Genomic DNA, 246,322 nt, shown 5'->3' on the forward strand with positions numbered 1-246,322 from the left:
TACACAACAGGCTCTGTGCGTTTAGCAGCGCTTTGCGTTCGTCCTGTCCCCGCCCTATCTACCAGTATCAGAAGCAAACAACCTCGCAGAAATGATGAGGACCTCTACACTGCTACTCAGGTTATCACGCGGTGTGTTGGATCCACGGGTTTTGCTTCTACAAATCAGTCAGGTGCACCTAAAGGGCTCCGACGAAACAAAGGATTCAGATGCGATAACGCAAGCCACGCGGTCTCTTCTGTCTGACGCATCTATAGGCAAGTTTTAACCTTGTGATACCCAAGCAATGAAGGTGTGAGATAAAATTCCGGAGCTTGAAGTATTTTGCGTTACTTGGCCTACACTGTCGACGTCTCTGCGACGTCGGCGACACGGGAACCCCTACGCTGTTGTGTAAAATTGGTCGTGGTTTAGCTCTGGTTAAACCTGGTAGATTAGCGAGATGTACTCGCCAGCCCCTCTTGCCTCCATTAATACGACGAACCCTAGCTTACTCCGAGCTGTCCATTTCTACCACTGGCTCCGTATCGTTGTGATATATATACCCGCCGCATCTCTGATGAAACTCCGCGCATGCGCACAACTGACGAGGTGGACGGCGTCTGCTCCGCCGTCGGCATTGCGGCGAGGCGCGCGGCGCGCAAACCAGCTGCGTGCTTTGACGCCACTGCGCGCATGCGCACAGCTGGCGGAGCAGTGGTGCCACGGCTCAGCACGCCGCCACGCTGACCTCGCGAAGCGATTGGCTTAGTGTAGCTCTCGCTACAAAAACATCAAACTCTTTGTAGACCCCACAGCAGGCAACCTAAATGCTATCGTATTTTTTTCTTTGAGAATGCAGTTAAGAAGACACCCAATCTTTTCTACTGGCTGGTACCCGGATGTACAGCCCCCAGAGGTTGTCCCACAGGGCACCTCCGACAGAGAGACACACAGGAGCCCTGAAGGTGAAAGTGCGACCGCTTACGTGTTATAGAGCGTGTGGAATGCGCTTTCCTCCTCTCTGCCTTGTCCCCCCTTCTCTATTTTATTTGGACTCGTTTAAAACTAAAGAAAAAAGAAAAGTTGATTGAAAGGTTCGAAAGATTGTGGTGCGGTGCAAGAAAATAACTTCTGAAACTAGAATATTGAGGTCAACGTTAAATCAGATGGTGGTTTACTCTGGATCCTGCAAAACGCTTTCGGAGCTACCAGACTCCTTGGGCTCGTAAGAACCCTCCTGCCCACCTGATTTTTCCTATTTAATGCTTCAAGGAGCGGCAATAGCTTTGCAAATAAATAAATGCATTAACACATAATTCTGTAACAGATGCTAGCGATTTAATCTAAACGCCTGAAAAAGATAAAATTGGGCACAGATACAAAGGCCAATGCCACAAAGCAATCGAAATAAATTGACGGGGCAGTTTTTAAGCTCCGTCTTAAGCGCATGACTCGACAGAGTTAATGGATTGCTTCAGTCGCCTGGGGGGCTCTTTGCGTTTCCCTTCGCAGACATTCCTCTTTCTTTCACCCCCGCATAAGGCTTAAGCTTCCCTTAAGAGTACAATGCGATAGCATCTTAGGTCCCTTCCACGCAAGTACTCCTTCTCTGTCGCCTATGTCGTGCCTACATGCCCACATATGCGGAATTGGCGATTGTCTTCTTCCCTTTCATAATTCGCGATAACTTTTCGTACCAGCTCTGGCGCGATGATGCAGGGTTAATCGATGCGACAGGTTAATCGGTGTTAATCAGGTTAATCAAGGTTAATCGATGTGGTGGCTCTTTCAGACTCAGCCACCGTGGTGCTTGTGAGGCTCAGGTTGCTCTTCTCGAGCAACCCGTCGCGACTAACTATTAATTTAACTGCTGCCTACCACTGTAGTAAGGCACGTTTCGACCTGCCGCAGTGGTCAGGTTGTGATCACATAACAAGGTTCCGTGACCCAGGTGACAGGTAAGCTACTTTTTTCTCTCTACACTCCGATGCCGAAGTTGCCGCTGAATCACCCTTAAAGCTACCACGTTAAAATTTAAAATCATTACCTCATTCTCATACAGCAGTAGGCCCGATGAAATTTTAGTTTTTAGCCGCCATAGCTAGCTTTCCCATTGAACGGGCGAATACAGGGCTCCCGGCTGACAAAGAGCTGACTATCTCACCTTCTTTCAATGAGCTGTCGGCAGATTCTCTTTGTGGAATACCGAGCAGATTGAATATTCATTTCCTACGAACAGAATACGCGAACAGTTACACTTCCCCACTGCGTATCGCGATAAGCAAGGACAATGAAGCGTAATTAGTGCGGACACCGAGGCATGTGAGATAAAGCTCAAAATACTTCATCCAAACATCCGGCAATGCAGCGAGATTTGTGCTTATAGTCACAGTCAAACTGTGGTTTATCTACCTCCAGGATGAAGGCCTTACCCCTACTACCATACCTCTCCCGCGCTAACCATCGATGAGCCCACTCACATGAGGGTAAAGTTGAGGCAACTATACAATCTCATTTTCCGCAGTCCACAAACTGGTCCCTGCATGTCGCTCCAATTGCAGCTGTATCCCACAGCTCACTGGAAACTGCGTCAGACAATCCGTAACAGACGCGCCATATGCCCCCCGTTTGCACAGCCCGCTTTCTGGAAGTATCTAGTGAATGGACGCGTGCGTTTCTGTCCGCGTCGATTGTTTGGAGCCGGAAGTGCGGATGTAACCCTTTGACGACAGTCACCCGTCTTTAAAGGGCAACTGCGCCATTTTTTGAGAATTTAGCGATATTAAAGGATTCAAATCTATATAGGCTGTAGGTAAAGCATGCCAAGTTTTTTTGCACTACCATTTAAAATAGTGACGCAATCGACGATTGAATTTGGCACTTCTCCTAAAAGACCCCGGAGGAGTGCGGGGAAGTTCACTGTGACTTCCCGAAAGGCATGATTTCAAATTACCGCTGCCGTCAGCCACACCCTCCCGTGCCTCGTTGGACGCTGCCAAACAACGTTCGGCGGGCTTTGCTTTCGGAGACGTTAGTTTTATTCGTTCAAAGCAGGCGTTTATGCGTTGGAAATGTACCGATGCCTTCGATGACGTCATCATGCGTCCCCCACTTAGCGTTGTGCGCTGCGGAGAAGCTTGAAGGCCGTCGCCATTTTAATTGGTGAGTACGTCACCGTATCAAATGCTAGGCAAAAAGGACTTCGCATACTTTACCTGCAAGTTTCACACATACTACCCTTTTAAGCTCGTCGATTTCTAAAACCTACGCAGTTGCCCTTTAATAGTGTGTCCTCTCGGCTTAAACTGCACTCGCCTCTGGAGCCATAGTTGTGGTCAAAAAACTTGCGCTATAAATTATTACGATTTGTACAAAACCGTTCAACCGGCTGCAGAAACACGCGGCTATGTTTTGTTTAAAGTCGTTGGGGGCTTCTACGCAAGCAACGCAATAAGATACAGCGGACGATATCGTTATCAGCGAAAACGCAACTGCACCACTTTTTGAGAATTCCGCAACATTCCAGGATTCGAATCTATATAGGCTGTAGGTAAAGCATGCGAAGTGTTTTTACGTTAGCTTTTAGCATAGTGACATAATCGAGAATTGAATTTTAGGCTTCTTCTCCAAACAACAAAGAAGCGCGGGGAAGCTAGATGTGACGTCACAGGAAGTAAAATTTCAAACTAGCGCTGACGCTAACCATACCTTTCCATGTCTCGTTGGATGCTGCCAAACAACGCTCGGCGAACTATACCTTCAGTTGGTTTTTCTCCTTCAAAGCAATCTTTTATGCATTGGAAAATACCCTCGATGACGTCATCATGCACCCCCCATCGCCCCCCCCCCCGCACACACACACTTGGTGGTGTGGGCTGCGGAGAAAGTTGAGGCCGTCGCGATTTGAATCGGCGATTACGTCCCCATTTCAAATGCTGGCCCAAAATGACTTCACATGCTTTACATGCAGGTTTCACACATTCAACCCCTTTAAGCTCGTCGATTTCTAAAACCTATGCAGTTGCCCTTCAAAAGGACACTACGGGAAAATAGAAGTTGGCTTGTATCGATTGGGTAGCGCTTTCTAATCACAAAGGAACAACTCTAACCGAAAAAAGAGCTTTTATAAGCTAGAAAACACCAGAAAACGAAATACAGATGTCGCCTGATCCCGCCAGTAAAGTGCAAGTGTCGACATCTTTTTTTGGGGCGTGGATCCCGGATGCTACGTTTCACCGCCATTCACTTCCTAGCGCGCCTCTGAAGCACATGTCCACCTAGCGTACCCTTGCACGATACAGGCCCCGTGATGCTGTACTGTGACAGCTTATCCACGCCCATCATGATTGACTAGCTTGCATCCCATTGACTCAGCTTCTTCGGAAAAGCGCATCACTCAGGAAGAGTAGGAATATTCTCTCTCTAGCAGTGCCGACTTGACGCAGTGTCAGATAACGTGTGTGCCTGACCGAAGGACGTTATCAAGCTCCGTGCCGTGTAAGCTCCCTGGGAGGTCACGTTTCAAGTCCGTAGCAGCGGGTTTCAAGTTTCAACAGGAAACGAGCGGATGTAAACTAAAAAAGAAAAGCTAAAGGCCCCTTTCTGAGGTGGGGAAAGCAGCGTTCGTTCAGTTACGCCTAATGAATGACGTCGTCGCTTTCAGTTAAGCTTCGCCTCTCAAATCTCGTGTCTTCGCATTTTTCTCGCCCGGCCAGCCTCTGTTGTGAGACAAAACTTCCTGCACACTTCACAAAGTGAGTTTTTTTTTGCTTCACCGAATGTTAGCCTATACCTTTAAAAAGCGATGTGGCAGCTTGCTAATCTTTCAACTAGTTCCAGCAATCGATGCTGCAGAGAGAGTTGAGGGACTGAAAAAAAAAATGAATGCATCAACAATGTGCCAAATTTTTAAACTATTCTCGAAACATGGGATGCCCATGTGCTTGTTTTCTATCATTTCCATATGAAATAGTAACCGGTTTATTCCGTTTTGTGCCTTTCATTAAGATGAGGCCCCGATGGTTTCAAATAAGCGCATTGCAAGAATAAATTTCCTTCTCCTGTTGTCATGCTGTAATACAGGCGCGTAGCTGCGATGACAGGCGATGACTGTAATGGCGACAATAGCTCTCTGTGCCGTAACTTGCAGGTGAAGATGGTTGGCTTGTGGCCTCTTATCCTGTTCAGTGCAGTATGCCGCGCGATGGCGATCCACAACCACTTGTTCCCGAGGCTCAGTCAGTACTGGTTCACATTTCTGACATTTCTTCATGACGGTATACGCGGAGCGAACCAGGTCCTTTGCCTTAACGTGTGAATATTTCTTTCAGAGTGCATGCCTACTACCGTCTGCGAAGTTCCAGCATGCAAACAGAGAGGTGCGTACTTCTATGACAGGATTGTGACAGGTTTAAACTGTGAGCGGTCTCTTTAACTCACTGACTTAAACCCACGCAGCCATACCTACTCTTACTGGTGCATTTACAATATACTACTGCGATTGCTCAGAATGCCTCCACTCTTTAGTAACTAAGGCCGATGTCTATGAAAACATTTTCTTCTCTGTTCACAAAAGCAGAAAGTTTCTAAAGGGAAGCGTCTATGATAGTATGTGTTTCGGCCAGTAAGTTCTCGCCGCTATTCAGCATTCAAGACTACTTGCGTTTCTGTAACAGTTCAGCTAGCATTGTGTACAAGCCTCACAACCAATGTACTGACTTTTGGCCCCTAGGGTATCAATCAATCAATCAATCAATCAATCAATCAATCAATCAATCAATCAATCAATCAATCAATCAATCAATCAATCAATCAATCAATCAATCAATCAATCAATCAATCAATCAATCAATCAATCAATCAATCAATCAATCAATCAATCAATCAATCAATCAATCAATCAATCAATCAATCAATCAATCAAGCTGATTCTGCAATCGTTGCTGCCACATGTGTTGCTTTCACTGACCATTTATTGAAAGTGACCATTTAGGTAGGCGACAAGCAGTTGCGCAGGGCAGCTTTGAGCACCCAGTCAGCTTCAAATAAATTTTTTTATGCATATCGATAAAGGTCCGCTTGAGAGTGACTTCTTCATGAGTGAAGACGCAATTTTGATGTATGACTATGACTAGACGAAGTAATGCTATCGAAAATCTCGGGCCCACTTCTACGTCACAGCTTTTGGTTAAATCAAACGTATTTTGAATAGCGTTAGTCAGATAAACACAGTTCTGAGCTCTGGTACAAATCTATTAGGCGAGGTGAATGCACTACGACGTATATTAGCTTAGATGCAACGATTCTCGGAGTCCCTTGTAGATGGGATGTTCAACTCCATAATTTACAATTTTTTTAATCTTCTTAGCATGTTGAAGTATCTCCAGTGAACTACTGCATCGGTTCAGGGTCAAAGGAGCCTTTTTTCGCTTAAGCAGTAGGGGGGAAAGAAGTCTGGAATTTCTGCCTATTTTTCGTCGTTACTTCTGGAACGTCTAAACAGGTTCATCGCCTACGTACCCAGTGTTTATCTTCATTTTAACCTTTATTACAGCTGAGTTGATCCTGGCATCGGTGAACAAGAGCGCAGATCCGTGCGTGGATTTCTACAGATTCGTATGTGACCGTTATAATGACGCGCATCCTATTCCCGATGACTCGTTTCAAATGGGGCCATTTGTTCAAGCCGGACTGAAAGTGAAACATGACTTAAAAGGTACCCCGAAGCTTTATCGTTCTCGCATGCCTGCCAATGACATTCCTGCACCGTTGCTTTTGTACTAACACTACAAGAGCTCGTTGAACTTTAGGCAAGCCGCTGGCGCAGCCCTCTCAAAGAAGAGATCAGATTTTGGAATCATCGTTTCGTACAGCTCAAACTTTATTGCTTGCACGTGAATATAATAAAAACTTCTAGAACTCGTTGTTGCTTAACAAGACCACTGCCTATACAGTTTACGCTTTATTGATGCCAGCGCAGCGCTTCAAGTGACGTCATAAGACGTTTCACAGAACGTGTTCGAGGGTGGTGTTCTCTATAAAGATTGAATCACATATTCTCTGCAAATCAATAAGTTTCGCCACATGCTTCTGTCAGTTGTCGCAGCCCCATTCCGGGAAACGTAAAACGTGTTTCTGGCAGTGTCGACGTCAAGTAAAAGCCGGTGTGACTCCAGCTTAACGACACCGCGAAGACAATGCGATGATCCGTCGCGGTTTGCAACGCTTACTAGCCAGTAAAGTTAAAGCGTCATACTGGCGTGTTTTCCACCCTGCGGGTGACGTCGGGCTACTGCCGATTGGGCTTAAGCTGAAGAAGCAAAAGCATTGTGATAAAAAAAAAGGAAATTGTTACTAGGTTGTTGTTGGTTTCTAAATCGTGTGCAGTAAGCCATGGACAACAATCCAGCACACACATTGCAGAGATCACTTGAAGTGAAAAATCGCGTCCATATTGTAGTTGATATTTTGACTGTGCGCACTAACATGAAGTGCCCTCAAAGGTCGCTTAACAACACTGAAGCAATTTTTTTTGGAGAAGCAAATAAAAATATATTGGAAACAATGAGCCGTTTTTTGACCTGATTTGATAAGCTTCACTCAGTAGGGAAACAAGACCCAGTGCATAAATATATTTGCATATTATGTGCATATTTTTGCATATATTATGGATATACTTTGGCATATATTGTCTGCATGTTTTATGAAAACATTATATGCAAATATCGAAACAAAGCATATAATTTTTGATAAAATTAAACTGCAGTTAGATAACATGATTCATTGCTCATTTAAAGTCGCAGATTGCAAACTTGCCCCTCCGTAAGTCTTCGGTGAAGAAATGGAGTTAGTTTCGAAGCATGACCTTGCCTCTCGCTGCGTTTTCCTCACTCCGCAGAAATACTCGACGGTCTTCCAGTGGTGCCCGAAGCCCACAGCGCCAGGGAAAAGGCAGCCGTTGCTTATCACGCGTGCATGAACACAGGTGAGTGCCACTGAAGAGAAAGTGTTTCCGTTGCATTCCAGGCGCATATATTGTTTGACGGTGTACAGTGGTGAGCAGCCTTGTCTAGAGCGCTCGGGCGGTGCACTTCCTTGCAAACAAATCCAGATTTTGTTTTAGCCTCTAGGGTCCAGCTGCAACGCTTGCACGGAAGTAGCGCCAGATAGCCTCGTAAACAAAGCAGGCACGAAAACTTTGCCCTGTAATGAGGGGCTGCTCTCTAATTTCGGTTTTTGTTACCAAGTGCGCACTGCTCAAGCGCTCTAGAGAAGGCTGCTCACCACTGTACACATATTAATCCTCAGTCAGACATCCCGACATCTTTTTTCTTGAAACTGCCTTCTAAAAGGAGAACACTTTATTAGCTAGTAAAGGTGGTATAAGGGATCTTATATCCGTTGTCCTGGCTCTATTGTTTTATTTTTGGTGACGTTGTAGTGCTTATTTCATGTGTTTAATACTGTCAGCTGCAACGCAGAAAATTATGCATAGTTTGCGCTTTCTTCCATGATGCGGCGCCAGAGGAAGCTTGTATACATAGGTTCAATCGATTACCAAAAAATGCTAAATATGTTTGTCTTCATTTTGCAGGTATTCGTTTGCTTGAAAGAAGGGTATTTGGGAAGCATTTAGCAGGTTCTTCATATTTATTTGAGTGCTCATGCTGCTCAAAAGTCGAGCAAACATCTCAGAAAAGTAAAGAAGAGAGCCTGTTATTTGCTGTATATTACGAACACTCGCAAAATGTACCGCGCAAAAAGCAGTGACGTCAATACAGACCTGATGTACACAGTATGAGGTGTGCAGACGATGACGTCAGGTGACAATGACAGCTCACTGGCTGCGTGGGCGTCAGAGGTCACGTGTCTGTACTGCTAACGTCTAAGGCAATCTCGAGAACTAAGGCCTTAATAGCTATCCCTGCAAAAGGCTTTCGCAAATATTATAATCAGGTTTTGGGTTTCCGACAACAAAGTACCGACAGGATTTAGAAGTAGCAGTAATAATGGTTTAATAACCAAAATATAAAACAAAATAAAATAAGAGAAAAGTGTTTCTGGCCGCAACTAAGCGCAAAATCTGATTTTAGGAGCAGCTGAGTGATTAAAATGAATTTATGTAACAAATTTCCAGTCAACCAGTCTATCATATTTTAGACGAGCTGCCAAGGTTTTCTTTTTTCCTCTTCAAACATATGAAATGCTTCCAGTTCCTATTCTCAACAAATTAAGGCGAACATTGTCAGAACTTGAAGCCGAGCACGAGGGAGAACCTGACGCCAAACATGAAGGTGAACTTACACGAAATATTCCGAAACTTTCCGTCCGCATGATATCCAGCAGAGAAACCTTCAGCCCCGAGAGGATTTGAACCTGCGGCCTGCAGAAATAGATCAGGCCTACTTTCCGCTGCTGTAGAATGCTCGATCTCTTTCTTTTCTTGAACTTGGTTTTTATTGTAGTGAGTTCTGTGTAAATGATTTAATTATAGTCTTATAGAGCAGTAAAAGAAGGCACTTTATGTAGCAATATCAAATGCATATATAAATGTACAAGCCCGGGAAACACAACACTGGATTTGTGGCAAAGCTGAGCGCATCATCCAGAGGGAGTGCCACTCTGGTTTGCAGTCGGTCTGGACGTACAATTCCCAGAGATCGAAAATTATTGCACTGAAATGGCGTTACGTTTTTACAAAAGGTCGGCAATGCCGGCCCATTATGCTAGTTTTTTATGGGCCCAGTACAATGAGAAAGAATGTTTTGAGGTTCATCAGCGCATCGCTGAGCAGTGAGGTATCGTACAGTAGGAGTTCAATTAGTTCCTCTTCTTAATGTCCGCTGCTGGATACCCCAGAGCAGTACTGCGTATTTAAAATGGAGGAAGGAGTGTTCAATATTTTAAGGATGATGACGACGGTGGTGGCTTCGGTGGCTAGACGGTGGTAGCGGTGATGAAAACATTTATTAGGCAATCGTATATACGGAGAGGTGTTGGGGGTCGCGACCTGAACGGTCATGCCCTTAAAACCACTAGGTGGGATGCCTAGTGCGGCACCCCATTGGCAGCTGACCTCTCCTTATTTTCCTCTCATTAAAATTCCTTTCTCTCTCTATCTCCCATTGGCGTTTGCCGCAGCCCGGGCGCGCTGCATTAAGGCCGTTTGGGCCTCGAGGATGGAGAAGCCGGACAGGGTCGTCTTCCAGACCTATCGTGTGAGGTTTGGGATGGGGGGTAGGTGTGGGTTCTGCTGGCAGGCCCACACCATGTGGTCGGTGTCAGACAACTTCCCCACAGTGCGAACACAGCCCGGCGAATTGGCGGCTGTTGTCCACGACCATCTCTCGGCCTCAACAACCGGCGGAATTTCGTCAAATGGGGCTAGTAATCTTTTCATTTTATTTTATTTATTGTTTCCATAAAAACCTTAAAGGCCATAAAGGCCTTAAAGGCCTTTTCTTGAAGAAAATAGACTGTCTTAAGTGTCCTCTCTAAATTTTTGCGTGAGCCCACCGGCGTCCATGGCTCGCCCGAGTAACTTCGCTTCCAGACGCCAGGGAAAAAAGGAAAAACTAAACATGCTTTAAGCAGCTTTTTTTGAGTTCACGCCCTAGCTACACTCTGTCATTCGCGTTACACACTTGTAACCGTTCTGCAAGGTTTCCCATACCACCTTTCTCGACTGGATGTACACGACCTCACCTTGCAGCCGTCAGCGAGGAAGACAACCTGGGGGCCGTGAGGAGGGGGCTCGCCTCCAGCGGACTGGGCGAGTGGCCTATCCTCGACGACAGCGAGATAGACGGCGTCAGCCGACTCGAAGACGTCGCACGAAAGACGGGGCTGGATTCGCTCTTCTCGCTCGACGTGGTGAAGGACATGGACGACGGCTCAAAACACATCCTCCAGGTAAAACCCTGAAGGACCATACCAACAACCTAACTGCCGAATGATTACTGATTAATGACTGCACTAGCTATAAGTGTGAGCTTATTACAAGCAGTTTCCAGAATCCTTGCCAAGGCTTATTTATGAATTTGCATCACAACTCTTTAATACTAATCAGTGCACGTTAAAGGAGCCCAGGTAGTCGAAACTTCCGGAGCCCTTCATTACGGCGTCTCTAAAAGCCTTAGTTGCTTTGGGACGTTAAACCCCATACACCAAACCACACCGAACCAATTATAAGACCCCTGTGGTGAGAGCTAAGCGTTCAGCTTCAGTGGCTGAGTTGGTTTGCACGTGTTGCCTGTACCGTCGTTTAGGTGTATTTACAAAACTGAAATTCGCCGTTCCCCGTGTGTCGTTCACCCAGCGTTATCAAGTGGCTGTCTACTACTCGTCCTATGCCAAATCAAGGGAGCTTAAAAAAAGTTCACTTGAACTTCGGTGCACTTGAGCAGGTGAACTTTGAAGAGTTCACGTGCTCCATCGAAGCTCTAAGACATCGCTTCAAACGCAAGAGAGCCCTCTGTGAAGGGCAAGTGGTGAAAGTGTATAGCTACGGCTCGTAAGCTCGAGTTCGCCTGCAATAGGGTCGGAATGTAGAACTGCCCGCGCCTGTGTTTCGATATTTGAGTCCATGATTACAAACCCTATGTAGTGCAAAACAATTTTCAGTCCCTCAACACAACGTACACCATAATCTGCAATTGCATGGCATGCTTAGAAGCCCGCCATGATTGCAGGAAAAAAGAAATGGCAGCAAGCCAGATCTGAAGAATTTTCTCTTCTTCGCTTGACGCAGGTTGGTCAGAAGAGCACTCCGTACCTCGAGTCCGTCTTTCATGTTTCTAATGAACACTCCATCACCTTGGAAGAGCTGTTTCGGGATCTGGCGAAAACGGCGGCGAGCCTGGTGAAACCGAATGCGACCGATGAGCACTTAGAGAGCTACATCAACGCCACGTTGTCGTTCTTGGCTCAACTACATTTGGTAGTATTTTTAGACGCAACTTCTTCGGAAACGACCCACTGTGTATATTATGAAGGAAGTTCTTAAAGCAGGAAATTCGCATAGAGTATATTGGAGACAGACGAACGCACAAACGATTTCGTCTGCGTTGTAGTTGTTGCCCTCGTCAGTTTCCTCGTCCAGTTGTACAAGTCAACAAGAGCATGCACACATGTTTTTTTTTCCTTTTTTCCTCTGAATTTTCACTTTCTTGTCAATTTTAATGTCTGGTGTTCATTCTACCTTGTCGATTTTCATTCATAACTACACATTCTGGAAAACGTTGTTTTTGAACGGGAAAAGGTTTATGAACTCAGTGTTTTCATATATCGTGACCACACTATAACAATCAATCAATATATCCGAAGACCACTCATCGGCAGGCTTACATTTCTTGCTATTCACATTTTTACTGTTGTCAAAAATATTCTCCATTGGTTTTCTTTGGCAGTCTTAACTACTCTTTGCGAGCGATGGGAAAACGTTAAACGAAAGGTTTTGCTATGCATAGGAATACTGGACCATTTCCTTCAATATTTATATACAACTGTATATTAAACAGATGTTAGTAAAGTATATTTCGAAAGCCTGAATGACATAGCGATTATAAAAATCGAAAACACCCAACTTCTCTTGAAGTTGCAGCCCTTTTGTTATCAATAAGAGCCGAATCATAAACAGAGCACTGATTCAGTGTTTTCGTTAAATATGGCGTAGAGGGAATTGGAAAGTTCCGTTCCCTGTATTATGCGTAAGCTTTTGTGAGCTTTCCGTAGATCCTAGCGGGAGCCCGTGATTATTGATGACTTCGACAGTAGATACCCCTCAGCTACTGCTATATCAAATCCCACGCGAGACCTTGTGCTGTGTTGTTCTTCCTTCATCTCGTGTCTAGCGCTGTTTTACTTACATATGATGTACCAACTTGCCCAAGCCTCCGCCTTTACACATTAGACATATAAATATTGAGATGGACTTTTGGTGCAGCCGCTTCTGTTCCACACCTCAGCTGCCTCCCTTATTCTAGCGTGGTCACATTAACAGCGTGAGAAAAAGCGCCAGATGCGAATGCTCAGCTTGACGGAATCAGCAGGTTAAAATTTTTGCAGTTTAGAGAGGAGAGGTCTAGCAACGTCTTCGCATCTCCTGGTGTCCGAGCCCACCATTATATCGTTCATTAAAAAAATTAATTGACTGCTCGTAAATCCAGGGTGATGAAGGCACAATCGTTCATGAAAGCGGCAAGCCATCACGCTAGAACGGCGACTTCTCGTAAAACTAAACTTGCATTAATGCTTTCATGGTGGCATGGCATGTGCTGTGATTGCACGCTTCTTTACTGTCTCGACCGACCCTGTCTTGTACTGGCAACACCAATTCAAGCTATAATTAAACCACTGCTCTTGTTACTTCAGTTCAGTTTCAGTTTATTTCCCACAACAAGTACAGGGCATGTACGAGGTGTGGCGGGGGTGACGGGATAAAAGCTGCGTCAAGGTTCATGATTCCATTCCACCGAGACACATGTTTGCCCAGAAACACAAAGCGAATCATTTTAAAAACACCAACAACTCAATTGTACTTTCACTGTACTGACGTAAAAACAAGCTGGAACTTCGAGTCAACTTGATTTTCTTGCCTGAAATATCACGTATACTGATGCAGTAAACAGTTATGCTTTCTGCACTGCACTTCGCGCCTTACTAAGCTTACGGATGCTTTCAACTGCCGAGCACTGCCACTAAAGCACGTTTGGCTTTCGCAAGCTCGTATATGTTACTTTGTTATGGCACAAATAAGAACTGATTGACTGATTAAAGAACTTGACTAACACCACCGTCTCTGCAGGCACAGCAGCCACCCGAGGATAAACGCAATGCGAGGAAAAATTACCGGAAAGGCACAATCGAGGAATTCCAACAAGAGGTCCCGGGGGTGAGTACCATTGGAAGTATGTTGCTTCACGTCACTCTTTTCTTTTTTCTTTTTCCCAACCAGGTGAATAAGCTGCGGCGATATCTATCTTTAAAGTGCGTCTTGGGACCTAACTCTTAAGGAAACTCGACGGCTGTATCTTTGCCAGTGTTAATTTTTTCACACAATAACTCTACCACACTCGATTACACATTGCTTAGCTGTCAAAAAGAAAATATCGTCATCAAATTTTTAACTAATGTTTACATAAACAACTTCGGTACCTCCACGAGGACCTAAAGACTACATTTAAATGTGGAACATGTGTGTTATCCATTAAGCTGCCAGCGGGGCTGCCTAAATGAAGCAAGCCCTGTGCAATATGACCCATTTAGCTGTTTGGGGAGTTGGTGCCGCATAAGGGATACTGCGCCGCTTCATCTTCAACTTCAAATCTTATTCTGATTCAAGCGCCAGGGACTGTTCTACGTCTGTCTTCCTTCATCTCTCTTTTTATGGCTTTAAGTTGTTCTAAGCATGGAGAACCAACTTGGCCAGCCGCAAGCTTTACTTATCAACCAAACCTGAGTATATCTGCAACAAAATTCATGCAAGTCGACATTGTAGACAAACTTTATAAACAACCAGCGAGGACCCTTTGTCCGAGATGACGTATGAGTCGTCTCAGAAGTTTAAACAAAGACGCGCTTTTCGTTATTACCACATCATCGTAGTCAGCCTCTCAAGGACATACATATCTAGTTAGCAATTCAAATACATTCTTCCATAAGACGGAACTTTACAAAAATAGCAGTCACGACCCAGAGGGTGCATTTTTTCTACGTTTTATTAGGGTTCAAAGTGTCGACCCATTCTGCGATTCCTGAGATTACTAAAAGTTTTGCTCAAAACCTGCCTACATGAAACCTCGGCGTACAGCGTTGGAATGCTTTCTGCACTGATACAGTGGGAAACCTGCATAGTGCAGTGCCGTGCATGAAGCTAGAGAGGCATCAAAAGATGCTCAGCTCATCGCGCCATTTGAAGTTTCTCGCTGACGAAGGACACACACCGGTGGGGACCCTTTGAGGGTTATGATCATTGCCATATTGGTTCACATGTACGGCCACGTGAATCCAGCCTACCACTGCGCAAAGCACATTTTTCCTGATCATATCAAAGCACCGAAAAAAGAAACAAATATATATTACAAATACTTTATTTATATTCTATTTTCTTTTTTTATTCGAATAAATTGATTCTGAAATACTCATAGCTGTCCAATTCCACATTTCCGGTAGACACTGGGGAACTTTCAGTCCTTGCCACTTAGGCCCACAGAGTCAAAGCCTATGAACCAAAATGGTGTCTGCTGAACCAAATGCTCACGGATTATTGCAGGTATTGATATTCGTAGACGTGGCATCTGGTTTCCTTGGCCCTAGTGCTCAGCGTAACATATCGAAAAACAGGAGCATGTCGGATTTTGAATCGAGTTTCTACGTGAAATTGCTTCATTATTCCATAATAGGGAGTAATTACTCATTGGCATCCACCCAAGCGCAGCCATACGGCTACAAAGGAAAGCTATACAGCTTTCTCAGAAACTTCGTAGTTAAAGAAAAATTCGTCCTGGTCCGGAGTTCGAACCCGGGACCACCGCTTCACCGGAGCAGTCGCTCTATCAACTGAGCTAACCGGGACGGCAAGCTTTTTCTTTAACTTATCTTTAACTACGAAGTTTCTGAGAAAGCTGTATAGCTTTCCTTTGTAGCCGTATGGCTGCGCTTGGGTGGATGCCAATGAGTAATTACTTCCTTATTACAAATTTACTCCACCTTGGGGGATTCCCCTAAACATTTGACCAACATTCATTATTCCATGTACACTAATTTAGTCTTTCTTCTACGGGCGCTCCAAACCTTCGCTTCACATTGCCTCTGCAGCTGGGCCTGTTCCAGATGCTCAGTGAGGAGCTCGGAAAGGTGAACATCACGTTGCGGAAGCAAGATAAGATTGTTGTGAATGCACTCCACCACGTGAACGCCACCGCGCAAGTATATCTGCAAGCAGAACCGTGAGTTCTTTCCGCCACAGCATCCCGCCAGAAATATATCCATACTTATCGCGAACTCGTTTGATTTTACTCTATACTGTCCATTTCCTCCCGGTCAAGGTAACGTGGTCGTCTTGCGAAGAATTCTTGGAATAGGCCCCAATACCATCTTTTGGTTAAAACATTGCTGACCGGCTGTTCCAAAGCCCTGTTTGAAGAATATGATAAACACTAAGTGTAACTCCGGGGCACCCTTTCCCTCCTTCCCTCTAGTTGTGCTACTCCACATTGAGAGAAGGAAAGGAGAAGTAGGAGGTACGATGGTACGGAATAAAAAAAAATCGATTATATACGAAAAAAGCATCGTCAGTAAGTAGATCACAAACGTGAGCCGATACCAGGCCACACTGCACAAAAGGCCAAGTACGTCCGAACCGCCTGGAGTTTTCCAGGCCTCCATCCAAGTGCTGAGTAAGAAGTCCTCAGACTACGGTCAACTGTCTAAACGTTCCGAAGAACGGGCAAACACCACACTTTCACTCGTGTACAAATGTGATCCGATGTGTTAGTGATTTGAGACGAAGTACAGCTTACACAGTATGCAAAATTTATTTGATGGGGGTAACGTGCTCGTAACGACTACACCTCATCTAAGTCTACAGGCAGAACGTTTGCATGGTTGAGTGGAAGGGAAGATGTGCCGGTTTTTAAGAATCCGTCCAAATTTAGTGAAACCTGTGCGCGCGTATTAGCTTTCTTTTCCTATTTATTTTTGCTACGCAGTGCCTCCTCACTCTGGCTGAAATAATTTGGTACTAAACTTACATTCTTCTGAGCCTAGCGATGGCATTTCGATTCAAGAGAAATGGGAAAACTTTTTAGTACTCTGAAATTTCAAGCGTATCTTAGACAACCCAGTTTAGTCCTGAATCCAAAATTAATCAGGACCCACTCACTGCTGAGTGCCGTACAGTCGAGGAAAAACTTCTGCATGTGAAACTGCATTGACTGTTGCGGTTTCGCGTGCCGTGTGTATGGAATGTTCCTCGCAACCAGTAGAAAAAAAGATAACATGGCAAATACGGTGTCACTGCTGAACCTGTGCCGCGCAGAGGGCCCAAAAATAAGTCGACAAAGAGCAAACAATCACTCCGTCTATCTCTCCGGCTTGAAAGAATGCGCACATCGGGAATGTTTGGGCAGACACAGTCGTGATCCCATTCTCTGTATACGGACTCGCGTTCCTGTTGGAATAGGGATGTCTTGCTTCATTCAACAGCTTCAGGAGAAGCGTTTAACACTATAATAGCAATGATGGCATTTAAGACTCTTGACATTTGAAAGAAAAATAAAGTTGCGAAGGTTAGGCGGTGAAGAACCATAAGGAAATGCCGGCGCCGGGTGGGTGCCACAAGAAAGTGTGCTCTGCGGGTCCTTTTGTGTCATCTGGACCCAAGACAATCCACCTGCACACATTGATAAAGTGTACAGAGCGTAGAAGGTCACGTGTATAGCGTATACATTGTATTTCTTTCCGCGTATGTGGGACGACCGGCTGTTCATGTTATCTTAGTGAAGATGGAACAAGAGTAAGTATTCCTGCATAAAATAGGGGCTTCTATTACCGAATCGTTAGAAATTTATTTATGCACTTTTTGAACCGTGCAATTTGGCGTCTGTAATCTGCAGTTTTTCTTTTTCGCCAAGAGAACTCTGTTCTAAAACGGTTAGCTAAACGCAGGTGTTTTCGAAATTGCGGGGCACTGACATTTTGTGTGTCTGCGTGTACCTCCAGCGTAGTGGTGTACAACTACATCGGCCTCTGCAAGGCTGCCGAATTGCTCCAGTTGGCGTCCACGGAGTTCGGCGCCCTCATGGCCCGTCTGCACCGCGTCGTGATGGGAGTCCGCACGGAGACTGCGCGCTGGAAGCGCTGCATCTCTAACCTGCAGTCCATCATGAAGGACGTCGTCGGGAGGCTGTACACGGAGAAGGGGCTGAACAAGGACGCCAAGGAGGAGGTGATCGCCTAGTCCTCGGCAGGTTGCGTCAGCATAAACGCGTGCGGCGAGCACACATTCCCATGCTTCAAGCTTGCAGTATTAACATATAAGCCAATTCTTTCTTCGCAACGGCCATTATTTGTCATAATGCAAGAGCAGAGTTCCACGACATATATATTCCTTTGAGTCATTGGGCTGCGTAAAATCTACTAAGTGAAACAAAATTGCAGTCTCGACATTGAGATTAGGTGCAAGGATGAAATAAGAGGCGTAACACTTTCTAGAACGGCTCATAGATGGCAGTGACCGCATTGAGGTATTGGCCAGGTTCACTGCCTGTTGTACGTGGCACAGCTTTCACCGGCTTCTGTTCATCTATGTGGGTAGCACGCCTGGTATACCTGGCTGGCTTCGCGGCTGGGGCAGCCTTCACCATAAGCCTCTTTTACTATCGCCGAAGAGCTTTTTCGGCGTCCTTCGCCGCTTTCGCAGCTTTACGTGGCGTCGCGATCCGCCATTTTTCTTTTTCGATCTGAGCAGCGTACTCAGCGAAGCTCACTGATTCTCACGCCGTAGCGTTGGCCTTCTCTTCTTAGGACTTAGAGATGCGTTCGGTCGATTTGGGCGCCTTCTCACCTTCACGTGCTGCTACATAACGTTGGCATTAGTCAAATAGGCATGTGGTGGTTTCTGGGTGATGTTCTTCTGAGTTTGCCGAGAAAGGCAGCTGAAAGCATTAATTCCTTAAAAATAGTATTAGCAGAAGCGTGAATGAATAGCTATGCTTCCAAAGGCTGCCGCCAGCTGTCTTTCCAAAAAAGAATATGAAATGACGCTCTTGCACTGTGCTGTGCCCCAATTTGCTGGAGCTGCTAAGAAGCGCCATACTATATGCTCTCCCAGGTCGAGAAGCTTGTCAGGGAGATTGGCCTTTCTTACCACTCCCGGCTCCGCGATGTGGCGTGGATGGACCGCGAGACCCGACAGAAGGCGACAGAAAAGGTCTGTGTTTACTTTAGCATGTGAAGACACTTCGTTGTTCTCGTGTATTTTTGTTGTTGCTACAAGAGAATGTTTGTTGTGAATGACAATGAGGTTGTCAGGGTTGCTACCTACCTACTCGCCTGTTTTAGGGTGATACCCCGTTTACTCTTTTAACGATTGAAATATTTCAAAGAAAACAAGGGGAAGTGCCTTGCAATGTCTAACAGACAGTTGTCTGTGCAAGATTGTTGCTCTTGTTGACGCTATACAAAAGTAGCCTATAGTATATTCTGTTTGTTCTTGCATATGTTCTGTTCATTTGCTCTGCTGTTTACATCGGTTCTGAAAAGCTGGCCGTAAGTGGAATCAGATGTCTAATATATGCCATTTCACTTGATCCAACTCGTTGTATTGGGGCTAAGGCATTCATCGGTCTGCTTTGACACTGGTCTTTGTAGTACCTGTCTACAAAAGGCGCAAGAGAACTCAACACAGAAAATAGTTTGGGAATTTACTGTATTCACTCACCAATTCTAAAAAATAAACCATTAATGAAAAACTCTCAGCACGTATTTCCTTGTTAAAGAACATCTGCTTCCGTTTTTAAAGTTTGAAATCGCGTACTATAAGGGCAAAGGTACGCGATACTTGATACATTTTCGTGCTAAAAAGCAGAGCGAATGATATATGCAGTATATCTGTCTTTCCTTGCCCTCATCTCTGCTTTATTACCATCGTCTACTCTGCTTGTTTTCATATTAGTGCTGTGTATCTTGCCCCAATAACGTTTTATAAAACTGATGAAAACTAAATTCAAGGCATGCTATTTTTATCTTGACTTAGATAATTTGAGCCTATGATCCCGATGATGGTTCAAGAACGTTATATGTGAACAGCTTTCTTTCTTTTTGCTTTTTACTCGCAGTTGTGGGCTATGACGACGAGGATTGCATTCCCTGACGTATTTCTCAGCGATGAGTACATCAATAAGAAGTACCATGACGTGAGTTTACACAAGAACTTTGGAATACAGAAGAATGTTCTTTCCGTCTGCTTCCGATATGGTCACTGTGTTTTTGGTCTGCAGCTTGAGTGCAGTGCGGCTTTAGATTGGGAAGAATAACCCCAAGGGACGTAGCACTCCGTGATTCCTACAGTTTGTCGTCAGTTTTATTTTAAATGTATCCTGATTCTTGAAATATGAGCTCATGATGACCATTGGGCTGTTTGCTATGTACTTTTCAGCGCACGTTGAATAATCACAGGTTCCCTAAATTAACCCGTAGCCGTCCCCTAAGGCTTCCCTCATAGGCCATGTGTGGTGTAGGGACAATAAACAACATACCATTCAATTTATCTAGAAAACGATCTGTGCAGCCGCAGAGATATGGTTTTTTTTCTTGCCTCTGCATAAGCTTTTGTCTTTGGAATGGGAAGCCTGGGCAAATAGAATGCTAGTCTAATCAACCAGGTGAGTTTGTGACATGCTTTCTTGTATTGATTAACAAAAAAATATTCATTCCAACTCTTTTCAGTTTGGAACACTGCACAGTAACGAACATTTTGTCGAAATATACGAAAGATTTAAGCAGCTGGACTACATGAAGATGCTGCTGCGACTTCGGGAGAGAATCAACAAAACCAACGAGTAGGTTTCAGCGTAAACTATAGGGATTTCTCTGTGAACCGAAACACTTTAGATGTGCGGAAAAGGTTCTCGACAGTTGAGAGCTGCTTTTAATCACTGTAGTAGAGATTGATAACTGGTTAAAACTCTGAGAAATAACGCGTCAAATAATTCAATCGATGGTTTTGTTTGCAATAAACCTGAGGGTAGTAGTGATTATAAGATTGCAGTCGAACCCGGATGTAAAGAATTCGAAGGGAATCGCAAAATAGTTCGATATATCAATAATTCAATACATAAAAATTGTTCTTAGACACGCTATCTGTAACATAGAAGCAAGAATGCAATGCACACACGCTACTGACGTGCTTCTTGGAGTGACCTGCACAGCTGCTAGCAAGTGTCCAAGGCATCACAGCCGACCCGTCCTTGGTCTCGAAAAGTGTTCTGAGGGCACCGTTTAGAGAAACGGCACTTCCAGGGATATGGAGTGCAATTCGGTATATCGAACCATCGGTGAAGTGGGTGTTCGTTACACTGCGTGACATTCCTTTACTATTACAGTGGATATTCAAGGGGGTAATCTGTGCATTCGATCTAGTCAATAATTCAAAATATCTGGGTTCAGTATGTCCGGGTTCAATCGTACTAACAAAGCCTGTGATTTTAAAACAAAAACGTCAAAGAAACGCCATTGTTTAGTCAGCTTCCTGCAGTTTCGTCCACTCCAGAAGCACCACTGAAAAATTCGGCACTGTTAAATAATAATTAGCGATACTAATTGGTGCCCTTTTGTTAACTAAAGTTAACTATATTTCGTTCAGGTGGACTGTCTCTGCTGCAGAAGACGTCAATGCTTATTATTCTGCGGATACAAATGAAATCGGTAAGTTAGCCGCCGAGTTTTGCTGCTGCACAAGTACAAGCTATCCAATGTAGCTAATAGAGTGGCCCGAAAAAAAAATACTTCCGCAGAATGCTTGGTGTTATTGGCGGCTTGTGCAATGTTTTGTACAGAACGTGAACGAACGCCGATGTGGGTTTCTCCATCATTCTAGATATACCTGGAGGAATACTTCAAGAGCCTTTTTTCCAAGAAGGCCTTCCAACGTAAGTGGCATTCGTAAACGTTACGCAATAGATGTTTGAAGTGCGTGTTAAGCTCGTCAGTAGAGGAAAACACGGCAGAGCTGGTGGCCGACATTGGTACAACAGCATTGTGAACACAGAACAGCAAACAAGAAAAAGAAAAGAAAAAGCGAACCTGATCTAAAACTTGATACAAGGTAAGAGGTATTAGCGGGGAACCAAAATTCAAGAAAAAGTTTTGTTGCCGGTAATGAAACAGCAGGCTTTCAAAGCAAAAAAAGAAGAGAAAGAAATCATTGGTACTGGAAAGATTACTAGGCTCAGCTCCTTTATTGCTATTTCATTACCTACGAAGAGAAAGAAATCATTGGTACTGGAAAGATTACTAGGCTCAGCTCCTTTATTGCTATTTCATTACCTACAATACTGCTGACTTATGACGCACCTGAAGTTGCCAGAAATTCTTAGTGCCGATGTGAGTAAAAAACAAAAATTTCATCTTTCCTAGCACGGCTTTCCCTATTATTTTTGCCCGCGGGAAAAGTTTAACAAAAGTTAGCATTTCGTTTTTCCTTTTTCGCTACCACGTGCATTTCCTCATAATGTGTGGACAGGCTGTACGACAAAGATGCCGGAAAGATGCTCAGCAGAAGTGAAATAGTGTCCTGGATAAGTCAGCGCTGCGGTATTGGAAATGAAAAATACAGCATATTTTTATTTCAAGGCAATTTCCTCCGGCAAACTGACGCAGGTACATCAATCTTGGAGCTATTGGATCTATTATTGGCCATGAAGTAACTCATGGTTACGATGACCAAGGTAAGAGCACACATCGACGAATTTCACAGATCTGGATACCTGAAACTGCCCCACCGGCGGCATGTGGATCCCACCGGCGGCATGTGGTTGTTTTTTCTTCTGCTTTTCTAATCAATTAGCATTAAGCGATAACACATTCAGTAATATTATAAATTGATCAACACCACAAATTAAATAAAATAAAAATAAAAAAATCCCCTGTGCCCCTTGGTTTCTGTGGCTGTCGGCTTCTCTCATATTTATAACGAGCCCCTCATCCCCTTCGCTTGTTTGCTTAATTGCTTAGCGAGGGTCTCGGTTCTGGCAGCCTTGACGCCATAGGAAGCATAAGAGGGTTCTCACGCAGCTTCCACCCTCTTCGTTCGATGACGTTCTACGTCACACCTGTGGTAACTAAAGACGTTCCACGTCCGCCGCTTATGAACGTGGGTGACGCTGATGAACACTCTCAAGTTTAGGTTACTTGTAAACATAAATACCCCCGAAAGCAGAAGATTTGACAGCCGTCGCCGTAGCTCAGAGGTAGAGCACCGGACGCGTAATTCGGAGGTCGTGGGTTCGGATCCCACCGGCGGCATGTGGTTGTTTTTTCTTCTGCTTTTGAAATCAATTAGCGTTAAGCGATAACACATTCAGTAATATTATAAATTGATCAACACCACAAATTAAATAAAATAAAAATAAAAAAATCCCCTGTGCCCCTTGGTTTCTGTGGCTGTCGGCTTCTCTCATATTTATAACGAGCCCCTCATCCCCTTCGCTTGTTTGCTTAATTGCTTAGCGAGGGTCTCGGTTCTGGCAGCCTTGACGCCATAGGAAGCATAAGAGGGTTCTCACGCAGCTTCCACCCTCTTCGTTCGATGACGTTCTACGTCACACCTGTGGTAACTAAAGACGTTCCACGTCCGCCGCTTATGAACGTGGGTGACGCTGATGAACACTCTCAAGTTTAGGTTACTTGTAAACATAAATACCCCCGAAAGCAGAAGATTTGACAGCCGTCGCCGTAGCTCAGAGGTAGAGCACCGGACGCGTAATTCGGAGGTCGTGGGTTCGGATCCCACCGGCGGCATGTGGTTGTTTTTTCTTCTGCTTTTCTAATCAATTAGCATTAAGCGATAACACATTCAGTAATATTATAAATTGATCAACACCACAAATTAAATAAAATAAAAATAAAAAAATCCCCTGTGCCCCTTGGTTTCTGTGGCTGTCGGCTTCTCTCATATTTATAACGAGCCCCTCATCCCCTTCGCTTGTTTGCTTAATCGATCACCTCATGGCAGTCTCCTGCAGAATTGTCTCATTTTTCGAGCGACATTACTTTATGTTAAGGCTACTGGCTGCATAGTTCTAATTTCTGACACTTGCAAATGTTACGTAAAGCCCACCCCCGTTGTGCGCATTTCATCAAAAAAAAAAAAAATAACTGAGTTTTGAGAACCTCCGGCTGTTTACTTTTACTGGAGAAATTGATGAACGTTTAGACTTTCACTCCATGACAAAAAGGTGACCACGCCCATTTCTCTTATACGTGGCCAACTAGCGACCTCTGTTGGCCGTCAGTAGCGAACACCGCGCAACTTTATGGAAATATTTTCATTTGCGTTAGAGAGAAAACAAAAAGTGCGGTGAGATAGTTACTCGGAGATGTTGACATTAATGACCTGCTGTACATACGCGCTTGAGAAAGTTACTTATGAAATTCTTCCTTAACACGCACCGACTTGTTCTGACGGCGAGTAGGAAATGATTTGTATGTACCAAATATTGAAAATTCCCACTGTAATTTTCTATGTTCAGCTCCATGCAGCGCGTGATGGCAGCCACGCAAACTAGCAGCTTTTGTCCAGATTTTGGGGGCTTGTGTCAATCAAGTTTTTTTTTCTTTGTGAATGTGTCGAAGGGGGGGTTGGCGACTGAAGTAAACATAAGCGCTTCGTTTTTGGTGAAATCATTCTCGTCAAGGCAGGCAGTATGATGGAGAGGGGCGCCTTGTGAACTGGTGGAGCAACCGGACCGAGCAGGAGTTCAACGAGAAGAAAAAATGTTTCATCGAACAGTACGGAAGCGTAGTGGACCCTGTCACGAACTCTTCGGTAGGTGTCGTGGAAAATGGCGGAAAAGATAATCTTGCAAATCTACCCTTGCTCAAATTTTTTGAACTTTTTTTTTTTTTCAGATTCATGGAGAGAACACGGTGGGCGAAAATATCGCGGACAACGGAGGAGTTCGCGTTTCTTTTGCGGTAGGACAAAAAACACGACAGTATTCGGTTGATACTTTTATTCGTTCAGCTACTCCAGAACTTAATTAGTTTCACTTAAAGGGCAGCTGCATCACTTTTTTTGAGAATTTCGCGATATTCAAGGATTCAAATTTATATAGGCTGTGGGTAAAGCATGCCGAGTGTTTTTGCACTAGCATTTAATATAGTGACGTAATCGACGATTGAATTTTGCGCCTCTCCTCAATGCACCGGAGGAGTGCAGGGAAACTCAGCGTGACGTCACGGAATGTATGATTTCAAATTAGCGCTGTCGTCAGCCACACCCTGCCCTGACGCGTTAGAGGCTGCCAAACAACTCTCGGCGGGGTTCGCCTTCGGTGGCGCTGTTTTCTTTCCTTCAAAGCAGGTGTTTGTGCGTTGTAAATGTGCCGATACCTTCGATGACGTCACCATGCGCCCCCCCCCCCACCCCCACTTCGCGTTGTGCGCTGCGGAGAAGCTTGAAGGGCGGCTGGATTTTAATCGGTGATTACTTCACTATTTCCAGTGCTAGCCCAAAAAGACTTCGCATGCTTTACCTGCAAGTTTCACACGTTCGACCCTCTTAAGCTCGTTGATTTCTAAAACCCATGCAGTTTCCCTTTAACAGATACAATGGGGTTGAGTCTTTTAGGCACACAGCGTAAGATGCCGAGAGCGCTCGATGGGATACTTAACACCTTGTTCCTGGTCGCATTTTCTTGGCCACGTCGATTTCATGTCATCACCTTCATTTCTTCAAGAAACTTTATGCTTTTCGAAGGGTTGGTGATGCATGTAGATCAGCACAGATTGTTTCCACTTAATCAAGCAGACGAATCGATTGTTGGGCGAGTTGGTACATGACTAGATGATACAAAGCGCAAAAGGGACAGGACGAACGAAGCGCCTTGTCCGTGTTGTTTCTTCGTTCGTCCTGTCTCTTTTGCGCTTTGTATCATCTAGTCAAGCAGACCCTTCAGGTGAACAAATTTTAACCAACTTTGATAGCATGTATGAGATTATGAACGGAAGGTCATATATATGTTCGAGATAATGGTCGTATTATTGCCAATAGTGCAAAAGAAATCCACCTGCATGAATCAAGGGGGACTAATTTGCTAAGTAAAATATTGAGAAAACTTTTAAGTGCTAAGATTTCTATTATCTAAAGTGTGTCGCAAGCCTATCTTTGCAAAAACCTTTTGCGCTGCTACCCGATTTGGCGTTGATATTCCAAGTCTTTGTAATACCTACTAGTCAGAAGTTGACAGTCACAATCAACCAAACCCTCCGCAGATTTCGGACAAATAAGTTCATTTGCTGTAGCCCTTTCCGGACGCTAAGTTTGTTATTGACAGTGAACAGAGTCTAGATGTGCACGCCATATTCAATGCATTTTATTCACCTAGAAGGTAACAGGGTGGTTACCTGCGCTAAAAGCTACCTAAATACCCTAACAAAGGGTCAACGATGTTCTGAATGGCACTAAAAATTTACAGCCTGATGTACTTACAAGATATAAACGCATTAAATAAAACCCAATAAGTCGAAATAACGTCAAAAACATTCATTAATGACATAGCATTTACGTTATCTTCTTACAAAGAATTTCCGACTTCTCTGTCACGAAATTCCGTGATTGGGGGAAAGAGGTAACGCTGAACCCAAAATTGTAAATGTAGGCCAACATCCTGAAACGGATTAAGATGGATCAGTGGGTCGGGCAAGTATAATAGTATTACTCAAGTATGATTCAGTGGAACGTACTCGAACATTCTAGAAGGCGATGACTGATGCATGTCATATAAGTGAAAACCAACCAGTGGTTTGAGAGAAGATTTCGAGAAGAACATTAGACCCTCATTGTAGATGCCATATCAGGCAACCTAAATTATTTCGTCGCAGTTTCTTCTTTAAGATATGTTTAAAAAGCCCCCAAGTGCTTGAAGACTTTGGAAACAACGTTAAGCCAGCGCTGCACAGCAATTTATATTTCCAAAATATTTTGTAAGTATTGCACAAAAATAGACTAAAATTACTTGATATTCGGGGAACATGAATAAACAGATTGAATACCCTAGGGCAACAAACAGCATAAATGAGGTCTGAGTAACGTACCACCTTAATCATAAGAAGGTCTTCAGCAAGCTTTAATCATTTGTATTGACGTCACGCTCAGCAACACCAGCGTCAAAGTACGATCAAGTTCGTGTTTTGTAGATCTGGTTTTAATGTCTCAATTTTCTCTCCAGACTTACCGTCGGCTCTCAGAATGCGGAACCACTGAAATTATTCCTGGTCTTGAAGACTTCTCCCCTGAGCAACTATATTTCATTTCATATGCATTAGTAAGTAGCTGCTCCCATGTGCCATTTACAGCTGTCTAGACCTCTACTGAGAAAATATCTTGCATTTTCCAGTTGTGTCCGGATTCCATAATTCAACATCGCCCTTCATTGTCATTTGCAGGTATGGTGCACGTCAACACGTGACGAAATCAAGAACGAACTGATGTCGGACGTTCACAGCCCCAACAAGTACAGGTTTGTGGGAAACACAACTGTTTTCGCTGTATTTTATGCGACAGCATGTCATCCTCATTTAAGCAAAGCCCCGGTGACAGTCCTGCGTTGTTCACAAAAATCCTGATTGGCTGGCTAGAAGAGTGTAGGAATCCCATTGGCTGAAGAGGCCTGACGTCATCAGACCGGAGAATGCTCATTGGTCGGAAAGAAGTGACGTCGCCAGACCGGAAGTGACCTCAACAGGCCAGGATCTTCTGCTTTAAGCCTCCCCCTACAAACCGGAGCAAGTGGTGTAGGGGATGGGGTCGAGAAGTGCATTGCTCGGGAAGAACAACCTGGGTCTCACAAGTCCCACCGGTCACATCTGGCAAAGACTTAAATAGCTTGGAATGCAATCGCATTGAGAAGCAAACACATATTGGAATTGGGCGTCCCGGTGTCTTTTACATTGATTCGGTAAAGCAAGTTTCATCTACAAGAATTCGTCCAAAAAAAAAAAAATGCCTGTCCTTCGTTTTCAACACATTTGAAGATGCAGCCGCATAAACGGCAACAATTAACGATATAGTAGATCAGACTAATCGGTGCTCTAGAGCAAGCATCCCACTACGGCAAAAGTGCCACCAGGTAGACGTTTTAGGAACAGCAATAGGTGTAAACATATCTCACTCTCAATTTGTGCCGCATTAAAGCTCACAATATGGTGAAACCTCTTTGCGCATCTGTGAGCATATTTTATGACATACAATGACAGTCTTTTCCGAACAGCATGCGCACACGTGTTCCGACACGGTTGAGTAGAACGTGAGTTCCAGTTACACAGAGCGTCAGCAGATCACTTCCGTCAGTGAAAATGTTTATAATTCATCTGAAATACTGTTCCTTCGAAAGAAATAAAAAATGCCAAAGAAACTGGGGTCACATTAAGAGATCTTCCCGAACTTAAGATCACCACTCGCGGGCAAGCGCTTTCTGATGATGCTAAAACAAATATAAAAAGGAAGTACGCAAGCAAGAAACAAATTTACCTAGTTTAGTGCTTGCCAACTAATGGTAGGCCTATATTTTTAAGTTCCGATTTCAAGTGGTGGGCAAAATTCTGTTTCCTGCTACTCAAGTCCTGATCCCTTCCTTTGTTTCCTCTTCATTTGTTTCAGAGTTAACGTGCCGCTTCGGAACATGGATGAATTCGCTTCAGCATTTGACTGCCGTAGTGGGACGCCAATGCATTCGCCCGACGAAGAAAAATGTGTTTTGTGGTAGCCGACACTGCCTCGCATTAAAAGCGGAAGTAATTGGAGACAAAAGGTCTCAAAAAGACCTTGCTGGCCCTCATCCAACTGATCTCTGATTAAAGCTATCGAACTTCGAAGTGACTTCGAAGCAGTGGATTTAAACTGTTGGTTGAGGTCGATAGAAGAAGACCTCTCCCGCACCATTAATATATTAGTGGTGTGGGATTAAAGAACAGAATTAAAGGCTCTTCCCGCCTCCTGGCAACGCCTGCTTGAAACACCGATGATTTCTTCTTCTTGCGAATGCTTTTCTTTCAGCAGCAAAGTTCTCGCCTATCTCCCGAATAATTTCGTTTTCATCTGGTCCTCCTTCATTGGTCGCTGCTTCCGATGACGAAGAACATCAGGGTTGACGTCACGCTGGTCGTTGCCGAAACGTGCCAATAATGCCACTTACTCGTACAACGTACCCCATGGTCATACCATAGCTGCGGGCCGGTGCCGGCGCTGATAAGCGACGACCTTTATCGGCGCTATAAACTCGTTTCGAGAAAGAAACTACTCGGTGGTTGCTGTACAGCTCATTGGCAGCTTATTTTCCCTCTGGCTAGATCGCCCTGGATGCATCCAAAGGATAGTGGCTAGCGGCAACGCCGTAAGTACAGTCGGGGACAAAAGTCTCCGAGCCACGTGTTCCTCAAACGAAGCTTATAGTTCTACTATCAGACAGCGGCTGGATACCGCACTTGTGGAAATGAAAGAACAAAAATTTAACTTTTACCTCCACAAGTATGGTCTCTAGTCGCCGACTAATAGCAGTGCTATCGGCTTCGTTAGAGGAAAACGTGGTCCGGAGACTTTTGTCCCTGACTGTACACCACAGCGGCTTGCCCATGCGCCGAGTAGCTCGTGCGCAGTTATTAGTTATAAACTGTCAACAGGCGCCCGATACACTGATCTCCAAGAGGATATCAGTAGCATTCAAGTGAACACTTTAATTCACCATTCACTTGTTCTCCTCAGGTGACAATTGGAATTAATCGGCATTTTGCAATCCCGCGGACGGCGTGAGGTCTTTTCATGTCCTCCCAGACTGGACGCTTAGAATCCCCGACCGATGAAAAAAAAAAAATGTGAGCCCTTTCACCACCAACGTAACACTCGTGAGAACCTTCTTAGAAGGAGAATAGTACTTCGTAGGGCATAAATCAGATGGACGAAATACGAACTTACTATTCGTTCACAAGAAGTAGACAGGTATACTACAGGTGAGGACTGTGAATGGCGTGTCTCGTCTTCAGCGGCACTTTTAAGACACATGTCGAAGATGTTACGTGCCGGTGCTTATGCGACAGCAGTAAACAAGCAGCTTGATTGCAGCACGCACAGGTGGTGGTAACTACGTCAGCAAACTTCGTGCTTTGCCGTGTTCTCTCCTTATCGATTTCGACAAGCGAAAGACTGGTTTGGTGGACCTACTGTTGTTGAAAGTTGACCAGCCCGAGTACTTCTGACACCTGCGCATTTTTTCTAGAGTGTTCGCTCTCCGGCTGATACCGGTAGGTACCTATTTCAGAAATATTTATGCAATTCATTTTTCATTCACGCTGTTTGTACCTCTCAGGAAAAGTAAAGGGAAAAGTTTGTTAATCTTAGCATAAACATAGAGCATATTTCAAACAACAGTCCTCTCGGTTGGGTTTTGTTTGTGCACCAGCGGGGAAAATTAGAGAGAGAAAAAAAACTCTTATGAAATAACGTCACTTTTGTCGGCAGTGTAGTGAGAAGGACTTTAGGGAGCAGCGGAATACAGTATAATATATGAGTGGTTATGCTATACGCCTCACCACCGTAACATATGAGTGAAACCACCGCTACTAAAAAATGCCCTTTCCAAAAACTGCAACTTTATGACCATGTATAATGAAAACAAGCTATCGTCGCTTGAAATATATCGAGTTTAACCTCGTTATAACGAAGTTAAAGAAGCCTGCCTATTACTTCATTATAGCCGTAGCTTCGCTATACCTGTGTTTACCGAGCTTTCGAGGGGAATCGTAATTACTTCGTTATATCTATTGTTTCGTTATCAACCGCTTCGTTATAGTGTGATTCGACTGTACTGCCGAGGCTTCCTGACACGTTGGCGTCTGTCGCTCCGGTATAACTGAGCAGTTTACGCAGGTAAGGTAAGATCAGTGTGATCAAGAAACTGCAAGCTACCCTTCACTAGGTCTGTAGTGGCATGCTAGGCTCATAACCAGGCAGACCTCTCCTTTATTCATTAAAGTCTCCCTGTCTCCTTCGCTAGGCAGGATGTTTTTATGACTATTTATGAACTGCTATTTTATGACCGTTTATAATGAAAACAAGCTATCATTTCTTGAAGTGTATCGAGTTTAACCTCGCTATAACGAAGTTGAAGCAGCCTGGCGATTACTCCGTTATAGCCCATGTTTACCCACCTTTCAAGGGGAATCATAATTCCTTCTTTATATCCATTATTTCGTTATAAGCCGCTTCGTTATAGTGTGGTTAGACTGTACTACCGAAGCTCACTGGACTAACTAAGCGGCTTACGCAGATAAGGTAAGATAAGTGGGATCAAGAAACTGGAAGCTACCGTTCACTAGTCCAGATATTTTTTTTGTTCTTTTCAAGACGGGTGGAAGCTAATATCTTGAAACATGGGGAAAGTGGGGGGCAGAGGTGCACGCCCAATAAGAGCACTGCTAAAAAATGGCAAGTGGGGCCCTTCTATTTGAGGGGAGGGGAGTCCTTAAGCCCCCCCTCTTATTGTGTACATGTATGGCCTCTTAGTAAGGTTTACTTAGAATATCAGCAACTTCAGCGTCTGAAAAAGGATTGTTCCTGCTGACTAGAGCCATATTACTGTCATTCTTGGAATGATTTTTATACAAAACACAGAGCATTAATGGCGATGCTTAATGCCGGTGAGACCTATAAGTATGCGCTTATACATGTATTTCTTTTTTTTTTCAGAAAGAAAAAATGTTGATAGATTGAAAGCTGCGAACAGAAAGGTGGTGGTTTAAGATGCGCATACCATTCCTGGCCAGCGTCCTTCTTTTCGGAGTTTCCCAAGCAGCAAGTTTGCTTGACTGCACGGAACAGCCGACATCAAAAGGTAGCATATTTACTGCATCAACCATGAGTTCTATAAACTTCTGTGGATGTCTTTCACCACATCACTGAAAAAAAAAATATACAATGAATGATCTCCCTTGAAGCGCTCGCGTTTATTTTTAAAGGCGCTCTAAATACGTGCTGATCACGGGAAAAAAAATTCCAGGCACAGTGTGCGCTTCCAGCATGAAAAGAATGGTTGATCGGTGCTTGGCCACTTCCTAACGAAAACGGGATCACCTTCACTAGGTACGGAGCTGTTATAAGCTCGAAAGAGTACATGCTGTGACGTCAGGTGAGATGTTCTTTAGTGCGGAACAGAAAACGAACAAATTCGGAGCCTGAATATTCACGTTAGTGTTGTTCTATGTCTGAAAACAAAAACTACAAGTGGGAAATGAACAAAACAAACACACTACACTCGACACCATCATCTACGCCAGAACCGCAATTCAGTGCAGGCTATTAATGTGAATTATAGTTGGATCGGCGCGCTTACGCTACTCAGAAAAGGTGGGAATGTGCGCCGCGACCGGGAGTCGACGCGACGATAGACGTTGATGTGGTCCCCAAAGCGTGACCTACGGGGATATTGGGGAATATATCTAGCTTAGTTCTCCAGCTTCGTGACGTTGGAGGAAATGAAAACCTTCAAATAATTGCAGGCACGGAACTATTTCACAAGTGGGTGGGTGATAAGCCTGTGTGCAATGCGTCTACGAGACGAAAAGGTTTGCCTCGGCACACCGCTTTACCTCTCGTCGTTGCTCGCTGCGCTCATAGCGATCCGAACCGGCTTGCCTAGTGCTTTAGCCAAGATGCAGCGCAGGGACCCAGTTTGGATTTGTGCTATCAAAGAAATCGAATGGCGCCCCACCAATCAAAAACATTCACCTCTCCAGGGTGCATGCTTTGCTCTCCATGTTTTCGCAAACAGTTAGTTCATGGCACCAGCCTCTTACCTGTCACGAAGTGCGCTCCGAACACACGTAAATGGGTTTGGTTTATTTTTTAAGGGGGTTTAACGTCCCAAAGAGACTCAGGCTGTGAGGCACGCCGTGGTGAAGGGCTCTGGAAATTTCGGCGCAAATCAAGGTCGTCGGGGTACAAATCGGCAAACTGAATGCAAGCCAGCCACAACCCGCGCCGATTCGTGCTAAGCATCTTGGAGCCCTTGCTTACGATGATATTAAGAATGGGGGAGAAGTCCGCTTTAGTCGCCTTCCACTTTCGCCTGGAGCTGCCGCTACGGTTGGAGCAGGCAACGACTGAACACAATACCACATTGAAACTGCGGATCGACGCGAACCAACACGATGCGAGCTGACGAAGGCGGCAATAAGCTAGACGCGGTCTGGCCGTCTGGCAGTAGTTCGACATTATGGCCAACTAGCATTCCATGATCAACAGATGTGACCTCGGTGCAAGCCATGCATACCTCTCCGAATGACGCCTGCTCGTAAGCTGCCTTGCTCTGGCTATGGTACCATTAGGTGTTCACGGGAGTCTCTATAACTATGCATAGCAGCATTGCCGCCTCAGTGGAAGACAGCGGCGCCGCGATATCCGCTATGTGAAAGGTCGCTTTTCCTCTTAAGGGAGACGAACGCTATTGGCCAGCCAACTCAGGTAAATCTCATACGACGCTCCTTTTGCAATGAAATGAACGAAGCATTTTCCACTGCCTCATTAATGGTTAATGGTTATGGTTAATGGTTATGGCTCTCAGCTGCTGACCCAGAAGACGCGGGTTCGACCGCTGCCGTGGCGGTCGAATTTCGATGGAGGCGAAATTCTAGAGGCCCGTGTACAGTGCGATGTCAGTGGACGTTAAAGAACTCCAGGTGGGCGAAATTTCCGGAGCCCTCTACTACGGCGTCCCTCATAGCCTGAGTCGGCTTGGTACGTTAAACCCCCATGAACCTGAAGGCAATGGTCCATTCTTCCTAAATGTAGAGAATCTTTCTTTTATAGTGCTTCCATCGCTCGCATCGATCAGTTAAGATTGCAATAGGGAACCAATGGGGAACGCTTTTGACGATATGAAAAAGTTAACTGCAAAAAGAAATGCACACCTGCCGACTAGATTTCTGCGGATATATTGATTGTTATAGTGACAACTTACAATAATGGAAAAAATTGCGTTCATAAATTCTTTCCCTTTGAAAATTGCTTTTGACCAGAATTGTTGAGTATATTTTCAGTTGAAATTGGTGTTGCACTGTTTGAATCGCTATTGAGAGCGAGGTTCGATCGTAGTTCTGCAGACAGTGTCATCATCTTCATCATCAGCCTGACTACGCCCACTAGGGCAAAGGGCCTCTTCCATGTCTCTCCCATTAACCCTGTCCTCCATGCACCTACCTAACGTTTTAAGATCTATACTGGCACTGAAGTATTCGTCTTCTGGTGCAACGATTTTGCAGGAAACCTGAAGACACAAGTGTGCAAGTCAAGAGTATGCAGAAACAAAGGTAATGTTCTTCCTACAGTAGCCAAAGGAAAGAATTATGAAAACGCGGCAGCCGCTGAGTAGTTAGAGTGGGACAGTACTTCGACTATTCGTAGTGGTGACTGTGAATCGCATGCAATATGGTAGAGTGCGATCACCGTTGAATGTAGCGCAGTAAAAGTGTTGCTGCGGCAATTGTTATTTTCGGACATATTTTTTTCCAGAACACTGCAATAATTTTTGCCGACGTGGCCAAAAAATATGCTTACAATCCTTAGAGGGTTTTTTTTTGATCGAAGCAAGTTTTGAACGAGATGATTATTCAGCGCATAGTCCAACAGAGCGCTCTTCACTGAACTAGCTTGGAATGGCATTAAGGCCCAGTCGAAAAAATAAGACAGAACCATGTCAAAAATACGACAAAATATTTCGTAATATTTGTCGTAACGACAAAGTGTGCCATTATTCTGCAGCATTTTTCTGTAGCACAGTAGTTTGTTTATTTATTATTTATTTACGTTAACCCTAAATGCCCTCTAGAGGATTCTGTAGTACTTCTGTGTAGTATGTAGTTCTGTCGTATTTTGATGTAGTAACTACGTAAATTTCTGTTGTCACTAAAAAAAATTTTGTTGTTACTTTTTTGTTGTATTTTTTTTCATCTGGGAATAGCCGCCACTGAAATGGCACTGGCGCGGATGTTCCGCAAACACGGCGTCCATGTTGCACATGTACCAACAAGCAAGATAAGAAATGAGCTGGTAAACGTGAAAGGTCAGCTCCCTCGTGCCAAGTTTCCCGGCGTGGTTTACAAAATCGCCTGCGCCGACTGTTCATCAGTTTACATAGGCGAAACGAAAGATCTCACGAGACGCCTGAAAGATAATCAATACGACGTACGAAGAGGAAAAGTGACAACGAACGCAATGGCGGCGCATGCGCAAGAGACCAGCCATGAAATTAACTGGGACGAAGCAGATATAGTGACAACAGAAAAGAATATATCAGCACGCCGAAATCTCGAGTCACTAATCATCCAGACTACACCTAACACAATAAATAAGAATGATGGCGCATTGCACCCTATCTACGTTAAATGTCTAAAAACGATACTAACCGCTACAAAAAGCCCGGGACGTCCAGCCGGTTGCTCATTGTGAACAAGGGAGCCGTAGCGCTCCCGAAACGTCATTTGTGTTTGATCATGGTCAGTGACCAGTGAATCTCATCAAGCCACCACTTCCATAATACGAACCTGGAATTTCGCTTCTTTGCTTGATTGCTTGTTTTAATGTCATGCTGTTTGACTTCCAGCGGACGAAATCAGGAAGGCTCTAAGCAGCTATGTAGACCCCTGCGAAGACTTCTACAAATTCGTCTGCAGCGGGTGGGAGAAAGCTCACCCGGCTCCAAAAGACAGGGTGCGCTACGGACCCTTTCAGGTGCTGGACGAGAAGCTAAACCGGCAGCTGAAAGGTGAGAACCGTGGGAAGACTGACGCACTTCCGTTCGACGAAGTTCTCAACGAAGCATTATATCGTAGAAAATTTTCGGTCTCAGAATAGAAAAATATCTGGGCACTCCAATCCTTAACTGTCCTCGTTGAGCTTAAGGCAAAAGTCATATACATCTCGAAGCATATGAAAGGAAATGGCTAATTATAAAGCAACTAATAATCACTCTTCGAGTGTGGATTAGAAGCAGCTTTTACGTTTTACTATAAACAGTTCTCTTTTGTAAGAATGATTACCGTAATTTTTCTTTCTGATCCAATGCATTGCGAAGAAATTAAATTGGTGTCAACTATTTATTTATTTGGTGGTTATTTGGTGGGAACGAGGTGTCCTCTTTCATATTGAAGCTACAAGTATTTTTGTGCGACTGAACTTTGAATATAACACTAGCTAGGAAAATCTCACGTGCTTATTAAAAAAGAAACTAGCAATTACTTACATGGTTTCTTTTCGATAAATTTTACATTCATTATTTTACTATTTTAAAAAATTCGGACGTATGGATGAACAGACGAGAAATAGTTTTTTTCTATTGCCTATTAACTATCTACGCTGTTTACACCTGTAGGCTATGTATCACCCCCTGGCATGCTAGAAAGTTTGCAAAATGCGAGGAAACCAAAGATACAGAAATTTACAAACACGGAATAATTGAGCAGCCATAGAGACTATTTGTGCACTGAACTTGGTTATTACGCTAAAAAAAATCGTTTCGCCAACAGATCAAGGCAAACGCCTGAACACACCTACAAAAGCACTAATTCAAATCACAGCACGTCGTCAATTCAAAGTCAGAACTGCTGGTTCCTTGTTCTTGAAATGGGCCCAAACATTCTTCGAAACACATGTTCCACACTTAATTACCAATACCCTTTGAAACAGCGTTCCGCACAATCTGATATGGGCTTGCATAAGTTATCTCTTCCAAGTGGTCCTTAATTTACTCAGTACATCGCTGTTTTGCTGCGGCATTGATGAAATATTTACATGAACAAATTGTCGTAACTGCACTTTTTATCTGCGGTACGAATCTTACAGCCATTCTGGAAAACGCTACGCATATCGGCAAAGAGAGACAGAGTGTCACCGACAAGGCGAAGATCGCATACAAATCTTGCGCAGCAAACCGTAAGGCACATCTTATCCTCTTTCTGGTTGTCTTGTCTAGGAACCCAGTCAAGAACACGAAAAAGTACTGTTCTTTGCCTTTTAATAACTATTGGGAGGGAAGTTTTTTTTTTTTAAAATCATCAACCTTCTTTTCGTCTAAGCAATCTTTTATCAGTAGTCGAAGCACTGCCGAATGTAGAAATCAGCTCGAAAAGAGTGACAAAATAATGCCCAAAATACAACAAAATGTTTATCCTTTTATCGTAACGACAAATTCTGGTCCAGTAGTGTAGTACTTTTTTGTCGTTTTCAATAGCACAGAAAACTTCGTTGTTACTAGAAATTAATGGACAAATAAGCAAGAAATCTGTTCTGGCAACAAACAAGTTGTGTTTTCGGCTGGGAATTTCATCTACGTGTAAAAATATTAATGTTTATGCATGTTGCTTAAATTTCGATATTCAGCGAGAGATAAATGTCGTCAGTTATGATTTTTTTTATTTCTGCGCCTTTAACCCCCCCCCCCCCCCCTCCTTTTAATTCCGTCATGTACTTAACGATGCACCTGACCTCCCGCTGTAAGACAGCCACACTACCTTTCCTTATGACAGCACAAACAACAACAAGAAACCACAAAAAGACAAGAACGATGACAGGGCATCTACCTGTCTCGGTCAGCGCTTGGGGTGCGCCTTTATTTCCAGAAGCCGCCGCCTTTTGTAGCGAAACCTACACTACATAGCTGGGACGCATTTCGCCGTGAGCCTCCGAATGACCTTGAAATGACCTTGAGATAAGTCACGGCTAGTGTTGCTACACACATATACCTAACCATGTGTTGGACACTTAGTTCACCACCTTTGACCTTGAACGTTGACCATTACATTTGACCTTGACCTTCGGTCTCAGCTTTTGACCTTGTCATTTGACCTTGAACTTCGATCCAGAATTTTGATCTTGAACTTTAACATCGAATTTTGACATTGCAAGCTGTCGGCAGAGGCAGTAAGAAAGCCTGGTGGTAATCACTTTGTGTCACGTGATTCACTTCGCAGTTTTGACGTCAGGCATGGGGGGTATATAACTAGAGCTGTGCGCTTGACTTAGACGTTATGGAGGAAAGAGCGCGCTGAGGAGCGCACGTATAGTGAATTACATCTTCAAACATTATGCTGTTTGCTATCATGTCGCTTTAACAACTGGCCTAGATGTGATTATTACCGCCATACAAAGACGTTAATTAGATTGGCTTAATCTTGAATGACCTTTGACCATTTCATTTTGAATGACTTTTCCAAACAGGCAACCCTGATGCACGAAGCTTGAGTTTTCTTAAGAGAATTTTGGCAAAGAAAGGCTTGGAAAATTGGCCGTTGGTAAGGACGAAGGCAGGGCGCAAGAACCGGGTGCTAGTGTCAGCGGAAACGACGACAGAGTCAACCGAGCCCACAACTGATTCCTCTGATCCGATGACCGAGTCGACAGATTCCAGCACCGGGTCAGTGGGAACAGCCAGCGAGTCAACGGAGCCGGCAGTCAGTCTAACAACACTGACGGAACGGACAACCGACTGGACAGCGCCCAGCAACCGGACGACAAGAGAACCGATGATGCCCTTGGGAGACTACAAGTCATTACTGCTCAAGGCGGGAATGTCACCACTGTTTCAGCTTGCAATCGTGAGAGATTCGGAAAATCTCTCTTCCCACATAATAAGCGTGAGCTTTTCACTTTTTTTTCTTCTGCTTTGTTACTGGCTAAGCTCGTGATGATGCCCTCGGCCGCTCTGAAATTAAAACCTAAGTGTAATGTCGTATTGCTGAATTGAACCTCGGTTACAGCAGAGCCCCCACACTGTTTCCCGAACTGTGCAACTGCGTTCAGAAAAAAAGTTTTCATAGTGAAATACCATGGAAGCAGACAACTTATGGTGGTATAGAATGCCTTGAACAGCGATCGCTAATCTGGAAGTCCTGTCGGCTACATGTTACATCTTTTATCATCTATCATTTGCAAGTTTACAGGACTGAACGCTTAGTGATCACAAGTGGTGTCTGAAAAATTGGATCTACTTCACTCTACATTTGAACAGAATGTCCATTCGGTATCCCTTTTTATCTTCCGGACGTTCACAACTTTGTGCTCTGAAAAACAAGGCGATGAAGTAATTGTTTCACTGCGCTTTTCGTCAGATTAAAAAGCTTCGCAGGATTCGGACTTCGTCACAATCACACGAAGGAATTATATCCAGGCTACGAGCAGCCTCTTTCCGAAACTCTTAATTCGAAACACTAATTCATTCCACATTCAAATCTGGGTTGCAATGACACTTAAAGTTGGCAAGTTGCTTATATTTTTCATGCCATCACTGCGCGCCGCGCCATCTGGAAACATTGACTCGCACCACTGTAGTGCTTCTGTCCACTGTCAAACCTCGAGGCTTCCCAAGCAATACTTCAATTCCAGGGGGCGCCACTCTTGCGCGACATATTGTGAGGCAGTGAATTTTTACTGACACCCTTACTTCCTACTGCCCACTCCTATTTTCCCTTTCCTCTTTTTATGCCCTTCTTTTCATTCCCCTCAGTGTAGGGTAACCAACCGGAACGTTGTTCTGCCTAACCAGTCTGTCTTTCCCTTATCTCTCTCTTTCTCTCTCTTAGAGCGCCATTAATGTCCTTCTTTGTTGTAGTTACTACAATAAGGTAAATTAAGACTGAGCGCTTCATTCTTTTCTGAGCATTTCTTTTTTTTTGCTTATGTGATTTGCAGTTTAGTCACCTGTGTCCTGATGTGTTAACCGGCGTGATGGCCTCCTCAGGAGGCATGCTTTGTCTGCCTCCTTTTGCCTCTCCCTGAGGGCATATTGTAAATATGGCCGAATAAAAATTTTATTTAATTTCATTTCAATGCACATAGATAATTGATGTTAAGTTGAGTACTGTGATTCATCCAGCTACTGATCTGTTTTGCGTTTTCAGCTCGACCAAGCCACTTTTATCCTCCTAAGACGAAACGAGCTGATGCACCCTGACCAGCATGCGAACAGAGGTCGCGTCAGGGCGTACAAAGCACTCATACAAACATCGTTGCGTATTATGAAGCCCAATTTGAGCAGGAATGCGGCACATGCCATCGCCGAAGACATTTTTGACTTCGAAAGCGAGTTAGCCAAGGTGAGGAAGTGAGAAAGAAACGTGCACTGACTGACAAGTAACATGCAGTCGGTCCTGTAAGAAATCCTCGGCTAATGGTTATGCCTTTTACGCTATCGCGGTTATTTCTGACAGAGAACTTTAGCCGAAGAAGACAGAAGGGACGAGTGGAAAATACACAAAAGAACCTCAATACGGGAACTCGAGTCCATGTTTAAGGGGGTAAGTGAAGTCGTTTTTCAGTTTATAGGAGAGTTGCTCGCTCCTTGACTGACGGGTGTTCTTCATGACTTCACTGTGCTAGCTTCAATTCCCCACGCTATGCAACCATTTTTCGTTCTCGTGAAGGAAGCCAACAGTGGACGCAACCAAGGATCACAGGGGAATGTTTGTTCTTAAAAATAACTTGTAATTTTGATAAATGCATGTTTAGAAGTGTAACTAGTTTATCGCTGAAATGCAATTGATTAGAAAGCAGAAGAAAAACCAACCAGATACCGCGAATAAACTAATTACACTATTAGTTGCATTGCTTGGGAAAGGAGCCTGAGCCTTCAAATCTCGTCACTGTGGGCAAAGCGTTACTATTAGTTTCCCACTGACAAAAGACACTAATTAAAAAAAAATTAGAACCTGTGCTCCCTGGTTTCGGCGACTGGTTTTTTCCATCAAATGTGTGTCGTAACAAGGCCCTCATTTTCCTTCTCTTATCTGCTCATTTATCTTGCTGCAACCCGACTAATACAGGCTCTTCTACAATGCCACATCGGAGTGAACAAAAAGTTCGGAAGTATTCTTTTCTTTTCTTCTTTCATCCTGGCCTTATCCTTAAGACTGCCACCCGTTGGCATTGACTGATAGCGAAGGTTTCTACGGCAAAGCCGGATTAACGGCGGTGCCTATGCATAAAGGTGTCTATCTTCCGCGACAGTGCTTCGGGCCTGCGCAAGCCGTAGCGCTTTGGGTCTTTTTGCTCGAACGTTGAGTAACCTGTCGAAAAAAGAAACAGAAACTATCTGTCGTCGCAACAGATTTGCTGTAATTTCTATCTCCATTAACTTGCAAAAACAGAATTATCTGTAGTATTGGGATGTACTTTGTCGTAGCCACAGAACTACAGAAAAATACCACACAAAAGGACTACAGTACTACAGAAAAAAACTGTCGACATGACAAAACATTATTTATTCGTTCTTACTTTTGGCCCATGGTGCCGTTACGATGCGGTTCTTTTTATCTACATGGTGACACCATTGCACGCCACAAGCCCGGACGCGAATGTACAATAGTAGAGAAATACGCACATTGCACACAATAAAGAATATATACCAGTACCAAATATACCAATATATACTAGTAAGGACAAGACAAGCGATAACGAAGACTGAGTGTTGTTCTTCCAACTCAGTAAATAAATGATATCTTAACTTTTCAGTCGACTTACCTTGACAGACACGCTGACTGCCAAATTTGGCCAGCGTACTAGTGATGGCGTTGAACTCGGTTGACTTTTAACCAACTTGTCCGAGAATCGTTCTGCCTACGCTGTCTTTGGTTTTGTCTTTCATCTTGCTACATGAAAGCGCAGGTTGTGGCCAATTTTAGCATGCACCTTCCCAAATATAGATCAAGACCAATCTCTGGCGTAGGCAAAAGAAAGAGGCCCTGCTGGAGCCTGCTGTGGGTAAAAGCTATGGTTACACCCCAACAAAAGTTCTCAAAGAAGTATTAAATGATTTCATTTTGCAACTATGATATCGTCCCGTCGTGAAGAAAAGACGGGTAATTCCTAGAAAAGATTGTGAAACTGTGAAGTTATTTCAAAGACGATGTTTTCTTCGATCGCCGCGGTATCTCGCGCGAATAGCTAACGTTTTACGCAGTTTGTTAAAGGCTAGACGACGACAAAGCTGGACTGCCGAAATTGCCTTTCCGCATGCCAAGCCATCTTGCTGATTATGGTGCGAAAAAGATGACCGAAGACGCTGAAATCAGTTGAAATATTATTGACACAAACAGATAGCGCGCATTTTTTAAGTTAATGAATTGTACTATTTTTTGCTCTTTGCGTGCAAATGCTGCCAATTCTGCACTCCATAAACACGTTTAGTTATTTTTTTACACATAATGTGGTTTTACCTCACCGGACGTCCTTCAAATCGCACTTTTCAAATTGACGTTGCTGACAGTTGGCTTTTGCGCGCTTTTGGTTGATTATGTCACGACACGTCTACATGTACCGGTCTTCGCCAAAAGTAACCGGGCAACGGTGGTTTGTTTCTTATCCACATGCCGAATAACTTTTGGCAGTTCTGAATCTGTGTAGTGTAAAAAAAAAACCCTTTCTTCACGTTATGACGCCTTTTGGTCTTTACGGGTACCGTAAAGGCTAAGTTTTACAGTTTAGAAGAACAAACCTGTTGCTCGGTTACTTTTGGCAAAAAGAATACATTGGGGTTTTAGGGTATAAGCGTGCAAAAAAGAGAAAAAGTAAGTTTTGCAATGCGTATCAAAGTGCGCTTTTTCGACTGCAGTAGTATTTTGCGCCCTGATTTGTTGTTATCCTTGCACTACACTTTTTCTTCTTGCAGCTTCCCTTGCTGGACCTCCTCAACAACGAGTTCCGTGCGGTGAACATAACACTTACACCTGACGAGAATGTCGCCATCTTTGCCATTCCGTACTTCGAATCTACTACCAAGCTCCTGCAGAGAATGGACACGTTAGTTCAAGATTTCTTCGCTACTTCCGAAGAGCCTGGTGGAGGCCAGAACAAATCCCGTTTATGATGCCCTACATTTACCGGATCACAAGAAAGTTTCGAAGCTTTAAAATACACGTGGCGTTCTTGGCTATACGCAGGTCACCGTCTCAAGTCGTAGAGTCAGAGCCCATATCGCTCAACGCGCGGGCGATATGGGCAACGAGCAGTGACCACAGTATTGGGTGGAGTACAACTGGAGAAGAAGGCCATATGTTTCAAGTAAAGGGTACCTGGGTAGATAGGAATGTGCGTTGGAGGTAGAGCGGTGACTGTGTGGCACGTGGGCAGGTCATATGTGTGTGTGTTGTCGGGGTAGGCAGCACATACCTGACAGCGGGGTGTGGCCAGAGCGCTGTACTACCACCACCAGTACTACCTGTACAACCTGTACTATGACCATATAGGTGTAGCACATAGGTGGCAGTACAGGTCACAGAGTCGTCAATTGGTTTGCGCTTGTCTAATGAATGTAGTGTGGCGACGAGTAAGATGTGGAGGAGGCGGAGGAAGGAGGCAGCAGGAGTGGCGTAGTTCTTTCAGTCTTTCTCCTCGATATTTTCGGTGAATAGCCGGCACATCCTTGGGGTTGTAATAATCAAGCCAAGGAAAATGGCTGCTTGGAGAAGTGTCGCTAGCAAGGGGATGTTCCAGTTCATTCTTTTCTATTCTCTGGTGACTGTGAACCCCATCAAGAAGGACATGCGGGCTTACTCAGTAGAAAAACAACAGGAGACTTTCTGTTGTAACAACAAATTACCTGCCATCTTTTTGACCAAAAACTTCTAGTAACAAAAGACATTTTTCTGGGAGCAACACATTATTGTGCAGTTGCGACAGAAAAGTAGTATTGAACTAAGAAGTACACGAAAGTAGACCACAAAAACTAGAGTACTAGAACGCCGTGTCATGGTGTTATTTTGGTGAGGGTGGTAAAAGATCGCTTCTGCGATTGCTTGTGCTTCAGCTCAGGTCGGATCAGGAACGCCGATGTGACGATGTAGTTCCTTGTGGCTGGGTCCCACATACGAAATAGTAGCGCTGGAGTCAGCGATGGTTGCATCTGTGCAGTTGGTGTCATGGGATAGGGTCTTGAGGTGGCATGCTCTTGCTTTTCGACGTGCAGAGTCTCTCCATGGGTCCATGTTGCGGGTTGTAGATAGTATAGTGACAGGGGTAGATGGTCCCACGGGGGTCGAAAATCGAGGATTTGTGGGAGGTGAAACTTGCGGTGTCCAAGTGTTCTACTCTTGGTACAGCCTTGACAGGAGGTTGTCAAGCGGTGGTACTAAGCTTCATCATGCGCGGGAGTCTTCTCCAGTGTGTTGTTCAAGGTGGTCTGTTTAATGAGATAGTCAACTGCTTATAGCGGGACACCTAGCTCTGTGCGTAAGCACTTGCGGATGGCTGCTTCAATTTTTTAGGTGTTTTCGTAAGTATGAGGTAAGGGTAATCATATATGACTGGTAAGAACACATGGTAGAGAGAGGGTGTGGTAGTTGGTCAGACAGCCCTGAGGACTCGAGTTCATTATGCCCACGGCTGGTAGAGGTAATGCATTGGATCATTACCTGAGCATGTGGGGGAGGTTTTGACTCCGGCTTGGAGTTCTGACTCAAGGCGCGTGAGGATATTCACAATGCTTATCTCATCTGAAATGTTACTCGATTGGTTGGCGCTACTCCAGCTGGTCATGATGGTTAAGGTGAGATCTCGCGTTATCAGGATCTTCACATCATTTGAATGCAAGCCAGTCACTGATCGAGTTTACCCGAGATAAATTCCGTTCACAGAGGGTTACGTAGTCTGATAGCAGGATTCTAAGCAACCATCCTGAAGCAAAACGCTGTTCTTTGAGAGCTGCTGCCTCAAAGTGATAAGCACTCTTCGACCACCCTGAAGAGAAAATCCAAGAATGCATGTAATTGGCTGAAGGACTACACATTTAGAGTGTCATTTGCCACAGGACAGCAGCTGACGTCAGCCCTCGGTTACCATTCAACAGGCGCAGTATTCCATAGCTTCCGACAGAGTGCTATTAACATAAATAAATAAGTCAACAAACACGTTACGTTTAAGACTGAAAGAAAGGTTTGAACTCGCTCGTAGTTAAAATACCGGCGCAGCTCCAAGCACTGCTTTTTCGTTCACTTCGATAACTTTCTTTTGATGCAGTCGCACGCTGTACAACTACATCGGCTGGCGCGTCATGCAAATGTGGGCAGTGCACGTCTCGAAGGAATTCCGCAGCGCCAAGCAAAAGTTCAAGAGGGTTGCCTACGGCGTCAAGAAGGACGCTCCTGTCTGGAAGAAGTGCGTCAAGATGCTGAAAACGTACATGCTGGAAGTAGTGGGCAGCCTTTACGCTACGCACAAGTCTACGCCGCAAGTCAGCGAAAATGTAAGCAAAAACATCATTTACCCATAGCAACTACTCATGGCGCTGGCAGATGTAATTGCCCATTTAAATTCGGCATTTGTCCTGGATGCCGAGAACTCCTATGAACTGCCCTCTTAATAAAAATTTCTGGCAGCTTACGTAATCCCAAGCATAGCTTTTTTTCCTTGCATTTCTGTTGCAGCCATTCTTCTTCAGGAGCATTAACCAAGAAATGCGAAAGTGAATGAAAACAGCCAATAGAATAGACCAAGCCTCAATATCAAGCCTCACAGCTTCGACCATCAGTTTCAATGCTACTACATCGTTTTATACCGCTCTTTGTATTCGTCCAAACAATGACCAGAGTTTCGAGAAGAACGAATGATACGTGGCGGAGTAATATAGCTTCGCGGACGCACTACTTCAGCAACCTCCGCAGCGTTGCCTGCTATGTATGAAACGGAGTATAGCTGAAACCAAGCAACTGCTGTATCTTTTGTGCTTAGGAAGATAAGCGCGGATGCTTACCATCGCATCGCATTAGTTAGGTGTGCTCGCAAGTGATTTTCGTAGGCACGCTATTGGTGGGGACAATGCTGTACGTCGATTCCATTATACAGCTGCGCAGGTTAAACAGCGTGCCTTCGGAACCGCGCTTCTGTGACAGAAGAAATGTTAGCGTTTGTACGTGAACTATAGCTGCGATGACTATCAATGAAATGCGTTAAAAAGGTACGCCGTTTCGCTGGTGCCGTTATTGCGATTCACGAGGTGCCGAGAAGAAATTGCGGGGAAATATTGCTGCCGCTTCAACTTCACCCTGGTGCACAGGCGAAATCTTCAAGAACTCAGCTGCTGAATCTTTTGTGTAAACAACTAACCAGGGCCAAAAATTCTGGAAAAAAATTGTTATTTGAATGTTTGCCACCTGGGAGGAAATTTGGGATGTTCGGCGCACCCCAGTGTTTTTATATGGCCGTTTTATAAAAAAAGCACTTTATAAGCCAAATTTTGTAGCGACAGTGAAGAATCAGCCATGATAATCATCGTGTTGGCGCCGAATCTCTCGGGACTTTCTAGTTTTCTAAAAGTTAGAATTTAAAAATATGCGACGTTCGCCACCAATCCCCAACGGATGTCGCTGGTGGCTTAGTGTACAGGAAAGCTGGGCATGCTAAAGATATACGTAAAAAGTATGGTTGAATATGAACGACATAGCGAACTTTGGAACTCAGCAAAGCTGTTGTGATCTGTTCATTCAAACAGCTTGAAGTGCTGCATGCTCAGAGTTAATAAGAACATCCATAAGCTTCTATAATTCATGGCAACTTTAGAGAGCCTGTGAATCCTATGTGAGAGCGGTTTAAGTTTGGTCTATTTCCGAAACGACTAAATAACCACCAAGGCCAGTATTGCAGCCCTTGCGACGTCCAGGACAGTTCAGTTAAGATCACGCGGATTCATTTCTCATTCGCCTCTTTTTCGTGTTGTTCGTACGTATACATGAAATACTTTGTATGTTGCTGCCCACTCAATCAATAACGATAGCCATTATCACCAGGCATTGTTCCTGCACGTCAGTGGAAACCTCATCATCATCATCATCATCAGCCTGGTTACACCCACTGCAGGGCAAAGGCCTCTCCCATGTCTCTCCAATTAACCCTGTCCTTTGCTAGTTGCCGCCACTGTATCCCCGCAAAACTTCTTAATCTCATCCGCCCACCTAACTTTCTGCCGTCCCTTGCTACGTTTGCTTTCTCTTGGAATCCACTCCGTTACCCTTAAGGACCAGCGGTTATCTTGCCTTCGCATTACATGCCCTGCCCAAGCCCACTTCTTCCTCTTGATTTCAACTAGGATGTCAATAACCCGCGTTTGTTCCCTCACCCACACCGCCCTCTTCCGATCTCTTAACGTTACACCTATCATTTTCCTTTCCATAGCTCGCTGCGTTGTTCTTAACTTAACTGAACCCTCTTTGTTAGCCTCCACGTTTCTGCCCCATAGGTGAGTACCGGTAGGATACAGCTGTTGTATACTTTTCTCTTCAGGGATATTGGTAAGCTACCATTCATGATCTGAGAGAACCTGCCATATGCGCTCCACCCCATTCTTATTCTTCTAGTTATTTCCCTCTCATGATCCGGATCTGCGGTCACTACCTGCCCTAAGTAGACATATTCTCTTACTACTTCTAGCACCTCGCTACCATTGTTTCTGCACGTCAGTGGAAACCTAGTGACGTTTCATTCTTTGCTGCAAATAGCCTGCCATCCTTACCCATGCTCCTGCTAAGTGGTTTGAATAACATGGTAGGGTGCAGTGAAAAAAACAAGGTGGGATTTAACGGCAATAGCTACGAAGATCAGTGCTGCTGAAGACAAAAATGCAGAGGAGGCAAACAAGCCGGAAGTAATTTAAAGAGCTTTTCTAGCGTTAACTTCCGCTGGAAATTGTCACACACTTGTCTCTTTTTCACTTCAGGTAGAGAAACTCGTCCAAGAAATTAAAACAACGTTTCGTAACCGGCTGAGCAGCGTCACCTGGATGGATAACGTTACTCAGGAAAGAGCGCTTCACAAGGTACAGTATCATCCCTTGATTTAGGTCAGCTGCAGCCATGCATGACTATTTTACTCAGTCATGGTTTTTTTTTGTGCTAGTCAGATGTACAAGGCGTTCGCCAATTTCTAGAGCAACCAGGCTTGCGTCAGTATCCCATCTCGGTCCCTGCGCTCGAAAACAAAATGACAAAAGATGCCAGCGTCTTGGTTCGTCTCTTGCGAAGCCTTTATTATCTTTTATTTATTTATATATTTATCAAATACTGCCGGCTGCCCTTCGGCGGCCAAGGCAGGAGGGGGCACAAACAAAAGATAAAAAAAATACACTCTTGGCGTTCGCAACATCAAAAGAAGTTAAGCAGCTTCTAGGTTTCATTTGTAAGAAGCGTGCCCATCGCAATTTTAAAACATTCGGTTGACTATACCCTGTCGAAGAACAAAAAAGTATGTATTGACAAGATTTTTTATTGTATCTGGCCAGATACCTGTATTTACAACATAAATTGTTTTAACGCATAATTTTTGTGGTACTGTGGTCCGTCTTGTCGCAGTTGCCAACAATAGAAAGCACTACAGGAAAATAACTACACTGCTGCCGAAAAATATAACAAGCCTAAAGAAAAACCAGTCGTTCGGACAAAAATGAAAAAAAGCATGGTTATTCTTCTAGCATTACAGTGTATTGATGTTTTTGCTGGAAAGTTTGCATAAAACCTTTGCGCTAACCAAGAGAAGGCATGTGTTGACGGTAAATATCGAAGCTTGATAAGCAAGGGAATCATCTGTGCACACAGATCGGAAACACGAAACCGGCCCTTCTGCTTGTGCTCGGAACATAGTGGGAACATAGAGGTGGTGCACGCTCTCTGGCTCCAAAGTCACGCTGACGGTCCTGTCCATGGCTCGGCACCTGTTTTTGGTCCTACATTTGTGCCCACATGTTTTGTATGTATAGCCTGATTGATTGTTTTGGAAGTCAATAAACTTCCCTTTATGTAGTAACCCATTCTGAGCTATATCTCGTTACCGCTTGTTCCTTTAGTCGATGTCAAAAAATATTAAGGCGAAAGCCTTTAATGCCTCATGCTGTCGTTAACAATCCGTGCCGGCAGCCGTGTCTGCGTCCGTGTCGACAGATGTGTCTGCGTTTTGACGGGTGTCCACCGAGAGATGCGAGACAGTTACTGCGCAATTTCCTTTCCTCAAATACAATTTTCATTTTCTTCATCATGGCCCCTCTTTCGTCTTTCAGTCCCACTTCCTCCCTTCCTGTACGGTGCGGTTCGGGTGTGCACAGCGACGGTTGCTAGGCAACATCTCATACGGCCGAATCAACAACACAAAACAGAGCGATTCAGGCGTCCAGTGACCCAGGGAGTCAGTTTGCGCACTTCCTTTCCTTAAAATGATCGGGCTGTAAACCGTCAACGCCAACGCCACTCCGAACGGGCGACGGCGACGCCGCGAAACTGGAGCCAAAGAACTGCGCTCTAGAACACTACAATCAAATGAGCGACCGCAGTCGCCAAATACAATAAAAACTGCACATGCGGGAAGCCCGCCACGCACCAAGCGGTTCGGGGAAGCGGCAGTGGGTTGACCACAAGGCTTTCGCCAAGCAGACTTTAGAATTTCCAAAGTGTCTTCGGTAATATTTTGCGTTTTGCCTCCATCGAAACGCAGCCGCCGCAGTCGGGTTCGGACCCGGGTTCTCCGGCTTGGTACACGAGCGCCTTATCCACTGAGCCACCGCGGCGGGTCGTTCCATCTCACCTTCTGTGTCTTGTGTTGTCTACCTGGCATTGACAGTTTTTCGGGCGGAAATCTGGTTCAGCACAAACTTTTATAAAATTTTTGCCGGTGCAAATATAGGTATCAATCCTTGTTTAGCGAAATTGAACGTCATCACAAATTAATGCTATTAGTACGCATCCAGGAAAGTATGTTCACCGCACACCAATGCGTTGTTTTGGTCGCGATAAAATTCCGCTTTCAATCCGCTTTCCAGTTGTTCACAGCTTATGTTTTTTCAGCCAGCGTCTGCTTCGGCGGACGCGGTTGTTGCGACGCGCGTCTTTTGTCTCTTTTTTTTTATTTTTCCTCTTATCTTTCAACACCACTCTATCCGCTCGTGGCAGCGGTGGTGGCTCGGCTCGATCCAGTCGGCAGGCCCGTGCACTTTCCTTTTCATCCTTCTCTCAGTCGCAACAACACAACAACAACAACCAGTTTTCCATAGATGCTTCTGCTATGTTCCGTGAACTTTTATAAACACGCGTTAAGTCGCATTGCGTCACAATGTAGTTAGAGAAGAATACTAAAACTTCGAAACATGCATAAATTTGCATCCCAGTCGAAAAACACAACATAAAATTTTCTGTCTTCACAACAAATTTTGTGTACTATTTTGACCGCCAACTTGTAATAGCAGAAATTATTGTACTAACAGAATTTTGCGTTTTGACTATAGAAAAGTACTACAGAACTACATGCTAGTGAAATTTACTGCAGAAAAGGTACAGTACTACACAAAAATACAAAAAGACTGCAGAAAAATTTGTTGTGACGACTGAACAACAAAACATTGTCATATTTTTACACCATTTTGCTGTCGTTTTTTCGACTGAGATCATGTAAATTTGGATATTAATTTATTGGTATTCTTCCCAATTTTAATTTTGTCAGTTGGATGAAATGGACTCAAAGGTTGGTTATCCTCGCTGGATGGTCGACACCAGATACCTCGAGCTGATCTACAGAAATGTAAGGAAAAAAGTTAATTTTTTTTTCGCCAGTGGGAGAATCTACGGGCTTTCTCAAATAAGAATGGCACTCGATTTCAGCTGGGACCACTTAGTCCTGACGATCCATTTGTCGAAACCTTCTACAAAATCTACCAGAACTACAAAAAATCCGTTCTCATGGACCTCCGCCGGCCCTTCAACAGGACTCTCAGGTGAGCCCAGGGTATCACTACCCTCACGGTACGGCGCATGACAGTTTATTTATTTATTTATTTTATTTATTTATCAAATACTGCCAACTGCCTCTTGGCAGTCAAAGTAGGAGTGGATACATTGTTTTAGAACAATTGCTAAGTTGAGTTTAACAGCGGCGAAGAAATAAAACGTGCTATTGACAATCAGCCACATTTACATTATGGGATAGTAGAAGTAATAAGATTTCGCTTCTGTTTCCTTCATACGTAGACTTGCGTATGCGCTTGAGAAGCAAAATGATTTATTTTCTGTTTTGTATTCAAGTCTGCAGTAGTCATCGTAGTATAACTGTATTAATAAGAAAATGAAAGCGAGAAAGCCATAAAGGTCCTTGACGCGCAGGTGCTTGAACCAAAGTTTTGAAAACAGTGTCAAGTTTCGGAAACAAGAAAAATAAGTTAAATACCTTACACAACTCCTTCGTTTTCTATGTATTCCTTGGGGAACACGTTGAAATCGGCTTTCGTCTTCTGGTGTTTATTCTCCTATCAATTCTTGCAGTTGGTCCATGGCCCCCGCTGCTGTGAACGCTTTCTACGATTCAGAAGCGAATGGAATGGGTGAGCAGCAGCGTACTATGAAATCTTGCGCCTGTTACTTCAGTTAGCTCTTAAAAGACGAGTATAAAGAGGAAAGTAACTGCGCTTTTGCTGATATACTTCAGAAGAACGAACAAAAACGAAGAAGGAAGTGTCACCATTACAAGGCTGAATGTTACATCAATTTTAGAGAAATAGTGCATGAACTTGCATAATGATGTCGGCGTTCTTTTCTTAGCAGACTTATTTCGGGCAGAGTGAACAGTAATGGTAAGACTGACCGCCACTCAGGGCAACTGACTAACGCACTGACACGGAACGGTCAATGGTATGAATCGAGCTCAAATAAACATAAATTCTTGATGATCTATTCTTTCACTTACGTACTCTTAGAGTGACGTGTGGATCACTTCCTTGAAAGGTCTCAGAGAATGTCCAACGAGAGCCTCGTCAGGAAGATCGAGTGGTGGTGGTGGTGAAAGGGGACCGGGGGGGGGGGGTCACTTTTTGATTACGGGCTGGTTCATAAGTTCGTAAGACAGTCGTTCGTAAGTTTGGTTCATTAGCGGCCGCTATTCCTACGCTGGGCAATAAGGATTTTAAATCAGATGGTAGCCAGGACAATAGCTATTGGCTAAGCTATCATGCGTATATTAGATGCTGTGTTAGCCAGTGGCGTTCGAGGAGATTAAAACTGCTGGTTACAAATTTGTTGCAGTTATTCCTTCCGCAATCCAACAAGGGGTCTTTTACCAGGATGGCCTGCCGGCGTAAGTGTGGATTCGCAGCTCTTTATTACACTCTAATCACGAATTACCCTATAAGGGAGTAAAAAGGGTATAGCAAGTCTTCTAACACACTCCAACGCTCCTTACTGGAGGCAGCGTGCGCTGCCCAAGCCTTGGGGTAGAGTTTTATCACTAAATATCCACAAAGTGCACGGTTGGCAACGGAAACATTCTCTCTTCAAAATACGTGAAGTGATTCAGTTACCAAGATGTAACCCTGCTATTAAGACTTTTCTGATTGCTAACCTCCAGAGATCTGGTGCCGCGGTTAAAAGTCTCCTTTCATTGCTAACTCGATCAAGTTACTAAGATTTGAGGTAGGATTCTGTTTCCGTGGTCAACACTATAGTGTCACATAGTGGTGACTGCACCCCGTCTGCCAAAATTGTTACCAGGGAGAAATCGCCACCCAGGCTCACATCCTCTGGGGTTGCGCGGGAAATCCGCCCCCTCGAACCTTACTGCCAGCTCCCTCCGAAGACGGATGGAACCTACTCCTCAAAAGGCCAGACAAGAGCATCCAACTGGCACTCATTTCGTGGGCCCAGGAAGTCGCCCCCACCTGGGGGCCACACCAAGCCCACCTGCCCTAAATCCCGCCAATCTATGGCAATAAAGTTGTTTCTCTCTCTCTCTCTGCAGTCCGGAGAGCAGGAATGCAGGGAAAATGGCTGCTAAACAAAACCTTTATTTGAGCTGACTTACACCCAAAAAGGACTGGATCACTTGGCGGCGGCGTAACAGCAGGCGTGCTCGGCGGTCGTCGAATAGAATTCCCACCGCTCTAGGCCATGCTCAATTTAAAGCCGATAGCGAAATTTCGAGATCAAGCTTGGAAAGTTGCTAGAACATTCTGGAACAACGTAAAATCGGCTCCTCCTGGATGCGATCAATCGAAATAAATCTATAGGCGCGTTTTGCATCAGAAACAAAGTGATAAAGCGGCGTGCCGGCCAGCTTTGAACAACGAACAAACAAACAAACACTACAAAGATTCGCGGCATTAGCAAACCGTATATTTAACGATCAATATGTTCTCCCGGGGCTTGGGCAGCATACCGTGCATTACTAGGGAGTTTGCTGGAGGACAGTTTAGTCCTTGTTGCTCCCGTATAGGATAATTTATGTGTATAGTGTAGGTTGCCGAATCATTAGCTACAGGGGTGTTACAGATTGTAGCGTCGCTAACCGTTTCTTTTTTTCCCACCCAGCTCCCTGAACTACGGGTCCATGGGCTTCATAATTGGTCACGTGTTGGCGCACGGCTTTGATGATTACGGTAAGAGCTCCACGCAATACAGAACGCAGTGACGTGGCAAAATATATACGCAGGTCGCCTCCTCAACATTTCTGCAGAGGGGCACGACGCCCCCCCCCCCCCCCCCCCCCCGTCTCCAACCGCGTGTACTCGGATGAGATTTCTGACAAACGCTTCAATTCTATGACGTTATTAATGGAAAGTACACTGGGTCTGAGCTAGCTGGCTTTGTACCCAATCCAGTCCCAAGAGAAGTTGTGTATTGACTGACCTCTGTTCATGAGGATGATTAGCATAACTGATACAGACTGTGCGCAAACTTTCTTGTTGCATTCGATCCCTCCTTCTGTGTGCATCTCTAGAAAGCTACCTATTTCATTTAGGTTCTGTATGCATTGAAAAAAAAACACCAGGGAACAGTGAAAAACAAATTACATAAATAAAAATACAGCTTCATAAACATTGGAATAGAACTTGTAAGAAATAACTCGTTAAAAAAAATGAACTTGAAGTCTTGCCTCCCCGTAAAAAAAAAAAAAAAATATGCATCGCAGTTTTTGCCCCTCTACCCCGCCTAAAGGTTGAGGTCATACTCGCTTTTTCTGGACTTAACCAGTGAGACTTCTGATTCAGCGTTTTAAGACCTACTCTAGCCGTGCTAGTTTCCCGCCGTTTTTTGCTATGTACGAGGTCTGTTAGAAAAGTATCCGACCTTTGGCCGTAGAAAAAAAACTTGCATAACTGGAGCGTTCCAAACCTAGTCACATTCAAAGTAGTCTACTTGGGACTCCACACACTTCTCCCAGCGGTGCTGCCATTTTGGGAACTATTCCGAAAAGGCCCCTTTCGGAATGGAGTTTAGCTCAGCTGCCGTTGCAGCCATAATGTTCTTCCTTGTCTGAAACCGCGCTCCTTTCAATGGCCTTTTGATTTTGGGAACCAGCCAGAAATCGCAGGGGCCATATCAGGAGAGTAAGGAGTCTGTTGAACTACAGGAGTCTGGTTTTTCGCCAAAAAAGTCTGAATCAAGTGTGAGGAATGTGCGGGAGCATTGTCATGATGGATGCGCCACTTTCCTGTTGACCTCAACTCCGGGTTCTTGGGCCGCACAGCATCACGTAGGCAACAAAGGACATCCCTGTAGCACTCTTTGGTCATTGTTTGACCCTGTGGAGTGTGTACTCGTGGTCTGCCGCACAGAGGGTGTCAAAGAAAGCAGTCAGCATCACTTTCACATTGCTGCGCACTTGGCGGGCCTTCTGAAGTCTTGGTGACGTGGAATGCTTCCACTGTGACGACTGGGATCTGGTTTCCGGGTCGTACCTGTACACCCAAGACTCGTCACCTGTTATTATGATGTTGATTAAGTCGGGGTCACTGTTTGTGGAATCCAGCATGTCCTGTGAGACTTCAACACGAAGCTGCTTTTGCTCCACCGTGAGCAGCATCACTTTCACATTGCTGCGCACTTGGCGGGCCTTCTGAAGTCTTGGTGACGTGGAATGCTTCCGCTGTGACGACTGGGATCTGGTTTCCGGGTCGTACCTGTACACCCAAGACTCGTCACCAGTTATTATGATGTTGATTAAGTCGGGGTCACTGTTTGCGGAATCCAGCATGTCCTGTGAGACTTCAACACGAAGCTGCTTTTGCTCCACCGTGAGCAGCTTCGGCACGAATTTCGCCGCAACTCTCTCCATGGCCAAATCTTCGGTGATAATGGAATGTGCGGAAAAATTGCTCATGTCCACCTCTTCCTCAATTTCTCGGATAGTCACGCGACGTTCCCGAATCACCACAGCGTTCAGTTCGGCAATGACCTGGTTATTTCGGCATGTTGATGGCCGACCGGAGTGTGGCTCGCTCTCCACCGATGTGCGGCCATCTTTAAATCAATTTTACCACTGCTTAATCTGTGTGCTGCTCATAGCATCTTCACCGAAAGCCGTCTGAATATTCCGAATGGTTTCCACTTGGCTGTCGCTCAGTTCATGGCAAAATTTGATGGAGTAGCGCTGCTCCTGTCACTCCGCCATTTTCCTTGCAATAAAAAACCGACGAGAGCACTGCGCACCGCCTCACTCAAATGCTGCGTCCCAGCGACTGACGCTATCGGCAGGCGGGAAAAAATTCGTGCAATCGCACGAAGGTTCAAGGTCACGTGATGCAAGCGCGCTTGTTTCATATCAATCAGGTGTTCGCAAAAAAAAAATAAAGTCGGATACTTTTCTAACAGACCTCGTATTAACCTCGCTCATATGGCCGCGACACAATCCGGGCGCCATGTTGGCGCGCCGCCATGGTTGCCTGCACAGAAGTGGCTTGCAACTTGACGTCACATGAACAGGGCCTATACGCAGTGCTCAGTGCTGATTAGTACGAGAGAAGGTTACTGTCACTTGGCAGAAGCTAACACGTAACGTCACGACGTCACAGATCACTCGTTAGTGATGGCTGCAACGCGACAAAACGGGAAAAATTTCCTCACGCAGCTGTCTAAAAAATGCGAAAATTTTTACCGTATACCTTCGCGATCACTGAGCCCCGTTTTGTGAGAAGCCGGAAATGAATTGTTATTAACCATTTCAGGCGCCATTTGTCTTCATTGAAAACAAATATTTTTGATTAACTAGGATATTCAGGCTCCAACAAAGATTAATTTTTAATTTTCTAGCGCAAAATGCCAGTAGTTAGTTCTTTACAGGGATGTCCAATATTTCGTACTAAGCATCAAATTGATGGAAATAACAATGTCAAAAGTAAACTCCCGAAAGACCCTAGAATCTATTGCAGTTTCGAAGATGCACATCAGACTTGAAATTGCTAAAAAATTGGGCTTTTTCTAGTGGAAAAATCGGTCTGCAATTTGCAGACGATGTGTTACCCTAGCTCATTGTTTCAGGAAATATTACTACCGTACTGGCGACATGAAGGGCGCTAAATTAATCAGAAACAAAAATCAGTAATGTGTGCAGCCCACTCAGCAAAAGGTGTGAGGTCACAGTTTGGCTGTACTGTAACTGTACCTATATTACAGTACCTGTACCTACATAATTGTACCTCAGTAATTGTACCTACATCGCCAATGACGAGTTGCACTCGTCTGACCCGATGTTGCGCCGCTTCCACCACAGAAGACGAGTTATTGTCGCCAATTGCGTTGGTTGCAATTTTTAACCCTAGAGGGCGACAGCTGTCCACGAAAACCGCGTGTCGCGCTTTAGCGTGCATTTTAAGCCTGACAACAGTCATATCAGCAAAGAATTGCCAAAACACTCGATGATTTTCGTACGTTCTTAGGCAAGTATTTTGCCCGTTAAAGGGTTAAACTTCTCACAAATGCTAAAATGGCTCTGATTCACCCGCAACTGCCTTTTTCTTTTTTGTCCCAGGAAGTCAATACGATGCGAGTGGAAGCTTGAGACGTTGGTGGAGCAACGACACGCGTCGGCGTTTCATGCAAAAAGCAGAGTGCTTTGTTCACCAATACGGTGACATTGTTGATAAGACCGTAAACATGTCGGTGTGTATTGTTTGCTTGTTCTCTATAGGCCACAGCAAAGGAGACTTTATTTTTTCTTTCATTCAGCTTGCTTTCATCGCCTCGGCTGTTCATGGTGCACGCAAAATGTTCAACTATCCACTTTCAGATCGATTGGCAGCAACAGATCCTATCTCACTAACAAACCAAAACTCTATCTAACGCGCTAGTCGAATGCCTAAACTTTTAATGTTTGTGTATCCTCACAATAATCTGACCAGGTTCCGCCGCAGGCGGGCAAGGACGCTATATTAATCTAAAATGGCATGTACTTGTAAAAACATCTTTTTTAACCAAAGCGAGCTTGTAGTTCCACGCAGGAGCTCACCACAGATAGCAAATAGAGAGGTGAATCAGAATGTGTCTGATGGAAAATAACCTTATCCCTTGATCTATCTGTCTTGTGCAGCTTTCATGAAGAAAACGAATGATCAAACAATGATCAAGCAGCAATGGATAACTGACACAGGCTTTGCATTAGAAGCCCTACTTTGAGAAAAACCGGGATCCCTCTTTCTAGTGTTGTCGACGCCACCTGCAAGCTACCACCTGCCAACCACTTTTCACCTACCACAGTTGGCCGGTGGCAAAGTGGAGAAAGGGAAATATCTCTCTCTGCTTTAGAGGGGAGGCCGGGAGGTGACTCCCGCCTATCTAGAGGGAAAGGGAAGAAGTCAGTGGGTGGCCACCGTGGACGGAAGAGGTTTTGAAGCGGGTGGCTATCGTGGAAGGTGGAGGGCCAATCAGCCGATGGCAATCAGCTTTCGGTGATTAAGGCGCAAAGCAGGTCACATTAGCTCTCCAAGCAAAGAGAAGATCTAATGCTAACGCATCGTCATCGCATAATGAGAATTAAGCGCCCCTCGTAACTTTTTTTGCTTCCTACCATAAACAAGCTGAACGGAAGGAATACTCTGGGAGAAAATATTGCGGACAACGGAGCCATTCGACTGGCCTTCAAGGTAAGTGCAGCGAAGAAATTTTGCTACATGCTCTGACTAAAATAATTCATCTCTCTCGTGCTGAATGGGTAAATCGACACAATGTTAGCACTTTTTATTTGAACCGAAACATCGCATGACGAAACGTCCATACTCGGAGCTCTTCAAACGTGCAGTGATTGTAAGTCGGGGTCACTTCTGCCGCGAAGCGGCCGCAGCTCAGAGAGCTACACTTCACGTCATTAAGTCGCTTAGTTTGTGTGTACCAGCCTCTTTGCAACTGCAGTCCGTGACGCTCGAAGTCTGGCACCAAGCAGTGACCAACGCTGAAAAAAATGCGGGTGCAGCGTTCATCCCGCATTCTTTACTGTCTGTCCACGTCGGGCTTGCGCTCAACTAAAACTAAGGATTCGTAAGTATGAATAATTCACACCACCTCGAGAACCTCTCTACGCCGTTGAAACGCAACGAGTGTCCCCGGCTGGCAAACAATCGGCCGAGGCGGCCTTGCTGACGTCGAAGTTGAGATTTTTGCCCAAGATGCACCTGCAATGTCCAGGCACTGAACACTTCGAATTAAAGTTACACACTTAGTGAATTCTATCACTTATAGCCCTTTCATTCCTGAAACGTAGAAAAAACGGGTAATTTTTTAACCAACAGATGATTAGATCATAAATAAATTTAGATAAATTTGGTTGATTTCTTCATGTCGAAGGACAATAAAACCCCATGTAAATGTTGAGGCGCACGCAGAAATGCATTCTAAGGTTAGCTTCTGCATAAATTTATCTTTCACGAGCATTCTTCATCTCATGCAGCTGACAATCTGACCTTTCTCGTATACATATATTTCAAAAGGCTGTTTTGATGATTTTTTTGTTGTAATCAAGCTCTGGGTAGCCCGCCCCTGTGATGTCTCAAACCTAAGGGCAGCAGCATTTGTAAATAAATATAAACAATAGTTGTGCAACTAGATATAAAAACTACTCACATCTTTAATCTCTGTATCACAGACGGCACGATAAGCATTACAGTGATAAAGTTAGTGAGAAAAACCAGTGATAAAGGACGCAGGACCACGAGAAGGTACACATAACTCTCTCCGGACTTACAACTAATTTATTATTAGCTAAACCACATATTTAAAGCCACTTACTTGTGCAAGCGCACATACGTGCCACATTTATCTAATTCCGAGCGTCATTACAAACCGGATAAAAATTGCCGGATTTCGATAAATGTGGCATGCATGTGAGCTTGCGCAAGTAAGTGGCTTTAAATACGTGGTTGAGCCAATAATAAATTAGTTGTAAGTCCGGCGACAGTCTGTATGTGTTTTCTCTTGTTCCTCCGCCCTTTTTTGCTGGTTCTGCTCACTTGAACATGTACCAACTCCGCAGCAGTTCACGCTTCCGAAATACAGTGTTAACAAACGGCAAAGATCTGTGGATTGTTGCTGTGACCATTCGATGTCGTCTGCCCACCGCTATCGTTGTTTTCAAGTGGCATTTCTGGGCAGAAAGCAAAACACGCGGCTAGTGTATAAACTCAGTCGTTCGCAAAACGATGCCGAGGAGCCTCGTCATCGTGCAGAATCTTTACTTGTGCCGAAGACTGTCTTCTTCCTGAACGCGCTTGGTCTCGTATTCGACTGCTTCCGATTGGACTGGATCCGAAGCTGTCTTCTGCTTGAAGGGTAGGCTTTACAGGCTTCTTCGCAAGTGTCGTACTCTAGTCGGCTGGCATACCTATAGTCCTACCAGTCTCCCTCCGGGATGACTGCCTCTACATATTAAAGATAGTGTTGCCAATATTTGTTCACCTTTGTTTTCCAGAGACACGGTTTCAAAGTGCTGCCAAATTTTAGTGCCGGCTGTCAGCCATATGTGAATACGTTGTTACTTTGAAAGAGAGAGGTCTTCCTTTTTTCTTTTTATATTTCAGGCATACCAAAGAGTGAAAAGAAGTTCAAAGGTGCAAGATCTTCGACTTCCCGGCCTGAGAAAGTTTTCTGGCCAGCAGCTGTTTTTTATCGCAAATGCAATGGTGAGTATTTTTTTTTTCATTTTTTTTTTCATTTATTGAAGCCTTAAGGGCCCGTGGGCATTACATAAGGCGGGGGCAAGAACAGTGTGTAACATATAGTACCAGCTCAACAAAAACAAAAAAGCAATGAAACGAAACAGACAAAAAAAAAATTAAAGGAGACAGTAACACTGGATCAGATTATTTGATGAAGCCGAATACATCACGTAAGACACAGGTGATTCGCTAATGCAGTGCGGAAAATTGCTCGATCTGTGCAAGAAGCAATATTATCAGGCAGGGCATTCCATCGGGCTATTGCATCTGGAAAGAATGAATCATTCATAGCTGATGTGCGGCCTTTCATGGGAGCTATGGGATGAGCTATGGATTGCCCTTAACCGCTGTAGAATGTCGCTTCGCTCTCACCGCTCAACAGCCATGTAGGTCGCGTTTCCATCTGACCATATCAGAGATTATACAAAGCTAAACAGTATTTCTTCAAACCGTGATACGGCGGCAAGGTGTAGAGCGACATTCGAAAACCTAAGTGGCTTTGACCAAACAATTTTAATGTTGGACTGCAACGATTAATTATGCCCTGCTGATAACGCCGCTTTCTTCTTTTCATTTGTCTAAGATCCCTTATTGCCGATAACGGCGCTGTTTACAGATGTGGTGCGGCAACTGGCGCAAAGAGTACCTGGAACAACACATGCAATACAATCCCCACAGCCCCGGCAACTACAGGTAAGAAGCCGGGTATACTAAAAAAACATATCTAACATATATAACTGTCACAGTTAGATGTGTTCGGTATTTTAACACTCAGTAGTTCAAAACTGAAAATTAGAATCCAAGGTAACTGTCTAAAGTGCGTAGAGGCGAAAGCGTTTTCCGCACCACTTTGACTGCCTGTGTGGCACTGGTGGCGGCACCACTAATTACGTCACACAACGACTAATTACTAACCATTTACAAATTACTAATTAATGACTAATCGCTTATTAATGACTAAATACTAATGAACTGCTAATTAATGACGCTTAAGCTTCGCCTTTAGGAGTGGAACGCGACAGCGTGTTGTAGCGCTGCCATGGGGTCCACGGAACGCCACCACCCGTTCGGCGCGATGCCTTGCCCTTTGAAAGCAACGCTTTTTGAGGAAAGGAAATGGCGCAGTAATTCTCTGTCTTCTCGGTGGACACCCAAACCGCACCGTACAGAAAGGGAGGAAGTGGGAGTGAAAGAAGAAAGAGGGGCCCTAATGAAGAAAATGAAAATTGTATTTGAGGAAAGGAAATTACGCAGTAACTGTCTCATATCTCGGTGGACACCCGTCAAAATTCAGGAGGGCACTTTTTTGACCTAAAGTGTCAAAAAAAGTGACCTAAAGGACTTAGGAGCCTGGATTGTCACACTCAAGCAGGCCGTGAAGAGTACCACAGAAGAGGTTCCGACGGAGGAGGAGGGCTTTACGGCTGACTCTAGATTGTTACACATGTGGGAAGCACATGCGAGTCTCCTTCGGAGGTGGAGGAAACAAAGGCATAATGGTGTCCTCCGTAGGAAGATGGCCAAGCTAGAACGAGAAATCGAAACGTACACATTGGAGTTGCAGTGCAAACAGTGGGGGCAGATTTGTGACCGGATGAATGGGCAATTCGGATGCAAAAAAACATGGCAGTTGTTGAGGCACCTTTTAGACCCGGCGGCAACCAAATCTGCGCAGAAGGGGCAAATGGCTAGGTTAGTGCATCGGTATCAAGGCACGATTGGGGAATTTATACATGAACTCCGAAGTCGTTACATAAACAGAGAGGCGGGCGGTTGCTTGCCGGATTATTCGGGGGAGGAAAACCTTGAATTGGATGCAGACTTTACGGTGGCGGAGGTAGAGTTTGCAATGGGCCAGCTTCGTACCACGTCAGCAGCGGGTCCGGACGGGGTTACTAATAAAATGCTGAGGAACCTGGATTTCAAGTCAGTGGGGGCACTCACGAATTTAATGAATAAATTTTGGGCGGCCGGGGAGATTCCGCCAGAGTGGAAGCATGCTAGGATTACATTTATTCCTAAAGCAGGGAAGAAGCTCTGCATTGAGAATCTGCGTCCCATCTCGCTAACGTCGTGCTTGGCCAAATTGATGGAGCATGTAGTCCTGAACAGGCTTCAGGGTTATGTAGAGGACAATGAGTTGATACCTGAAACAATGATTGGCTTCAGGGCTAATTTATCGACGCAGGATGTCCTGTTACAGCTCAAAAAAGACGTGGTTGATCCTGGGTACGGCACGGGCACCAAGGCTATCTTGGGGCTCGACCTCACTAAGGCCTTTGACAATGTTACCCATGAGGCAATATTGAGGAACCTATCGGACATAGGACCGGGGGGTAGAACCTTACGGTACATCAGATCGTTTCTGGAGGGTAGGACTGCGGAGATTGTAGTCGGAGAAATGAAATCGGATCCCTTCCCATTGGGGGGCAGGGGGACACCGCAAGGGTCGGTATTATCGCCCTTCCTATTTAATCTCGCCCTGATCAAGATACCACCCAGGCTGCAAGGGATATCGGGACTTAAACATACATTTTATGCGGATGACATTACTCTATGGGTAACAAGAGGCAGTGACGCACAGTTGGAAGAAACTCTACAACAGGCGGTGGATATTGTGGAGGAGCTAGCAGGGGAAGCAGGACTCTCGTGTTCTCAGCCCAAGTCCGAGCTTTTTGTGCTGAGGGATAAACCAAGAGGGATACATGCGAGGCACTATGTGCCGCCACCACCTTTAGAGGTGAGAGTGGGGGGAGTACCGGTCGCTGAGGTCCAAACGATCAGGATCCTGGGTATGTATCTGCAGACTAACAGGAAGAATAGCGAGTCATTGCAAAGGCTTAAAAATACGGTCAATGCTACCGTGCGGCTAATCAGGAGAATCGCCAATCGTAAGAGAGGTGTTAAGGAAAAAGACGTGTGTAAGCTAGTGCAGGCATTTGTGCTCAGTAGAATAGTGTATGCGACGCCTTATTTGAAGCTGGACGCGGCGGAAAAAGGAAAGGTGGAGGCTATGATTAGGCAGGCGTATAAAGCGGCCCTTGGGTTGCCTCAGAATGCGTCTACCGAAAGGCTGCTGGGATTAGGGGTGCACAACACCCTAGAAGAACTACGGGAGGCGCACTTGGTTATGCAGCTCGGTAGGCTTTCAAAAACAAAAGCAGGGAGGGACATATTGGAAAGGATCGGCATTGGAGTTGACGTTCCAGCCGGTGACACGAAAATTCAGGTGAGGCGGGAAATGCACAAGGGCTTGTACATAAAACCTTTGCCCAAGAACATGCATCCAATACATCACGAGGACCGCAGGAAGGCAAGAGCCAAAGCTTTACATGCTAAGTACGGGAAGTACAACGGGGCAGTCTATGTAGATGTCGCCGAGTATAAGAACAAGGATGCATTTGCAATTGCGGTGGTGGACGGGCGGGGCCACTTGATCGCCTCTGGATCAGTCAAAACCCGCTCCCCAGAAACTGCAGAGGAAGCGGCAATAACACTAGCTATGACTAGTAGTAATGCTGACCTGATCTTCAGCGATTCAAAAGCAGCCATCCGAAATTTGGCGAGGGGCAGAATATCTGTCACAGCGGCGCGGTTGTTGAATCGGGCCACGGAGCGAGGGATTACGGAGGCGGAAATTGTCTGGGTACCTGCACACTCTGGGAACCCTGGGAACGAGACGGCTCACATGAATGCTCGAGGTTTCGTCAGCCGAGTAGGTGAGCCGGACGTCCCGGGAAGGTCCACGAGAGATGGGCTGGTATCCTTTCATGACATTACTACTCATTTCAGACTTAACCGGAGGATTTACCCACCCCCGGACAAGCAATTGGTGAAGGCGCAGGAATGCGTCTGGCACCGATTGCAGACCAGATGTTTCTTCAACCCATACGTGTTGAGCAAAATCTACCCGGACATTCAGCCGGAGTGCAAATGGTGTCACGAATTGGCAACCTATGACCACGTATTATGGAGCTGTAGCATAGCACCGCCACCGGCGGACATTATGCGTGATCCTTCCCTCGAGCAGTGGGAGGCCGTGCTGGCCAGCTCAGACCCGGTCGTCCAGACCAGGGCCGTGGAGTGGGCCACCCAGGTCGCCGTCAGCCACGGGTTGATGGCCATCTAACACGGAATCGTCCACACATGCTCTCTGACGAAAATAAAGTTTTTCCATCCATCCATCCATACGCAGTAACTGTCTCAAAACGAGTTCGACCAACCGAAAAGCGTGACACCTCTGCTGACAACCTCCTGCTGACAACCTTCTGTCGAGAATCGTCTGTCGACAACGATGAGGCATTAAAGGCTTTCGCCTTAGTAATCGTCTCGTTAAGCTGCCAGGAGATGTAGCATATCCATGCTGTACGCGGGAGGTGTCGTGCTGAAATCCTTAATCACCCAGATCAAAAGCTCAGCAAGTTGGTTTGGATCGATTGCGACTGGAAAGCAGCACAAAAGCAAGGCACAGAGGGAGAAACGATGTACACACGGCGCTGTGTCTGTCGTCGGTTCTTTCGTTATAGTCGAGTTATTTTGTGCCACTTTCCAATCGACATCAAATCCTGGTGCCACCTGCAAGTTTAGTTTTTTTTTGGTACGACAGGCTTAAGGTCGACGAAGATCACAAAACAACACAGTGATGAATCGAAGCGTATTCGGCAGGTGCTTAAATTATGAACAGCATCCAAGTCGAAAGACACAACATGAAACTTTCTGTCGTCACAATAGATCTTCTATAATGATTTTGACCTAGAACTTGTAGTAACAAGAGAGATTTTTCTGGTAACTACGGAATTTTGTGTAGTTACTGCAGCAAGAAATACAGCTCTACAGAGAGATACTAGAAAATAATATAAAGAAGTATCCAATTACGCCAGAAGTAAAAAACATTTTGCTGTATGGTCGCGTCGGTTTTTTTCGACCATACGTAACAGTTCTGGACAACAGCAGTTCTGAACGACAAAGAATTTATGGGCCCAATTTTTCATATATTGCAAGATTTCACTATAACAATCAATATATCCTCATTTCTCCCGTTGGCATGCTTGCATTTTTTTTGCTATTAAACTTTTTGTTATCATCAGAAGAGTTCCCCATTGGTTTTCTAGGGCAGCCTTAACTGCTCGTTGCTAGCGATGGAAACCCTATAAAACAGACTTTGCTATATATCTGAAGATTAGACCATTACCTTCAATATTTCGGTCCCTTACAGTCTTCCAGTAAAGAAAATATTTGTCCAAGAATGTTGGACATGTGGGAGCCCTGTTATGTGTCTCAAATGTAGAGTGGAGCAACTAGGCGATGAACCATACTGCTACAGGCGTTTGGCATAAGCGCGTCCAGGGAGTCGCCAAACTGCGTGCCGAATTGTTGTGTCGACCTGACGCTAGCACGGTGGAAGTGGTAGGGTAACGGGTATGAAGAACCCCCGAGGGTTTTTCAACATCTTTGTGCACACGATGGAAAGGTCTGTGCTTACGTGAGGGTCTTAAACAGGGCTGCCGGGAAAGGAGCTTGAAATGTAAATATGACCGCTGCTGAAGGAGCGAAGGAAAGGTTAAAAAACAAACAAGAACCGGAGACGTCTTACCTGGGCAGGTGTACGGAAACGGACTTGAGCAGGACTTGCATAATGATGAAACAGGTGTCCTGCTATCTTTTGGAGCTATACTGGGTGGAATGAGCTGGAGCTAAGGACAGCAGAGGATGAGATGAAAAGTTTTTAGGAGTGAACAGCACGAAAAACACGAAGCAGATATAAAGACAACACTTAGAAAATTAATGTTTGCAATGTTTTGAGTGGACTTGGCTGTTAATAATTTTCCCTCTTTCTCGCAGAGTCAACATTCCCTTCAAGAACTTTCCAGCCTTCTCAAAAGCCTTCAAATGCAAGAAGAAATCGGCCATGTACCCGGGAAAAAACAATTGTGTCCTCTGGTAGATAATTAATTGTTTCCATTTATCCTAAGAAACAACAAATATGAATAGGACATCGCCGTGCACTCCCTTGCGGTGAATAGTAAATAAACAAGGTTCTCTCTAGCTCTTACTAACAATGAATAAAAAGCTTCCATCGCATTTTTATTTCATCTGAAAACAAATATAAAAACGAAATGTTATCCCATAGTGTCGGTCTGGCTTTCTATATCCTTGTGTGAACAACAGTTTTTGTGCTAGTAAGTTTCATAGCGTTCTTTTCAAGCTAGATCATCAGAAAGTTAGGCTATTTCGCCATGAATTGCGATCAAAATCCATGGATGCGAAGCCGCATAGCTTTTTCTGGAGGAGAAATTCTAGAGGCCCGTGTACTGCCACCCAGCCACGACCGTCACCCATCTTTTCTTTCCGTTTTTGTTTTATTGCATTTTAATAACAAAAACCGCCACAGTCTACACTTACCCTTACTGACAAGAATTGAGATAATGACGATGATTATGATGAAGCGCATCTTCCGCTAGAGTCGTCTTGTATCACAAAAGGAAGTAGCAGGGTTAGGAGGGAAGTCAAGAGGGGAATTCGAAACTTTGTGGAGGTATATCATGGTTGCAGGCGGCACCGGAGAGGGTTCACCGCAGCAATGGGGTAAGGATTTGAGCATCCGCTTCGCATGGGAGAGGTACGGAGTTGAAATCGAATAAAATCAAATTTATTTCACTGACAAAAAGCTGTGAACACAGCTTGACAAGGTCAGGGAGCCATTTCGGCAGCAATGGTACAATGATTAAATTACTAGTCAATATTGCAATAGAATACATACAAAGACCTTATATACACAGTACAATAGTTAAAATACAAGTGAATATTGCAATAGAATACATGCGTTCCATTCATCAACAAAACTTAGCTAGAAAAGAGAAAACAATCTGCATAACAGGGAAACTGCGCTAAAAACGAATGGAATTAGTACTATAAAGTTGTACGAGCGAGATCTCAATGAAAAGGCAAACAACACATTAACTCCGTATGTCCAATCGCACAACTTTTGCTACGAAATCAAAACTAAGTAATTAAACTATTGCCCAGCAACAAATATGTCGCGCTGTGCTGTACGAGTTAGGTTAATAGAACCAGAAAATGTATTTTCAGCTTGTTTAGCAGAATTCGTACATTGTACGATAAAGTTCAAGCCCCACAGCAACGCGTACCGGGTTTGCGCTTGTCCCGTACCCTGTCTTGTGTGTGTGTGCGTGTGCGTGTGTCTGTGTTTCGCACAACTACCATGTCTGAGGTATTGAACCAACTAGCCCGACACCACGTTCACCGTGTAACCACTAGTTTTCAATAGGTACCTGATTTTCCCAGGCCCGGCACTCCATCTAACCTCCCTTCCCTTAGACGGGTCGTTGACGCCTCAAGCTCCAAATCCGCTATGTGCGGTAAAAGCCCAGTGCTGTAATAGCGGTATAGGACGAGCGCTTACGGCAGTATACGCGGAACGATCCACGCCAGCTGGCTCACGAAACGATTGAAGAAACGATCACGCAGTGCGTAACGACTTTGGTGATGATTGCTGCAATCTGGACGGCGGGTTCATGGGCGACTATTAAATCACGATAATGGGTATTATTGCGTATGGCCACGGTGCCTAATGCGTCTGTGCCGTTTCTTGCATCCTGATTATGTCTGCTTTGTGCTCATGGAAATGCACGCTTCATTTTTACATTGCACAGCGGAGGAAACCGTTGCGTACTGGTTGCGAAAAAAACAGAGACAGAAACAAAATAACGACTAGACGGACAAAGCACATGCATGAAAGCACACCAGTCTGATTACGAAAATACTAAGACAAAAACAAAGAAACGACGAGATAGACGAAGCGCATAAAGCTGCACCAGACTGCTGAGTAAACCTCAAACATATCCTTGGAGACCTGAAGAACTCACAGCAATGCACATTTGCCGTGTCTAGTGGATACCCAGATTTGCCAAGCTCTCTGTAGACTTGGCACAATCATCGACAGTTCGTCTGGAATACTAATCTGGTACGTACTGTGGACTTTTTTCGTGGAAATTTCCGAGCTGTAACAGACACCCAGTTTAAGCCGAAAGGTGCTCACAGGCTCTTCTAAAATTAGCGCTTGCGGCGCGAATCTGTGTTTTTTGGCTTCACCCTGAAGCCTATAGAAATGGGTACTGTTGTGCTGATGACAGTTTCATAGCGCGAAAGCTGGGCACCTTCAGGTCACAATAACACTGTATCACAGGAAAGTACAGTCGGATGACAATAGTGAAAATGAAGTGAAAACAGATGACTTCATTCATGGCTCTGCTGAGAATTAATTGTGGTCACTGCCAATTACAAGATGGGGAGCAGAACATCATCAGAATCATGAATTAAATCAATCATTAACTCGCTCTTCGTCTTGTGTCGTGTCTTCCAACCCAAATTCCGTGGGGTACATCACCCTTGCGCGTTAAAATTAAAGCAGCTTTTTAAAGCTACTTTACTTGAAATTAAAGTAGTTTTTTTCACTATGAACAATTACATCTATTGACAGTGCTCTACATTGTGCGAAGATTTTCTTCTCGTAGGCTCTTCACGATCCACAGAAGTAAGCTACTTTTTTAAAGTGAAGCTCTGAATAGTACCACGAAAGTACCGCGAATAGTACCATGAATATGGCTTTTCTCAGTGAGTGATTGTACTGACTGAGAAAAATCCCACACAATTTTCCGAGCACACTGTCAAGTCCGGTCAATGCTAAACCAGATCAGCTGAACAAACCATGCGTGTACTGGCATGCATTAAAACCTCGTTAATTCGACACCAGTTAAACGCCATATCTTTCCATAGCCCTCGTTAATTAAGACGCGGCTGGTCTCACTCCGTTTAATTCGAATGGTCTCCCTGCGGGCTATCCGGGTCGAGATATTACCGGCACGGCAAGGAATTGTCCGAATATCCCTCCTCAATCGTGTTTCGTATTGTGCATTGTTTCTCGCACGCCACTGACATGTGCACAATGGCAAGGGTGAGAGCGATCGAGTAGCCCGCGTCGCTATGCCTAGGAATGGTCCGTTTGCGTTGTTTCACCTTTTGAGCTTTGCCTCCGGCCTGCGGCTATGGCGGCTGTCGGACTACATGGACAAGCTATCCGAGCCGAGCTGCGCGCCCCTTCAGACGCAGATTGGCAAGTCGCTAGTCTTTGATCTTTCGAAACGCCTCACTGCTGCGGCGAGTCCGCGCATTCCCCGATTCCAGTGAGCTGAAATTGCACGCTTGACACGCGCTGTTTGTGGTTTGTGCAGCGTAGCCCATTAGTGCGATGACATCGTTTCTGAAGTAGTTCCGTCCCTTCTCTCACCATGAAAGAGGTCGCAAAGGCTTGTAGCATTTCGACATACAGCGGGTTATTTAAGTGAATGCGAAAAAAAAACCCTTCTCGTCAAGAAGTTATAAACCAAAAACAAAGAGGAAATTGAAATTATTCACCAAAAAAATTTAGCCATAATGGATGCTGTTTCCTCGAACTTTTCGGGCGCAAATGAATAATAAGAGCTGAAGATGAATCGGATGTTTCTCCGTTTCCCTTAAAGGCCAAATTATAGAGCTTTCACACTGCCAACTGCGGAAGGACTGAAGTCTATCAGTTGGAGTAGCTAATGCAGCTCTTTTCTGGAACTTATGCTACGCAACAATTAGCTGCAATCAGTGATGTGGAAACTGACGAAAAGGCGGTAAAGATACTTCTTCATTAAATGCAGCGATATATTTAAAAGTTTTTCAATCGGTACAATCATCAAAACATGCCAAAAAGAATGATGTGGAGCCTGTCGAGACAAAGGAACCAGGCTATTTTTGTTGAGACAAATTTAAATGATTCATTCACTCACCACAAGCAATGCTTTCCATCTTCAATGCACAAACACCAAAAAAGCAAAGGTTGGTTGGTTTGGTTTATGGGGTTTAACGTCCCAAAGCGACTGAGGCTATGAGAGACGCCGTAGTGAAGGGCTCCGGAAATTTCGACCACCTGGGGTTCTTTAACATGCACTGACATCGCACAGTACACGGGCCTCTAGAATTTCTCCTCCAAAGAAATTCCAGCCGCCGCGGCCGGGATCGAACCCGCGTCTTTTGGGACAGCAGCCGAGCACCATAGCCACTGAGCCACCGCGGCGGCATAAAAAAAAAGCAAAGATATACTTTCACAATGCATCTGTTATAGTATAGTGACTTATATAGTCACGGCCAGATATATTATTTGCACTGTCTATGAAACGCCATAATACCATAAAAATACACTAAAAAATGTATTAAAATGAAAGAGTGCCTCTGTGTTATTTTTGCTTTGATCTAATTTTGATAACAGTGAAATTTAGATAACAAAAGAAAATTGTTTAACGACTGCCTTACTATAAACGAAATTTTCGGAACAGATGCAGATCTCTCTCCGTTTAGGACACACGAAAAATAAACAAGAACAAAAAATCATAACACATAAAAATGCAAAAAAAAAATAAAAGAATTGAAACACCATGCCTTCATAAGTTTCCCATATAGAGTCTAGCATAACTGAGTAAAACGCCACGCAGCACTATCAATGCTTGACTAAAAAGCATGTTTACGCACCCTACTGAATTAAACGAAAAGAATAATTTGCAAAATCTTTATTCATATAAGCACTTCAGCAAAACCACAGCCGCTTGCGCACGTTGCTCGCGTCAGATTGTCCGATCCCCCGCCCAATTTTTATCCTAAATTTCATAAATGACGTGCTTTTATGAAGCAATAAATTAAAAGTTCTGAAATTATTGTTGCAGCTGTGGCTAGTGTACTCCTTGAGAGTCGTGAAAACTATGAAATAATTTAAAGGCGATTTCATTACTTTCCGGAAGCAGTTGTAAAGCTATGTAAATAGCTTTTGTGAGCAGTAAATGGCAACGTATAATTCCACAACATTTCCGCCATTTCAAAGATTCATTAGTGATGTAATTTATTACTTCTTGAAATGTAATTCTTCCAAATATGGCTAGCGCTGTGTTTTGTACAACTTTGTTTTGTGAGCGCAGAAATTGCTGCAGACGGAACTCTTGCGCGGGAATCCAGCACGCCTAGCTGTTTACTGCTACTGCTCGGCTTGTGATGGCATTTTTATAATCCAGGTAGGAAGCGTAGACCAGGTGGCAAAGATAAATGTTCCATTGTTCAGGACATGACATCCTCTCTGAACGCAGACAAAAGTTTTTGATCGATGATTTGCGACACGCATTCTCGGGAAGAAATACTCTTCTGGGAACCACGGCGATATTTTTGTGAAATGTGCACAATGGCATCTCTAGAAGTGCCCAAAGCGCAACTATTACTTGCTGCATTTTCAGAGCAGTCACACAGATCAGTGGAACAAGGTGAGAAAAAAAAACCTAGCTGACTATATGAACGTATACTGAAATAACACGGTAAGTAAGAAGTAAAATGTAGTGTCCAAAATCGTTGCTTTAATCTCTTAGTATAAACTGTATCATTGTTCAGAAGTTTGTCTGTTGATCACTTTGTGCGAGAGTTACCTAATCATTTCAGAAGAGATGAGGCTTGGGCATGTTGGTAAGACATACTTAAGGGAAAAAAATAGCGCACACGAGAAGACCGGACAAGCGAGGAGACACAGACAAGGATACACAGACAAGTTACTGTGTCTCCTGGCTTGTCCCGTCTTCTCGTGTGCGCTATTTTTTTTCCCTTACCTAATCATGTATTTTCTTATTGGTACTGTACTGTTGTCTGTGTAAAATTTTAGACTCACATTTGGAATCATGCACTTTCCTAATAAGCTAGTTTTATGTGAAGCCTTCTGCACCACTCCTGCAATGTCCCAATTCATGGGATAACAGTATTTGCAAATAAAACATAAATAAAGGTCCAATTAGATAGCACATTGCAGAGTCCTTGCAGTTTGCTGCAGACTCTTGGTAGATCTGCCACTGCGCCACCATCCGTTAGGAAAGTGTACTGCAAAGAGGGTGTTTTTGTGGCAGCTGACAAAAGTTACCAGCCGGCGTGAGCTATTACTGCGCCTTTGTCAATGCAGGGAAGGCATCTACGTTCTTGCTAACCCAACTCTCATTCCTAACGTCACGGTGGGCCAACGCTCCTGTGATAAGAGGACGAGTAACATAGCCTATGCTATAAACTGGCGCACTCGCAGTCGCTCTTTTTCCTCAAGCTGTGCATTTGTTTTCCGTTTCACCTTTTTTTCCAGTGGCCAGCTATGCCGACTACAAATCTCGTAATCCTATTAGTGTGCCTCTCAACGTGGGCAACCTTGGTAGCTTCTGTGCTGACGGATGTGCATGGTCCGAAAGGCAAGCTGTTAGGCTCTCTTCTCCACTTACTGAAGTAATGAAGTAATGCTAATGATTTGTCTCCCTTGCTTTGCTGAAAGCACATGATTAGCCACACAATTTTAAGCGCCACACATGAATTGCGGACAGTATTGCACAGCTCTGTCACAAGACTTTCAATAAAGCTAGCTTACCCCGTATAAGATCTTGCTATGTGTTAGATCTTTAAAGTACTTGCGTACCAAACACAGCTATAGCCGAACCCGCATATACCGAACCCGAAGGAGATAGCGAAACAGTTCGATGTATCGATAATTCTATATATAAAAATGGCAGTAGGCAAGCTAATCTGTAACCTAGAAGCAAGACTGCAGTGCACCCACGCTAGTGATTGAAGCTGCTTCGGACGGCTACTTGGAACGAGCCGTTATCTACCACAAGATATATGATCTTATACTTATTGCCAGTACACTATAAATAGAACAACCGTTCATTTAATTAAGATGCAGTTGGTTTCCACAACGCCATCGGCTGCGAAACGAGCATACCATGGGAAGAGCCGCTGCCAGGCTTTAGTTAGATTGGCTTCGCTGCATGGCAGCAATGTAGCATAGAAAATGAGTACAAGAGGTCGATACCCCCCCCAAGCGGCACAGTTCGATATATAGAAGCGCGAAGTTCGCACAGTTCGATATATAGAACGTCCAGTAGAAGTCAAGTTTGATATACGGCGTAACTTTCCTATAATTTTGCACGGGATTTTCAAGGAGATAATGTTTGTGCTCGGTGTAGCCAATAGTTCGAAATATCCGGATTCTATATGTCCGGTCTCGATTGTATAGCGACGTTCCACTTGTAACTATTCTCGACGGCAACTGCACTATCTATATTAAGTACGGTATAACACCCAGGGCTTTTGTTTTCCGGGCTTTACCCAATTACCGCTCCTCAAATCTACTTCGTAAGAATCAAGTTTTACTCGATTTCTATTCGAAAATACGCCTTAAACAGAACGTACATACATTTTGAATGCACTAAGCTGAAGACAACGTAGAGAAATTAGCGAATATATTATGCAAACGTCAGTGGGGTGTTCTCAAATAGCCGATGATTTAAAACTTCCTTTAAAACTTTTTACTCATGGTGCGACTTAATTTCAGGCTAAGTTCGAACGATGCGTTGCAAGAGTGAGAGAAGAAATCACGAGCACTGACTACACGTCTGACTGGCATCATTGTGTGGAGCGCAACTGACGCTAACGACGTCCTCTTACAAGTCTTTTGAGCGTTCAAAATCCTCGGTGTGGTGTTGAATTAGTGTTTTTCCAGTTTATGAGCAAACGCAGGGAGATATTGCACGTTCATGAAATTTTTCGCAACAGAATAATTTCTAAGGCAAGGGAAACGTAGCAGCAACGAGACAGCACATTATTAGGTAGGCGGGTCAGATCAAGAAGTTTTCGATGATATCGCAAAGAGCACACAGCTGATCTATTGGATGGCTTTTCACTAAATGAAACATTGTACCAAATGAAAGGAACGAAAACGAAGGAAGAATGCGGAACTTAAGTTTATTGCAGAAGTAAAGTGGGCTGTAAAGCTCGGAGATTTTCCAAGCTTTTTGAATTATCACTGTAACCAATAACTGCATCCTTGAACCTTTTTCGATGCTTGCGAAGAAATAATTAAGTAAACAATGGAGAAGTACCCATGCTCTGCTTTCTTCAGACATCACGGTTGTAAAGAAGAAGAGAAAAAGAGAAATCAAAATAATATGTCATTTTTGGTTGCTTTTGTCATGAGAACTATTTCTTTCTTACGTCTCTATTTAGGAAACTACGCAGTCTGTCGAACCAAAGTTTGCAAGCAACGAGGTAAAGTACTCCTGGCTTTTTTTTTTTGCACTTGACTTCTTTGTTGCAGTTGTGAATTGTGCTTGTGGTGCGTTTCACAGACACACTTTTCTGTTCATAGTTGAGTACTTCGCGGTCGAATGTGTCTTTAGTATCGCCCCAGAGATATTTTAAATGCATAGAACTTGTGCTGCTTGTCTGACAAGCAGTGTGATTGGCGAAGCTTATGTGGGTTTTCGGAACTGGATCAAATTACAAGGGCAAAATGTACAACGTTTCTAGGTAAATCATGCATTATTTTTTTGCGCTAGAAGTAATGACGACGTAATCGCCGATTAAGCGACCATGTTCAGGCTTCTTCCTAAGACATTACAGAAGTGAGAAGAAGCTTGATAGTGGTGCCACCTGTGATGAGATTTCATATTTAGATTTAACATTTCCGCTGCTTTTGCTCGCCAACTTTCATGCGTCTTTGGATGCCGCCAAAAATGTGATTCCTCGTCAGTCCAGCGCCCCAACCCAACAATAACACGGAAACTAAGCTTTTAAAAGTAAAATTGCATTTTCGTTTTAAATGATGGTTGCATCGTTTAACTTTCGTAACTTTTTTAATGCTGACAGGATTTTATTCTACATGAAAAGATGTACTGTCATTTTTGTGTCAGTTACGGTTAAATGGACTGCTTGTACTGAAAAAAGGCCGATACAAGCTTTGTGATTTAACCGCACACGAATATAATCTTATATTGCCAAAAAAAAACATTAATTCACCCGTAGAAAGTAACACTCGCCCGAAAAAAAAAAGAAACCCGAAAATTGCATTGTGAAACTAACTCTAAAAAACGTCCGCCGAAGTTAACAAATAAAAGCTGAGAATCGCAACCTTTACTTAATAAACTAAGCGTTATTCACCCCTTGGTAATACAACGAGAAGTATGTTTCATGCTGTGTCTTTCATTGTTCATCTTTTTTGTTAAGTGTGTATTTTCACACTTCTGGGCTTTATGGCCTAAGTCGCCTCTGCGTCATAAAACTTTCAAATAACGAACTATGTTTCTATTTTACTCTTTCTGCAACCTTACGCAGCTTGTTTTTTTTTACTCATACAAGTATTCTCTTGTTCTCCGGCACAAATTCAGTGCTTATACGATCATCGCGAAGAGTTAATGAGATGCAGAGCTTCTTTGTAAATTTAGACTCGTAATGCCAGCCGTAGAATGCATATTCAGAGCGTTGCAGTTGGAGATATATAGCGACGTGTATGTGATGTAAACGCATTGCACTTGCAAAAAATACCTTTAGGTGTAGAAAATATTTGCGTACATCTCCACCTTAACTAACACGAGTTTAATTAAATTGACCCTTTTCATCCCGGGCTGCGCAAAATATAGTAGTTCTCTGAGGAGAAATTGAGCGGTTAGGTAGGGCCTTAGCGTATAACATGATCACAAAATAGATCATTATAATAAATAAATAGATGTTTCCGAATGATTGATTGATTGACTGACTGAGTGATTCATTGATTGAGTAGGTATTTAGTTATCTATTTTTTTTTTGGTCGCCGCGGTGGCTCAGTGGTTATGGTGCTCGGCTGCTGACCCAAAAGACGAGGGTTCGATCCCGGCCGCGGCGGCTGGAATTTCTTTGTAGGAGAAATTCTAGAGGCCCGTGTACTGTGCGATGTCAGTGCACGTTAAAGAACCCCAGGTGGTCGAAATTTCCGGAGCCCTCCACTACGGCGTCTCTCATAGCCTTAGTCGCTTTGGGACGTTAAACCCCATAAACCAAACCAAACCAAACCAGTTGTCTATTTTTTATTGTATGACTGACTGTGATTGTTTGATTAATTATTTGATCGATTAATTGATTAATTGATTGGTTGGTTGACTGGTTGATTGATTGACTGACTGAGTATGCATTTGTAGTGATTCATTGATTGAGTAGGTATTTACTTATCTCTTTTTATTGTCTGACTGACTGTTATTGATTAATTGGTTGATTGAATAATTGATTAATTGATTGATTCGTTGGTTGGTTGGTTGATTGATTGATTGAGTATGCATTTATTTCTTTATTTATTGACTGACTGATGGTTGGTTGATTGATTGAGTATGCATTTACTTCTTTATTTATTGACTGACTGACCCCATTTAGCGAAGCTGATTAACGAATTTCTCGATCGGTCCGTTGACCCCTGCGACGATTTCTACTCCTACGCCTGCGGCGGGTGGATGAGAAATCACCCAGTGCCAGGAAGCAAGTCTACGACGGGCACTTTCCACCTCCTGCACGATGAACTGCAGGAAACCCTTAAAGGTAAGCCACGCAGTGTTTCTTTTCCCCCCATGTTTCCGAAGGATATGTGCTGTTTGCTTTCGAAATACGTTTTCAGAAATTTGTTCTTTCTTTTTATCGCCTTCAAAGAGAGACGGGGGCGCAAACCAGACGTATGGCATTCATTCTTTGTCCCCATAGTGCGGCACAAGGCGATGCTTTATCTAGAGAGACGGTCAAGGCGGAGGGCTCGAAGGGAGGCCTCTAGCCATTTAACCAATGGCTTCTACACAATGTCACGGTGAACTGCACTGCACAAAGCCAGCATGGTATCGAAAATGGCAAGCAGTTGCAAGAAGAACTAGTTATTGTGGCCTCACGAAAATAGATAGACCCTTGATTGGTGAGCCTCATTTAAGGAGAGGGTTAACTGGAAAGACATGGCAGAGGCATTTGCCCTGCAATGGACGTAGTCAGGCTGTTGATAATGATGATGATTTGAGGGTTGCTTTCACACCATTTGGTGCTCAGTTCCTTATGAAAGTATTGGCCGCTAGCCTGTCCAATTTGTCCATGCTTATCGATGTGGTGTTCTCCAAAAGCTGCCAGAGCCTAAGCATGGAGCTTAATCTCTTTCTCACTCTAATAACATCATCACCTCTGTTTCTCTGCCCGCTTAGGAATACTGAAAAGCATGACCCCGGTTTACGAGTGCCAGAACATTACAGACAAGGCTGCAGTTGCATACAACGCCTGCATGGGTACGTGAGCTTTACGTATTTACAAAAAACAAATAGGACTAAAATTTGCTTTGCTTTTTGTAACAGTGGCTGTTACCTTTGGTATGAAAAGGCTACTTTTCTGCACAAAAGAAGCGTAATTTGCGGTTCTAGCTTCGCGATGATGGGGGGCTGTGACCACAGATTAGAAAACTGCCTGCTAGATTTCGATGGCCTGCCTACCACTTGTCGGAGAACACGGCGCGCACTTTCCGTGTTTGAGACGAATGGGCTGATGCATTGCAAAGATCATGTGGGGAGCGACGTCAGCCGCTCACTTCGGGTCCACCCCCCCCCCCCCCCCCCTTTGATTTTAAACTGCTCACAAAGGCTCCATGTCCTACGGGCCATCAGTGTTCCAGAGACGCGTGAAGAACGATCTATAGACGCGTAGATGCCGTGTCTGCCAGCTATCACCTGAATGGACTACTACAGGTCTGAGCCCGAGAGCGCGACTTACACCTCTATAAATGGGGTCTTCAGCCATTCGTTGACAGGCAGTTTTAGTAAAGCATACGCAGAGGGGTATCTTACGCTAAGAAATAGCGCGACTCACAGTGCGCATGCGCCAAACGCTATTTTGAATACAGCTTTAACGTATGTGCATATTACATGCGCTCTTTCCCCGAGTTCAGCGCGCATAGTTCTTGCTGACGCTGCAATAGAGTTTCCGTCATTGCGGCGCCCTTGGGGAGCCGGGCTTTCCTTCGCCTCATCTCCTCTATAACAAAACGTATGAAAAATAAATTTGTTTTACTTTTTGTTAAGAGTGACGATTCGGTCGCTCCTAGACCTAAAAAGGTGCATTTGTTTCTTGACAAAAATAGTGCCCATTTTAATAACAAGGTGACGCCACTAGACTGAAGTTGTCGGTATGTGTCCGTCTGCATAAACCGCAATGAAAGGGCAGATGTGAAAACCAGCTTGACGTCCCGCAAAATGATTGCGTTTGGCGTAATAAGTGTGCATACGCTATTCAAGAACTGTCTAATGATATATCTCGACTTCGTTTGCCACTAACGCACCCTGTAGAGTTTGGTCCCTGCATATGCTTGATTATGTATGTATGCATTTTTTTTTTTCAGCTGTTCCAACTTCAAAAGATCGGCCTGATGTGATGCTGAAAATAATGAACATATCCGGGCTCGTTCACTGGCCGATAACAGGAGACTGCACCGGAAAGTTGTTCAAAAACAGCACCGAGGTGCTGAATATGACCGGACATTTCCCCATCCTTTCCGTCACCGTCGGAAGAGACGTCAAGAAGTTGAACTCTAACATTATTGGGGTAAGCACGCTATGGCTAGAATTCACTGAACCAACGTACCAGTTCTTTTCATTGTCCTGCGTGAAGCAGCTCACAGAGAAGACCTCCTATGGTTCCTTCCAGCTGCATATGGAATTTGGAAAATAAGTTTTTTTCCAAGATGAAGACGTATGACCTAGTAGTAGACACTGACCTGCATGCAAGCTCAGATGGCTATATGTCACTGCACACAGCGTATAGTAGCGCTTTAACTCTCAGTTCACATCTCTGTCCAGTAACATGCGAAGCATCTGTAGTGTGTTCGAATTAGGAGAATTTTGGGGTATCCCTCAGCCGTCAGAAACACCGTTTCTTTCTTAGACTCGATGGCGGCGAAGAAAACATTTTAAGTGTAACAAAAATTGGTGGTCGGTCTCTCTATTCCGGGAGTCCATTGGATCTTGCAGCTACTTTAACCCTTTCAGTCCGCTCCTGCTGAACTTTCGGGTCTTAGCGCGAGAGAATTTCCTCCTACCAATCAATCGTAGGCTCTTTTACCCTTTCTATTTCTGTGTTGTTTTTGCATCCCCATCCCATGTAGGATAGGTTTTCATCTATGCCACAGTGTGCGCATAACGGCTAATAGTCTTCTGGATAGATTGCATGAAGTCTTTTTGGGCTTCAGCATGTGCTTTTTGTATTATATTCAGTGTTATTCTTTGTATCATTAATCACTGCTTGAGACTATGAGGAGGTAGTTAATGGTTAAAGTCAAGAACTCCTATTGACTTTATTTTTGCTCTTTACCCGCAATTTCCTCCTCAAAGTCTCAAACACTGTATGTTGATTTCCAAGACAGCTGTATTGCCTAACATCACTGAGTTATTTGCAATCTTTGTAACGACCGTCCTATGAAAAAAAAAGAAAAAAAGGTCACCGCCGTCTGGGAGACGTTGAAGTAATGAGAGTTAGCTGTTTGGTTTACTAGAATTGATATGAATGAAATTAAAGGGAGGTACGCCTGTGGGAATACAAATTTGTACGTATATTTCCCAATGCTATTGTAGATGGCGCTACAAGTCTCAATGCGAGATTTAATGTTTTCTAGTTGCTTCCACAGATGGCGCTGTGATCTCAGGGCGGTAGCAGACCCCACGAAATCTCGAAACGTGATGAGTAAGAGCTAACGCTCTTAAAATTGATCCCCCATGATCACGTTTTTCGAATCTAGCTCACCAAAGCACGATTTTCCTCTCTTCAGATCGACCAGTTAGATTTCTTGACAGTAGGCAGAAACCAGCTAGTACACCCAGAAAAAGAAGAAAACAAGCAAATAATTGGTGCCTACAAGGAGCTCGTCAAAGCGGCACTCAGTTTCATGAGACCCAACATCAGTGACTGGGAGCTGACGGAACTTTCCGACACGGTTGTAGACTTCGAAGGACAGTTGGCCAATGTGAGAAGCTGACGTTTTTATTTTGCCTCATACGCAATAAGAAGAGCGCGCACTGCTGATAACACTATTAATATTATTAATGCCGTAATTCCAACGCGTTATATGTCCTGCCCATGTCCATTTATTTATTTTTGATTAGTACTAGTTATCACTAATCTGCGCTAACTGAGGCTGCTCTCTTCTTATCTCTTAATGTTACACCTATCATCTTCCTTTCTGTGGTGATCTTCTCTGTAATCAATACAAATTTAAACTTTTTCGTCAGTACTTGGAAAAGTGAACCCTTGTTTATTTTCCTCTTGAAGGGCTACAGTAAGCTGCTATTCGAGAGATGAAAGTGCCTGACAAAAGTACCCAATCCTATTTTCATAGTCCTAGCGATTTTTCGATCATAGTCGGAATCTACAGTCACCAATTTGTTTAGATGAATGCACTATCTCGGGTTTTCCAATGCCTCACTACCCGCCATGAACCATTCTCCCTTCCCAGACTGCTAAACATTACATTTTGCTTCATATTAATTTTCTATTATACTGCTTTGGGTCTGCAAGTCGACAATCATGCCTTGCAATTCCCTGCCTGAGTTATTTGTCAAGGTAGCGTCATTATAAAACGTAAGATTCAGATGTTCTTCATTAACCTTTATCCCCAGCTCTCCTTTATCTAATCCACAGAATACTTCTTTCAAATATGCAGGGAATCACAGCACAGACCATTTGCCAGCTTGTATGACCTTGTATGACAGGAACGCCGTAAGGAATAATCAAAACTACGACTTCCGTAACTTCGTAAACTGCATAGGAAGGCATGTGACAGGGAAGACCTTGCTAGGCTAGTAATAAACTGAGGGTTACAAGTGCGCGCGAGCATATACCCTCAGGCATCATTCTAAATTTGAGCCTACGTAACCACTAACTCGACTCCGCGCGTGGGCTCTAATAGGCTACCATTTTACCTCTGTATGTGCAAACTCTAACGTAAGTTCATAAGAGAAGCTGCAGCACCGCATTGCTACCCTTGAGACCTTGAACAGACACTGCACCGTCGTTAAGTTTCAAGTCAGTCCTCTCTACTTCCAGCTGACAACACCTCCCGAAGAAAGGAGAGACCTCCGGAAAATTTACAACAGAACCACCATCAGAGAACTTCAGGAGAATTTCACGCGCGTAAGCAACTATATGACTGATCAGTTCATGCATGACGTATTGATGATGCGAGGGTGACGATAGGAGCAAGACAGCGCTGATCTAACGGAGATGTGAAGGCACCTCACCCATGTACCAGCCGAACTTTAACTTGGCAAGATAGTTGGCAGACAATGTTAGAAACGTTGCAGCGCAAACAGTGAGGATTAGGCTAGAAAAGTGACACGACTGTCTCCTCTCAGAGGCCGGTTTAAAAGCTTGTTCAGAGCACTGGAGCGATTGCCTGTGCAGCTAATGATGTAACAGCTTATTGCAGCCAACAGGTTTTATACGCAAGGCTGGTGTGGCCGCTCGAGCGCAACAGCAAAGGCAAGCGAACGACAAAGGCGCCACCAATGTGTCCATAATAAAGCAATGGGGCTAAAATTTCGCTTTATTTATTAAGCGGAATATCTCTCTAGCGCTGCAAACAACCTTGTTCCCGACTGTACTTTCTGAGACGAACTCGAAGCTCAATTCACTGTATTTTCCTCGTATGGAGCGCTGGAGGTGCGGCAAATGACCTCCCACCCCTGTGCGCTTGAAAAAAAAAAAGCACGTTCATCATGCGAATGTTTTATCCTCTTAGTTGTGCAGTGTTTGTTCTGGTTGAAATTTTAAGAGTTACCTTCTCGTTTCGACAGGTGCGGCTCCACGACTTACTTACGAAACAATTTTCCAGGGTAAATATTACGCTATGTGTCAACGAGACCATAGAACTGTACGCCTTGGAATACTACAGCAGACTAAATTCTTTTCTCGAATGTGCTGACCCGTAAGTAAAGAAACCAACTTCACACGAAATAATTCAAGCGATAGTTTGGTTTTAAACCGACATAGCTGCGACGGGATATCTCCCTGTCAGATCGAATAAAATGCCTTCACTCGGGATGTATCTTCTGGTTAAAGATATCAAAAGCTACTCGTATGTTATCACAGCCTTGCTATTACAAATGCGAATACTTAGCCAAAAGCTATTTTTGCAGTCATTGCTGGCGAAGAGAAATAAAATCAAAACAGTAGAACATGAAAAAAAAAACATGGGTACACATTTGAAACAACTGAACATTTATGGAAGCGCCGAACGTAAAGCATTCCGCAAAAGACTGTCTAATTTACAACATTTGGCGAATGTGACACTGGCTGCTGACTACTAAGCTGACCTTTAAGGAGACCGTGTTATGTCCTGTGTTTTTTGAAAATACCACACAGATTACGAAAATTTGGGATTTAATACATGATATTCATTGGGCCGCATCAAGTTTCAAATAATATGGTAATTATTCAACCCGGGACCTTCCACAATATGTTGATCATGCTTTAATAAAATTACCGAGGACACTAAAGGAACTTGCGTACGAATAGTGCGAAAACATTGCAATTATATTCCAATTCTTCTCAAATTTCCTTTTAATTTTATTTTTATTCGTCTTATTCCATTCTGTCCTTTTGTAGTTGGTGCAGCTGTAAGTGCTGCTACTATTACTAGTTAGTGTTTCACATTTTAAATATTTCATATTTCAAATATTTCATATTATTTGATGACGTCACACCATTTAGACCAATCGCTAGTTTTGTAACACTGCTGCTTCTTCGGCAACGTGGGTTTTCGTATCAATGAGCCATCTAATCATCCGCATTGTTAATTTGTTTCATTGTAACAGATACACCGGACAGAAATTTTTATTTCTACTAGAATCGAATGACGCAGGCTGAAGTCCGGCGTTTATAAACAATTTCCCGCTTAAAAATGCTTTTGTCCAGAGTTTCTGGGTATTGTTATCACAATTAAAGAGCTCCGGATTCGACTGTGTCCGGGGCTTAAGCTTGATAAGTTATGCAATAGGACTCAGTTCTTCCAATAGAGATAAGATAACTAACACTTGCGAGATTTCGCACAGTAAACTTTTTAGGACTTCATAACTACGTCGTACTTACAAAAGTTAAAATATTTTTGTGCTAGCGAAATACTTTAACTGTTCTATTCTCTATAGTAAGCGCGGTGCCCTGTTCTAACCTTTTTTTCCAGAGACACACTGTACAACTACGCCGGCCTGAAAGTCATGCTAGGTTTGGCAGCGCAGGTCTCTGAACGATTCCGGAACGCTTCCTTCGAACTCAGAAGAGCAATATCTGGAGTAGTCGCCGAGAAGCCTAGGTGGGAAAAGTGCGTTGCATTCGTGAACGAAATGATGCCCGCAATTGTGGGTCTACTCTACGTTCAGCACAAGTTCAGCAGAGAGGCCAAAGAAGAGGTAACCGCACAGTCTCCTGGACAAATTGAGAAGTCGCGTAGCCGTTACAAAATTTCTTGAGACAGTTCCTAGATTTGTGTCAAAAAGGCAGTTGTCATTCTAGTGACAAATCCTACAGATTGGTATACAGAAAACACAAATACTGTAAGCAGTCTATAGACAATCTGTAGATTTATGGCCATATACTTTTAGTAGACTTCTGTGCATAGGCTATGAATACACGGAGGGAAATATCTTCAGGAAGGCAATACAGTCTATAAGAAGTGCATAGTAATTCTACAGACGATTTTTAGAAAGGAGACCGCCGTGACAACGGTGGTAGTCACAGAGCGGAACTGATGCTCCGAGAAATGTGAAATTGAGGGGAACTTATAAAGAACCTATTTGAGTCAATCATTGCCATTAAAACGAAATAAATAATAATTTAGCCAAAAATTATTTCTCATTGCCGAGTGTTTTATGCGGTCGTCTTGCTTATGCAGAGGGTTGAGATAGACCGATCTACGTGTTTTATATAATTTCGGAAGATACCCAGGGTTCCCAGAAAGGAGGGGTAGGGGAGGGAGGAGTTAAGGAAATCTTTTGGTAATAACCCAGGGCAATAATCTGTAGAACCATCAGCCCTTTTGGTCGTTCGCATAATGGTACCGCTATTTGAAATAAAATGTTCAAACTTTTACGTTTCATTTAAAGTTAATACATGCGTGCGTCCAGCCGTAACTTAAACGTTTTGTAATTCCTAAGGCTCAGCGAACTATTATCATGTCTATGAAAGCTCAAGTATGTCTTTACAGTGAGCACTGAGCAGCCCAATGCTCCACTGCATGTTAGGTATCCTCAAGTGCTCTTAATAAAGATACTGTTAACCAATGCGCTCATGCTTGTCCATTTCAGGTCAAAGACCTTGCCAAACGACTTATGGTAGTTTTCAACGAAACGCTGCAACACGCTGAATGGATGGATGATGAAACGAGGATGACTGCAGAGGCGAAGGTGTTGTGCCAACATTTATTTATCTTTCAGCGAACTTTTGCGCAATAGGGTTCGTTGCGTTGCCAAGTCACCTTTACGCATTACGCCGTTATATACTATGTTCGTAGTATTGAAACCTCTACTGCACAATTCAACTAAGTCTTCTCCAGATGGTGCCTTTAGAACATTTGCTGCACTCAGACTGGAGTTTGCTGAACATTTTGTACCTCAGATTCAATCTACACGTGCACAATGAGGACTCATCCTCTTGGCCTCTTTTCAGCTAATTAAAATGGGTAAAAAAATTGGATACCCGGACTGGCTGCACAATACGACATATCTGGAAGAACTTTACCGATTTGTGAGTATGCGCATACTTTCATCCGACATCGCTGACTACGAACGCATTTCAAAGAAACTTCAGCAGCGTCTATTAACCTATGAGGGTCCTTGTTTGCAGCATCTTTTAAATTTAATCCGCATTAATACCTGGTACCGACAACATTTTCGCTTTTGGACGCAAATAGTGAAGCATAGTGACCGCATTAGCAGTTGACAGCTGAGCCTAAACGTGGGAAGTTAGCCCAGTTTGTACGTATCCATGGTTGACGAGCTGAAATAGGGGACGACGAAGGAAGATGCTGACGCTATTTCTTCCGAATAAACGTTCCGAATAAACTCCCTGCATTGCCACGCTAGCAGGGTCATCAGAATCGTACACGCCATTGGCTGGAATTGGAGGGGGTCCTTTGACGGGGGGAAAAGCCGCATCGCTCTTGAGTTGTATCCGACTATAGTCCCTTTGTAGCGGGTGGCCTGGTTGCAGCCCCAGCTGGAAAGAAAAGCAAAATTAAAAGAGAAAAAGAAAACACGCAGACACAGAAGAAATTCAAGACTGTAGATTACAGCCGGTAAACTGCGCTCCACCTCTCGATGAGTCAGTGTCCTCTTCATCTTCAGAGCAGCTGGTACCACTATTCTTCCGCAGTGGCGCTATTTGCTGAGAAATGCTAAAACAATTGGCTTCTGATAGGCGGAAAAAAACGTTTTTTTTTCTTTCCTTTTCTTTGATTCACCGGAGGCTCATCTTTTTGAGCGATCCGCTGGCGAGGTACAAGTTGTAAAGATGACGTCATGCTGCCCGCGTTTCGTTGGAATGCAAATGCGTACAAAATCGAACACTTCATTTGCGGTTTTCTGAGTAGCTCAAAACTTTTTCGCGTAAAAAAAAAGCTGCCAGCCCTACCGTCTAGTAATCTACCTGTGCAGCGTAGTTCATTCTTGCCATTGCATTTTCATTTGGTGTTGTTTAAAAGCCGCAGGCAACCTCTTCCAACAGGTACCACAGCTCTGTAGCAATTGCACCTTCGCGGAAATGCTGCGCTGGATAGCAAGGAACAACTGGCTACAGCAAATGCTTAAGCTGCAAGAGCCGTACGACAAAGACGCTGAGTAAGCCGTTAACCTTTTTTCTTCATAAAAGTAACGGGCTTACACCAGAAAAACATTTGTACCCCCATCCTCCTCTTCCACTGCTAAACTTGTTGAATATTCCAATAAAATGCTCTTCAATGCAAGGCCTTATTAACTAACGTCACTATAATTTTTAATGACCGAGGGGTTATTTGTTAAATACGGTTCCTTCTGTAATGTAATGAAAGTTTTGGTTAGTTGGGTGGGCAATTTATGCGGCTCTAAACTCACACAACTTCAATCGCTCGTTGGCTGAAGAAATGGGGTTGCCGAGGCTTCACCTGCTAGGATCCTTTTGAAGAGTATCCATAAGTACTTTGCATTCCTTGTTCATTGCAGGTGGCTGGTCGGTCCTGCTTTCGTGAACGCCTTTTATAGCCCAAGCAACAACGAGATGGGTGAGATCATGCAAATGCGCTGAAGAAGGTTGCAGCATACTTGCGTATTTCTTAAGTAGCAGTACTGCACTTCCAAAATTTGGAAATCGTCCTCCAATTACCACATTAATTTCCACATTTAAACGATGAAGGTTCAAGCATCAACTACGTCACAGAGTGCATAGATTTCTTATAGAATCTGTTGCCTTCCTGTATTTCTTTTCGTCTATTCATAGTCTATACACTTTCTACAGACAAAAGTCAACTAAAAGTGTACGGCTGTAAATCTATAGATGGTATATAGACTGTCTATAGCATTTGTATTACCTGTACACAGCTCTATAGAATTTGTCTATAGAGTCTATAGACTTTATAGACTGTCGTCTATAGAGAGTCTGTAGGCTGCCTAAAAAATTCTTGTAAGGCTATGGATTTTGCAACGTCGTCGCATTGGTAGTAACGGTATGCCTTCTGTAAAAGGAAGCTCAGTGACGTCACCAATCTTATACCACGCGACCACCTAGTGACGAGCGTGTTGGGGCTGTCCAGATTGTGCGATCCCGGGACCTTTCGGAGTGCCGTTGGTGGGCCTTGCTCAAGCAGGCTTAGAGAGGGCGCTGCGCCAGTGGTTGGGGTATAGTCACTTTAGGTTGGGGCAGAGAAAAGACAGCTCCTGCTGTCTCTACTTCACCGCAAAAGAGAGTAAAGGTCTAGAAGTCATTTTCGTTTATTAAACTCGGCCATTTGTAAAATTAAGCTTTACTTTTACTATTCTAACTGTAGGCATCACCATTTGTACTGATTGCAAGCGATGTTGCGAAAAGGGCTACGATATGTTCCTTGTGAAAATTCAACGTCTATGTCATGCGGGAAGTTTTATTTTGGTCAGACCGGAGGTTCATCTGAATTTCTTTAAGATCTGCAACACGTTATTAATGGTTCTTTGCATATTTTAACAAAAAGGTTGGCCCTGTTGGTTCTACATTTCTTCGCGTTTATTAGCGTAAACCCCGGGTACAAAGTGAATTAGGAACACAAAGGTATGGTCGACTAACATCATGTGACATAAGATACTGGCATTTTTCGCCTTGTAGTGTACCCTTCGGGAGTTCTTCAAGGCGCCCTCTACCAGCACGGACTCCCGCGGTAAGCCAGTATTTCTTTTTTGATCTTGCTTTTGACTTTATAAGCAGCCCTGACGTCACAAATTTTGCTATCTTACTTAAAGTTAAAAACTGCGAGGACACTTTGGCAACTAAAGTGTTGAGAGGTGAAAGCTGAGGACACTATGCCGCGATGACTTTCGGTGGATGTGACGTCACACCGTTCCCGTGGCTATATCGATACCCAAATTATACATCTTTTAGGGATCTTAAGTGTTAATTACGCTTAATTACACATTTTTTCTTCCAATTTGACACAAATTCGACATTTTTCCGACCATTCTGTGACAATTTTTACTATGCCATGACAACTTCCGTTCGATGTGACGTCACAACGTTGCCACGGCTCGTGGCTATATCGACGTCTCCGCAATTTCGATGCAATTCCGACATTTTTGCCTATAATTAATTAACTAATTAATCTACAGTTATCAAACTTGGCTTCTAGGTTCATTTTTTTTTCTCGTCTTTTTTGAAGCAATCATTGGTTCTCTATTATGTCTTTAAGTTCCCGAGTGAAACGCGTGTGACACGCTTTGTTAACGAACGGATGACAGTATGAGCCATTAAAGGCTACTTTGCCACCCATGAAAAGCCACGGACTGCAGCAACGATTAGTGTATGTTAACAACAAAACACTGTAAACTTGAACTGTTCAACATGCGTTGTAAAATTCAACGCTAAGCGCCGGACATTCGTCGCTCAGGCAGGTGGATATGCGGAGGAAAAAATCGTTACGCTCTGCTGCATTATGCGTTTAACTCATCGAAAGCTATCGCTGTGTTTTTCGAACGACAGCTAAGATATGTTCTTTATGAATGCGACATTAGAAGCACCATAGTGCCAAAATGTGTCATAAGTCCTAAAGTTCGCCCATTAGCTGAAGGGAAGTGACGTCCCCGGACCGGAGCATTCCTACTGGTTGGAAGGACGTGACGTGACTAAACAGGATCATTCCCACTGGTTGGGGGTAAGTGACGTCACCAGACGGGAACATTCCCATTCGCTCGAGGGAAGTGAAGTCACCTGACCAGAATTGCCGTCACTACCGGTAAAGGCACCAACAGCTGCTAATGATATCGCGTTGGCAACACAATGCGATTACGTGTCCCTGGGAATTTTTATGTGGTTTATCTCTCTATCAGGCGCTACAGGAGAGTGGCGCTACATTCCCATTTCCATACACTCCTCTGAAGGCATTTGTACAAAGCGTGTTTACTATGGGCTATGCAGACAAATAATCCTGGCATATGCAATCCGTCAGATGTATAGGGTCACCTATATGCACCTTGTAAGGTCGTTCTAAACAGATTTATCTGAAGCAGCTTTAAACGTATATAGAGGTGCACTGTCCTCTAGACGACGATAGCTACCTAACTTGAATGTGAACAGGCAGAGACGCGGGCGCTTCGAGTAAGGAAGAGGGCCTCGCTAAAGAATAGACACTAACTCACTCTAAGCTGCCATCTCAATCGCAGGAGAGAGAATAGAGGGCTAGGGAAAATTAATACCGAGGCAAACGCCATACACTCTCTCGGGAACTCGTAAGCCGACGCTAGATAAAACTGAAGTCCCTGGATAAGCTTTGAAAAAAAAAAAATTCAGTTTATACGGAGACATCAGGGAACGTTAAGTATTGAGGCAAACTAAACGCGCCGGCCCAATGCACCTGTGCTCGGATCTGGGGCGTCGCAACGCCCAAACTAGGTCGCCACAGCGGAGCATCGCGCATGCGCGCAGGGATCAATAGCGCTGCCTAAATACTTATCTGAGGGATACGGAAGTAATTGCAAATAATTGTTAACGCTTGTCTGAGAAGAATCGTAATTCTGCCCACAGCTCGATCAACTATGGAGCCATTGGCATGGTCGTTGGTCACGAAATGACGCACGGTTTTGACGACATGGGTGAGTAACCTGAAAAAGTCTACTCAGAACACTCTCAAGCCCTTCACTTCTCATGCCCTTCACTTCTCACACCCTTCACGCCCTTCATGCCTTTCACTTCTCAGTCTTATCCGATGTCCGAGACCGAAACGTCTCATCTACAGATACAATATGCTACGTTACTTATTCCACCCGATCGAAGTTCCGCGCTAGTTGGTTAGTTATTTATAACTAACTGGAACAAACACCGCCATCCACCATCGAGGAAGCCCATTAATCAATTTAAACCATTTTACAACATTTTAAATAATCTATAATGTTATTTCTGCCGTGTTACCTCCGCTCCTCATGCAATGTCTCGCAAGCGACCTTTTAGGAATACAAACAAATAAATAATGAGACGCACACCAGCGCTCGTGTGTATCTCACTATTGGTGTTTGTCCATGCTATTCATGTTTCTTTGTTCGTTATGCTTATTTTTAGTTTACTTCCTATTCGCGAAGCGGCGCAAAGTGCGACACTAGGACGCGAAAATGCCATAGATTTCAATGCCCAGCATACAATCTACTTTTACATGGAAACTTTAAAAACAGCCGTCAGTGAAGCCAAAAGGAGTGTTCATAAATTCCGTACAGCCATGCCTCTGTTATTTTCATATTTCATTCACAAAGACCTGCTTGAAGTCGACTCAGCAAAAGGTATTCGTGATGCATGATAAAGAATTACAAAGAACTTTCACTGCACGAAACAGCTGCCAGCTGCTGTCTGTTGTCATGTTGTCTACATGGCTGTTAATAAAGATTAGTTTATTGGTTTTGTTTATTGGCGTTTAACGTCCCAAAGCGACTCAGGTTATGAGGGACGCCGTAGTGAAGAGCTCCGGAAATTTCGACCACCTGGGATTCTTTAACGTGCACTGACATCGCAGAGTACACGGGCTTCTAGAATTTCGCCTCCATCGAAATTCGACCGCCGTGGCCGGGATCGAACCCACGTCTTTCGGGCCATCAGCCGAGCGCCGTAACCACTCAGCCACCGCGGCGGGGCTCAATAAAGAGGCAAAATAATAAAGAGAGAGAATAATAACAATCAATAAATAAAGAGACAGAAGGAAGAGTTAATAAAGAGAGAAAAGGAGATGTCAAGAATCTTTCAGTGACTCGCGCACAATAATAAAGTCCAACACTTTAATACATCATCATCATAATCAACCTGACTACGGCCACTGCAGGGCAAAGGCCTCTCCCGTGCCTCTCCAATTAACTCTGTCCTTCGCCAGTTGCGGCCACCGTATCCCCGCAAACTTCTTAATCTCATCCGCCCACATAACTTTCTGCCGACCCCTGCTACGCTTGCCTTCTCTTGGAATGCACTCCGTTACCCTTAAGAACCAGCGGACCAGCGGTTATCTTGCCTTCGCATTACATGCCCTGTCCAAGCCCTCTTTTTCTTGATTTCAACTAGGATGTGATTAACCCACGTTTGTTCCCTCACCCACGCCGCCCACTTCCGATCTCTTAACGTTACACCTATCATTATTCTTTCCATAGCTCGCTGCGTTGTCCTTAGCTTAAGCTGAACCCTGTTTGTTAGCCTCCGCGTTTCTGCCCCATAGGTGAGTACCCGTAAGATGCAGCTGTTGTGGTTAATTACTCTCAGCAGATATTTTCGGAGCATCGTGGTCCCTACTTCGTTGAAGTCATGAGTTCTTTCTTATTTCTTCGTGCCCTTTAAGGAAGCCAGTTCGACGCTGATGGTGCGCTGAAACAATGGTGGACAAACGATACACGTGCCCACTTTGAAGGGAAGGCTAAATGCTTCGAATACCAGTACGGAAACATCACTGATCAAGCGGCCAACATGTCGGTGAGAGTTCGCAAATATATTTCGGAACTGCATGAGTGTTTGCTGGTACCCCACCTTCATAATCTACAGTACCTGCATTTGGAGAGGAAAGGCAATAGAGGTGGAAATAGGTCCGTACCTTTGGTTTAGTTTTACGATGAAGACCCCTAACCTTAAAATACATCATGGATCAAATGATTCTTTCGTCGCCTGGAATCAGCGGTCTGTGCACGAGCCAATATGGCACTCGTGCGTGAACACTCGTGCGTGAACGCATATGCGTTCAAGCTATGGTCGTTTCGCATCGTTAGACGCGTAATCAGGTAAACTATTTGGTTTGGTTTGGTTACTTGGGCTTAACGTCCCAAAGCAACTCAGGCTATGAGCGACGCCGTAATGAAGGGCTCCGGAAATTTCGACCACCTGGGGTTCTTTAATGTGCACTGACATCGCACAGCACACGGGCCTCTAGAATTTCGTCTTCATCGAAATTCGGCCTCCGTGTCCGGGATCGAATCCGCGTCTTTCGGGTCAGCAGCCGAGCGCCGTAACCACTGAGCCACCGCGGCGGGTAAACAATTTACTGTCAACACAACCCACTACAGTATTTTGTAGTAATAACCACGGTTAGGTGCAGGCATGAACGCAATAATGAGGTAGCTTTCATGCAGCATTCTTACTGCTGCAGACTGGCACTCTTATTTTTTTCCCATTTGTAACACTGAAACCAAGTGGCTTTGACCAGCTAAACTGCATTATGTAGTAGCGCTTCAGTGATCTTCGTTTTCAGCACAGATATCTTTGAGTGTACAAGGCCTCTCTCGAAGAGGCGCTGGCCAAGGGAATTAAATGCACAGTTTTTTTTCCTCTCTCACTGGCAGCTGAATGGCAGAAACACAGTGGGCGAGAATATTGCCGACAACGGCGGCCTTCGACTGGCCTTCGGGGTAAGTTTCAGCGCAGTTCTTTAAGAAAGGTTTTTCTACAACGTTACAAGGCTGCCACTCAATTCTTTCTGTTTTGTTCCGCATTAAGTTCGCAACCACAGGCGGCACGCGTGTGTGCATACGTGTGTTTTGTGTTGTGATCTTCGAGAGTAGCAGTGAGCTCATGTAGCATATTATCTCATGAGAAACTATCTCCTTCTCCAGGCGTACGAACGACTGCTGAAAGAGAGGGGTGAAAACGAGACTCGTTTAGTCGGCCTGGAAGACCTGTCCTGGCAACAGCTGTTCTTCATCGCAAACGGAATGGTACATAAGTTTTCTCACGCCATCTCTTCAGCAACTGCTCTCCCTTTGGATCATTATACAGGGTGTTTCAGGTAACTTGAACCAAGGATTAGAAAAAAAGTGGCACACCGGAGCTGACTGAAATCAAATACACATTGCATCCCGTCGTGTGGTGCTCCTCAGAGTATCTTTTAAATTCTACATAATTAGTTAAATAGCTTGGATTAATATCTTATAGAAATGGTCTATAGACAGCCTGTAGACTTCTTAGCGACTCTACTGACTTCCTAAAAATATTGCTTTTTCTCTATTCATAGTCTATAGACTGCCATAGACAAAAGTCTACTAAAAGTGTATGGCCATAAATCTATAGATTGTCTATAGACTGTCTACTGCATTTGTATTGCCTATAGACTGTTGTCTAAGATTTGTCTATAGACAGTCTATAAACTTTATAGACATAAGTCTATAGACACTCTATAGACTATCTAAAACTTTGTTTATAAAGAATCATGCAAAAGTTTAATACTCACTCTAGCGCCATTTACGTTTCGTTAAGTTCTAGACGGGGTTCCGAAATGACCGTGCCAGTTTTTTTTGTACCAACGTAAATTCTGCGTCGTCCTTTCTTCGAACATTTAAAGAAAGCCCCCGAAATATGAAAAAAAAAAACAACCTCGTGAATGCGCTTTTGCGCTACCGTATTGTAGCGCTGCCAAGCGTGTCTGTGAGTGAACGAAAAGTGCGCGCTCGCCGTCTCGAAGTGAGCGGCCGGCGCCGCTCACAGCACAGTCACGAAAGTACGTCAGCATATTCTCCTTGACTTGGAAAGCGCGCGCCGTGATCTGCGATAAGTGATAAGCATGCCATCGACAGTCAATTCAGACGGAGCTTCTATCGAGCCATCGCATAGGCAAAAAAAAAAAAAAAGAAGGTAGAGCAGTGAAGTCATAGAGAAAAGAATTTGTAAACAGCGGGCACTCCGCGAAATAGCAGACGATAGTCTGCGCGGCTGCGCCTGTGAGTGTGTGCCGTCTTTGTTAGCGTGCAGACTATTTCTTGCGTCTGGCTCGGTCTTCAACGCGTAACTCCTGCTGTTTCTGACAGTGGCAAGGTGAGAAACGTCTAGTTTTTGCCAAACTACGCTGCATTTCAAGCAGTTTCGCTGAGCACGCCGTTCCGGCGCGTAGTGGCGCAGTTTGAAATCACGCCTAACTGTTCGCGCCGTGGCGCGAGAAGGCTGGGAAGTGCGCAGTTTGCGAAGGGCGCGCCCATGCCTTGTGCGCTTTGCCTGTCGCATGGTTGCGCGTTCAGTTTTATGGGGACGCGAATTTTTTTTTTTTTTTTGTGGCGGCCCATAATACGCAACTTCTTTCGAGTGATATTTGTTGACGCTCGGCTAAAATATGTGGTCAGCTTGAAAAAACAAACGGGCAAACGTGTCGAAAACAACCGTTCTCGCGTTGTTAGTACGGCAATCTTCAAGATTGCCGAAAAAACAAGTAACGGATGAAAAGCTCAAAGACTAGAATCTTGTGCGTTGCAGACTCCGTCGTCTATTCCAGTGAAAACGCTCATTGCACCCGCGTATACTCCGTTTCATACATAGCAGTCAACGCAGCGAAGGCTGCGGCGCCTGTTCGCGCTCCTCGTCCGCATCGTAATGCAGTGCGTCGAAAGTGAAAAGAGTAATGAACTTAAAATTAAAGTAAATGTTGGTCGATATTGTAGTATAATAATAAAAGTGTTTTATTTTGCAAAAAGGTTGCTTTTTCTTTTATGTTCTTCAAAACAGAGTGCCTTAGTTTCATGGTTTTTTTCCGGCTCCTCCTGTATCAGGTTTTCGCAGCTGGGCCGGCCGGTGATGTCGTCTGCTTTCGTCTTTCGGTTTCTGAGTCTGCAAAAATGGCACCGCTATCTCCTACTCGCTTGTTTTTTTCGCCCACTGTGGCTTCAAAAACATCTCCTGCTCGCCTATTCTCCAAGCTGAAGTCTCAGAAAATTTCGAAAGACTGCAAGCAGGTGATTGTCAACGTTTACTCTAGCGTAAGGAAGCGCTTCCGGGAGAAGACTGTGCGTGAAGTTCTCCAAACTGTGGACGAGATGACCGGGGTCAGCCCTCGGACAGTTGCGAGGTTCAAAAAAGCAGGTCTCTCTACTGGAATAAGATCACCGCAAAACGACCTAGCAAGGTGACAATATCTAGCTCTCGCAGTGTTAAATATGACAGCTTTGCACTCAACGCCATCCGACTCAAGTTACATCGCATGTATGCCTGCCTTTTCCCTTCGAAAAAAGTAAACAGCGCTGTGTTTATCAAAGTAGGTATTAGAGTTTGACAGTTCCGAGTTTCTACCTAATGAATCTTTTAAGGAAAATAAAAAACCAGCCTAGCCGTAGCCGAACCTTAGCCCCTTATTAAATCAACAGACAGGCGTGCGCTTCGTACCACTCAGCCACGACGCGAGGCGGACGGATACATTTCGCTTTTTTTTTTTCGCAGCGGACTACTTTCGTACCTTTGGCAGCGTTGACTGCTATGCATGAAACGGAGTATAGTGACGGGAGTGCACTTTTTTAAACGTGGCAGGCCGCAGCGCATGATAGCATTCAAACTGCGCGTGCCTGCGACCGAAACCGGACGTCTCTCACCCAGCCGCTGGGTGCGCTGCAGTCAGTTGGGCCGCTGGGCCCTATGGGAGTGTCCGCTCTGTATGAATCCATTCCTCCATGGTCGAGTTGCGTATTTGAAGGTAGCCTTCATTTTCTGCAGCCCGTCGAACTGAGCGGAGGCCGCTAACTTGGGCGCGGTCAGCGCGCATTTCGTTCGTTCAAAACACTATTGGGAGCGCTAGATTATGGTATCGCATGAGCGCAGTCATGTGTTTTTTTTTTCATATTTTGCGGGTTTTCTTTAAATGCCGGAAAAAAGGGACCGAATTTGCTGCAGAATAAAGGCATTGGTTCCTTCTTAACTCCCTCTACAACTTAAAGGGCAACTGCAACACTTTTTTTGAAAATTACACGATATTAAAGGAATCAAATCTATATAGGCTGTAGGTAAAGTATGCCAAGTGTTTTTGCACTGGCATTTAAGATAGTGACGTAATCGACGATTGAATTTTGCGCTTCTCCTCAACGCACCGGAGGAGTGCAGGAAAACTCAGCGTGACGTCATGGAAGGTATGATTTCAAATTACCGCTGTCGTCAGCGACACCCTGCCCTGATTAGTTAGACGCTGCCAAACTCCCCTCGGCAGGGTTCGCCTTCGATGGCGTTGGTTTTTTTCCTTCAAAGCAGGCGTTTGTGCGTTGGAAGTGTACTGATACCTTCGATGACGTTATCATGCGCCTCCCCCCCCCCCCCCCCCCCCCCCCCCACACACACACACACTTGGCGTTGTGCGCTGCGGAGAAGCTGGAAGGGCGTCTGGATTTTAATCGGCGATTACTTCACTATTTCAAGAGCTAGCCCAAAAAGACTTCGCATGCTTTACTGCAAGCTTCACATATTCGGCCCTCTTAAGCTCGTTGATTTATAAAACCTATGCAGTTTCCCTTTAACGGAATGAACGTGACACTGATGTGAATAGAGTGTTTGCGTAATTAATCTTAGTTAATTACTTTAAGCTGAATTTTACGAAATCCTGTGAGGAGCGCCACACGACGAGAAACAATATGTCTTTGGTTTTGCTCAACTCCGAGGAGTTACTTTTTTTTTAATGCTTGGTCCACGTTACGTGCAACACCCTGTAGACCCTCCGAGATGAAATGCGGCAACACATAAATGATGGGTGCGGACATTCGTGCAGGTATGGTGCAGCAACAGCAGGCCAGAGTATCTGAAGCAGCTGATCCAGTATGATCCACACAGCCCAGACCGATACAGGTATGACTTGACAGCGCTATTTCGTAACTCAGTGACCCAAGGAAACTACAGTTGAGTCTCTTGTAAACGTTTGGTGCATCAGACTAAGGTGTACGCTACACATCCTTATTCGAAATGATTTTTTTTTTGTCACGGCGAGAGTACGCGTAAACATGAAATACAACAGATGACAGCAAATTTCCCTTCAGATTATTCGGGTGACAGCTGTGAATTTAATATGTACTGTAAAATACGTGTACTTAATTTTGGCTAGGTCCTAATTCGTGCGTGTTTCGCGAATGAAGTTCATGGGACGAAGAATTGTTTCCACGAATAATTCGCGAAGGATGTTAACTTATACTTAAAAAAAATTCCCAACAAGAGCACGTTGTTCCTGCCTTCAATAAGCATTTGGTATAAATGAGAGCATCAATGCGGAATTCATGTCTATTCAAAAATGTTTACTTCAGAATACTTGCTGCAACGTATTCGTTTTATACATTGTCCTTGCACTGTTCGAGTTCACGACTTATCTATTGTTATGCCTGTCTACTGATCTGTCTATCCATCCTGCCCATCCACCATACATCTACCTACATATAAGTGTACCCAACAATTCTGGACAAAATTTTTGAGCGAGAAACTATTTATGAATTATTGTAGTCTCCGTTCGTTCGCGCTGAAGGCCGCAGGAACCAACGTTGCAGGAACGGGGCGTAGATAGTAATAGGGGTAGTAGATAGTAATCAGGAGAACAAGCAACGATTCGTTTGCAAAGAGGAGACAGAAACGCAATCCAAACGCGGGGAATAGAGCCAAAAAATAAATCCAAGAAAGCGTACACGTTCTTCAAAAGCTGCTACGTCACCTGTGTGCAGAAAAGACTGCTGTTGGAAGCGCGTTCAACTAGGCGACAGAACAAGGAAGAACAAGTTCCTGAAAATATTACTTCGGGCTAAATATTGCCACGTATCATTGTAGTGTTCGTTCGTTCGCGCTCAAGGCCGCAGGAACGGGGCGTTATCATTTTTGTTCGTGAAGCGACCGGACTAATCTCGATTGATCACAGCCATGAACAACTGCATCTACGTTTTTCCAGATTACTGTAGTCTATTTTGACCGGTTATATCGAAGTTTCCTTGCCGGCCTTAAATTGAGCGATGCAGCGAGCGGAGGGCATGTTCGACGACTGACAAGCACGTCTGTTGCTTACACCGTCTCTGTGCTGCTTAGTTCTTCTGCGGGCGCAAGTCAGCCCAAATAAGGAGCTTCGTTTGCAAGTATTGTTGCTGTCTTAATGACCGCTGGTCTGCCCTCACTAGACCGTGATAATAAAGTGCAAGGTTTCGCTAAACGAATTAATATATCCGCAGATCACTGATAGCAGTCTTGTATTTTTTTTTTGCTTTTAGCGTTTTTGCTGTCGTCAAAAGCGTTCCAGATTGGTTTTCAATGGCAGTCTTAATTGTTCGATGCGTTCGACAGAAACAGTTCAAACGAGATATTTTGCTACATATCAGTAAATGAACTAATTTCTTCAATATTTTTATAAGAATATCTTAGAATATATTACAATGAACATGCGAGTTCTTGGGAGGTTGTTGTTGTTAGCTTTTGAAAGGATGGCACATACCCACACTGGGGGATCGGCCAAGAATCGGGAGGCAAAGGTTACTATTCACCTGTGCATACTAAAGGCAAAACAGAAGCACACGGGAGAGCGCGGGAAGTTGCAGGCCGCCCGCGCGCTTTCTTCTTAGTATTTTTGCTCCGTCAAACGAAATCAGCAAAAATAAATCCTTCCCAGATGCGAAAAAGAAAAGAACAAAAGAGAATGACGATCTTGTTTTTGACGCTATGATCTCTTTTCTCAGCACAGGGCGAGCAGTGCCGAAGTGTTGCGTTTCCGTTGTTTACCTCACGAAACATATTTTTGCGTTATGCATGTAACTTCTTCCCTTTGCTTAACCCTGTTCATTCGCTATAATGCAAACCATACAGACTTTAGCGCACAGAGATCGGCACTTAAAAGCTCACTCGAAAAGACATATCTCGCTCATTTGCTGTCACTTAACATAGAAAGGCAAGCTTTTGTTCAAGTTTATGCCGTTTGAAGGCCCCATTTGGCGCTGAGAAATACTACTTATGAGCTGTGTACTTTCTTCCACAATGACATAATTTTTTTCCTGCTTTTCGCCATCTTTCTGTCGCTTTATCGATCTTGCATGGCTCCCCCTTTACCTGCGCGGTGTAGCGATGGCAGCGAAGCTGCAAATGCCGTTTGAGTGCAGCGGCAGCACGAAACCCTACACAACGCTCTACAGTTATACGTCGTAAATGCTAAGAGGCTGAAACCAATGTTTTCTTTATTTTAGAATCAACGTACCAATGCGTAACATGGAAGCCTTCAGCACCGCATTCAAATGCTCATCAAATTCTGCGATGATCCCGAAGGAGCGCTGCATTTTGTGGTGAGGCTGACTCACAGAAGAAGAGGAAATAATGCGACAGCAGCCTGGGGACATCATCATCATCATTATCATCAACGTGGAAGACATGAACTCCGTGCCATAGAATTGTTTCCACAGGTGCCGCCTTTTCGCCATGCTTAGATGCAATTGGCATTTATTGTCAGGCGCCTGTTTGCATTTTTTCTGCTCGGTAACCGGATTACATGCCAATTTCTCAGTCGAATTTCTTGGCATTGCTTTGGCCCTAGAGGCAGGTCCTCTTGCTCAATGACTGCCTCACTGTCCTAAGAAGGTACTCTCACTAAATTTCGATAGCAAAAAAATAATATGCTTTGTTTCACGGTAGAAAAGAGATTACTTCTAGCAATTTTCAGTCGGAGGCGTTGAGTAGAACTTAATTTATTATGATTTTGAATGTCGTCCGAGGAGCGGCACGGCTTTTCCACCCTCATCGAGTGACGTCAAGGTGCCATTTCTGTGACGTCACCAAACCCAGTCGTTGTTCACAGCAAGAAGCAGTGTTTGCCGACGTCATCAGGAATGTGGTAGTCAAGTTTGGCCGGTCGACCAAAACTGGTGCCGACAGGTACTTAGACTGCCAGTACAAAATCGTTTGTAATTAATAAATGACGCTGTGAACTGGTGTTTCGAGCTAACTTTAATTATTACTTGGCCTGTAGGCCTCCTTCAAGTAAAAAAAAAACAAAAAACGAACATCCACAAACTTAATGTCTGTACCATTTTAACAGCTCGAGGAATGTAATTGTGAGCCAATCCCTTTCTTTTTAAAACAATTGCGGTTTCAGCGCGTACCAGGACATCTTGGCGTTTATTAAAACAGGTTCGCTGGTTTCTTATGAAATTCAGCCATTAATGAACCCGTTGTACAGCTCAAACGGAACACTATCCTGCTGACAGCGACTCGCTTCGAACGGCATCAGCATCGTCACTATCTATTCCATGAGCCTCTTCTGACTACACTGGAATACCTGCATTCAAAATTATCATAGTATGATCTTTTATGCAGCTGAAGGCAATGCCAAGTATTCATGACGCTCTTACGCTGTAGAATGACTGGTTGAATCTGAGCCTGGTAAATCTATAGGCAGCCAAGGAAAAGCGATGAGCAGCGCAAAATGCGTAAGACGAGAACTGTGCAAAGATTTAAGAGGAGGATGACATTTATCAGGTTGCCAGTATGGATGGCAGATGGCGAAACAGCCACAGGTTTAGCGTGTTCTCAAAGTTGTTCTTACCGGTGTACTTAGTCAGAAGGTCGGTAAATAAAGCAAAAACAAACACGCACGCACTTTTGGGAGCGGCGAAACGGTTATAACCGACAGCGGTGCCAATAGTCCAGTCTATGCCTTGCGCATTGAAATCGCCAGTGAACAGGTACTTGCGATTATGGTTGGAGCTAACTACACTCTCAACAGCAATAATACACGGCTGAAATTTCCTTATATTTGGAGCAATATAATCGTTGGAAAACAAAATATTTTACTTGACGCCACAGCGAATATCAACCTGTACAGATTACTTTAGAGCTTCTATATCCGCACTGCGCGAAGACTGCGAAAAGCTGTCAGCAGCAATTAAAACACTCCCCAGCATGCTCACCCTGAGAGTAATCACGGTCGCTACCGAATATTCATTCTTTTATTTCATTCATTTTATTTGTTCTTCACAACATGACGTACACATTGTGAAAGGGGCCAAGAAGAAAAGCCGTTCCTTTGCGGCTTGACAAAAATCTTGGTCCCCCTGGCATTGACGGCAACGAAGCAACACAATCCAGAAACAAATGTACAGAACAAAATGTACAGAAATATACAGAAACAAACAAAATTACAACCTGACATTTTTATGAGTGATATGGCGACAAGCTCATGTCACGGTCGGGGAATAAAGAAAGTTATAATGAAACAGTGGCGAAATATCTCTACAAACATCTTACAGTTTTGTGAAAATTAATTACACGGTGGAATTTCAGGGCAAGGCCAAGTTTCCGTTCTAATGGTAATTCGAAGATTAGATAAAGCTGAAGCATATAAAAACTCACTGGCTTAGAGCGCAGTCCACGCACATTTTGACATAAAATATTAACTCGCTGCGTGATGAATCTTCGGGCTGGAGGTCAAATGCAGCATGATCTCTTGAAGTGTGCCTTGAAACGGTTCAACAAGACAAGATACGGCAAGAAAAATAGTCCTATATGTTCAACAAGACAAGGTACGGCAAGAAAAATAGTCCTATAGGTTCAACAAGACAAGGTACGGCAAGAAAAATAGTCCTATAGGTTCAACAAGACAAGGTACGGCAAGAAAAATAGTCCTATAGGTTCAACAAGACAAGGTACGGCAAGAAAAATAGTACTATAGGTTCAACAAGACAAGGTACGGCAAGAAAAATAGTCCTGTAGACGGCAGAAGCACTCATCGGACACGGAAACGAAAAATGACCCATACTCAAACTTTTTTTTTCTTCAGTCGTTTGCGAGCAACCGATATGGTTTTGAGCGAACTAAAGTACGCTGTAAACTCAGAAGCTGTCTTATCACCGGACAGTCCGGACACAAAATTGGCACTCTTTCGCCACAATGTCCTATCGGGTGCAGTCTATTCCGTCGCCTCGATTAGTGAGGGACGGCAGAGACTGCATTTGAGACCGAAGTGTTAGAAGATGGTGTTAGTAGTAGTCGGTTCCTGCTTGTGACGGTACTCTCTGATCAGTAAAGCGGAGCTAGAAAGACACTGGCCGAAGTCGCGGCGTGAGAACAAGAACCGAGTGATTCACCTCGTCAACCTAGGCGACACACTACTTTGTGACGCAAGTGAACTTGCCCCTGAGGCGCTTTGTACAAAACTGAGCATCAGGTCTACGGAGGGGCGCAGTCTGAATGAGGAAGGTTTCTGGCGAAGAAAAAAAAGTGGCAGACGATTACGACTGCGGGCAATGCCAAATTTGAGCACAGCGTTTCACAGCGGGTAGGTGGTGCTGCTAGCCACTCTCCGGGATCTTCCCGTGGCAGACACCTTCCAGGTGACGTTTAATTCGCTCTGCTACTTGGACAACCGGTTACGCCGACAACGCCTTCGCGGAAGCAAGAAACGGGCGCCTTAGAGCTGCGCTCGAACAAACTACCACTGGGTATCCTTCCTGAGTACGCCACAGAGCCTAAACCGGATGGGCCTACACGTGTTCCAGTGCTCAAATGTCCAAGAAACAGCTCTTGCTGTGGAATTTTCGTTCTTTCTCGCAATCGAGTAAGTGAAAGCCTGAAATGCGTTGTAGAAAAGGCGTAGTAGATTTAAGGGCACACCTGTAATTCCTGCAGGATGTGTGGCCACCTACGACTGCTTGTGTTCTTCGTGCTAGGTAGATTTCATAATCTTCGTGGCTGCTTTCGCTGATTGATAAGCAGCCCCCAAGAAGCATTCCTTTCTCAGCTGGGCAGCTCAGTTGGCGTCTCACTTCGCTTTCGATGCTTTGCGCGTGACGGCATTCGGCTCTTTCTATTTTTTGTGCTGGGCACGCAGCGCACTTAGCGTCGTTTGTTACGGTCGCGGCTTTCTCGTGAAGTGGAGTACCATGAAAAAAAAGAAAGCAATCTTGATCGATCTTCATCGCATCGGCCAGCCAGTTGCGGTGTCATCCGAACAGGTTCATGGAGGCAAAGCACGACGCTGTGACATGTCGGCGCTGTTGGTTGGCGGGTCTCTTTTAAAGGGCATATGCTGTCAGGGGCTTAGTTTAGTTTGGGCTAGTTAGTTTGAGGCGCTTGAAAACAGCAGAAAAAGACAAGTATGACACACCAAATACTTGTCTTTGTTTTGTCTCTTTTGAGCTAAGTTTCCAAGCACATCTGCTGCTTTGTCCCCATGTTGGATCCGTCTATAAACAGTAACTGCTGCTCCCACAGTTCCATGTTTGCAGAGCGATATAGTTCTTAGCGCATCTCCCATTTGACATTTGTAGCATTGCTGCCGGGTCTTGTGCTTAACAGCGCAGCAGATTTATTTTCTCTGTTTTGGGCAAGGGGATTCAGAAAAAGCGTCTAGAGTGCGTTACTGCAGTCACAGCGGCAAATGATTTGTGCGCCAAACGTGTCAAGCTGCTCGCAAAGACGTGGGTGTCATATGAATCACAACCATCTAGCACAATGGTTTGATACCATGGCCTTCTCGACTGCAGATGCGACGCCGGGTCGCATTGGCGCGAGTTCAAAAGGCTCAGAATTAAAAACTGCCTTGAAGGCGTCTGATGACAGTCGCGCAAGAACTTCCCTGTGCCACGCCTGCACAGGCTTGAGTATATACGATACATGCTCAATGCTGAATACATCACTACCTGAAATAATGCACTGCTATTGTTTTGCCTTTGTGTATGTGAAATTATGTACATTTACCCACCCTGCTAAGGTCTTGAACAAGACCGCAGTATGTATAAAAGATTGGTTTAGGTTTACGGTGTTTAACGTCCCAATGCAACTCAGGCTATGAGGGACGCCTTAGTGAAGGGCTCTGGAAATTTGGACCACCTGGGGTTCTTTAACGTGCACTGACATCGCACAGCACACGGGCCTCTAGAATTTCGCCTTCACCGAAATTCGGCTGCCGTGGCCGGGATCGAACCCGCGTCTTTCGTGTCAGCAGGCGAGCGCCGTAACCACTGAGCCACCGCGGCGGGGGCATGTATAAATGAATCTATAAATGAATAATAAAAAAATAAATACTAAAACAGCAGATACTGCAGAAGCTTGGGCAAGTTGGTGTGACATTATTTTTCGCAGCGCAAGGGACAAAGGACAAAGGTCTATGAACTTGTCTCGTCCTTTGTCTCTTGCGCTGCGAAAAATAATCAGAGCAGCCGCTCTGCTCTCAAACCGAGGTATCTACAATGGCGTAGCCAAATGGCTCGCCCGCTTCGATGGCCCTTTGAGAGGGTTCTGAGGCGTCTGTCGGCCGAATGATCTAGCAGCGTGAAACGCGTAAGGCTCCTGCGAATTTTTCAACGGTGTTTTCGTAGTGCGTGATATTGGTGAAAAACCGAGAAAAGGTGCGGATTCTCAGCAGCTTGCCAATGGCCGAATCACCACCGGAACACTTGCTGTGGTCTTTACCTTGTTTGCGTTTGGTCAGAAGTTGGCGCCATTTCCTTTCCTCAAGCGCCACTTTTCATCTTCTAACCCTGCGATTCCATATGGTCATTATGAGGTTTACTGTCTCCTTTAGAATCAAACACACGTCGTGAAGAAGCATCGCGATCAGCGTGCACGCGAGATGTGGAAGCATTCGTGATCCGGAAGAGCGAAAAAAATGGCTGGAGCGTGGAGGTTTAGCAGTTTAGCATTGCGAAACACGAAATATGTGAAAAAGCACGGTGCATATACTCTCCCGGCCCGCAGCGCCGACTTCGCTACCGCGCCATCAAGTCCATACACATCAAAGGCACCTCTACTCAGCGCGATTGACGTGTTCACTGACCCAGTGAGCCAGTCACAGCGCGATTGACGTGTCCACTCGCCCAGTGGGCCAGTTACACTTGCTACTCAGAGGCTTCACACACACAAACACACAGCGCAAAAACCCGGAGAGTGCTGCAAAAAGTGCTTTCGCACTGGTAACGTTGTGTGAGCGCACCGCCTGTCACCCTAGATCATTTGGTTTCTAACGTGTGCCTTGCCGCTGGATTTTAGGTAGTGTCGCGGTGGCTCAGTGGTTATGGCGCTCGGCTGCTGACCCGAAAGACGCGGGTTCGACCTCGGCCGCAGCGGTCGAATTTCGGTTCTAGATGCCCGTGTACTGTGCGGTGCCAGTGTATGTTAGAGAACCCCAGGCGGTCGAAATTTCCGGAGCCCTTCACTACGGCGTACCTCATAGCTTGAGTCGCTTTGGGACGTCAAACCCCCAATAAACTAAAATTTGCTAAGGTTTTTTTATCACTTGCTTGCATTTCTTTTCTTGATTTTGCCGGTATGTATTGTTCGGGAAATGGTGTCTTTTGTCAGTGCGGGGACAAGTTTTTGATGGATGATTTGCGGCATGCGGTATCGGATAGAAGTATTCTTCTGAAAAGCCCGGTGTCAATTCCCCAGAGCACTCACAATGGAATCTCCAGAACCGCCTAAAGCGCAAGTCCAAATTGCGCTCCAACAAAGTCGCCAAAAAATCAGTGGAAGAAACTTAGGAAAAAAATTAGGTCAGAAACTGCAACTAGGAGGAAATGTTTTTCCGGCCTTCAGTTCATGGCTTCCTTAGTAGGGACGTTGCAAACAAACTAGCTAATTTGGTCGCAATTTTCTATTATTTACCAGGATATCTGTTTTCTGTGTATCCGTTTTAAATTGTGAACTCATTTCTTTTCGTAACCATCGTATCTTCATCTCTGACGGAAAAACAAAGAAATAGGCAGTAAACGTATATGAAATAACGTTTTATTTATACACTAAAAAAATTTGCACCCGTAAGGGAGCATTTCTGTGTCTATAACTAACACCCTTGCACCCTCCCAAAAAGGTGCAAGGGTGCCACGTGCCACCGCTGCCTCGTCCAGATAGAGGAGAGTTAAATAAAAAAAAAGGTGAGAAGAAAGAGTGAAAGAACAGACACGCATCGCAACAACCGCGTCCGCCAAAACGAAGTCGCCGGCTGAAACAACAGATACCGGTCAGAACGGGCCTCTAAATTTTGTCTCCATCGAAATTCGACCACTGCGGTCGGGTAAAATTGTAAATTGTAAATTGGTTTTTGAAGAAAGGAAATGGCGCAGTATCTGTCTCACATATCGTGGCGGACACCTGAACCGCGCCGTAAGGGAAGGGAGGAAGGTAAGAGTGAGAGAAGGAAGCGAGAAAAAGGTGCCGTAGTCGAGGTCTCTGGAATAATTTCGACCACCTGGGGATCTTTAACGTGCACTGACATCGCAGAGCACACGGGCGCTTCTTGCGTTTCGCCTCCATCGAAACGCGGCAGCCGCGGTCAGGTTCGAACCCGGGTACTCCGGCTCGGTAGACGAGCACCTTACCACTGAGCCATCGCGGCGGGTGCGGTCGGGTTCGAACCCACGTGTTTCGGGTCAGCAGCCTAGTGCCATAACCACTGAGCCACCGCGGCGGCGTGGTGTTAAGAGGCAGCGTACTAAATCAAGCCTTTTATCTCATTCTAGAAAGCATATCACTCTTAAAAAGTATGTCCAAATGGTGAGCCCATTTCAGAATCCTTACAATTCGCTGTAATCTCCTGATACATGAGTCGCTGTGTCATTGTGCAAAACACTTAAGAACACCTGCAGCAGTGGCAGCTAAGAAATGTTAGCAGCCCGCGTGAACTATTGTTACTGTGCCATTGTCGATGCAGATAGGGCAGCTGCGTTCTCGCGAAACCAGATGCCACGGTTGACGTCGCGATAGATCATCTCTGGTGTTGACATTTAAGCGCGTGAGACGGCCGATATACATGGTCTGTTCTGAATTACGCTTAAATTTTTTTTGGCAGCGGAGGCAGTGGACCGGCAACAACGCTTATTCTTTCATCTTGAATCGCAGACGCCTACTGCCCCGAGCGCTATCACCCGATAGTGTGGACCACCGGACTGCCTGGGCTGATTTCCGGCCAACAAAAGGACCCCTGCATACCTGCGACATCACGTGGTGGACATCACGTGGTACTGCATCACAGCACTGCTACGTCGCCTGGCTATAAAAGGACTGCAACATCGCCATCCTGGTCATTTGGCAGCGGAGGCAGTGGACCGGCAACAACGCTTATTCTTTCATCTTGAATCGCAGACGCCTACTGCCCCGAGCGCTATCACCCGATAGTGTGGACCACCGGACTGCCTGGGCTGATTTCCGGCCAACAAAAGGACCCCTGCATACCTGCGACATCACGTGGTGGACATCACGTGGTACTGCATCACAGCACTGCTACGTCGCCTGGCTATAAAAGGACTGCAACATCGCCATCCTGGTCATTTGGCAGCGGAGGCAGTGGACCGGCAACAACGCTTATTCTTTCATCTTGAATCGCAGGTTTGAGCTGTCATTTTTGTATCTTTTATTTTGCACTGCCCTCTGCCCTGCCTCTGCTGCCGGTGACGTTTTTGATACGTGTAGTGCTTTGCGTGCTGTTTGCGACATGACAGAAATTGCTGACCTAAAGCGTGAATTCCGAAAGGAACTGAGGGAGCTGAAAAGTAGCCTAGAGTACATCAACAAAGACTACGAAGAAATGAAGCAAGAGTGTGCCGAAATAAAGAAGGAAAATGCTGCACTAAAAGAATCTCATGAAGAATTGCTAAAGGAGCTTGAAAATCTGAGAAAACAGGTGCACGACAACTCTGCTAGAGTAACTGAACAAGATCAGTATTCTAGGATCAAGAACATTGAAATAAAGGGTGTACCGTGTGAGGATAATGAAAACCTAGAAGAGCTGCTTGCTAAAGTGGGCGACGCAGTGGGTGAGCCTATAGATAGGCAGGATATCGAGGTGTGCCATCGTGTTCCTGTTTGGAACGACGCCGAAAGCAAGAACATTGTTGCCGTTTTCAACAGCCGTGCGAAACGAAACCAAGTGATTGACAAGGCACGCAGCAAGAAACTAAATACCGAAGACCTAGGATTTTCAACCAAGACATCGGTGTTTGTGAACGAACACCTTTGCCCTCAGCTTAAGTTTCTGCTAGGAAAGACTATCGCAAAAAAGAAGGCAATGAGCTGGCGTTTTGCATGGGCGAAAGGCGGCAAAGTTTTCGCGCGGAAAACGGAGACATCTCGTGTCATCCGGATTTCATGCGAAGCTGATTTGGAAAAGATTGTGTAAGCACATCTTGCGCTACTCAGTGCATCTTCTTTTCCCGTGCTGATGAACACACCGAAAAATATCGCTTGCCCGAAAAACAGTGCGCACCTTGCCTTTCTACATTTTAATGCGCAGTCTGCAAGGAACAAATACGATGAAGTAACAACATTTTTTGATGAATTTAGATTCAAGTTTCATATCATAATGATAACCGAAACATGGTATAAAACGCAAGAAGAAGTGCTTTGTCTACCAGGCTACAGGAGTTTCTACCTAAACAGACCCTGCAGGCGTGGTGGGGGAGTAATGCAGTTGATATCAGAACAGTTGCCATGCGTAGTGCTCCCCGACTTCACAGCTATTACTCCCGATTACGAGACTCTGACGCTCCAATGCAAGCAATCTATATTTGTCGTTACTTATAGGCCACCAGATGGGAATACTGATCAATTTCTTGCCTACTTAGAAAGGCTCCTGAATTTCGCGTGTTTGAATAAACTGCACATTACCATCGGTGGTGACTGCAACATTAACATGCTTCAGCCTACTCTAAACTCGCAACGTATGTGTCTGCTTCTGGACACTTTTCATTGTTCAACCGTAATAACAGAGCCTACACGCATCACTTGTCACTCTGAAAGTCTTCTTGACATATTCATCACAAATAACCCGGAAGGCTGTATCAAAGCCGGCGTTATAACGGCAGCTCTGGGTGATCATTTGCCTATTTTTATGTTTTGTAAGCCCGGTGAGCTATGTAAAAACTTCGAAAAGCCTTGTGAATCATTTTTAGTTCAAGAAATTAATGAAAAAACGCTTGAACGTTTCCGAACTGCAGTTGAGGAAATTGACTTTACATCTGTGCTTGAGTGTACTACTGCTGATGATGCCTACGACATTTTCTTGGGTTTGCTTAAACGTGCTTACACAGATTGTTTTAAGTACAAATCTGTCAAAAAGCGCAAAAAATGTCGGAAACCATGGCTCACTGACGAATGTATTAGAATGATTAGTGAAAAAAATGCGATGTATTTTCAGTTCTTGAAAACAAAAGACCCCAATGACTTCATATCATTTAAGAAATACAGAAACAGTGTAACAAAAGTGTTACGCAACTCTAAACACGCTTATTTTGAAAATCTTTTTGGTCGCGTTGCAACTCGGGGAGACGCTCTTTGGCGTGAATTACATAAACTTTTAAATCGCAATACGCACGAAAGTGGAGACCTCGAAATTAGTGTCAATAATCAAAGTTTTAAAGGAAGAGAACTAGCAAATAAGTTTAATGAATACTTTACGACTTTAGCGAACAGTAACCATGATGATAAAGCATCGTCCTACTTGGGTCTACCGAATGCCCACACTGCTTTTTTTGATCCAGTTACTCCAGATGAAGTGTATTCCATTTTTATGTCTTTGAAGAATAGCAAAGCGCGTGATATTGATGGCCTTCTTATCCACCCCATAAAGTTTGTGCTCGAGCTCCTAGTACCTGCTCTCACACATATTTTCAATACCTGTTTGACTACTGGTGTTTTCCCACAAAAAATGCAGCTAGCCAGAGTCACTGTTCTGTTTAAGTCGGGAGACAAAAATGAGTTTTCGAATTATAGGCCTATTTCTGTGCTGCCTGTCATATCAAAAGGATTGGAAAAAGTCATCTGCAAAAGAGTTGTATCGTTCTGTGATAAGCATTCTATAATATCCATCCAGCAGTTTGGTTTCCGGCAGGGTATGTCAACAGAACTGGCCCTTCTCACACAAAAGGAATTTATTATTAAAGGTTTCAAACAGCGAAAATTAACACTAGGCGGCTTTGTAGATTTCTCCAAGGCATTTGACAGAATTAACCACACAACCCTATATTCTAAGCTTGAACATTACGGATTCCGTGGAATACCTCTTGCCCTTTTACAATCATATCTGTCCGCGAGACAACAAAGCGTTTCACTAAAAGAGGAGTCGTCAGCTCTACGCAATATATCTTGTGGAGTGCCCCAAGGTAGTATATTAGGACCCATTCTTTTTACTATCTATATAAATGACATAGTAACAATAAGCAACCAGGCATTATTTGTAGTCTATGCCGATGACACAAGTTTCTTTATTCAGTCAGAGGACATTAGTGAATTATCGTCTTTAGGTAATATTACATTTAGTAAACTGTTAGAATGGGGTAAAGTAAATTCATTAGAAATAAATACGAAAAAAACCAAGGCTGTCCTATTTCGACCTGTGCAAAAAATTCTTGATTACAGTATTTGTTTAAAGATAGGCCAAGAAAAAATAGATACTGTACATGAGGTGAAAACCTTAGGTGTAGTATTTAATGAACATCTAAATTGGGATGCACATGTAACAAATGTGTTTCGCAACTTGGCCAAGGCCTGTGGTGTTCTGTGCAGACTTCGTTACATTGTTCCACCTAAGATAAAGCTAATGTTATATAATGCCTTATTTACCCCACACATCAATTACTGTAGCCTTGTTTGGGCAACGACATCAAAGGCGAACATACACCGGCTATTTTTAATGCAGAAGAAAGCAATCCGTCACATTGCAGGCTTACCGTATGATGGCCATACAACAGAGCTTTTCTCAACATATAATATAGTCCCTGCTGTACATCTGTACAATTTAAACTTAAGTATGAAGTATAAAATCTCGTTGGCAAAATCCAATACATGCTTTCTCTCGCTGTGCAATCTTAGACAATCTTTGGATGTTCCTTACAACATAAGACACAGAAACATTTGGCTAGTCCCCTTTTCGCGCACAAATAACGGTTTTAATAGATTGGAACATCGCTTGCCAGTATTATTAAACACACTTCAAGACACAGACATGGACATAAGAACATCGTCAAGACCCGCACTCGTTAAATATTTTAGGAATTTAACTGCATGAAGCAATAGATTAAGGACTGGCATTTCCATGTTGTAATTAGAGAAACATTTCTGCATAAATACATTTGTCTGTGTTTCAGATTTCATTTTTGAAGTATGTACATGTATAAATTTTTGTGTATAGAGTTATATATATATATATATATGTGTGTGTGTGTGTGTGTTGACTCGGTATAATGCTTTCTGGTGCACGCGCGTAAAATATTATTTGATCGTATTTTGTGCTGTAGTGCAAGAATTTCTGCAGAAACTAATCTAATCATTGTGTGTAATTTTTTGTGTGATTTTAAACCCCTGTACGCTGCCATCAAAGGGGGCAAGGGCCTTAGTCAAGCTGCTTAACTAGCAGCTTTTAGTCCTTGCCCTCACATTTTTTCTGTACCAGGATAAATGTGGAATAAATGAATGTGAATGTGAAAAGTAGTAGGACTCATTTTTTTAAACAAAATTTATTCAAGAGAAGAGTACAAACGATAACAATTTTTCAAGGTAGCACCCTTCCGCACCTACACGCTGCTGCCAATAAGTTTTACAGTTTTCGTACGCCTCCAGGAACGCCTGGACCGCAATGCTGTTTAGCTTCCTCGTCACGGACTGTTGAACCACCTCTACCAATCCGTGATGTTTCCCCTCGAGCGCCGATTTTATTCTCGGGAATAGAAAAAAGTCTGGCGGGGCCAAGTCGAGGCTGTAGGGGTGCTGAGTCAGCGTTGCCGCCTTGTGCTGGGCAAAAAATCGGGGTCCTCATTCACATGATGAAGAAGAACCTACCGGTTGAACTTTTCCTCCTCTGACAACACTCCCGGCACCAACTTCGCGCACGCTTTCCTCATGGATAAGTTTTCTGTCACGATCTCAAAAACTTGGGTTTGAGGAATGCTCTAGTCATCAGCAATCATTCTGATACTCATTCTACGATCACTGTTAAGTAAATGTTTCACTCGCTACACATTTTCGTTGATCTTGCTGGTCGAAGGGCGTCTGGAGCGGTCGTCTTCCTCCACTCTTTCCTTACCTTCTCGGAAAAGCTTGTGCCACTCAAAAAACACCTGATCTACCCATGGAAGCGTCACCGTAGGCCTCCTTAATCATGTTGTGAGTCTCTTTGCCCGTTTTACGAAGATATACTCAAAATTTGATCGCGTATCGCTGATCCAGTAAACGCTCGACGATTCTGCGTGACGAGACGTTTCGACAGGGGTTCACAGTACAAGCGACCTCCCCTCTTCAACGGCCGAGAGCCTACTGCCGATTTTCCCCAGCATTCCCAATATCCCCCTTCAACGATCCTGCACGCGCAGACAGCCTCTCGTCCGCCCGTTCGCCCAGGAAAAAACCAGTCCTATTACTTTCAGAACAGACCCTGTATACCGGTGCGCCCGCAGCTACTCTCCATATTCGCTCTATGCAATTGTTTTCATTTCGGCCATTTTCTGGATAGAAGTTATGGCGGCCACGAATATATTGATAGCAGCGTGCTTGTCAACGTGGGCAACCTTGGCAGCTGCAGCAATGGAGTATAAGCAAAGTCCAGAAGGCAAGCCCCTGGGGTCCCTTTTCACCTTTACTGTGCTTCCGACTGAAATATTGCTGATTATTTTTGTTTGCCTGCCTTTTCTTGGGGCTGAAGCTTAGCCCCATGCTTGTGTGGTGCGCATATAAAGTGCGGGCATTATTAGCTCTGACCACGAATCTCAATAAAGGTAATACCTCCTGCATCAGCCCTCACTATGTGCTAGGTCTTTAGAGTCCGTACGTATCTAATGAATCTACAGCAACGAAGACGTGGAAGTATTCTAGACGGAGACTACAGCAATTAAAGCCCGTTTGGCATGAGCATGTCTCTTTGTTTTCGGTTTAAACCCTCTTTTACTTAATTATTACAGCCTGAAAAGATTTCTTAAACATCGCGTTAAACTTTGTTTCTACCTGTAAATGCGCCTTCCAGATTATGTACATAGTTTTCTAAAGCACTTAGCAGCAGAAACCACATAAAATTTTGCGGATAGCGTGCGCCTATTTCAGGATATTTGTGTAAATAAATACAGAAAAACAATCTCATTTTCTGCAAGAAAACAAGCGTTTACAAGAATAGTATTTTGCTGTAAAAAATTACGCAGAAAACCTGGAATTATCGGAAATATCTAGTGAATGACCTGAGTGTGAATGACGTCGGGGTTAAAAAATATGAACCGATTTTTACCACTGGAGTTACCAAAGAAACAAAACTCGAAAACGAAAGGTTTTAGGCGTAAGTAAATGGGATGAATCGAGTGAGAACAGCCTTAGACTTCAATCAACCAAATGATCAGGCAGGCTTTCGTAAAGGCTGCTTGACAATTAACCAGCCCCTATACTTAGCCATCACAGCTAAGAAGAAAACATTTCACTCAGTCGGTACCTCAGCAGTCAGGCAGGCATTGCGGAATCAGAGCGTAGGCGAGCCTGACGTCAAAACACTGCAAGATATCTGTAAGGGCTGCAAGGCCACCATAGTCCTCCATAATGATAACAATAAGATTCCAGAAAGGAACGGTGTCAGACAGGGTGGCACGATCTCGCTAATGCTACTCAGCGCCTGTTTGCAGGAGGTTTTCAGAGGCCTGGGTTTGGGACAGTTGAGGATAAGATTTAATGAAGAATACCTTAGTAATCTTCGATTTGCTGATGACATTGCCTTGCTAAGTCACTCAGGTGATGAACTGCAAACTATGACCCATGAGCTAGACAGGCAGAGCAGAACAGTGGGACTAAATATAATATGCAGAAAACGAAAAGTGTTCAACTGTCTCGTAAGAGAACAGCAGTTTACAATTAGTAGCCAGGCTCTGGAAGTGGTTATGGAATATGCCTACTTATGGCAGGTAGTGAACGCAGATCTGGATCACGAGAGGGAAGCAACTGGAAGAATAAGAATGGGGTGGAGCGCATATGGCAGGTTCTCTCAGATCATGACTGGCAGCTTACCAATATGCCTCAAGAAAAAAATGAGGAAAAACTACATCTTACCTGTGGGGCAGAAACACGGATGATAACGAAAGGGTCCTACTTAAACTAAGGAGGACTCAGGGCGCTATGGAAAGGAAAATAATCGGTGTAACGAGAACAGGAAGGTAGCAGAATGGGTCTAAGAACTACGCAGGTTAATGACGTCGTAGTCTAAATCAAGAAGAAGAAATGGCCTTGGGCAGGGCAAGCTGTGCGAAGGCAAGGAAACCGACGGTCTTTTAGGGTAATGTACTGGATACCAACAGAAGGCAAGCGTAGCAGGGGGCGGCAAAAATCTAGGTCGCGGGATGAAGATACGAAGTTTTCTGAGATAAGGTGATCGCAGCTGGTTCAGGACAGGGTTATGTGGAGCATTGATCAGGTTGTAGAGAAATGAGCAAGGTATAACCGGCCCCTATACATATCCTTTATAGATTACAACAACCATTTCATTCAGTCCATACAACACCAGTAGTATAGACATTGCTTAATTAGAGTATTGAAGGGGCATATATAAATGTTCCAGAAATCATCTGTAGGCATTGTATAGCCACCATTGTCCTTCATTGCGCCACTACAATCCACAAAGTGTTTAAAAACGTACTTAGAGGGCTGAATTAGAAAGAGCCGAATTAGAAAGGGCCGCTGACAAATGTTAATGAATTTCCTTGCAAAGAACTAATGCTTAGAAACTTGGTAAGCACAGCAGGGCTGATGACATAGATAGGAAAGGTAGCATGGTGAGTTTCAAAGTTACCAGGAAAACTAATGTGAAGATGAACATCTTAGGAAGCGAACAAGAGTTAACGATAGGCAGCGTACTTTTGGGAGTGGCAAGAGAACAAGTCTACTCATAGCCGGTAGTGGCCGCAGGTGCTGACCAGAACAGCGAAATAACTAGGTAATTGACATGAAATGCAAGGGGGTTAATCAGGTAATGCCTGGTTGGCTGCCCTGCAGAGTGTATTGAAAGGTTGCGTGCATACTACACCATTCCTCCAGCTATTTTTTCCAAACCACGTGGCTTACCCCCCATCCTCCTCCTTCGATATATTTCGATCTATATACCGATATATATTCCGTATATGGAAGATGCTGTTACAGAAATATTGAAGGTAATGGTCCATTCTTTCTATGCATAGCAAAATTTTTCTTTTGAAGTTTTCCCATTGATCGCATCGAGTAGTAAAGACTGCCGAAAAAAAAAAACGATTGGAACCGCTTTTGACGATAGCGAAAGCGTTAATAGCAAAAAAGTGCAGGCCTGCCGAGGGGAGATAAGCGGATATATTGATTGTTATAGTGAAATCTTAAAATATATGAAAAAGATGCATTTATAAACTCTTTCTGGTTTAAAAATGTTTTCATCTAGAATTGCTGGGTATGTATTCGTCGGGAACAATAGACCCCGAAGTGCAAGCTTTGAAAATCACTCTATTTGTAAGCCTTCATCAGTTTTTTCGTATTCTAGAGAGCATTGTAAGCAGGGCTGACCAATGAGAAAGGTTTCTTTTTCCTGCATGTCCAAGGGTGCATCTAAGCTTTGCTTGTTTTTTACTTTGAATATGCTTGCACCTGACAGGAAGGAACACTGAGTAAAATATTGCCGTTAAAATATTAAAATGAGCAGCTCTTGCGTGTGCTTGATTAAGGGTGATTAAACCTAGATCCACTACTATGACCCCGAAATAAGAAAAAAGGGCAAGACCTCAAAGCCCAAGAATTCATATTCGCCCCCGAAACTATAGGCAGCGTCCGCGGAAGCTATCACGGCGGCAATTTCTTGACGACGTGATGAAGTGGAGCTTAGGCTTCATCTACCAGCTCATGGCGTGTTCTTACTGAAGCAGTCCTGTCCAATCCAATAAAACTACAATTAGTTGGAACGATATTTACAATAACACTGCTAATAAATGTCAGTTCCACGTAATTAATTTTCCTCATGTGAAATCCTTCTTTCAACCGCGTCTATTTAGGAAACTACACAGTCTGTCACTCCGAAGTATGCAAGCTGCGAGGTAAAGTATCCCGGACCGTTTCTCACACTTGATTTTTGGTTCGAGTTGTGCCCTGTCCTTAATGTCTATCTGCAGCTCTCACAGATTATCTTTCCTGGCCGTAATTGAGAACCGGCAAATGGAATGTCTTCTTCGTATCTCCACGAAGAAGGTTTTCAAGGCAATACATTTACCTTTTTTCCAGAACTGCGCCTGATAGGCAGACAGTGGAATGGGTGTTAAAAGGTGTAGAAACCAGATTTTGAAGCCATCGCTTCACTAGGCCATGTAAAGCCAAGGTCGCCGTGTTTTCAGTTTTGACCTTGAAGCGTGCCAGAGGTCAAATCATGAAGAGCTTATGGTGTTACTGTCGCTTGCTACTCCATGTCACCCAATGTCAAGGTCACGCTACCCCACAGTACCCAAGGTCAAGGTTGAGGTCTGAAGAGGGAGGTCGTGGGATATGTGACGTTATCTCATGCATGACATGACGTGATCGATGTGAGCGGTGACGCGGGGACCGCCGCCGCCTTCAGTTTCTGCCGGCACACAGGTCGATCCGGTGGACCTGGTGTCGACACCCAAGTCCCCACCACAGAAGTCGGTGGTACAGTTCACAGGGCTGAAAATTTCGCAAGAAGACCACGCGATCCTCGCCGGAGGCCCTCAGGCCCCACTTTAAGCAGCGGCATCCTCGGCGACAGACACCCACAACAGCTCTGCTGAACTGGACCTGTCGCCCCACCCCTCTAAGAAGGCAACTGCTGGCCCAAGAGACTCTGCCGCTGGAGCAGGGCCTGGTCCAGCGGTGCCAACAAAAAAGACGAATGCGAAGGCCACGGGCCATTGCAACCAAAAGGCATCCTCCACGTCCACCGTGGAGGATATGGATGTCAGCGAAAGTCCGCCGACATCTAAAACACACGCATCCGCGGCGTCTCCCCGGAAAACAGGCGCCACGAAAGTGGCGATGGATTCAACTCCTGGTTCGCCACCGCTGCAGCGGCGGCGAGACTCCCTAGAGAAAAAAGGGAAAGCACGAATCACTGCTCCTGAGAATAAATAACTTTCCCCAATCCCCAGATTATCACAATGGCGTATCTAATACAATGGAACTGTAGAGGTCTAAACAGAAACTACACAGACATAACGGATATGCTGAAAACAATGGCACCTACAGCTGTGTGCCTGCAAGAGACGAACCTTGGGCCACAGCACACAAACATCTTAAAAAAATATAATATTTTCCGGAAAGACCGAGTGCAAGTTAGCCGACTCTCAGGAGGCGTCGCTATCGTTACGCAAAGCGATGTCCCTGCAAGAGAGGTATCATTAAAGACAAACTTAGAAGCAGTCGCAGTTAACATTATTAGCCATAAAACGGTAACAATATGCTCTGTGTACATACCACCACACAACATAATTGCCATGCATGATCTAGAAGAACCTCTAGAACAGTTGCCTGAGCTATATGTGATAATTGGGGATTTTAACGCACACTCCTTTTTCTGGGGAAGTGAGCATATTGATTCCAGGGGTCAGCTCATCGAGGATTTTATTCTTTCGAATAACCTATGTTTAATGAATACGGAAAAAGCCACGTACTGCTGCCCCAGCTCTGGAAAAATGACCTGCCTCGATTTAGCATATGCATCTCCATCGGTTTTTAATGGTTTTATTTGGGATGTTTTAGACGACCCTCGGGGAAGTGATCACTTACCTACGGTTTTAAAGCTAACATCAGCTACAGTCATCCTCCCTACGAAGCCACGGCGATGGAAAATTCACCTCGCCGATTGGGCACTTTTCAGAACGAAGGCCACACTGGAAAAAGAATATGCCGAAACCCTTACGATAGAAGAAATAAATGAAAAATTTGTCACATGCTTAATATCTGCAGCAATAGAAGCAATCCCACAAACGTCTGAAATTGCACGAAAAACACAAAGTTTGGTGGTCAAATGAATGCTCATTGGCTAAAAAGCAGCAAAACAAGGCTTGGGGCAACCTTCGCAGATATCCCACTGAAGGAAACTTGCTCATCTTCAAAAGGGCTAGAGCCAAAGCACGATACATTAGACGCAACGCAGAAAGGGCATCATGGCAACAGTACATATCCTCCATAAACAGCTCAATATAATCAAAGAAAATGTGGGAGCAGGTGCGGAAATTCACAGGAAATTTTACTCCGTTCACATTTCCAATGCTAAAAACACCCGGTACTCAAACAACATTAGAAGAGCAGGCCAACATATTGGGTGAGCATTTTTCCACTGTTTCAAGCTCGTCCAACTACACACAAACATTTCAAAAGCACGAAACAATAGTAGAAAAACAAAAACTTCCCTTTGGAACATGCATACATGAAGACTGCAATCAGCTTATTACAGTGCAGGAACTAAACACAGTACTAACGTCCGGTCAAATGACAGCACCAGGCCCAGACAATATACATTATGCCATGCTTGCTCACCTCTCTGAGACTGCCATAGAGGCTCTCCTAAGATTTTTCAATAAAATGTGGAGGAGTGGAGAAATCCCGCAAGCATGGAAAGAAGCAATAATAGTACCCTTCCTAAAACCTGGGGAACCACTAACTAGTCCCACCAGTTACAGGCCAATAGCGCTCACTAGCTGTATAGCAAAATCATTCGAAAGCATTCTAAACATCAGACTAACCTTCATACTTCAGTACCGGCAACTTTTATATATACACCAATGCGGGTTTAAAAAGACATGTTCCACTACCGATCACCTTGTCCGCTTTGAGAACACAGTCCGGGAAGCGTTCATCCACAACCAACACTGTATCGGGGTCTTCTTCGACCTGGAGAAGGCCTACGATACCACGTGGAGGTTCGGTATCCTCCGTGACCTAGCGGACCTAGGTATCTGCGGCAGGACGCTGGGCTGTTTGAGCGACTTCTAAGCAACCGCACATTCAGATTCCGCCTAGGCGCAACCTTCTCCAACACTTTTATTCAAGAAACTGGCGTACCCCAGGGGTGCATCCTCAGCACGACCTTATTCATCATCAAAATGAACTCCTTAGGAAAAGTAATCCCAAAATCCATAATGTACTCAGTGTATGTAGGCGACCACCAAATAACATGCACGTCTTCCAGCCTACCTACCTGTGAGCGACAGATACAAATAACAATAAACAAACTGGCTACCTGGGCAGATAGAAACGGATTTAGATTTTCGCCTCAGAAAACAGTAGCGGTTCTGTTCTCTTTGAGACGAGGCCTACAGGCCGACCCCACACTATATCTAAACCAAACCCCATTATCTGTCAAACAAGAGCATAAATTTCTAGGGATAACTTTCGATAAAAAGCTCACTTTCTTGCTACATATAAACAGCTTAAAGAAAAAAGCTTCCCAAGCCCTCAATGTGCTGAAACTACTGTCTAGAAAACGCTGGGGGTCTGATAAGGCATGCCTGTTACATATATATCGTTCTCTGGTTCGCTCTAAGTTAGACTATGGGTCCATAGTATATGGCTCAGCAAGACCGTCCTAGATGAAACGACTGGATCCAAACATCTCTGTTACCCAATTGTCACGAAATGCCCGTCCCGAATACTCCTCAACAACAAGCCTCACGCGATTAAGCCGTTGCTCTTGCGCTTCGAAGAAAAATGCCAAGCTCTGAACATGCTAAATGAAATTAAAAGTATTGCCCCAAGACACGAAGCGCTACCACCGTGGTACACTCTCCCCACAGTGTGTGATGTCACACTAACACGCCTCAGGAAAACCTGTACACCACATGACCATATAATACAAGAATATCTAGCACTACAAGAAAAATACAGAAATTATACTGCATTTTATACTGATGGGTCAAAAACTCATGCTCATGTAGGAAGCGCAGTAATACAAGGAAAAAATAAAAATGCAGTACGACTGCCCTCATGTGCTACAGTTTTCACCGCTGAGTGTTATGCCATTTGTGTTGCGGTACAGAAAATAACAAATGAAAACATCAAAACAGGATCATTTATACAGATTCACTGAGCGTCCTTACAGCATTAAACTCCAAAAATGCCACGGAGCCACTGATAGGGAGCATCATACACAATATAGTAAAGGTCACAGCACAAAAACATGTTATAAAATTCTGCTGGGTTCCCAGTCACGTTGGCATTAGGGACAATGAGAGAGCCGACATGTGTGCTGCACAAGCCAGAACGATGGAAATAAAACATGTGAATTTGCCTCCTAGGGATTACATGAAGTTAGTACGTAGCAAACTAAGAGCCAAATGGCAAGCTTCCTGGGAAAATGAAGGAAACAACAAGCTGCATACTGTAAAGCCCATTTTAAAAGAATGGAAATCAAGCCGCCATAAAGAGCGTTTTATCGAAGTAACTTTATGTCGTTTACGCATAGGTCACACACACATCACACCTAGCTTCTCATTAACAAAAAAAGACAAACCTGTGTGTGAAATGTGTGGTGAGGAGCTCGCAGTAAATCACATTTTAATTTCTTGTTCGCATCTCGAAGAACTTATAAAAATAATTTTTACGGTATTTTACAATGAACACATTCCATTTCATCCCGCATTGCTTTTAGGCGAGCAAACACTTGTCAAGTTTTCACTTGTTTGTAAGTTTATAAAGAAAGCCAATGTTTTAAACCTATTATAATGTAACCTCTATACACTTAACATAACATCATCTAACCTTGTGTTTGGCGCATGATAGCCATAGTTGCTTATGCGCCATAAAACCCCATATAACTAAACTAAACATTCTGACTGGTGCACGCGACCAACTTCTAATAATTCACAACAGAGTATCGCTATGCCCACACTTAAGTCAATCAGAAAATGTCACAAGTGGTCATGACACCTTGTGCGATGCCTCTGAGGTATAACTAAATGTCACTGCCGACATCGTCCACATAATGAGTTTTAACGGAAAGCTTGTGTTCTGCGCACCGCCACTGAGAGTGTTAGCCTATAGACCGTGGGTGTTGTTAGGGGGCGGCGACTGGCGCTGTCGAGTGCGTATGGTCACATGACCCTGTGTTTACAAATGATCAAGGCGAAAGCGTTAGAGTCATCACACCAAAACCCCGCCGACATGCGAGGTGACATTCGCCGATTGATCGAGAAGTCGCGTGACTTTGGGACGTATCACAACCTGCCCTGAGGAGCCACCCTGATTGGTCAAGAGAAGTCCCATGTTGAAGTGACGTCGTCACAACCGGCCCACGGTAGCAGGTGTCGCGTTGAATTAACGATTAGTCAAGACAGGTCACGTGATCTTTCGACTTCTATTGCGCTAACATTAGAAACTCGATGATGTCAGAGACTAAATTCCCTGAAAGCGAAATGAAAGGAAGACACAAAGACCTAAAGGCAGATTCGCAGAAACTGGTCTACGTCGAGGTCATAAGAATTGCCAACATCAGCCGACTCTTCGTCAACAACAAGAGCGGTAACCAGAAGTTCTAATCCTGCAGAGACAACCCCGATAGGGCACGGACCGATGAATTCAGAGGATTAGACTCGCACCACGTCGACGCCAGGACCAAAAAGCGCAGCGCCATGCTAACACAGCACCACGCTGTCATAGGCTGGGTCAAGGTAAGAACACTCCGAGTGCACTCCAGGGACGTCGTAAGAGTCATCTGTCTGTAGCAGTCTTTGCTACTGTGTCTCACAGTAACCTCGATGGAACCCGATAAACTCTACGAAATCGAAGGGTTTCAAATTTCTTGCGCATCCAAGCACTCAACCACAAATATAGCGGCAGCAGTGGCCGTATATGCGAAGAGAGTAGTAGCTGCAACAAGCTGCTCTCGTAGGTCTCTACAACGCAAGTGGAGATGTCTGCGCGGCACAACTCCCGGGTGGAATTATAGTCGTGAATGCCTACATAGCCCCATAGACAAACGAGACCATCTCTCTAGACAAAGTGTAGAAGGAATTGCGTTTCATACTTCAGAAGGAAAGACTCATGGTGGCAGGCGACCTCAATCACAAAGTACTTGACAGAATGAAGTTTCCAAAGATTCTTTAAGAACGAGTATAGCTCGAGAAGGAAACACCAGGAAATGCAGCCACAATGAGTCGTAATACTTGCTAGTACTTAGCATTCCACGACAAGAAAAGTATTGTGGAAGTGAAGTCAGCCGTCTGCCACTTCAGCTACCACAAATGCATAGTAGTGGCGCTGAGATGAGAGGCTGAAGAACCTCAGACACCACCCATGGATGGAGTATGGTTGTCTGACACGCATGAAGAAGTCCAGAAAAACTACTCAGGAAATGGATACACATGAACTTAGTGCATAATTGAATAATGAATGTGAGAAAAACGCTAATAAAGCGTGTGCGGTAGATGCAAAGGAGGCGCGAACATTCCACATTTCAGACCTGCGGCAGCAGCTCAGAGTCCGAATAATAGTAATCGGTGTATGTCGCTCCAGTGCGAAGAAACCTACGAAGAAAAACTGCGTGCAGACACAAATTAGGTAATAGGGCTATAATTTTCATGCTATCACGTGGGGCCTGCTAAGGTAACGTTCCCTCACGTTACCTTAGGAGGCCCCACGTGTTTTACCGTGGGCCTTGTCCGCATCGGGCTATTGTGGATGCTGCGTCCGCAGTTGGCGCAGGAGATAAGATGCAGTGACTGCTTTCTCTTCATCGCGGAAGATAGAAAACGTCTGGAGAGCTTTTTTGTTGTTGTTTTTAATGCTCACCTTTGTCGTGGTAAGCGTTGTCATATGTACTGGAATGCATTACCAGTTGCCAAAAGCAATCCTGCGCCTTTTGCAGTGAACGCCATTCCATATCATGCGTTAAGGTTTATATTGTTCAGACTGAACTTGCGTCTGAGTTTTTGAAATAAAGAACAATTTCATTCATGCAGACTATTCATGAAATACCAGTGTCACAACTTTAAAAGCACGCGCTCAATTAAAAGAACTTGCTTTGCGCCGCAACCTTGCCCTGCTTTCACTTTTTTATAAACGTTATCATCACCCATCACTGCATGAAGATTTCTTTCACGAACATGCCGCCAATTTTCCACGCTGTGATCATCCTTTTAAAGTGAAGCGCACGCCTTGCCGCACATCTCTTTTTGCAAAATCATTCATACCAAGCACGATCATCGAATGGAACCGCTTACCATCCAAAATCGGTAGCGAATTTAACAGATCTAAATATCAAGAACTGATCTCCGCTTCGGATACCATCTAACGACATCGCCAGTTATAGTAGTGCCATCCTTTGCCATCCCATATGTTATGATGCGCATGTTACTCTCTGTATTTAGATTTAGTAATTCACCTGTTGTTGTTATTGCACTCTGTATATTTCTTGTTCGTATTTGAAATTTATTTGCATGACTGCGTATAATAATTTGTGTTTTATTGTGTGCTTTTTTCATGTCACATTGCAAGTTTTCTTTCTATGCCCCCCCCCCCCCCCCCCCCCTGATGTAATACCCTCGAAGAAGGCCTTTAAGGGTATTTTTTGAATAAATAATATCAACTTGGGGGGAGGGGTATATAGGTCCAGTACTCCTAGATCTGTATTTCTAGGTATATCAGCGTAAATCTATGTAGTACGAAGTACGAAAAAAGACAAACGTATAGTGCAATAACATATTGTGACATAAGATTCTGATATTTCCTGCTTCACAGTGTACCCTGCGGGAATCCTTCAAAGTGTCTTCTACCAGCACGGACTTCCCAGGTAAGCCATTGAAATTTTTATGCAGATAACGCTTAATTGTTTATAATGGTAACGCTTAGTTGACAAGAATTGTTATTTGCCAACAGCTCAATCAACTACGGATCCATTGGCAGAGTGATTGGCCATGAGATCACGCACGGCTTCGACGACTCGGGTGAGACAAAATTTTCTTTAGACAGAATATGACTTTCCATACACTTCTGTCTATATAGTCTATCGACTCTATAGACAAACTCTAGAGAACAGTCTATAGGCAATACAAATCTTAATATGCAGTATATATATAATCTATAGATTTATGTACGTACACTTTTACTAGACTTTTGTCTATACACAATCTGTAGACTATAGACAAAAAGAAATATCTTTAGGAAGGCAATAGAGTTTATAAGAAGTCTATAGACCGTCTATAGACTATTTTTATAAGGAGGAGGGCTGAAAATTTTGTAACGCGCTTCTTTCATTCGATCAAAAACAGCTTCTCAGTGTGCGCCCCGCGGTAAATTTAGTCGTAGCTTCGAGATCAAAGCGCCTGATCTACAGACGCCAAGAGCTATACGCTGCTTGCTTAAGTTTTGTTCCTGTTCGTCAAGCCATGCAATGTGCAAAGCTAGTGCCAGAAATTTTCGTACCTTTCGCTGGCTGGCATGTGATTTACTCTTGGAATGAAACTTTAGAAACCAAGAACTTTGTAAAGCCGTTAGCAACCCAACCGAAAAATACAACAAAGCCGGTCCTAAAATCGTTACGACAGATTTTTCTGTAATATTGTGAAGTCGTCTATTGCAACGACAGAACTGGCTATCGTGCTACGACACGGCACTGCACAATACTACAGAACGTCCTGCTGTTACCCCAAGAATTTCTGTATTCCGGTCCCAAAAGACTAGAAAAAAATCTGTCGTTTTCGATAGGGAATGTATACGAATTCTGTCCAGCTGCGCCTTTGGTATTCTAATATTTATCGCCACCGTGGTGGCTCAGTGGTTATGGCGCTCGGCTGCTGACCCGAAAGACGCGGGTTCGATCCTGCCCATGGTGCTTGAATTTCGATGGAGGCGAAATTCTAGAGGCCCGCGTACTGTGCGATGTCAGTGCGCGTTAAAAAAACCCAGGTGGTCGAAATTCGCGGAGCTCTCCACTACGGCGTCCCTCAAGGCTTGAGTTGCTTTGGGACATTAAACTCCTTGAAATCCTAAAAATCTAATATATCGTTTCACGTATCACCTTTGAGTGGATTAAGCACATAGTAGTCAGGATGCTTGATTAAGAATGACAAAGAACTTTCTGTGCACGCAATTCTTGTAGACTTTTCTCGGATGTTCTGTTACCTACTTGGCTTTAGAACTGTTGTGAATAAATTAGGTGCTGGTCACAAGAACCTTTCAGTGACTCAAACGCGATAATAATATCCAGCACATGTTCGGAGTGACCATTTTCAAAGCATAATGATCTCCACTTCGTTGAAGTCAAGAGTTTTGACTCATGTTTATTGTTTGCCTTGCCCCTGAAGGAAGCCAGTTCGACGCTTACGGTGCGCTGAGACAGTGGTCGAAAAATGATACTCGTGCCTTCTTCGAGGAGAAAGCTAAATGCTTCGAATACCAGAACGGAAACATTACTGATAAAGCGGCCAATATGTCGGTGAGGATTCGCCAATATACTTGCTAACGGCATGCGGTGTTCGTTGGCCCTCAACTTTTATGATCTACAGTGCACATGCATTCTGAGAGTAAGGCATGGCAAGTGGAAATGCATTATTAGCTCTAGTTTAGATTCTCGATGCAGACCGCCAAACCTAAGGCAACAATGCTGTGCCTTGAAGGAATTACCCAGGACGCTTCAAGTGGTTCCTACTACGTCTAGCATAAGCAGTGTGTGCACGAGTAAATACGACTTGCGTACCTCAACGCTAAGATAATGTGTGTTCATGCTACGGTAGTTTCGCGTGCATAACCAAGTAAATTACTGAATAGCAGGCAAGCAACTAAAATGCCTTCTAGAAATGGCCCATTATGCATGTAGGCACCAACTGATTAATGAGCTGGCTGACATGAATTGTTATTACTGCTGCAGACTGGCTCTCAAGTGTTTCATAATTCTAATACTGAAGTGAAGTAGCTTTCAAGAGTTGAACTGTGCTAATGGGAGGTGAAGCATTGAAAATGGCTTTGAAATGTTGGCTGTACAGCATTCGTAATAAAAGCTATGGCTACAAACTTAGCAAGGAATAAGCGTTAGACGCATCTGGCATTAGAGCTCAAGACTAGATTGAAATTTTGTCTAGTGTTTGCATTTCTATTTATTTTTATTAATTTATCCTTTTCCTAAAATATACTAACTGCAGAAGGTTGATATTTTGTACGAGAGTACAAAATTTTGGCAATGTTTTGCACAAAAGATACCAAAATTATGTGCTTCGAAGAAAAACTAGATTTATGTTTTTTCTTTGTCGGTGCAATAAAATTTACACTGGTGAATGCTTTTTTTAATCAGAAAAATACAAATCACCTTAGGGCATATATTCTGGTTTCAGCTATGTAAATGGCATAAAATAAGATATGCGAAAAAGTTTGTTTGCTTATGCCTTAGGTACTCAAACCTAAAAATAGATACTTTGAGAAAAATGCCAATAAAGACAGAAAAAATTCCTGCTTTTTTGGTGGACGTGGCGACAAAAAGGGACCGCAAATCATTTTTGAAATCGCGAATATCCAAGTGTATTCTATTTTCTGAAAGAATTCTCTATCAGATGACCGCAAAATCTTAAAATTGAATTTTTTGACAGCATAAAGTCTCAACCCACCTTAAACAGTGCGTAACACACTGGCGATCAGCGTTTTCGGCATCAATATCTTTCCGTATGAAGATAGCTTGGGCTATTTTTCATCAGAAGTAAACCTTCGTTTTCCGCCCCCTCCCACGTAGCTCAGAGGCAAAAACGCATTGGGCGAAAATATTGCCGACAACGGTGGCATCCGAATGGCCTGAGGGGTAAGTTGAAAGGCTATTTCAACGACGATATAATGCTAGCACTCATTCCTTTTTGTTTGATTTTACTTTAAGTACGCAATCCTTCACATTACTGTTGGCATGAAAAAAAATTACTTAAAGGGTAACTGAAGCGGTTTTAGAATTCCATGAGTTTAAGGCTGCCGAATGTGCGAAATGTGCTGGTAAAGCCTGCGAAATCGTTTTGCTCTAGCATTTGAAATCGTGGCGTAATCGCCGAATAAAGTCGCCGTCGGCGTTCAGGCTTCTCTGAAGTGCACAGCGACGGGCAGAGGCCCCGATAATGACGTCACGTATGACGGCACTACGTTTCCGCGAAGAAAGGGTTATTGCATGGAAGAAAACCGACGCCATCAAAGGTGAAGCTCACAATGCATTGTTTGGCGCCATCTGACGACGCGCAGCAGCATGCAGGCGTAAGCAGCGGACATCTGAAGCTTCGACGATAATGACGTCACTGCCAAGTTTCCTCGCACTCCTCCAACGTAGTAAGGAGAAGCGTGAACGTCGTCGCGGTTTTAATCGACGATTATGTCACCACTTTAAATGCTAGTGCAAAAATATTTTGCATGGTTTATCTAGAGGCTTTGATAGATTCGAATTCTTGAATTACCTCGAAACCTCAAAAAACCGTTTCAGCTTCCCTTTAACAATTATGCTCTCAATATTGCGTATGGTCAGCGCAGTTTTTGCATGGTTTCGCGATGAGTGCTTTTGCGATATGGACTGCGTGACGTCATCCTGCGTCAGTCTGGCGTCTGCAGCGCCTCAAGATCGCTGTTTTAGCTGTTCTTATCTCTTCTGCATCTTATTCCTTCATCAACATTACCAGCTTCAATAGGTACTTCAATACGCTTCATTACGGACTTCAATACGGACTTCAATACGCTTCAATAGCTTCAATAGCTGATGTGTTCATCAGATGCGTCGAGTAGCCACGTGATCTTCGGGCGGGGAGTGCGCACAGGTGGCTCCGCGCTCACGCTGACGGCACGACGCAGAGTCATGTGACAGTTGTTGGTCACAGGATAGGATCACAGGCGTCCGAGAGGTAACATAAGTGATGATGTAATGAATCTGGGAACCAGTTAAAAGCTCTGTATGAGTGCCGCAATCAGCGCGTGGTAACTTCTACGCTGCAAAATTCACAAACGATAACACGAACGATCAGTTCACAAGCTCATCTGGGTTCACAACGTCTGCACCCAGGCGCTTGGGATTTTATTGAGTCGACTTCGAGAGCTCGCAAATCAGGCTGTTTAAGCCGCAAATCGCTTACGTTCACGATTATGTTCACGACGATGTTCTCCTACATAAGGGTGCACTAAAGAGAATTCTGACCTCGTCTTTCTGCCACGGGAACTCGATCTATACGCTCCGATCATTCTTAGAAACATCGATTTATTTTCATCTGCGGCCAATTTTTTTATTAAATCGAACTAAACGTCTCGGCTCCCACCTTCTTTCTTAGCTTACCTCCGAAAGTAGTCGGAGTCAACCAACGCGTGGAGGGCCTTTCATCCAGTCGCGTTCTCTTTTATTTTGTTTTTTAGGTTTTCGGGAATGAACAGTGTCCGCTTTATCAGCTAATACTACTATCTAACTAATATCGTCGCCTCACGTGCCAACCACCTAGCCAACCAGGCTACACACATGCTTTCGCTAGTCTACTCGCTTTAACTGCGTTAAACTATACCACTTTTCAGGTTGGCCATCACCACTTACCTACCATTCCCACTTCATGCCCTCCTCCTCCTCACCTGTGCTTCCTCCTCGGATAGAAGAACGTATTTAACTCTTGGCAATGCTGCGTGCATTTCCTCAACGAAGACAAGTCGTCTAGTCGAAATTGTCGTCACTGGATTGTTCACTTTGTTGTGTATTGTATTTTATGCGTAGCATATTGCAATCACTCAGTTCAGCCCTTGGGCGCGGCCGGACAGCCACCAAACCACGTGACGTGACGTCACGTAATTTGGTGATGTCACGTCACGTGGTCGGGGTCACGTCACGTGGTGACGTGACGTGACGTGGTGACGTCAGGTGGTGACGTGACGTCACTAAACCACATGAAAAAAAGAAAAAAAAGAAAAAAAGGGACGGCTGAGCATGGTGGCGGTTGCCACCGGCCCGTTTCAAAGGGGGCGCTTCTATCCATCCATCCATCCATCCATCCATCCATACGTCACGGAGGAAAAGCTGCTGAGAAAATCGAGTGCCGCCAAGCAATACCTCGCGCAAAAAGACCGCGCAATATGCAACGCATTGTTGGCTTAACCAAGCTAAGACTGCGCATCTTTTTTTATTCTGAAAGCAAAACAGTGAGCTTCCGATATAGCGCATTATCATATGTGAAACTATCATTACCTTTTGCAGGCTTACCAGAGACTACTTGAAGAGGGACTTGAAAACGACACTCGCTTAGCCGGCCTGGAAGACCTGTCCTTGCTGAAGTTGTTCTTCATCGCGAACGCAATGGTACATACGTTTCTTGAGGCCGTCACTTCAGCGAGCAATATCTCTTCCCACGTCATAGATCATCTCTCGGGATGAAATATGGTGCCGCTCAAATGATGGGCTTGGGTGTCCGCGCAGGTGTCGTGCAGCAACATGCGCGACGAGCATCTCAAGCAGAAAATCCAGTACGATCCCCACAGCCCATCCCGATACAGGTAAGGCTCGACAGCGCTATTTGAAAATACAGGCATGCTAAAAAAATGCTGCTGTAATTTCTAAACATTTGAGGGAATCATTCTACAGCGCATGCTGCGCGCCCTTATTCGACACAAGAAAAATATTTGTCTCATCGGCGAGAATACGCTTAAGCATGAAATGGATCCAGGAGATTAATAACAAATTCCTCCTTACAGCATTGTGTCAACAGCCATGAAATTAATTAAACCTCGAAAATCTGTACGGAGGTTTCCTTTCCTCGTGGCCTCCAACAACTGGCACTCGTTTTTCCAACAATCTTATCGCTTTACTTTTCGAGGCTATATAGGACAACATGCTTCAGGACGAGACTTGCAGTGAAATTCAACGCCATGGAGAATTTTTGCCCCTGCTTTCCTCATAACCAGTTATCATTATTGTAATTGCCGTTTGCGGCGGCAATAATGATAATAATGCTAACAGCCATCCGTCCGTCCGTCCGTCTGTGTTCATCCATACAGGCGTTTTCCTCTGCGAGATATTTCTGCTCCGGGGATAGAGCTCAATAAAAAAATATATCCTCATATAATATACACCCCGTATCCAAGAATGAGAGCAACTGTGAATATTTTTCTTCCGTTCTGTTGCTCCGTTCACTTGTTTCGACTGTTCGTTGTTGTTGTTACAGGGTAACCAGTATCGCAGTTTAGGGTTAGCGTTACAGAGATTATTTTTCTCTTTCTAAACCTCCAGAGGTACGAGGGCGGGGAATATGGTATATGATTGTGTAGCACACTGTTATCATGGCTATAAACTTCTACTGACTATTTTTTTCGGTTGGGGCAGTTATTTTTACTTGGTACCCAAGTTTACGCTGAATATTAATATTTTTACGTCTTCAACTCAAGCAGTCGACTATACTCTCTCCGTACAGGAGAGAGTATCTCTCCGTACAGGAGGGAGTATAGTCACGGACTACGGACTGCAGTCACGTAGTGGTGACTGCAGTCCGGCAAACAGGAAAACAGCGAGAATGGCTCCTAAACGAAACTCTTTATTTGGGCTGACTTGCGCCCGAAAAGAACTGAATCACTTGGCGGCGGCGTAGCAACAAGCGTGCTCGGCGGTCGTCGAACAGAATTTCGCCACTCACAGAATTTCTTAATCATACTTTGAGTGGTTTTTCCCCTAAAGCCATTATTCATCTGCTAATTTTTGACTACCCTCTACCCAACTTTATCTACACTGCATGACAACCTCATTTCTCGTGTTGCGTCAAGATGATAGCGAAGATGAAAATACCATTTGAGCGCATGGTAGCAGTTGTAAACTTTACGCAATGCACTATAATTAAAAGGCAAAGGCTGAGGCAAATCTACTTTTACTTTTCTTTAGAACCAACATACCAATGGCCAACATGGAATCATTCAGCAGTACTTTCGGCTGCCCAGCAAGCGCTGCATTCTGTGGTAAGGATGACTAACGGACCCAAACGGGGAAGAGATAACAGGAGCTTGGAAGCCATGAAGCCTATTTTTGCAAAAATAAATGCCTCGGTGGCTTGGCTGCTTGGCACAGTGCCTCTTTGCCGCATTATCAGGTTCAGTTGATTATATACATCGACCGCGAAAAAAGAAAAAGTGTAGCTTTGATTTGTACAAAGAAAGTACATTTTTAAACTGAAAAATTAAAATTTAAGCTGTCAGTTTCCTGATATTTTTAAATAATTTCTATATCTTTATACTTTTGAAATTTTGAAATGCTTCTATCAATTAACATCAGAATCCCAGAATGTAAACCTGCTGCGTTTGTTTGAAGGCAACAGATTCTGCTATAACAATGGAATGGCTTAGTTTTTGTAGGAGGGTACAGGGGTTTGTGAATTTGTTTCAGAAATATGGACAGATGCATAAAATCAGATTTAATGCTAAAGTTTTCCCCACCTCAAACACCCTACGATGCGTAGTTTTAAGAGTAGTGTTTTCTGCTTTCGTTGCGGAGATGATGCTCGTCGCAAATATCAATTCAAAATTTCAGTGTTATTATCTCTTCCAACTTCTTTAAAAATAGCAAGGGTCAAAATTGTGCTATGGTCAGTAAATAATCACTTGCTTTCGCATCAAAAGGAATGTATGGTGTGTCGCCTGGAGCTAGTGGCAAATACGTTGAATTGTCACCATCACATTACTATTGTTTTATGGGACAGAATTTTTATAGAATTCCCTCAGTGGCAGTAGGAAATATTGAGGTCAGTATTATTCTTTTATGTGACATCTTTCATTCACAGTTGCCAGTAAATTTTGGTTTATTGATCTTGCAATTTACAGTCGGGGGCAAAAGTCTGTGGACCACGTCTTCCTCAGACGAAGCCGATAGCTCTACTATTAGCCTTCCTTCCTTTTACTTCCTTCTCCACGAGTGCTGTCTCCAGCCGCCGGCTAATAGCAGACCCATCAGCTTCGTTTGATGAACACGTAGTCCACAGAGTTTTATCTCCGACTGTACACTTGTCAGGAACTGCGTGCTTTTTACCAAGCGTCCTCCTCGCAAGGATCTGCGAAAGGTAGAACCTGTCACTGTTCTTAAATAATGGGCTGAATATGGCACAGCGTTGAGATGCGCGGATATCCGAAACTGTTCAGCTTATTATGAATGGAATTTTTTAACTACACTCCAGAACTTCCGAATGTCCACTCACACCCACGTCTACTTTATTATAAACGGCTGTGAGGTCGCCGAAATTGACGATTGAAGTCTCTTTTCCTGCCCCAGTTCCCTGCTCCCCACACGCTAGTTTCAACGCGAATGCCTTAAAGGTCCCGTTCGGTGGAGGAACCGCCCAAGTTGGCGTAGGCGTTAGCGTTTTCATGTCGAGAAAATCGGGATTGGTTGAAATCATCGTGACATCACAACCACATGATCTCGCGTGGGAAGTTAAGCACTCCGCAATCAACACACAGTACAAACAACATGACGTCATTACACAATTCCTTAATTCCCTACAGTTTCGTGACACCAGCGAACCGTCATTACGTAGTGCCCCTAAATAAAGAAAAGCAACTGCGCAGAGAAGAAAAATGATCGTGCCGGAGACTCGAACCGCTACATCTCGATCAATGAGGAACGTTCGTTGAATTTGGTTAAAAAGAGGACTAGGGTGTCTGCTCTTAATTAGAAGAACAAGAAAGAGAAACAAAGAACTAAAAATAAAAAATGAAAAATCTATAAGCGAATAAAAATAAATAATTCAGAAAAGTTTAAAAGTACACAGCAGTGTCCGTGTCTGCGAGGTGATATGCAAAGAGAACATCAGTCTACTGAAAGAACCTAACCCAGCAGCACAGCTAATTGGCCCAATATTAGAAATGTTTGGCAAAGACCAGTTCTATAAATGACCAGAGTAAAACCATCAACTTTACCTACCTACGCAACTACCCGCCCGCCCGCCCGCCCGCCCGCCTGCTCGCCCGCCCGCCTGTCCGTCTGTCCATCTGCCAATCTATCCGTCTATGCGTTTGTCTGTCGGTCCATCGGTCCGTCGGTCCGTCGGTCCGTCGGTCCGTCGGTCTGTCAGTCTGTCAGTCTGTCAGTCTGTCAGTCTGTCAGTCTGTCAGTCTGTCAGTCTGTCAGTCTGTCAGTCTGTCGGTCTGTCGGTCCGTCGATCCGTCGGTCCGTCCGTCTGTCCGTGCCCCCATTAAACGATCTGACAACCAGTTTCAAGCCTAAACAGCAATGCATTAACGCCACTGTGCCACCGGCATGATGTGTGCATCAGTCTCTTTGTTAGAGCCAGAAGGAGCGGTCAGCTTCCTTACAGACGCGAAACATTTCTAGCGTCTCTAAACATTGCGTTCGCATCTTCGCAAGAATGCGCGTATTCTTAGGGCCGCAGGAAACAACTATGTCTAACAAGTGCCTAATACGGCTGTCGCGCAGTGCTGAACCTACGAACTTCAGACGATCTGCTGCCAGAGATGACTGGCTGCCAAGGATGACCCGCGTTTACAAAAATAAATAAACGTGCTGTCGTGTTATTTATCTTTAGCGTACTATCTGTTTCCCTTAATTTCTTGTGCTGAAGTTTATACGCCGCCTATGCACAGCTACGTAACAGCGATCAGGAAAGAAAAAAATGGAGGGCAAATGTTAGAAAAATTCCGGGAGTTTGTCCATGATGAAATACATAAAGAATTGCAACGTTTTAATATTTATTACATTTTTCTTCCGCGAATTTCTAGACGATGCAAGAAAACAGATATGAGAATTACTTACACAGTATCACAAGGTCAGAATCAATGTTTACTTCTCAAAAAAAATAATACAGAAAGTGCTGAATAATCATCTGGATCCTTAGCGCTACGGCTAATTTAGGTAGTATGGCTACAGCTAGATAGTAGATAGGGTGTTTAAAGAAGGCACAGAAAAGATCAATTTATTGCCATCTTCGAATATCCAATAGTGAACCACAGATGCATTAACTCCCAATGTCATTTTTACTTTCACATGATGGAGTGTGTAGCACTTCGTAATGCCGGTTCAGTAAGCCTTGGCACTAAAAGACATGTTTCTAATCAGTAATAGCACAGGATTGAAACAATATGTCTCCACGACAATACAATAAATATCTCGTCATAATCACAAATCGCTTCGATTCAGTCCAAAAAAGTATTTTTTTTTTTTCAGTAACAGGAAATTTAGACATATCCGAAGCAAGAAGTCTAGAAATGTCCGAAAGCGTAATCTAGAAATATGCCTCGTAAAAAGCAGTAAATAATATAAAAGCAGTGACAGGACAGTAAATGGAGCCGAAATGTTGCTGCGTCACTGTCGGTGAGTCTCACCGAGCATTGTTCGCGAATAAAAAAGCTGATGCGATTGGTTTTCTTCTCGGATATTTGATTTGTGTTGAACATTCGTTTTATTTCGAGTATTCAAAATGCGCAAGATAATTTGAGCTGTCGAATGGAACATGAATAATAAATGCATGATATTCGATTTTAATTGGACATGGCCGAATAATCGCACATCTGCAGTTATAATTATTTCTTAACCACACCGCCAACATGTGCTTCCTGGCAGAGATTATCACGCCCTCTGCAAATCACGTTGCGTACTTACCTCCTCAACATCTACACTCTCAGAGCGTCAGAAGTGCCACAGGAGAATCCAACCATCCCAAGATCCCGCTTAGAGATCCAGCTGTTCACTGCTTCCACTGGCCCGGCACGAGTCTTTCATTCGCAGCTTGTGGGCCTCGTGACAAAGATTAATATTGTATTGTTTAGAACAGGCAGTCTTCTACGAAAACACGAACGACCTTCTGAGCGATCAGATTCGCGACACGTCGTCTTTAAAAGATTCTTTCATAACCCCAGCGATGTTTCTGCGACCTCCACAAATAGCATCTAAAAAATCTCAAGCACAGGCATAAGTTTCCTCCTCCTTTCAACAAAGTCGCCACAGCAATCAGTGGGGCAACGCTGTAGAAGAACTGTTTGTCGAAACATTCTAATATGCGCAAACAGCACGGTAAGTACCGAACTGAAAGGATAAAATAATAAATATTTGCTTTCCAATTATTCTAGTTAGTCACTCATAACATGTTAAAAGTTGCTTTTGATATTTCTAGTCAGTTTGTCAAACCATAATAAATAGTTGCCCATCTTTCTAATTAGTGTCTCTTAATATAAAGAATAGTCGCTTACCCATCTTCCCAGTTAGTGTGTCATCGCTCAGCTCTTGTTATTTCAATTCACAACCACCTTTCAAGGTCAGTAATGTGTAACGATTAGTTTCCCGATTTATCTTTTGGCTCTTCTATTATTCCTAGTTGTGACTTGTGACGTCATGACTTACACCTAAACCAGCAATGTGAGAGGACAGTTCCCCTATCGGAGGCGGGTCTCACAAACGGCGAAGAAGCAAAAGAATCAATCGAGAAAAAAGTCATTTTTCAAATACGGCGCCGGAATTTGTATAGTTTACCTTCAACCTTCCGCTAAAGGTATGACTGTCAGTTGTTCGCACCGAGGCAGAACAAGGAGTTCGAGCAGTTTTTGGTTTTATACAGGAAGCACTCTGAGGCCCTATCGTCGGCATAATATGTTATGCCTTTTTAGTGTGCGTTGAAAGACGCGGGTTCGATCTCGGCCGCGGCGGCTGAATTTCAATGGAGGCGAAATTCTTGAGGCCTGTGTACTGTGTGATGTCAGTGCACATTAAAGAACCCCAGGTGGTCGAAATTTCCGGAGCCCTTCACTACGGCGTCCCGCATAGCCTGAGTCGCTTTGGGACGTCAAACCCCCAAAATAAAAGAAAAACTAGATTGCGAGTGATTGCCGCGATTTCGACTTGCTTGCTTTTAGTTCCTTATAATATTTTGTATGATTGTAAGAGTTTTTTGTTGTTGTTATCCCTATTTCATATCCTCCAGAGTAACCAGAATGTACTCACATTTTAAGTCCCTTTCCTGCATCATGTTCCTGCGTGGCGTGACGCTTGCAGTATGTTGAAAATAAATAAATACTCAGATGGACATACTCCGAACATAGAAGCAGCCAAGACCTAAATCTGAGAACACAAGCGAGTGAAGGCGGATGGGCGGAGGCACGGTCAGCAGCCAAATGACCAGTAGACGAGAGCTGCCACCGCCATCTATGAGCTCCTTCTTCAATGCGCCACACCTTTCATTCCATTCTGCCCTTACATGTACTCCCGGCGACGAGATCGGGTAAAACAAGCGACTAGCAAATATTGATGCGATGCCAGAAACTTGCGTGGTCTGCTATGATTATCATAAATGTAAATATGGAAACGTTAAACTGGCTGTGGAGACAACTCCACACATTTTTCCTGTTTAGAGAAATTCGATTCTGTACTTCTACTTTGATGTTTGTCCGGAAGAGAAAGAGGCATTTGTTGATGAGAAAATTACATTTCAGAATTTTCCCGCCACTGGATTCAAACTCGTGACGTCCACACTGAAATGTACTCCGTGATCCCTGTATTGAAGTGAATGGCGGTGTAGCCTGGCATCTGGGATCCGCGCAAAAACAATCGCAGAACCGAAGTTCACTAGCGAAATCGGCGTGTGGTGCCGACACTCGTCTTTAATTTTTTCTCCTTCTCAAGCTTATAAAGGCTTCGTTTTCCGTGAATGTTGTGTTTTAGTCGTTAGATACCGTTAATCAGTCAAACATGCGAAGTTGTGTTGAACGTTAGTATCCCTTTAAACCCTCATTATATTGTCACGTATCGAAAACTTCAATAAACTGGGTGTTTTTGCCAGCAATTTCAAAAATTTTCATAAATAGGCTCTTTGGGGTAAAACCATGTCTTCGGCGGCATAGTATTACCAGAGTTGGCGGACACCAGGAAAGTGGTGAATCTTTAGTAAGTTGTTGACTCATTTCTAATAATTAACTTTTTAACTAGTAGGTTTAAGAGCATAATTCCAATGAGAGATTTTTAGCCGGTCGTAAGCAATACCTATACCAGTTTTCAGTGTTTATGAAACGCCCTCGGCGCTATGGGTCGGCAAAGTTTGTCTTTTATCGACTTGTTACGTGCAATGGAAAGGTTGCTTTGCCTGCATGCTTTCGAAAGCGCGGGTATTTTCTCACGTTACAGCCAAAATTTGTCGAGCCACGGCGGGGAGGGTAGTCACGTTTGCGAAATTCTAAAAACTGACCTGGCTATTACTAACAACAGCTACATATCTGTAATTAAATCTAGACACCTAATTTTATTAGTTGAAAAGTTAATTATTAAACAGTAGTTTACTAGCTTACTACTTAAGACGAATCACCGGCTTTCTGGTGTTCACAAACACCGGTAATACTATCCCGCAAAAGCCATATTTTTAACCCAAAAAGCCTATTATTGAAAATTTTTGCAATAGTTCGCTGTAACACATGGTATGTACCACGTATTTCAGCGATAATAGGTTTCGTTTGCGGAATTTAACAATCCGGAGTTAAACCATGGGTTATGAGGATAGTCGTAATGAATTGCTCGGATGCAGTTCGGCCAAATGGTATTCGTTAACTTGCTACGCTCACATCGCATACCACACGGGCGTATTTACATTGTCTCCTTCGAAATGCGGCCGCCACCGTGGCTGGGATTCAATCCCTCGACCTTGTTCGTAGCAGAAGGATACCAAAAGCATTGAACACTGATGTTTCAGAGAGAGCTTATAGTAGCGGTTAAAAATATGGTATGTGAGTTAAAAGGGCAGCTTCTTCGGCATAATAGCGTCATTGGAACGGAGAGGTGAGCGATTTGAAGTGCGCGGATTGAAAGCTTCGTTATTAGAGCTTCTAATAGACAAAGGCAAGGGCGTCCGCAGAATTTTTTGCAGGGGGGGCCCCGTTGGTGCCCCGGGGGGGGGGGGGGGGGTATGTTCGTAGCAAAAAGGCGCTATTTGCGGAGTAAATTTATTTATTTATATATAAATAAAAATTAAACAAAATGCACACATGAAAGAAAAATTACAAACAGCAAATTAAAGCGCGGCTAGGAGAGGTACATTGGAGTTTATCAACGAAGAAACAACTAAAATTAATAAAAAATGCAAAAAGATGCTATATCACTTCGTGGAGAAGAGTGCTCAGTCTTCCTGCATATGGGTTCTCGACTCACCCGGATTGATGACCAGCACACAGCACAATATGTTCGCAAACACGCAACTACAGTCACTCAGTCAGTCTTCCTTGAACAGCAACTGTAGGCGCCTCGGATTTTTCTGGGCGAATTGCGTAATTACACGTGTGATAAATTCACTTCTGTGCTTCATTACACGCTCTCGGTGCACACTCATCATACACATTGATTGGAAAAATTGTTGAACGCGTACGTTGAAAACAAAAGATGACTATATATACAACGAAAACTTATTTACAAGAAAAATGCACGCTCGCAGCTTCATACACCTCGCTCCATCTTGCTTGCGCATCCGCACAGTCGAGCAACCCCACACACACTGCTCGCCGCTCGTCGTTTTCTCGTCCGCTGTCTTGGTTGTTCTCAGCTTCGCTGACAACCGGCCACTAAAAACACCCAAGCACAAACACAGAGGCGCGCACACGTGCGAGGGCTTACTTGCCGCAGTATCCCCGAATGCGCACTTTGGGGGTGAAAGGAACGCCGCGCAACTTCCGAGGGGAAGGGACACTCGCCACTCCGGTCGGAAAATTTGTTTTTGTGTTTTTATGGGGTTCAGAGCCCCAAAACGACTCAGGCTATGAGGGATGGAGTAGTACAGAGTTCCGGGTAATGTCGACCACCTGGGTCTCTTTACCATGCACTGACACGCACAGTACATGGGCGCTGTTGTGATTTGAGGCCCAGCCAGAGGTGACAGGCGAGCCAGGCAGGCGCCATCGGGCTGCGTTGACCAAAGGCGCTGGTTTTCACAGAAGACGCAAAGAACGCTGGTGTGGGGGCGCCTCGGGAGACTGCGTCGCCGTGAACAAAAGCAGCTAATCCCCTTTGCCGGAGATTCTGAAAGCGGCGCTTCTACCGAACTGCGCTACACGTGGATCGGAGGAGACAGCGAGCGGCGGCGGCGCCAACTCATCGCCCGCTTGCCCCTGAGCAGCCCGACAAAGCGGGGGTGGACACGGCTGATTTGTCCTTCCCTCCTTAAGAATTCATCGGTGACCGGCGTAACGACATAGGCGAAAACAAGATGCCCCGTGCACTGTCTGCCTCCGTGTCGCTATCTCTCTAGAGATCAAAGAAACAGACACCCATCTCAAGGCGGCTCGAAACACATGCTCGCCGGTGCCGCTGTATGTCTGGAACAGGTCGCCCTTCAGTAGAGCTAACGATGGCGTGGTTTGAAAACGGCGGAACGACGCACGCCCGGACGCGGCATTTCGCAGATGTGACCATGCGGGGCTGCTTTTACCCTTTTGACTGAGCGCACCACCGCCCCTGGTGTGCGGCCATCACTCACGGTTCGAGTGAGTGATTTTCCAGGGGGGTGCAACCGCCCCCCCTTGCCCCCCCCTCCGGACGCCCATGGACAAAGGACACATGATAAGTGCATAAGACAAGCGGTGTTGTAACAAATGGCGTTCACTTCGCCGAAGGGGTGTTCTTTCTTTATCAAATCTCCATCCGATCGAAAAAATTGGCAGAGGCTTAGCTTGGTTAAGCACGGTAAGTTGCGAAAGCAATATCCCTGGCTGCGCCTGGTTTGGCTGGTGGTGTGTCTTGGTAGTGCTCTTAGTAAAGCTTATGTTTATCAAAGTTCTGCCCATTAGTTTTACATGGCATTATACTCACCACACGAGGGCCCCCACGTGCTGGGAGATTTATGCGTGCCGCGGTCGCCAAAACGAGCGGCTGACGCTGACGGATGATTGTCTAGAAGCTCCGAGCTACGCGGTCAAAGCCGGCGGCCGAGAATGCGGATAACCGCTGGATGGATGGATGAATGAATGGATGGGTCGGAGCGCCCCCTTTGAAACGGGGTGGTGGCAATGGCCACCATGCTCAGCTTTTCTTTCTTTTTTATTTTTCTTTTTATGTTTTTATTTATTTTCTATTTTTATTTTCTTGTTTTACTTTCTATTTCCTTTTTTTATTCGCGGCAGCGGCGCGCAGCTGCTGCGCGGTGCGGCGTGGATCCGCTGGGACAGCAGCGACGAGCTGAGTTGGGCCCCAGTTTTCTCTCCGTCTGGCGTGACGTCTCAACAGAGCTCAAGCTAAAGGTCAAACGTGGATCCGCAGGGACGACGCTGAAGGCTAAAAAGCTAGCGCAGTATTGCTTTCGCAATAAAATCTTGACAGAGATGAATCTAAATACCGCCCGCGTGCCTTGTCTGGGGTGATCTATCTTTCTTCGTTCCAGAGGTAGTGTTTATCCGCACTGATCAGCCTCCTTCCCGATAAAAAACGCTCCTCGTGCCTGTTTGAAATTGCGTGACTATCTTTAGAAAAACTCCCTTGTTTTCCGGGGCTGGGGAACCACCACAGCATTTGGAGCAATTAGCGAGATGTCCAAGGGCCGATAAACTATAATTATAGTCGCTCAGCCACCGTGAAGCCTAAGAACTGAGCCTTTTTATGAGGATCCTTGAGTCCGTGCCTCATCATCTCCCCATCGCGAGGTTGCAGGTCAGGATCGTATCGCCCATTGGCGCTTTCGCTCGGCTTCACAGGTGTCGAACTCTGGACCTTGACGAAGTCGCCGCTGGCGAAGTTCTTTCCAGCTTCTACCCATAGAGAAACAGCGCGACATGAAGGATACACAAGACAAGTAGCACAACCAGCAGTGTGTCATCTTGTGTCCCCCTTCCTTTACGCGGTTCCGTCAAAGCTAGCAACAGTACCAACTCGCCTAGTCGTCAATCTTACCTCATCCCAGTACTCCATGAGGCAGCCCATCTTCTCTGCCAAGCATGGTGACGAGCGACCGAGTCACAGACGGTCTTCACCGCGACGCTGTGACGTCAGAATAGATTCAACGTCGAACACAGGGAAAGCGGCCGACCTTCACTACAGTAGGGTACGACTCAAGACCGGAGCTCCAGATTCCCCTCATGGGTGGCCCTCCAGCCAAAGGCATCGATCGATTATCGTGACGTTGGGGTTAAACCGTTAATCCGTGGTTGATCACCTTGCAGCAGCCAGCTTCTGCGATGTTATGCTGTCAGATTCAAGGAGATTAAACAGCGACGTCACGAGAACTGGTCCGCCCCATTAGCAACAGGACCTCCTAAACTTAGGAGGCATTCGTCACTTTATTCTTCAGTTGTATCTGATTTTGTTACAGGTATAGTGATCATGAAGCGAATATGAACACAACTGAATTCAACTGAATCACACAGATTACATGAAAATACAAGGCAACTCAACTATAATTAATGCATACCGTCCGTCCCGTTGTTCTCCAAACACAGGAAGTAAACTTATACAACAAGATAGTCAACTTATTGATTGAAACAATAATAACTTCAGATAAAGACTACGTAGCAATTATCATGGTCACGTGACCTTGAGGCGTCATCGCAGCGTCTCCACCAGATTGTCAGCAAACTGACCACCGTGGCTGGGGACAGTTCCTGCTTGGGCCAAGCAGTGGCCTGCAGTGTTATGAAATAAATAACAGTTAAATTACAATGATTGGTCGGGAGCGGTTCCCCGGGAAGAGCAATATGGGTGGCACAAGCCACACCGATGGCTGCACCTGCCATCGCAGGGCAGTGGCGCATTGCTTAACCGCTGCACCACTGCGCTAGAAGTGGCATGAGGACTCCCAGGGATCTATGAGTGTAGAGCAGAGAATGGCTGATTCCACATATTTTGACATTAAAGGTACACTGAAGAGGAATCTGAACTCGTATTTTTGCCGCGGGAACTCGATCTACACGCTCCGAACATTCTTAGAAACTTCGAATTATTGCCCTGTGCGGCCGGTTTTCCTACCTTAAATCGGATTAACGTCCGGCTCCCACCTTTTTTTTTAATTCCCCGCTGACTGTGGGAGGAGTCAGCCAACGCATCAAGTGCCTTTCAGGCAGTCGCTTGGCGGCTTTGCTTTCGCTTTTATTTTTATTAGGTTTCCGTGAATAAATAGATCTAATCAGAGACTACACAGGTGGAAATTAGGCACACTGAAATGAAAATACACGTGGACTCTTTGCATTCGCCGCTCAATGCGTATCACTCCGCCGATGGCAGAGCGGCAAGCCGCCACGGAACTGGTTCAAATGGTGGTCGACTCCTCCTACCGTCTTCGGGGAATTAAAAAAAAAGAAAAAGGCGGGAGCCGGGACGTTTAATCGGATTTAAATTAGGAAATCGGCCGCACGGGGTAATAATTCGCAGTTTCTTAGAACGCTCAGAACACGTACATCGAGTTCCAGCGGTAAAAATAAGAGTTCAGATTCCCCTTCAGTGCACCTTTAACCATTCAACGCTATCACGCCATACCTTTAAGGCGCAGCTTGCGTGTCCGCTCCAATTTGTTCATGTTCTTTTTCTTTCTTTGTTTTCAAATGGCTTAAGTTTGCGCATGTGCACTTTTTTCATTATATTTCTGTCTTCACAAGAGATACAGTCATGCGTTCTTTAGCTGCTTTTCTTGCTTTCATGTTGAACATGTTGAACACTGTTCATGTTGAACACTGTGCCGCCTATGCGGGAACATAATACAGCAACAAAGGCATATGCCGAGGGCAAACCTAGCGCCAGCATCAACCATGAGGAACCAGCATCAGCCAAAGAGAAAAGGTCGAATTCGGATCCACGTCGCTTGAGCTTATATTTCAGGGGTTATTGCCAGGCAATAAGTGCGTAAGCGATGCTTCCATTTTCTTGTGCATATGTGGCAATTCGACCTTGTCGAAGCAGAAAGATGTTTCTTACTGTCGGGTATAAGTTTGCCTTTGCCACGGGTCTCTTTGTGTGTTCTGTGCGCGAATTCGAGACGCAGGCTTTGCATTCAGCGTGTCTTGTTGCAGTAAACCAGCCGTGGGTGCAGCGTTCGTCCGTGAGTGCGTCTTCCTAATGTGAATGTTTTCTTTTCGCTGCAGCTGTGTGTGACTGCGTAGTTTTCAAGAACGTGCATTTCATAACTTTATACTTGAACGTCATCAGCGATTGGTTAGTGTGTTGCCTTTTAACCACTCCCACTTCAAAAGAGTCAGCCGAACCGGCTGTATTCTTTTCTGGGGTGCAACGGCGTCAAGCAGCTTGAGGGAAATTAGGGACGCCGTAGTGGAGAAGGTGCCGGATCTATTTCAGGAAGCCGGGGTGCTTTAATCTGCACCTAAAGTGCACAGCATGTGACCTGTGTGCGTGCGTGTGAGTGTCTGCATACGTGTGCCTACGTACGTGTGTGAGCGTGTGTGTGTCTTTGAGTGTATGTGTGCTTGTGCATGTGCGTTTAAGACAAAACGTTCACAATGAGATGGTCACAACTTGTGCGATTATCTTCGTTTATTCATCCCACAATTTCTGACTATGGACCGTCCTTCGTAAGGGTGAGTCATCTCTTGCTCTCATCTTGTTCATCCTCGCCTCGTAATGTGTTGGAAACCACCCAGCGTCCGTATGCAACATATCGTTTCAGCACGACAACTCGCTAGTTTCAACCCGACAGCATTAAGGGCCGCCTTCGGCGGAGAAACCGCCGCAGTTGGCGTAGGCGTTGGCGCTGTCATGTCGAGAAAATAGGGATTGGTTCAAATCATCGTGGCATCACGACTACATGGTCTCGCGAGGGAAGTTCAAGTAGTTCTCCATCAACACAGTACAACAAAGATGACGTCACTACACAATTCTTCAATGCCATGCAGTCTTGTGGCATCATTCCGCCGCTATTACATAGTGCCTCTAAAGAAAGAAAAGCAATTGCGCAGAAAAGAAAAATGGTCGAGCCGGAAACTCGAACCGCTACCTCTCAATCCATGAGGAGCGTTCGTTCAATTTGGTTAAAATGAGGACTGACGTGTCTTGTCTTGATTTAGAAAAAAACAAGAAACAATGTTCATAAAGAACTAAAGATAGAAATGAAAAAAGATTCTATAAGGAAATAAAAATAGTATATCAAAAGTTTAGGTAATACATAGGTTTTTGTAACGGAAAGAAACAAATAAAGAGAAAGAACGAAAGAAGGAAGGAAAGAGAGAGAAAGAAAGAAAGAAAGGAAGGAAGGAAGGAAGGAAGGAAGGAAGGAAGAGAGAGAGAGGGAAGGAAAGAAAGAGAAAGAAGAAGAGAAAGACGGAAATCAAGAAACCACAGAGTCTATAACATCCTAAGCCAATACAACTCTGGGGTACTGAAGTGTAACTTTTTTCTGGCACCATCATCCCTAAATATGCAACTATACACAACCTTTGTTTGACCAAACTTAGAATGTGCATCGTCAGTATGGGACCCACCTCATACAGCATTAACTCAAACACTAGAAGCAGTACAAAATTGACCTGTCCTTTTAATACTAGCCAACTATACCTGCACTGCCAGTGTCACACAAATGAAAACGCCTTGCAAAACTGTTAATTTCATCAATTACCTTGTGTTTCGCGCATGATAACCTTAGATGCCTATGTGCCATTAAACCCAACACGACACGACACAATTTCACCAATTAATTTCCTCGAGAACACTGTATGAATGGAATAATTTACCTGCATCACTAGTTCAGATTAAAGGCTCCACACTGTTTAAAAATACCTTAAATGCTTCGGTATGCTGTTCTTGAATGACGTTATTGCTATTTACTTTGTTCCTTGGTGTACTTATCCCTATTTCCAAACAGTCTTATTTATTTATTTTCTTCACCAATGCTCCTTTCGGCTTTGCGTTTTCTTTCCATCAACGGCTTCATACAACATTTTTGAGAAGAGGAAAAATAATAGTTAACCTGAGTGAGGCATAGGTTCTTTCGATATTCTTGTCGGCCGGCGCCTAAGGTGTCGCTCGATGATCAGGAGCGCCACGTGTGATGACAAAAAGAGTTTATGAAAACTTTCTACACGCGGTGAGAGAGGAACAAGTAGTCAGATGAGATCAGAGCTGCTTGTGGATCAATTCCACTCCTCAAGTAGCATCAGCGATCCCCATCTGCCTAGCTGGGGAAATGCAGTTCATTTGGCGCAGTCCAATCATTGGGACGCTCGCGGTCACTAGAGGAGCCGCCCACTGCCGAAGGTGTCACTCTAACCTTCTCCCAGATCCCCCGGTGGCGAGGGTCATCACCGCTGGTAGCGATGGTAATCTTGTGTTTTTAACTGGCGACGGAATTTCGATACCAGGGAAAAATCAGGTCGTCGGCTGAGATACCTCGCCGTGGCGTGTCCAGAAAGGTCAAAGCACCTGCTCTGGCATTTCATTTCATTTGTGCCCATTTACAAGGAAATGGAAGAGGCCAAGGTAAAAGCTGCTTGTTGGCAGCTTTAATGGTCTTTGGTTCCCTTTACATATTGCCAGATGCGTGGGAAAGAACACTTTTACAAAAGAAGAGCAAAGGAACAAAAAAAATGGTTACATGTATCGCGATTATTAAAATTAGTGCTTTTACAAGAGATGAGCTCCGATGGTATTAAGATTGAGGTGTGAATTCCGGCTTCTGAATAAGAATGTAGCAGTCATGACAGGGTATGTTCTATCGTTTAATGACCGTAATTTGTTCTGGAAACAGGAATGAACCATTTTTCAGTGCTGCATGTGTCATATGTGAGAATGTTCCTTTTTAAGTTTGCTATATTTGCTATTACGTTGCTAGTATCTTTTGGGTGGAAGTAGTAGGTGCGTAACAGAGTTCGTTTGTATAGAAGATGGCTTTTGGTATGTTGAACTCGGCGAAAAGGTAAACAAGGGAAGGGGAATGAGGGGCTCGTTATAAATATGAAAGAAGCCAACAGCAACAGAAACCAAGGGGCACAGGGGATTTTTTTTTAATTAATTTATTTATTTTGTGGTGTTGATCAATTTAGAATATTACTGAACATGTCATCGCTTAAAGCTAATTGATTAGAAAAGCAGAAGAAAAAACAACCACTGCCGCCGGTGGGATCCGAACCCACGACCTCCGAATTACGCGTCCGGTGCTCTACCTCTGAGCTACGGCGACGGCTGTCAAATCTTCTGCTTTCGGGGGTATTTATGTTTACAAGTAACCTAACCTTGAGAGTGTTCATCAGCGCCACCCACGTTCATAAGCGGCGGACGTAGAACGTCCTGAGTAACCGCAGGTAGTGACGTAGAACGTCATCGAACGGAGAGGGTGGAAGCTGCGTGAGAACCCTCTTATGCTTCCTGTGGAGTCAAGGCTGCCAGAACCGAGGCCCTCGCTAAGCAATTAAGCAAACAAGGGAAGGGGAATGAGGGGCTCGTTATAAATATGAAAGAAGCCAACAGCAACAGAAACCAAGGGGCACAGGGGATTTTTTTTTAATTAATTTATTTATTTTGTGGTGTTGATCAATTTAGAATATTACTGAACATGTCACCGCTTAAAGCTAATTGATTAGAAAAGCAGAAGAAAAAACAACCACTGCCGCCGGTGGGATCCGAACCCACGACCTCCGAATTACGCGTCCGGTGCTCTACCTCTGAGCTACGGCGACGGCTGTCAAATCTTCTGCTTTCGGGGGTATTTATGTTTACAAGTAACCTAACCTTGAGAGTGTTCATCAGCGCCACCCACGTTCACTGCCTCGGTTCTGGCAGCCTTGACTCCACAGGAAGCATAAGAGGGTTCTCACGCAGCTTCCACCCTCTCCGTTCGATGACGTTCTACGTCACTACCTGCGGTTACTCAGGACGTTCTACGTCCGCCGCTTATGAACGTGGGTGGCGCTGATGAACACTCTCAAGGTTAGGTTACTTGTAAACATAAATACCCCCGAAAGCAGAAGATTTGACAGCCGTCGCCGTAGCTCAGAGGTAGAGCACCGGACGCGTAATTCGGAGGTCGTGGGTTCGGATCCCACCGGCGGCAGTGGTTGTTTTTTCTTCTGCTTTTCTAATCAATTAGCTTTAAGCGATGACATGTTCAGTAATATTCTAAATTGATCAACACCACAAAATAAATAAATTAATTTAAAAAAAAATCCCCTGTGCCCCTTGGTTTCTGTTGCTGTTGGCTTCTTTCATATTTATAACGAGCCCCTCATTCCCCTTCCCTTGTTTGCTTAATTGCTTAGCGAGGGCCTCGGTTCTGGCAGCCTTGACTCCACAGGAAGCATAAGAGGGTTCTCACGCAGCTTCCACCCTCTCCGTTCGATGACGTTCTACGTCACTACCTGCGGTTACTCAGGACGTTCTACGTCCGCCGCTTATGAACGTGGGTGGCGCTGATGAACACTCTCAAGGTTAGGTTACTTGTAAACATAAATACCCCCGAAAGCAGAAGATTTGACAGCCGTCGCCGTAGCTCAGAGGTAGAGCACCGGACGCGTAATTCGGAGGTCGTGGGTTCGGATCCCACCGGCGGCAGTGGTTGTTTTTTCTTCTGCTTTTCTAATCAATTAGCTTTAAGCGATGACATGTTCAGTAATATTCTAAATTGATCATCACCACAAAATAAATAAATTAATTAAAAAAAATCCCCTGTGCCCCTTGGTTTCTGTTGCTGTTGGCTTCTTTCATATTTATAACGAGCCCCTCATTCCCCTTCCCTTGTTTGCTTAATTGCTTAGCGAGGGCCTCGGTTCTGGCAGCCTTGACTCCACAGGAAGCATAAGAGGGTTCTCACGCAGCTTCCACCCTCTCCGTTCGATGACGTTCTACGTCACTACCTGCGGTTACTCAGGACGTTCTACGTCCGCCGCTTATGAACGTGGGTGGCGCTGATGAACACTCTCAAGGTTAGGTTACTTGTAAACATAAATACCCCCGAAAGCAGAAGATTTGACAGCCGTCGCCGTAGCTCAGAGGTAGAGCACCGGACGCGTAATTCGGAGGTCGTGGGTTCGGATCCCACCGGCGGCAGTGGTTGTTTTTTCTTCTGCTTTTCTAATCAATTAGCTTTAAGCGATGACATGTTCAGTAATATTCTAAATTGATCAACACCACAAAATAAATAAATTAATTAAAAAAAATCCCCTGTGCCCCTTGGTTTCTGTTGCTGTTGGCTTCTTTCATATTTATAACGAGCCCCTCATTCCCCTTCCCTTGTTTGCTTAATTGCTTAGCGAGGGCCTCGGTTCTGGCAGCCTTGACTCCACAGGAAGCATAAGAGGGTTCTCACGCAGCTTCCACCCTCTCCGTTCGATGACGTTCTACGTCACTACCTGCGGTTACTCAGGACGTTCTACGTCCGCCGCTTATGAACTTGGATGGCGCTGATGAACACTCTCAAGGTTAGGTTACTTGTAAACATAAATACCCCCGAAAGCAGAAGATTTGACAGCCGTCGCCGTAGCTCAGAGGTAGAGCACCGGACGCGTAATTCGGAGGTCGTGGGTTCGGATCCCACCGGCGGCAGTGGTTGTTTTTTCTTCTGCTTTTCTAATCAATTAGCTTTAAGCGATGACATGTTCAGTAATATTCTAAATTGATCAACACCACAAAATAAATAAATTAATTAAAAAAAAAATCCCCTGTGCCCCTTGGTTTCTGTTGCTGTTGGCTTCTTTCATATTTATAACGAGCCCCTCATTCCCCTTCCCTTGTTTGCTTAATTGCTTAGCGAGGGCCTCGGTTCTGGCAGCCTTGACTCCACAGGAAGCATAAGAGGGTTCTCACGCAGCTTCCACCCTCTCCGTTCGGTGACGTTCTACGTCACTACCTGCGGTTACTCAGGACGTTCTACGTCCGCCGCTTATGAACGTGGGTGGCGCTGATGAACACTCTCAAGGTTAGGTTACTTGTAAACATAAATACCCCCGAAAGCAGAAGATTTGACAGCCGTCGCCGTAGCTCAGAGGTAGAGCACCGGACGCGTAATTCGGAGGTCGTGGGTTCGGATCCCACCGGCGGCAGTGGTTGTTTTTTCTTCTGCTTTTCTAATCAATTAGCTTTAAGCGATGACATGTTCAGTAATATTCTAAATTGATCAACACCACAAAATAAATAAATTAATTAAAAAAAATCCCCTGTGCCCCTTGGTTTCTGTTGCTGTTGGCTTCTTTCATATTTATAACGAGCCCCTCATTCCCCTTCCCTTGTTTGCTTAATTGCTTAGCGAGGGCCTCGGTTCTGGCAGCCTTGACTCCACAGGAAGCATAAGAGGGTTCTCACGCAGCTTCCACCCTCTCCGTTCGATGACGTTCTACGTCACTACCTGCGGTTACTCAGGACGTTCTACGTCCGCCGCTTATGAACTTGGGTGGCGCTGATGAACACTCTCAAGGTTAGGTTACTTGTAAACATAAATACCCCCGAAAGCAGAAGATTTGACAGCCGTCGCCGTAGCTCAGAGGTAGAGCACCGGACGCGTAATTCGGAGGTCGTGGGTTCGGATCCCACCGGCGGCAGTGGTTGTTTTTTCTTCTGCTTTTCTAATCAATTAGCTTTAAGCGATGACATGTTCAGTAATATTCTAAATTGATCAACACCACAAAATAAATAAATTAATTAAAAAAAAATCCCCTGTGCCCCTTGGTTTCTGTTGCTGTTGGCTGCTTTCATATTTATAACGAGCCCCTCATTCCCCTTCCCTTGTTTGCTTAATTGCTTAGCGAGGGCCTCGGTTCTGGCAGCCTTGACTCCACAGGAAGCATAAGAGGGTTCTCACGCAGCTTCCACCCTCTCCGTTCGGTGACGTTCTACGTCACTACCTGCGGTTACTCAGGACGTTCTACGTCCGCCGCTTATGAACGTGGGTGGCGCTGATGAACACTCTCAAGGTTAGGTTACTTGTAAACATAAATACCCCCGAAAGCAGAAGATTTGACAGCCGTCGCCGTAGCTCAGAGGTAGAGCACCGGACGCGTAATTCGGAGGTCGTGGGTTCGGATCCCACCGGCGGCAGTGGTTGTTTTTTCTTCTGCTTTTCTAATCAATTAGCTTTAAGCGATGACATGTTCAGTAATATTCTAAATTGATCAACACCACAAAATAAATAAATTAATTAAAAAAAAAATCCCCTGTGCCCCTTGGTTTCTGTTGCTGTTGGCTTCTTTCATATTTATAACGAGCCCCTCATTCCCCTTCCCTTGTTTGCTTAATTGCTTAGCGAGGGCCTCGGTTCTGGCAGCCTTGACTCCACAGGAAGCATAAGAGGGTTCTCACGCAGCTTCCACCCTCTCCGTTCGATGACGTTCTACGTCACTACCTGCGGTTACTCAGGACGTTCTACGTCCGCCGCTTATGAACGTGGGTGGCGCTGATGAACACTCTCAAGGTTAGGTTACTTGTAAACATAAATACCCCCGAAAGCAGAAGATTTGACAGCCGTCGCCGTAGCTCAGAGGTACAGCACCGGACGCGTAATTCGGAGGTCGTGGGTTCGGATCCCACCGGCGGCAGTGGTTGTTTTTTCTTCTGCTTTTCTAATCAATTAGCTTTAAGCGATGACATGTTCAGTAATATTCTAAATTGATCAACACCACAAAATAAATAAATTAATTAAAAAAAAATCCCCTGTGCCCCTTGGTTTCTGTTGCTGTTGGCTTCTTTCATATCGGTGAAAAGGTGTTCAGTGTGTGAGGTATGGGGCGCGTTTGCAATAGCACGTACTATTTCTTTTTTGCATGAGCAGTACTTTAGTGAGATTAGAAGCTGATTTTGTACCCCATACAAGATGGCAATAATTTACATGTGAGGCAAACAGTGCATTGTAAGTGATAAATTTTGCTGACATGAGTAGGAGGTATCGAGTTCGATGTAAGATGCGTGTTATGCGGCTTAATTTCTGCAATGTAAAATTGGCGTGAGCGTCCTATTTCAATGTGTCAGTGAAATATGCGCCGAGTGCGTTTACTGAACTAACCACCTCTATATTCTGTGCGTTAAATGATATCGTGTGCATTTGTGGAAGACGTGTACCTTTTGTCTTAAATATGGCTGCTTATGCTTTCTTGGAGTTTACTTTTATAATGATGTGCTGGCTCCGATTAGAGAAATGGGTTAGGAAATTGTTCGCTGCGTTAATCAGGCCTGCATATGAGTTTGATGATTAAAAAAAACACCAGGGTCGTCTGCGTAGTTTATAAATTTTGCTTCCTTGGGGATAAGAACAATGTCATTTGTGTAAATGTTGAAAAATGTATCGTGGTCAAAACACATAGACGCTGTAGTAGCAAACTCAATGCGGAAGCTATTTTTCTTGAGGCGCTCCCTAAAGTCATCCCCATTCAGTGTTCGTCTATTGGCCTACAATTCTCTCATCCGTCCATTACTAGAATATGCCGTAATCATTTGGGACCCTTTCAAGTTAACAAACATTCAGAAATTAGAGCGAATACAGCATAAAGTGGCTAGATTTGTTTTTAACTCATATGGCCGTGCATCTATAAGTGAGCTCGTGAGGCTAAGTGGGTTACCCCCCGTCACTGAGCGCAATCGTGTTTGTCGATTAAAGTTTTTTTTCCAGCTTATAAAAGGACATTATAAAGTTGATACCTCTAATTATTTTTCTTACTCCTCAGGTTATAACACGAGACAAAGGCATGCACTAACAATAACCCCTTTGAACGCGCGAAATAACTGCTTTAAATATTCTTTTTTTCCGAGGACAATTACTGATTGGAATAAACTTAATAGCGGGACTGTTAATCAAAATTCTTTACTTCTGTTTGAAAAGTGCCGGTAAATGTTGTGAATTTGTGTGTGTTTATATGCTTGTATTTTGTTTTGTCCCACCCTGCTATGATCTGTACAAGATCGCAGTATCTATAAATAAATAAAATAAATAAATAAAAAAAGATATGGACTAAGTATACCTACCTGAGGGACACCTACTTGTATTTATCGTGTGGATGATCTGTGAGAGCTTATGGTCTCATATTGCTGTATGTTTATAATTTAGGATGTAAGTAACTGAAGAGGAAGGCCTCTGATGCCATGTGTTTCCAACTTGTTTCTTAGGAGGTCATGATTAATACAATCGAACGCTTTTGTCAAGTCTATGAATAGACCAATTACTAGAAACTTATTTTCGAGGTTCTGCAGTATGTATTATTTCTTTGCAACAAGAGCTAGTTCTGTTGATTTGCCTTGTTGAAAGCCATATTGGACATCTGTGATTGGTTAATGTTTGGTGCTGAAAGATGTTAATTGGTTAAGAATGATTTTTTCTAGCCCTTTAGAAAATTGCGGGGGAATAGATATCGGTCGATAATTTTTAAGGTCGAGTTTGTCCCCTTTCTATATAACACAGTTATTTTTGAAAATTTCATTTTTTTCTGAAAAAGTACCAGATGTTATGCATAAGTTGTAGGTATGGGATAACACTGCTGCAATGTCACATATAACATGTTAGGTGGGGCTTATTTGTAGGCCATTATCATTGCAGCTACATGAATTTTTCACTTAAGAAAAACTGAACAAACTTCAGCAGGGGTTGTCGCTTGAAAAAATGTAGTGTCTTTACAGAAACTTTCATTATAGGTTCAGCGTTCTGATTTCGTCCCATTACCTGATTTAACTTGTTCCAGAGCTTGTCTGAATGTCGCTCGCATGACGAGAATATGCGCATATAATAGCGATTTCTTGTGTTTCTTAGCTCTTTATTTAGCTTATTTCTAAAGGTCTTGAAGGATTTAGGATCCACACTGTTTCGAGATTTTATAAATCAAGATTGATGTTTGTCTCTTTTCTTTATTTCTTTAGAAGGTCTTTAGCGATAAAAGGCTTCCGGAAAGCCTTATGCTTTCCTTTCATACGTTTGAAATGTTGCATATAAACAGCACAGAATTTTTTAATGAAAGAGTCGTACGCTACCTGAGCCTCATTTTGCTCAAAAACCTCCTCCCAAAATACTTGCCTCAGGACGTCTTGAAAAGCAGCTAACGTGCGCTCGTTTAGTATTTGAACTGTTTTTCTAGTGTTATTTTTCTCAGTTTTGTTTGCTCTTGCTCGCATAAACGTAACTATTGACAAGTGATCACTAAGAGGACCGTTTAGAACTCCACTAGTTACCAATAGTGGATTATAGTTGGTTATAAAAAGATCAAGAGTAGTTTTTGTAGTTTCTGTTATTCTTGTGAAAGTTTCAACTACGTTTATACATCCGCTAGACGTAAGAACCCTTTTCAATACAGTTTTCCAAGCGCCATCGGAGCTCATGTCAATGTTAAAGTCTCCTCCTAAGGCAACTTCATATTGGTTTTCTAACGGAAATTCTAACATGCGCAACACTGTGTTGCAATGAACCATCTGGTGGGCGGTAACATACAGCAAAGATCACACCCGTTGTTTGAACATGCAGAATTTCACAGCTTTCTGTTTTGCAAGAGTACATGGCTAACAGTTCAAATGATAGAAAACCGTCTATCAAAGCACATACAAAATACTTTTTTTGCGAGGCAGGCGAAAGACATCATAAGAGCAATACCATGTTTCGCTTAGCATGACTACATTGCACATACTATGTACTCCGAAATAAATGCTTCAATACAGGTAGGTTGCTAGAGACTGATTAGACATTCATGTGCATGAAAGACAGTCCCTTACTTTGACTGGCCAATGAAGTCAACCAATCCTTCTTGCTAAGATATCAGAAATGTTTCATTTCGCCAACGAATTAAATGATAGCATTGAAAAGTAGGCGCTCACTCCTACAGAGCACGAAGATAATTTTCATTCTTAACCGCATGTGGCCATTCACCGTTTGCCCTGCGCACGAGAACTTTTCCATTTGAGTGCCACACGAACTTCTAGGTCGACTCCTATCCCCAGTCTTTGGTAGCGGCAAGGAGCTCCTTCGAGCGACAGATCAGGTTTTCATTTATGGTGAGGTTGTCCTGGCTTTCTCTTAAGTCTCACTTTTTGACAATCCACGCATCCCTGAATTCCTGTCGAGCTAGGCGCACAATAATTATGCTCGTTTTTCCTTGCTTTGCCGGGAGCCTATGGACAACCACAACATTATCCATAGAAAAGGGTTCAAGTTGAAGCTTTTTTGCGATTTCGTTCACCTTTTCATGCAGGTTTTCACCGTCAACCTCAGGAATTTCGTGAATTTCCACATTAAGACAGTTCGATGTTCACGAGCGGGGTTAGCGGCCTTCACTACTCAGTTCAGGGAAGGGGCTTTGTTCGACCCTCGATCCCCTCTGACAAGACGCCTAGTCGACGCTCCTTGCCACGCGCACAGAAGAGATGATGAAATTTCTAAGACACAAAAAACACATGATAAGTGCATAGCAGAAGCGCTGTTGTAGCAACTGGCGTTCACTTCGCTAAAGCCGGGTTCTTTTTTATCATCAAATTCCATCCGATCGAAAAAACTTGACAGAAATGAATAGAATACCGCCGGTGTGACATGTCTGGGATGATCTATCCCTTTCTTTGTTCCAGAGGTGGTGTTTTTCCGCAGTGATCAGCCTCCTTCACTATAAACAACGCTTCTCGTGCCTCTTTGAAAGTGTGTGCCTATCTTTATAAAAACTCTCTAGTTTTCGAGGGCTGGGTAACCACCACAGCATTGGAGCAATTACCGAGGTGTCCAAGGGCCGATAAACTATAATTATAGTATTTCAAGCACCGTGAAACCTACGAACTGGGATTTTTTGTGGGGATCCTTGAGTCCGTGTCTCATCATCACGCCATTGCGGGATTGCACGTCAGGATCCTAACGCCCATTGGCGCTTTTCTCTGCCGTGCATGGTAACGAGGAACTGAGTGACAGACGATCTTCGCCACGACGCTGTGGCGTCACAGTAGATTCAACATCGAACAGAGTGACAGCGACCGACCTTCTCTACAGTCGGGTACAACTTAAGACCGAAGCTTCAGTTTACCCTCAAAGGAGGCCCTGCAGCCAAAGGCGTCAATCGATTATCCTGACGTTGTGGTTAAACCGTTAATCCGTGGTTAATCGCCTGGAAACAGCCAGTTTCCGCGATGTTATGCGGGCACGTTCAAGGAGATTAAACAGCGACGTCGCGAGAATTGGTCGGCCCCTTTGGCAACAGGGCCTGCTAAACTTGAGGCATTCGTCACTCCGTTCTTGAGTTGTATGTGATTTTATTACAAGCATAGCGATTTTGAAGCGAATCTGAACAGAACTGAATTCATCTGAATCGCACAGATTGCATGAAAATACAAAGCAATTCAACTGAACGAATGCACACCGTCCGTTCCATTGTTCTCCAAACACAGCAAGTAAACTTACATAACAAGATAGTCAACTTATCAATGATTGAAACAATAACTTCAGCGGAAGACTACGTAGTAATTATCATGGTCACGTGATCCTGAGGCGTCAAAGCAGCCTGTCCACCAGATTGTGAGCAAGCTGACCACCGTGGCTAAATTATTATGATTGGCACCGAGAGGTTCCCCAGGAGGAGCAATCTGGGTCGCACAAGGCCCACCGATGGCTGCACCTTCATTGCAGGGCAGTGGGATATCGCTTAACCGCTGTTTGAGGACTCCCAGGGATCTATGAGTGTAAAGAAGAGAATGGCTAATTCTGCATTTATTCACATTCACCCTTTAGCGCTATCACGCCATACGCTTAAGGCACAGCTTGCTTGGCCGCTACCATTTGTTCACGTTTTTTTTTTCCCCTTTGGTATGACTTACGTTTGCGTAAGTGCGTTTTTATGCGTAGCACATTGCAATCACTCAGTTCAGCCCTTGGGCGCGGCCGGGCAGCCACCAAACCACTTGACGTGAAGTCATGACAGCCGGAGGAAAAACCGTAGGTAAAGATGATGGCGATTCTTGGTGAGAATTGCAAACACAGTAAACAGGAAAAAAAGAAACAGAAAAAAAAAGAGAAAAAGAAAAAGGAACAAAAAAAAGATGAGCATGGTGGCGGTTGCCACCGCCCCGTTTCAAAGGGGGCGCTCCTATCCATCCATACGTCACGGAGGAAAAGCTGCCGAGAAAATCGAGTGCCGCCAAGCAATACCTCGCGCAAAAAGACCGCGCAATATGCAACGCATTCTTGGCTTAACCAAGCTAAGCCTGGGCATCTTTTTTTTCTTTGTTTTTTTATTCTCGCAACAGAGACAGAGAGACAATTTTTTCCAAAGGGAAAAATAGAGCCGACGTGAATCATACGTAACATCTTTCGGCAGAGAAAAGGTCAAATTAAGATCCCCGTCGCTCGCGCGTTTACTTCAGTGGTTATTTCGGGTAAATAAATGCGTAAGCGATGGTTCTGTTTTCTTCTACATATCTGACAATTCGACCTTGTCACAAACGCAAGATATTTCTTACTGTCGGGTATAAGTTTCCCTTTGCCGCAGGTCTCTCTCAGTATGTTCTGTGCACGCCCTCGAGACGCAGGCTTTGCAATGAGCGTGTCTTTTTGCACTAAACGAGGCGAGAGTGCAGCGTTCGTCCGTGAGTGCGTCTTCCTAATGTGAATGTTTTGCTTCCGCTGCAGTTATGTGTGGTTGCTTAGTTTTCAGTAGCATGCCTTTTATAACTTCGTACTTGAACGTCATCAGCGATTGGGTAGAGGGTTTTCTTTTAACCATTACCACGTTAGAAGAGTCAGCCGACCCGGCTATGCTCTTTTGCGGGGTCCAAAGGCGCGAAGCAGCTTGAGGGAAATTAGGCACGCCGTAGTGGAGAGGGTGCCGGATCAATTTCGGGAACCCGGGGTGCTTTAATCTCCACTGAAGGTAGACAGCGTGCGATCTGTGTGTGTGCGTGAGCGAGTGAGTGTGTGAGTGCATGTTTGTACGAGGGGGTACCCAAAAGAAACCGGACTAAATTTTTTGGTCGGCAAAGCTTCTGCGGTACCGCGTTTTGCCACTAGGAGCGCATAGAACGAACATTCCAGAGTCAGTAAGCCGAGTGCCGTCGTTGAAGGAGGTCAGACTAGTTTAGGCAGAGTTTTAGAGTGACGACTGTTTTGTGTGAATGTCGTTTTTGCAATGGCTGATTTTCGTGAACAGCGTGCGCCGGTGAAATTCTGATTTTTGCATTCTGATTTGAAAAAAATGGCATAACCCCTATTCCTCAACCCTCATACTCTCCCGACCTTGGCCCGTGCTACTTTCTTTGCTTCCTAGAATGAAAAAATAGGTGAATGGAAAGCGTTTCGCTGATGTTGCTGAGGTGAAGAAAAAAACGACGGAGGCACTGTCAAGCATCACAAAAGATGAATTTAAACAATGGTTTGAAAAATGGAATGAAAGATTCGACAAGCATATCATTGCAAGTGGGGAATACTTTGAAGGAAATTGAAGGTCTGTGCTTAAAATGTGAACAAATAAGTTCAAACAAAAATAAGTCCGGTTTCTTTTGGATACCCCCTCGTACGTGCGTTCGTGCGTGTGGGTGCGCGTGCGTGCGTGAGTGTGTGTGTGTGTGTGTGTGTGTGTGTGTGTGTGTGTGTGTGTGTGTGTGTGTGTGTGTTTCTGTGTATGTGTCCTTGTGCCTGTGTTTGTGCGTGTCAGGGAAAACTTGCAGAACGAGATGGTAGCAACTTGTACGATTATCTTCGTTTATTCACCCGGCAATTTCTGACTGTGGACCGTCCTTCATTAGGGTGAGTCTTCTCTTGCTCTCATCTTGTTCATCCTGGCCTCGTAATGAGTCGCAACCACCCAGCGTCCGCATGCGACATGTCATTCTTCTCTCGCTCTTTGCTTCTGGCTGTCACCCATGCGCCGTTTCCTATTTCCATTGTCGAGTAAAACCAACTTTCGGAGTTCCATAGGCAAGAACTGCGGGTCTTTGATAAGTTCAAAGCGTCATCTTTGACGCCATAACGTCATACAAGTCACCGCCGAACGACTGTCAATATACGCGTTTGTCGACACGGCTGTCGCGGTAGCCGTGATTCATTAAAGTATGCCGCTCTGTACGCAAAATGACAACGTCATTTACCGGTCACTCACTCCGCACTGGCAGTGAAGACGGAACTGCGCCTCTGACTGCATGCACTGCGCGGGCCGTCATTTGAAGCCATCTTGAACACAGTTAAGTTCAATGTCCTGTCATTCTACTCCCATGACGTGCCTCTGGGGTTGAAACTCTTGTCGCAACTTAATGGGTGACAGACTGCGCCCGCGCTGAGGTGGAATTCTCTGCGCCGTGTGACGAACTTCCAGATTAAACCCATTCTTCCTGGACGCTCAGCTCACCACCGCCTAGGAAGCCGAAGTTGCACCGGAACCTTGAACGCCCGTTTTTCTCTCGCGTCCTGCCACGTCAGCAGTCAGCGTTTTATTGACGTCGTCTCCTTCCTTTGTGAGCAGCAAGAACCTGCCGCTCTTGTCGGCTGTCCTCGATGTCCATAGAAGTCTTGCCAAGACGCTGATTTACAATCCGTCCCCGTGTCCAATTACCCTTCTGCGTGGTGGGTTGCTTGACCCCATTCAAGCTCCTTACTTGCTCTCCAACCTCGATGTTCGAGAAACTACCTACGATTCCCCAGTGAAGGTTCAGCATACAGATTCCGCGCCTAATCCGTTGCCCGACAACAACCTTCCATCTACCCACCGTGTGCAACTGCACAGGTGCCTTTAGGCCACACGTCAACTGTCCCCCGTCGCACTGAGGCATGTTCTAGCGCGCCTTTTCGGCAGCGGCCATATCTTCTCGGCTCCGGAGCCAGGCAGCTGCCAGCCTTGGCCCACATTGTCTCCAAGTGAAGCCATGTCCATGGCACGGTCAAGCTCGATGCTGTTGTCTCGTTTCCAAAACCGACTTCAATAAAGTAACTTGGAAACTTCTTAGTTCCGTGTTCCCAATTGCAGAGCTTCGTCCGCAATTTCGCTTGGATCACTACTCCCCTTACGGTGCTGCTTGGGAGCTCCACTTATGTGTCTGCTTGGTCGGCCGAATGCGAAGAAGCGTTCGCTGACCGCGTCGCCTTTTGATTGCGGCGCCAATACTCCGGCGCTATGACCACACAACACCTACCGAGGTATATACAGGTTCTAGTGGCGTAGGCCTCAGAGTTGTATTGGCACAACAGAAACATCGCTTTGAAGAATACGTCGTTGCGAATGCGAGTTGGGTGCTATCCAAAGCTGAATGTCACTACCATGTTACATACCAAAAAATGTCGTTAGTGCGCCCGTTCTTTTACCTCAGAATCCCAAGGTCGCCAAAGCATCGCACCGACAAAACCCAGACGCTACACGTTACTCTACTGGATGACTATCCTGGCTCTGAATCCCATCCTCAACAGCGGAGTGGCCATCGAAATTCTACAAAGAATATCGTAGGCCTTATCGCATCATCTAGCGTACGTCCCCTCAGGGCCTACCTACTACAAACCGCTGCTTATTCCGTCGCCATAGGTTGCCAGGATGGCTCCTCTTTATTCCCTAAGCCAGTAAGCGAACCATGACGGACGCGTCTCGTATTGTTGTTGTTGTTTTCCTCAAGGAGTTAATGGCGCGTATCCACTGCGGTGGATTGGCCAAAACACAAGCGGAGACTGACAGATGCTGAAGAAAGTTGTTCAGATAAGGAAACAAAAAAGAATAAAGGAATGCAGATTGGGGGATTTATGCTGAATTCCAATGGCAGATCGAGACCGCTCCGTCGGATCGCGTACGGAGCGCGTCGGAGCGCGTAGCTTTTCCACCTCCCATTTTGCGATTGGAATGCGAGTGCTCCCTCGGGAGCGCGACGCCAGCGCCGCAGCGGCGAGCCGCGGAAACTAGGCACGCCACCGGAGCGGACGCCCTGCTAGCTTCGTGTTTGAGTGCGACAGGAGTTGCGCGAGGCGCGATCTCCGCGTTGACAGACGCCGTCTCGGCGAAACAAAAAGAAGGTAGCACGAAGGCCGTAATGTAAAACGAAAACCAAAGTGTATATACAGGATTGTCCACTCTCCGTGGACACGCGGATGGTCCACTCTCCGTGAGCCAGTGAGCCTGTCCCTACCGTTCACGAAAGAAGTGCCGGACGACGCGCAGGCAAGTTGCTCGCTGCTCGATTTTCCAGCCTTGCGACTGCGAGACGCAAGCCGCTGAACCAATCAGCGAGACAGTCGAGCTTTCGGCAACGACGCCGCCCGCGGACACGCCGAGCGACGAACTGCGCTGCCCCCCGGCCAACGTTTCTCCCTGGCTGCCGTAGTCGTCGCTAAGCCTAACTGTTTTTCATCGATGCCGCAGCTGAGGGCGCTTCGGAATTGGCCAGCGCTGTAGTAAAGGTGCTACTCGCGTCACCGTTTTACTGTGTTCCTTGTCTCATAATAAAATAAAGACATGATCGATTTCTGCGACGCCTCCAACAGCGGAGCTAGCGAGACAGCAGGCCAGCCGCACTGGGCATCAGAAAGAAATGTGCTTGTATCGCAGTTATCACTTCTACCAGCAACTCGGTATAGGTGAGGTGCGTTTCCGCCGTCAACGCAAAGAGTCATGGGAAAATCGTCTGCTAGCTACTTCCGGTTCCAAATTGCTCAACTGATTGCATGCATCGCCCTATTCACTGCGTAAGTTGACATCGTTTATGCGATCAATAACTCTTGGTACTAGTCACTGATCGCACTGATGCATCGAAAGAGAAGCCCGTACTACGTATCTGCATGATCTGAGCGCAGAAATGGACAATCTAGAGAGGTAAGAGCATTTTTTCATGGTTGATATATGCCGGCCGCCGTAGTCCACGTCTGTTGTGCATATGCGCTGAGGGTGATTTCGTGTGCGTTTCGACATGTTTAGCGCATAAGTCATTATACAGCCGTTTTTTGCCGCACTTTGGTAAACTGCAATCTGTGCAGCTGATTAGACGATGCTCGTATTTTCCTGACAGCGTGTAGAGCCGCCAGTGTGCTAGCAGACGACCCATATATGCCACTGCGTGCGGCGCGCGTCTCAGCACATCGCATGGTGCAGTAATAAATCGGCTTGTCGCCTTTTTGTTATTCCAGATGAAGTGCAGGTGGTATTTCATGTGAGAATACGCAGGAACACGCCGCAAAGGAGAGTAGAGGCGTTAGATTATATATGCCACGCTGTGTTGTACGGAGCTGCGTGAATAAAATGAAATGGCTTGCCCGCGTGTTGTGGAGCAGAAATATTTTATCGAGTACTTACTGCTTTCAGTGATCCGTTGGAAATACGTTGCATGAAGTCAAGGTCACCACGTTACTTACTTCAATCGCATGTGGGATTAGCCCTGCGCTGCGCAACGTACCATATTAGAGCGAAAAGAGCGGTAGCTACCAGGCTCCATTCGTCACCCTAAAATCACAACTGCGGCAGGCTACAAGGCGAACTTGAAGACTGCTCATGAGGCGAAGTTGAATTTCTCTTTCGATGCTACAGTGCAATCAGTGACTAGTACCAAGAGTTATTTATCGCATAAACGATGTCAACTTACGCGGTGAATAGGGCGATGCATGCAATCAGTTGAGCAATTTGGAACCGGAAGTAGCTAGCAGACGATTTTCCCATGACTCTTTGCGTTGACGGCGGAAACGCACCTCACCTATTGGCAAACGATCCTCAAAAATGATTCATTTTTTACATTCCTCTACTCCAGGGCTTGTTATGAACGCGAAAAAAGAATATTAGCACATTTTTATGACGCCGGCGGCAGGCATATACAGGCCGGCAGCTTCACACTCGCTGTCCATTTCAGACGAATCTTCACTGCTGGACTCTGAGCTTTCAGTGCCCGAGTCGGAACTGTCACTTCCATGAAGCAAGATTAGTGCCGCACGGCTCGAAGCAAGATCATTGCCGTCCACTGTTGACTGGAAAGTGCCCGGCTGTCCCGGCTCGCCCGGCTCACCACGTAGCGACGACAGGAACGAAGCGGCTGCTGCCGGTCGCGACAGGAAGCAGACGCGGCGGAAAACAAAACGTCATGCGAGGTTCCGGTCAAATCCGCCGATTTCGGGGGATCAAGTATCGCTGCTCCACGGAGCGATCCGGGATTTACGCCTGATCCCGATCTGCCATTGGAACATACAACTCGCGCTCCCAGTTTACAATTGGAATACGACTGATCCAAACCGAGCAGAAAAACTTGATCCCGATCTGCCATTGGGATTCAACATAAAATTAAGCACGAAGCTGAAGCTGTGAGATAGGTGATTGAAAATGGGGATGGGGCTACACGTGCAATGTGTAGAATGTTTCGAATACAGACGAATTTTGAGCATGAGTAGACAAAAGTTGGAATTCAGCAAGATTTTAGAATGCCAGCCAATTCGTATCTAAAAGGAAACATTGAATGGCGGTGAGCACATTGCTGTTGCTGTGCCTAATGGTAGAAGACCCAAGAGAAGGAAATACCCCAGCAGACAAACTTAGACCGAGCTGTCTTGACGTAATGGGGAAGCAGCGGCAGGAAAACAAAAAATGGTCGATCATTTCGGGTTCAACGTAGAGCGGCTACAAAGGGAAGAGCGCCAGACCAGATGTATGGATGTACATGTTTGAGTTGTCCAGGAAGATGAAGATGCAGCCATGCCTACTTGCCCTTGGTCTGGCTGTCCTTTCCGCTCCCTACTACTTAGCTGTGAGTGAATTACATCCACAGGTGCCCTTGTGTACAAATATCATTTCAATATATAGATATATTTATAAATTGGCGTTACAATAGCCCGCGCGTTCCGGGGAACGAAAAGGCCTCAATAACTTCACAGAAGCACAGCAGCGCTATGACATTTTAACCCGTAAAAGGAAGACATGCATGTAGCCACACTTCTGCAATTCTTCTGCGTGTTCATACTTTACTTTCGTTTATTTTTTGTCCATATTCTGATTAGAAGTTATGCCGGCCACAAATCTCGCCATAGTGGCGTTCCTATCAACGTGGGCAACCTTGGTTGCTTCAGTGCCAGTGGAGAACGGAGATACAAAAGGCAAGCTACTGTTTTGTTTTCTTTTTCACTTTACTAAATTTACGAACTTAGTTATGCTGATGATCCTTTTTCTCCATGGCTATGCTGTGGTTGGAGGATCAGCCATGTAATTCCATGCTTCTCTCAGGAACGACGATTTTTATCGCACGTCTAACTTAGTGCATTTCAGCAGAGCTCAGAAAAAGGCATATTCCATGAGCCCTCGAAACTTGTATACGTCCACATATGTCCTTTGACAACCGAACATATAGAGCTATTTCTGTCACCAACTCCAGCTGTGAGTGTTTTTGTAAGAGGCCGAAATTTTTTGCAGTGAAACTTGTATGAAAGCCTTTCTCTTGAGTTTACTGCATCCGCTGAGTGCGTCATCAGTTGTTCGTCGTCCGTTTTCGCTCCAACAAACAGCCTTTTCGTTATACAAATGGATCTTATGTGGTCACGTGGGGCTAGGAATGAGCGCATAATAGGTGCAAGAGAGGGGAGGAGGGGAGCTGGTATAGACTAGCACGGCTGTCGCCAATTTTCTTCGTGGAATGGAGCGTGAACTGTTTTCGACCTTTATACAAAACACGCGTACTGATAGCACCAGACGCTCCTGCAAGCTACCATAGGGCTGCAGAGTCGAGAGCGCAGAATAGCATCTTCAGTTTTTTCAGATGTCCGCATACTCCGCAACGAACGCTGTGTGTGCGTAAAAGCATTGTGACTGAATGCTGTTACGGGAACAACCCCGCCAGAGCAGTTGGAAACCGCTCTCGTCTACAGGAAAATATGCAAAAGTAACATAAGAACGCCTGAGACACAGTTAGCGGTGTTCTACCGTGACATAGTCTCGTTTAGAAAAGTGCACTTGCTCATCAGCGCAGCTCAAACACATCCTCTTTCTTTCCAACGCCGACTGACGTCATAAGGGATGAAGTGTCATATAGGTCGGCGGTGTAACTTAGTGGCGGCTGTCATGGCGTAGGCTTAAATTTTGTTCAACTTATTGAAAGGGCGTAGCTTCGTCTTCATTCACCCCGAATTTCCATAAAAGGTCGGACACAATAAAGGAATAGAAGTAATCGACTATGAGTCTCTTCGATCACTGTAGCAGGCGTGCATAGTTGCAAGGCGGTATTTAAAAAAAAATCGTCGTGCGTTCCTCCAACTGGGACTGAAGTATTATTGATATGAAGCTGTAGCCTCCACCATCCCCTTCCCATACATTAAAAAAAAAACATTTAACTGCCATATTCGAAATAATGTTGGTAAATATTGACAGTTCGTTTCAATTTATTATACCTGATCGGAAGCTTCCTTTCTTACATCTCTTTCTAGGTCACTACAGAGTGTGTGAGACCGAGGTGTGCCAGCAGCGAGGTAAAGTATTCTAGGCTATTTTTTTATTTATCACGTTACTGCTACATTTAGATGAGCACTGCTCTTAATGGGGCACTGAACACCACTCCATCCAGTATTTCTTCTACGTAAAATTTCATGGCTCTTTCCGCTCATGTTTCTCCAGCGGCAAAATACGCCTATATGCTAAAAAAAACCTGGGGTCAAAAATTGTGTTCCGTTGCTCGCAACAAACTCCGGGCGTCGAGGTCAAAATGGACCTCTTGATCCCAGTTTTGACATGATGCCTCACGGACCAGCACAGAAACAAAAACTCACTGTTTTGCAGTACCGCAATTCACTTTCGAAATCAAAAGATGATGGCGACCACCGTATTTCATCTTGTGATCTTTTCTAGTACATAAACGCTCCGTTTTGAGTATAATGCAGCTCCTTATGTTAGAACATGTTAATCTACCGATGCAAGGCAAGTTCAGATTTCCTTCAGGGCCCCTTTAACGTCTGGTTTCGCAGCTCATAGATAAGCTTCTCGCATTAATATACAGAATTGCGCTAATAGATACCTGTGAATGCCGCTCTGAATGATTAGAATTGATGGGCGTCTTAACAGTGCAAGGACACCGTAGGATGAGACTAAAGCCGGAACTATTAAGGCGAAAGACTTTAATGGCTCATTCGCCCGTCCGTCCGTCCGGCGTCCCATCCAGCGCCTGGGGTGAGTCAACGTCGAGCGCAGCTGCCAAAAGGTGACGTCATCTTGGTCGACAGGGGGTGCTGTCGGCGCGGCTGTGTCGAGCGCTGCTCCGTCGTCAGTCGGTGTGCGGCAGCTAGTGGAGGAGGATGGCTCCCAAGCGGTGCAGGGATTCCGCGCCAGGTCGTACGGCTCAGCAGAGGAACGGCCACGTCTCAGTCGTAAAAGACATAGGCAGTCACTGGCAGTCGAAGTAACGCGACAAAGGCTTTCGCCTAGCGCACTTTAGGCTGGCAAAGTGCCCCCATGGTTTTGTTCATTCAATCTCACTTCATTTCGTTTATTCATTCGGGCTAACGCCATGGTCCAGTCGCCATTAAATGCATTGAAAAGGCTCCGGTTAATTTGCACCCCACATAATACCTTTCGGTGCCGTTCCAGTTATCGAGAGCTGTGTCTTACTTCTGCTTCACCTTGATGTCAAAAAGTACATTCCACGAATACGTGTGTTCTGAAATCCCAGAATCACGGAGAAACAGTGTCCACAATCTTATTTTTTTTTTGCATCCTGTTTTCGGCTGTATACGCGAAAGTGTGCCGGGGAAAAACATTGATAGAAGATGAGGGATCAGAAGAGGGAACACAACACGACGTCGTGTTACGTCCATGCATCTCATGCGTCCTCCTTTCTCACCGTTGGTCTTATGAACCAACCAGCCCCACCTTTTAACTTGTTGAAAAGCAATCCTACGGGTTCCCTGGGGCGATTTCTGCTCAGACATCCAAATCGAGGCCGCTTTTGACAACTAACATCCACGAGAAAAGTGCTAAAGGTTGGCTGTGTAAATGCTGAGGTTATAAAACATCGAAATCATGGTCGAGAGCATTGAAAGAAACAAGTATTGTGTGCGCCTTAAGTCATTTTGTTTTTGTTTCAGCCTCGAAAAACATGAGAACGCAATGCGCCACCATATGCCAAATATGCAACGTACATTCGGTGGAAGTAGTCGACTGTCTAGGCTGTGTTTGTTTGCGCCCTAGCTTGGAGCTAAACAACTAAAAGACACGGCGCGTAGGTATTTTGCGTATCACGCTGCAGTTGGTGCTTCCCTTCAGTGCCCCGTTAAGAGCCTACTAAATAATCTCTTACAGTAAGAAGCACCATGCCCTCGTTTACTAAAGCGAAGAATTCTGTTTTGTGCTCACTTTCTTCATCTCTCTTCCTTCGCTCGGATGTCATCGCCTCTGTGAACTGCAGTATTTTTTTTTTTTGACGCTAGTGTGTTTCTCAAGTCCAGTAGCACTTGAGAGCTGATACGACTTACCCAAACGGGATAACCTGTCCAAGAAGCTTAGTTTCTTACTGCAGCCGTCCGATGCATATTCATTAACTCTGTAGCAGCGGATATAGTGATGTGAAGGGAATGTAAATGCATAGCAACTGCACAAAATCTTGCCTACATCGACCCGTGTTTTCAGCATATCTCATAATGTGCATATAAAACCTGCGCTGTTGTCTCAGCTATTACAACACCACATGGTTCGTTAAAAGCGAGTGAAATCAAACGCCGATTTCTTACATTCCAGTTTTTCAGAACGAGCCGTAACGACTGCATATATTCAGTCCGTATGCGCTTAAGACGAAACCAGAGCGTTGAGGAAAGTTTTAGGTGAAGCGTACTCCGTTAAGAACAGGAAATAGAAAAAATAGGTGTTTTTGTAGCGATAGCCACACTACGCCAGCCGCTTCGCGAGGTCAGCGTGGCTGCGCGCTGAGCCTTAGTATAGTGCCTAGAATATTACTGCCAGTATATTTTCGGCACTAAAGCCGTGGCACCACCGCTCTGCCAGCTGTGCGCATGCGCGGAGTGACGTCATAGCACGCCCCTGGTGTGCGCCCCTCGCCGCTTAGCTGACGGCGGAGCAGCTCGCCTCGTGAGTTATGCGCATGCGCGGAGTGACCACAGAGTGCACAGCTGGTGTGCGCGCCGCGCGCCTACATTACGCGAGCATTTCGAGCCTTCAGCGTGGCAGCGCCGTGGCCACGGTTGCGGCGCCATGGCTGGTCACGTGGTTGTTCCCGTGGTGCGGACCAGCTGCCGGCGGCGCCGCGCGCCGGCGGTACCTTGTGGAGGAGGAGTGGATAGGGGTGAGTGGGGTTGAGAGTGAATCCACGTCCAGGGACGAAGATGAAGAAGGACGCCCAGCGAAACGGAGCGGCGAAAGACTGACTTTGCGATTCGACTGAGCGAGTTCCACTCGGCCAGCTGTAGCTGTCGCGTCACTCCAAGTTTAACCAAAGCTAAACCACAGCCATTTTTTATTGATTGATTGATTGATGGATTGATTGATTGATTGATTGATTCCAGCCAAGCTTATCAGCGAGTCCATGGATGTATGCGTTGACCCGTGCGAGAATTTCTACTTGTACGCTTGCGGCGGTTGGATAAAAAGGCACAATATATCAGAGAGCAAGTCTGTGACTGGTACTTTCGAAATCCAGAATGATCAACTGCAGGAGACGCTTAAAAGTAAGACACGTCATATCCGCTTCTTTACATGCGAGCACGCCTTGTTTTTCAAGCAAAACTTAAGCTTCTTGTGCACCTGCGACGATTGACATTGGAACAAACGAAACAAAAGTGCTTTGAGCTTTTGCTTCCGTTTTTTTCCCCTCACTTCGGACCTCAGAACGACGTGTAAAACTACAGGGTGTTCAAAGTTAGACTTTACTGATTTTTAAAAAAAATTCGAAACGCCGTACGCTAATGCCGGTTTTGTTCCTTGGTAATGCGGCCAGGCGGACACAAATTGGGGTAATAATTGTCCGCATAAATTCAGTAAATAGCTAAAAATCATTAATTAACTTTTTATTCCCTGAAGTTAGCGTGCATATTTATATTGAGAACTTGGAGGCATTTGCTTTTCAGGGCTATTCCATTGTCCGCATAAATTCAGTAATTAGCTAAAAATTATTAATTAACTTTTTTTATAGCCTGAAGATAGCGTGCATATTTATATTGAGAACTGGGAGGCATTTGCTTTTCAGGACTATTAAATTTTGTACAATTTTAGTAACACGCCTGGGCCCTGAGATACGCATGTCTAAAATTCGCGCAGACACGGCGAAATCGGCGCCGCTAAGCTAGTAAGGCTAACGTTTTAAAAATGAAAAATCCTGGGTGTGGCCTCAATGGCGATCGCCAGCTTGTTTCTTATCACATGCGTGCCCACTAGCTTGCCCCAACTGCCCGTTATGTATGTGGTGCCATTATAACCTTCCGCAGCCTAGGCAAGGGCTTTATATCTTGTCCATTCGTCTGATAACATGGCGTCACTCTTTTTGCACCACCTGTTCAGGCATACTGGAAAACATGACCCTGGTTTACGAAGGCCAGAACATTACAGACAAGGCTGCTGCTGCTTACAACGCCTGCATGGGTACGTGAGCTTTCCATAATGTCAAACAAACCAAGCAAGACATTTTTTTTTGCCGAGTGCGCTGTTAAGCTAATTGGTCAATTATTGCTGCAGAAAAAAAGAAGATGAGCGCCACTAAAGACGAGGACGAAGAAAAAATGGGGGACGAATAGGACGGGCAATCGATCCTAATGGTCTCTTTCTTTGCGGTCTGGCTTTTCTCTTTTCCCAATAATTTTCTTAGTTTAATTTTCTTTTAACAGTTATTTGCGTATCTTAACTCCGGCGACTTTTCCTGTCAGTAAAGAAACGAATAGGACATTGTTACGCAAAAGAGCATTAAGTGGTCCACTTAGCCGCGGATGGTGTGAGGGAATATTTCTGCCACCTAGCGGCTACTGAAAAACAAGGAGGAGAGACATCATCATTAGCCGAGTTCAGTATACTTCAGGGTAAAGGACTCAAAGCGACTTTCAATTACTCCAATGTATCCCCTACATTGACAACGTTATTAAATTTTCCTTTGATCTCCCTACAGCCAATTCTAGGCCGCCATCGATAACGTTTGTAAATCCGCAGTATGCAAATACAGTGCCCAGAATGACAGTAGGCACGACTAAAAGACCAGTTGTTTTTCATTCAGGGTACGGGCGCAGCCACGAGATCACAAACAGAAAATTTGTTTACTCAAATTATTGATTTATTGTGTGTTGTCGAATATGGACATTCGTTTCAGCGGCATTCATTACCAGCTATTCGAAAACAAGTCCTTCTAGTTGCTTGGCTGCTATGATGTGGTGCGCACGGCTTTGAATATTCAAAAATAGGGCACTGACATCATCAGTTACGTCAGTGCGCTGTCCATGACGTCAGAATGGCTATCGCCGTGCTTGTCTGTGCTTGACCTAACCGACCTCGGACTGTTTTCGCCGTGGCTCTCATTGTTCCAGTTCGTTTCATTAAACAATTGCAATTAACAATTACAAACTTTAACATTTAGAATTTATTTGTTCATTGACTTACTATCGAGATAAACACTGGCACGAGAGTCAACATCTTTCGTTTGAACTGGCCAAGTGTTGTTAGCGTTTGTGAAGGTGCATTTGCAAAACGAAGCTAAAGAAAGAAGAAGCATCATAAAAGGTATGAGAGCTGGAACCACTCGAGGACCTTGCTGCTGGGATTAGTTTTTCTTCCCTGCCGTTTCTTATCTCGTTATCGTTGGTTGAGCGAAAACTGACGCCAACCATTATTTTAATTTTGCCCAACGTTTCGGGGCCAATTCTGTCCCTTCTGCAGGGGTTACTAAAGTGTGCCAGCAGTAGCACGTAACGCAGTCCACTTGGGCAACATTAAAATATTGGTTGCGGTCACTTTTCTCTCAACTATTTCAAGAACCCAACCAGACGGACTTCCGTCGAAGATATCCTCGTTCAAATCTTTATCTCGTTATCGTTTCATGTTCTTGCAGCTACACGTCGCCACCAGTACTTTCCCATCGTCGCTCGATCGTTTCAGGTTAACTTGTCCAGGACTGTATACGGAGCGCGTATCTATTAATGCATCCGTGTGTACGTGTGTGCATGCACTTTTTTTTTCAGCTGTTCCAGAGTCAAGAGACCAGCCCAATGTGATGAGGGAAATAATGAACCTTTCTGGCCTCGCTCACTGGCCGCTAACCGACGACACCAAGATAATGTTCGAAAATTGCACCGAAGTGCTGAACCAGACAGGAATCTTCACCGTGCTTTCCCTTCAGGTTGGCAGAGATATCAAGAACCTCAGTTCTAACATCATTGGGGTAAGCAGCCTGCCTCAAGAATTGAGGTCAGCATATAAAAGCTATTTTTATTTTTCTTCTCTTTCCTGAAAGAAACGGACTCGCGAAGAAAACTTCATGCGGTCGTCTATGGTTGCGGGTCGAATTTAAAAGCCGACAACTTATGCAAAGGTCGCAGTTTTTCCAAATGTGCGTAAATGGAAACCAGCATTGACATGCAAGATACCTCTGAGGGGGAGCGTGGCAGTCATCTTGCCTTTCATAGCAAACTTAATACGCAGTCAACTGCACTTCGAAATATATTCTACTTTAATTTCTAGAATATCCACGATTTTCTGACACAACATTGACATGACTCAACCGGCAGCAAAGCCGTTTTCCTACACTTAACCGAAAGAAGAAAAAGGGAGTAAAATTGTCCTCCAGGAACACCCTTTAAAAAAAGGTGTGAAGTACAGCTTATTTCCTTTTTACTCTCATATAGGTGTATTCATGTTTATATTGTAGCTGTGTCTTCAGCTACACCTAGTCTCCAGCCTTTTCCTCATAGTTGCAAACCTTCTAACCTCGACAGTTCAGAAAGAAAAAACTCACTGGGACACCTAATTACATTCATCATCATCATCAGCCTGACTACACCCACTGCGGGGCTAAGGCCTCTTCCATGTCTCCCCAATTAACCCTGCCCTTCGCCAGTTGCGGCCGCTGTATTCCCGCAAATTTCTTAATCTCATCCACCCACCTAACTTTCTGGCGCCCCCTGCTGCGCTTGCCTTCTCTTGGAATCCGCTGCGTTACCTTTAAGGACCTGCGGTTTTCTTGCTTTCGCGTTACATGCCCTGCCCAAGCTCATTTCATCCTCTTGATTTCTACTAGGATGTCATTAACCTGCGTTTGTTCCCTCACACACTCTGCCATCTTCCGGTCTCTTGATGTTACACCTATCAATTTTCTGTCCATAGCTCGCTGCATTGACCTTAGCTTAAGCTGAACCCTTTTCGTTAGTCTCCATGTTTATCCTTCATAGGTGAGTAGCGGTAAGATATAGGTGTTGCTCATTTTTCTCTTGAGGAATATTGGTAAATTGTCATTCATGATCTGAGAGACCCTGTTAACGTCATGCGTTGGCATGCGATGATATTAGAAGTTTTTGATGCTGATAGAAGTTGTTGATAGAGGTGATCAGAAGTTGTTTTGTGCCATTCTTTCAAGGCTGTGTGTTGCGGTCCCCTATGCGTGTACCTTCACACAATTAGACATTACTTTGGGTCGTCTAGCTTGTTGTTAGATGCTCCCTCGAAAATGTGTAGAGGTAACCACACGGACGACATCAAGATACATCGAAACGTATAGTTGTATTTCCTGGTCTCGTGCCGTCGATTCAGGTATTTTGACGCAACTTCCGGTCCTGAGAATTATGTGACCAATGACGCATTTTATCCTCGATCGGGTTTCTATTGCTAAATACATGTTTAAAAAAAAAAAACGAAGCAATTCCCGGCTGATTCCACTTTTCACTGCACACTAACTAACGTGTGATTGCTCTCTTTTTAGCTCGATCAGATAGGGTTCAGCAGAGTGGGCAGATACGAGCTGACACATCCAGAAGAAGAAGGCAACAAGAACATAATTGATGCCTACAAGAAACTCATCCAAAGTGCCCTGAAGTTTATGGAACCAAACCTCACTGAAGAACAGCTAAGGAATATTTCTGACACGCTCGTGGACTTCGAAGGACAGTTGGCCAATGTGAGAACCGAATGCCCTTGTTCTTGTTCACGATAACACGAGCACACCTTCGTAACTGTGCACTTTAACAAATTTATTTACGTAGTGAGTCAGTCAGCCTGTTAGTTGATTAGCTGTGGTTTAAGGCTGGTTAGTTAGCTTTATTCAATTAGTATTCCTTTTAAACGTAGGCAGTTCGTGCGACATTTGCGTGTTCATCGGCATATCTGAGCATGCCAGTTCATTTTTGAAGGCGGCACACCAGTACCCTTCCTGCAGTCTTTTTTACCTTCAAACGATGCAAGGATATTCTGAAATAGCTTAGCGGTAGCAATGCAAATGTAGTCAGTCCAAATTCTTTCGTTTAAACGCTCTAGCGACTACTTCTGTTCTGATGCATGTCTTTGAAGCCAACACTTTTGGACCCTGAAATTACATGCTGTGAAGGATGCGGCCCTCTTGCTAACCCAGGCGCATTTCATTCCGCATCTCTCTGTCCAAGACACGAAGTACAAAGAACTGCCGCAAGCAGTCAGAAATGCGCATTCCATGAATTAGAAATGAATTTTACGGAAAACACGGCAGACACGTCTGTTGATAGTAATATAAACTAACATTGACATATGTGAGAGAGGAAACCGTCACGTAACACTTTGCGCATGCTCCTTCGTCATCGCCAAAGTTACATTGCGTTCTGCGCATATGCCCCACCCTGGGGACATTTAATTTGGTATACGGCAAATATAGTACCATTCCCAAGAAATCTCCAGAGTAATATTGCTGACGCCTATAGGCATCGAGAATAAATGTATTTGTAACAAGATTTCACACAATCTGTTTCCAGCTGACGGATCCTCCCGAAGAAAGGCGAGACCTCTCGGAAATTTACGTCAGAACTACCATCGGGGACCTCCAGGAGAATTTCACTAACGTGAGCAATTATGTGACACAGCAGTCGATGGTTATGCTGAGAGGGGCAGTTTCCACACTCTAAACAGGAATAAACCAAATAGTCCTATAACGCACTCTGTTTTAGCGGTAGGGTATGGTGGCCAAGTTCCAGAGTAGATATCGATCACTAAATATACGGAATGCTTACTCTCTGCAACGAAGGGTTCATTCCACCTCCAGAGCACAGTAACTTGATGCCGTTAGCAATGGGGGGAAGCTGTTAAACGCGGCAGCGGGGGTCCTGAGGTAAGCAAACAGAGGAGGTTGAAATCTCGGTTAAAATCTTCATAACTTTTCGAACTTCGATTGTTTTGAAGAGGGAATTTGTTTCTGTTGTCAATCGGAAGCATTTATCGTAAAGACAAACACTGACGATAAAACATAACCACTTTAGATAAACACTTAACACCCTGTATGCAGCGGCAATGCGGTGTTGGTAGGAATTTTACTGAAGAAACGCCCGCTACCAGGCATCCAGCAACGTACACGATTCCGTCAGGAGCACACTTTTCTCTTCTTTTGTGTGTGAACTTGTGGCCACAAAGGAGCGCGGTGGTAGTTTCAGGGACTCATACTTGGCAGTCATCGTACTTGGCAGTCATCATACTTGGCAGTCATCATACTTGGCTGTCAATGTGCGTCGCTATTAGCTGTTCTCCATTTGATTATGACAGAGGACATTATGTAGGTACGCAGCATGCCTCATCGCGTTCAGTTCCGAATGTAATAGAACTGCGCGTTCCAGATCGCGACCTTTCCCGAACGAACAACTCGCGCCTCGCAAGGGTATTCCAATGACCAAGTCGTAAAAGTGGCCAACAGAGACATCTCTTGAGAACTGAGAATTCAAAGCTCGCGTACTGCACATGCTTGTTCTCAGCTGTGCAATCAGTTTCGTGTTCATCTCATTTCATAGAAAACTAGCCTCCACTGCACAGTGGGCATATAAAGCGCTGCAACCTCCCGCTTAAGCACGCCTGCCACGAAAACTTACGCAGCATGCAAAGGCGCTTTCTTCCCACCAGTGCGTTGCCTGTGGCGGCTGAAATGTTAAGAATTCCCAGTTTATTTTCATTATTTCTACAGGTGCCACTTCTAAGTTTACTCAGGAAAGAATTTTCGGAATCAAATATCACTCTAAATGAGAACGAGACACTTGAATTGTACGGACTGAACTACTACGGCAGACTAAATGATTTTCTTGAAAGTGCCGACTCGTAAGTAGAAAAAAAATTGATATTTTTACAATATTAAAACCGCGACATTATTTCTTCCCTCCACATGTTGACTAAAATTGAAACAAGACTATAACGTTGAGGACCTTCAGGACTATTTCATAACATTGAGAGAGCATTCGAAACAATTTTTATCACTGAAAAAAAATGTGTGGTCCTAAAAACTTAATCCATGTGTAACTCCCCTTGGGTACGACTCAGAAGACACATAATTGCTGACCACTGTTTATCTGGCGGTGAAGTTTATCGTTCGGACCATCATGTAGTCGCGCCCTGTCGATTTTAAAGAATTGGTCATCCGCGTCACTTGTGGATGCTGCAGTGGTGTCTTGTTCACAGTGGCGTCTCAAGGCATCGCTAAGCAGCGCCGTGACCTGGCATGTAAGTGGTCTACAACATAAAACTCCTAAAATGGGTGGTCTTCTTAACTGTGCTCCACACTTTTAACTCCGTCTCACTGACTCTCTTCCTAAGGAAACAGATTGAAATAAACATCAAATTACCTCTCAAAACGTGACGTGCACATGCTTTGGTCATCCCGCCAAAAAACTCCGTCCCAAAAAAATATTCTCCCCCACCCCATTTTTTTCCCACTGCTCTGGCTTTTACAAATATAAGACTACAATCTTAAGAAAGAGGAGTAAAGCTGGGTAAGCTGTCCTCTTGTGCCTTCCCTTAAGAGAGTGTGCTAGAGGACAGCTTAATCCCTTTGTACTCCCGTATAGGCGTATTCGTGTTGAAGAGTGTATGCAAACAAAAACGAAACAGAAGCCCAGTCGTACACTCGTGGCTTTCACTGTGTACAAACAGAAGAGACAGACGTACAGAACGGCTGCTGACGTGACCTATCTGCACTGTTTGAAGCCTCGAAGAAGTTGATATGTTGGTTTCGAACTGCTAGGTAGCCATTTCGGCAGCTTCCACTTTTAACTAGAACAACAGTCTGGTTTGCTATTATGTACTAGAGGAGAGAGAAGTGAAGATATAAACGAGAGAGGGAAAATGAGCGGTTAAAAATGAAGGAGTACAGCTATTACATTCTGTATTCACATGAATACAAGTATGTGCAACATGCTTGATGAAGTTGCATACAATGCCGTTCATAATATGAATTCAGAGGGCACTTCAGGCTGCTTAGGTGTCATGAAGACGAAATTAATAGTGTCATCGTGAGCGTTCGACCACAATGCAGGTTGCGCACTGAGAATTGAAACGAAGACGCACCTCCGCACGCTGATTTCTCAAACGTTGATGGTTTGATCTTTTGGGGTTTAACGTTCCAAAGCGACTCAGGCTATGAGGGGCGCCGTAGTGAAGGGCTCCGGATGATTTCAACCAGCTGGGGTTCTTTAACGTGCACTGACATCGCACAGTACACGGGCCTCTAGAATTTCGCCTGCATCGAAATTCAGCCGCGACGGCCGGCATCGAACTCGCGTCTCCACAGAGGTCCGAGCGAAACACTCGGACACTCGGTTCGAATATCTATCTCGACCTTCACATCACTTCACATCACTTCACTTCACTTCACTTCACTTCACTTCACTTCACTTCACTTCACTTTATTTTCCTTAAAGACCCTTTTCCAGGGTTTACATAAGGGGTGGGGTTTATTAAATGCAGGAATCAACAGTGCTTGAAAATGATGCTGAACATGTTATGGCAATAATATTATGTGGAAGGCCGTTCCAGTCAGCTGCTGCACGAGAAAAAAATGAGTTGGCAAAAATAGTGGTACGGGCACGTGGACGCAAAACTTGAAGAGAATGACCGATGTGATGGGACCTGCGTTGTGGAGGTGCGCAAATGTGTGGTTCGTGTTTTAGTGGTGAATAAAAGAACTTGTGAAACAGGACAAGACTGGCTGTGCGACGGCGACTAGAAAGATTAGCTAGACCTGACTGCGATTTGAGGGATGATATGCTCGCGTCGTACGAGTATGAGGAGTGAATGAATCTGATAGCCCTGTTTTGAACACCTTCAAAAGCGTGTGTTAAATATTCTTGATGAGGGCTCCAGATCGGTGATGCGTATTCAAGTTTAGTTCTAACGAATGAGATATACGCTTGTGCCTAGCCTCAAACCTAAGAGATTATACTATACGCAACGATAAATCGCATGACACCAGCTCCAACGGTGTACGACTAATGGTTGCGTCACAATTTAAATACGAAAATGAGTTTTTGAGGAAAGAAAAGGCGCAGTAACTTTCTCACATCTCGGTGGACACCTCAAGAGCGCCTTAAGAGGTAGTCTGGGAGAGAGAGAGAGAGAGAGAGAGAGAGAGAGAGAGAGAAAACTTTATTTAAAAAGGAATTCGGGGCACGCCCCAGGGTCCCCGCACGACCCCACTTCACTCAAGTGTTTATGTTCCTGAGGTCCATAACACTGGCAGCACGGCCGGTGGCGATGGTCTGCACGGCCAGGTCCTCCGAGTGCAGCAGGGTCTCCCAGTCCTCCCAGGTCTTGAGGTTCTCTAGGTCCCGCGGGGGAGGGTCCGCCGGGCAGAGGGAAAGGATGTGGAGGGAAGAAGCGAAGGGTTCAGGGCATAGGGCGCAAGCAGGAGTGGGGAAGGAAGGATGATAGTGGGTTAGGGTAAGGGGCGAGGGGAGAGTATGTGTTTGTAATCTGCGCCAGAGTGTTGCGTGTCTGTTATCTAGGGAGGGGTGGGGCGGGGGGTAGAGCTGGCGAGAGGCTCTGTATGCCTGGGTCAGCTCACTGAATGAGTGCATGCGATCCTTCGTGAATCCCCGATCCGAGGCCACCTGAGCCCGGTTTAAAGAACCTCGGGCTAAAAGGTTGGCGGCCTCGTTTCCGGGATTCCCGGAGTGCGCAGGCACCCATATCAGCTCCACTTGGCGGGGCGGGGGTGCATCGGGCGAGTCCAGTATGCCAAAAGCAGGGACATGAACTCGGCCTCGAGCAAAATTTAGAATCGCAGTTTTAGAGTCAGTTAAAATATACCGGGCATCCGTGCGGGTTATAGCAAGTGCAATGGCGGCTTCCTCTGCAGCCTCTGGGGACGTATCTGGAGGGAGAGGTAGTGTGAGGAGGGTGGATGAAGAAGAGTCCACCGCAGCTGCTGTCGCTTCATCACCCGTGCAGGCAGCGTCCACCCATACGGCGTCCGGCTGGGGGCCGTACGCTCGATGGAGTGCCTTCGCACGGGCTCTGCGGCGCTGCTCATGGTGGGACGGGTGCATATTCCTCGGGAGCGGCCTGATGAGAAGCTCTCGGTGAAGGGATCGTGGGATGGCGAGAAGGGTTGGGTCGTTGGCAGGTATTTTGATTCCGAGGGAGTCCAGGATATACCGACCTGTGGAAGTTTTTGTGAGCCTGATGTATTGGGCCTGTCGGTGGGCCTCCACCAGTTCCCCGATCGTGTTGTGGAGGCCCAGGCCTAGTAATCTGTCTGTGGGTGTGTTGAGGGGAAGATGAAGTGCTACCTTGAATGCCTTGCGAATCAAAGCATCCAAAGCGTTTATGTCATGTTTGGATAGTTGTAAGTATGGGGTAGTGTACAGTACACGGCTGAGGACAAAGGCATGAATGAGGCGACATAGGTCGCGCTCCTTCATGCCTCTATGATGTCCCGAAACCCTGCGGATGAGGTGCGATATCGCGCCTGCAACCTGCTTGAGTTTCTTGAGGGTAGTGGTGTTTTTGCCATCGTTCTGGATGTGCAAGCCCAATACACGGAGGGTACCAACCTCAGGTACCGGGTAACCATTCAATTCAATGGCAATGGGGGAGCGGGGACAGCGGTGGTTCTTAGGCCGGATGAGGAGCAGTTCGGACTTCTCGGGGGAGCAAGACAGTCCGATGGTCCGTGCGTAATTTTGGGTGAGGGTGGCTGCTTCCTGTAAGGTGTTCTCTATGTCGCCGTCACTGCCGTGGGTGGTCCACAGGGTGATATCGTCGGCATAAAGAGTGTGCTTGAGGTGGGGAATAGTTGCCAATTTCCGGGCGAGGGGTATGAGGGTTATGTTAAAGAGAAAGGGGGAAAGGACGGACCCTTGAGGGGTGCCGATACTCTGAAGTGTGTAGGAGGTGGAAGACAGAGGGCCGAAGTGTATCTCAGCCGTGCGGTCAGTCAGGAATGCTTGAATGTAGGCATAGGTGCGCACACCCACATTCAATGGGGATAGAGCAGTCATGATCGCCTGATGTTCAATGCGATCAAAAGCTTTGGAGAGATCCAAAGCTAAGACTGCCTTGGTGTGACCTGGAAGAAGCGGGTCAAAAAGGTCGTGTGTGAGTTGCAGCATGGCATCCTGTGCGGATAGATGAGGGCGGAATCCCACCATGCTATGCGGGTAGAGATTGTTGTCCGCCATGTGACTTGTGAGTCTCGCTAACACAACATGCTCGAGGAGCTTCCCGAGGCATGAGGTTAGCGAAATCGGGCGAAGGTTTTGAATGGTGAGTGGTTTGTTGGGTTTTGGTATAAATATTACCTTCGCGTGGCGCCAGGACTGCGGGAGGTTACCCTCCCTCCAGCACTGGTTGAAGTATTTCGTAATGTGGGTGATCGATTGGTCATCCAGATTACGGAGCATGGAGTTTGTGATTTGGTCTGCACCAGGTGCGGAGTTGGCGCGGAGAGTCAGGAGGGCCGCTCTGACTTCCGTCTCCGTGATGTCGGTGTCGAGTGTTGGATTTGCTTGTCCTGTGTAGTGCGGTAGAGGTATGGGGCCGCCTGGAGATGTGTACATGGTTTGAAGTGTGTCTAGAAGGGTGTCGGGATCGTCAATGTGTTCATGTGTGAGGCGTGTCACGTGGTGCTGTGCTGCTGATTTGGTGCGTGTGGGGTCAATGAGGTGTCGGAGTAGTTGCCATGCACGTTTGCTGGACAGGTTTCCGGCGATGCCGTCACATATCTGTCCCCAGTTGGATCGACAGAGCTCCTCAGAGTGCTGTTGGATTTGTGTCTGCAGCGCGGCCAGCCGCTTTTTAAGTGTTCTGTAGTGTTTGTTGCCTTTCCAGCGTTCCAGGATGCTGTGATAAGCCTCCCAGAGGTGGGCTAGGCGTGTGTCAAGGGTCGGTGTTTCGGTTGTAGTTTCAATGTGTCGCGTGTTGTGGTGAACGTCATGCTTGAGTGACTGCACCCATGCATCGATGTCTGCGATGGGAGTGTCTGGGTGGGCGGTGCGTGCAGCGCGAAAGGCATCCCAGTTAATGAGTTCGTGTGTCATATTTGCGTGACGGGGTGGTTTGTATGGGACAGTGATTTGTATAATGTAATGATCACTGCCCAGTGTATGTTGTGTTCTGTTCCAGGTAACGCCGCGGATACAGCGGCTCAGCGTCAGGTCCGGACTGGTGTCCATGCTGACACTGTTGCCGATCCGCGTAGGCGTCTGAAACGTGTTGTGCACAGTGAGTTGGAGGTTCTGCAGGAGCAGCCAGAGCCTGCGACCTCGATGTGTCGTGGTTGTGTATCCCCAGTCAGTATGCTGACTGTTGAAGTCCCCACCGATGAGTAGGGGATGTTTCCCTGCTAGATGGTGTAGCTTTCGCAGAAGTGATTCTAGCGGGGCCATCGGCAGGGACGGGGGGTGGTATATGTTTGCTATAAATATAGAAGGAAGTGAATGTGTGTGATGTATAATTTCCGTGATCACGCAGGGCGTCTCAGACGTAATGTGATGAGTTTTGTAGGTGAGGCTGCGGTGGATGAGTGTGGACGCCCTGGGCGTGTTAGTGGTATCCGAGTGTGTAGATGTGTAGCTGGGGAGGGTTGCTCGGTGTGCAGTCTCCTGGAGAAGAAGTATGTGGGGCGTGGGTGTGATGGTGGGAAGGAGAAGTTGCAGAGGTGCGCGCTTTGCCCGGAAGCCGCGGCAGTTCCAAGTTATAATGGGGAGATAATTAGTGTTCCCCCCCGCCATATTGGATGGTGGGGGGATTGAGGAGGGTATTAAGACGGGTGTCAATAGGTATGTGTGGCTCAGGGAAGGTGTTTTGTGCTTGTGGAGGTAGGATGGGGGGAGTGGAGGGGGTTTGAAGTTGGGTGAAGCGATGGGTAAGATTATGCTCCAAGAGCTCCATCATCTTGGTAAGCATAGCGTCCATGCGCTGCTCAAGTTTTTCGGTGAGGGCGGCGGCAAGGTGATTGAATCTGGCCTCGAGGCGGGCGTCTAGCTCCTTTAGTTTATGGTCAAATTTTGCTTCGAGTGCTGCTAATTTAGCGTCTATTTCTGGGGGCACGGGAGGGGGTGTGGCGTCTGTGGTGCGCTGTTTCTTTGCAGGAGGGGTGCTCGAAGTGTCTGTGGATGATGAGCTCGAATTAATGACAGGGGGTGCGGGTTGAGGGGGCATGGAGGGGGCGGGGGTGCTTAGGAGAGAGGAAAGGCGGCTTACCTCGTCACGCAAGGCCTTGAGTTCCTGGTCTCTCGGGTCTGCCTGGGAGGACTGGGGTGGTGGGGGTTGACGGGTGGTTTTGCCGGAAACGCGGTCTGCCCAGGTGAGACGCGTGGCGTTCTTGCTGCCATTCTGCCGGCTTGTAGAAGGCGACCGGGAAGCCGTCGAGCTGCGTCTGCTGGCTGTGCCTGGTTGATCGCAGCGGGAAAGCCGCGATGTACCCGGAGGAGAGAGAGCGTTCTTCGGGGACGCTAGTTTGCGGCCCCGTCCCTTGCAGTTCCCTGTGCCGGTCATATGAGGGCCTCCGCAGAGAATGCAGCTGGGGGTGCATGAGGGCACATCTTCCTTTGGGTGGGACTTCCCACAGCGGGGGCACTTATGGGATCTTGGGTGGACACACACGTCTGCCCGGTGACCAGGGACGCGGCAGTTAGTGCAGGCGTCTATATGCCCTCGATAGGGTGTGCACCTGTGGAGGGCTCCTCCATAAAGGACGGCGCGTGGGACAGGTCCAGCTCGGAAAGTGATTAGGATCGAACGCGTGGAGCCCATTCGGCGGGCGTCCACGATTAGGGCGTCTGGGTTGCCGGTGATCAGGTCTTGCAGGAGCTCTGTCGGGGTCTCATTCCAATAAGCATTGGAGATGACTCCGCGTACAGCTCCATCCGGCGGGGCTATATAAGCTGCGACGGCGAAGTCCTTGCCTTGGTTTTTGATGCTGGTTACGCTAACCAGGGCAAGCGCGTCAGCTTTTATGGGCGTGCTTACGGTGCACGTATTGTTTACGGGGTGCTGATTTGGGTACGCGTTGGTTCGTGTAGCTGGGACGCCGCTTGAAGGATGGCTTCCCGTAGTTGTCGGGGTGGAAGCAGGTCCAGCTGCAGCCCGCCTCGTGATCTGAACACGACCTTGTAGTCTGCAGCAGGAAGCGGCGGCTGCTGCCGCGAACGCTGCGCAGCTGTGCGCGTTGCTTGTAGGTGCGCTGACTTGTCAAGGCGCGCAGACTTGGGGGCACCGGTAGCAGAGGCTGCGGCCTCCTGGCTTCGGGATGGTGAAAGGACGTCCTTGGAGCGGGCAGGCACACTAAGAATGTGCGTCCAGTCCCTTGGGTCGTAGTCGTGGGGTTAAGAACCTCTCCCTGCACCTGCACCTCCATGATGGTGTTGGTGGCGGAAGCGTCCGACGCAGTAGGCCTAGCTCCCAGCGGAGCGAGGCCTAGCTCAGGCGAAGAGGTCACAAAGAAAGGGCCGTGGGTGCCCGAAAAATGGCTTAGGCAGGCCAAAAATTGATGGCGTGCGGCACTCACATTCGTAGATCAGTGGATGGTGAAATTTGGGCCGATGATGTTGGCGATTGGCGAATTCCGCTGTCTTTGTGCGGAGCCGATGTGGGGTGCGTCTGTACTACTCGGCCCCCTAGCGGTCCCGTAGTCTGGGAAGGAACACAATTTAAGGTGCCTATGTATTCCGTATCGAAAGCTGACCTCCAACTTGACTGTAGCACATGTAAGCTAAATGAAACGAGAAATCGTATGACCCCTCCCGAAACGCAGTGCGACACACGGTTGCTCACAATTTTGGTACGAATGTTGTCGGGAAAACTGGCGCCACATTGCGGTCAGGCGGTGGAGGGTATATGCAAAAGAACAAACATGTATATGATTGAAATTTCGGTGCTCGGCTTGCTGTCGGCGTCATACGGCCAGTTTACGACATCACCGTTATTTTTTTGTCATCCATGTGACTTTCTGTGCCATCTTTCTCACTAAAAGAAAATAGTCAATAAATCTCACACACAGTAATATGCCCTGTCGCTTGAACGCTACCCTAAATATAGAGCTTGAAATGTTTGTGCGCTACAGGGATGCTTGAATTATATTCTTCCCTAAACGCAGCGGCCTGCTTCCAATTTTCTTTCCAGAAAGACGCTGTACAACTACGCCGGACTGCAAGTCATGTTGGCATGGGCAGCGCAAGTATCTCAACAATATCGAAATGCTTCCTTCGAGCTCTCGAAAGCGATTGCGGGGGTCGTCGCCGAGACACCGAGGTGGGAAAAGTGCGTTGATACCATGAACAAGGTGATGCCCGAGGTTGTCGGTCATCTCTACGTACAGCACAAGTTCAGCGAAGCAGCAAAACAAGAGGTAACCGGAGATACCCTCGAATGCTAGTCTCTCGCACAATACGTTATTAACACATTCAAATAAAAGGAGCAAAAACTTTGAGATCACTGCGGTGACGAGCATTGGAGCAATGCGAAAGCAAAACGTCCACGTACTATATCGACGTCCGTGACTTTTCTGACGTCCATGCACTATATCGACGTCCGTGGCTATTTTGCCATCCAGGTGTAGTATTCGCGTGAAATTAATTAACTAATTGCAACTCACGAACCAAATTTTTCCCGCAGCAAGATGTCATCACGCACTATATAACACAATGAACTTTTGCACAATTATCTTTACTGAATGGCACAATAGTGCGGACAAGTCTTGATGACGCCACATAGCCTTCTAATGCCTTCGCATTAATAAATTGTGGCGCCAACAGAAATAATTTCCTATGGCAGGGGGACATGTATTACCAGCTTCCTGGGGAGCAAGAATGTTGGCAGAGTGGAGTGGAAATCTGTTTCTTTTATGCCATGCTGGTAACTACTGAGGTCTAGAAGAGAGATAAAGGGGAGGGGGTGAAGAGAAGTTTTAGTTTAGTAATAGCAAAATCAGATGCGGCATAGGTCAAGAACTACCAAAACTTATTTAGTTTCTGACCCTCCGCATAAGAGTCATGTCCACCATTCTCGGTCAAAAGTTTTGAAAATTAGAAAATCGTAAGATACATTTAAGGAATTATTGGAGGTAATAGTCCATTCTTCAGATGTGTAGCAGAATCTTTTAAAGCGTTTGTATCGACATGATCTAAAAGTTAAAACATAATACAAAAATCAGTCGCAGCGTGAACGAACACGACAGGACGAGCGCTGCACTTCCAACTGATAGTTTATTGAAAAACCGAAGCTTATGTTCAATCCTACTTGTCATCTTGTGGAAAAAGTCAGTTTTCAAACAATGCTTTTCTATTATCATGTAGAACTGGAGATGGTGCGCTGATAAATTGACTGCCTTCTAGCTAATCTAATATGGTATGCCTTTAGAATTTCTCTTTCGACTTGGTCTTTCCTGCGCACAAGAAATTTGGTTTTTCGAAATATGGGTTTGCATTTGCAGTCACGACAATGTAAGGCAATATGCCGACTCCTCCCTTCCTTGACCAAATTGTAGTGCTCCCTAGCTCTTTCATTAAAACAACGTCCTGTTTGCCCGATGTATACTTACAGGTAAGGGGAATGCTATAAACTACGTTAGTTGTGCACTGCGAGAAACAGAGGCGGGGCTTGATTGCACATACTTGCTTTCACTTATTTACCATGATTGGACATATTTTTGAAAGCTTGCTGGGAGCTGTGAAAAGCACATCTACATTGTATCTTCTTGCTATCTTCTTTATGTTGTGGGATACCTTATGAACGCACGGTATCACTTGAGTGGGCTTCCTGTCATTATGATCGGCCTGTTTTTTACTACTCTCTTATTTTGCAGCAAGTTTTCTGCAACTGTTGATATATTATCTGCCGGAAAGCCTGACATGCGCAGTCGCTCTATTTGCAGATTAACGCTTTCTTGCATTTGAAGTTGAAGTTGAAAGTTTATTGAATACAATCAGTTGCAATTGTATACAGCGAGAGGTCCCATGGTACAAGACCGCGGGCGGGACCTCCCATGAAAATAAATTTCAATATGCAACATAATATAAAATACACAACACATTAATTACTGACGCACAGAATGAATATAGGTACAGAGTGTAATATTAGTTACTGAAATATTTAAATACAAACAATGTAATGCAGGATAATGTACAGTAAAACACTCACAGATGCCGCGATACATAAGATTAAAAAAATTACAAATTAAGAAGGAAAAGCTTTAGTTTGACCTTGAATAAAGAAAGCGTATTAGTTTGTTTGATGTCTATGTTCAAAGAGTTCCAAAATGATACGGATGAAAAATGAAGGCATTGTTTCCCGTAGTTAGTTCTGACCTTAGGTAGTAAAAAGTTATTACGCAGCGCAAAACGTGTGATGATATTGCTTATGACCGTGCCGGGAGAAAATATGCTTAGCGCGAGATGATGGTGAAGAATCTTAAAGAATAGGATACCAATGTTGTAAAAATAAAGGGCCGAGATAGGTAGAACGTTTAAATCTATGAACAAAATGCGGGAGGGTGACATTCGATGCGCGATGTGACATGATGCGCATGGCTTGCTTTTGCAGTTTTATTAAAGGCCAGAGATGAATATGATAGGCGTTGCCCCAAGATGAGATACCGTAGTTTAAGTGGCTGTGGATGAATGCGTACTAAAGAGATAATAAAGTTTGGACTGGAAAATAGCTCCGGGCTTTAATTAGTGCGCCGAACCCATAAGAAATTTTCTTGCACGTTTCAGCTACATGATGATAGAATTTTCATTGAGGGTGAATGATAACACCCAGAAAAGAAACTCGATCTTGCGACGAAATAGCAGCAGAATTGAGGTATAGAAGTGGTGTGATGGGCAATGGCTTCTGAGGGGGATGGAAAATCTGAAAACAAGTTTTAGTGACGTTCACGGACAGGCGGTTAATGTGGCACCAGCGCTCAAGAGAATTAAGATCATTCTGTAGGTTAAGTATCAGCTGATTAATGTCCTGGTGCGATGATAGCAAGGTAGAGTCATCTGCGTATAGTATACTATTGCAATTCTTTAGACAGGATGGTAAATCATTAATGTAGCGCAAAAACAATACAGGGCCAAGAATTGAGTCTTGTGGAACACCCTTGTTAATTAAAGCTATGTTAGATGTATGGTCATTAATAGAGACTATGTGCTCTCGGTCACAGAGAAAGCTCTTCAAGCTTTCAAGTACATTTGATGCGGACAAGATTTTTCCAACACTGCGTTGAGACAATTCATTGCGATACCTCTCTTGATTAACTTCGAGTGAGCACTGCTGTACGGGAGAAGTGCCTTCTTCGATTTGGGATTGAACATCCAGCAGATATGGTCTTCCAAAGAAGAAAGTTTTAGGTCGAGAAACTGTATACTGTTATTGCATGGGAGTTCGAAAGTAAAATTAAGGCCATTTGAAGCAACTTTGAAATATGCAAGAATATCAGCAACTGCTTCGTAAATAGTTAAATCTTTCGGCTTGTCCATGCGCAGGTGAGGAAGTGAGCTTCTCAAACCTTTGCCAACGGTAGAAAGAAAAATGTAAGAACGGCCGCAACACATGAACCGATGCAAATTCCATCCTTTTGTGAATAGAAATGGTCGCTAAATTGATGGCGGTTCACTGAAGCTAAAAATTCAAGGAGGGCTAAAAAACTGTCGCTGCTCACACCCGACCTGTTTTGAAACGGCACTTCTCCTGTCTCTTCAATTACATTTTTACCAGCTCTAAACAATTCCTTGTGTGGAATAAAGTAATAAAGGTCTTCGATGTCAATGGAGAAACCTAAGGTTGCTTTAGTAGTCAACCCGATACCTTTCTTGAGTTCAACAACCTGAAGAGAGCTTCGTACTAGAAAAGGGTCTTGGGTCTTCAGGGTCTTCAGTTGCATTTGGATATGCTGACTTGCAGGGGTGGTGAGGCCCGTCAAGCAGCTGCTTTTTTCGCGTCACCCCAAATTTATATTCAAACAGAAATGAATACTTTTTATTTATTTATTGGCTGATTCTTTTATTTATTTATTGGCTGATTCTTTTATTTATTTATTGGCCGATTCTTATATTTATTTATTTATTTATTTATTGGTTGATTGATTGATTGATTGACTGATTGATTGATTGATTGATTGATTGATTGATTGATTGATTGATTGATTGATTGATTGATTCAAACGTGTTGCACTACACGGCGAAGGACAAACCCCGTTGCCTGGTACCTTTTTGCAAAGATAGTACATGCAAAATAAAAGTTAAAGCGTGTATGCGTCAAAACAGCAACTTATGCATTTGTGTTACCAAGACGTAGCAAACGTTTATACAACGTGTATGAAGAATAACGCCCGTCTTCCCAGTTATAACAGAAGCGCATACTACCATTCGATGCATTTACACTTTTCCCTTTCAGGTCGAAGACCTTGTCAGGCAGCTCGTAGAAATCTTTAACGAGACGCTGGAAAATGCCAAATGGATGGACAATGACACGAGAAACGCAGCAGAGGATAAGGTGCTGTTCCAACCTTTTTTTGCCAGTTTTACGAAAAAATGCTGTTCGTCTAGCCTTTCCTGACCATTTATTAATTACACAACTCAAACAAAAATTTATTTGGACAGTCTGTTGACTGTACATAGACTTTAGTAAGTAAAATCTATTATCTTTCTAAGGACAAGTTCCATAGACTTGTGTATAGAAAATAAAAATCATACAGACAATCTATAGACTACCTGCAGATATAAATTAGTAGTTCTTCAGTAGTTCTTCTGTAGACGGTTCATAAACTTTCAATAGACAAAAGAAAATCTATATGAAGGCAAAAGAGTCTATAAGAAATGTATAGAAAATCTTTATACTATTTTCATCATGGCAAGTTCACAGTCATATGTTAGCGCTAATGAAACCTCACACCCAGAATTTTGCTGACGCATGTAAAATCTGGCTAAGGAAAAGCAAGCTATGAGGCTAAATTCTACTGACACATCTAAAAGCTCTCTAGCGAAGAGCTCCACATAGATAGTTGATAGGCTGGAAACTACAGTGTACACACTACATTCACGACATGTTCTGCTAGCACTTTCAACAAACTTAGCAGCAAAACATGCAATTCTTGCTTTGAACCGCATGAATGCATTGCCTTTTCCGTTCTCCAGCTGACGAAAATGAGAACAAAAATTGGATACCCGAAATGGCTGCTGAACACCACTTATCTGGAGCAACTTTACCAATACGTGAGTATGCGGTCTATTTGCACCTTATCGCCGGCTGTGACAGCATTAGAGAGTGTGTCAATTGAGATACCTAGTTTTCCAGCAGTTAGTTTACATTTTAACGAATACGAGCCGCCATCTTTCCCTCACCTCGTACCTTCCCTTAGCAAAAAAACTCTGTGCTAAAAATGTATTTCAAACACATTGTATTTATTTCGTATTTTTTTCGCATTTTTTTGTCCCTATGCTTGAAAACCATGGTTATTGCTTTTTAAGTATGCTAGAAGCACAACCATGAAATTTCTTTAAAATATATCAAAAATACAACTTTTACCTGCTCAATATATTTCTGACGCATTAAAAACATATTTATTTCATATTGGTTTACTATGAAGATATTGGTAATGCACTATCAATAGACTTGTAGGTATACTTTGAAAGCATTATTAATATACTTATGACATATTTTTGAGGCTGGCAGGAAGTATGCTAAAAATGTGTCAAAAGTATAAATTTCTACCATCCTTGGAATACACTCAAAATGCACCAGAAATAGGATGGTTATATTTTTGAGAGCAGTACAAATCTCTTGCAAGTGTATTTTCCAGGGTAAAAAAATGTACAAAAAATGCACTGGAAGTACACATTTAGTACTGTTGGATAAAATTAAAAATGCACTGCCAAGCTGAATAAATGCACGAAAAATGCACCAGAAATATAAATTTAATACTGCTGCAAAACGTTAAAAACGCGCCACGAAGCTAAATGAATGTACAAAAAATGCACCAGAAATATACACTTATTACTGCTGCAAAACATTAAAAATGTGGCAGACATGTTGAAAGCCGGTGACTAGGAACCCCCAAAAAAAATACTTACGAAAGTCGCAACATCTCTTTGCTGTGCTTCCTTTTTCATGTCTCTTGGACTTTTCAAACGATATCACTTTCAAACGACGTAGGTACTGGTTTTCAAGATCAAATACAATTTAAAATCCAATAATACAGAGCTTACTACAAATGCAAAAGCTTGAAACTGCATCATGCATTCTATTCCAAAAGTGTCAATTTATTAGCCAATAAATGTGCTGTGCCTTCCAGCTCAGGTATGACCACGCTTAGCAGACGCAAACAGTTGCAGACAATCCATCCCATCCATTCAGAAACTCTAGGAAGGTTCGTTCCCAATATGATCAGTGAATGACAAAGCAAAAGTAGGATCATCTGAGCTGGAGTCAAAAACTGCAATGCCTGAAGAGCACTATATGAAATGAGGACGAGGGCTGAGCCGCCAACCTGTAATGGCAATCGCGATGGAGCCTTCAGTTTCTCATCTGATCCCGAGGTGCACATAATAGACCCATTTTTCAGAAAAAGAGATTTGCGCAAGAATCTAGAAAGCACAATATCATTTTAGCAAAAAGCATGGTAAGTCAAAGACATACTTCCTTTCAAAGTTCTTTATTTTACTAAACTTAAGTCTCTTGCGACTTCTTCAATGCGGATGCAGCATTGTTGCACTTTCGGCGTAAAAACGCCCGCACTGCCGACTCCGACAGGTTTGGGAATTTCGACATCACGTGGACTGGAAAAGAAGAAAACAATCACAAAGTAATTAAATGAGGCTTTTAATTTTTAACAGTCAAATAGTACCATGACAAATGTGGCAGCATCATTTACCAGAACAATACATGAAGTGAATAAGACTGCATAATACTTAAACAGCCCTATGTTGGTCTGATTAGCAATGGTGCTCCTGGCCTACAATGTAGGTGACCACTGTTAGCAGTGCTGTATGACTCCTAATACAGGATACTGAACACACACTGCACAACGATGATAACCAAACAGCACACGAGTGAGATGCCTATCCAGGTTGCAATAGGCGGGGACAGGGAATCAACCAAAGCTCTTCAGTTTTGAAGCACAAGATCTTGCTCCAAGATCACCACCACTATACGCAGGGTGTAGTTTTAAAGAGTGCCCATAATAGCTCAAAAAGAATAACACTTATACGCACCAATAATATCATCCACAGCTTCCTTCTCAAGGGCCTGTTTGTTGGTCCCCGAGCCCTTGAGACAGGATGTGGCGAGCACATCACTTCCAAATACCATCGCCGCTAGCTCTTGCGTGTAGACTGACGGCTGGGTATTTTCTAGCCTCACCATCCGAATTGCCGGTATGGTGACTGATCCGAACCTGACCTAAAAAAAAAAAGAGACCAGATAAAACAGTCATTTATTTGGCAATCATTGAGTCAAATATTAGCTTCCCTAAAAAGAAATATAAAAGGATGAAACAGTGACTTCCACTTCCTAGCAGTACTGTTTTTGGTTGGTTTGGTTTATGGGGTTTAACGTCCCAAAGCGACTCGGGCTATGAGATGCCGCAGTGAAGAGGTCCAGAAATCTGGGGTTCTTCAACGTGCACTGACATTGCACAGTACATGGGCCTCTAGAATTTCGCCTCCATCGAAATTAGACCGCCGCGACCGGGATCGAACCGGCGTCTTTCGGGTCAGCAGCCGAGCACCATAACCATTGAGCCACCGCGGCTGCAGTACTTTTTTTATTTTACTTTGTTGCCTAATTCTATTTAATAGTAATATTTATGTGCACATTTGTTCTTCAATTACCGCTTTGTTTATTTCGATAGCTCTTTTATGATTGCAGTCACAACTAAAAGATTTGCCTCTGTTATTATACTGCTAAAGGGCAGCGGCGGGTCTGAGAATTTAAACTCAAGACTCCTCATTAGGTAGGCACTGAAAAGTGCCACACTACACCACATGCCTCAACACTGAACAATACATACGTGGATAAAAGTTCTGCACAGCTTCACTCGGCAAATGCAGCCCTCAGCTACAGCACCATTAAAAATTTTAAATGCAGCCTTAGTTGCTGTAGACGCAGAATGTTAAGTGATAGCACCTCCATGAAAATCCAGTTTATGTGCAGCTGTTAATGTTTGCCAACAGTAGACTTAAAGGCGTCATGATATGGTCTACCAACAAATTGTGGTTTGACATTAGAGCTGCGAGCCACGACATTATTATGCATAGTTAGAAAAGAACGAGGTCTCTGGGCACGCATTTCAGCTAGAAATGTTTTTTTATATATTATTGGCTCTAAGCCCCTCCAAGTAGCAGTGACGAACATAGAGAAGCAGAATATGTGACGTCATGAACCAACAACACCATCTTCTGCTGCAAAACTGGGCAAATATTCACAGCCAGCCCGGAGCGAAGCGCGCGCATAAATTTGGCTAACACTAATGGCATATATCTTCAGCTAGCTGTTTCACAGTGCTCCGAGAGGCAACAATACATTCTGCTGGTCGAAATCGGGCACTCTGACTGCACTCAGCTGACCCTATTTGAGCGCTCACCTCGAGCTCAGAGTCAAGGAACTATGCCTTTTTTCACAGAGCAGCTGGGGCCAGTTACACCAATCTGAGTCACAAGGGTATTTCCCACCAATCCCAGCCTAGCGCTGGCATGGTGGCAATATACAACGCTGGCATGGTGGCAGGTGGTTAGCAGCAGGCGGAACCAACAGGGGTGAAAAGTAGTGCCATAGGAATACATGAAAGCAAAAGCTTGCAAAGAAGTTTTCCGATTTCAAAGTGCACCTACAATGTTGCCCCTCAATGAGGAAAGTCATTTCGAAGGCGACTTTTTTTTAAAACACTGCATGGGGAGATTCCAGGCTCTGGGGAGATTCCAGGGTACAGGTCTAGAGCACAGCCCCTAGAAACACATTTAGCAAAGCCTACAAGATTATATTCGTCTTTGACAGAGTACCCATGGAGGCAGCCGTTCATTAACAGTTGGTGAGTGTCTTTGCAAAAGAGTGTAAAAGTATGCTTTGTCATTTTGAAGCTACGTTTATAAAACACCATGATAAATGTGTGTTGTGAAGACGGACTATCTGCTGGTTGTTTCCATGAACTGCCCAAGCTTCTGACATTTCTGCTGCGCACACTACATTCCCTTGCAAATACCGCAGTTCAAACGAGATTTACATTAAGGACAGTACTCAAACAGCACGACAAATGAGCCATGCACTGCAGCAAATGACTACAGTTGAACGTCGAAATAGCGAAGTAGTAATTTTTGGAAAAACTTTGTTACATTGCAAACTTCGTTGCATCAAGGTTTTTGTTTTTCAGTGGCATAAATGATATCGTCCATCGCTAAAATCTTCCCATTCCGCTTTATTTTGCTAGCATGACTTAATGAAGATACCGCGCATTCCTAAAATCTTCCCGTTTCACTTTATTTTGCTAGCATTCGTTAATGAAGATACTGCAAGTGATTTTAGTATACCAAAGAAAAAGAGCGGCAAGAATAGTACAATACAGCTTAGTTACCTCGAAAGCTCAAAATATTGGTTGAGTCGAAATTTTCTGCACAGCCTAGATGAGCCCCGCAGCCCCGTACATTTATATTACCGTGTCTTAAAGTATTTCCTGACCGAATTGTGTATCAACAAATCTCGACTGATAGCTGGAGGTAAACACCAGAGAAAAATGAATGTTTTCTGGCAAGCCAGCGGAAGTGCGCAGAGCAACCAAAGACAAACAAGCACCTGGCTCCGCACTCTGCCAGCTCACGGGCAGCCAGGGGTGGATAACCATAGAGTTTCTTACTATTACCTAGAGGGAAAGCTGGCGGCGCTGCACTTCAGCCACCATGGATGCCCAAAGCATCATGGGGCGGTGAGCTACTTGTTGCGGCACAGTCGTAATTTTTCAGCAACACAGAGTGTCATTACTAAGATGTTTCATTCCAAAAACGCTGTCCGTGTGTACGCAGACGACTTTCGCGCGAACGCAGTGTGCAAAAGCCATAGTAGTGAAAACGCGACGACACACGACGCCAATAAAAGGTTTCACTTTTCCGAAATGCCATTAAAAAACCTCTTATAGTATTTAAGCAACAACATCTTTTTTGAAAACATATTTACTTTTAAAAGTGCGCCTTTTGGGCACGAAATATTGGTTTTTATAGTGTTCACTACTTGGCCAATAGGAAAGCTAGCCAGCTCTTATTTTGGGCAAACTTTGCACTTAAATGCTTTTCTGCTCGTTTGTTGCAATCATTAGACAAGATATTGAATATTAGGACGTTTGTAGTTATCAAACAGCTTAATTTTTCTATTATTTTTTGGCCAAAAGTTGCAGTTCCGCAACAAGTAGCTCACCACCCCCTGATGCTTTGAGCGCCCATGGTGGCTGAAGTGGTCTCGAGGGGTCGCTATGCAAACTCCCATAGACGGGCTGCCAGCTTTCCCTCTAGGTAACAGTAAGAAACTCTATGTGGATAATCAAGGAGGCCCATTGTTGATTGTGAGCACCACATGTCTCGAATAAAAGGCTACAACTTGAACGGAATTCCACTGCAATAGTTGTTTACAACTTACGGCATGGCCAAAAAATCCAGGTTCGCCGGTGTTCGCTGCAGCACCGGCCATACCCGCAGTCTTTAATGACTGCATAAAGCTTGGCAACTCTGCAAAACAACAGAACATTACAGAAAGCAAACATGAGCACCACTGCACATTGGTACTTAAAATTTGCGAAGTTTAAACTTCCCACATTCTCTAGAAGCATACTGAGTGCACATATCAACAAAGAATACTATTGACGTCATAAGATTATACTTGCATCAGATCACCTAAACATTAGAAATTACCTGCTTCTCTTGCTCCTACGCAAGGACATAAAAGATGAAATAACTTTTACATGTAAGAAATCACCCCTGAAAGGACAGTGCTGAAGACAGCAATGTACTGTACAGTCACCGGACATATTGCTACCATCGCAGAGCACTGACCACAAGGAGAGTAGAATGCATGCAGGAGGCAGTGTCCATATCTACACACAAAGTAATGTGCACAGGAAGAAAGCGTGCTGACATACATGTCAGCTTCTCGGCTGACTGGGCCCGCTTGCTTGGAATAATGCGCCATGGTTGCAACTCCAGTCTCAGCTCGAATTACTGAAGCAAGTGCTCTGACTGGAGTGTTGTTTTGAGCAAGCAAGCCCTGAAATACTCGTTGAATGGATGTTGACACTTCCAGTGTGGCTCTAGCACTTAAGCCAAGATGCATCTTGAAGTCTCTGTCAACCCGAGTCGCACAATCCCTACTAGAAACAGCAGCTGCCAGGGCAGTGGCGCACCGGCACACCACTGCGCCAGTAGTGGCAGGAGGACTCCCTGCAATCTATGAACCTGCGCGTAGGTGGCAGGAGGTGGAGTGGCTGGGAGGCGAGAACAGTAGCTGTGGTAAACACATGTTCGGTGACTGTACACGACCATTGCAATAGAATATATTCTGGGCTCGGCTGCAGCCAGTGCCTTGGCAGACATTCGGCTTGGGTTCGTATCTTATCACCCCAAGATAAAAAAGAAGCAGAACTTTAATAATGCTGGTGATACAGTAACGTATGGTAATGCAAGCCACGCTGCATGTGCTATCTGCATTACCAATCAATGCTGGCAATAAACAGTACCAGCTTCCAACTGGCATCAGACTGCTGAGTTATCTAGACTGATCAGTTAGATTACCGAAATTGCCCAATTTCATCCAATTTCCTCTGCAGTTGCTAAGTACAGGAAGGAACTAACACTTGTCACATGTACTTTCAAAGCTAAAATTTCTTTCTAAGCAGGACGCAGCAGCAAGCAAAGAATCTTTTGATGGCCCTCTTCATATTCAGACTTATAAGCTGTTCTACAAATTCATCACCCATGAGTGACACTTCTGCTTGTAGCTATAGAAGCCATAAGCATGAAGCAGCTCAGAAACTCTTTCAAAATGAGATCATGTTTTCCTTGCAGCCAGCCACTACAGTAAGCAAAAAGGACACTTTATGCAGTTCAACACCATTTGGAAGCATAGTTAGTGAAAGGGCTAATTTTTTGTTACTATCATAGACTTAGGCTGGTTTGTACCTTGCAGTAGAGGATACAGGGTATCCACTGTATACACAGCTTTTAGTTCTGCCGCATGGGCCCTGGCCTCCGCTTCCTCTGCTCTGGCCTCCGCTTCCTCTGCTCTGGCCTCCGCTTCCTCCACGCGCTCCTGAAGTCGGTCAGCATTAGCTGCCGCACCGCGAAGCGCATCAATTTCTGCTTGCAGCGCCTTCATGGTTTCCGCTGCTTTTGCGGCCCTAGCTTCGGCTTCAGCAGCCTTGGCCTCAGCTGCCATTATTTTAGCCTCGGCATCATCGTCCAATGTTCCTGTGCTGCCAACCGCAGCCTCTGCAGCGGCACTGGAACGACCCTGCACATCAGGTTCACACATCATCAAAAGAGCAGTAATGGTTTAAATGAATGTCCAAAGTACAGTCATCCACATGCTTAACATGAATGACGGAAAGCGTGGGCAGGAGCGGCTTGGACTGACGCCAGCGCTGCGAAGTGTTGCGCGCTGTTGCCTAGATAATATCTCTGTATGTTTGCGGTGGCTGACGATAGCTGGAGCGCAGCTCGATTTGACTACTCACCTTGTTCTTTCGCTTGTACCTAACCGGCAGGGCGAGTGCGCTCGCTAAACAGTCAGTTTAGCGACTTTTCTCTGCTGGCCACGGCTCACGCGGTCCAGAAAACACGTTGCGGTTTGATTATCTCCAAAAAGCATTGAAGTGGCGTGGCTTCGGACCACTCGAGCGCTTTTCAAGGTCGGCTTCAAAGCCGGTGGTAGAAAGAAATGAAGATTCGGAAAAGCAGAGCAATCGTGGGTATGTGGAATTTGTATAGACTGGACAATAAATTTTCATATCCGGTGGCATCGTGGCACAGGTTCTTCATCCCTCATATTCTAGGACAGCGTGCGTCGCTTTGCTCTTGCAGGTTAGTGTCTCGCTTCCTGTTTCACCCATGCTGCACTGGAGATCCAGTGTAGGTGCGTAACAGCTCCTAGTGTCATGAGCAAGAATGATGCATCTATGCAATTCAAACTAAGATTTTAATGTCTGGCTATTAGCGAGAAGAGCCAACAAAACCTAAACTAGCCGAGTTCGAGCACAAGCACAAAATAGGAACAAACCAGTCCTAAACCAAACAAAGTTTTCCTCAAGAGTCAGTTTTTCATCCCAAGGGATGCTCTACATTGCGCTTCTCGCTAATAGCCAGACATTAAAATCTTAGTTTGAATTGCATAGATGCGTCATTCTTGCTCATGACACTAGGAGCTGTTACGCACCTACACTGGATCTCCAGTGCAGCATGGGTGAAACAGGAAGCGAGACACTAACCTGCAAGAGCAAAGCGACGCACGCTGTCCTAGAATATGAGGAATGAAGAACCTGCGCCGCGATGCCACCGGATATGAAAATTTATTGTCCAGTCTATACAAATTCCACATACCCACGATTGCTCTGCTTTTCCGAATCTTCATTTCTTTCTACCACCGGCTTTGAAGCCGACCTTGAAAAGCGCTCGAGTGGTCCGAAGCCACGCCACTTCAATGCTTTTTGGAGATAATCAAACCACAACGTGTTTTCTGCACCGCGTGAGCCGCGGCCAGCAGAGAAAAGTCGCTAAACAGTCAAGTGAGCGCACTCAGCCCGCCGGCTAGATACAAGCGAAAGAACAAGGTGAGTAGTCAAATCAAGCTGCGCTCCAGCTATCGTCAGCCACCACAAACATACCAAGATATTATCTGGGCAACAGCGCGCAACACTTCGCAGCGCTGGCGTCAGTCCAAGCCGCTCCCGGCCACGCTTTCCGTCATTCATGTTAAGCGTGTGGACGACTGTACAAGTGCTAAAGCTATCTCGCCCCGGATTAAGAGACACTGCCTATGGGGAATGAATGTGCGGAATTTTGTTTCTAAATGCCAAGGCATGTAAGGCCCTCCTATGCTGTAATGTTCTGTAAAAACTTGTATACTTTACGAACCTGACTATAATACAAGGAGAAAATTTATGACTGCAAAATAGGCAAAAAAAAATTGACGGTCGATTTGTCTGGTTAGGCCAAATGCAAATTAGGTGCGTTAGTATTTCGGTTTTCACTTTGTTTCTAATGTTCAGAACCCCAGTTCACAGATGGACATTGTTCAGCTAGCAATAATGGGTTAATGCCCATTAATGTGGGATTTGTCATTCTCTACTTTACACTCATGGATCCGAGAGGTCCTCGTAATAGAGCTGGTGCAGTGGTTAAGCGATGTGCCACAGCCCTGCAATGGCAGGGGGCTCGCAAGACTCGCAACCAATGAATAACTGAACTGCCTTAATATGCACAACTGGCAGGTTGCCCACAATCCAGTGGGCTGGTGACGGCTTGCCACAAAGCAGGCTTCAGACAGACAAACTCAAAATAGCTAAATGCAGGGAATGGCCACTGCAAGTGCTCTAAAAGAGATTCCACTCCCGTAGAACCCGAGAACAAAGCACTTCCACAACCACTATTAGAACCGCACAGCGCGCTCGTTTATTGTTTTGCCAAGCTGAAACAGCACACTCTTCAACAGGCCGTCCAAAGGATAGCCAGCTTTATGGCACGAACAGCTCTGAAATCAATAGTGGGTTGCAGGCAGCCAAAAATTGGAAGCAATGGTGGAGAGGGCCGGATTAGGCATTGAAAAACCAAGCTGTGCAGATATCTAGTTCTCTACATGTGCCACGGCAATCCACTTAGTGTGCCATTGGAGAACTCATCAGAAAGTGCAAAATACAGCGATTTGATTTGCTGCCCTCTTATTGCAATGCCAACCTGTAGAGTGAACATCCATTCCCATTTACAAAATAATGATAATAAGATGCAAGCGATTAACACAAAGAGAGAGCTGGGGCTCTGGGATCATTATACACAGTCTGACATTGAAGTTCCAGGTCGACAAACCATTCCTTCCTGTAGTTATGATCAGAAACATTTTGACTGGTTTTAAAACTTTTGTTATTCATGCAGAATATCAGAATATTGCTGGGTGTTTTTAAAACTGATGAAAATTAGATTTTTTTTTTTCAACACAGGTGATGCACAGAAAATTTTAACTACTCTGACATAACCAAAAACCAACAGTGAATACAAACCTGTTTGTCTAATTCCAGCCTCAGACGCCGCAAGATTCGATCTTCAATATTATTTTCCTTTCTTCTTCCTGGTTTCTGATATGCAAAAAGAAACATGACAAACCTCGCAAAAGTTAGGTTTAGCTGCCTAAAAACAAACTATTTAAAACTCTTTCCAAGCACTCAACAGCAGTTACCCAACTAGCAGAGCCCTTAAAGGAATACAGACGCCTAATTTTTCGGTGCATATTTTCTTCTTTGTAATGATGCATAAGGCATCGTATACATGGATTACCATGCGGTAGCCACCTAGAATCACTAAATAACTTATAATCGAATTTTTTTCACACGCTGTTTCAGTTTCAACAGCCGAATGGCGGCTGTGACGTCTAAGTGATGTTTGGGTTATGTGAGGAGTGAAAAAAACGCGATATGATCGCTGCTTCCTCATTTTAATTCATTAACACTAAATCCACCCAGACTGATTAGCTGCAATGGCAATGAATGAAGAAGCAGCAGTTATATTAAAATATTACATTACCTAAACGCAACTTTGATGGCACTGTGGTTTAAACCGAAACAGCACGAGAGAAAAATATTAGGGGTGTGCGAATATTCGAAATTTTCTAATATAATTCGAATATTATATTTCTAGTATTCGTATTCGATTCGAAATCCAGGTATTCGTGTTGTTTCAAATATTCGACACGACGCGAATATTCGTATCTAGCCAAATATTCTATTGCAAGCACCGGCGTTCATTTCGGTCTGCAAGTCCTATCGACAGAGACATAACAACACGGCGGCGCCCAGAGCAATGCGTTGGGCCATGCAGTAGATGACTGCACTGGTGAGCTTCTTTGTGGCTATACCTGCGAAGCTGGTATAGTCATAGCTGTGCACGAAATACCTCGCAATGCGAGCCAGTTCAGTGCCAATTGAGAGGGCATTTTCTGTGAGTGGAGAAGTCGTTTCAGCTAGAAAAGAACTACTTCTGCCTGACCTTGTGGAGCAGCCGGTTTTCCTTCACTACAACCTTTTATGTTCATCCCAGCAACGCGCTTTCGTGCTTATGGCAAGCTAGCCTTGGTCAATGCTGTGTACTAGCCATCTTCTCTGATATTTCCACTCTTCTAAGAACAATTTTCAAGACTTTGATACTTTTTGTGCAGCCACACACACCTTTTGTGCTCATTTCATCACTGATAGTTGAACTGTGATGTTCTTGGGTGCGCAAATAAATGTTTTGTAGTGGTTAAATGCGTCTGTCCTTGATTATTCGATATTCGATTCGATATTCGGAACCAAGTATTCGTATTCGATTCGTATTCGAAAAATTTGATATTCGCACACCCCTAAAAAATATGATTATGAATTATTAAATGGTCATAGATCACTTGGTGATTGATGTATATTAATGAATTATGTATTACTGTAAAGAAGAAAACAAGCCACCAAACTTAGGTGTCTACATTTCTTTACGGAATTAACAACAAGGTTGGTATAATGAAGCAACGCAATTTGAAACGTATTTTCAGGATCTATTTTCAGCATCTAGCTGTGGCACTTCATGAATAGTGAAACTTTAGCATCAACAGTGTCGCAACGATCCATGCCATCAAGCTCGGTGTAAGACCCAGCAACCTATTTTATTTTGTTGGTTACTACATGTCAAAAACACGGAAAATAGGCATGCTAAACTTGTCGCAACGACATTCAGAGCTTTCACATGAATATTCTGGCCCATCTATCAGCTCCAAAGTGCACTGCAGCTCGTAAATGCACATGGGGTTTGTGACCATCCCAAACAGGATTTCCTGCTCAAACAGACTTCCGCTGACGAGGTGCGCTGATGACTCAAACAACTGGCTTAACGGCATGATAACTTCAAACCATTTCCTAATTGCCAGCAGACCTGCTTAATTTCCGCCTCTGTCTCAAAGTAGGTGAGCAAGAGTAAGACCACACTATTTGATGCTGTTGCCAAGGGAGAGCACATCTAAAAAACAATGCACTCGATGTTCATATGATAAAGGCCAATGGCACATGAATGGAAGGAACAGATGACACAAACCTTGGCGGCAGTCTTTGGCGGCTCGTTGGTGTCGTCGTCGTTCTCCTCGAGCATTGTGCTGAGCAAATCCTCCAGGTCGCTGCTCACAGCTAACGAGAACAAATACATGTTAGTGGACACTCTGAGAACTATATTTGTTTCACTTTACTCGTGGCTTGTCTTTTTTCACTTTTCACACGCATTATGGTTCAAGCTCTAGCTCTCACTGCTGAAAAGCCCCGACTAAAACCACAAAAGGTATGGCACAACAATTATCATAGTGTGATAATGTTGTTCGTATGGACAAGATGGCTATAATTGTTATAGGAAATTGGATATGAAGAGTACACTCTATTGAACTCCTTGTTCACATAATTTATTTCCTTCATAGAGCACACGGCACATCGCATTTATATTTAGCACATATAACGGCCTTCCGCTGCAATTTCGAAGCTGTGAAGTCTGTCAAACTGGAATCTGAAATTTTTGCAAGTATCAATTTTCACTACACGAGCTGCTTGCAAAATATATAGATCAGTTTTTAGCTGATTGTAGGTCATTCATGAAATTCGCGGAAATTCGGCCATTCACAGAAAAAAAAGGAGATAGATCTAGAGGAGGACCACAGCACGCTCTGGCACTGCCTAAGAGTTCATGCGCTAGTATCCACGTTCCTCATTGTTTCAGTTAATTTTCTTAATTCATATTATCAAGCATTGGCTTCTCGCTCTGAGCATTTAAACACCTTTTTTCAATTTATTTAACTCATTAATTACAGTGATTTCATTAACTCGTCATCGCCTATCAATCATAAATCACTAGAACCACAAATTGCCGTGACGCAATTTCTTTCACGCAGCCACCGATTATTTCCGACCCGCGGCGTCGGCCACCACCACTACGCCGACGGCTTTTCGACCGAACGAGCTGTATACGCTATCGCGGAGTATTTGTTTCCGCGGATGGCATAGGAATGGGGTTCACAAACGTCATTTCCGAGTCTCCTCTCGTCGCTGCCTGAACAGATCACGACCGGGAACAGATGAACAAGTGCATCAGGACGAAGCGACACCTGCGCTCATCCTTGCCAAGCGCTTTCTAAAAACACACACACGTGTACAGCTAGAAGCAATATCAGTAGGGGACAGTGCAGCACGTGGGTTCCGCGCTTCGCAAAGCGCTCAGACGACGACAATAGGTGGCTCGGAATAGTTACTGTAGCTCGGAAAACGCAGCCGGCCATACTTACTTTGCATGCGCCTTTACCACCGATTCGCTGACAGCGCTTCGCGAAGCGCCGAGGCCACGCGCTCCACGTGCTCCCTCTCATATTTCTCCTACCTGTACCACCTTCTACACCCACAGGAAATACAGTGAGAGTCTATACTTACGGCTGAACTTGATCACTTGTGCGGCGAGCAACTTCGACGTGCCGACTGGCCTACCTCTTTTGTCTTTGTCGGGCCACGCTACCTTTACCCAGTTGCCCTTCTGGGTGGGACCGCTGAATTTTGGCCAGGTTTTAGAACTGTGTTTGACCACCGGATCGTATCCTTGAATTAAATTAACAGGTGTCACTACCAGTGACTCATCTGGAAATCTTAATAGTGCGAATTTGTCCATCGTGGGCAGCGCGCCGACAAAACCAAGACAACGACTGATCGGAAGACTACCACTGACAAATGGACAGTGTCGATAGGTATAACCAGGCTTAACCTCACTTAACTAACTTAACCCTGCACAAACGGTGGTAGCTTGCGCCACCTAGCTGCCATCATCTCGCTTTAAACAATTTTTTTCACAGTTATCAATTTATTTAGAAACTGTATAATTTTTTACCCGCGCTTAATTTATTTTTCACGTTAACTTGTCACGTATTTTTTACATGTCAGTGTAGAGAGAGACAGACGGTAATACGTGTAGCGGTTTTATTTGATGAGATATTCTGCGGTCGCTGCACGCATGCAGTTTTTTTTATCAATTTTTGTCTCATAACGTTTTGCACAAAATATCTCAGCTTTTATTGCAACCGGCTGCCGGGCTGCACAAAAATTCTTCATTTTTTAAGCATTAGCATAAAGGCCATGGAATGTTTTGCAAATGACGTTTTGCAAATGGCGGCGGCCTCGTCGATGCGTTTAATTTGATCACGAATCTGGCAGCCGTTACTGAATCTGCTTTTGCCCAAAATAAATTGTAATCAGCTACGAAAGGGGGAACTTGCCCGCGTAGTTAAGAGAGCGATTGTCCTCGGAACAGTGCGGCTTTTTCGTTGTCGCCAAGAAATCTGTCAATCAGCTAGCATACTGACTGTTTTGGAAGTCATTTCGCAATACTCGGTCGTCTTAGCTTTCTGCCATTGCAGTGCGGGAGCTAACTTTATACATGAGTCATACGGCTGGACACCATACATGTTCGAAAGCAAAGCTGGGAAAGAATACCTGAAAGCGGAGGCTCAGTGGTTATGGCTGTTGGTCCCGGCCGCGGCGGTGGAGGTACAGGCCCGTGTACTGAGCGACGTCAGTGCACGTTAAAGAACCCCATGTGGTCGAAATTTCCAAACCCCTTCAGTACCGCGCCCCTCATAGTTTCAGTCGCTCTGGGACGTTAAACTTCCAAAAACGAAAACCAAAAGGTGCCACGCCTGGGCCCGAAGTGGCTCTTCAACAAAGACAGTATTTGACGTGACTGCAGTTCATCGACTCGCAGCAGTTGTGACTGCATGATTATTATGAGCCTGCGACGTAATCATTTCTCAGCCCTTAACCACTGCAGTCAGTGACCGAGGAGAGAGAGTGGTATGGTGGATATGGCAAAAGCTGTCAATTTCTGCTGCACTATATGGCCGCAACGCTAGCGTACACGAATTACAAGCTCCAGCTATGTGGACGCTGCCATGTATATACTGATCTCTGCTTGTGTGAACTAGATCGAGCGTGTACCTTAGTGCTCGCCAAATATACCTTAGTGCGCACGCCGCTTGGGTGGGCAGTCGTGGGGCGCCAGTAAGGACGATGTATTTCGCTTCATATTTATGTCCCATGTGTGTCTGCGCGAGCGGTATTTGGGATCTGTGGATGAGCGTGTTAGTCGCGACCCAGCTCGAAGCGTGTGTAGCAAAAGCTTGCGCTACAGACTCCAGGGCTGGCTTCTCGATCGAAAAAAAATAGCCAGCCGCTAAACGGAAGTTTAATATGAATGCAAGGTTGCGGAGCGCGAGCACGAGGCGTTTTTCAACCTGTACACACTGCACCCCACAAGTGTATTAATTTGAGATTGCCGTTGAGCAAGTGGCTGCAATTTCTTTCGAGCAAGCCGGCCCAGGAATCCTGTGTTCAATTCCCATCTCTGCCCGTTTCACTACACCGGCGGCGCTCGTATAATCACCCGACTAGCGATGGCAATTAAAATAGCTGAACTAGTGTCGCCATAAGCATAGAGACCAAACTCGCGACGTGTAAATATTCCATACATCTGTTATTGTTGCTTTTTTGCGAGCGGCGCGCTTGCGCAGCTGACACGCTTGGCATCTCGCGTCCTTTCTCAAGAGCAGAGCAATGACAGCCACCAGATGACAGGCCTAGGGCTACTTGCTGTCACGGCCCTGTCTATAAGCTACAGCGTAAACAATTATTTGGTTAGAGTTGCTCAGTGATGTGCAATGTCGTTAGTGCAGGATATGCAGGGTTCCTCGCTCGGGTTTAAGGAACGCGGCCAGCTCTTCGATACTGCCGCACATTCGTAGATGACAGCGTACGTCTAAATCGAGGCAGCTGTCTAAACCGATCGCTGTCTTTACTCCACAATTACTTTGGCCATATCTGCATGGCATGCAGAGAGTAGTGGAAATGTCCGGTTTTACAGAGGCAATGCAGGCACTTCTTCATGCTCTTTTTGGTTTCTTGGTTTATCATTAACGTCCCAAAGCGACTCAGGCTATGCGGGACGCCGCAGTGAAGGACTCCGGAATTTCGACCACCCGGGGTTCTTTAACGTGCACTGACATCGCACAGAACACGGGCCTCTAGAATTTCGCCTCCATGGAAATTCAGCCGCCGCTGCCAAGATCGTCTTTCGGGCCAGCAGCCATTAAGCGCCGTAACCACTGAGCCGCCGCGGCATTAGTGTTCGGATTTTGACCCCGATAAGGAAAACAAAATACAAACAAACTTATTCCCAACTTATAAAATCAAATACGAAAGGACGGCCATGGAGGAAGGAAATGTCAGTGCACATGTATCCGCGTCGTCAATCTATTATTGGCAACATTGCACCGATAATTGCGTACGTTCTTCTGCTTCTGCTGCACATTCAGGCAGGCAGGGCGGTTTCTGTGCACCTTTTAACAACACCTGCGTTGTGCTTTTTACTAAGCTGTACCAAGAGGGGGGGTCTGTGCCAAGAGGGAGGCAGACGCGCGCCATGCCAGCAAGGTACAAACGCCACCTTGAGCAGGATGTGCCCGTGCACAGAAAAACAGAAAATCGACGGCTGAGGATGCGCATGTCGGAGGCCGAGGCCTCTGTCGCCTCTTCGGACGGTGGAAGTGGAACGTCCGACGTCGCCGGTACCCCGCAGTGTGGGGCGATCTCAGAAGACGACAGTTTTGACCCCTCTACAGTACAAGTTGGAGAGGTAAATACGGGTTTCTTGCTGTAATGCAATGCAAATACGTGTTGCTCGAATCGAGTTACGAACGCGCGCCCCCAGCAGTGTTTTGTTGGAGCGTGCGCTTGTACTAGGGCGACGCTTGTCAAAGCTGATGAAGTGTGTAGTACACTTGGCTTGCGGCCACCGTGCTTGCGGCGTAGAGCTACAGAAAGGGCTGTAAGACTTCTAAAACGCGTTGTTTGCCGCATCCTTTCTGGGCTTTCTTTTTTCAAGCGCTAGCTAGCTGTCTGTGCCTGGTTCGCCGGGTTTAGCGTAGTCGCCGTCGTCTGTTGTCCCGTGCGGCGCGCGCGGTCAGAGCAGTTCTTAAGGTGGGGAGTCGCGAGCCGGGGTGGGGGGCATGAAAAGAAATAGACGCAAGGCCTGCTGAATAGCTTTCATTGTTTTCAGACGCTAATGTCGGAATTTTGTCAAAGCTGGGTTGGCCAGTTGAACCGAAGAAAGTTGGTGCTGTTATTTCACTGCGTTTGAAAGCAACGAAATGAAAGCCGAGTCTAGTCCTCTAGTGCCGGCAGATGCTGTTCAGAGAGTGTCTCATTTGCTCGAGAGTGCGTGAAAATGAATGATAAAGCCACACTCTCGTGCCTGCAGTGGAAATACAACCATCACGCATAAAAGTAAAAAAAAGTGAAGTTAGTTGTTTGGAATATTTATTCAGTGTGAAGATTTTCTACTTTGATTACATCATTTTGTATGCTGTCGATGAACAATTTCGCCACTGCTATGCAACTGCTAACCTGGAGCCTTTAACATGCGGAACCCAGTCAGATGATTGCATGACCATATATAGCTATCCATACAATGCCCTCTATAGATCGAAACGGGCAAGGATGGGAATTGACCTCAGGTACTCTAGTTCCATTGCACAAGCAAATGATTCCTCCAAAAGTGGCGTGGGGCCCATGCTCCGCTTGGGGTTAGCTGCTGTTCTCCTGGGCATGCCACAGGTTTTTATGCAAGAAGAACGAAAAAGGCTCTGTGTAAACTGTGGTAAAGCGGCAATACTTGTAATTATACTTTAGCCCAAAATGGTAGAAGTCTGCATGCTTGCAGTGTAACGATAACCACATTATGAAAGCAAATATGGTAATGTGGCCTGGAATGAAAGTAGCCACAGCAGCACCCATCCTCTATACAAATCAATTTGATAGACCCCTTAATTCACCCTGCACTGAGCCCACTATGGATTCACAACATCAAGTGCTCTATTAGGCTGGGCTTGCAATGCGGCTCAGCAGTGAGTGCTGGCTTTAAAACTCCGGACAGAACAGCACCATTAAGTTGATTTTACATAATGGAAACCTATAACACGTCATTCATGCATTGTGCGCGTGTGTCCAATTATTAAGCATCTCTTGCTTGTAACCACTACGAAATCCAGTGGTTTCTCGCAGGTTTTGGAGCAAAACTCATCACAGTAGTGAAATAGTGAATCCCAAGCTATTGCGATGCTCAAAGGGTTTTGCACTGGTTTCATTCACCCTCACTGGACAATCAGCTGGTGGGATTTTCTGTCAGCCAGTTTTTGGGAAAAAGAGTTAGAGTTCTGCGGTTTCCAGGTCTTGAACCCAGGACAGCTAGCATACTCATTGGGCTGCTGTCTTATTTGTTGCGCCAGCCACAGAGCATGCTCAGTGTCCTTTAAAAATTCGAGAACCCATCCACTTGCTGTGAACAAAGGCAAAGTGTAGTTTACATAGTACGTGGCAAAAAGAATGTCGTGTGATTACCATACGAAGAGATATGCCTGCAACTGCCTGTGATCTGCCTGAGAATGTGCTGAGGTGGTTCTGCACAGCAGTTGAGAATGACACAGATTCTGGGTCAGGTGATAGACTGGTAGAACTTTCTTTTCACTCCTTGATTATCAGAACTTACTGTGTGTTTGTCAAGAGTCAGCAGACATTATGGTCTAATTTCTGCTCTGTTTCTTGACAGGATACCCAGAGTGCTGATGAGGAAATGCTCTTGGAAGAGCACCAGGATTCATACCAGGTATGAAAGCAAAAGGTTTTGGCGGTTCAAAGCACGAAGCTGTCAAAGTACAAATTACAGGTCTACTTCAGTTGCCTCTACTTCAAGGAGCTTCATACTTGCACAGTGTTGAGTTGCTCAAATCATACAACCTGGTATCTAATTCGAAGCATGGTTTGAGATAAGGCAGCACTTCAATAGCCTAGTTTTCACATGACATTTCTCATTCCTGTCTTTAGTTGGTGCACATTATTTAGTGTTTAAAATATCTTCCTTTTCTTTCATTTCTCTGCAAAGAACCTTGTTGTTGTAGTTGTTAGCCACTGCTGAAAAAGTATTGAGCTGATAACCCTATCTTTCTCACACTAGGCTGAAGCAGGATGTTCCTTGCCAGTAGGCACAGATGTGAACGATGATTCTCTTCTGGATGAGCTGGCGGCTACACAGGTAAAAATAAATCTTTCACTTTTTCTTGACTAGAGGGATTTTGAATCCTTAGAACATCTTTACAGAAGCTTTCTGCCAGTATTTGTGCTTCTTTTATGTAATTCCTATCGGGCCACAACAAAAAGAGAACATTGCGGTTTAATGTTAGAAAATTTCTAGCAGCGAGCGATGTAGAAAACATGCAAGGTTCAAATCCTTCATTTCGTGCACTGGAGGCTGACATTGTCCCAGAGCACCTTGGCCTCTGCAGTAAATTGGAATTGGTTGCTGAGCTGCTGCTAAAACAAGGAAAGAGCTCGATTAAGGGGGAAAAGGAGCACCTTTAGAGGAGACGGAATTTAATCTCGCCAAGTTACTTAGTTTCAGTGACACACACACCACTGCAATCAGGTCTGTTTGTCACGCTCACTGGATATCGTATGGGAAAGTAGTCATGAGTACAGGTATGGTAAATAACTACAAACCTGTTAGTTTCCTTCTGTCTATAGCTTTATCGATAATGTTGAAACTGCAGTTTTAAAGCCACTGATCACTAAAGTTGAAAGCAGTGGAAACATCTACGGAAAAGTCAACGGTTCTTTAAATATTCTTCAGTCATCTTTTGCTTTCATGTCCTGTTATCCCCAAGCTGTATCACAAAATAGCACTTGAAGCCCTGGTCACAGTGATGAGTAGACAGTGACATGGCCCTAACGTGCACCTCGCCGAAGCTTTCTTAATTTTATTTCAGCTAGAGTGCCAATGTCGTGCTACTTCGAGAGAGGTTCTGTGAGCAGTGATGCCCACATTAATTATGCAAAAAGCGGTTTCAGTGATTTAGAGAGTTATGTTGTCAGCGTTGCTTTAGAAGGAATATGGATAAACATAAAGGGCTTCAACAAGATGCATGTCAAGTCTATGTCACCTTCTGTGAGTCAGAGTGGGTGGAGCTTGAACTGCTCTCTTCTGATCTGATTTCGGAGTTAGGTAACATGAAAGCAAACAATTACTGAAAAATATGAAAAAATGTCTTTAAGAACTCAGAGCTGTACATGTGGAGACCTTAGCCATCAGGAGGAGCCACATGCGGCTCAGAGAGAAGTGAAGGTATGGCCACAGCCAGCAGTGCTACTGGCAGCGCCACATAATTTTGCCATGACAATAGCACGCAATAATTATGGCCGCTGCTGTACTCATTTACTCCCATCGGCCATAAGACGTGACGGCAGGAGACTAAAGTGGTCATAAAAGGCATAAAAGAGAAGTGTTTACCCATTGGCAATGCAATCGCTTAAAAGGTCATTTTCCATTGCACATTTTCTTCTCTAAATGTCAAATTTGTTTGAAAAAAAGTAATGTGTGCTAGGTCTTCAGTCGTAAAGAGTCTCAGTTAATGTGTGCTAGGTCTTCAGTCATGAAGAGTCTCAGTTCTTAACTCCAACAACGCTAAGACTACTAAAAAGGAGTAAGCTCTTCAGGGCCTGAAGTCATTCTTGACACCGACATTAGGGGATACTTTGGGGCTTGCTCGTTAAGGCGCTGTGTAGCGAACCTGCCCAGCCAGCGCATTGAGCCAATGGCGTCCCCTGTTTTCCTCTCATTGATTCCCAATAAATGGCAGAACTCTACATATACGACCCAGGGTAGATGTTTTTATCAATTTCGAATATAGTGATTCCTTGTACAACTGTACTTGCTATATGACTGCAAAGTTGAGAATTTATAAGATAATTAAACCAATTTTAGTCAACTAGCAAATGACATGGACAGCTATCCTTCCATTGAACGTATGCCAAATCTCATAAACAGATAATGAAAATTGCATGCATGTAAGGGTCACCCTGTTCTCTTAAAAAAGTTTTAAAAACGGTGTACCGTATGAACTCTTGTAAGGGCCACGTACTGTTTTAAAATTTTGGGTGTGGATTTTCAAGATGCAGCCCATATCGTAATTAAAAAAAAATATAGCCATGTTTTTTTCTCCGTTGTCTAGTCAGAAACAGGAGGCACGGCCTACCACACCCATCCCTATTGATCCGTGAATCTCGCATTCTTCGCCGAATACAGTTTAATCTCCTACATATACACCAGCCAAACTTTACCTGTACCGGCACACTTCCACACCTCAGTGCCCAAGCTGTCCACACACATATGCAGACATAGAACACTGCCTTACACAGTGCCACGTAGCCTTCCAGTCCCCCGCCTATCCTTTCCCGCCACCGTGGCCCATCTGGCTTGCCTCCTGGGACCTGAACCTGCAATGCGCACTCGTCTCCTTGGCCCAGGACCTATTGAACGCCAAACGTAAAGGCTGTTAATAAAAAGTGTCACACCATACACGGGTGCGGCCCTTGCACGAGGTTATATGGTATATGCCTGACACTCACCCTAGGATTTTATCTTTTTTGTCCACTCTTCTACTCCTACTGGGTTTTATGGAGCTCCCATGCATTATTTAAAAATTTACAACTGTCGTGCTATGCTGTTAGTGCAGCACATGCGAGATGAGTTAATGTGGAAACTTGTGTTGCTATTCCTGGCAGCAGCAACAAAAGTACCGTCCATGAAGGTAACATTCTACGCTTCCTCAGTAATTATGAAGAGAAAAGATGGGCTAAGCTACTATTGAGTGAGTGAAAAGGTGCCTGTTGGACTCATGACATTTTTTTCACCAAAGCAGGAAGAGGTACCAGTACCTTCAGCTGTGTCAAGTGATCCGGACAGCTCAGCTCCTGAAGAGGGGGGAGGTTCTGGGGTAAGCGTGTTCAGTTTCTGAAACTCTGGAATGCTTAGGTTTCATGTAGAGTACACTTGCAAGGTCACAACTTTCAGCGAAATGATAATGTAGCTAAGGATTGAGCACATTATGAACGAAAATGGTGGTAGGTTTTCTTGCTTAGTATAGTATAGTATAATACAATTAATAGAGTGGTACTTTCACTTCATAAAACTTTACGTGAAATGAAACTGTAAAGCTTTTGGTGTCAAATAGCCTTTCTGTCTTATGTGTCCACTAAATGATTACCTTCATGTTGATCCTTGTTCTTAAGTGTGTTTGTGCAATCACTAACAATTCTGACACTAACGTTGCTTGGTCTGATAGTATTACAGTTCCACTCTGTATGGCACAGTGCAGGTAAAACTGAATTTTAACAAATGTAAAGCAGTGAGAATTCCCTGTAGAAGCACCCTGTGGTTATTACACTTGTAAAAAAGGTGCACCTGCCGACGTTTTGATTCCAATAGATTTTTATACTGTACGCTCATGTGCAAGTGTGCTGTAGGGAAACTCAGCAGGGACAAATATTTTTTCCCCCAACTGATATTTGTGCAATGTCTTAATTTTAGTGCACAAGCGTTAGTACCCCCATGTCAGAAAAAAATTGTTCGTCCTGTGTTAACGGCGTCAAAAGTTTGAAGCCTCTGCTAGCATGGGTCACAGGTGGAATAGTGTGACCCAGGTAGGTGGAGGGGGCCAGGTTGCCAACCTCTGCCCTTGGCAGATTGCCTGTTTCAACCTGGGTCATACAAATGACCCAGGTTGAGATGTGCATGCAGCTGACGCATCTGTGCCCCATGAATTTCATTGTTTGTCTTGGAATTTTTTTTTAGGTCTCTGACAACTACAGAGCGGAAGAAGGTGCTCTCCCATTCGCAGGTGAAAGGACACAAGTTGCGGCCCTTGTCCTTTCCTATGTGATGCGCCACAAAATAAGTGACCAGGGCATCACAGACCTGCTGGACATGCTGAATATTATCAGCCCGGGGAAAGCCCCAAAATCCAAGTATTTTTTGCTCAAGGCTTTGGGTGCACACATCCCTGGTGCTGAGAAGCACTTCTATTGCCTTGATTGTACAGGTTACTTGGGGAGGTTGACTTCTCAGACTCGGGTTCGCTGCGAAAACTGTGAGCGGGATACTGATATGGCCTCTTGCCCTTTCTTTCTTGTGATGCCTTTGAAAGAGCAAATTGAAAAGGTCCTTGCGCAGCAGAACCTGAAGTGGCTTCCACAAGTTAAAAGAGGAGGTGTAATCAGAGATGTAGTGGATGGCATTGAACATGCCAGGCTGTCGGCTGATTTTTCAAATAATGATATTTCGCTGCTGTGGAACACTGATGGAATAAGAGTGTTTGAAAAATCAGCTTTCGACATCTGGCCCGTTCAGTGTGAAATCCTGCAACTGGACCCCACTGTGCGAAAGCAAAATATGCTTATGCCTGCCTTGTGGTTTGGTTTCTCAAAACCAAACATGACAACCCTCCTTACACCCTTTGCAAAGGAGCTACAAGAGCTTTCAGCAGGGTTTTCTTTCCTAAAGCATGGGGAACAAGTTAGAGTTAGAGTTTTTGCAGCTGCATGTTCGGTGGATGCTGTTGCTCGGTCAGCAGTGCGAAACTGTAAACAGTTTAACGGTTTTTATGGGTGTGGCTGGTGTTACCATCCCGGGGGTTCTTCATATGAATATATAGATCCTGCTCCAAAGCGCAGGAGTGCTGTGCAGCATCTTGAAGAGGCCAAGAAGGGCACGCTTTCAGAGCCTGTTAACGGAGTTAAAGGGCCTTGCCTTGCCATGACTCTTCCTCGGTTTGATGTAGTCGATGGCTTCATCCCAGACTATCAGCACTGCGCATGCCTTGGTGTCATGCGACAGCTGCTTAAACTCTGGCTGGAGAGTGAATACCATGACTGCCCTTGGTACATCGGAACCAAAGTGTCTCAGTTAAATAGCCTGTTGTTGGCTATCTCACCCCCAACAGAGATTACCCGCACCCCAAGGAGGTTTGAGGATAGAGCCTATTGGAAGGCTTCAGAGATGCGGGCCTTTCTGCTTTTTTATGGGTACACTGTACTAAAGCCAGTTCTGCCCAACCAGTTTTTTAAGCACTTTTTGCTTCTTTCTACAGCATGTATTTGCTACTTAAGGCACAGATCACTGAGCAAAACCTTTGTGAAGCAAGGGTTATGCTTGAAAAGTTTGTTTTGCAAATGGGCACTTTGTATGGCAAGGAAAACATGTCGTACAATGTTCACCAGCTGCTCCACTTGACAGATTCTGTGGAAGCTTGGGGTCCTCTCTGGGCAACATCCTGCTTTCCCTTTGAAGGACGGAACGCTGTTCTTTTAAATTACTTCTCTGGGACTCAGTGCGTTGCCGAGCAGATTATGCGTACTTTCATTTGGTGGCAGCACCTTGCTTTGTGGGCAGACAAAATTGCTATGCCGGAAGCAAAGGCATTTTTTGAAAGGATGGTTGGCCGGCAGACCATGGGTAGGACTGGAGTGGCACTTCTCGGGGGTGTAGTTGTTTATCAGCGACAGAGTGGCTCGGGTGGTAGCACCAGGCTAGAGGTAGCTCTGGAAAACCACTTGGGAGTTATCCCCACAAAAATAACTTATTACCACAGGTTTCACCACAATGGAATTCTCTGGCATTCTGAAGAATATAAAATGCCCAAGAGAGTCAACTGTGTTGCACAGCTGCAAGATGGTTCCGTTGGAATCATACAAGCTCTTGCTGTGTTTGAAGGGAACCCGTCTCACCTGCTGCCCCATTATTTGGTGCTTGTAGAAAAGCTTGAGCTGGTGCGAAGCGCTCCATTTAGGGACAGCCAGCTTGGAATTTCATTTTCAGCACTCCGAGAGGGAACGCGAGAAGGTGCCATTGTAGCGTGTAGCCCTGATGCTCTCATAAGAAAGTGTGTGGCCCTGGAGTGCACCTCTAGAAGTTTCCTTGTTGTGCCCCTTCCCAACCAAGTTGAACGGGACTAAAGCCAAAAACCATCTCTGTACTGTGCGATGCTGTGGTTGCTAGCACTGATTGCCTTGATGGTTATCACAGTGGCTACCACATCGCGCTGTGCAGTGGCGTTTTTTTACTCGCATGTGTTTCCCGCTTTATCCCCTAAAAAAATTGAAAATTGGTTTTTGAGGAAAGGAAATGGTGCATTAATTTTCTCACATATCTGAGTGTTTTGTAAGGGAAAGGACATAGGTGAGAGTGTAAACAGCAAGAGAGAAAGAGGTGCCGTAATGGAGGGCTCCAGAATAATGTCGACTGCCTGGGGATCTTTAACATGCACTGACATCGCACAGCACACCGGTGCCTTTTGAGGTTCGTCTCACGCGGCCTCCGTGGCCAGGTTCGAGCCCAGGAACTCTGACTCAGTAGCTGAGCGCCCTAACCACTGAGCCACCGCAGCAAGTATCACGTTAATGGCACGTTATTTTTTTGGCAGTACACTTCCTATACCATTTTTAAAAATTCTTTCGAATTGGAACGGTCATGCAAACACACTCATTTATCAACCTGTGTAAGGCACCCAAAAAAAAACAAGTGGTATCACAAACAATACGCTGAAATGTGGCCCCACACGGTCAGCACTTAGTCCATGTGTTCGTTCCTCATTGCTCGGCCACAGAACAGACATGTGCATCCCAATATTCGTGTTAATGGCTGCGTTTTTATTTTGTGTGCCGTAAAACTAATGCTAGCGCATTGCAGTTGCATGACTCTCGTTGTTTGCCCTTAGTTTTTTTTTTTTCTGCTGTTCAAGTGTGCTTTCTGATGTCAGTAAAACACTCATGGCTCCCAAGGCAGTCTTGCCTTGTTAATGTCCTTCCATTAAAATGGAGATCTCGACTAAAGGGCAGTTTTTTCAGATACTGATCTTTCCAAAATAGAGGCGCTTGTCAATCTGGCAACTGGGATTTTGGACTAGAGATGCATGCAATAGGAACCATTGCACCAAATCAGCATTTTTTTGTGCTATTAGAGACAGGTTCAGGCAACTCCGGTTCTATTTGCAAGCAGACCCACACATGCCGACCAGAGAGAGAAAATATGAGATAATGATCCTGAAGTGGCGCTTTTTTCGTAAAAATGTCCATTTCTGAACATCGCTTGTTGAGGCAATAGGCAGAGGAAAAAAGTTTCATACTTCCCATCTTTCTGTGTAACTTCGGTCTTGGAGTCACCTCCATTGCTGTACATGCCGACATTCAAAGGAAGCCTCATCAGTTCTTTTTTTACATGAATAGGCAATATGCCTTGCTTTTTCAATGATTCGCTGTTATGGACAACTCATATTATCAATTATTTTTGCTGAGAACAGGGCTGTGCATACTAAACAGCCGTGGCAGTATATTTATCTAGCAGAAGTTGATATATGTTCATAATATCACATACACATCATTTGTATGGATATCCTTCTGTCGTGTATGCACAACTGTCGGCATACTCGGGCATGGCAAAGATTTAAAGATAGTGGCTGAGGGTGATAAGACATTACAGATAGATGATGTATGGTTTATGAGGTTTAATGCCCCAAAGTGACTCTGGCTATGAGGGACGCTGTAGTGCAGGGCTCAGGATAATTTCAACCACCTGGAGGCTTAACGTGCATTGATATCGCACAGCTTACGGGCCTCGATGCCTCTGTCAAACTGCGACTGCCACGGCCGGGATCGAACCGGCGTCTTTCGGGTCAGCAGCCGAACACCATAACCACTGAGCCACCACGGCTGCCATTACAGATAGACAACGCAGAGAGCCAAAGCTTTTGCTCCAAGCTATGAAACTGAAACCTTTGGTTCAAATCGCTCCTGCTGGATTTTAACATGCTGGGTATTGCTTGGTTTGACGGGTTTAACGTCGCAAAGCGACTCGGGCTATGAGGGACACCTTAGTGGATGGCTTCGAATTTTCAACCACCTGGGGTTCTTAAGCGTGCACTGACACTGCACAGTACACGGGCCTCTGGAATTTCTCCTCCAAAGAAATTGCACCGCCGCGGCTGGGATCGAACCCGCGTCTTTCGGGTCAGCAGCCGAGCACCATAACCACCTAGTCACTGTGGTAGCTTGTCGATTTGTTTCTTTTGCTAATGCATATTTCTTTGCATTTTAATTGAATGCTGTTTGTAGACTGGTTACGGGATGCCCAACATATATGTTGTGCCTTCTAGAAATGTTGCCTAACTGTGTTCACTCTTATAGTGTGGGCCTCAGTGAGTGGAAATTTTGTTTCAAGCACTACAGCTGGACCCTCAAACTCAGTATTCCGATAATGGGACTATCTCTTTCCTCTCAAATTTAAAGAAAAATGACCTCCAACCTCACCAAAGCGTAATTACTACTGAAAACCTGGTTACCATTGAAATAAAATGAAGGCCCAGAAATATGGTTCTACGGGTCACTTTGGGTTTTTAGGGAGGTGCACCTGATGGTTTTTGTGCCAGCAGCTTTTCAGCATTCGCCAAAGACATCCCAAGGAAGAATAAAACTGTCAAATTCAGTTCACTGTTATTCGACGGGAAGCCGAGTCAAGCTCCTCTTGTATTCCTGTACATGATGGTATTAGACTTGTTTATAATGACTTGCAGTGATATGATGTGCTCTATTTCAATTTGATGGATTGTTGTACATTTTGTTTATGCACAGAGAAATGGCGTGGTCATGGGTAGCACTTATTGACTTGGTGTTTTTTGATATTTATCAGACTATCTTGAGATTTGTATGATATATATGTGCTAAAGAATTTTACTTTTAAGCAAATACTTGTTTGCTACTCTATGCGGTACATGTTCTTACAAAATTTTTACTGGAAGAATTGCATGTGCACAAATTTGAGCTCCCCTTGTATTTACATACACGATGCCACTAGATTTGATTTTAATGACTTTCAGTGTTATTATGTGCTGTGTTTTGATTTGTGGATTGTTTTAGCTTGTTTCCTTCCTGTACACCAAAGTGGCGTGGTCTTGAAAGTGTGTTAGTCATGGGTAATGCTTATTGAACATTATGTAATGTTTATGCTAAATAATTTCACTTTTAAGCAAATATACTTGTTTACTGCTCTCATTAGTGCACGCTCTTGGAATGGAAGATTTGCTACAAAGGAAGCTGAATGGTTTGGCAGCCAGTATCTTTCCTTCATCTTATCATTTTGTACTATAAGTGCAGTCATTTTTTATACTATTATCTGTGTACAATATTCATGTTATGAATTGCCATGTCTGTCATTTTGAAATCTGTAATAAATGTTTCACTCTTTATTGGATACTGTGGTTATTGAATAGAATTAAACAATGTTTTACAGTTCTACACAGTTATTTTACACACTGTTTTATGTGTTTAAAAGTGACTGAGCTCTGCACCAGGTGTGTCTTTTTTCTTGGTATTAGTTGGGCCCATTGACCCTCGCACACACAATTACTGCTTCGAGTTAAAGATTTAATGACCTTTAGTTAGCGGCAAGTGTTTGAGTAAAAAGTCTTAATTGCTTGGACTTCAGTTTTCAGCATATATTGCTATGAGGCTTCTGATATACTAGTCATGTGAACGAATGCGGATGAAGCGCAAACATGAAAGTGAATTGTTATATGTGAAATGCACTCTGTAGGTTATTTGTACACTTATCGTCCAATAATATGTAATGATATGTGCAGCTTGACATGGCTACATGCCCAAAGCAAAGGGCCTAGATGTTGGTTGTTGGTAGCAGAGGTTGTAGTTTAATAACATAGCCGTGAAAGAAAAAAAAACGCTTTGTGTTTCATTCTTTGTGTTTATATAAGAGGGTTTGACAAAGAGGGGACAGTTACGCTCTGCTCTAAGGTTACGACGCGATAGCGTTAATGGGTTAATGCCCATATATGCGGAATTGGTCATTTTCCCCTATACATTTATATGTCCCTGGGAGTCCTCATACCACTCAGTGGTGCAGCGGTTAAGCGATGCGCCACTGGACTGCGATGGCAGGTGCTGCCATGATAGTGCTTGCGCGACCAGTGATTAACTGCGACCTGCCACGGTGGTCAGTTTGCTCAGAATCCGATGGGCAGGTTGTGATGCCACCAAAAGGTTGCGTGACTAGGTGGCCCACCTGGGTTGCTTCTCCGAAGGTGATGTTGGTGATACCCGGCTCTACCTAGCAGAGTGAAGCTATATCACATCAAAAGCAGGTCATGGTGCTTAGAAGTGCCCAAAATTCTCACTACGAACTTGCCTTCTTGCCCTGTCATGGGTGGTAGCGGTTTGCCTGCTATAAGGTACATTTGAAGTATACTTTGGACTAATTAGTTTCATATTTATGCAAGTACATTTTAAATTCATTTCTGATGACAGCTGCAAGTGTATTCCAAATATATTTTTAAGGACTTGCCCATTTTTACACTTGGAGTATACTTTGGATGAATTAATTTCATATTTACGAAAGTACATTTTTAATTCATTGGAAATGACAGCTTTAAGTGTGCTGCAAGTATGTTTCGAGGACTGCCCATTAGGTGTATTAGAATTGAAGTATACTTTGGACAAATTAATTTCATATTTATAAAAGTACATTTTTAATTCATTTCCAATGGCAGCTGCAAGTGGGCTCCAAATATATTTTCAAGGACTGCCCATTTGTTACAATTGAAATATACTTAGGATGAATTAATTTCATATTTACAAAAGTGCATTTTTCATTCATTGCCAACATGCTCAAAGTGCATTTATATTTTTTCACATATTTAAAATGTGCTCGAAACATATTTTCAGGTGAGGTATTTTTGACAAATTTTAAAAATACATTTGAAATACTGAGCAAGAACTTTGACTAATATATTTTCTACATATTTTTAGCACATTCACGAATACAAAATATGTTTAAAATATAATATAAATACCCCGCCGTATATTTCAAACGTATTACTTTTTGCTAAGGGTTGAGCCATTACATAACGGCCACAGCCGTTCTTGCAGGCTTTGTTCAGGCATGTGGCTTTATTAAAGCGTGATAAGCGATGGCGTAAGCGCAGAACTGTTCGAAATTTACGGTCGCACAAATAGAGAAACAACAGCATGATGGCTAGAACATGATGTAGGAGACTGTAAACCAACCAAGAGCTGAAAAAAATGACAGTTTTACCACCGTTAAAACGAGTAAGACGTGGGAAAGCAGTCGTTTTCGAATTAGCTTGACCCTTGCCTAGAAATTTCCTTACATTGTTCCCAAAAAAATTCGGGGGGCACTTTGACTGTCTAAAGTGGGTAGAGGCGGAAGCGTTTTCCGCACCACCTTCGCTGTTTCTGTGGCACTGGTGGCGTCACATATAATTGAGTATTAATTATTAAGTGATGACAAATCACTGATTAATGCCTGAATACTCATTAACTGCTAATTAATGACGCTTTAGCTTCGCCTTTAAGAGTGGAACGCGACAGCGCGTTGTAGCGCTGCCAGGGAGTCCACGGAACCCCACCACCCGTTTCGGCGGATGCCTTGCCCTTTGAACGCAACGCTTTTTGAGGAAAGGAAATGGCGCAGCAATTCTCTGTCATCTCGGTGGACACCTGAACCGCACCGTAGAGGAAGGGATGAAGTGGGAGTGAAAGAAGATAGATAAAGAGGAGCCGTAATGAAGAAAATGAAAATTGTATTTGAGGAAAGGAAATTACGCAGCAACTGTCTCACAAAATTCAGGGGGGCACTTTTTTGACCTAAAGTGTGGTCACTGATGTGTGGTTAAGATGTTAAGCTTCGCCCCTAAGAGTGGAACGCGACAGCGTCTTGCAACGCTGCCAAGGAGTCCATAGAACGCCATCGCCCATTCGGTTCTACGCCTCGCTCGTCGGTAAATTGGTTTTTGAGGAAAGGAAATGTATCTGTCTCTCATTTGTCGGTGGACACCTAAACCTCGCCGGAAGGGAATGGAGGAGGATGAGAGTGAGTGAAGACACCGTATTCACTAGACGCGCCTTTGTTCATTCCGAACCATCGAGCTGGCATGGCGGAGTGGGTAGCATGCTCGTCTCTCACGCCGAAGACCGAGGTTCGATTCCTAAGCTCGACCAATTTCTTAATCGGTTTTATTTATTTATATGGCGTGACTAGTAAAGCTAATTAGGCTAATTGGGTAATTAAGCAATTAACTAAGCTCAGTCCCACTAACTTGGAGCATCACTATACGATCCCTTTAATTGGTTGGATGGTTAGTAGCCAAAGTACAATTGGCCCCGTTTGAAATTCCCGCACTGTGACGTCACGACCGTTTCGACCAATTGAAAAGCGTGACATTTTCTGTCGACAACTGCTGCTTACAACGATGAGACATTAAAGGCTTCCGACTTAAAACATTTTGTTCTAAACTTACGTACCACGTGACCTTGCCCTATTCACAATGTATCCAAGACATTTCACCGAAAAGGACACGAATCAAGATCAAAGGTCAAGGGTCAAAGGTCGAGGATTCAGAGACCCATCGGCGTTTTCAGGATTACTATTGGAGTAGTGCTTTCGCATTAAAAGAAATCACAACGTCTGGGGAGCAGCTCAGTTCCCTCTTCAAGGGTGACTGAAGGCATAGATTTATTTTGCTATAAAAAAAAACCTTTAGTTGTTATTTATGTCCTTCTATATTACAAGCCAAACCTGACAGACTCATCCGTCGAAGCTGTTTACGTTCAGGCCAGAGGATCCGTTACGCACCCTGGCCAACCCCCTGCCGTGGGTATGTGTCATTAAGCGTGAGGACATCGCTATCATTAGCTTGAGCGCGGATATGTCATACTATGTATTAGCAGAGTTATGCGCAATAGTTTTGCGAAAATATCGCTTTGCGTTCAGCGCTGCTTTTACATATGCAGCTGGCGTGTCATCAAATACATCGGGAATACAGCGGCGCAGTGGCTAGCCGTTGGCTAAACTGCCACTGAATGGACGATGCAATCTGTGAATTCAGTTCCATTGTATCCTGAAATGAAAAAGAGATATCATTCCTCTAAACTTTTTGAATTTGTCGCAGGCATTAATACCCTTGTGCAACCCAGTGTTTGAGGAACCCTGAACTCTAGTCATACAATCGTGCTACGCCACATCTTCCAGAAATGTAAACTCATGTTGGGGGAAGTGCCGTACCCCTGTAGTCGAGCGGCTGGGAGACAGTGCGACGACAGGAGCAGCAAGTTTGTGCATGATGTTGCCAAGGATTCTGTACGGCCTGTTGCGGCCCAAAACTACGTACTAAGTTGAAGGTGGATCTCAATACCCATTCCCGCTGTCGGTAAGGTGAATCTGAACTGGACAACAGAGATTACAGACTCCAAGACGTGGGGAATCGGCAAGCGCTTCTCCTTTAACTCCACTTTGTTGGAGCAGTGTGGCCTGTGGATAACCTCCCACCGCCTCCAGGAAGTGCGTCACTGGCAATGAAAGATCCTGTAAGTCCCCTGTAGGGCCCCGGTCCTAAGTCCGCCTAAGAGGGGAAGGTATACGCTGCATGCGTAACGCCGCTGTGGAGTGCAGTAGTCTTACTAAGTGCCCTCGCGCCCTGGTACTAAGGCGCCCATCTAAGATACCTTGAAAGACGCTACACCTCCCTCCACCCTCCCCGCACCCCTGCGCGACTCTTCTGTAATCTATGATGCTGAAAAGGCGATGGAGTCGCCCTCGGGTAGGGAGCTGGCTAGTGGCTGATGTACGGGAGCGCTGCATGGTGTTGCGCTCTCCGGGTCGGTAAGGAACGGGGACTAAAAACCCCGCGCCGGGACATCGTCACCCAGTGGAACAGCTGCGGGGTTTGCTATCCGAGGTGCTGAACCATCCGCCATCCCTCTCCGACAACCAGAAGTGGTTGTGACCTTGTGAAGCAACTATGGGCTCTTGGGCTTGTTCGCAGAGTTGCAGGCCAGCAGCAGGGTGGTGACTAATGCTTAGAGAGTGTTAGAGTGGGGCAAAGAAAGTTAATATGAAGAAAAAACTGATAGTCCCTTTGTCAACCAGCGCATATTAAGGGTTCAATCTCCGAAAAACTCTCATCGCCATCGATTTGTGACATCACGTGGCAGTTGCTATGAGTGGCAAGTGTTTCGCTTCTTTGAATGCGTAAGCAATACTACCCTCACTTTCTCAAACCCTGCCCATCTGTTGCGTTATTCTGCCGCCCTTCGGAATCCTCCACCCACCAACGTGCCATAGTTGCCCTCCACTCAGGCTCACCGCCCAGAAGCAACCCATGTCCTCCAACAAACAACCCACCTCCACGTTACAAAGCATCTCAACCACCGCAAACCAGCCACCTCCTCCCTCCAGACTCCTACACCACCGAAAAGCCCACGCTGCGCTGGAACTGAAATCGACGGCGAAACACAATTCAGTGCCGCAATAGCAAGGCGACCAATGTAGAAATCAAATTCACAACCAATACTGCTAAAGCAAATTGGTCACATCACCTCGTACGATCGCACAGACTTTCTTTGAGTATTACGAAACTGAAAAACCATGATCAGTAAGAGGGACAGCTAGCTCAAAAGTGGGGAACCAAAAACTATCTCGGCCCTAGCCGTCACACAGGAATTGGACAATTTTAGCACAGCGTAGCGTCCAGTAGCGCTTCTGTACGCAATGCCGTTGAGACGCGCCGACTTATGTCTCGTTGACAATAGTTATGGTGCACTAAGGTTACTGCTTCGACCAAAAAATTCTAAGTGCACGCGATCTGTCTAGTAACAAGAACTCAAGGCTTTTCATCGGCGCTGCAAAGAGATCATACACGTTTCTGCTTATACAATGTTGACATCCAAATAATTACCGAAAAGAAGATGAACCGTAACCAATATGACGAACACTTCTGAGAGTTTGAAAGCAATATAAACTCAACAACATAGCAATTGATATAAGTGATATTACACCAATATGTGGTTACGTTACGGTATACGAGCGCAAAACCTAACTTGCACACCGCAGAACGTCGCTTCAGCTTGTTTTATGTGACAACCCCTTCCTAATTCAAATGACAATAACAGTTTCATCAATATTCCAATGCTTCATTCTGTCAACGTGTATTAGGCAAGATCCTTTCATTTCCATCATAATTTCAAAACAAGTTTTCGTAGGCTGTAGTTCCTTTCCAGCTTCTTCATGTTTTTTTTTAATTGCAGAACTCCAATGTGCAGAACGAAAGCGTAATTTCCTGACTGTAGAGAACAATAGACTTCTTTCTGCAGGTACCCCAGCTAGATGAAAATTGTTCCTACGCGCAAATTCTGGCGTGGATAGCGCATAACAATTGGATGCATCAAATGCTCAAGCTGCGACTGCCGTACGACAAGGACGGGTAAGTGGTTACTTCCCTTCTCGCGCAAGATTCCTTTGCCTGGTCACAGAGAAAAAAAATCCGGTCCACCCAAGCACAGTGAATTAAAACAATAATCAAACCTTTTTGCTTAACGTGATGCCTTGCCAATTAATCTAATCACTGACTGCCACAGTGTTAAGTGCGTGACGGGTTAACGTGCCGGCAATAAAGCTAGCCCTAAGTCATGTACTGTTGGGGGCAGGAGTATACGGGACGCGAAGCACTGGGTGAATTGCATCCGGGCGCCGCCTGGTGGCCCGACTGCCTGCGGTCGTGAGTGTACGTAGAATTTCCATTTCGCGTACCTTCTTGTCTGGAAGCCTCTTATTTGATTTCCTTGCACATGGAGCACGAAGCAACCCAGAGGACGAGTCTAGAAATCAGTGTGCCTTAAGGTGGTTCAGTGGCTATGGCGCTCGGCTCCTGAGCCGCAGTTCAAGCGTTGGAACCCGGCTGCAGCAGCCGCGTTTTGATGGAGACGAACCGCAAAAAGGCGACCGAGTGCTGTGCGATGTCTGTGTATATTGTCACCGACAAACGGGTGAAGAAATAGCTCAGGTTCTAATTAGACGAGGTGGGCGTACCCCCGGAGGACGCCGTCTTCCGTTTTCCCGACGAGGGGACGCACCTCTGAACTGGCCAGAGGTCGATGGGCGGCCGGGCGAAGAGAACCGCCTTGGGGATGGCGATCTGGACTGGCGCCGCTGCGGGGTCGAGGACTGCACGTTATCAGCCAGGTACAGCTCGATATCCCGTGGCCTTTCACCGTAGCGCGGTCGAGGTGCGTCAGGTGAAAACCCTCTTAAACCCATTCTGCGGTAGGGGCAGTGGCGGAGGATGTGCCCGGGCTCCCCGCAGTGGTAACAGAGCGGCCGATTGTTTGGCGTACGCCACACGTGCGCTTTGCTCATGCGGGGCCTGTACTCCTGCGGCACAGATGGTACTGCTGCGCTCGGGTACTGCAGTGGTGGCACTGGCATGGGAACGACGGGGGAAAAGGCTTGCATCGCTGGCCCAGGACTTCGTAGTGCCTCGCTGTACGTCATAGCAGAGGGCGTCGGGTGTGGAGCTGGGGGCGGCTGCACAGCTCGTCGGATTTCGTCACGGACTACGTCCGTTACGGCAGCGACACTGGCCTGTGGAGCTTCCAAGCGAAGTTTCGCCAATTCCTCGCGCACAACGCTTCTTACAAGCTCCCGAAGCTCCTCGGCGGGCAGCGACGTAGGCGTGTACTGGGAAGCGGCTGCTACAGTAGCCTCACGTCCGTAGTGCGCGCCCCGTTCCTGCAGAGAGCGCTCAATACTCGTTGCCTCCCTTGTGAAGTCGGCCACTGTTCTTGGCGGGTCACGGACAAGTCCGGCAAATAGCTGTTCTTTTACGCCGCGCATTAAGTGGCGCACCTTCTTCGCCTCTGGCATAGCAGGGTCGGCCCGATTGAATAGACGCGTCATATCCTCGACGAACATCGCGACGCTCTCGTTGGACTGCTGGGACCTCGAGTGCAGAGCGCGTTCAGCCTTTTCTTTTCGTTCGCTGGTGGTAAACGTCGCTAGGAGTTCTCGACGAAACTCTTCCCAGGTGGTAAAGGAGGCTTCGTGATTTTCATACCATGTTTTGGCTGAGTCCTGCAGCGCAAAGTAGACATTGCGCAATTTGCGCTCGCCGTCCCATTCGTTGAAGCCCGCCACTCGGTCAAAGCTGGTCAACCAGTCTTCTACGTCCTCGAACCTGTCCCCGTGGAACGGCGGCGGCGTCCGAGGTGCGTGAAGGACGAATGGCGGGGCATTCCCGGAATGCTGAGTCGTCTGGCTAGCCACGGTTGAGGTCATTGCTCTTACCGCCCTTACCGGCGCGGTCAGTTGGCTGAACTCCGGTTGTAGGCCTCGCAGACGGCGGCTCGCTTTGTGGACGGGTGTTGTGTCCACGCGTGGAGAACAGGTGTCGAGAGTGTCCTCGCAATCCGAGTACATGGGACGTTACCCAGCGGCTCCACCAAATATGTCACCGACAAACGGGTGAAGAAATAGCTCAGGTTCTAATTAGACGAGGTGGGCGTGCCAGCCAGCAGGCAGCTAGAGCGAGGAAGACGACGATCTTCGATCACCTCGAATGCCCAAGGCTTGGCAAGTCCCTGCTTAAACAGTTCGGCCGCGGTACGGCGCCACTGATTGGTCGGACGGTGGCAATATTAAAGATCCCCAGATGGTCGAAATTATTCAGGATCCCTCCACTACGGAACTTCTTTCTCTCTTTCTTCTTTCACTCTAACCTTCCTCCCTTCCCTTACGGCGCGGTTTGTGTGTCCACCGAGATGTGAGACAATTACTGCGCAATTTTCTTTTCCACAAAAACCATTCTTTTGTTTCTCAAGGTGTGAGCCGCTATTTTTAAGAGGTCGCTAAAGACATCCCAGACATAAAACAGTTCCTCCTTTGATACTCGTTAGCGTAAACAGGCATGCTATCTGCAAACAAGGAGGATTTGTTTGTAAATTAAAGAGCACTGGTGACCGTGCACCATGGAAATGCGCGGCGCACGCGTGTGTCTGATATCGCTAGCGACAAAAGCGCCACAAAAGGAAATCATTACGTCTGGCCGCGCGCCGCTGCAAGCTGCCGCAGAATTGTTTCGCGTGAAGAATTCGGACAGCCACAGACGAGCACACAACATGCAGTTTCGATAGTACAGTGTCGAGCCAACAGTTGTCGCAGTGACACATTACAGACACAACAGACACCGATGACACAGCGACAGGCGATAGTTGTAGGCTCCCTATTTCAGAGGGCGCTGCGAGCTCTGGGTATAGCACACTGAAAAACACGTGTTAAGTGACGCCGCCCACACTTCTGCTCTTGGCGTCTCTTTTTTGCTTTTTTTTGCATTCCGAAATGCTTGCTTTTCTTTCTCACCGCAGTTGGATCGTCGGACCTGCTGTCGTGAACGCCTTTTACAACCCAGTCAACAACGAAATGGGTAAGAACACTTAACGTTTTACACTGACACCTGTGGGATATCTCTGAGTTTCGATGCATGTATGAATGTTACGAACGTCCCGTTTGAAACGTAGTGGTGAATGGTGCCACCATGCTCGGTATTTTTTTATATATATATATATATATATATATATATATATATATATATATATATATATATATATATTTCTCTCACCAACCTGTCAAGTTTAACTGCATTATCTATAAATTCGCCATCTTTCGCCGCATGCAAAATTTATTGGCTTCTAAGTTTTCTCTTTTTTAATCTATAACTTGTATACTTACATCACCTTCCCTGCTTTTGAGCCAACCATCTTCCAATCGCTTTTTTCTGACGTCTATCACAAATTCACTCAGATTACATTCGTTGATTTTAAAGCCTGGGATCTCAGGGACAGCGGCTGTGCCTGTGTCGACAAATGGATGGATACTGTCACATTCTAGTAAAATACATATGTACAGATTTACCACTCTCTGCATATGTCATCTTCTTGGCTAAATTTATTCTTGTAGCATCGTGTTTTAAGACGTCCTGATCTCGCTTAAAAGGGTAGGGCTGTGTCTATTGAGTTGTCATTGAAAGATTTCCTCTTGGTTTGCCTTTTCCATTTTCTATGCAGGACTAGAGACTGCTTTCTTTCCATTGGGTTGATCCTGTTCTGTCCCTCTGTGTCCTTTACCAGCCATTTAAAGCTTTCTATTCCTCCCTCCTATTTTGCTTCGTACTTACTGTTTAGTTTCCTATTCCTTTTCCGCCACCGTGAGGGAACGCTCTTTCTACAGAAGTATTTGAATAACTTAGTTGCCCGCCTGTTATCGTCCAATTTCCTTGGACATTCTTTCTGGAATAGTTTGCTCTGAGCTTCCCGTGCTTCCAATGACGCATATCTCATGTCACCCTGCACTGCCTCATTTGTGATCGGATTGTGGGCACCTAATGCTAATCTGTCAGCATCTCGCTGATTTAATGCTAGCCCCGCAATTCCAGAAGTATACCCTGACACCATTATTCCTTTTCAAATGCCTCTCAGTACTTCATATACATTGTAACACCTTTCTCTCCCTCTTCCTCCTTTATCTCACGGCGCGGTCGAGGTGTCCACCAAGAATTGAGGCAGTTACTGCGTCACGAATGCCCCAAATTCACGTACACTTTAGTCAATTCACGTCGTTTTTCTTCGCTAGATAATTATCTGACATTTTCATCTACAAAGAACCACCGCGTCCTAAACATTTAGCCCTTTGAAGCCCGCATTAACTTCTTTAAGTACAGCTTTTTCCTTGATACCATTGATGCTTGGAATTCGTTAGCAGGCAGCATCCGTTCATTACCATGAAAAGAATTCTTACACGCCTGTTCCTAATGATGTATGATTGATTCCATTACATCTTTGTATTATTATTTGTATTGTTTTTTTTTGCATTCTACCCTACTGCTATAATAGCCTCTCTAGAAGCTGCAGTATGTATAAATAAAGTAAATATAATTGCGTTTCCTCAAAATAATTTTTTTTGGGAGGGGGGGGGGGAATGGAGCCGATCCTCTTCAAAAAACGTTCTTATCTTGCCTTCATCTGCCGTACTCAAACTTGGGAAAACGACGGGTCGTGCTCCATCTTGAAGGTTCGCATGGGGGTTACTGAGAAAGGATTTACATTACATTTGTTGATCGTAACCTCATCGGCTCCTCACGTCCTCTTCTCGTTCGATTACAAAGATTAGATTAAAAAATTCACAGTGGCTTCTAATTTCTTTGTTTGTTAGCAATACGATAGCAATAGTAGCTCCTGATATTTTTACCTGTAAGTGACGTCACTTCCCTACAGCCAATGGGAAATCTCTGGTCTGGTGACGTCAGGCATAGACGAGCAGCCTTGTCCTCCCAAGCCCCCCTAATCACTTCCGTCAAAGCCATCAACGGCTTCGAGTACTGTCACATTGCCTGTGTATAGTGGGATTAGATGTCCCTGTGTTTTTTACTCTTCGTATAAGAACCAAAAGCAGCTGCTACAAACTGGACGGGAAGGCAGGCACACGGCGCACAATGAACTGGAGAAATAAGACATTTGCACCATTCACCTTGCAGTGTACCCTTCAGGAATTCTTCAAGGCGTCTTCTACCAGCACGGACTGCCGCGGTGAGCCACAGGATTCTTTCAGTTATTAATAACCTTAAGACTTAGCTTACGCTCTGTAACAAAATGTGTCACTATTCTGCTGAAACTAGATTTAGTTTATCCCCCTCAACAGCGCAGTGACTGTAGCAAGGACTGCATGATAGCAAAATGTTCTTATTTGGAGTTGTCAGCCGTACATTTCCGCGCAATAGTTTGTTCAAGTGCAAAACAGCAAGAAGAAAAACAATATTTCTCCATAGACTTTAGGTATACGTTAAAGCTTCCTCATCGAGTCCATGCTGCACCTTTTTAGTGGTGCTGGACAAATTTCGTATTCTTTAAAGCTATATTTACAATTTTGATTATTGCCGATTATTTATCGAAGATGAAGCTGGGCGGAACGAAAAAATACTACCTGCTACGTTATACAGCTTCTAACCATTCATCCAGTTCATTTCAGTTCAGAATATTGATTCATTTTAGCTGAAACAACTTACAAGTATACGCGATGAAGCAAATGCTCATGGTTGCATTTCGCTGCGCTCCTCGTTTCATTTGGTGCAACTGAAGTGCAGCATCTCTGTCACGCGGCAGGAAGTTCTGTTGTCGCTGTACCGTGTCTTCTGGCTTCTGTAGTGACTATAGAGTTTCTGTAGTCCCAACAGAACGTTCTGTTGTCTGTAGCGTGTCTTCTGTCTTTTGTCGTCACTACAGAGCTTGTGTAGCCTCACCGAAACGTTGTGTTGCCGCAGCAGAAGGTCCTGTTGTCAAGACAGAAATCTTTAAAGGGACACTGAGGAGAGCTCTATTAATATTTTTTTTATACCAAAATCCGATAGTTCGGCATTTCATGGCTTTGTTGCCACTTGGCCGGCAGCGAAAGATGCCTTTACTTCTAAGAAATTTGGATTCGAAGTTGAAAAAGTTTTTCCCGCCGCTCTGATTCAAACTTGGGATTCTCCTATGACGACACAAGAATAAGCGACGTGAAACATGACGTGGACATGACGTAACGCAGACTCCGTGATTTCTGGCAGCCAGCAGTGCGGCCCAGCAGCAGCCGAAAAGAAAGCTACTGCCGGCCGCACGTTGAAGGCATCTATCGGCTATTGCGGCCGTCGCTTCGTTTACGTTTGCACCGGCGTTTTGCCAGCGTTACAATGGATCCCGTTCTCGAAGTCTTCAACGAAGTTCTCGCAAATAGACACCTTTAGCATACCGTGTACCTTGTTACCGTTAGCGGAATACCGGGAGCCCGCATACCGCTGTGAGCAGACGCTGATTGGTCCCGGCGCTGCAGGAGCGCGCCTAGCTGTCGGGTACGTGGCGCCATCTGGCGACGTCAAGAAGATTTGCGCATGCATTTGCTGCGCCTCAGTGATTAATGGCTTCTCGTGTCGTAGTGTTGCTAGAACTATTGGTTCTAGCAACACTGTTTTGTCCTATGACGTCATGAAGCTTGTACTTGCGAGTTTGGCCTGTGGCGGCGATACCTGTATTTTGGTTCTTGCTCTTTTCTACGTTACAAGAGCTTTGTTGTCAGTATGAATGGCGTTTTTGTAATCAGGAGCTGGTATCCTGTCGATGCAAGTCAACTTCAATTTCTCCTCAGTGTCCCTTTAATAAGGACGGAAAACTGGGCGAGTTGATGAGGATTCATACTTTTAAATGCGCAAAAAAACACGGACCCAAGGTAGAAGGCACGACACGAGCGCAGACTATCAACTAAATTTTTATTTCAGGAAACAGGTGCTTATAAAAGCTCGAAATAACCCAGGGCACAGACGTATAAAAACAAGCGCAACACAATCACAAACTTTGGCGCGTGTACTGTCCATTCATTCATACAAAACAAAACCCCAAAACAAGGAACAAAACAAACAGGTAGCATCCGGTCAGGCCAACGTTCCGTACTGCCTACTTGTGCTAAGATCATTGCCTAGGAAAGGTATCTCCTCATCTAGCAGGCCGACGTGTGCGTGTTCTTTTGCGCAGTTAAAAACAGAAATCTTTGTAGCGCTACATAGATTTTTGTACCTTGTTTCCGTGTTTTTTTGCGCAGTTAAAAGCAGAAGTCTTTGTAGCGCTGCATAGATTTTTGTCTCGCCTCAGACACTTCGGCTGCGTAACAATTTTTCTCCCCCTTTCTAATGGCACACGTACTCACTAGCATACTGTCGTAAGGCAACGCATATACTGCGTTCGCCTTCGTTCGCCAAGAAGCAACGTGGTTTTGGGGCCAAAGGGTTGCGCGCTCGCCACGCAATCTGAAAGTTCTGGGTTCAATTCGAGTATATTCGGAAGAAATTTTGTTCTTCTTGATACCGCAGTGACGCCGTCTAATATTTTTGGGGCCACTGCAGCTGGTTAACGCCGACGTCGGGTTTCGTTGCCGATAAGCTGTGTAATGCTTTCTTATTAAAACACTTTCAAAATCATTGACTGGGTGCCCTGAGGATAGATCTCAGTAAATGGTGACGCGTATGTGAAGAGTGCCTTCATTTCGCCCACAGCTCACTCAACCTTGGAGCCATCGGCATGGTGGTTGGGCACGAAATGACACACGGCTTTGACGACACGGGTGAGTGGTGTGAGAAAGACCACTGAGAACTTTCTCGCGTGGTTCTCTCATTTGATTAAAGGTTAAGTATGTCATACCTATAGCTCGTCCAATGGAACTTGAAGAAAAAATAAAAACTGCTCTAGCGAATCCATTATCAATGGTGCATATCATGCGCAGTTTTGCCTTTCGTCTAATTTAATTTGCCTGGATCTCGCGAAGTGAAACACCTAGGCGCATTATGACGTTTGACATGAAAACAAACTTTGTGCAATCCCATTTACTGTAACCATCTCATAGTGTGCCTACGCGGATTCAGTGCTGTTAACAGACACATTTAGCATACCGTGTAGCTTGTTACCGTTGCCGGAGTACTGAAGCCCGCGCGCAGCCAAAGCATTTTCTAATGGACTTCACGGCGCCAGATGGCGCCAGGTACCGGGCAGCTGCGCGCGCTCCTGCAACATCGGGACCTATCGGCACGTGCTCTCCGGGAGTGGGGAGGAAGGGGGGGGGGCGACTTTCGGCACTTCGATAACAGTAATGGTAACACGGTACATGGTATGCTAAAGGTGTCTAATGAAGGGTTTGACCTGAATCTGACATGTGATTCTAAGCGAAACACACAGCAAAGATGTCCACTATGTATTCGAAATATATTCAGTTATGATCATTTGAGGTTCGTTAACGTCAATAGCTCTGACTTATGCTCATTTCTCACCCGCCCCTGAAGGAAGCCAATTTGACGCTGAAGGTGAACTGAAACAGTGGTGGACAGACTCTACCCGCGAACATTTTGAGGAGAAAGCTATGTGCTTCGAATACCAGTACGGAAACATCACCGATGAAGTAGCCAACATGTCGGTGAGTGTTCGCAACATTTGATGTCCGTTCACGTCCATGACCTACACTGCACATGTATTCTGAAGGGAGGCATGCAGAAGAGTGCGATGTGGAGTAGTTGGTATACGACATTCGCCAACATAAACTCCGCAAAGGACGGGACACAGAAACGAAGCACACGGGGCTGCACGCAAACCCATGCCTCTTGATTTTGGTAACGGCTTATAGTCAACTAACCTAAAGAAAGAGGGGCTCTAGACTGGAGAATAGCACAGCGTGCCACAACCGCTTCCTGTGACGTCTGGTATCTCATGTATATACACAAGTAAACATCGGGTGCGTGCGTGCACTCAGCACATATCAGTTCAAGCTTCTGTTCATTGTGTAAGACCATAACTCCATATCGATTGGTGGTACAACATTTTACAGTACAAGTTTAGACTGTAGGTTTAAACTCTAAATTATAAGCTCTAAACTCTAAAAGCATGCAGAAGAGCGCTGTAGGGCTAGTTGGTATACGACATTCTTCAACATAAAAATTGCTCAAAGAACGCGACACAGAAACGAAGCTCAACGGAGTGCCCACATCCCGTGGTTTCTGTGTCCCGTATTTTGCGTAGTTTTTTTTTCTATATTTAAAGAAGGCTCGTGGAGTGGAAATAAACCTCTGGTTGTAGTTTAGGGTTACCGACGCCTAAGCTAAAGAAATAGGACCTCTGGTGGGAGAAATATAACACACAACGCCACAACCGCTTCCTGCGGCGACCGATGTCTGATGTCTGTACACGAGTAAACACGGCACGCATGCGTCTATACAGTGAGAGCATATGCGTTCAAGCTTCTGCTCATCATGCGACAGCATAGGTCTTTTAATGATTATTATCCCAGCTCAATTGGTGCTACATTTTACAGGACAAGCATAGGCGGTACGCCCCGCCTCAGTGGCTCAGTGGTTACGGCGCTCGGCTGCTGGCCCGAAAGAAGCGGGTTCGATCCCGGCCGCGGCGGCTGAATTTCGATGGAGGCGAAATTCCAGAGGCCCGTGTACTGTGCGATGTCAGTGCACGTTAAAGAAAACCAGGTGGTTGAATTTTCCGGAGCCCTTCACTGCGGCGTCCCTCATAGCATGAGTCGCCTTCGGACGGTAAACCCAATAAACAAAAAATTAACATAGGCTCTACGTTTAAGCTGTATATCTGGCCTAGATGGAGTGGAATAATTAACTCAGGCTGATTCTCTAGACTTTCACATTTGCTATGCGTTGAACCACCTTCTGTCCAACCAAATTGTGTTAAATGGTACAGTGGGATAAAACGCAAGAATGAAGCAGCAAAGGCCTCTCATAGGAGCCTTTCCAGCCAATGGCGACGACCGCTTCTCCCCCCTTCTGTTTTTCGAACGATCCGCTTTTACCTGCTAGCGTGAAAACGCAGCGAGTGGCAGATGCCGGCGAGCAATCACGACTTTAATGGGATCAATCGCGGCGCCACGACAATCGGTCGACGCCTTTGGCTTCAGGGGTTCCTTTGAAAAACATCTGCCAGTATTGTTCTTGAGTTGTATCCGACTACACTATGTTAGGAAGCCGCGTTTTTGCCGCAGTTCTTTGCATACGTGGGTTGTTCCTGTCAATGCCCAGAGGAAGTAAAGAATGCACTTTCTCTTCTCTCCCCACGCAGCTTAATGGCATAAACACACTGGGAGAAAATATAGCCGACAACGGCGGCCTTCGAATGGCCTTCGAGGTAAGTTTCACTCTGTGCTGCCGCGTTATAAGTGTAAATGAACAATGGAAAACTCGCTTCAACTGAAATACAGGGCCGACACTACTTTCTTTTTGTTCATTGTGCCATAATATCTCTGTCTGTTGCGTTAACGGTTGTGGAAAGTATAAAATACTTCGGCATGCTCTAGCGCACCATACGCCAAATTCGGAGGTCGATCGAGGGTTAAGACCCACCGGCGGCATGTGGTAATTTTCTTCTACTTTGTAATCAGTTATCTTTTTGGCCAAAAAATAATTATGCGATTAGTTCGCAATTAGCCGCGCAAACTAGTTCGCACCACAAATTAAAGAAAGTGAAATATTCCCTTGTGCTTTATTTGGGTTATATGACTGTTGGTTTAATATCTTCAACCCTAATGTGTTAATGTCCAACCTACATCACGCACAGCTTTGCAGGGAAACGCTTCCTGTGTGTGTGTGTGTGTGTGTGAGTGTGTGTGTGTGTGTGTGTGTGTGTGTGTGTGTGTGTGTGTGTGTGTGTGTGTGTGTGTGTGTGTGTGTGTGTGTGTGCATGCGTGCGTGCGTGCGTGCGTGCATGCGTGCGTGCATGCGTGCGTGCGTGTGTGGGTGTGTGTGTTCCCTTGTCCGTGAATGAAGTCAGGTGGACATGTACAATGCTATATCACATAAAACAATTCTCATTTTGCAGGCATACGACAGACTACTAAAAGATGGAAGTGAAAACGACACTCGCTTACCTGGCCTGGAGTTCCTGTCCTCAAAAGAGCTGTTCTTCCTCTCAAACGCGATGGTACATGCATTCTTGTTCCGTCACTTTTCCGAGCAGTGCCCTTTCGCATCATTACGTCATCTGTCTCTGTTGGTTCGAAGATATGCACGAACGATGGGCATCGATATGTGCGCAGGTATGGTGCAGCAACGCCCGGCCAGAGTATCTCAGGCAGCAGATCTACTACGACACACATAGCCCTACCCGGTACAGGTAAGAACAAGCTGCGGCGCCCCAAAATAACGCGGCGTGTGGGAAATGAAATTTTTGAAGTCGTTTGCATTGATTTCCGTGTTAATCAAAGTAGTAACAGCTCTCACCAAGTTATTACACGTCGATCAACATCGACATCAACAAATTTTTATTTCCAGCGAAAGATGGCAGAGAGCACCAGATGAAAAAAAATCGGATGATGGTTTAGCATGGTTAAACCTGGTAAGAAGCGATAGCTTCATCTTCGGTCTCTTCTGCACGCCGCCGCCGCATGGTTTGATTCCAACGGCGGTTTCTGGCTTCCTTCAGCCCAGCCTACTCGTCCATATCTAGCCGGGGCTGCACCGCCAAACCGAACCTTGCTGAACCTCACCACCAATCCTCGTTGATCTCGGCTCACATAAACACAAGTCACACATAACGAGCGGCACAGGATTCATCACCACCTGGAACTATCTTTATGCGCTCCCTGCCGCGAAAATTTCGCACGTGAACTCGAAAATAAATCAGCACAGTACGTAAGCAGGCCGCAGCACCGTTCCTCACACAGCTTTTTAGCGCGCACTACGAAGCGCGCGGGCATGCTGGGCGAAGTTTCAAGTTTCAAGTTTCAAGTTTATTTAATACGCACATAGTAATACAAATACAATAAAATCAGTACAGAAGGAGGTCCCATAGTACACGACTGTCGGGGGGACCTCCTAGAACAAATCAAGTGGGGTAAAATTGCAAAGAATGGAAGGCAGTGTATCAATTAGCATAAATAGACAATCTACAAAAAAAATTTACAATGTTATGTGTGAAAAACGGAACAAAAAGTATATACAGCAACAACTTTGTAACATAATGCAAAGATAATGAGACTTTAAACAAGGATTACTACTGTTTAGGCATGTGAACTACACAGGAAATTAATTAAGTACTCTTTAATGCGGTGATGAAATGAGTGAACAGTAAACGACGCTTTAATTTCACATGGCAAAGTATTCCAACAGGATATGCCGGCAAATATTGTGGTAAATTTTCCATAATTAGTCCTCACTTTAGGAAGAAGAAGATTATTACGCTGTTGAAACCTAGTAGAATTAGTATTTATAAGCTGATCAGGAAAGCCATCAATATGAGCATGATGATTAATTACCTTGTAGATAATGATGGATAATTTCACAGTGAATAACTGTTGAAGTAGAAGTATGCGCAAGCTATGATAAAGTGGTAAAGAGTGTGTTAGGAATGAACTGAATGACATGAGCCTGATGGCCTGATTCTGAAGGCGCTGAAGTCTTTCAATGTGAGTGAAATATGTATTTCCCCAGCAGGACAAACAGTAGCTAAGGTGACTGTGGATATATGCATAATATAATGAACGTAAAATGTGCGGTTGAAAGTATGCACATGTTTTGATTATGATATGAATGCCGAAGGAAACCTTATGCATGAGTGATTGGTTAGTACGCTGTAAATGACGTTAAACCGTCAAACTGGGTCTCGGTCGTCTGGATCATGCAGGGAACCATGAGCGAAGTAGCAAGTTGGCTGCCATCCACGGTTATAAAAAAAAAAGTGGAGAGGGTGTCCATGGGAGTGCTGTCGCCGCTTTCTCTCTAGAGTTGGTATAATAGCTTTATGGCCACACCCCTATTTTATACAACCGGCTCGCCCCCTCTCGCTCTATTGCGCATGCGCAGCTGGGGAAGCGCCGGCGCCGACCCAATCCCAGGCGAGGCCCCATCCCAGCTGCGGTGGTTGCCATGACTACGGCTATGCTCTCGGGCATCGACACGGCTGAGGCGCAGCTGAGCTGACGGTTTTAAACCTCGCGCAGTGAAGCGATAGCCGCGACGTGTGACTGGCTTCTGTGCCTTATGGTATAACTCCTAAGACTTACAGAGTGAGCTGTATCTCGTATCCTGGAGCAAACTTCAGTGAGATCACTGAAGCGAGTTCGGTGCGAGAGGGCGGAGAGCCCTTTGGGACGTTAAACTTCATAAACTAAACCTGTCTTTCTTAATCCCGTTATTTCTAGTAGAAAGCGGAATCTGCTAAAAACGTTAGCTGTTTAAAGGCGTTCACGCCATTCCGCTTGCAAGCCAAGTTAAAGGTGCACTAAAGACGAACCTTAACTCGTCCTTTTATCGCGGGAATTCGATCTACAGGTTCCGAGCACTCTTGGAAACTTCGGGTTAATGTCTTGTGCGGCCGATTTCTCTAATATAAATCAGATCAAACGTCGTGGGTCCCACCTCTTTCTTTTTTTTTGTACTCACTGTTGAGGGTAGGAGGAGTTAACTAGCGCTGGGTGCCTTTCAGGGAGTCGAGTAGGGGCTTCGCTTTTGCTTTTATTTCGTTTTTTAGTTTCCGTGTATAAATAAATACAGTTAGAGACCGCATAGGTGCAAATTAGGCCCACGGAAATAAAAACACGTGCTTTGCTTTCGACGATCGCTGCGTATCACTTTGCCGATGACAGCGGCAAGTCGCCACGGGACTGGCTGAAAGGTTGGTTGACTCCGCCTACCGTCAGCGGTGAGTTCGAGAAAAGGCGGGAGCCGGGACGTTTGATCCGATTTAGATTAGAGAAATTGGTCCCACAGGATAATAATTTGAGGTTTCTAAGAATGCTCGGAACGTGTAGGTCGAGTTCCCGCGGTAAAATTAGTTGAGATTTCTGTTTAGTGGAACTTTAATTTTAAAGCTTCATACGCTGTTCAAACGGCTTCCGTGGCCGACGAAGACGTTAAATACTGCTTTCCTTGCCCACATTCACAAAGCGATGTCAGTGCACGTTAAAAAACCACAGGTGGTCGAAATTTCTGGAGCCCTCCACAACGGAGTCCCTCATAGCCTGAGTCGGTTTGGGACATTACACCCTATATAAGCCGTAACCCTTCCTTCTCTGCTTCTTTCTGGACCATTGTTTTCCGTCATTTAATTTTTTGTTCACGGATACTATATCTCTGATGATAGCGAGTGGGGGGAGTAGACATAAATGTGCAGTAATAAGTTCTAACAATCCCCAATATATGTACTACGAAAGTACAGTAAAAACAGGTCGGCACCAAATCACAGAATTCAAAAATTATTTCAAAGCCAGAACACGAGTTGGTACAGGAAGGAAGTTCCATAATCTATAGCGCTTGGAGAAAAAACTGTATTTGAACAAGTAAGTACGAGGACTTAAGCTGTGATGGTTAGTTGATAGTAGCTTCTTAATAGTGACTGTTACAAAATTTTAAAGGGACACTGAGGAGAAATTGAAGTTGGCTTGTATCGACAGAATACCAGCTCCTGATTACAAATACGCCACTCATACTGACAACAAAGCTCTTGTAACGTAGAAAAGAGCAAGAACCAAAATACAGGTATCGCCGCCACAGGCCAAACTCGCAAGTACAAGCGTCATGACGTCATATAACAAAACAGTGTTGCTAGACCAATGGTTCTAGCAACGCTAGGACACGAGAAGCACAAATCACTGAGGCGCAGCCAATGCATGCCCAAATCTTCTTGACGTCGCCAGATGGCGCCACGTGCCGGGCAGCTACGCGCTCGCCTGAAGCATCGGGACCAATCAGCGCCTGCTCGCCGGCGTTAGGCGGGCTCCCGGTATTCCGCTAGCGGTATCAAGGTGCACGGTATGCTAAAGGTGTCTATTTGCGAGAACTTCGTTGACGACTTCGAGAACGAGATCCATCGTAACGCTCGCAAAACGCCGGTGCAAACGTAAGCGAAGCGACTGTAGCGACGGCCACAATAGCCGATAGATGCCTTCAACGTGCGGCCGGCGGTAGCTTTCTTTTCGGCTGCTGCTAGGCCGCACTGCTGGCCGCCAGAAATCACGGAGTCTGCATAACGTCATGTTACGTCATGTTTCACGTCACTTAGTCCTCTGTCGTCATAGCCGAATCCCAAGTTTGAATCACAGCGGCGGGAAAAACCTTTTCAACTTCGAATCCAAATTTCTTAGAAATAAATGCATTTCTCGCTGCCGGCCAAGTGGCAACAAAGCCATGACATGCCGAACTATCGGATTTTGCTATAAAAAATATATTAATAGTGCTCTCCTCAGTGTCCCTTTAAACTGTTCCAAAGTGACTCAAATCACTAAGGGTTAATTAACCAACTTTGAACATTCAGTGTGAAGACGTGAGGGATACGGAGTGAGTCGAAGGTCAGACAGATGAGGGGTGGATGAATGATTGCTTATTAAGAGAGCATGTACAAACATAAACAGTTCTTATACACTGAAGACAATGCAATAAAATTGCGGCTTAAACACCTTGAAACACATCTAATATCTGTTTTTTTTTTCTTCAGAGTCAATGTGCCGATGTCTAATATGCAAGCCTTCAGCACCATATTCAAGTGCTCGGCAGGGTCTAAGATGAACGCGACACAACGATGCACTCTTTGGTGAGCCTGACTCACACGAGAAGAAATACTTTTAGCTGTTTCGGCAAAAATAAATGCCTTCATGATTTTGCTGCTTGGCGTTTATTTTTTTTTCATTTCTGGCTGTTGACATATTGCCGCGAAAAATTATGTCGCACCAATTTAGACAAACGAAAGAAAGAATTAGTTAGACGCAAAAACACGCTTTACGCTCACATTTATCCTGTGCATAACCACCTACATAATGTGAAGTTTTATTATTTCCGAAACTGTGCGGCATGAAGCTTTTCAGATTATGCGAGAAAATCTAATTCAGATTACTTAAACTATCTTCATATAACGAAAGTCAACAGTCACCGAAAGCAAGGAGAATGACGGAAGGGGGGGGGGGGGGGCGTCTTTTTTATTTGTGTTTCGATAGAAAAAGAATCAAAGAAGAAAAAAACACCCACATGCCGCCGGTGAGATCCGAACCCATGACCTCTGAATTTCGCGTCCGGTGCTCTACCAATTGAGCTACGGCGACGGCAACCTAATCTGCTTTCGGGGGTGTATATGTGTAGTGTACCCGAATCTTGAGATAGTGCTCACCAGCGCCAGATTCGTCCGAAATGCAGAAGCCGTGGGTTCGGATCCCACCGGCGGCATGTGGTTGTCCTCTGCTTTTATTAGTCTCCCACTGATGAAAAAACTACAACTAAAAAAAGACATCCCCTAAGCTCTTTAGTTTCGGTGACTGTTGGCTTCCGCAATTAATGTCATAACGAGCCCCTCTTTCCAGTCCCTTGTCATCTTATCACCGGATAAGGCGTTTAAAGCGAACGGAATCTGAAGATAAGATAATTTACAGAATTTATTCTTAAGAGTTGAGAAATTTTCAGCGTTCTTGTGCATAAAGTAATGGCACATCTGTGAATGAGTTTATTCAGAAAGGCTTCAGGCCGTGTTGGGTGGCAGGTGTATGAAATCTAATCCAAGGTGTACGTTTCGTGCTCTTGAAACAATCTGGGATCCACACAGAGGACGTTGCTGGACAGTTGCATTTTCATTACTATGGATTTTGCGCACTACGTTCGCGCCAAAGTCGTCTGCGCGCGGGTGTAGGGCGGGGCATAGAGTTCCTTACTATTACTTAGAAGGAAAGCCAGCGCCCCGTCTATGGGAGTTGGCGTGGAGCTCGTTCAAGACCCCTTCAGCCGCCATGGGTGCTCTAAGCATCATGGGCCGGTGAGCTACCGACTGCATAACCACAACTTTTGGCCAAAAAATGACGCGAAAATAGAAGTTGTTTGATAATCAAGAATGTCCTTTCAATCTTTTTTCTATAAATTGCTACAAACAGGCAGAAAAACATCTAAACGCAAAGTTTGCCCTAAATAAGATATGCCTTGCTCTCCTATTGGCCAAGTGTTGCACACAACAAGAACTAATATTTTGCGTTTAACAGGCGCACTTTTAAGAAATATATATTTTTTTCAAAAAAATGTTGCTTAGACACTATAAGAGTTTTTTAATGGCATTTCGGAAAATTGAAACCTTTTATTGGCGTCGTGTGGTGTTGCATTTTCGCTACTATGGCTTTTGCACGCTACGCTCGCGTCGATGGATGGATGGATGGATAGGAGCGCCCCCTTTGAAACGGGGTGGTGGCAATTGCCACCATGCTCAGCTTTTCTTTCTTTATTATTTTTTTGTTTACTGTGTTGGCAATTCTCATTAAGATTCTCCATCACCTTTGCCTACGGTTTCCTACAATTGTAACCTTATGCCACATCTCTGCTTTTCAGCCACCAATCGCTCCAATCGCTCCAATCGTCAAAGTCGTCTGCGCGCGCCATCTGACGGTTCTTTACTGAAGCAGCGCGTATTCCACACAAACAACTAAATATAGAAGACGCCTTAGCATGGCTACAGCTACAAACTGGAACGTTCCCGTGCTTAAACAAGCTAAGCAAAATCTACCCCGCGCAGTACGAGAGCCAGTGCCCGTGGTGTGGAGACAAACCCACCGTATACCATACCATATGGGCTGGCCAGAAAATAGACGAGCTAGCCATAATAGAAAACCCGAGTGCGGAACAGTGGGAGACGATGATATCCAGCGACATCCTGAAAGTCCAACAACGACTAGTAAAGCGTGCACGCAGGGCAGCTACTTTCAGCGGAGCCCTGGACTAGGGGAACCGACCCTGAAGAGAAGGTGGAAGACTCCATTTGAAGCCGCAAAAACAACTGTAAAACAGAGCAAATAAACGTTTTCCACCACCACCGCACGCACGGAGAACAGCGCTTTCGGAGCGGAACATCGCACCCAGGTAACACAAGAGCATGGTACGAACGTCGGGCTATCACTGGCAGAAACTGGCATGATCGATGGTTCTGCACTTGCATTTAGGCTGAGCGCTGCCATACCGACACATTAGGCGGATTTTAAGGCCAGTTTGGTACCAACGTTTGGCCGATCGAGCAGCCAACGCAGGCCTGGCATTTGCTCTGCGACATGGGCCATTAAAGGCCTCGGACTGGCTTTCTAGCTTTCGAACATTGGTATCCAGGTTTCGAACATTGGTATCCTGCTTTCGAAAATTGGCACATGCAACATAACCCCCTGGCCACTGACCGGCACTGTGGATGTACCACACTACCCAGCAAATATTCATAAATGAGAGTGCTAAACAATTCCTGGAAAAATCCTCAAATTCTTTGTTGGTGTGGAAGTTGCACGTAAAAACAGCAAAAACAAACTAAAGCGCGTTGAATTGCGGTTCGCAACTACTTCCGATGGTTTTCATCAATAATGGTGATGTTCTAAAGCAGGGAAAAAAGTTGCGAGTATACAAGCAAAGACATGAGCAAGAGCTATACAGCTCTTGCTCATATATAGCAAGAGCTATATAGCTCTTGCTCAAATATAGCAAGAGCTATATAGCTCGTGCTGACGTCTTTCTCTCTAGGTAATAAAAAGAAACTCTATTTGACTGTAAAACATTTTATTCGCTGGAAAGAGCTTAATAAGAGCTCGTGCTAAGTGGTGCCCACTCTGTGGTGCCAACACTTGGGTTCTGGAGTCACAGCTAGCCAGCACGGTGTCCCGCCGCTCGAGTGAAAGAGGGTTCACTAGATCACCCGGAGGTGGCTATATTTTACATTCCCTCAGAATGTGATCGTAGTCGGCTTACTGGCCGCAGTGTTTACAGTTTGAGTTGCATAGATCCGGATAAATGACTGCTTCAGAGAAGAGCCGTCAAATGGCGCGCCCAGCGGGCAGTCAACTTTGACGCAAAAATAGTGCCAAAAGCCATGGTAGCGAAAACGCAACAGCACACGACGCGCAATAAACGATTTCTTTCTTCCGAAATGCCATTAAAAACCCCTTCAAGTGTTTTTAGCAAAAACATTTTTTTAAACATATTTCTTTTTAAAAGCCCATCTGTTAAGCACGAAATATTAGTTTCCTCATAGTGTGCCATACATGGCCAATAGGAGAGCAAGCCATCACTTATTTTAGGCAAACTTTGATTTTAAATGATTTTCTGCTTGTTTGTTCCAATGTATAGACCGGATTTTGAATGTCAGGGCATTCTTGATTATCAAGCAACGTGTATTTTAGCAGTATTTTTTGTCGCCTGGATGGTGGCATCGAACCCACTGTAGTAGAGGGAGAAGACATATCATCCTCGGAACTGACGAGGCGCGCGGCGCGCACACCAGCTGCGTACTCTGTCACTCCGCGCATGCGTACAACTGACGAGGCGGAAAGCGTCCGCTCAGTCGTCGGGGCGGCGGCGAGGTGCGCACAACGGTTGCGTGCTCTGACGTGCAGAAATATGCGGGATCGCCTTCCGCCGCCGCACTTCCACTCTGCGGACGCAGCGCTTCCGCTCGGAGGGGTTCGTGGTGGAGGGAACAAACGGAGGGACGACAAAGTGTGAACACTCGTATGCTATTGATTACATCTGCAATTAATGCAGAGAGCGGGCCGGCTAGCTACGAAACATCAAGGAGGCATTCCTCGGGAACAGAGGGCTACGTAAGAAGGGCTTCCGACTTACCGGCTGGGGCAGGGGCGCGACTTCGGAGGTATCATCGGCGAACGTTTCTACGCGCCGACAATGGCGGCCGAGTTTTCCCGTGTGCGCCGCATTCTTGGGGCAAAGCCATCCCCGAAGACTTGCTGGGGGATGTGAGGAGACCCAGACGACACCAAACATCCTGAGGACGTCCTCAAATGGTCAAAACGTCCTCATCCCAAACAGGACATTCTGAGTACTTTTTGAGCGCATCACGGCAAAATGTCCTCATGAGAATGTCCTCAGTTTGTACTTCGCGGAACGACTCCAGGGCAAAAATTTCTCTAATGTCCTACAAACGTCCTATCTCAGGACAATATTGTGGCATTGAACTGAGATGAAACCAGCTTTATCTCTCGCACTCGGCTTTCATTTCGTAAAAATTCCAGGTTTATTAAAAGATACTTGTGTACAATAGAGATGTAATGTAGGGAACCATTCTGACTGAAAATATTGTGTGCCTTCAGGAGATATCGTAAGCTATTTTGGTTTGCAAACCTGGTCACATGTACTGCATGCTTCTGAGGGGGTTGGAGTGTGCAAATTTTTTGGGCAATTTGTTGGATTGGCTATTCCACTGAGGCGACACAGTTCAACTCCTGTGAGAGTTATATAGTCATTGCTGTAGGAAAATATTGCATGTAACTGTAACCTGTAACTGCCAACGAATATGGTGAACGAACCAGTTACTTGTTGAGTATGCGAAACTTTTGCAAAATTTGTTTGCTAAAATACAAGACAAAAGAAGCACGAAGAAAGCAGTTTCACAACCCCTCTGCACACTGCCTACAATAATTAAGAAAACAGTGACCCACATTCCCTGGGCTACATCATCGTATGATGTCGTGAAAACAGACTGAGAAAGTCCTCCAGAGGAAATCTGAGGATGTCCTGAGGACATACTGAGGCCGGACAACTGGACTAAATGAGGACCTTTTGAGGATTAGAAGAGGACGTCCTCCGGACAACACAATGTCCTCAAAAATTAATCCTCAGGACGTCCTGAGGATGTACTTGTGTTGTCTGGGAGTGCGCGTTTGCTGCACTCGCTTCCTTGCCTGAAACCAAACGTCCAGCGGCAAGGCACAGCAGTTCTCCGTACGCCTGCCGCGGAGCATGCACTGCAACCACTCACGACGCTGGCCGGATCCCGAAGAGACACTGAACGGCTCCGCGTAGCCTTCGAGGTGGCGCTCCCGTCGCTGCTTCCGCTTACCCCATGAGGGAAACTTCCCTCGTCGCCCAGCCGGTGCTATCTTGACGCACCGAGATGATGGTCGGCCGCGTCGAACACGAAGGGGGGGACAGGCTTTCCACAGACGTCACTCCGCGCATGCGCACAGCTGGCGGAGCGTGGGGTCACGGCTCAGCGCGCAGAAACGCTGACCTCAAGAAACGGCTGGCGTAGTGTAGCTATCGCTACGAAATCGTCGTTTACCTATCTTTCTAGTTAGTGTGTCATCGCCCAGCTCCTCTTATTGCAATTCAGAATCAACTTTCAAGGTCAGTAATTTTAATGATTCGTTTCTCGATTTACCTTTTGGCTCTTCTATTATTGCTAGTTGTCGCTTGTGACGCCATGACATACAGCTAGACGAACAATGTTATACGACAGTTCTGCTATCGGAGACAATATTATACAACAGTTCTGCTATTGGAGGCGGGTGTGACCAATGGCGAAGAATGATGGTTCAGTTAGCCTTAGCGCTAAAAGACGTCGTTCTAAACAGTAGTACCACAGGCTTGAAACAATATTCCTTCACGAGAACACAATAAATATTTCGTCATAGTCACAAATGGCCCTGATTCAATTCATAAAAAGTATTTTCGAAGTAACAGGAGATCCCGTCATATCCGAAGCAAGTCTAAAAATGTCCCATGGCGTAATCTAAAACTATGCCTTGTAAAAAGTAGCAAATAATATAAAAACAGTGACAGGACAGCAAATGAAGCCGCCATGTTGCTGCGTCAGTGTCGCTGAATCTCATCTAGCGTTGTTCACGAATAAAAGAGCTGATGTGATTGTTTCACTCTCGGATATGCGGTTTGGTTTAGTTTATGGGGGTTCAACGCCTCTAAGCGACTCAGGCTATGAGAGACGCTCTCGGATATTCAATTTTTGTTGAACATTCCTTTTATTACGAGTATTCAAAATGCGCAAGATAATTTGAGCTGTCGAATGGAATACGAATAATAAATGCATGATATTGTCACGAATATTACACGGCACACAGTTACAGACACAAGAACTGTTCCAGTCTGCCGAGCGGTCACCAGCAAGAAGACGAACCACTTCTTCTTCCTCGTCACAAGCGAGATGGCGAAGCACTTCTTCTTCGTCCACTTCTGAGCTGTATCATTGCTCCCTCCCCTGCAGCATCACGTCGATGCGGGCCGCTTTCACAGAGGGAAAAATGGGTTAGACACGGAAAGTGAAACACAGCTATCACGACACACAACCGGCGGCACTCAGCGTCAAGTACACTCAACAGGACGGTCGTGGTACGGCTTCATACGAACGACGTGCACAACATCCGGATGCGGTGGTCTGCGCGAAGGGCGGCCCGGGGTTGCCGGTGAAACTTGGTACGTCACGTCGCTAATGCGGCGGAGAACTCGGTAAGGTCCGAATTATCGGCGCAGTAATATTTCGGTAACCCACGGCGACGAACTGGTGTCCAAACCCACACATGGTCGCCTGGTTCGTACGTAACAAATCGCCGTCCGAGATTGTAGCGGTCAGCGTCGACGTGCTACCTCCGATTTGTGCGTCAAAATTGATGGAATCGACGTTACCGCTTTGCTGGATACTGGTGCCGACTATTCTGTCATGTGCCTGGCCCTTGACGTACAACTGAAGAAAGTATTGACGGGGTGGTCGGGGCCTAGCATTCGCACTGCTGGGGGTCACCTGATAACCCCTGCCGGCAGGTGCACAGCTCGTGTCGATATCCGTCGTTTTGTGTACGTCGGCGAATTTGTAGTCCTCCGTGAGTGTTCGAGGGACTTGATCCTCGGTCTCGACTTTCTCCACACGAACGGTGCTGTCATTGACCTCCACGAAGCACGGATCACGTTCTCGACGAAACGGGCCGTGGCACGCACTGACACAGACGATTCACGCTTCACTGCTCTGCGACTTGTTGACGACGACGTAATGGTGCCACCCCGGTCCAGTGTGCTAGTTCTCGTGAGGAATGATTTATTCCACGACTACGAAGGTGTCGCTGATAGCCACGTACCCCTGCTGCTCGAGAAGGGAGTAGCCATCGCTCGCGGGCTCGTCCAACTACAAGACGGTTGTGCTAGTGTGCTCCTTACAAATTTTGCCAACGAGTTGCAGCACCTCGCCAAGGGCACGGCTGTCGCCTTCCTGCATGACTTCGCTGTGGTGCCTCAAGTGTGCGCCCTGGAGACAAGCCCTGAAGACTAGGCCCCACCATGCCCTGTCCTTCCGTCTGTCAGAATCAATCCGGATTTGGCGCCTGAGCAGAAGGCTCTTCTCTCGGCGCTTCTAACCGACTTCGCGGGTTGTTTTGCCACAAGATCCAGGGTCGGTCGTACGCCTGTCGCACAGCATCGCATCATCACCGACGAGGCTACACCACCCGTATGCCAGCGCCCATACCGCGTTTCTTCGACGGAACGCGAAGCCATTAAAAAGGCAAGTGGACGAAATGCTTGCCGACGATGTCATTCAACCGTCGACAAGTCCATGGGCATCACCGGTAGTCCTCGTGAAAAAGAAAGACAACACCCTGAGATTTTGTGTCGATTACCGCAAACTGAACAACGTGACCAAAAAGGACGTTTACCCGCTCCCCAGGATTGATGATGCACTCGACAGAGTACGTGATGCCAGGTTCTTTTCCTCCTTGGATCTCAAAAGCGGCTACTGGCAGAGAGAGGTGGATGAGCAAGACCGCGAGAAAACTGCTTTTGTGACGCCTGATGGTCTCTACGAATTTAAGGTGCTCCCGTTTGGACTATGCTCAGCGCCGGCTACTTTCCAACGCATGATGGACACTGTCTTGTCTGGGCTCAAGTGGCAGACGTGCCTCGTATACCTGGACGATGTCGTCATTTTCTCGCCCACCTTCGAGCAACACTTGGAGCGGCTGCGCACAGTGCTCCGGGCGCTCCAATGTGCGCAACTTACGATCAAGCCTGAGAAATGCTATTTTGGTTTTGAAGAGCTTCGTTTCCTCGGCCATGTTGTCAGCGCGCGCGGTATTCTCCCAGATCCCGACAAGACCGCTGCTGTGTCCAGTTTCCCGCGTCCTACTGACAAAAAGACTCTTCGACGTTTTTTGGGACTGTGCTCTTACTATCGACCATTCGTCCAAGATTTCTCCAAAATAGCTGAACCCTTAACAGTGCTGACCAGAGACAACACACCCTTCTTGTGGGGAAGCGACCAAGAGGATGCTTTCGTGGAACTCCGCCACCGCCTGCAACGTCCACCGATACTCGCCCATTTCGATGACACCGCAGCAACCGACATACACACCGATGCTAACAACGTAGGCCTTGGGGGAGTCCTGGTACAGTGGAAGGATGACGCCGAACGAGTCATCGCTTACGCAAGCCGTACACTTTCGCGCTCGGAATGCAACTATTCAACGACTGAGAAAGAATGTCTTGCGGTAGTCTGGGCCATCAGTAAGTTCCGCCCATACCTATACGGAAGACCATTTCGCGTTGTCAGTGATCACCACTCGTTATGCTGGCTGGCCAGCCTCAAAGATCCATCTGGGCGGTTGGCGACGTGGAGCCTCCGTGTGCAGGAGTATGACGTAACGGTCGTGTACAAGTCAGGGCGGAAGCACCAAGATGCGGATTGTTTATCACGCGCGCCAGTGGACCTTGCTTCCCCGGAAATCACTGAAGACTTCTCTTTCCTTGGTGCTGTTAGCGCAGCCGATATGGCGCAGCTTCAAAGGGAAGACCCAGAGTTAGCGCCGCTCATCGCGTACCTGGAAGGCTGCGATGGTCCCCGCGTTCCTCGTGTTTTTCTTCGTGGGCTCAAATCTTTCACTCTGCAGAACGGCGTCCTCTACAAGCGCAACTTTGAGAGCAACACTGCAACATTTCTGCTCGTAGTCCCGTCCGAGTTGCGACCTGATATTGGTTGGTTGGTTGGCCTCGAGTAGAATGGCACATACCCACTACGGGGGAGTGGCCAAGACACAGGCGGTGAACTGTTGGAATGATTAGGAGCTTTAGAGGAAAAGGAGAATTAATAGGGTATAGGCTGACAGATTGGACGACGCAACGAAAGGGGTCCTGTTAGCTGGGAGATCGAAGATGGGAGGACGGCATAATGTGCAGATTTGAATGCAACATCTGGAATGGTTCAATTTTGTATTGACTGAAAGAGAGGCAGGAAAAATAAAAAGCTGATATCTTGAGCGCTTGCCACGACGAACCACTTCTTCCTCGTCACAAGCGAGATGGCGGAGCACTTCTTCTTCGTCCACTTCTGAGCTGTATCAATATTCGATTCGAATTTGACACGGTCGAATAATCGCACATCTGCAGTTATGATTATTTCTTAACCACACCGCCAACGTGTGCTTCCTAACAGACATTATCATAAACTCTCTAATACCCCTGCCACACGGGCACGTTTGAACTCCTTTCAACTCCCTTCAGCCAAGGTAGTCTTTATCTCGAGGGAGATGCGTCACACGTTTAAAGAAGTTCCTTGCGAAAGGAGATCGGTCATCTCCCTCGAAGGGTGAAGGGAGTACTCTCGCTTGCAGTGCGGTTTACTTCCGAGTATGTAAACAACCTTTATCTTCAATAAATACATTTTCAGTAGTGACTATATTAGTTATTATACCATAAAACAAGCACTACAGCTCGGTTAGTTATGTTTAATTTTAGTGGCAGCACTGTACTCTCAAGCTAGGTGCTTGCTTGACAGCTTGCCTTGACTGAGCAAATTTGTTTGTTTTGATCTGTGGTCGCGCTCATGTTCGCACCTCGCGCGTGTACTACCTCTACGATGGACGATGCATGCGCGCAACCCGTGCTGCCTCCGCCAGCGAAGCGTTAAGCAGGGGACACATGTGCGAAAACTTAGCTGACGCGATGCACCGATCGTCGCTTGCGAA

At 45.1% G+C, this 246,322-nt stretch overlaps 6 protein-coding genes and 1 pseudogene across 8 annotated transcripts; 6 read left to right on the plus strand and 1 right to left on the minus strand.

Annotated features, from left to right (window-relative positions):
- Positions 1-5,137: 5,137 nt before the first annotated feature.
- Positions 5,138-28,469, plus strand: LOC149366060 (neprilysin-1-like). The gene is made up of 20 exons (XM_089550837.1): positions 5,138-5,219; positions 5,313-5,360; positions 6,536-6,697; positions 7,880-7,966; positions 10,694-10,893; positions 11,732-11,920; positions 13,787-13,873; positions 15,799-15,929; positions 17,704-17,929; positions 18,815-18,913; positions 19,821-19,898; positions 20,431-20,543; positions 21,347-21,408; positions 21,581-21,632; positions 22,363-22,430; positions 24,399-24,529; positions 24,613-24,678; positions 26,934-27,029; positions 27,151-27,224; positions 28,364-28,469. The coding sequence occupies exons 1-20, from the start codon at positions 5,138-5,140 to the stop codon at positions 28,467-28,469; spliced, it is 2,157 nt and encodes a 718-aa protein (XP_089406963.1).
- A 3,029-nt stretch (positions 28,470-31,498) lies between these two features.
- On the plus strand, positions 31,499-65,622 carry LOC149366061 (neprilysin-1-like). Its single transcript, XM_089550909.1, has 20 exons — positions 31,499-31,589; positions 34,015-34,062; positions 35,355-35,516; positions 36,593-36,682; positions 37,967-38,382; positions 39,646-39,840; positions 39,955-40,041; positions 42,411-42,541; positions 44,756-44,981; positions 47,448-47,546; positions 50,213-50,290; positions 50,371-50,483; positions 51,028-51,086; positions 51,784-51,835; positions 53,065-53,132; positions 56,504-56,634; positions 57,549-57,614; positions 59,541-59,642; positions 60,295-60,371; positions 65,520-65,622. Exons 1-20 carry the CDS (start codon positions 31,499-31,501, stop codon positions 65,620-65,622), a joined length of 2,394 nt encoding a protein of 797 aa, XP_089407035.1.
- Positions 65,623-73,797: 8,175 nt separating this feature from the next.
- Positions 73,798-98,935, plus strand: LOC149366062 (neprilysin-1-like). The gene is made up of 19 exons (XM_089550995.1): positions 73,798-73,835; positions 75,969-76,130; positions 76,769-76,849; positions 77,953-78,155; positions 79,375-79,569; positions 80,649-80,735; positions 81,398-81,528; positions 82,783-83,008; positions 83,903-84,001; positions 84,264-84,341; positions 85,320-85,432; positions 85,793-85,851; positions 86,925-86,976; positions 88,833-88,900; positions 90,616-90,746; positions 91,607-91,672; positions 91,877-91,978; positions 95,770-95,846; positions 98,201-98,935. Exons 2-19 carry the CDS (start codon positions 76,046-76,048, stop codon positions 98,298-98,300), a joined length of 1,953 nt encoding a protein of 650 aa, XP_089407121.1. The 5' UTR covers positions 73,798-73,835; positions 75,969-76,045; the 3' UTR covers positions 98,301-98,935.
- Positions 98,936-110,469: 11,534 nt separating this feature from the next.
- LOC149366063 (membrane metallo-endopeptidase-like 1) lies at positions 110,470-236,158 on the plus strand. Of its 3 annotated transcripts, XM_089548147.1 has the most exons (21): positions 128,322-128,393; positions 161,651-161,746; positions 163,067-163,108; positions 166,148-166,309; positions 167,139-167,219; positions 168,800-168,999; positions 170,533-170,727; positions 171,551-171,637; positions 172,744-172,874; positions 181,173-181,398; positions 185,430-185,528; positions 186,170-186,247; positions 220,369-220,478; positions 223,414-223,472; positions 225,579-225,630; positions 228,123-228,190; positions 228,903-229,033; positions 230,692-230,757; positions 231,448-231,549; positions 231,665-231,741; positions 236,059-236,158. In XM_089548147.1, the coding sequence occupies exons 2-21, from the start codon at positions 161,656-161,658 to the stop codon at positions 236,156-236,158; spliced, it is 2,157 nt and encodes a 718-aa protein (XP_089404273.1). In that variant the 5' UTR covers positions 128,322-128,393; positions 161,651-161,655. The 3 variants fall into 3 exon arrangements, with proteins under 3 accessions (XP_089404283.1, XP_089404273.1, XP_089404291.1); XM_089548157.1 differs by lacking the exons at positions 128,322-128,393; positions 161,651-161,746; positions 163,067-163,108 and adding exons at positions 110,470-111,540; positions 114,968-115,009; XM_089548165.1 differs by lacking the exons at positions 128,322-128,393; positions 161,651-161,746; positions 163,067-163,108; positions 166,148-166,309; positions 167,139-167,219 and adding an exon at positions 222,446-222,448 and having other exon boundaries at positions 168,880-168,999.
- On the plus strand, positions 115,383-129,856 carry LOC149366064 (membrane metallo-endopeptidase-like 1; annotated as a pseudogene).
- Positions 187,701-199,930, minus strand: LOC149366065 (uncharacterized). The gene is made up of 7 exons (XM_089582677.1): positions 199,699-199,930; positions 198,329-198,417; positions 196,276-196,350; positions 193,187-193,517; positions 191,652-191,740; positions 188,246-188,432; positions 187,701-187,810 (listed from the first exon to the last, which is right to left on the minus strand). The coding sequence occupies exons 1-7, from the start codon at positions 199,928-199,930 to the stop codon at positions 187,701-187,703; spliced, it is 1,113 nt and encodes a 370-aa protein (XP_089438803.1).
- LOC149366066 (uncharacterized) lies at positions 209,072-219,072 on the plus strand. Its single transcript, XM_089583635.1, has 2 exons — positions 209,072-210,219; positions 219,042-219,072. Exons 1-2 carry the CDS (start codon positions 209,078-209,080, stop codon positions 219,070-219,072), a joined length of 1,173 nt encoding a protein of 390 aa, XP_089439761.1. The 5' UTR covers positions 209,072-209,077.
- Positions 236,159-246,322: the final 10,164 nt, after the last annotated feature.

Source organism: Amblyomma mixtum, chromosome 1 (genome assembly GCF_055824585.1).
Source record: "Amblyomma mixtum isolate Tamu chromosome 1, ASM5582458v1, whole genome shotgun sequence".
NCBI lineage: Eukaryota > Metazoa > Arthropoda > Arachnida > Ixodida > Ixodidae > Amblyomma > Amblyomma mixtum.

What these genes read in the sequence shown, in the direction of transcription:
- LOC149366060 (XM_089550837.1), top strand. Translation starts at nt 5,138, where the DNA reads ATGGTTGGCTTGTGGCCTCTTATCCTGTTCAGTGCAGTATGCCGCGCG. An exon ending in GTATATCTGCAAGCAGAACC is followed by an intron (nt 15,930 to 17,703) that starts GTGAGTTCTTTC and finishes GTGTACCTCCAG; the next exon opens with CGTAGTGGTGTACAACTACA. An exon ending in TGCGGATACAAATGAAATCG is followed by an intron (nt 21,409 to 21,580) that starts GTAAGTTAGCCG and finishes CCATCATTCTAG; the next exon opens with ATATACCTGGAGGAATACTT.
- LOC149366061 (XM_089550909.1), top strand. Translation starts at nt 31,499, where the DNA reads ATGCGCATACCATTCCTGGCCAGCGTCCTTCTTTTCGGAGTTTCCCAA. An exon ending in TACCAGGATGGCCTGCCGGC is followed by an intron (nt 51,836 to 53,064) that starts GTAAGTGTGGAT and finishes TTTCCCACCCAG; the next exon opens with CTCCCTGAACTACGGGTCCA. An exon ending in ATAAGACCGTAAACATGTCG is followed by an intron (nt 56,635 to 57,548) that starts GTGTGTATTGTT and finishes ACCATAAACAAG; the next exon opens with CTGAACGGAAGGAATACTCT.
- LOC149366062 (XM_089550995.1), top strand. Translation starts at nt 76,046, where the DNA reads ATGAGAAATCACCCAGTGCCAGGAAGCAAGTCTACGACGGGCACTTTC. An exon ending in TCGAAGGACAGTTGGCCAAT is followed by an intron (nt 79,570 to 80,648) that starts GTGAGAAGCTGA and finishes CTCTACTTCCAG; the next exon opens with CTGACAACACCTCCCGAAGA. An exon ending in TTTCTCGAATGTGCTGACCC is followed by an intron (nt 81,529 to 82,782) that starts GTAAGTAAAGAA and finishes CTTTTTTTCCAG; the next exon opens with AGACACACTGTACAACTACG.
- LOC149366063 (XM_089548157.1), top strand. Translation starts at nt 111,450, where the DNA reads ATGGCGGCCACGAATATATTGATAGCAGCGTGCTTGTCAACGTGGGCA. An exon ending in GTATAAGCAAAGTCCAGAAG is followed by an intron (nt 111,541 to 114,967) that starts GCAAGCCCCTGG and finishes GCGTCTATTTAG; the next exon opens with GAAACTACACAGTCTGTCAC. An exon ending in TCAGTTCTAACATCATTGGG is followed by an intron (nt 169,000 to 170,532) that starts GTAAGCAGCCTG and finishes CTCTCTTTTTAG; the next exon opens with CTCGATCAGATAGGGTTCAG.
- LOC149366065 (XM_089582677.1), bottom strand. Translation starts at nt 199,930, where the DNA reads ATGGACAAATTCGCACTATTAAGATTTCCAGATGAGTCACTGGTAGTG. An exon ending in ACAAGTGATCAAGTTCAGCC is followed by an intron (nt 198,418 to 199,698) that starts GTAAGTATAGAC and finishes TGTTCTCGTTAG; the next exon opens with CTGTGAGCAGCGACCTGGAG. An exon ending in AGCTGTGGATGATATTATTG is followed by an intron (nt 187,811 to 188,245) that starts GTGCGTATAAGT and finishes CTTCTTTTCCAG; the next exon opens with TCCACGTGATGTCGAAATTC.
- LOC149366066 (XM_089583635.1), top strand. Translation starts at nt 209,078, where the DNA reads ATGCGCCACAAAATAAGTGACCAGGGCATCACAGACCTGCTGGACATG. An exon ending in GCCTTTCTGCTTTTTTATGG is followed by an intron (nt 210,220 to 219,041) that starts GTACACTGTACT and finishes GCTTGTTCGCAG; the next exon opens with AGTTGCAGGCCAGCAGCAGG.